Below are 288,358 nucleotides of genomic sequence, written 5' to 3' on the forward strand. Positions count from 1 at the left end.
TAGCGTCGCAAATTTACTGCACGCGTCGCTATTAGCGTCGCAAAACGTGTCACAAATCGTCATTATGAACATTTGCGATGCTTTTAACGACTGTATATTTACTGCAAATACCGACTGTATATTTCTTTATGAACATTTTCGTCGCTTTTAACGTCAGTATAAGGCCTATATCTTGTAGTGCCTCTTTTCTAGCTAAACAATAAGCCTATAATGCACTTGGTAACTCAATATCCCATGTTTGAGGATGGTCTTAAGTCATCTTTGATAATGTCCTCATTAACTCACCATTGAATCATTCATTCAATCCATTGCATTGAGGATAATAAGGTGAAGCAAATCGCTTCTTTATTTGCATTTTCTCACAAAGATAATGAATCAATTCTCCTTTGAAACCAAATCCCCTATTAGAAAAAATTTCTAAAGGTGTCCCAAACTTGCAACATATGTCCTGCTCTATTGTTTTTTACTACTTTACCTTTGCCCAACGGGAAAGGTAATCAATTGTAATCAAAATATAAATCTTTCCTCTTGATGTATGAGGTAAAAAATCAATTGCATCAATTCTCCATTTTAAAAAAATATCACAAGCAAGAATTATCTTTCTTGTTTCTAGTTTTAGAATCTTCTTACTTATTCTCTAACATTCATGACATGATTTGCACGAGTGATTTATATCTTTCCTCTTGATGTATGAGGTAAAAAATCAATTGCATCAATTCTCCATTTTTCAAAAATATCACAAGCAAGAATTGCCTTTCTTGTTTCTGGTTTTAGAATCTTCTTACTCATTCTCTGACATTCATGACATGATTTGCACAAGTGATTTATATCTTTATGTAAACTTGGCCACATATATCCCTTAGTTAAAAAATTTTGAAGTGTGATTTTGTAGAAATAATGTCCTCCACATGCTTCCTCATGATTACTATCGAGAATATGATATATTTTCTATTTCCAAGACACTCTTCTTAGAATCAAATTCACTCCTTTTGCAAAAAGAATGTCATTTACTAATTTATACCTTCCAACCCTTCTAAAAAATCCTTACTTTTTTTCCTTAAGAATACTAGACAGTGTCAAAAGAAATTATTCTTTCGATTCAAGTATTTCTCTTGCTCTATACAAAGGAAACTCTACTCTTATAGCAAATACTTGACAAATTGTAGCTTGAGCAGCATTATGAGCTTCTTGTTTTTCTTCTTTGACTATGTGTTTCAAACTCTAGGTTTCAAAATAATTTAAATCTCTCCAAATTTTATTACACATTCTCTTAATTTTGGGATTCTTGACTTGCCAAACTCCAAGAATTTAATTTACTAAAAGTAGAGCATCACCTCTAATCCTCAATATCCGATTTCCCATACTTTGACAAAGTGAAATAGCTACGTGTAAAGTTGCATATTCAACTTCATTGTTACTGGTTGCCTCAAGTTTAACAGTTTCTTTTCTTATTAAATTTCCTTATGGATCATAAACCACGATTCCTCTTGATGATGCTTGATGTGCTTTTCAATATGATCCATTGAAATACATCAAAAATGAATATTCAATTTCTAGTTTAACTTCTTCTTTGTCCCTAAATTTTTCTTTTAATAAGAATGAACTCCCCCTATAAGTCAAAATATCTACTATAGTAGCTCAAGTTGAATCCTCAACTTGAAATTTATATCCAAATTTCTCAAGCTCAGCAATCCATTTTATAACACTCCTCGAAAGATTTGAGTTATTTACTAAATGTGGCAACAGTGTATGGCTTGTCAAAATTGTAAAGATTTAGGTAACAATACCTCCTGAACTTTCTACAAGCAAAGATTACATTGATCATTACCAATTCAATTTCAGTATATGTCCTTTTGACTTACAATTTCACTCAACTTGCAAAATAAATAGGTCTCATGTATCAATAATTCTTTCCTTGTTGCATAAGAACTGCTCTGATAGCATATTTTCCTATTGATGGATTCACAAAGAATTCTCTTTCCCAATTAGGTGCTTGGACCGATGATGCATGGCCTACAATTTCCTTGACTTGCTGAAATGCTTTCTCAGCTTCTACTGTCCATTTTAAAGGATCCTTCTTAGCTGCCATCTACAATGGGTAGAGCAACTGAGAAGCCAAAGGTATGAATCTTGACAAATATCTTACCTTATGAATGAAAGTCATAAGCTCCTTTGTACTTGTAGGTGACACTAAAGTGATCAAAACTTTAGTCTTTTCAAGATATGGTTCTATTCCACTTTCCAAAACCACATGACCAAGAAGTTTCACTTTTGGTCAAGCTATTTTACTTTTTTGGATTTAATTGACACCCACAACTATCCATTCTTTTGAACACTTTATCCAGCTTTTCACAATGATCGAGTCTTGAACTATGTACACCGACATCATCAATGAAATCTCTCACACATTTTCCTAGGAAAGGAGCTAGCACTTTGTTTACCCTTCCTTGATACCATGCTTAGATCCAAAAGGTAAAACTCTATAACAAAAACATCCCCAAGGTGCTATAAAAGTTATTTTCCTCTAATCTTTAGGAGCAATGAGTAATTGAAAATAACCTGAATAGCCATTACAAGCACTATACCTTTCATATCTCGCACAACTAAATCCAAAATCCCATCTATGAAAGGAAGTGGATAATGATCTCCCTTTGTGGCTGCATTTAAAGGTTTATAATTTACACAATTTAGCCAACCTCCTATTTTCTTTGGAGCTATGACTAATGTGCTTACCCATTCAGAATGTTCAACAGGATAAATAAATCATGCTTACAACAACTTTTCAACCTCTTCTCTCAAAGGAGTCATTTGTTCTAAAGTCAAGGGCTTAAGCTTCTGACAAACTAGTTTTGCCTCTTTCTTAAGTTCAATTTTTACCCCTTTCCCTTGCATACCTTTGATTTTTGTGTGAGAGATTACAAAGAGATCTGGATATTTATTGATAATTTTTTGGTATGATTTTTTCTCTCCTTCATTCAAGTCAGGAGACTCAATATTTTTTCCAACAACTCTCTTTTTTTCTAATGAAACTTGAGATTGTTCCATGAATTTCTCTAACTCCTCTAGTTTCCCCTCTTCATCTTTTCCAATCATTTGGTATTGTCTTTTCTCTCCTTTAATCAAGTCAGGACTCAACATTTTTTCCAATAGCCCTCTTTTTTATAATGAAACTTGAGATCGTTCCATAAATTTCTCTAAATCTTCTAGTTTCCCTTCTTCATCTTCTCGAATCATTATGCTTTTCTCAACCTCTTTCTTTTTAGGATCTAATACTTGAACTCTAGAAGACCCTTTCTTTTTCTTCCTCATCTTCTTTTGTAAACTCTTCTTCATTTGATGTTCCCTCATCCTTAAGCAAAAATAAAAGTATTTTTTCTTTTACTGAAGGAATAGTCCCATCTTTTTCAAAAAAATTAGAAACTCCTGAAACTATTATTTTTGTTTGATGAACGGGTGTCCTTAACTCTCTAGTGTTTAAGTATTTCTTCTTTTTTTCCTTCCTTTCTAATGCTTTCTCTTTTGTTATTGCTCCACAAACTTACGAACTTCTAGTTGTAGGCCTCTAAGAAAAACTCCCTTCTAGATAACTCATCCAAGTGATAGTCGGTCCATCTCTTCAGTATGGATTCCATTCTAGAGACATATGATTCTACCCATTCTCCAAAGGACTTAGGTTCATGAACTCCTCTTGCATCTGTTCTTCAAAATCTTCATGCCTGAATTTGGTAAGAAAGACCATCTTCAGGTCATCCCATGCTGCTTATCTCTCATACCATTGAAATACCACGCCTTTGAAAGTGGCAAGGAATATTACCAACCAATGCTCTGGGATTTTGGCATTTGTTGGCTACACATGCTACCATGAACTCGGCTACATGAAGATTAGGGTCTTTATTGTACTCTTTCTTAAAGTTTGCAATGGGACTACATTTGATGGCCTATCATCAACATTCCCAGGACGGGTCTAGCTTGGAAGGAGACCTTGGTTTGCCATTGGGACTTCCGTAAAGAGTGCCACAAGGGCATCAAAGGAGGCTTCTACTACTAGCTGGTTCTTGGCTTTAATATTTTCATTCCCTCTTCTCACGTACCTCTGGATTCATTCTAGTGCTTGCCTCTTGATTACGTCATTAATCATGGAGTTGGCTCTACTAGTTTGTCTATACTCAACAAAAAGGAATCAGAAGGGCTTTAATCTCTAGGGGACTTTCTTGCTAACATTTATTTTACTTCATTCTTTTCATAATCTTTGAATCTGACTTTCATTACACTGCAAAGGGGAAGATATTCAATTGTGAAGGTATTAAAATTTATTCTTCTAAGGATTGTCATAGTGTCATTGTCTTAATAATACCAACTTTAGAGGGTTTCAATAGCATAGGTTTTGAAGAACACTCTATCTACTAACTTCCTATGGGTTGCCAATTGGAAAAATAATAGGTTTTCAATGCACCAAGCATCCCATGTACCTTGTTGTTGAGTATCCACGAACAAATTCTAACTCTTTTCCTTCTTATTTTTATGAACCTCAACTAACTACAAATCCTAAAGCTTCTTCATAATCTCCCACTTGATAATGTCTAAAAATTCTTCTCAATGAAGGCCAAATCTCCCATGGATGGTCATTCTCTTTGTTTTTGCTTTGCTATTCAATTTTATGGAAAACAATTGACTAAAATGATACAACTTTCTCTAGCTTTAGAAGACAGTGGAATCAGTCTGTCACATAGAGCCGACATTAGGATAATGATATGCTTTTGCCATCGAGGAATGCACTTCTTGTAGAAAGTGGATTTGGCAATGAAGATATCCAATTCTTCAACAATAGCATGAATTCTACAAATTTTCATTACTTTTCTTCCTCTTCAACAAACTAGCCAATAATTCCAGGAGATTGGACAACTGCTAGTCAAGCATACCAGAACTACCTTCATTTTGCTCACCAATATTCACAATCTCTAAATCCTTCAGTGAGATTGACAGCTCATTTTGCTTGGTATCTAGCATACATGCATAGGCATTCCCATAATGACCAAAAGGCCATTCCAAAGCTTTGTATGAATGTCAATGTGAACACTGACTCCCACCAGTTGGATGTCCTATATTTTCATGCTCTATGTCTACTTAGCAGATACCTTGTTTTGCTATAACTCATACATTCTCCCTCTCAATAGTACATTGAAATAAAAAAGAATAACTCTCAATAATCCTCTCTTGGTCATGGATACCCCTCCCAAGAGGTATGCCTAATATGAAGAGTCAGCAGAGCCACTATAGTGTCCCTTGAGAGCTTATCAATGTCATTATCACTTAAGTCTTCACTTCAAGCCTTCTTCAACTATTTCTTTTGCCTCTTCAAGCTATTTTGAGATTGTATTATTTCTCTTTTAAGATTGCAAAACATTTCTCCAAGCTAAACATTCATCCATCATAACATTTACAAAAGCAAATAGAGGCTTACAGACATGATATAGAAGCTCTATAGAACACTATAGAAGGTCTATAGAAGACATAAAAACCATAAAGCTCAAACCAAGACCACTTCAAACCATCAAAAATCTTTGAAAACACTCTCAATCATTACTCTCAAGACTCATTCATAATCTTAACCTCACAAAGAAAAAGAAAACAGACTAAAATAGAGGCAAAACAAACCTTATCAAAACCAAACACACACATTATAGAATCTATCAGAACATCATATCTCAACCAGAAACCACAATGAGCATCTTAAACCTTCTCAACCCATCCCAACACACTGCAAAATACTTTTGACACATCCAAAATCAATCAATCCATCACAAAATCAACCATTCGGCTCACAAAAATAACAAAAATTAGCCAAAAAAACAAGTCAATCCAGCCCTCAACATAACCCTGCTAAAAGGGATCATTCTCTTTTCATGTGGATATTCACACATTTTTTGGGTATATTCACCCTCTCTCACTAGAGGGTTAGTTCAAAAATTTGTGTTTTTGCATTCTTGGATGATATACCTTTGATGCATCTTTTGGACACTTTCTTACTCCACTCAATTCTACTTGTAGTCCAAATTGATATCCATTTTGATATACATAAATTGCTTTACTTATTAAAAATTTTCCATTCAAATGTCACTATACTTATTTTATTTGTGTAATTTATCATGCCCTACACAAAGCCTAAAGAGCAACCAATCTTGAAGGTGATATCGGGTATTCTTACTTCCATATGTATTCCTCAAGTTTCTTGGGACCAGCCCCCTAACCACCCTTTATAGAGAAGACAAGACTCCTCAATGAAGTTTTTGTGGACAATTTAAGCCTTTATGCGAGCTTACTTGAGAAGTAGTTGTCAAATAACGCTAGGAAGTCAATGGTAGTAGTTCCATAAAGTTGATTTTCCAAAATAGAAACAATATTTTCAATTACACTAAGAAAATGATGAGAAAACACCTTTGTAACAGTTAATTATCTTGTTTATCCAAAATCTCTTCCCATTACTAACAATTCACTTCCATCTCCTCGTACTTCTAGCCTTGTTTGACATCTTAAGTGAGAGTTAAACAACATCATTATGAAAGTCCACGTGAGTTAGCTAGGATCATCTAGCATGTCCTCATTACTAGGAAAACTACATATGTAAGTAGAAAGCTTAATAGGTCATAGCAATCAAGTTGGCAAGAGATGCATTTCTTCTGTTTGTATGACTCCAAATATCTTTGACCACATGCTTGATTTCTTCCCAATTGTTTGTCAGTCTCTACTTCTATTGTTTTGTCAATCGCTTGAAGAGTTTTACTACTTATGTTCATTTTACATGCTTTAAAAAGCACAAGCTTCTAAATATCTTTGTCATATTAGCCCTTGTTTGGACCTCTACCTCCTCTTTAAAATGACCAAAATTTATTGATGTGGATATACATGTTCTTCCTTCTTACTATCCTTGAACATGATGCATATTTAATGTCTCACCCCTTGCAACTTCTATTGCTCGTTAACTTTCAATGTGAGCTTCATTAGATTCTAATTGGTTTAACATGTTGATATTGGACACTGGATTTACCATCTCATGTGTGAGCAATACTTGGTCATTCTTATGTAAGTGTTGTCTTACAAGAGTTCTTATTAAGAAGTAAATTGCACCAAATCCTTAAGTAAACATACAAGTGAGTGTCAATGCCTATGGATTATTGATTGTTCAATTTTATTTAGCCAGTTTGACATCAAATTTGTGTCATTACATGATTCTATCATGGAATCAAGAGGTTTGATTTTTCTAGCTTGACGAAGATAATCAAGAGTTTGATAAGAAGGCTGGGACACCCCAACTTTCGCTAGGGTAAAGAAGGAATTGAAGTTTCTCTCACTTAATCTTCTAGATCTTTTACAAGTTAAGCAATTCAATAGGATAGAGATATTGTTATTTGTGACCACATTCTATATATGGACATTTGTATGTATGATTCCAACAAGGAAGTCCTTTGGCTTTACTTTCCATAAGACCAACATTCTATTTTGTAGTTTGAAGTGACCTCAAATTCAAAGAACACATCTTATTTATTTTTCTAATTTTACATAAGCATGTATACTATTCATAGTTTATTCTTCCATATTTGAAGTGATCTCAAATTCAAAGCACCATCTTTTTCATTTTTTCAATCTTACATAAACATGTACACTGCTCATTATTTATTATTACATTGATCCGGGTTTTTTACAAACCGAATTTCTACCACTAAATTTGGTAATAACCCCTATTAAGGGCCTTACCCATAGCTTAAACCCTACATCTTATCACTTTGGGTTTACTCTTCAAGCACTAAGGAAAATCCAATTTCAAGAAAATCGAGCTTCAACCTGGTCCACAAAGTTACATAAGAAACTTTTTTCATATTCTTCACCGATTTGAAGTTACAAAGGCACAGATTGTTGGCTCAAGCAATTTTCTTCTCTCTTTCACCCTTATCACATCAACTTCCCATTTTATCCTTCTTGTAAATATATTATAATAGTGTGCTTTGAACACTCACCTCTTGTAATCTAGCTCCCTTTCTCTAGCTTGTCTACCACTACCCTTGGCTTCTTGCATGATGACCAAGGTGGAGACTTGTCCCATCCACTATTCTCCATATTATCAAAGATGCCATACATAATCTAGATTTATGTTAATCAAGAAGATTAGCTTAATCTAATCCCTCATGGAGACTATATAAGGTGCCCATGGAGATGTAAAGAGAGACACAATCACAAGCACACGAGAGTACTCTAAATCACCAAGCCCAAAGGGGAGCCACTAAGAGCACATCATGCAACACCCTCATGCTAGTCCATCTCTTTGAGGTAAGTTACGAGTGAGTCCCTTTTTTTTATGTAGCATTCCATGAATACATAATGGAAAGCTTCCTCTATCTCTTCTCCTCTTGTCTCCCTCTCTACTCATCTCTCTCCCTCTCTCTCATATTCTAATATGATGTCTAGATCATATGTACTCTCTTCTAATTCTCCCTTTACATTCATACTTAAACTTTGCCATATGCTCTATTGGTGGGGAATCCGTATTCCCTCATGTTATATAGCTTCCATCATCTTCATTTTCCTTAAGATGGGCTACAAATTCTCTATTATGAAGTTGTGGAAAGGGATGTCCTAGCCCATCCTCCCTTTGGCTAAGTGGTGCCCTTCTTTAACTCTCTTAGCGAAGATTGGAGGCTGGGTGGGTAAGAGGCAACCCACTCATCTTTTCAGCTCTCAACATATTTGTGGTTGCTTTACACCATCGCTTTATGTTAATTCATTGATTGGCACCCTTAGTTCCTTCCAAAGGGAACACAACATCGTGTTGTATATCAAGATTCAAATCACATAACATATCAAGTCTACCACATGCTTATATCTCAAATCAATCAATGATCTAGCTCATTAATAACCAAGTCGAAATAGATTAAGTTCTTGTAGTCAAAGCACAATGGATCCACAAATGGATGATATTTATGGTGCAAAATGTGTCCTCAATTGAAATAATGAAGGAAAATAGATATATACCAATTACTCCTCCAAAATAGACAGACTAGAGGCATAGAGAGGCTTGAACAAAAATGCAAATTGATTGGTGAATTTAGAAAAATAAGACATATATATACTTTGACTTTTTGAGTAGAAAGACTTGCTCATTTCTTGTAGGAGTAGCCTTTCTCTTGTATCTACTCTCAATTATGCATAAACCTTTGTTGATTGCCTCATGTATGTGCACATATGCACTTACCTTTAGCAAAATTTAAACACCTCCCTTAATGACAAGTTTGGCTAATGCTTGGAATCATATTCCCCATCCTTAGGGATGACTCAAAGAGACACAAGATACAAGGGTGCATCATCTGCAAGAGCATTGCTCCCTTTTTTTGGAGAGAGAGAGAGAGAGAGAGAGAGAGAGAGAGAGAGAGAGAGAGAGAGAGAGAGAGAGAGAGAGAGAGAGAGCTTGTTTTCTTTGATTTTCTAAAAAACAAACTCTTCTTTCTAGAAAAGCAATATCGCTACACATTTTCAAGGCTAAGTGGACCACTTAATTGATGTAACTAGTGGGTAATCTTATTGGGAAATGCACCACCTTGTCATTGCACCTTGTATAAGCATGTGCTCTAAATTGCAATGGTAACAATTGAGAATCTATTTATAACCATACACCCAAAGTTCAACCTTCAATATTAGGGAGCTTATTCAAATGATAAAACCTTGTTTTGAATTTCAACATTTATGTGAGTCTCAACCTTCACCCCTCTACCATTCCTTTTCTTACTGAGAAGCTGGCTATTTTACAAGACCAATAGAACATTGGGCCTAATGGGCTCAAATACGATTTCCCAAACGGTGGTCCTATAAATAGAAAAAATATAATCTAGATGTAGGTATTAAAGGTTGTGATGTAGAAAAATTAAAGATTGATGTGATTGGATGCACAACTCTTGCTAAAAAATGACTTGCAAAAGAATAATACAAACTCATGAAAAGTAAACGCATTATGGTGTGAGCCTCGATGGTAGAAATGCAACTCGTGAGGCAACAAAATAGATGATGCTTAGTGCTCGAAACAAACATATATTCAGCACCCTAGGGTGGGTAAATGAGATTCATAAGAGAATCTAGGTACTAAGATGTATAACCAAGCCTAGTTTGTGCCTAGACACACCAATTAAAGTGGTAGGAGAATGTGAAGAACCTAAAGCCATGGGTTCCTTGGGTGCCCCACCCCAAAGCTTGCCTTTGCCTCGAGAGACTATATATTTCCTTGCTATATCTTCGTCATTCCTATGTGGATTTATTTGTAACTTTTGGAGCTATCGTATTAAAAGAAAAGTTGATGCCGTTGTAAGGCCTAATTTATGTTAGAGTTGGTCATTGAAGGTATTGGATGTCCCTTTGACAATCGAGTCCGGGATTCCCCAAAATGCAGCAATAATATCAAGGTTGAAGATTGAAGGCCAGATTTGTAAATTACAACTCTGGCAGCTTCGGCTCGAAGGGTAGCCTAATCAAATACTTCCCACGCCAACGAACGAAAGACAGACCAGCACGTTTCGGGAGTGACCAGATGGACATTGCTGCTTCTCCAGCGTTGCCTTCGTAAATATATCCATGGATCGGGACAGCTTGCCTTTGTTCTGGTGTCATTCTTCATAGCCATGTCCAATACAGAGTTCTGGTGACCTTCAAGCCCGCGAGCCATCAGCTCCGGGATCAAACCCAAACGAAAAACAGATAGACATTGCTGCTTCTCCAGTGTTGCTTTTGTAAACACAACAGGGATCGGGAAAACTTGCTTCTTTTCTGGTGTCATTCTTCAAGGCTATGCCCCATACCTTACAAGCCCGAGAACCATTAGCTAAGAGGCTAAAAGCTTGCAAAAGGATCGGGAAAGCTTGCTTCCGTGATGTCATTCTTCAAAGCCATGCCCTATACGGCGTTCTGGTAGGGAACGATCAGCTCAGGGAGCGAAAGCTTGATCCTGTGATTCCATTCTCCAAAGCCTTGTCCAATATAGACTTCTGTGAACTTCAATCCCCGGAAACCTGTAGCTTCAACCCCTGGAAACCATTAGCTGATGCAGTTCTCCTCCGCTGCAATCTCATCAGGCACAAGCTTTCCTATCAAATAGGACAATTGGAGAACTCGTAAAAACAGGTAGAGAGAGCCAGAGAGACAGGACCACTCTATGGATAACCTCGAGAAGAAGCTGCTGGCAAGGGTCACTGTAAATTACCTCTTCTTGGGACAGTTTGAGACCTTCCGTGCATCTCTAAAGAATTTGAGAACTGCAAGTCCTGACATAGCTGTAGGGATCTTGCATGAGATCGTACAGAATCTGGGCCATTTGGAGGGCATCTCTTGGTCTAGAAGCATCTCTTCTCCATCTCAACTTGCTTGGCTTGCACTTGGTGAGCTATTGGAGCTGTCTGAATCGGGCCTTATAAACCAAAAAGATGGCCTTCTTTGGAGTCTTTATCAATGGCTCACACATGAGCTAGAAGCTCTCTTTCTATTGCAGCAGCTGATAGAGTTGTTGAAAATCAGGCCGAATCTACCGCTTGACTATATTTCAGAGATCAAGGCATGCAGTTCAGAGACGCCACAAAATGACACACCTATTTCACGGCAGGAAGTTCAAGATGAGAAGTCATCAAACACATCTGATGGGTTGCTTCAAGCAGATACAGCACGACCATCAGAAGCTGATACGATTCTAAGTGAAGGAATATCTATTTTGAACCAAATTTATGATTCTTGGGAAGCACAATTGAGGTCCTTTATTTCAAATGCAATGGCAAACATTTTGCAGAACAAAGGACCTGATTTTCAGGGCACTGAAGCCTTCAAAACAGGTAGCAGCATGTCTGACAAACAGAAGGAGATTTTTCGCCAGATATCTGTGTGTGAGCCCCAGCTTTTCACTGCTTTGTGTTGGATTATTGCAAGACAAAAGGAGCGGATTACGACAGCCCCAGCAGGTGTCTCGGCTAAATCTGATGGCAATGATGAAGGTCAAGTTGAAGATCAGATAATGTCTGGAAAGGGTGGTTTTATTGACGACGGAGTATTCCTAAAGGAGGTACAAGATGCATTATTAACAGTAATGAAGGGAAAATTGGATCATGTACCTGTGCAAGATTGTGTGTGGCACCTTCGATTTCTGCACACTGATTTTGGGGATTCAGAATCTGCATACAGGTGAGGCCAAGTCTAGCTTGCATGATCTTTCCAAGTAAATAACCCAATCCATGTTTGCAATTAAGAATTGCCAATTCTTTGGCTGTTTATGCAATCATTGCCAAGGTGTATGGACATAAATGTTTCTGAGTTATTGTTAAAAATGCAACTTCATTGCATGCCTACTAGTTCAAAGTCAAGCAATACCCCAAGGTCCCACATCTTCTATAGAGGGTAAAAGCTCTCATGGTTGATGGAGCCTCATAAATAAGTTGGAGCTTCTCCCATACCTTGGGAGATGTCCCAAAAGAAATGACTGCAGGGAGGACTTCCTTTGAGATGCATCAAAGAAGTGCTGCATTTGCTTTAGCATTGTCATCGTTCCTCATAATAGTCTGTAATATCCCCAACTTCTGCCTCTCAAAGGAATATGCCTCCAACTATTCACGCATATCAACTATGGTATGATTGCAGGAATACCCTAGCTTATATGTTGTTCTACCCTAGGTACAATTGTAAAAGCTAAGTAAAAGTAGATTACTTAGTCTAACTAAGAAAGTATGAATAGGTAAGTAGGCTAAGTTAAAATAGATTAGTAAATGAAACTAAGGTTAGTGGGTTGGTAATAGAGTAGTTAATTAATAGGCTTAGTAACATTAGTTAGAGTAGGTTACTTAGATAAGTTAGTAGGGTGGGTAAATAGGTTTAAGACTAGTTGGCTAGGAAAGGTTGGTTAGTCTATTAGCTTAATAATAGTAATAGAAATAATAAATAAATGAAAAATAAAGAAAAGGGGAATAAGGGTAGGAAGAGAGAAGATTTTTAAGGAACACTCCCACTTGGGTTTGCCATCTCTTTCTTGCCTTGCCTCGTCCTCCTTCTATTGCCTCGCTCTTGTCTTCTTTTGCCATAGCTCCAACTATAAAAACTCCCCCTCCCTTCCTCCATGAAGTTGGTGTGAAGAAATGCTCTAAACACAAAAAGCACGAAACCAATTGTATAGAAAAGCACAGACTGATAAACTCAAAACACAGTTAGGGCAACACAGAGACGGTGAACACAATGAATAATAAAGTAAATGAATAGTGAATACACAATGCTCATGCAATAAACACACTATGGAGTGAATACTGAACCTTGAACTCTCGTATCTTTGGGATCAAGGTAGAGGTTATAAGCTGTAGAGTGTCTCATACTCCACACAGATCTCGAATCACAGTAAAGGCAGCCTTTGAGTGTCAAACACTAGCAAATGCAGCCAAGGAAGGCTTGATTTGATGCAAACGATAGCGTAGGAGGGAGAAAGACTAAAAACGCAGGTACCTCACGAGAAAGAAAATCTGAATGATAGTTGCTAGGTGCAAATGCAATAGACAGAGGTGAGCGTGTTAGCATGGCAGTCAGAAACTGAAAATGCAGCATTCAGAGGAGAGAGAAGATCATGGCGATAGTTCTTGGCTAATGGTGATAGTACCAATCAGCATTAAATTGTAGGCAATTGCTCTTGGGACCTGATGACAGTTGCAAACATTTGATGAAGGCTGGAATCAGGCACCAAATGGAAGCAGGTTTGTTGGTGGAAGCTTTGATTGTGATGTCCTTCGTGAACGGGATATGGGCAGCAAAGATATGGCTCCTGAAACCTGCAAAAACGAGATTGAGGAAGAGTGGTGGGCTGTATGCCTATTTATAAAAAGCGTGGGGTATCCAAATTAGGGTTTTGCATGTGGGATACAGTAACTCTTTAGGATCGTATTTCTTTTTAAAATAAGAAGTTTTCATTATTAATTAAGCGTGTTTTGGGGTTGTTTAAGCTAGGCTAATGCATTTTTAGCTCGATACCCCTCTCTCAGGCCCAAAATTGAGCCATGAGAAATAAGCCTTTGATATATGTTTTCTTTTACCCCAAGGCATTCCATCCCAAAATAGCCAGGGCATCGGGCAAAGGGTGCACGTTGGCTGCCCAGTGACCAAGCAAGACTACAAAGGTGATGGTTATCTTACTAAGGGAGCCCAAGTGCTCACCCAATAGAGGCTAGGGCATTGGACCAAGGGTGCTCATCGGTTGCTTAGGGGCCTACCAAGTTCTGCAAATGTGGATGGAATCAATAATGGACCTTTTGATTTTGATTGTTTTTTTTTTGTTTTTTTGTTTTTCTTTTGAAGAGCTTTTGGTGTGATTTGTTCAAAAGATTTATGTGATGGTTTTGAATTTGTTTTTGTCCCATTGAGTCACTGTGTCCCGAAGTATGGGAAAAATAAGGATGGATTGCCCCATGACCTTCATACATTAAGCAACACAATCCCACACACTACTAGGATGTGTGCCAATCATATGGAGAATACATGGAGAGAAAGACAAGACCGGTAAGCAAGCAAGATAAGCAAAGCCAACATGTAAGCACAGGGAAAGATTGCCTTCAGAGACTGCCATGTGCAATGCCACGATTATGGTGGATTCAAAGTTAACCACTTCATGGGTGATCGAAAAGGGATAAATGCACACATATGCATGTTTACATGAACAGAATGCTAATACATGGGATAATGCAAAGAAAGATATAAATATTCATGATCATGCTAAATGTGATGCAATGGTGTCACTTGGATTGTGTCCTCATAGGGGAATTGTTCACTTGCCCAAGCATCTTTTTATGATCATGCCATCCTGACAGTGTGGATAAAGTTACAAATGTCCAGAATACATAATACAGAATATATAAATGTATAAAAATAAAAAGCTATAAACATAATCATTGTTAGTATCAAGAGAAAGAAACTGCCTCCTCTCAAACTGGAAAGAGAAGTAAGAGGGAAGCACCCTTTCCTCGTCAATGTGAAGAAGTAGAGGAGGGTGTATCTAAGCCGATCTATGGTAGAAGATATTGGAGAACTGGCCAGTTAATTGCCTTGGTTAAAATATCTATAAAATTGTTTGCTTAACGATATAAAACTCTAGGCGAATGATACCTAGCTCAACTTGCTCTCTAGTGAAGTGATAATGAACTGCCACGTGCCGTGTTCGAGGGTGATGATAGGATTATCCGCAAGGCAATGTCACTCTTGATGTCACAGTAGACAATTGTAAACGACTCACAAGGGAACTGTAATGGTGCTTGCAAGTTTTGCAGATAGATGGCCTCTGTAGTGTCATTGAAGAGAACTTGATACCCTGTCTCGGCTGTAGAAGCCGTTGTCTCCTTCTCACTCTCCTGCTAATAAGCCCTAAATACCAAGGGCATTTACGGTAAAGGAGGTAAGAGTGGAGAGACAACCAAGAAATTTGCTATTTGAGGTGATAAAACCCTAATCTAGTCTATGGAACGGCTAGCCCAAGAGATGGGTGCCGTGCCCAAGGTGTAGAGGTAGCCGCCATGAGAACGCTAGGTGTGAAGATCTCCTGTCTAGTCAGAATTAGTGTACCCTTGTAAGTGTAAACCATGACCATAAGTGAGTTCAAAATTATGGGTATGCCTTAAATATCTTAACACGCGAAGACAAGCAATCTAATGAGACATTCTAGGTGTATTAAAATACTTACTAAGCAAACTAACTGAGAATGCAAGATCTGGCCTAGTATGAATCAGCCAAAGTAATTTTCCTACAATAGAACGATTGATATGAGGATCAAAAGGTTGGCTCGAGTTATCCTTGTGTAAATGGATAGTGGGATCTAGAGGCGTGACCACTGGCCTTGTTTGATTAGCGCAATATTGTTCCACTAGCTATACATACTTCTGCTGTGATAGAAAGATACTTTGCTCGGATCTAATAATCTCCATTTCCAAGAAATAAAATAACAATTCTAGTTTGTCGTCTCGAAGGTAGCGCAAAGTTGTGCCTTAATTTTTGCTAGAGCTGTAGAATTTGAGCCAGTGAGTAGTATATGATTAATATATAGTAGGATATAGCTAACCCCCGTGCTAGCGGTGCGCACGTAGAGATTTGGACCATAGGGGTAAGAATGATATCCATGAGCTCGTAAAAACTCGTCCATCGTGTGGTACTAGGATCTCGGCGCTTTGCTTTAGCCCATAAAGATCTTTCGGTAGGTGAAATGCCTTGTCAGTCCGATCAGCGGAAGAAAAGATAGGAGGCTGCTCCACATAGACTTCCTTTTTCAAATAACCATCTAGAAAGGCACTTTTCTGTCCATTTAATAGGTCGGCCAAGTGTAGTGAGCAATGAGTGCAACCAACAGACGAAATGATGTCAGTTGAGTAGTAGGTGTGAAGGTTTCTTCATAGTCAATGCCATGCTTTTGCCTGAAACCTTGTACTATAAGGTGAGCCTTGTATTTGTCTAAAGTACCATCAGCCTTTAGCTTGGTCCTAAAAATCCACTTCACCACGATGAATGGCTTGTGACGAGAGGATGATCCACCAATGTTGAAGTCCCATTTCGATCAATACTATCCAGTTTCTTCTCCATGGCCTCACACCATAAATGGACTTGGAGAGCCTTCTGCCAACTGTTCGGCTCAAAATGTGTAATATAATTAGCTGTAAATAGCGATGCATATGAAGCATGAGAGGCAAGTCGAGTAGACCCTCTAGGGCTCTCTGGAGTGAAATCCAGTGGAAAAATGCCAAAGATGCTCAGAGTCAGTAGTCTCTTGTGTGGTGGCTAAAGCATGGAAGTGATGGAACTCCGAATCATTGGCAGTAGGCTCGGTAAGAAAGTGGGTCATGTGTTAAAGGCCATTAGGCTGTGCCTTGTTGCAAGCGATTAATAAACCAGTCTGAGAGTCTAGGACTTTGATGGTGGTCACTGTGAAGAAAACTGCTCGCCCCAACTGACAAAGCTATTGAATAGACAAGAAGTTCACCCCAAGCTGGGGGGGCATGATAGATATCATCTAGCGAAGTGAGATTGGGACCTAGGTCAGTGGGAAAATTGATGCGACCTTGGGCTTGAATCTTGACCGAGGAGTTGTTTCCTACGTGGACACTCTTGGTTGCAAGGGCTCGGGAAATAAAAATGTCCACTCTAGGAGTCATGTGATGGGTAGCTTCACTATCCACAAGTCAAACAAGTGTTGACGTGCTCGATTATGATGAGTGAGCCTCTGCAGGCATCTCATCATGAGGCAACTCGTAGATGTGAATGAGACTAACATTTGATGTCTCGAAGAAGACGATGTGAGCCTTTACAGACTAGTCAGACAAACCCTTTGGAGTTGAGTAGTTCGTCGACTGTGATGACAGCGTGGTGGCAGTGTGGGACTGCTGGCTTTGGCATTGCCCTTGTTGAGGGTTGCCACCACCCTACTTTCCTTGTTGGGGGTTATCCGACTGGGGTACGGGGGTCTAAGTCTTGGATTTTGGCTTTGTGCCTCTTGCCTTAGATCAATACTTGTTATCATAATGGCTACCCTTTTGACAATGTTGACAATATCTATTTTTCTTAGGTACATTCTGCCATCCAACTTTAAGAGAAAATTGAGTGTTTCAGATTCACTAGCCCTATTTTGATTTTAATTTTGATTTGAGTTTTGTGTGCCCTTGCCTTATTGCTCCCTCTGAGAAGATGCAACTAGAGCCCCCTCTATTGAATTGAGGTTGATTACAAAATTGAGTGAATAACTATGCGTAATGCAACAACTGATACTCAAACTCATAAAATGTGGGCATCTGAGGCTGTGAAGTCACTTGTTGCACAAAATGGAAATATTTTCTTGTCAGCTTGTTAAGGAATAGGGTAACTTGATTGTCAGAGGACCGAGGAGCCCCAGTGGTTGAGAATTTAGTGAGGAGACGCCGATACTCAGCCAACTTGACTTTCAAGTCATCCTCGTTTATGATTTTGAAATTTTGGAGCTCATGATTCAAATTGATGTGATAGCTTCTATTTCGAGCCGCATAGCAGTCAGTCAAGTGTGCCCAACACTCCGATGCTATGTCGAAATGTTGAAGCTGAGAGTGAAACTCAGGCAACAAGCCCTACATAAGCTCTTCAATAGCTAAGGTGTTATGGGCCTTCCATGAGCAAATGACCTTGCATGGAACAAGAGCGGGATTAGGTTGGGGTTTCAACCCTTGCACTAAATCCCATAGGTTTTGAGAGTCTAAGACATGCCTTATCAAATTTGACCAAGTGGTGTAGTTTGAGATGTTGAAATGAGTCTTGTCATTAAATGCATGCGTGGCGGATGAGGAACTAGAACCATGAGGTGTCTGGAAAAATGGATAGATGGGATAAGATAGTGGTGGTGGATAAGAAGGAGAAGGGGGTAATGGTGGATAGGCAGAATAGGTTGTTGATGTCCAACAAGTGTCGATTGTTGTAAAGATACCAAAACGGACATAGGTCTGTATGATACCATAGACGTAGGTGGAAGCACTGGTATTGGGGGTAAAGGCGCGTGTGTCTAGCTGCCCGTGTATTAGTTACATTGAAAGTACACTCATATCTGCACGCTTGTACATTGTAGGTGGTAGGTGCCTATCACTATCACTTCATTCTTTATTCTTTCAGTGACATTTGAATAAAGGGAAGGTTGGTTACACATTGTGATTGTTGGAGTTCCCACACATTCTCTCTCTCTCTCTCTCTCGCTCCTTCCACCATAGCTCTTGCTTTCGCTTTGTGCTTCCACTTTAGGGCTCACTCCCTTCAATTGATATTAAAGCCATTACACCAGCATTGAGGAGCTCAATCCCACATTACTTCAGCTTGTGGAGAAAAGCTTCAACTCAGAGTTTCAATGATAGCCATGGCTTCTTATTTGAAGATATGCTTTTGATACTCCGTGTCTTCGAGGCTACTTCCAGCTACATTCGACCTCTTCAAGGCCTTTCTTGGCAACCCTTGGAGCTTGTCTTGCCCCCCATTTGCTTGAGCCCATCGTACAACACCTCTAGGACAGGCTGCGTGATTTGCGCCTGTTCTTGGCCTGATCTCTCCTGCTCAGTCCCGTCACTCCTCCAGCGTCTAATCAGCTCCTGGCACTCTTGGCATCCTTGTGATCATTGGCAACACCTCCCGGCACTTGTATTCGTTATTGGGCATCAATTGGAGCTCTTGGGTTCAACCATTAGCTCACAGTTTATGACAGTTTGTTGTATTACAGTTCTAGACAGCCCTTCACTCATTGTCTAGAGGTCACTTATGCTTCCCGAGACATCTATTTGATGCCCGATCATGTGGCGATGTTATGCCAATGTATTAGAATGTTATGTGACTGATTTGAGCACTCTTTTGCTTAGTTTTATAGAGGTTTTTTACGGCTGTAATAAGCAAGGCTGAATGCTATTTTATTAGCGAAAGCATATGCCTATTGCTCTCGGGTGCTTATCAATTATTCTGGGTGATGTCCCGATGCTTATGGTTCATGTTATGTGCTTGGCTATGCTTTTGGATTGCCTTTGAGCTGAGATTGGAGCTCTTAATCTTGACATCGATTATCATTCACTGTTATGTATGGTTATTTGATGCTCCAGTAAGCGCTTTGCAAGTTACTTGGGTCGGATGCTCCTGTATATATGCTACTTGGATTTTGGATGTATGGATGCCTTCCACATGATGTTTTGATCTTTGTTTGCTCATCTGGCATTCGACTTTTGTTCTAGTGGAAGCTATTTCTTGACATTTGGATATTACACTGAGCATTTGGTTATGCAGTTGAGCTTGAGGGTCTTACAGTGAGACCGTGGGACTTGGTGACATGTACATACCCTTTTCGTGCTTTATGTATGCAGTTGATGTTTAGTGGGCTGATTTGACATTACTTTTGGTCTTGCACGTATCTCTGTCACAATGTTGTCAGTGATGTATGCATCTTGGTTGGTTATGTACTGAGCTTCCGTTACATTGCTCAATCCGTTGTGCCTCTAGTTGGTCTTTTCTGTTACCTATGAGACCCACTCTATGCATGATGGTTATACCTATGGGATATATCTCAGTTTGACACACTAATTCTTTGACAGTTCTCGGTGTTAGTTGCATATTCACTCACTGCTAGTTGGAGCTATTTCCTAGCAGTTGCAGTTTGTCTTATCTTATTGATTGCCCCTTTTTTGCATTGGTTTTTTACGATGTATTTCATCTTCAGCATGCTGTCATTGCAGTTCACTGCACCAATTATGTGAGCAACTAGTCACATTCATTTGACAGTTCTTTGCATTGAGTTTTTGGACAGTTCATTACTTGATAAGTACCCCTTGTTTTCAGCTTGATGTGGCAATGGTTTTAGGGTTGTTTGCTGTAACTACAGCAGCTTGCTTTGACAGTTTGTGCACTTGTTTGCCTTCATTATGGTTGGTGGCTCAACTGATAGTGATATCTTTAATATTGGAAGGCCCAAATTTGGCAAGTTTTAGTGCAGAAAATGCAGGTTAGGCCCTTGAAACGTAAGGTTGTCATGTTTGAACTTATTGATGCAGATGATTGGGTTGAATTAGATGAGCTGTGTAAGTCCACCATCATATTATCCCTCTCTAAGCAAGTGTTCTATATGTTGTCTTTGATGGCAATCCTCATGGAAATTATGGGAAAAGATTCGTAATGCCTATGACAAACAAGGCCCCGCTTCTCAAATGTATTGGCTGAAGTAACTCATGGACCCTCGCATGAAGGAGAGCACTTCTATGTTAGCCCACTTAAATGAGTTTCATTTCATTATTAGTCATTTGTCTTCACAGGGGATTGAATTCAAAGGCACTTTTCTTTCCTTGTTTCCATTAGTTACACTGCTTGAATCATGGGATACCTTTCACATTGTTGTGTGTGCCAACATATCTATTGATGGGTTACAGTTGCAGGATATAGAGGGTACACTCTTGACTGAAGAGGTTAACAAAGAGAATGTCAATGCTTCCCACACCTCTCATGCTTTGACAGTTAGAGCTTTTAACAGTCTCGCTCTCAATCACATGGATAATCTTGCAGTAAGTCTCGTGGTCGTAAGTCCTCATTGACTTGTTATTACTGTGGGAAAGCAGGGCATATTCGGCCGTAGTTCCATAAAATGTGCGACGATAATCGCAAAGAAAAGGGCAAGGGTAAAGTATATGACAAAACAAACTGATGATTGCCGCATTGTCCCTAGCAAGTCCAATGTTAAGATTGAAGAGACTAATGTGCAAAATGATTTTGATGATGATTTCATACTTGCAGCTTCTTCTCTTGATATATCACACCTGATTGATGCTTTGTTAGGGTATACTTAGTGTTGGTTGATAGATTTAGGGGCTTCTTTTCATGTGACCCCTCATAGAGAGTGGTTTTACTCCTATTGTAGTTTGATTGGATCTGTTCGTTTGGGTAATAACGTAGCATTGGAGATATCTGGTATTGGTGATAGCTGGTATTGGTGATGTCCAGCTGCAATTTGGTCCAGGTTGCATGTTTACTCTTCATGATGTACATTATGTATCGACTCTCATAAAGAGCCTTATCTCTGCTGGCACTTTGGATGATGCAAATTATGTAGTTTCTTTTAGTGGTTCCTCATGGAAGATTACCCATGGGAATCTTGTCATTGCATATGGTGCTAAGTCCAATACTCTCTACCCCTTGCTTGTATCTGGGTCGGTTAATCATATTTTGGTAGTGGATGCAGTTTCATATGTATCTCTTTAGCATTGTCGCCTTGGACATATGTCCTTGAAAGAAATGAAAATGCTTACCTATTTGTAGTATCTTTCACCCCTTGACTATAAGTGCTTTGAGTCTTGTGATCATTTTTTATATGGCAGGTAGATACATAATACATATAAAAAGTTTGGTATGACACGCATGGGTGGGCCATTGGTTCTTGTTTGTTCAGATGTATGTGGTCCCATGCCGTGTAAGTTGTTAGATGGCGCAAAGTATTTCATTACCTTCATTGATGACTATACGCATAAGGTCTGGGCATATCCTATTAAGTAGAAATCGAAAGTCTTGGCTACATTTAAGTGTTGGCTTGCTTTGATTGAGAACATGTCTAGGTATAGGCTGAAATGCCTCAGATCAAATGATGGGGGTAAGTATTTCTCTAAAGCCTTTGAGTAGTTTTGTGACGAGAGGGGTGTTAAGTTTCAGTTGATTGCCCCGTACACCCCACCCCAGAATGGTATGGCTGAGCATATAAATTGGACAATTTAGGAGCAAGTTCGCAGTATGCTTAGCCAGGCAAACTTAGCACAACATTTTTGGGTTGAGGCAGTTACTACTACCGTACACTTAATAAATCGGTCCCGATGTATTGCTCTTGACTATCAGGTTGCAGAGGAGGTATGGTCTGGAAAACCTCCCTCATATGCTCATTTTGTGTCTTTGGTTGTGAGGCTTTCTTCCATGTACCCAAGGACAAGCGTAATAAGCTGGATCCTAAGTTTAAAAAATGCATCTTTCTTGGTTATAGGGATGCAAATGAGATAGGCTATCACCTATGGGATCTGTAGGCTCAAAAGGTTATCTGCAGCCATGATGTTGTTTTCCACGAGGAGAAAATGCATAAGTAGCTTAGGCATGTTGTTGACGTACGTTGGGTGATCCTTTAGGATGTTGGGTGTAAAGTCCCTTCGGGTGTGGGTGTAAAGCCCTTTCGGGTGTAAACTCCCATTTATCTCGTGTGTATAAACTTACGGGTGTGAACACACCCTTTACTTGTACCCTAACATATAAATACATTTTTATTCTTTGTGTACCGTGCAACACACTGGTACACTCTTACATGATTCTCTCAGCTCAGCTCTCAGCTCTATCTCTACTCACTCCAAGTTTGCATTTTAGTCAACACTCAAGTTCAACAAACTGGTATTAGAGCTGTTGGTTACAGCATTCGTGCTTTCCAAGAGTGTCACAGGTCGCGACACAGAATCCAGCCAATAGACAACACTCAACATGTGCAACAGGTCGAGCTGAGGAAGAAGCAACCAACACAGGTTGCACAGGTGACTAGCGACACCATCATCAACTAGCCAAACTGGCATTCACAAGACCAGTGGGCGACTAGTCAACGGCAGACCAAACACGATAGATGGGAGACAGAGGCAGTCGACGTGAACCAATGGGACTAGTGGGACCAGCGGGCGACGAGTCAATGTTAGACGAGGCGGACTGCTCGTGACGGGTGACAAGTCACGTGACGTGGAGCTCGCACGGACTGACGTCAGACGGGCAGGTCAACGGCCCCCATTTTCTTTTAAAAATCAGAAATTTCAGTTCATTTTCTTTCCCCTCTTCCAAGTGTTTGCGCGAGCAAGCACAGAACACAAATTTGTGCAAATTTGCTCCTTAAAATTTGGGGCTTTTCCCAGATTTGGTGCCGGACACAAGTTTTAGCGATTCGTGATCCACAAATTGCAGACATTGAGTGCACGGGTCTAGGAAAATTTGGGAATTTTCAGATGCAAGTGAAATTTTGCTTGATTGAGCCAAATTCTTGGAAATTTGTGCACTCTTGGATCCCAAAATTTGGGGCTTTTGCAGAATTCGTGAAATTTCTGCAACATTTGCCTGCACTTGATGCTGGGGAAGATGTACTGATGCAATCGGTTTAGATTTGTCAGTAAAATTTTGGGGGTTTTGCTGAAATTTGAAAATTTTGACAAAAATAATGTCTGAAATGTACATTGGAAACATTCTTGATGCAATCTTGGTGTTGTAAGCAGTGAGATTCATTCCCCACTTATGAAACATTGAAGAAATTGCAGAGAATCTTGGCTTCTTTTGTGTATCAGAAGTACTTGGTCACACACGCAACAGTACATATATTGGGCAGATTCCATTGAGTTGATGTATTGCTGAACAGTCATTTTGCAGCAGTCTTAGTGATCATTTGCAGATTTGGGATTATTGGAAATGTACTTTTGGTGATATTGCTGAAGTGGGAGTCACCTGGCACTCATGTATGCTTTGAGTATATGCTGAAATTTAAGTTATACTGCTGAATGTCATCATTTCCACTACTGTACATGTACTTGGACTAAACCTTGCTCTCATTGCCTGAAAATTTGGGCTTATATCAACCAAACATTCAGCTTATTGTTTGCTGTTATAAATTGCAGTATTTTTCTTGGGTACATTGCTGAACAATGGCTGCAAATGCTTCAAGCAGCAGTGGCACTAAATCCCTTTTTGAAATCAAGAGATTTGATGGCATTGGTTTTGACTTGTGGAAGGACAGGATGCAAGGCCTTTTGTTTCTCAAGGATTGTGATGATGCTCTTTTGGAAGTCAAGCCTGGAGCAATGACAGATGAGGATTGGGCTAGACTCAACAAGAAGGCCATTGCATACATTAAAATGGCCGTATGTGATGATGTACTTATTGACATTGAGCGTCTTGATATAGCTTATGCCATATGGAAAAAAATGATGGACACTTATGAAAATACAACTCCAGTAAATCAAGTTTACCTTATGCACAAGCTTGTAAACATGGAGTTGGATGAGTCTAAGCCCGCATTGGAGCATTTGAGTGCTTTCACATGGATTTTGGGCCAGTTATATGTAATATCCCGTTCCGCTCCCGCTCCCACATGGGAACCAACCCCCCTCTCCCCGTTGTCGTGGACAGGTGGCAGGGGGGAAAGAGGAGGGAGATAGGGTGGTGACGATGACGACGAGGTAGACGTGGATGATGGCCAAGCTAGAGTCGACGGCGACGATTGAAGATGAAGTCGACAATGATGCCACCCCCCTTGGGCATAATGCCCATGAACTCCCCGCCACCATGCTCGACGATAAGTGGTGGGTGGGGGGAAAGACACCACCACTCCACATCCTCTCCACATCCCGTTCCCAAAAACCCCCCGACCTGTGCAGGGTTCGTTATGCTCTGCTCGAGCCCTGCCCTACTTGCAAACAGCCGTCGACTTGCACTGCGAACAACCATTGACCTGCTCTGTGACCTGATGTGCGTCCTTCTTTCCTGTGGTGCCCTGCTCTACAACTAATCTGCATAAGGTCAACGGGTCCCTGTCAGGGTGCGCTAGAGAGAGAGAGGGTGTTTCGTTGCCTCCGCTTGGCCCGTTCCAGCCTTCCGCGAGCCTTGCCCCTGCAGGCCTGTCATTTGCCACTACCATTTCTGCTCTACGATCAGAGTTTCCCCCAAATCTCCTCCTTGTTCACAGTCCTTAAGTGAGGTGAAGGGTCAGCTTTGCCCCGCCTTGCGTGGCATGCCTTCACGCTTCCAGGCAGTACGCGACCTGTAGTCCTGTCGTCTGCTGTGCATCCTCTAAGCGCTCTTATCTTGAGCTTGCGGATCAGACATTTAGTACGAGTGCAAGCTGCCCCTGTGCACCGATAACGAGAGCAGACCTGCCCTTCTATAGTGAAAGAGTGTGCGAGAGAGAGAGAGATCTGGGGCTGCTATGGCTAATCTGCAGGAATCTAATGGCATCGATATGGCCTTTCTTGATTAGTAGATTGGGCAAGGGAATGACAAAGACTTTGCCGTTGTGGATGGTGATTCCTTAGTTGATGAACTCGGGTGGTTGCAGGAAAGTGAAGAGATGGGCAAATGTTGTAGGATGTCGGTTGAAGAACCGGTCTTGGGCCCGAATTCATCTCAACCAGAGGTTCATGTTTCTTGTTCACAGCCCGATGGTTCTTTATAGTTTATGTTGGCCACTGCCAGTCATCTTATGTCAGATTATGTCCATTGTAATGAGGATAAAGCTAATGCACTACCAAATGGGGAGCAAGTAGTTGCAGTCATGGGAACCGACCTGGTTTTACAACAGATAGCTGCTTTCCATGAGAGGGCAGCCATATTTTATTTTACTGGAAGGACTCCTTTGATCACCCGAATTCGTGCTTCGCTATAGTCTATGCTTGTCAGTTTTGAACAGTGCTCTGAAGATGTTTCAGGGTGTATGCAGGTCCCCTTGGTGGAAGAGATATATGATGGCATGAAGGGATTCTTTGATATTCTTTTTCGTTCTGCAGAAGTATGGGCTCTTATTATACAACACATTCCTCTGTTTATGGATGGGCAATTAGTTCATGTGGTCCCTTGGAGACCCATGGTTGAGTTTCAGGAGGTGGTGAGACAAGCATGCCCAATTTGGGTAGAGGTGGTGGATTTCCCTGCGCATCTCTGGAGACTCCTCCCTCTGGTTTTGAGATCCATTGGGGAGGTCTAGATAAAACCTCGGCTGGCTTCCCGCAATTGGAATAGGGCATGTATGCTTTGGAATATAGGGAAACCCCGCCCGACGAAGATTTGCTTTGAGGTTCCAAGGTTACAAATGTTGGTGTATGAGCTGAAATGGGGTACTTGTTAGCAGAGTATTTGTCAGCTCATGTGTGAGTCTGAGCTTGATCTGGGATGGGCATTTTTTATTAGGTATTTTAGGTATTTTTCTGGTGTGGCATTTTATGCCAGTGGAGCATTTTATGCACCAGTCAGCCAGCTTTAATGCTGTCTGACCAGCATTATTGCTCCCCACTTTTTCAGCCTATTTATACTCAGTGGCTCCTCCTCAGTCAGTCACTTCATCTTCACCATCTGCAGACTCTGTGGAGAGAGGAGCCAGTGCCAGTGCCCACGCAGCCAGTGACTCACTGTTGTATGCGACTGTCTCGTGTTCAGATATATGGATTCCATTTCCCGTGCATACATCTGAGTTCTCATCTGTATCGCGTTCTTTTCTTTTCTCTTTTTGTCTTGTGTTTCAGCAGTTTATTTCAGCACATGTTTATGCTTCCACCGCTGCTCCACTTCTGACATGGTATCAGTTTTCAGGATGTGTGTTTCTGCTGTGTTTTCTTGCTGATTTCAGGACTGTTTTGTACCCCTGCTGATGATCAGACGACTGCTGTTGCAGCCAGGCGACCTGTTTTGGGGCTGTTTTCAGCCTGCGTTTTTTGCAGTTTTGCCATCGCCTGCTGCCTCCGCACCCTCTGCTGCCTGCGTTTTTCATCTGCAACTGCTGGCGACAGTTTGCTACCTGTTTTTCTCCAGTTTACAGCCTGCATTTTGCTGATTCAGCATCTCTCGTGGCTGGGTGACTGTTACTTCAGGCCGTTTTTGCTGTTTTTGGCAGTTTTTGATTGATTTTTTGACTTTCTACAGTAGATTTTGTCTTCTATTGATCAGATTTTGGGTTCTATTGCATGTGAACTCTCATTTTCTGTAGTCTGTGCTTGTGTTTTGGCTGTGTTTCCTCTCTAAATTCCATCTCTTCTCTACTTCTCTTCTTATCCTCTCCATATGGCTCCTCCGTGCACTTCCACTGATGATAAGTTACATGGACCTGATTATCTCACATGGAGTGCTGTCATGAAAGCTTGGTTTGTGCAGAAGCGGCTATGGTACATCGTCTGTGGAGCTATTGCTCGACCTCTCCGTCCTTTTCCTCTTCCTGAAGACTTTGATGAGGACAACCATGAGGAAGCGGTGCTCACATGGAACTCGGACGATGCCCGTGCTTACTCGGCGTTGCTTCGGTGTATTTCTAAAGCGGTCTTACCGGCGGTTACCTCCTGTAGGACATCTCCTGAAGTATGGCAGAAGTTGCAGCAGATGTACGAGGCACCTTCCACCATGCGGGCCGTCACACTTTATGGCCAGCTCCAGCAGATGAAGTTTGAGCCGAAAGATACTATTTAGTCTTTTTTTCTTCGTGTTACGCAGGTACAGGACTAGCTTCGACACATGCAATCTGCTCTTCCCGAGGTGCATCTTGTCGGGGCGGTTCTCTACAAGCTCCCCCCGGAGTTTGATGGAGTGGCCAATGCTTTGCGGGCGCAGACATCATCGACTTCTGTCAGTTTTACACATATGACCTCGATGCTTCTTGAGCATGAGGCATCCTTGAGATTACAGGGGCGGCTTCCGGCACATTATGGAGGTGAGGCTTATGTAGCTTCAGAGAGGGGTGACGGGAAGAAGAAGTCGAAGGCCCAGTGTTACCACTGTGGCAAGAAGGGACATTTGCGGAAGGACTGCAAGAAGTTAGCGGCTTCCAAGAAGAAGGAGCAGAAGACGAAGCGGGATGTTGACTCTACCGATGAGTCCTCTTCTTCATCAGAGTCCGACTCCGATCCTCCGACCAAGGTGAAGTCCAAGGCGCGGAAGGGATCCTCTTCTTTGGATCGCGGGAAGGGCTTGGCGGCCCCTTCCTCGGCTGCTTTCTAGTGGTGGTGATGAGGTCATCCCTCATGACTCTCTTGTGCCAGAGGGAGTGTGAGCGGGTGTTCAGATGGGGCAGCCGCGCCTCATCTATATTTTTATACAGGTGCATAGGTTCCAGAGAGGGACATCCCTGACGCATCGACTTCAGTCTGGCGGAATCAAATCCTGGAGCTGGGATTGACATCCAGGTTCATGCTGAGCTGGTTATCTGACAGAGAGCGGGAGGCTTTCGTCTGGAGCTCACATGAGGGGACACTTTGGTGGTTTGGCCAAAGGCGGGGAATCCATGGTCACCTATGTTCAGGGGCATTTTTGACAGGATGATCTTGTATGCTACTGCGAGACATTGGTGGTGGACACAGAGACATGCTATGATCTTCTCTATTTTCAGGTGTTTGGTACGATCGACATCGACATTAGGTTCTCTCCGAGGCACCTTGGTGGTGGCTTGATCACCCACTGCTTGGGTATCCATGGTTCTACTTGGTGGTTCTATGTTGTATAGTTTCTGATTCCTTTTCATTGTACTATTGTATTGTATCAGATCACTCATGATCTGAGAGAGGGTGTTAGCACAGTATTTGTCAGCTCATGTGTGAGTCTGAGCTTGATCTGGGATGGGCATTTTTTATTAGGTATTTTTTTGGTGTGGCATTTTATGCCAGTGGAGCATTTTATGCACCAGTCAGCCAGCTTTAATGCTGTCTGACCAGCATTATTGCTCCCCACTTTTTCAGCCTATTTATACTCAGTGGCTCCTCCTCAGTCAGTCACTTCATCTTCACCATCTGCAGACTCTGTGGAGAGAGGAGCCAGTGCCAGTGCCCACGCAGCCAGTGACTCACTGTTGTATGCGACTGTCTCGTGTTCAGATATATGGATTCCATTTCCCGTGCATACATCTGAGTTCTCATCTGTATCGTGTTCTTTTCTTTTCTCTTTTTGTCTTGTGTTTCAGCAGTTTATTTCAGCACATGTTTATGCTTCCACCGCTGCTCCACTTCTGACAGTACTTTTGCAGGACACTATTTCCAATGTGGCCAGTTGGGCCATTTCATTTCGGAATGTGACAAAAATATGGAGGTAGGGCAATGCCCCATGGACCAAGTTATGGAAATGCAAGACCACCTCCCTTAGCAGATGTTTCAGAAGCCCGTGGCTGATCCTGAGCAGCTTTCCCAACATGGCCGTGATGATGGCCAGAAGGTCGTTTCTCATGGTGGTGGGGAGCGTGCTTTGCTTGCGGATGGGCAAAATTTGCCTCTTCAGGAGGATTCCTGGGTTACTATGGTTCGTGGTAATGCAAGGCAGGATTCTCGCCCCATTCCTGCCCATCTTTCGTCGCCCCTTATTACTCAAACCTTTCAACGTAGAGGAAAGGGGTTTTATATGAAACCCCAATCTTTGTGTGCTTCGGTAGTAGAAAATAAAAGGCCTTTTGATTTTGCTTTGCGATTCGATGCACGTGGGAGGCTTGTGCCTCCTCGGGATGGTTTCTGGTCCCAACAACAGCACTTCCCTTCCCATGCTTCCATTGCCGGTTTGTAGAAGGCAGATCTTGTTGATGTTATTCTAGGTGAAATGGAGAGATTCCAGGCTGCCAAAGCTATTGATGTAAAAGGGAAAGGAAAAGCGGCGGTTCAGTAGTTCTTTTCATTTGTGATTCATCATGAAAATTGCTTTGTGGAATGTGAAAGGCATTTCTTCGGGCAGAAAATAGTATCGGTTGTGAAAAGTGGTGCTAGCTGGAAAATGGGATGTTTTCTGTGTTATGAAGCATAAACAGCATGCTTTGGCTGGATCTTCACATGTATATAAGGATAATGCAGTTTTCTTTAGTGGTCGTCCTCTGCACAGATCGAGAGTTATGTTGGTTGTCAAATCCTCCCTACAACCATCGTTGGTCTCTCAAGACCCGCGTGGCCGATTTTTGATTCTTGAAATAATTTATGAGGGTGAGGTTTTGTGGATGGTAGGTGTGTATGCTCCTTCTAATGCAAGGGAACGTCGTCAGCTTTGGGAAGACCTGCACTGCCTTGCCATGGCTCGTCTAGGCTTTGTTATGGGGGATTTTAATGCATGTGTTTCTTCAGAGCAGTCGACCTCTCCGCATTCGGTTATGGATGGTCTTGAGCGACAGGCTTGGGACGCTCTTGCAACGGCATCTTTGAAATAGGACATGTGGTCCTGGGTGTATCCATCACAAGCTGGATACACTTATCGTTCTTTTCAGCATCCAAACGCTTGGGCTTGACTAGATAGGATATACATCTGTCAAAGTGACTCTTTTCTTCCTACAGTCATCGATATGCGCATGGAAAAACAGCATGTTTTGTCAAATCATTACCCCTTGGTCTTGGAAATGAGCCACAGACCTGTTCATGCATTTAAGGCTCTCCTTGCATGTTTGTCTCTTTGGTTTAATCAATCTTTTTTGCAGCACAATCAGTTTTTGGCAGGTGTTCAGCAACTGATAGCCTCTTTTAGCTTCAGGGTCCTCTCTACAAGGATGGAAACATGGGCGGTTTTTAGGGATAATGTGTGAGTGTTATCCCGACAATATGGTATTCAGCATGCTTCCTTGTTTCGAGCTGAATTGCAGCATGCTCAATCCTTGTTAGCCCATTCCTTGTATCTATGTCAGTTTGGGGACTCTAACAATGACTTGCTCACATGCATTGAATGACTGAAAGGCAGGCTCCAGTCTCTTCAGGAAGAGGAATATGCAAAATATAAACTGTTGGCCAGAGCTGAAGCTTTACATGATAACAATTGTCAAACTCATCAATTTTTTGCTTATCTGCATCAGAAATATGCCCAGGAAAATATTGTGCGTGTAAAAGATGGGCAAGGTGATATGGTGTCTGATCCTACCTCCATTATTCGGATGACTGTTGACTTTTATAGGGCCTTGTTGGGTCCGCAAGAGATTCTTTGCGATGCTGTTCTCTCGGCTCGAACATATATTTGTGGCCTGGTTAGTAATCAGGTCAAACCAGAATGGGTGAATCTAATGGAGACTAATATTTTTGAAGAGGAGGTGGAAGAGGTGTTGTCTCACTTGCCTAGAAGGAAAAGTCCAGGCTGGGATGGGCTTTCTAATGAGCTGTTTTCAACCCATGTGCAACAGCTTAAGGACCCATTAACACGCTTGTGTCAGCAAGTGTGGAACTCTGGTATGATGCCTATGGATTGGAAGATTGCTGTCATTAGATTGTTGCCCAAGGTTCCCTCTCCGACCTCTTTGAAACAATGGAGACCCATTTCTATTATGGGATTGTTATATAAAATCTTCTCCAAAATTATTGCCAATAGATTGCAAAAAGTTTTTCCGCTTCTCATTCATCCACGTCAATACGGTTTTATTAAAGGTCGGAATATTAAGGTCGAAATATAATGCACAACATTTTGAATGTTTAGCTCGGAATTGACTATGCCAAAGCCTCTAGCCAGCAGATTGTTATGCTTCAGTTGGATATTGAGAAGGCTTTTGATGATGTCAGCTGGTCTTTCTTGCGGCAATTAATGTCTACAATGGGTTTTGGGCCCCGTATGATTTCTCTAGTTGATACTATTAGTCAGGGTTCTGTGGCCCATATTGCTCTTAATGGAGGGATTACTGAGGAAATTGCCTTATCCCGGTCCCTTTGGCAAGACTGTCCTCTTAGCCCTTTGCTATTTGCTTTGGTTACTCACCCCATGCTCTCATTACTGGATAAGTTGGCAGCTCAAGGTGAGATAGTTGGCTTAACTCTTCCTGGCGGTGACCAGCTTGTGGGTCAATCTTTGGCAGATGATTCTTTTATGTTCCTTAAGGCGGATGGTATTAATGTCAATGGGGCAATGGTGGCCTGGAATCTTTTTGCTTTGTCATCGGGTCTTCACATTAATACTCAGAAATCCACCCTTCTCTCCTGTACGGAGAATGATCTGCAGGCCTTGGGCTGGAATGAAATTACGATCTCAAGGGGCAATATAACCAGACACTTGGGATACCCTATTGGTGTGGAGGTTGCTCCCCAAGCCTTGTTGGATTGGATGGCCTCCCGAATTCATGACAGGTTCATGTACTGGAAATTCCAGAGTTGGCCACTACATGTTAGATTAAAAGTGGCTCAATGTATAATGATCAGTATGATCTCATTCTTTCTGCTACTATTTCCTTGGACAAAGAAGTCCATTTTGGATTTGGTTCAGCCTATCAGATTTATGCTCTGGAAAAAGAAAGGCAATCGTTTGGGACAGGTATGGATCTCTTGGCAGCATGTGACCACTCCAAAAAGGATGGGGGGTGCAGCTTTGCTAGATGTCAATTTGCATATGGCCGCTTTGAGGCTTTCCCTGTTGCAGAGTCCATGTACTCAGTGTCATCCTTGGTCAGATATTACCAAATTCTTCATAGAAAAGACTGGCATCTCTCATGGTAGCACGGTTATTCATGCTTCCTGGTGGCATGTGCTTAATTCTATGAGGCCTTTAAAGGTCTCCCAGTCTTTTCTTCTTTCTCATTTGATAGCTTCTTGGCAGGAGATGCTTCGTTTTGCAGTTTGGCGTCCCTCGGATATTCGTAAAGAAGAAAATTCGCTGCAAGGAGAAATACTGGCTTGCTCAAGGTTATTGGATTGGCCACAAAAAGATTTGCAGCGAGACAAGTTCAATCGGATGGCTAGGTTGGGGTTGAAGATAGTCAGTGATGGTGTTATTCCTGGGCAGGCCCATCTTTATTCCTTTAGGCTTATTCATCAGTACTTTCGAGTGCCTCGTGGATATAGGGACTTTTGGTCGTCCATACAGGACAGTCTTCAGAGGTTCTTTCCTTTGCCTGTATTACAGCCATTGGATCCTTGGCGTGATCGGTGTTTGTACTTCCTGATGATTTTGGGAAAAGGTTAACTAATCAGATATATCATCAGATGGTGGAAGCCAAGAGATGGGTCATGGGGAAAGTGAATAGATTATGGCATCGTAGGGACAGTAAAAAGAAGTGGAGGGAAAGATTTTTCCTGCTTTGGAAGTCGTCTCGTATCAGGGAAAAATGTTCATGTGGCAGCTGCTCATTGGGGGTCTTCCAACGGGCGAAGTGCTCTGTGCCCGAAAGATCTCTGCTGGGCGTTGTGTTTTCTGCACTACGTGTGATGAGATATTGCCTCACCTCTTTGTCTCTTGCCCTGTTGTGTGACAGATCTGAAATTTCATTTCCTGTGTCTGGTCCTCGGTGACTCAGGACCACCTATCAGTTCGTTCGTGGATTATGGAAGATATGTCCTCTATGCCCTCTTTAAGTTTAGATTGTTCTTGCCTATTTCATTTCCTTAGATGGACAGCCCTGTGGCATATATGGTGTACTCGCAATGCCTTTATTTTTGATTCAGCATCGGGCATCCATGGGCATGTGGCCCGTGTGCGAGGAATAGTGTTATGGAAAATTTCCTCTATGATGTTAGAGGACCTGGTTCTTCCGGACATTGCTACTCCCTAGATGGCAATTGTTCGCTCTACTCCAATTGCTCCTTCTATGTGATCTGATAGTACTATTCATGTAATAGGTTGTTCTGATAGCCTGCAGGCCTCTGTCAGAGTGCAGCGATGCGGAAGCGTAGGACAAAGACTGGGAGAGAGTGAACACAGAGAGGAGAGAGAGAGAGAGAGAGAGAGAGAGAGAGAGAGAGAGAGAGAGAGAGAGAGAGAGAGAGAGAGAGAGAGAGAGAGAGAGAGAGAGAAGGAGACAGTGTAAAAAGAGAGAGAGCCAGCGAGAGAGAGAGAGAGAGAGAGAGAGAGAGAGAGAGAGAGAGAGAGAGAGAGAGAGAGAGAGAGAGAGAGAGAGAGCGATGGCAGGGAGATGGATCGCGATGGCTCTGCCTGCTTCTGCCGCCCTGCAGAAGGTCGTCTGACCTATCACATTCCGCCCTCCGCTTCCTCCTGCGCCCGTCTGGCCCTGCGCGTTCGTCTGGCCCTGCGCCCGTCTGGCCCTGCGCGTCCGTCTGGCCCTCCTGCGCCCGTCTGGCCCTGCGCCCGTCTGGCCCTGCGCGTCAGGGTTTCTGCCCGCGCCCGACCCCTGCCCTGCGCCGTTGCTGCCTCGCCCGTCCTGCAGTCGGACTTGGGCCCTGTTGACAGTCGCCGCCCCTGCCTTCGTTCGTCGCCTCTCCAGCCCTGCCGTCCTCTGCCCCCCCTGTGGTTCGCCCTCTTGCACGTGCACTGTCAGGGTTGTGCCCTGTCACTCGCGATATTGGGACAGGCTACGCCTGAAGCCGCTTCTCCAGTGCCTGTCCTGTTTTGCCTGAGAAGGCGCGAGCGAGAGAGCGAGAGAAAGAGAGACGCTGCCCTCGCCCGTCAGCCACCGTGGTGGTCGTCCCAGACTTTTAACGCTTGCAACCTGTCCGTGTGATGTCCTGCGGGTCGTCCTCTGCCGTGTGCGCAACCAGCTTATAGGGGTGCAGCTTTCTAACGCAGCTGACACTGATCTGCACTGTCGGTCAGTCCTTCTTCGAGATCAGCTCGTCGTACACGATGGCTGGTTTGGATCTGGATTTCATCGACCAAACAGTGGCAGCACTTGGCCCGGACTCTGATGCTGAGGAACCGGAGGATATGGTTCCGTGCCCTGAAGAATTGCCCCCGGGTCCTGACATCCAGCCTGCGGGTAAACGTACCAAGCATACCCGGGAAGAGATAGGTGTTATTCCGGATCGTTCCTATGCGCAAGTTGCTTCGGATTCTGTGGACTCTCAGGAGGTGGACTGGGAGCATCTGTTGGAATTTGCCAACACTCTGCTTGGTGAATATGTTCAACATAATCAGGAAGCCTTCTCTGACTCTGCTCCAGACGATGTTCTGGAAGCTACCGTTGACCCAAAAACTGTCCTCCGCTCCTTTTCGGTATTTTATGATCGCGCGGTGATACTCTTCTTCACTGGTCGCATCCCGCTGCTTTCCCGTATTCGCCAATGGTTGCAGAGTCTGCTATAAGGGGAATGTGTTGAAGAGATTTTTGTTGGATCCCGAGGTTTTTTTGAGGTCCTCTTGAAAACAGAGACGCACCGTGCTGCTCTCCTGTCTAAACTGCCTTTGTTTTTTGATCGTCGGTTGGTTCATGTGGTTCCTTGGCGCCCGATGGCAGATTTCCAGCGCCTCCTGCAACGTGAATGCCCTGTGTGGGTAGAAGTGGAAAATTGTCCGGCTGTTTATTGGCCGCTATTGAAGGATGCTATGGCCACTGTGGGCACGGTTCTGGTCCCTCCCAGTCTCAGGGCTGTGAATCGCAACCGCTTGTGCATGTTATGGGATACTGCAAGGAAATGGCCTGCGTGGCTACGCCTCAATTGCTCTGGTATGCATCCGTTACACTTTCGTTTGAAATGGGCCAATTTTGCAGGCCATTGCTTTTCCTGTGGACAGTTGGGGCACTTTATGGCTGAATGCCCAGAGCAACAACACGTTTCAGATGCGGGTCATGTTGCTCCGCCCATGGAAGATATGGTGTGTGATGCTCCGTCGTTGGATACTATCCACCTGCCCCAAGTTCGGGCCAAAGGCAAACAACAGGTTTCGGGTCTGGATTCCCGTGCCACTGATTGGGTTGAAGTTCGTCCCAAAAAAGGCAAGAGGATTGGTGCTGGCATGGAGAGTACTGTGCCTACTACCTCACAAGATTCCATGCGAACCTATATGCGCAGGAAGGAAATGATGTCTTCCGAGCGCTCTGCTCCTGTTATGGTTTCTTCAGCTCCCCGTCATCAGCCCGCCAGGAAAATGTATTCGGATCGTCTAAAGGGTCCACCTGCCAAGCTGGCTTTTGATACCAGAGGCAACGTCATTACTCCGTGGGACCGTCGTTATCCACGTTCCACCCCCAAGCAAGCAGATATGCCGTCTACTTCCAAATCTGGTCCTCAGAACTCTTTTGCGGTGTTGGCGGATTTCTTGGATGAGGGAGTCCTGGACATTCTCGCCGACAAAGTCAAATTGAGGCAAGCTGTGCCTCGTACCTGATTGTGTTTTGTAGACACATGAAAATAGCCACATGGAATGTGCGAGGAATTTGTTCTCGCCACAAGCAACATGCCATGTGGGCTGCATTGTATGAGAATCAGTGGGATGTCCTGTGCGCTGTTGAGCACAAGAGTCACGATGATGCCGGTAAAGTTGTGGATTGCCATGGCTTTCGTTTGTTCTATGCAGGAACACAGGCCATGCATTACTCGGGTGTGCTCATGATTGTACATGCCAAATATCAGCCTGTTCTTATAAAAAATGATGTTCATGGCCGCTTTTTGGTGATTGAAATCTTATTCGAAGGGGAAATCCTATGGTTACTTGGCCTCTATGCTCCGAATGATTTGTTATCTCGCCAGGAGCTTTGGCAGACTTTGCAGACTTCCTTGTCGCTTGGCAGACGGGGCTTCTTCATGGGGGATTTCAATATGTGTGTTGATTCTTCCTAGTCTACATCGGAACACTCGGTCATGGATGCGCCGGAAAGTCGTATGTGGCAAGAGTTGGCTCTTGCTGTTCTTAAGCAAGATCTTTGGTCCTGGCTACACCCGTCTTCTCCAGGCTTTACTTTCCATTCGGCCCAGTATGCCACAACATGGTCGCGGTTGGACCGTATATATATCATGCAGAATGATGATTTTCTGCCTGAGATGCTCGAAATAAAAGTGTTGCAGCAATATGTCTTGTCGGACCATTTCCCTCTGCAGTTCGAGTTGCTTGCACAACCCATTGCCCCTTTCAAGCAATTTCTGGAGAGACTCCCTTTGCGTTTCAACTCGTCCTACTTAAAGCATACAATTTTCCAGGGCTATATGCAGCAATTGCTTGACAGATTCTTCTTGGACTTTTCCTCTCAGGGCACTGTGTCATTTGAAAGATTGCTCTCTAATGTGCAGCGGGTTGCTCGGCAATATGGGATCTATCATGCCTCTCTTTGTCGGCGCCGTCGACAGGCCGCGGAGGACCTGCTGGTTTTGGTTCGCTCCCTGTTGATGGACACTCTGGATGATGCATTTCTGCTTGCACTGGCCATGCGGGTGGCCGATCTTATTAAAGAATTCCAGTTAAAATCGTATCAGCAGGCCAAATTGCAACATCTGACAGAGACTTTGCAAGATAGTGCATGTCAGACCCATAAGTTCTTTCGAGCTCTCCATGCCTCTCCTGCTCGAGAGAATATGACCAGACTCGAGGATGCACAAGGCCACCTTATCCTGGATCCACAGACTATTGTGCATATGTGCAGGAATTATTTCCGTGACCTTCTCGGATCCGCTTCTTCACCTTCCGCCCAAATTACTCAAGCCCGTTCGGTTTTTTATGACTTGGTCCGCAATCAGCTTCCGCAGGACATGCAAGCTACTCTGGAGTCAGATATTGGTGAAGCAGAGGTTATGGATGTCTTGTTACACTTGCCCAAAGATAAAAGTCCGGGTTGGGATGGTCTCACCAATGAGTTCTTTGAAGCTTTCGCTACCCAACTGGCGAAACCATTGCAGGCCTTGTTTCAGCAGGTGTGGGAAACGGGGATCATGCCTCCCTCATGGAAACAAGGACTTATTAAACTGCTTCCAAAAGTTCCTTCGCCATCTAAGTTGACACAGTGGCGCCCCATTTCTTTGATGGGTTCAATGTACAAAATCTTTTCCAAAGTAATGGCGAATCGACTCCATAAGCATCTCCCTGCCCTTGTGCACCCTCTCCAGTATGGTTTCATTAAGGGCCGAAATATTCTACACAATGTTTTGAATGCCCAATTGGCCATTGATTATGCCCGGCATTCTAATCAGGAGGTGGTACTGATTCAACTGGACCTGGAAAAGGTTTTTGACTATCTGGACAGGTCTTTCGTTGCTGACCTTATGTCTGCTATGGGCTTTGGTGCTCGGATGTCTCGTCTGATCTACACCATTAGTGCTGAGGCGTCTTCGAGAGTCATGCTGAACGGAGGTGTTACTGAGCCATTTGTCCTTGCCCGTTCTGTCCGACAGGGGTGCCCTTTGAGCCCTTTATTCTTTGCCCTTGCGACACATCCAGTTCTTTCCATGTTATCATATATGGCCGCCTCCTCCCAGTTGGCCGGACTGTCGCTTCCTACAGGACAACACTTCATTAGCCAATCCCTGGCGGATGATACTTTTATGATTTTGCGTGCGGACAAGGATAACCTTCGAAAAGCATTGGATGTTTGGGGTCTCTTTGGTCAGGCGTCAGGCCTTCGTATCAATGCGCTCAAATCAGCCATTCTAAGCTGCACGGAGTTGGATTTGCAGTCCTTGGACTGGCAAGGTCTGGTTGTTCCTCGAGGTTCCATTGTCAGGCATCTTGGATACCCTTTGGGTGTTGATGTTCCCCCAAAGCAGCTTTTGCAGTGGATTTCTCAGAAAATGGTGGCCAAGTTTATGTATTGGAAGTCTCAGGCCTGGCCTTTTCATGTTCGCCTCAAAGTAGCCCAGATCATTATGTTGCCAATGCTCACATATTTCTTGCCATTGTTGCCCTGGACTCCTACGACTCTGAATGCTCTCACTCAGTCTATTCGCTTCATGCTATGGAAGAAGGACTCATTGCATGCAGGTATTTCCTGGATCTCCTGGTCGCATGCGTGCACCCCCAAACGCATGGGTGGCAGAGCTATTTTAGATGCCCAAACTCACATGCAGGCACTTCGTTGGTCCCTTTTCCGCGCCATGTGCTCGGATGATCATCATCCGTGGGTCGCTATCGCCCGGTATTTCCTCGAGGGCCATGGGCTTCAGCATGGCAATACCCAACTCCGGAGTTCTTGGTGGCACGTTCTGAATGCTGATTCGCGGTTTTCCAGTTCTTCTTCATCGCTGCTTCCTCATTTGGTGTCTTCCTGGAAACACGTCCTTCAAAAGGCTCAGTGGCACCCACCGGAGGATCGCTTGGCTACTAACTCTTTTCAATTGGAATTACTGGCAATCTCGCGTTTACTTTCGTGGGAAGGTAAACATGAGCTTAGACCACAATTCAACCGAATGGCACGTTTGGGCTTGTCTTCAGTTGCGGATGCCACCCTTGCCAGTCGCAATGTGCTTATATCGTTTCGTACTGCTAGGCGGCTTTTCAGGGTTCATTCATCTTTGAAATAGTCCAATATGACCCCTCGTGGATATAGGCCTTTATGGGAACAGCTATTGACGGTGATCCAGAGCAGACAACCCTTTCCTGCTCTTGCTTCGGATCATCCCTGGCAGGATTGGAACCTACAAGGCCGGCTGCATTTGAGCAAAGCTTCTGCCAACCAAGTGTATCATCTTCTGATTAAAGATAATCAATGGCTAGTTACTAAAGCGAATGCTTTATGGGGATTGCGCAAATCCCGGTCATGGTGGAGGGCAACTGTGATGGAGGGCTGGGTCAACAAGACACCCTTTAAATACAAAGTCTTTCTTTGGAGAGTGATGATTGGGGGTCTTCCGCTTGCTTCGGCTCTTTCCAAGCGACGAATCTCCAATGGCACCTGTTTCTTTTGCACCACTACTATGGAATCCGCCCGCCACCGATTTATTTCTTGCCCCGTCGCTAAGAAAGTCTGGTTATTTTTGTCGGCCGTTTGGCGAGGGGTGGTTGGTATCACACTGCGCCCCTTTGATTGGGTTTTGGGCCAGCCCAAATACCCTACTCCCGCACAGCCACATATGAAGCTCATGTATCACTTTCTTCGATACTGGGGCTGTTGGCATAACTGGACCATTCGGAATGCTTTTCTGTTTGATTCCGCCCATAATGTTCAGCGGCATATTGTGAGGCTTAAGGGCCTCTTGTATTGGCAGTTAGCTCTTCTCCATCGTTCTGATTTGCTCTCTACGGAGGACTTCCGTCCTTGGCATATGGCGATTTCCTCCGCATCCTTGCCATGAAATTGTAACTTGTAGTGCTTAGCACCTCTTCACATGATGGCTTGGATTGTCGTCATGTATCTTGTAATCAAGTAATCTTGTATTTTTTTTCGTAATTAATACAATTACCTTTTACGAAAAAAAAAGGAGACAGTGTAAACGCAGAAAATCTGCAGTGTAGTATGCTGTATAAGAGTGCAGAAATACACAAGGGGGTAGAGGAAATATCTGCGTATGTCTCCGACTTGATGACCTCGATCTCCGTCAGCCCGCCGAGCACAGTCTGTCTCAGCCAACAGATCTCAAGATCAGAATCTGAAATCACTGAAATAATGTGCCAACAATGTGCTGGAGGATTGCTATATAAAGCAGAAATAAAAGGCATAAAATAAACAGGTCGGATGCAGCCGACTGCAATAAAGTAATGCCTAAAAACAGTCCGACTGCACTGCAGGCTGCCACGTGGCACCTACCAAGTCTGCAGCCTGTCCAGGGGATGACTCAAATGCTAACAGCCTCATGTAAATATTAGTTACTTAGTTACACAAAGAGTGAGAGAGAGAGAGTATGCTGACCTCTTGGTCTGATATAATAGAAAATAACTGCTACAGACAGAATGTTGACCTAATGGTCTGATGTAAATATTCACTATCTAATTCAATTATCTTCGAGAGAGAGAGAGAGAGAGAGAGAGAGAGAGAGAGAGAGAGAGAGAGGAGAGAAGCATAGCTGGCCTGGATATGGCTTTTATTGACCAAATGGTGGTAGCCCTTGGTCCGGATTCTGATACAGAGGAACCAGAGGATACGGTTCCTTGCACAGAGGAGATGCCTCTTGCTCTTGACTTTTAGCCTGCGGGCAAACGCTCTCTTGACTTTCAGCCTGCGGGCAAATGCTCCAAGCATACGTCAGAAGAGACAATGGGTCATCAGGAACGTTCTTATGCTCAGGTTGCCTCTGACTCTATGGATTCTCAGGATATTGACTAGGAGCATTTACTGGAGTTTGCCAATACTTTGCTTGGCGAGTATGTCCAACATAATCATGAAGCTTTTTCGGACTTTGGAACTAAAGATGTTCTGGAAGCCACGGTGGACCCGAAAAATGTCTTGCATTCTTTTTTGGTGTTTTATGACCGTGCTGTTATTCTCTTCTTCACTGGCAGGATTCCAGTGCTTTCCCATATTCGCCAGTGGCTGCACCATTTACTACAGGGGGAGTGTGTTGAGGAGATTTTTGTTGGGCCCCGAGGCTTCTATGAGGTGCTGTTGAAATCCGAGAAGCATTGGGCTGATCTTCTGTCTAAACTGCCATTGTTCTTTGATCGCCGTTTGGTCCATGTTGTGCCATGGCGCCCTATGGCAGACTTTCAGCGCCTTCTTCAACGTGAATGCCCGGTGTGGGTTTAAGTGGAAAATTGCCCGACTGTCTATTGGCCTTTGTTAAAGGATGCCATGGCCGCTGTGGGAACTATGCTGGTCCCCCCGAGCCTAAGGGCCATGAATCGCAACCGTTTATGTATGTTATGGGACACTGCTAGGAAAAGGCCTGCATGGCTTCGTATTAATTGCTCTGGCATGCATCCTTTGCACTTTCATTTGAAATGCGGCAACTTTGCAAGACACTGCTTTTCGTGTGGAAAATTGGGGCATTTTATGGCCGAATGCCCAGAGAAGCAACCGTCTTCAAATGATGAGCATGTTGTGCTGCCTATGGAAGACATGGTGCTTGATGCTCCGTCACAAGATGCAACCCAACCACCTCAAGTTCTGGATAAAGGTAAACAACCGGTTTCGGGTTTAGATTCCCGTGGCAATGACTGGGTAGAGGCACGTCCCAAAAAAGTTAAAAAGGTTGATGCTGGCCTGGCGGCTACTGGGCCTAATGTTTCACAAGATTCCATGTGCACATATATGCGCAGGAAAGAAATGTTGTCTTCAGAGCATGCTGCGCGTACTATGGTTCCTTCTGCTTCCCGTAATCAGTCTACTAGGACAGTCTATACCAACGGTCCAAAGGGCCCACCCACTAAGTTGGCTTTTGATACTCGAGGGAATGTGATTACACCATGGGATCGTCGTTATCCCTGTTCCATCCCCAAGATAGTGGATATTCCGTCTACCTCTAAAGCTGCCCGTCAGAACTCTTTTGCTGTGTTAGTTGATTTTTTGGATGAGGGTGTCCTTGATAATCTAGCAGAAAAGGTTAAATCGAGGCAAGTGGTGCCTCGTTCCTGATTTTCTTTTTGAATACACATGAAGATAGCCACGTGGAATGTGCGAGGCATTTGTTCTCGCCATAAGCAACATGCCATGTGGACTGTATTGCATGAGAATCAGTGGGATGTCTTGTGTGCGGTAGAGCACAAGAGTCACGGTGAAGCAGGAAAAGTTGTGGATTGCCATGGGTTTCGCTTGTTTTATGTAGGGACACACGCCGGGCATTATTCGGGCGTGATTATGATTGTACATGAGAAATATCAGCCGGTTCTTATTAAAAATGATGTACATGGCCGCTTTGTGGTGGTTGAAGTTTTATTTGAAGGAGAAATCTTATGGTTGCTGGGCCTATATGCTCCGAATGACTCTTTATCCCGACGGGATCTTTGGAACACCTTGAAGACCTCCTTGTCACTTGGCAGACGGGGTTTTTTGATGGGGGATTTTAATATGTGTGTTGATTCTTCACAGTCCACTTCAGGGCATTCGGTCATGGACCCTCCGGAAAGTCGGGTATGGAATGCGTTTGATCTTGCTATACTTAAGCAAGATCTATGGTCCTGGCTACACCCTTCTGCTACAGGGTTTACTTTCCACTCGGCGTAGTATGCAACTACATGGTCGCGGTTGGACCGAATGTACATCATGCAGGATGATGGTTTTCTTACTGAGATGGTGGAAATGGCAGTCTTGCAGCAATATGCCTTGTCGGACCATTTCCCTCTCCAGCTTGAGATCCTTGCACAACTCATTGCACCTTTTATGAAATTGCTGGATAGACTCCCTTTACGTTTCAACTCCTCTTATTTGAAGCATTCACTCTTTCGGGGTTATATGCAGCAATTGATTGATAGATTTTTATTGGACTTCGCCTCGAAGGGCACTGCTTTCTTTGAACGATTGCTCTCTAATGTGCAGCGGATTGCTCGGCAGTATGGGATCCACCATGCCTCTCTTTGTCGGCGGCGTCGACACGCAGCGGAGGACTTACTGGCTTTGGTTCGTTCGCTGCTGGTGGACACTCCAGATGATGAATTTTTGCTGTCACTGGCGATGCGTTTGGCTGATTTTATTAAAGAGTTTCAGTTGAAATCTTATCAGCAGGCCAAATTGCAAAATTTGACTGAGAATTTGCAAGATAGTGCTTGTCAAACTCATAAGTTCTTTCGCGCTTTGCATGCCTCTCCTGCTCGAGAAAATATGACTAGACTCCAGAATTCAGAAGGTCAAATGGTCACTGACCCTCAGACTATTGTCAATATGCGCAGGAATTATTTTCTAGATCTTCTTGGTTCTTCTCAGTCACCTTTTGACAAGGTTACGCATACACGTTCAGTCTTCTATTATCTGGTCCGACATCAGGTTCCACTTGATATGCAAACTACTTTGGAGACAGATATTTGTGAGGAGGAGGTTATGGATGTTTTGTTGCACCTGCCTAAGGATAAAAGTCCCGGTTGGGATGGTCTCACCAATGAATTCTTTGAGAGTTCTGCTATCCAACTGGTGAAGCCATTGACGGCTATGTTTCAGCAGGTTTGGGAAATAGGGTTCATATCTTCCTCATGGAAAGAAGGGCTTATCAAATTGCTTCCAAAGGTTCCTTCACCATCACTGTTGCAGCATTGGAGACCAATCTCTTTGATGGGTTCGATGTATAAAATATTTTCCAAAGTGCTGGCGAATCGGCTCCACAAGCATCTTCCGGCCATTGTGCATCCTCTTCAATATGGTTTCATTAAGGGCCGCAACATTCTGCATAATATCTTAAATGTGCAAATGGCTATTGACTATGCAAGGCACTCTAGTCAGGAAGTGGTATTGATCCAATTGGATCTGGAAAAGGCTTTTGACTATTTAGACTGGTCTTTCATTGCAGAACTCTTGCACACTTTGTGAGACAGGGTTGTCCTTTGAGTCCTCTCTTCTTTGCCCTGGTGACTCATCCGGTTCTTTCGATGTTATCTTCCATGGCAGCTTTTGCTCAATTGGCCGGATTGTCTCTTCCTTTTGGACAGCACTTCATTAGTCAATCTTTGGCTGATGACAGCTTTATGATTTTACGTGCGGACAAGGACAATATTCGCAAGGCATTAGATGTTTGGACGCTCTTTGGTTAGGCTTCTGGTCTTCGTATCAATACTTCCAAATCAGCCATTCTCAGTTGCACGGAGTCCGATTTACAGTCATTGGGCTGGCAAGGACAGGTTATTCCCCGTGGTTCCATTGTCAGGCATTTGGGGTATCCTTTGGGTGTTGATGTTCGGCCAAAACAACTACTACAGTGGATTTCACAGAAATTGGCAGCGAAGTTTTTGAATTGGAAGTCGCCAGCTTGGCCCTTCCATGTTCGCCTCAAAGTGGCTCAGACAATTATGCTGCCAATGCTCACATATTTCTTGCCATTGCTGCCTTGGACTCCTACTACTTTGAATGCTCTCACTCGGCCCATTCGTTTCATGTTATGGAAGAAGGATTCATTGCATGCTGGTATTTCGTGGATTTCGTGGTCACATACATGTACCCCCAAACGCTTGGGTGGTGGGGCCATTTTGGATGCCGAAACTCATATGCTGGCCCTTCGTTGGTCTCTTTTTCGTGCCATGTGTGTGGAGCATCACCCGTGGGCCGTGGTAGCCTGTTATTTTCTTGAGGACCGTGGGCTTCTGCATGGTAATACACAAATTCGAAGCTCTTGGTGGCATGTTCTTAATGCAGACTCTCAGTTTTCGAGTCCTTCCTCATCCCTGCTTGTTCATTTGGTCGGCTCTTGGCAATTGGTTCTCCAGAAGGCACGTTGGCATCCAACGGAGGACCGCTAATATATTAACTCTTTTCAATTGGAATTGTTGGCAGCCTCGAGATTACTTTCATGGGAAGGCAAACATGAGCTCAGACCAAAATCTAACCGCATGGCCCGTTTGGGCTTGACTTCAGTTGCAGATGCCACCCTTGCCAGTCGTAATGTCTTCATATCGTTTCGTACTGCTAGGAGGCTTTTCCAAATCCCTCGTGGATACCATGATTTATGGGAACAACTTTTGTTAGTGCTCCAGAGCAGGCAACCCTTTCCTGCCCTTGCTGTGGATTGCCCTTGGCAGGACTGGGTCCTGGCAGGTTGGTTGAATTTGGAAAAGGCCTCGGCTAACCAGGTGTACCATCTTCTGATTAAAGATCATCAATGGCTGGTTACTAAAGCTAATATTGTATGGGGTTTGCGGAAATCTCAGTCATGGTGGAAGGCAACTGTGATGGAGGGCTGGGTGAACAAGACACCTTTCAAATGCAAGGTCTTTCTTTGGAGGGTAATGATTGGTGGTCTTTCTCTTGCCTCGGCCCTTTCCAAGCGTCGAATCTCTAACGGCAATTGTTTCTTCTGTACCACTACGGTGGAATCTGCCCGTCATCGATTTATCGCTTGCCCTCTCGCTAAGAATATTTGGTTGCTTTTGTCAGCGGTTTGGCGAGCGGTGGTTGGTTTCTCGCTGAGCCCTTTCGATTGGGTTTTTGTACGCCCAAAATACCCCACACCGGCACAGTTGCATATGAAGATCTTGTTCCATTTTCTTAGATACTGGGGATGCTGGCACAATTGGACCACTCGGAATGCCTTTCTTTTTGATTCGGCATCTAATGTTCCGGGACACATTGCAAGGCTTAAAGGCCTCTTGGTTTGGCAAATAGATCTCATTCGGCACTCTGACTTGCTCCCTCGGGAAGACTTACTTCCCTGGCATTAGGCAATTTCCAGTCTTTGCCATGACTTGTGTATCTCTGTCCGGGTTTTGTACTGACAGTTTCCACACGCTGGCTTACAGCCATCGTGTATCTTGTAATCATGTAAACTTGTATCTTTTTTCGTAATTAATACAATTACCTTTTACGAGAGAGAGAGAGAGAGAGAGAGAGAGAGAGAGAGAGAGAGAGAGAGAGAGAGAGAGAGAGAGAGAGAGAGAGAGAGAGAGAGAGAGAGAGAGAGAGAGAGAGAGAGAGAGAGAGAGAGAGAGAGAGAGAGAGAGAGAGAGAGAGAGAGAGAGAGAGAGTGCGCGCGTCCTCCTGCACGCGGGCGTCTACCTGTGGAGGCGCAGAACTCGCCGTTGACGCCCGTGCCCGCCAGTGCGCCATCGTGTTCTGCCTGTCATCGCGCTGACGAAGAGAGAGAGAGAACCAGCGGGTCCTGCTCGTTGACGGTGCCCGTCCGTCCTATCCGCCATCTGACTTGCTCGCCATCAGGCTTGCGTGTCGGTCTTGTTCGCCGTCAGACACGCCCGTCGCCTGCCCCGTCGCCTGTCCTGTCGCCCGCCTCTGACGACTGCTTGCCCTGTCGCCTGTCCTGTCGCCCGCCTTTGACGACTGCCTGCCCTGTCGCCTGTCAGACGCCATCGCCTGACAGACGCCCTCGCTTGTCGGACGCCGCCCTTGCCTGTCAGACGCTGCCCTCGCCAGTCAGTCGCCGTGGTGGTCGCCCCAGGTAACACATCGTTTGTGGCAGCGTCTCGCAGGGCGCACTGATCTTTTCTTCCTCTCAGCGAGAGGCAGCATCCTCTGTTCATGCCTGAGCCTGCGCCTCTGGGTTCTGCGACCTGCACACGGAGACAGTGCAGCCTTGCCTTTCCACAGACACCGAGAGAGAGAGAGAGAGAGAGAGAGAGAGAGAGAGAGAGAGAGAGAGAGAGAGAGAGAGAGAGAGAGAGAGAGAGAGAGAGAGAGAGAGGGAGGGAGGGAGGGAGGGAGGGAGGGAGGGAGGGAGGGAGGAGAGCAGTATGGCTGGCCTGGATATGGATTTTCTAGACCGGACGGTGGCAGCCCTTGGCCCTGATTCTGATACAGAGGAGCCGGAGGATATGGTGCCGTGCACGGAGGAGATGCCTCCGGGTTCTGAACTGCCGCCTGCGGGCAAACGCTCCAAGCATACTTTTGACGAGCCAATGGGTCCTCAGGAATGTTCCTATGTGCAGGTTGCCTCTGATCCTGTGGATTCGCAGGAGATTGACTGGGAGCATTTGCTGGACTTTGCCAATACTCTGCTTGGCGATTATGTCCAGCATAATGAAACTTTTTCTGACGCGGGAACTGATGATGTGCTGGAAACCACGGTGGACCCGAAATCAGTCTTGCGGTCCTTCTCGGTGTTTTATGACCGTGCAGTTATACTTTTCTTCACTGGCAGGATCCGAGTGCTTTCACATATTCGCCAGTGGATGCACCATTTATTGCAAGGGGAGTGTGTTGAGGAGATCTTTCTTGGGCCTCGCGGCTTTTATGAGGTGCTGTTGAAATCGGAAACACATTGAGCTGAGCTCCTGTCCAAGTTGCCATTATTCTTTGATCGCCGCTTGGTCCATGTTGTACCATGGCGCCCTATGGGCGACTTCCAGCGTCTGCTTCAACGAGAATGCCCGGTGTGGGTGGAAGTGGAAAATTGTCCGGCGGTCTATTGGCCATTGTTGAAGGATGCGATGGCAGTTGTGGGAACAGTGCTGGTTCCCCCAAGCCTCAGGGCTATGAATCGAAACCGTTTATGCATGTTATGGGACATGGCCAGGAAAAGGCCTGCGTGGCTTCGCCTCAATTGTTCTGGCATGCACCCTTTGCATTTTCGCTTGAAATGGGGCAACTTTGCAGGACACTGCTTTTCATGTGGTAAATTGGGGCATTTTATGGCCGAATGCCCTGAAAGGCAACCGTCTTCCTAGGATGCGTAGGTTGTGCTGCCTAAGGATGACATGGTGCTTGATGCCCCGACACAGGAGGCCCTTCAGCCACCTAATGTCGTGGATAAAGGCAAACAACAGGTCCTGGGTTTGGATTCCCGTAGCACTGATTGGATTGAGGCACGTAAAAAAAAAGGTAAAAAGTTGGATGCAGGCCTGGCGGATCTTGGGCCTAATGCTTCACAGGATTGCTAAGCCCTTTTGATTGGGTTTTTGTGCGGCCCAAATACCCCACACCGGCACAGTCGCATATGAAGATCTTATTTCACTTTCTTAGATACTGGGGCTGTTGGCACAATTGGACCATTCGGAATGCTTTTCTTTTTGATTTAGCCTCTAATGTTCAGGGACATATTGCTAGGCTTAAAGGTCTCTTGCATTGGCAGATAGATCTCATTCGGCACTCTGACTTACTCCCTCGGGAGGACTTGCTTCCCTGGCATATGGCAATTTCCTCTGCGTCTTTGCCATGACTTTTGTAACTCTTTTGTCATTTAGTACTTTATAAATATAACATCCATTACGAAAAAAAAAAAGAGAGACGAAATGAAATGAAATGATATATTAACGTCCACAAAAGGCCAAAATGACCTATGAGACCATGAGTTACAATCATGTGTATGATGGTACAATTGTCTGGGCAAAATATGTAGCACAAAGCAAAATAAAAAAGGAAACTAACTATGGCTATGTGTAAAACATAGATCTCTATCTAGTAACAATGAGCTCCAAATGATACAATCTCATGTGTGTATGGAGGGCCTAGCTCTAGCCCAAGCAATAATCCCTTGTATTTATCTATGAAGGTGTCGCCGGTGTCTGTGTCGAGGCTTAGGACGTCTGGATCGGCTAAGCTAAACGGCTCGATCAATCAGTACTCCTTGTTTGTGTGTGGACTGTGGCGGAGAGAGAGAGAGAGAGAGAGAGAGAGAGAGCTAGCTAAACGCCATGGTGGGAACGGGACGAAACCCCTGCTGTCGGCCCGTTCTCTCAACGCCTGCCTGGTCCGTCGCCGCCATCGTCTGACACGCGCGCTACAGTCTCCCCCGTTGCCTGAGCCGCCTTAGTCGCCTGAGCCCCCGTCGTCTGCCTGAGCCCCCGTCGCCTGAGGCGCGTCAGTCGCCGTCGGCCTCTGCTCGTCTGCGTCCGCAGGTACGCGTCTTCGCCTGGCTGCCTCTGCGCGTGTCCGTGAGCGAGAGAGAGTGCGACAGAGAGGAGTCGCCTGCGCCCTGGAGCCATAGCCTGTAGCCCCATTGCCTGTTCCGCTCGCTGTCATCTGCAGTCTCGTCGCCTTCTCCTGCAGGCCCGTCGCCTGCATCTCAGAGGCCCGCCAGCTGCGTGCTTTGCCCTGCTGTCGCCCGTCAGATCTGCGGGCTCCGCTCTTGCTCGTCGCCTGTCCGCCCTGTGTGTCAGGGCTCCTGCCGTCGCCGTTGGACCTGGGCCCTGTGGACCTTGCTTGCCCCAGCGCCTGCCCCATCGTCTGCCCCGCCGCCTGCCTACGGTGCGTTCTCCGTCGTCCTCAGATCGTGATCCACGATGGCTGGTTTGGATCTGGACTTCATCGACCAAACGGTGGCAGCACTGGGCCCGGATTCCAATGCTGAGGAACCTAAGGATATGGTTCCGTGCCTTGAAGAGATGCCTCCTGGTCCTGACATCCAGCCTGCGGGTAAACGTACCAAACATACTTCGGAAGAGATAGGTGTTCAGCAGGATCGTTCCTATGCTCAGGTTGCTTCAGATTCAGTGGACTCTCAGGATGTTGACTGGGAGCATTTGCTGGAATTTGCCAACACTCTGCTTGGCGATTATGTTCAACATAATCAGGAAGTTTTTTCCGACTCTGCACCTGATGATGTTTTGGAAGCCACCGTCGACCCAAAAACAGTCCTGCGCTCCTTTTCCGTGTTTTATGATCACGCTGTGATACTCTTCTTCACTGGCCGAATCCCGTTGCTTTTCCGTATCCGCCAGTGGCTGCACAGTCTGCTACAAGGGGAATGTGTTGAAGAGATTTTTGTTGGGCCCCGTGTTTTTTTTGAGGTCCTGCTGAAATCTGAGACGCACCGTGCTGCTCTCCTGTCTAAACTGCCTTTGTTTTTTGATCGCCGGTTGGTTCATGTGGTTCCCTGGCGCCCAATGGCAGATTTTCAGCGCCTGCTGCAACGTGAATGCCCTGTGTGGGTAGAAGTGGAAAATTGTCCGGCCGTTTATTGGCCACTACTGAAGAATGCGATGGCAGTTGTCGGAACTGTTCTGGTCCCTCCCAGTCTCAGGGCTGTGAATCGCAACCGATTGTGTATGTTATGGGATACTGCAAGGAAAAGGCCTGCCTGGTTACGCCTCAATTGCTCTGGCATGCATCCGTTACACTTCCGTTTAAAATGGGGCAATTTTGCGGGACATTGCTTTTCCTGTGGACAGTTGGGGCATTTTATGGCCGAATGCCCGGAGCAGCAACACACTTCGGATATTGGCCATGTTGCGCCGCCCATGGATGATATGGTGTGTGACGCTTCGTCGCTGGATACTCTTCATCCGCCTCAAGTTCTGGCCAAAGGTAAACAACAGGTTTTGGATCTGGATTCCCGTGCCACTGATTGGGTTGAAGTACGTGCAAAAAAAGGCAACAGGGTTGTTGCGGGCATGGAAAATACTGCGCCTACTACTTCACAAGATTCCATGCGTACATATATGCGCAGGAAGGAATTGTTGTCTTCTGAGCGCTCTACTCCTGCTATGGCTGCCTCGGCCCCCCGTCCTCAGCCCGCCAGGAAAATGTATTCGGATCGTCCAAAGGGTCCACCTGCTAAGCTGGCTTTTGATACCAGAGGCAACGTCATTACCCCGTGGGACCGTCGTTATCCTCGTTCCAACCCCAAGCCAGCAGATATGCCCTCTACTTCCAAATCTGGTCCTCAGAACTCTTTTGCGGTATTGGCAGATTTCTTGGACGAGGGAGTCCTGGATATTCTCGCCGACAAAGTCAAATCGCGGAAAGCTGTGCCTCGTACCTGATTTTGTTTTGAATACACATGAAAATAGCCACTTGGAATGTGCGAGGCATTTGTTCTCGACACAAGCAACATACCATGTGGACTGTATTGTATGAGAATCAGTGGGATGTCTTGTGCGCTGTTGAGCACCAGAGTCACGGTGAAGCAGGCAAAGTTGTGGATTGCCATGGCTTTCGTTTGTTCTATGCAGGGACACAGGCCATGCATTATTCGGGTGTGCTCATGATTGTACATGCCAAATATCAGCCTGTTCTTGTTAAAAATGATGTTCATGGCCGCTTTTTGGTGGTAGAAATTTTATTCGAAGGGGAAATCTTATGGTTACTTGGCCTCTATGCTCCGAATGATTCGTCATCTCGTCGGGAGCTTTGGCAGACTTTGCAGACCTCCTTGTCACTTGGCAGACGGGGCTTCTTCATGGGGGATTTCAATATGTGTGTTGATTCTTCCCAGTCCACATCGGAGCATTCGGTAATGGATGCGCCGGAAAGTCGTATGTGGCATGAGTTGGCTCTTGCTGTTCTTAAGCAGGATCTCTGGTCCTGGCTACATCCGTCTTCTACAGGGTTTACTTTCCATTCGGCCCAGTATGCAACAACATGGTCGCGGTTGGATCGTATATATATCATGCAGAACGATGATTTTCTTCCCGAGATGCTCGAAATAAAAGTGTTGTAGCAATATGCCTTGTCGGACCATTTCCCTCTGCAGCTTGAGCTGCTTGCCCAACCCATTGCACCTTTCAAGCAATTTCTGGGAAAACTCCCTTTGCGTTTCAATTCGTCTTACTTGAAGCACGCCATCTTTCAGGGCTATATGCAGCAATTTGATTGACAGATTCCTCTTGGACTTCTCCTCCCAGGACCCTGCGTCATTTGAACGATTGCTCTCTAATGTGCAGCGGGTTGCTCGGCAGTATGGGATCTATCATGCATCTCTTTGTCGGCGGCGTCGACAGGCCGCCGAGAACTTGCTGGCTTTGGTGTGTTCGCTGCTGATGGACACTCCGGATGATGCATTTCTGATTGCACTGGCCATGCGGGTGGCGGATCTTATTAAAGAATTCCAGTTGAGATCATATCAGCAGGCCAAACTGCAACATCTGACGGAGACTTTGCAAGATAGTGCGTGTCAGACCCATAAGTTCTTTCGAGCTCTCCACGCCTCTCCTGCTCGCGAGAATATGACCAGACTCGAGGCTGCAGAAGGCCACCTTATCCTGGATCCACAGACTATTGTGCATATGTGCAGGAATTATTTCCGTGACCTTCTCGGTTCTACTACTCCACCTTCTCCCCAAATTACTCAGGCCCGTGCGGTTTTTTATGACCTGGTCCGCAATCAGCTTCCGCAGGACATGCAAGCTACTATGGAGTCAGATATTTGTGAGGCCGAGGTTATGGATGTCTTGTTGCACTTGCCCAAGGATAAAAGTCCGGGCTGGGATGGTCTCACTAATGAGTTCTTTGAGGCTTTTGCTACCCAACTGGCAAAACCATTCCAGGCTTTGTTTCAGCAGGTGTGGGAAACGGGGATCATGCCTTCCTCATGGAAAGGGGGACTTATTATGCTGCTTCCAAAAGTTCATTCGCCATCTAAGTTGTCTCAGTGGCGCCCAATTTCTTTGATGGGTTCAATGTACAAAATCTTTTCCAAAGTAATGGCGAATCGGCTCCATAAGCATCTCCCTGCCATTGTGCACCCTCTCCAGTATGGTTTCATTAAGGGCCGCAATATTCTGCACAATGTATTGAATGCTCAACTAGCAATTGATTATGCAAAGCATTCTCATCAGGAGGTAGTACTGATTCAACTGGACCTGGAAAAGGCTTTTGACTATCTGGACTGGTCTTTCGTTGCTGAACTTATGTCTGCTATGGGCTTTGGTGCTCGGATGTCTCGTCTAATCTACACCATTAGCACTGCGGCGTCTTCGAGAGTCATGCTGAACGGAGGTGTTACTCAGCCATTTGTCCTTGCCCGCTCTGTCAGACAGGGGTGCCCTTTGAGTCCTCTATTCTTTGCCCTTGCGACACATCCAGTTCTTTCCATGTTATCTCATATGGCAGCCTCTTCTCAGTTGGCCGGACTGTCGCTTCCTACAGGACAGCACTTCATTAGCCAATCCCTGGCGGATGATAGCTTTATGATCTTGCGTGCGGACAAGGACAACCTTTGAAAAGCATTGGATGTTTGGGGTCTCTTTGGTCAGGCGTCCGGCCTTCGAATCAATGCGCTCAAATCAGCCATTCTTAGCTGCACGGAGTCGGATTTGCAGTCCCTAGACTGGCAAGGTCTGGTTGTTCCTCGTGGCTCCATTGTCAGGCATCTTGGGTACCCTTTGGGTGTTGAGGTTCCCCCAAAGCAGCTTTTGCAGTGGATTTCTCAGAAAATGGTGGCCAAGTTTATGTATTGGAAGTCTCAGGCCTGGCCCTTCCATGTTCGCCTCAAAGTAGCCCAGACAATTATGTTGCCAATGCTCACATATTTCTTGCCATTGTTGCCCTGGACTGCTACGTCTTTGAATGCTCTTACGCAGTCTATTCGTTTCATGCTATGGAAGAAGGATTCATTGCACGCAGGTATTTCCTGGATCTCTTGGTCACATGCGTGCACCCCCAAACTCATGGGTGGCGGAGCTATTTTAGATGCCCAAACTCACATGCAGGCACTCCGTTGGTCTCTTTTCCGCGCCATGTGCTCGGATCATCATCCCTGGGTGGATATAGCCCGTTATTTCCTTGAGGCCCATGGGCTTTTGCATGGTAATACCCAAATCCGGAGTTCTTGGTGGCATGTTCTTAATGCTGATTCGCGGTTCTCCAGTTCGTCTTCATCACTCCTTACTCATTTGGTATGTTCCTGGAAAGTGGTCCTCCAGAAGGCTCAGTGGCATCCAGCGGAGGATCGCTTAGCTACTAACTCTTTTCAATTGGAATTGCTGGCAGTCTCGCGTTTACTTTCATGGGAAGGTAAACATGAGCTTAGACCCCAATTTAACCGGATGGCATGTTTGGGCTTGTCTTCAGTTACGGATGCCACCCTTGCCAGTCGCAATGTGCTTATATCATTTCGTACAGCTAGGAGGCTTTTCAGGATCCCTCGTGGATATAGGCCTTTATGGGAACAGCTTTTGAGGGAGCTCCAGTGCAGACAACCCTTTCCTGCCCTTGCTTCGGATCATCCCTGGCAGGATTGGGACCTATAAGGCCGGCTTCATTTAAGCACAGCTTCTGCTAACCAAGTGTACCATCTTCTGATTAAAGATCATCAATGGCTAACTACTACAGCGAATGCTTTATGGGGACTGCGTAAATCCCGGTCATGGTGGAGGGCAACTGTGATGGAGGGCTGGTTGAACAAGACACCCTTCAAATATAAAGTCTTTCTTTGGAGAGTGATGATTGGTGGTCTTCCGCTTGCTTCAGCTCTTTCCAAGCGACGAATCTCCAATGGCAACTGTTTCTTTTGCACCACAACTGTGGAATCCGCCCGCCACCGATTTATTTCTTGCCCTATCGCTAAGAAAGTCTGGTTATTTTTATCGGCTGTTTGGCAAGGAGTGGTTGGTCTCCCCCTGCGTCCCTTTGATTGGGTTTTTGGCCAGCCCAAATACCACACTCCGGCACAGCCCCATATGAAGCTCATGTATCACTTTCTTCGATATTGGGGCTGTTGGCATAACTGGACCATTCGGAATGCTTTTCTTTTTGACTCCGCCTGTAATGTTCAGCGACATATTGTGAGGCTTAAGGGCCTCTTGTATTGGCAGCTACATCTTCTCCAGCATTCTGCTTTGCTCTCTAGGGAGGACTTACGTCCTTGGCATATGGCAATTTCCTCCGCGCCGTTGCCTTGACCTTGTAACTTGTAGTACTTAGAACCTCTTCTCATGATGGCTTAGATTGTCATCATGTCTCTTGTAATCAAGTAACCTTGTATTTTTTTCGTAATTAATATAATTACCTTTTACGAAAAAAAAAAGAGAGAGAGCTGGCGTTTGATACAAAAGGTAATGTGATTACACCCTGGGATCGGCGTTATCCCCGCCCCATTCCCAAGGCAGTGGATTTACCTTCTACCTCTAAAGCAGGTCGCCAGAATTCGTTTGTAGTATTGGCTGATTTTCTGGATGAGGGTGTCCTAGATGCTCTCGCGGAAAAGGTGAAATCGAGGCAACAGGCGCCTCGTTCCTGACTTCCTTTTTTTGATGATATATGAAGATAGCCACGTGGAATGTGTGAGGCATTTGCTCTCGCCATAAGCAACATGCCATGTGGACTGTCTTGCATGAGAACCAGTGGGATGTATTGTGTGCAGTTGAGCACAAAAGTCACGCTGAAGCAGGAAAAATTGTGGATTGTCATGGATTCCGTCTGTTTTATGCAGGGACACATGCTACGCACTATTCGGGCGTGCTGATGATTGTCCATGAGAAATACCAGCCTGTTCTTGTTAAAAATGATGTGCAGGGCCGCTTTCTGGTAATCGAAGTCTTATTTCAAGGAGAGATTTTATGGTTGCTGGGCCTCTATGCTCCGAATGATCCCGCATCCCGACGGGATCTTTGGTCGACTTTGCAGGGCTCCATGTCACTTGGCCGAAGGGGGTTTTTGATGGGAGATTTCAATATGTGTGTTGACTCTTCTTAGTCCACTTCAGGGCATTCGGTAATGGATACGCCGGAAAGCCGGGTGTGGAATTCCTTTGCTTTGCGCGTACTTAAGCAAGATCTTTGGTCGTGGCTTCACCCTTCTTTTTCAGGGTTTACTTTTCATTCCGCACAATATGCAACTACTTGGTCGCGGTTGGACCGAATGTATATCATGCAGGGGGATGATTTTCTTCCCGAGATGTTGGAAATGAAGGTCTTGCAGCAATATGCGTTGTCGGACCATTTCCCCCTCCAGCTTGAGATGCGGGCACAATCTATTGCACCTTTTATGCAGTTGCTGGATAGGCTCCCTTTACGTTTCAACTCCTCTTATTTGAAGCATCCAATTTTTCAGGGCTATATGCAGCAATTGATTGAGAGGTTCTTATTGGACTTCGCCTCTGAGGGCTTGGCTGCATTTGCGCGGCTGCTCTCTAATGTGCAGCGGATTGCTCGGCAGTATGGGATTTATCATGCCTCTCTTTGTCGGTGACGTCGACATGCAGCAGAGGACTTACTGGCTTTGGTCCGTTCCTTGCTCGTGGATTCCCCAAATGATGATTTTCTGCTGTCATTGGAGAGGTGTTTGGCCCATCTTATTCAAGTATTTCAGTTGAAATCTTATCAGCAAGCCAAGCTGCATAACTTGGCTGACACATTGCAAGATAGTGCCTGCCAGTCTCATAAGTTCTTTCGCGCCTTGCATGCTTCTCCGGCTCGCGAAAATATGGCTAGACTCCAGGATTCGGAAGGTCGCATGGTCACTGATCCGCAGACCATTGTCACTATGTGCAGAAATTATTTTATGGAACTTCTTGGTTCTTCTCCCTCGCCTTCTAGCCAGGTTACGCATGCCCGCTCGGTCTTCTATGATCTGGTCCGCCAGCAGGTTCCACTTGATATGCAAGCCACTTTGGAGGCGGATATTTGCGAGGAGGAGGTTATGGATGTTTTGTTGCACCTGCCTAAGGATAAAAGTCCTGGTTGGGATGGTCTCACTAATGAATTCTTTGAGAACTCGGCCACGCAGTTGGTGAAGCCATTGGCGGTCATGTGTCAGCAGGTTTGGGAAACAGGGGTCATGCCTTCCTCATGGAAAGAAGGCCTTATCAAACTGATTCCCAAGGTCCCTTCGCCGTCAAAGCTGCAACACTGGAGACCAATTTCTTTGATGGGTTCGATGTATAAAATCTTCTCCAAAGTGCTGGCGAATCGGCTTCACAAGCACCTTCCAGCTATTGTGCATCCTCTCCAATATGGTTTCATTAAGGGCCGCAACATTCTGCATAATATCTTGAATGTGCAAATGGCTATTGACTATGCGCGGCACTCCAGTCAGGAAGTGGTATTGATTCAATTGGACTTGGAAAAGGCGTTTGACTATGTGGACTGGTCTTTCATTGCAGATCTCATGTCTGCTATGGGCTTTGGTACCTGGATGTCCCGATTGATCTACACCATTAGTGCTGCGGCTTCTTCAAGAGTTATGCTCAATGGTGGGGTTACAGACCCATTTGTCCTTGCACGCTCGGTCAGACAGGGTTCCCCTTTGAGTCCTCTCTTCTTTGCCCTGGCGACTCACCCGGTCCTTTCAATGTTATCCTCAATGGCGGCTTCTGCTCAGCTGGCAGGATTGTCTCTTCCTTTGGGGCAGCACTTCATTAGCCAATCTTTGGCTGATGACACCTTTATGATTTTGCGGGCAGAGAGGGACAACATTCGAAAGGCATTAGATGTTTGGACGCTCTTTGGTCAGGCCTCTGGTCTTCGCATCAATGCCTTTAAGTCGGCCATTCTCAGTTGCACGGAGCCTGATTTACAGTCATTAGGCTGGCAGGGCCAGGTGGTTTCCCGTGGATCCATTGTCAGGCATCTTGGATACCCGTTGGGGGTGGATGTACGGCCAAAGGACCTACTGGAGTGGATTTCACAAAAACTGGCGGCGAAGTTTATGTATTGGAAGTCGCAAGCGTGGCCATTCCATGTGCGCCTCAAAGTGGCTCAGACAATTATGCTACCAATGCTAACGTATTTCCTGCCATTGCTGTCGTGGACGCCTACTACTTTGAAGGCTCTCACTCATCCCATTCGTTTCATGCTATGGAAGAAGGATTCACTGCAGGCAGGCATTTCGTGGATTTCATGGTCACATACATGTACCCCTAAACGCATGGGTGGTGGCGCTATTTTGGATGCAGAAACTCATATGCTGGCTCTTCGTTGGTCTCTTTTTCGTGCCATGTGTGTGGATCATCACTCGTGGACCATCATAGCCCGTTATTTTCTTGAGGACAGCGGGCTACGCCATGGTAACACACGGCCTCGGGCCTCCTGGTGGCATGTCCTTAATGCAGACTCTCGATTTTCCAGTCCCTCTTCCTCTTTGTTACTGCACTTGGTCGGCTCTTGGAAAGTGGTGCTCCAAAAGGCCCGTTGGCATCCAGTAGGGGACCGCTTGCAGACTAACTCCTTTCAGCTGGAATTGTTGGCAGTATCCAGATTACTTTCATGGGAAGACAAACATCAGCTTAGACCGAGATTTAACCGCATGGCCCGTTTAGGTGTGACTTCGATTGCGGATGCTACCCTTGCCACTTGCAATGTCCTCGCATCGTTTCGGACTGCTAGGAGACTTTTCAGGATCCCGCGCGGATACCGTGGTTTATGGGAAAAGCTTTTGTTGGAGCTTCAGGGTAGGCAACCCTTTCCTGCCCTGGCTGTGGATCGTCCTTGGCAGGACTGGGACCTTGCAGGCCGGTTGAGTCTAGAAAAGGCCTCTACTAATCAGGTGTATCATCTTCTCATTGAAGATCACCAATGGCTGGGTGTGAAAGCTAATACTGTTTGGGGACTGCGAAAATCGTTGTCATGGTGGCAGACAACGCTGATGGAGGGCTGGCTGAATAAGGCACCTTTCAAATGCAAGGTCTTTCTTTGGCGGGTAATGATTGGTGGTCTTCCTCTTGCCTCGGCCCTTTCCAAGCGTCGAATCTCGAATGGCAATTGTTTCTTCTCTACCACTACTGCGGAATCGGCCTGACATCGTTTTCTTTCTTGCCCGCTCGCCAAGAATATCTGGTTACTCTTGTCGCAAATCTGGCGCGGGGTGGTGGGGTCCTCACTAACTCCTTTCGATTGGGTTTTTGTGCGTCCAAAGTACCCTACACCGCCACAGTTACATATGAAGATCTTATTTCACTTTTTCAGATACTGGGAATGCTGGCACATTTGGACCACGTGCAATGCTTTTCTCTTTGATTCGGCCGCTAATGTACCGAGACATATTGCCAGGCTTAAAGGGCTCTTGCATTGGCAGCTAGATCTCATTCGGCACTCCGACTTGCTCCCTCGGGAGGATTTGCATCCCTGGCATATGGCAATTGCCTCTGGGTCGTTTCCATGATTGGTGTAACCTTTTTAGTGCATTAGTACGGGGATTTCCCACACGTTGGCCTAGGGCCCTCGTGTCTCTTGTAATCATGTAATCATGTAATCTTGTACCTTTTCGTAATTAATACAATTAGCTTTTACGGAGAGAGAGAGAGAGAGAGAGAGAGAGAGAGAGAGAGAGAGAGAGAGAGAGAGAGAGAGAGAGAGAGAGAGAGAGAGAGAGAGAGAGAGAGAGAGAGATGGCGGGGAGCGAGCCCTGAACCCTTCTCGGCGCTTGTCGACTCTGCGCCCGTCGTTTTTGCGCTTGTCGCACGTCCTCTCGTCGCTCGCCTAGCCCGTCTGGCCCGTTGCCGCAGTCGCCTGACCCGTCCTGCCCGTTCGGACGAGTCGGCCCTGGTTCGCGCCGTTTTTGTCCACCCTGGTCCGAGCCAGTTCGCGCCTGCTCGCGCGTGTTCGCCCACGTTCAACCTGGTTCGCGCCCTGTCTGACCCCTGTCCGACGTCGATCTGCCCATCTGCGAGACCCCGTGCGTACGACTGTGCCGTTTTCCCTGTTCGCCGGTCCCTACGTCTGCAAGACGACCTGCCCCGCGATTCCTTGTGTCGGTGCGCCTGCCTGGCCCCTCGTCTGACCCGCCCTGTTGAACCCGCCCTGCTGAACCTGTGAAGTTGACTGACTTGCCCTGCGGACCCAAGACGTCGGCTGTCTTGTGACGTCGGCTGACCTGCCCCCCGGACCTGCGACGTTGCCCTTGGCTGCACGCCCTGATAGCGAGAGAGGACAGCAGTATGGCTGGCCTGGATATGGATTTTATAGACCGGACGGTGGCAGCCCTTGGCCTTGATTCTGATACAGAGGAGCCGGACGATATGGTGCCGTGCACGGAGGAGATGCCTTCTGGTTCTGACCTGCCACCTGCGGGCAAACGCTCCAAGCATACTTCTGACGAGACGATGGGCCCTCAGGAACGTTCCTATGCGCAGGTTGCCTCTGATCCTGTGGATTCACAAGAGATTGACTGGGAGCGTTTGCTGGACTTTGCCAATACTCTGTTTGGCGATTATGTCCAGCAGAATCATGAAACTTTTTCTGACTCGGGAACTGATGAAGTGTTGGAAGCCACGGTGGACCCGAAATCAGTCTTGCGGTCTTTTTCGGTGTTTTATGACCATGCCGTTATACTTTTCTTCAATGGCAGGATCCCAAAGCTTTCACATATTTGCCAGTGGCTGCACCATTTATTGCAAGGGGAGTGTGTTGAGGAGATCTTTCTTGGACCCCGCGGCTTTTATGAGGTGCTGTTGAAATCAGAGACACATCGGGCTGAGCTCCTGTCCAAGTTGCCATTATTCTTTGATCGCCGCTTGGTCCATGCTGTGTCATGGCGCCCTATGGCAGACTTCCAGTGCTTGCTTCAACGAGAATGCCCAGTGTGGGTGAAAGTGGAAAATTGTCCGGCGGGGCCTATTGGCCATTGTTAAAGGATGCGATGGTAGTTGTGGGAACGGTGCAAGTTCCCCCAAGCCTAAGGGCTGTGAATCGAAACCGTTTATGCATGTTATGGGACACGGCCAGGAAAAGGCCTGCGTGGCTTCGCCTCAATTGCTCTGGCATGCATCCTTTGCACTTTCGCTTGAAATGGGGCAACTTTGCAGGACACTGCTTTTCATGTGGTAAATTGAGGCATTTTATGGCCGAATGCCCAGAGAGACAACAGTCTTCCGATGATGCGCATGTTGTGCTGCCTAAGGATGACATGGTGCTTGATGCCCCGGCAATGGAGGCCCCCCAGCCACCTAATGTTGTGGATAAAGATAAACAACAGGTCCTGGGTTTGGATTCCCGTAGCAATGATTGGATCGAGGCACGTCCAAAAAAAGGTAAAAAGTTGGATGCAGGCCTGGCGGATTTTGGGCCTAATGCTTCACAGGATTCCGTGCACACGTATATCCGCAGGAAAGAAATGTTCTCTTCACAGCATGCTGCGCGTACTATGGCTCCTTCAGCCCCCCAGAATCAGTCTACAAGGAAAGTCTATACAGACGGTCCAAACGGCCCACCTGCTAAGCTGGCGTTTGATACTAGAGGTAATGTGATTACACCCTGGGATCATCGTTATCCCCGTTCCACTCCCAAGGCAGTGGATATTCCATCTACCTCTAAAGCGGGCCGCCAGAATTCTTTTGCAGTGTTAGCTGATTTTCTGGATGAGGATGTCCTGGACGCTCTCGCAGAAAAGGTGAAATCGAGGCAACAGGTGCCTCGTTCTTGATTCTCTTTTTTTTGAAGATATATGAAGATAGCCACGTGGAATGTGCGAGGCATTTGCTCTCGTCATAAGCAACATGCCATGTGGACTGTCTTGCATGAGAACCAGTGGGATGTCTTGTGTGCGGTTGAGCACAAGAGTCACGGTGAAGCAGGAAAAGTTGTGGATTGCCATGGATTCCACCTGTTTTATGCAGGGACACATGCTATGCACTATTCGGGCATGCTTATGATTGTCCATGAGAAATACTAGCCTGTTCTTATTAAAAATGATGTACAGGGCCGCTTTCTGGTAATCGAAGTCTTATTTGAAGGAGAGATTTTATGGTTGCTGGGCCTCTATGCTCCGAATGATCCCGCATCCCGATGGGATCTTTGGACAACTTTGCAGAGCTCCATGTCACTTGGCAGAAGGGGTTTTTTGATGGGAGATTTCAATATGTGTGTTGACTCTTCTCAGTCCACTTCAGGGCATTCGGTAATGGATGCTCCGGAAAGCCGGGTGTGGAATGCCTTTGCTCTTCACGTACTTAAGCAAGATCTTTGGTCTTGGCTCCACCCTTCTTCTTCAGGGTTTACTTTTCATTCCGCACAGTATGCAACTACTTGGTTGCGGTTGGACCGAATGTATATCATGCAAGGGGATGATTTTCTTCCCGAGATGTTGGAAATGAAAGTCTTGTAGCAATATGCATTGTCGGGCCATTTCCCCCTCCAGCTTGAGATGCTTGCACAACCTATTGCACCTTTTATGCAGTTGTTGGATAGACTCCCTTTACGTTTCAACTCGTCTTATTTGAAGCATCCAAATCTTTCAGGGCTATATGCAGCAATTGATTGAGAGGTTCTTATTGGACTTCGCCTCTGAGGGCTTGGCTTCATTTGCACGGCTGCTCTCTAATGTGCAGCGGGTTGCTCGGCAGTATGGGATTCATCATGCCTCTCTTTGTCGCCGACGTCGACATGCAGCAGAGGACTTACTGGCTTTGGTCCGTTCCTTGCTCATGGATTCCCCAGATGATGATTTTCTGCTGTCACTGGAGAGGCGTTTGGCCCATCTTATTCAAGTGTTTCAGTTAAAATCTTATCAGCAGGCCAAGCTGCATAACTTGACTGACACATTGCAAGATAGTGCCTGCCAGTCTCATAAGTTCTTTCGTGCCTTGCATGCTTCTCCGGCTCGCGAAAATATGACTAGACTCCAGGATTCAGAAGGTTGCATGGTCACTGATCCGCAGACCATTGTCAATATGTGCAGAAATTATTTTTTGGATCTTCTTGGTTCTTCTCCGTCGCCTTCTAGCCAGGTTACGCATGCACGCTCGGTCTTCTATGATCTGGTCCGCCAGCAGGTTCCACTTGATATGCAAGCTACTTTGGAGGCAGATATTTGCGAGGAGGAGGTTATGGATGTTTTGTTACACCTGCCTAAGGATAAAAGTCCTGGTTGGGATGGTCTCATCAGTGAATTCTTTGAGAACTCGGCTACCCAGCTGGTGAAGCTATTGGCGGCTATGTTTCAGCAGGTTTGAGAAACAGGGGTCATGCATTCCTCATGGAAAGAAGGCCTTATCAAACTGCTTCCAAAGGTCCCTTCGCCGTCAATGCTGCAACACTGGAGACCAATTTCTTTGATGGGTTCGATGTATAAAATCTTCTCCAAAGTGCTGGTGAATCAGCTTCACAAGCACCTTCCAGCTATTGTGCATCCTCTCCAATATGGTTTCATTAAGGGCCATAACATTCTGCATAATATCTTAAATGCGCAAATGGCTATTGACTATGCGAGGCACTCCAGTCAGGAAGTGATATTGATTCAATTGGATTTGGAAAAGGCTTTTGACTATTTAGACCGGTCTTTCATTGCAGAACTCATGTGTGCTATGGGTTTTGGTACTCGGATGTCTCGATTGATCTACTCCATTAGTGCTGCGGCTTCTTCACGAGTTATGCTCAATGGTGGGGTTACAGAGCCATTTGTCCTTGCACGCTCGATCAGACAGGGTTGCCCTTTGAGTCCTCTCTTCTTTGCCCTGGCGACCCACCCGGTTCTTTCAATGTTATCTTCAATGGCAGCTTCTGCTCAGCTGGCCGGATTGTCTCTTCCGTTGGGACAGCACTTCATTAGCCAATCTCTGGCTGATGATACCTTTATGATTTTGCGGGCGGACAAGGACAACATTCGAAAGGCATTAGATGTTTGGACGCTCTTTGGTCATGCGTCTGGTCTTCGCATCAATGCCTTTAAATCGGCCATACTCAGTTGCACGTAGCCTGATTTACAGTCATTAGGCTGGCAGGGCCAGGTTGTTTCCCGTGGCTCCATTGTCAGGCATCTTGGATACCCATTGGGGGTGGATGTACGGCCAAAGGAACTACTGGAGTGGATTTCACAAAAACTGGCAGCGAAGTTTATGTATTGGAAGTCGCAAGTGTGGCCATTCCATGTCCGCCTCAAAGTGGCTCAGAGAATTATGCTGCCAATGCTAACATATTTCTTGCCATTGCTGCCGTGGACTCCTACTACTTTGAAGGCTCTCACTCGCCCCATTTGTTTCATGTTATGGAAGAAGGATTCATTGCAAGCAGGTATTTCGTGGATTTCATAGTCACATACATATATCCCTAAACGCATGGGTGGTGGAGCTATTTTGGATGCTGAAACTCATATGCTGGCTCTTCGTTGGTCTCTTTTTCGCGCCATGTGTGTGGATCATCACCCGTGGACCATTATAGCCCGTTATTTTCTTGAGGACAGCGGGCTATGCCATGGTAATACACGACTTCGGGGCTTCTGGTGGCATGTCCTTAATGCAGACTCTCGATTTTCCAGTCCCTCTTCCTCTCTGTTACTGCATTTGGTCGGCTCCTGGAAAGTGGTGCTCCAAAAGGCGCGTTGGCATCCAATGGGGGACCGCTTGCATACTAACTCCTTTCAATTGGAATTGTTGGCAGTCTCGAGATTACTTTCATGGGAAGACAAATATCAGCTCAGACCAAGATTTAACCGCATGGCCCGTTTGGGTGTGACTTCGGTTGCGGATGCTACCCTTGCCACTCGCAAGGTCCTCGCATCGTTTCGTACTGCTAGGAGATTTTTCAGGATCCCGCGTGGATACCGTGATTTATGGGAACAGCTTTTGTCGGTGCTTCAGGGTAGGCAACCCTTTCCTGCCTTGGCTGTGGATCGTCCTTGGCAGGACTGGGACCTTGCAGGTCGGTTGAGTCTGGAAAAGGCCTCTGCTAATCAGGTGTATCATCTTCTCATTAAAGATCATCAATGGCTGGGTGTGAAAGCTAATACTGTATGGGGATTGCGGAAATCACAGTCATGGTGGAAGGCAACTGTGATGGAGGGCTGGTTGAATAAGATACCTTTCAAATGCAAGGTCTTTCTTTGGCGGGTAATGATTGGTGGTCTTCCTCTTGCCTCGGCCCTTTCCAAGTGTAGAATCTCGAATGGCAATTGTTTCTTCTGTACCACTACTGTGGAATCGGCCCGACATCGATTTCTTTCTTGCCCGCTCGCCAAGAATATCTGGTCACTCTTGTCACAAGTTTGGCGCGCAGTGGTGGGGTCCTCATTAATTTCTTTCGATTGGGTTTTTGTGTGTCCAAACTACCCCACACCGCCACAGTTGCATATAAAGATCTTATTCCACTTTTTCAGATACTGGGGATGTTGGTACATTTGGACCATGCGGAATGCCTTTCTCTTTGATTCGGCCTCTAATGTACTGAGACACGTTGCCCGGCTTAAAGGTCTCTTGCATTGGCAGATAGATCTCATTCGGCACTCGGACTTGCTCCCTCGGGAGGACTTGCTTCCCTGGCATATGGCAATTGCCTCTGGGTCTTTGCCATGATTTGTGTAACCTTTTTCGTGGATTAGTACTGGGATTTTACACACGTTGGCCTAGGGCCCTCGTGTATTTTGTAATCATGTAATCATGTAAACTTGTACATTTTTTTCGTAATTAATACAATTACCTTTTACGAAAGAGAGAGAGAGAGAGAGAGAGAGAGAGAGAGAGAGAGAGAGAGAGAGAGAGAATAGAGATGAGAAGAGAGAAAAAGAAGAAGAGGGAGAGAAAAAAGAGAGGTGAGGAGAGAGAGAGAGAGAGAGAGTTTTGAAGGATCTCCTTCTCTTTCCCTCCTTAGAGGGTGGCCACACGCATTCTCTCTCTTTTCCGAGCTCATTTCCTAACCTGCAAGCCGATTTTTCCCAATTGCCTCTCTTCTCGAGTAAGTGGCTGCTGAAGTCTTGTGCGAGTTGCGTCTAAAGGAGAAGAAGATTGAAGACGGCCCCCAAGCGAAAAATGTCACGTACGAATGGAAATCCCTCAATAAGCAACGAAGCCTCAGATGACGGCATCACTACCAATCCAATTGTGGTATCGGTTGTAAGCAATGTATTTCTAAATTGATGGATGCTTGCTTGATTTCCGCATGAGATACGCTAGGACCGTACTATGCCGCACGAGAATAGGACATTGAAAATGATAAATTTCATGTCAAGTATTCGAAGATGGAGTTTGCGAAGTGCATGTATCAAGAGAAGTAGATTGCTTAACGTTGCTATGTGTTAAAATCCATGCATAGCATAAGTAGCATATAAGATTCTAAAGTATCAAGTATCGATAAGTCTTCGACTAGTCTTTACCTAGGATAATATTGTTTAAGGTTCGCAGATGCGCATAGTCGGTACATGTATGGGGAAAGATTATATGAAACATACATCAATGGTAAATGAAATGATCTTGCATTAAAGTCTTGCATTCAATCCTATGAAGGTTTCGTATAAAATAACTGTCAAAGAGTTATCTTGTGCTGCCAAACCATGAGTTGATTACAACTCCCACAATAATTCAAGGATTACTTTACATTAGAAGATAGTCTCGTATCGTTACAAAATTGTATCGTATTTTTTAGAGGAAAGGAAGATAAAATCAATTAAAATTCTGCATAGTATCGCTCTTTGATCCCAAGGGGGAGAGCAAATATGTGATGGAAAAGATATCGTGACTATTCTTGCAACGTTTGGAAAAGAATACCATTGCTTTTGTTGGTTGATCAAACAACGTCCTAAATGCTTTTGCATTAACTGATTGTTGGATTGTGGTTTGGATGATTATTTCAAGTGCTTGTGATTGATGGTAAATGCATAGCAGGGGTCTGTGATGACAAGTTGCCATGGGAATAAAGGAATGTTTTCTTGGAAAATGATATTGGGATGAATGTCTTGTTTGTGCTTGATTCTTAAATAAATTAATTAAGGAAAGGATATTTTGCACGGGTGGATCATCTCCAAGATTGCAGCGCGGATTAACCCGAGAGAGCACTTCTCGATTCACGGGCCAAAGGTTGAGTAGTGAAAAGGCCAACCACGAAAATTGTGTTTCACTCCTAGGCCGCTGGGGGTCAGGTGGAGCTCTGGATACCCCTCCAGAACGGAGTTGAAGACTGCCATGAGCCTAACATTTGTGGCGTTGGAAGATCCTATTCTAGATAAAGGATGGAAAGTATGGTGCCATGTGATTTGGACCGGATATTTCTGCTAGGCAGAAGGAATATATAATTTCTCCTGTATGGGCAAGAGACAAATATTAACTTGAAGATAAGTTAAGGAACTTGTTTGTCAAAAGGACTGTTTGCTCTATTTTCGTGTCAGTGCTATAAATTACGCGAACGAACCTTGTTCCCTAAAAGGCTTAATTAAGGAAGCGGATTTTAAATGTCACACATAAATGTGATAGGACCTAATTAGATAACTAAAGAACATCTATCGAGGGAAGCGGATGGGCGGAACCCCCGACGGGTCTGTCCTACGGCAAGGTGGTCCCAGAGAACTGGGAGGCTTCTCACAAGGTTTTACCGATGACCGGGGACCCTTAGGAATTGTTAGGTTAAAACCTCAATTCATGCCGTTTTAGGGGACCGGAGTGGGACTATGCCCTACCGGTAGAGAGGTTGAGCGGCGCATCCCTCCCGTTTCCCATTCTCTTTGAATCAAGTGCGGTATGGGACAGCTTCGGCTTGGGTATCTCTGCGTAAAGTAGGATGTCCAGGACCTGACACTAGAACGCTGTTAGGAGACCTTGATCACTAGGGATCCAAGTTTCAGGTTGATCCTAGTAGGTTCAGTCGCAAACGTTCCGCTGCGAGGCGGACTCGAGAAACCCTACGTGACAAACCTCGTGACATTCCATGGGAGTGCCGGGCGGCGGTGCTTAGACTCGTCTCTCGATGGACTGCTAAAACATGCCTGGACAGCCGATAGGCAGACACATTATATTATAGGACTCTGGTTTGCAGCCCTTCAATGATAAATTAAAGGCCATTTTCTTGTTGATGACTTTGCTTGATAGCTGGGAGTCTTTGGTTGTTTCATTGAGAAACAATCTTGCTTTAACCTTCAATAGTGTTAGGGGCTCTATTCTCAATGAGGAGATTAGAAGAAAGTCCAGTGGAGAAAGTAGCGGTTCAGCTTATCATCTGAGAGGCAGGTCAGAAAAGAGGGGTAATGCAAGAAATAAAGGCAAAAGCAAGAGTAAAAGCAAGGGCAAACATCATGATGTCACTTGCTATCAATGTGGATGTAAAGGGCATAAAAAGCTCGATTGTCGCTACTACAAGAAAGAGCAAGAAAGAAAGAAATAGCAAGGAAAGAAAAATAAGGATGACAAGAAAGATGATGATAGCTCTCCCTCAAAAGAAGTTGCAAAAGCAAATGTTGCATCTAGTGTGGTTATTGAAGAACTCTCTGACACTGGAGATATACTTGTTGTAGCCTCATGTAATGATGCATAGAGTATGGTAGCAGCAGGTGATATGCACATCACTCAAAGGGAGGTGATTGATGCCTTACTTTCAACTCATGATGGGCTGTCTCAGTCATGGATAGTAGACAGTGGTGTCTCGTTTCATGTCACACATGTGAAGTCTTCTTATTACTTTGGTGTTGTTAAGAAGTTCAATGCTCTTGACTTAGTACATTCAGATGTGTGGACTATGCCTATTAATTCACATAGGGGTGCACGATACTAGGTTACTTTTATTGATGATTTTAGTAGAAAGTCATGGGTGTATGCACCAAAGAGCAAAAAGGAAGTGTTTGATGCTTTTAAAAGGTTTCATGCCTTTGTTACCACCCAAAAAGGGCTTAAGTTAAAAGCTATAAGAATGGATAATGGAGGATGTAAAGAAATACTTTGACACAGAAGCACAAATAACAATCGTATGACAAAGCATAGACTGATAAAAGAACACAATTAGGGTTAGGGTAACTCAGAGACAATGAACACAAAAAATAACTAAAGTGATATAACTGGTGAATATACAATGCTCATGCAGCAAACACACTATGTAGTGAATGAATATTGAACCTCGAACTCCTGTATCTCAAGGATCAGGGCAGGGGTAATGAGCTGGAGAGTGTGTCGTACTCTGAACGGATCCCGAATCGTAGCAAGGCAGCCTCCGGATGTCAAACACTAGCAAACGCAACAGTGAGAAGCTGGATTTGATGCAGATAGCAGTGAGGAGAGAGAAAGACTAAAAATGCAGGCAAGACAGCCTGCAGGAGAGAGAAAACTGCCAAACGCAGGCTGGCAAACGCAGGCTGGATAGTGTTGGAAATAAAGGGCCATCGTGCCTTTTATATGTGTACGGGTGTGAACATACCCTTAGCACATTGTACTTGCATATATATATCTATCTAAAAACCTGAAGTGGTACACTCGTCATTGTACCAAAAACGTGCTCACACTCTACACACTCTACACTGCTTGCCTTTGCTCTCTCTCACTGCACATACGACAGTCTGGCTTGATCTTCATGCCTAATCGATTCTTACAAACTGGTATTAGAGCGTAAGGTGCTGCAGACGGTTGTCAGACTGAGGTAGAAGACTAGAGCTGGCAAGAGACAGCTCAAAGGCGAGCAGGAGAGTCACAGGCAGGCTCGTGTGTTGGAGAGACTGTCGACAAGTGCAGGCCTGAGGTAGTCGACTGGTGCAATAGCTAACAACGACTGCAGGTGACGATTGACCAGCGTGGTCGAGCAAGCGACAGCGTGACGGGGGTGGACTAGTGGGCGCGACGTCTACAGGGACCAGCGAACAGGCTCTAGCGGGTTGGGTATCAGTCGAGAGGGCACGTGGGCACCAAACACGCCACGCCAACGACCAGGCGTTAGCGCATGGCGTCATGGGACGGCGGCCGGGCAGGCGCTGTGACGCGGGCAGGTCACGCAACCCGCCCCACAGGTAAATTCTTCTTGAATTTTTTCCTTGACCTAACAGGGGGTTCGCGCATACAAGCACGAAAGGTTAAATTTGTGCAATTTTGGCCTAGAAAGTTGAGGCTTCGCTAGACTGAGCACTGTTTATAAAAAATTGAGGCATCTGCATTAGAATTGCAGACATTGTGCACATTTGAATTAGGGATTTCGCCAAAATTGTTGAAATTTTGCTCATCTGAGTGAAATTTCTCAACATTTGACCCACAAAATTTGGGGCTTCTCCCAGATTTGGGGAATTTGATGCAGGACAAGCAAATCTGTCTCAAAAATTGCAGGAATTTGTGACATTTTGTCCTCGACATTTGAGGCTTTTAAAGTACATGTGCAAATCGGGCTGAAATTTACCCAATTTCTCGACATTGATGCACATTGGACCCCGTGCAACTTGGGGTTTTTGCAGTTTGGGCAAAATTTGTGCAGCATTTAGTCATTTTATGTACATGCAGGTTGAATTCTGCGCAATTTGGACATCAACACTTGGTAAAATTTGGGGGTTTTGCTGAAATTGCTTTATTTTGGCAAAATTGGACAGTCCTATGCATGACAGAGGAAATGCAGAAGTGTGTTTGACACTTTGAGCACAAAATATTGGGGCTTTTGACCGTTCGTGTCAAATTTTATGTCCGTAGGTACATGTACAACAGAAATTGCAGCTGAAATTTTGGGACTTCTCATGTAATGTGATGCACATGCCCTTGGAACAGCTGTAATCAGTTGGATAATGCTGTAGCACTTGGTTTGGTGCTTCTGAAAACTTAATTACAGATCTGAAATCTGTACTTCTGCATGGTCATTTATTGCTGATTGGTACTTGTTTGTACCTTGGTCACTTGGGTGACAGTTTGGGCCTACATTTGTTGGTTTTTTGGTCACATTTGGGCTGAAAACCATGGCTGGCAGCAATACAACAGTAATTTGATGCATATAAAGAAGCTTGAAGGCGCACATAATTTTGCAGTGTGGCAAAAACAGTGTTACAATATCCTGTTACAAAAGAAGCAGGCAAAGCCGATCAAAACCAATTGGGCAAAGCCTGCGGGTATGGATCAGGACGATTGGGATGAGTTGAATGAGCTTGCACGCTCAACCATAGAGCTATTGATTTCTGATGCCTTGCTCTTCAACATTGAAGGTTTGGATTGTGCATATGCTATATGGACTAGATTGGAAGAACTGTATGCACAGAAGAGTGCTGCAAGCAAAGTGTACTGGCTGAAAAAGCTTATGGATTTGCGTATGAAAGAAGGTACAGCAATGTCTACTTACTTGAGTGAGTTTAACTCCATTTTCAGCCAGCTGGCTGCCTTGAAGTTCATGATTGATGAGGAATTTAAGGCTACTTTCTTTCTTTGCACTCTATAGAGAGTTGGGATACATTTAGGACTGCTATGAGCAATTCTAATGTGATCCTTTTGTATGCTGATGTAGAGAGTGCTCTACTTATGGAAGAGATGAATCGGCATAACAATGCATCCAGTAAGTCTTCCAGTGCTTTGCATACTAGGGGTAGATCACAGCAAAAGGGCAAATATGATGGCAAGGGATGCAGTAAATCACGTGGCAAAGATGTTGAATGCCATCATTGTGGCAAGAAGGGTCACTTTAAACGTGACTGCTACAAATGGAAGAAAGAGAAAGGAAAAGACAAAAAGACAGATGATAGCAAGGAAGAGAAGAAGGACAGTCAGCCTAAGAAGAGCAGTGTAAAAATTAAAGAGGTGAATGTAATCACTCATGACAGTGACAGTGGGAGTGATGTACTCTTTGTCTCTTCACATTTTGGTGCACATGCTTTACTTGTAGATACAGATGATGACATGCATACCTGGATTCTTGATTCAGGTGCTTCCTTTCATGTCACCCCTCATTGTGAGTGGTTTCTGCCTATACAGGGGGTCGACATGGTGCTGTCCATCTTGGGGACAACTATGCATGTGAGATTGCAGGTATTGGCAGTGTGCAGTTACAGTTTCAGCATGGCTCTATCTTTACACTTCAGCACGTATAACATGTATCTCAGCTTAAGAAGAGCTTGATTACACAGGGCAGCTAGATGGTGATGGTTTTCATATCACCTTTGGTGATGGAAAATGGAAGATCTGTAAGGGATCTAGGGTTATTGCCAGAGGTCGCAAGAGTGATACTTTGTATCCACTTCATGTATCTAGTGTGCGTGACCATGTTGTTGCTGTGATTGAGTAGCCAAGCGTTTCTTTGTGGCATGGCCGGTTGGGACACATGAGTCAAACAGGAATGAAAGTGCTTTCTCATTTGGGTTACTTGCCTTGTCTTTGTTATGCTGATTTTGAGCATTTTGATCATTGCATTTATGGCAAACGTGCACAGACGTCACATAAAAAATCTCTTTCTTTGAAATCTTCTCCTCTAGAGTTAGTACATTCGGATATATGTCAAATGGCAGGATTATCTTTAGGGGGAAAGAAATATTTTGTCACCTTTGTCGATGATGCTACACGGAAAGTATGGGTTTACCCTATTCATAGCAAGGATGAAGTGCTTGATAAGTTTAAAAAATTCTTGGCATTGGCTGAAAATCAGACAGATAAGACACTTAAGTGTCTTCGCTCTGACAATGGTGGGGAATATGTGTCCAAGGCCTTTCAGGCATTTTGCGATAGCAAAGGGATAAAGAGGGAGCTCACTGCCCCTCATAATCTGCCCCAAAATGGAGTTGCAGAGCGTATGAATCGGACCATACAAGATAAGGTCCGTACGATGCTGTCTCATGCTGCATTACCCTATGGTTTTTAGGCAGAGGCTGTTATGACAGCCGTTCACTTGATTAATCGGTCACCAAACAGGTCTTTTGGGGGGGGAGGGGAGTTCCCTAAGAAGCGTGGTCGGGCAAGCCACCTTCATATGCTTATGTGAAAGTGTTTGGCTGCGAGGCGTTTGTGCACATTCGTAAAGAAAAACGCAGCAAACTTGAGCCAAAGTCCTGTAAATGCATTTTCCTAGGACATGGTGACGAGGGTGAAATGGGGTATAAATTGTGGGATACCGAGAAAAGGAAAGTAGTACGTAGCAATGACGTTATCTTTCGGGAAGATCGCATGCACAAACAGCCCGAAAAGACTGAGGAGGTCCGTAGGGTTGTATTCCGGGAAGAAATACCTTTTGGACAGCAAAATGTGTCCGCTGTACAGCAACAAATACCTGCTGTAAATGAACCTGTAAATGCAGGAAATGATGCTGGAAATGATCAGCCAGCTATTGCCTATGAAAATGAGCCATTACATGTGCAGGAACAGCCAGGACAACAAGCTGTTAATGTTGATTTGCAGGCTGAAATGCCAGGACAACATGCTGAAAATGAAAATTTGCAGGAACAGCCAGCAAACAATGACCATTGGGTTAGGAGACGTCTAGGGCTACTAGACAACCTGATAGGTTTGTTCCTGGTGCAATTAATGTGGCTAATTATGTCATGTTGACAGACTATGGTGAACCGTCTTGCTTCAAGGAAGCAATGAACAGACTGGACAACAAGAAATGGTATAAAGCCATGCTGTCAGAGATGGAATCTCTTGAAAAAAATGGCACTTGGGACTAGGTGCAGTTGCCTAAAGGGCAGAAAATCCTTCCATGTAAATGGGTTTACAACATGAAGGTCACTTCTGGTTCCTCACCAAAGTACAAAGCAAGATTGGTTGCAAAAGGGTACAAGCAAGAGCATGGAATTGACTTTGATGAGATTTTCTCTCCTGTAGTCAAGATGATTACATTGAGAATCATTTTGGGCTTGGTAGCAGTTGAGGATATAGAGCTCATAAAGATGGATGTAAAGACTTCGTTTTTACATGGTGATCTGCATGAAGACATATATATGCAGTAGCCTGAAGGGTTTGTTGAACAAGGGAAGGAAAAAATGGTATGTAAACTCAAAAGGAGTTTGTATGGGCTGAAACAAGCACCAAGAGAATGGTATCATAAGCTTGATACATTCATGCAGTCCCAAGGCTTTCATAGAAGTCAAGTGGATCACTGCTTGTACACCATGAAGGCAGCAGATGGCAGTCTAATTATCTTGGTTTTGTATGTTGATGACATCCTGATTGCTGGCAGGGATACTCATGCCTTGGACTCACTGAAGCAAAGTCTTCATGGCAACTTTGACATGAAGGATCTTGGTGATGCAAATCACATTCTTGGCATGCGAATACTCAGAGAAAGATCGAAAGGCTTACTCTATCTATCTCAGCAAGAGTATATCTCCAAAGTTTTGCAGCGTTTCAATATGGAGGGGGGGAAAACCATTGGGGTTCCATTGCCTCCATATGTGAAACTTACTGCAGAGGACAGCCCTACATCTGATGATGAGAAAGTTGAAATGGCCAAGATACCATATGCTTCATCTGTTGGTAGTTTGATGTATGCTATGGTTGATACACGTCCTGACATTGCCTTTGCAGTGGGAGTGGTTAGCAAATACATGGCAACCCCTGGCAAGAAGCATTGGGATGCAGTGAAAGGCATTATGAGATACCTCAAAGGCTCTTAGGAGTTGTGCATCTGCTTTGGAAAGCAGAAGGCATCTTTTGTTGGCTTTACGGATGTGTTTACTTTCACAGGAGGAGCAGTCTCTTGGATCTCCAGGCTACTAAAGTGTGTTGCATTGTCTACTACAGAGGCAGAGTATGTGGCTGCCACTGAGGCATGCAAGGAGGCTTTATGGCTTTCACGTCTAGTGGGAGAGCTTGGCATCACAAAGTTACCTGTTCTCCATTGTGATAGTCAGAGTGCTATCATGCTAGCACGGAATCCTGTCTTTTATGCAAAGACAAAGCACATATAGGTGAAGTACCACTTCATTAGAGATGTACTTGACAGCAAGAACATTGAGCTTGTCAAAGTGCATACATATGATAATCTTATAGACCTTCTCACAAAGGGTCTTCCAGCACAGCGGTTTGCTCATTGTCGACAGATGATGGGAGTTGGATAGATATATTTATTTCAGCTTTGTACATACCTAGACTTAGTTGATTCTTTTCTCCTCTTAAGGCACATTGCCTTTAGGTGGGAGGTTGTTGGGAATAAAGGGCCATCGTGCCTTTTATATGTGCATGGGTACGAACACACCCTTAGCACATTGTACTTGTATATATATATCTATCTAAAAATCTAAAGTGGTATACTTGTCATTGTACCAAAAACGTGCTCAGACTCTACACACTCTACCATAGTGACAGGAAACGGCCGGAACGGCCCCCCGGCACGCGGAATCGCCGTCCCCGGAATGTTTCCGTCATGGACCGCGTTTCCAAATGATGGAACGTTCCCTGTCCCGTTTCAGACAGGGAACGCAGCAGGGAACGCCACGTGGCAAAACTTACCTGCGCTTAAGTTGGATTTCCACCCACATGTCGTGCAGTGTAGGGGTTCAAGTCCTGCCAGTGGATAAAACACTTGAAACTCAACTTTGGGGCAGCCTGGATAAGCTGGTCACTTTTTTGCTCTCGTGGACAACTTCCTGAATACCCATGCATTCAACACCTTAGCACAGGCTCATGTACTCCGATATTTTCTGGACTACTGTAAATCCTCCCTTTTCCTTCCCACAGGCCATTCCAGCAGCTCATATACAAAGGTCTAATCTAGACCCATGAAGTGTAGCATTAGCTTGACATGACCAGAGAAATTAAAAAATCTGCTGCTTGCAGCTCCTGAACACCACTTTGCTTCCAGTGCCAGAAATGTGGAATGTGAAATGGTGTTAACTGCATTACTGTTATGCTCTTCTAAATCCCATTCTGGATACGTCCTAGGCCAAGAGAAATAAGGAGATCACTTTATACAGACCTTGGATCGTCAGAACCTTTTCCTCAATTTGACAGAAGGGCTTTTCACTATTGAAATTTTGCCCTTTTACTGCTTCAACTTGTTGCGGTTCTTCTATTATAATAAAAGACCCACCGTATCTTGTAACTTTAGGTTGATAATTGGTGAGATTGCATGCACCATGAGAGTTCCAAGTTTATTGGACTGGTTTTTTGTTGGTGGTTTCCTGTTTTCAAGCTCATTTAGTTGACATTCCTCAGAAGCATACATATTGCTTCATCAATAAGCTGTTTTAATTAAAAGGCCTAAACAGAATGCTTTATGCATGAACAGAAGTTGAACAGGAAGTTAAAATTTGTGACAGCATCAAGGATGCTGGCTTTGAAGCTCAAGACATTCTACATAGGCTCAATGAGGAAAGCATAAGAACATGCAGACTGCGCATCAAGGGCATGACTTGGACATCATGCTCAACTTCTATTGAATCTAGTCTAAGTTTGTTACCTGGTGTGAAAAGAGCTGTTGTTGCCTTAGCAACAGAGGAAGCTCAACTTGATTACAATCCTAACTTGGTTAGTTACAAGCAGCTCATGAAGGCTATTGAAGATACAGGCTTCGAGGCTGTTCTCATAAGTGTAGGTGAAGAGAATGATAAGTTGACTTTGAAGGTCGAGGGTGCCCATTCCATTGAAGGCATAAACTTGATTAAGACTTCCTTGGAAGCCCTGCCAGGGGTAAAATCTGTAGAAATGGAATTACATGTTGAGACAGTGATGGTGTCATATGATCCTGATCAGACAGGACCTCGGTGTTTTATAGAGGTCATTGAAGCCACGGGATTTCCCCTTTATAATTTTAAAGCAAGTGTTTGCAATCCTCCGGGAATTGGTGGGCCTGATAGGAGTGGAGAGATTGCACATTACAAGGTTTCTTTCCTTTGGAGTTGCATCTTTACCATCCCTGTATTTCTTCTCTCAATGGTGTTGATGTACGTTCCTGGAATCAAAGAATGTCTGGATACCAAAATTGTCAACATGCTAACGATTGGCCAAGTGTTATGCTGGCTCTTATCTACTGTTGTACAAGTAGTTTTTGGAAGACAATTTTATGTGGGTTCTTATAAAGCCCTCCGCCAAGCTGCAGCCAATATGGATGTGTTAGTGGCCCTAGGCACAAATGCAGCTTACTTTTACTCTGTATATATTGTCTTGCGTTCTGCAACCTCTACAAACTTTGTGGGAGCAGATTTTTTTGAGACAAATGCCATGCTGATATCCTTCATACTTCTGGGGAAATACTTGGAAGTTTTAGCCAAGGGGAAAACTTCAGAAGCTATCGCCAAGCTTATGGAGCTTGCTCCAGATATTGCTGTCTTGCTTGTTACAGATGTAGATGGCAATATCATTTCTGAAAGGGAGATCATAAATTTTGATTTTTTAAATGCCGTTCCCGTTCCCACATCCCCGTTCCCTAGGTTTGGCGTTCCCCGTTCCCGTTCCCCGTTTCATGTTTCTATGCACTCTACACTGCTTGCTTTCGCTCTCTCTCTTTCTCTCTCACTGCGCATACGACAGTCTGCCTCGATCTTCGTGCCTAATCGATTCTTACAGATAGCCTAGTGACAGCCTTTAAAAGTCGGGCGACAGTTGGAGGAGAGGGAAAACTGCCAAATGCAGGCTGTAGATGACGTGGCAAGTAGTACGGCAGCAGGTCTATGCAGGAACAACAGTCACCTAGTTGGGATCAGCTCCAAACTGCGAGAAGAGGGCTGGAAATCAGGCGCCAATTGATGTAGATAGCAATGGACAGCTTCTGCTGAGATGTCCTCCGCAAACGGGGTGTGGGCAGCAAGCTGAAACACCTGAAATTTGCAAAAACGAGACTGTGGATTGAATGGAGGACAGCATATGTATTTATAGAAAGTCTTGGGCCCTCCCAAGTGGGTTTGTACTAATGGGACACATAAACTCTCTAGGATTGCGTTTCTTTTAAATAAACAAGGTTTTTTTATTTATTAAGCAAGTTTTTGGGCTGTTTAAGTAAAGCTAATGCATTTTTAGCTTAATAGGGGGGGGGGGGGGGGGTATATCTCTAATGAGTTTAAAAGATTTTGTGAGATGCATGACATTAAGAGGGAGTTGATAGCTCGATGCAAATGCAACAGTTAGAGGTGAGAGAGTGTTAGGGTGGCAGCCAGAAACTGAAAACGCAGCATTCAAAGGAAGAGAAGATTAGGGCAATAGTTCCTAGTTAATGGCGATAGCACTAGATGCTGACGTTAGCATCAAATTGTAGGCGATAGCTCCTAGATTTCGTGACAGTTGCAAACAGGTGATGAAGGTTGGAATCAGGTGCCAGATGGTAGCAGATGGCTGGTGGAAGCTCTGACCGCGATGTCCTCCACAAACGGGTGCGGATAACAAAGATATAGCTCTTGAAACTTGAAAAAATGAGATTAAGGAAGAGTGGTGGGCTGCATGCCTATTTATAGAAAGCGTGCGGCACCCAAATTAGGGTTCTACATGTGGGACATGCTAGCTCTCTAGGATTGTGTTTTTTTTTAAAAAATAAGAGGTTTTCTTCATTAATTAAGCGTGTTTTAGGGCTGTTTAAGTGAGGCTAATGCATTTTTAGCTCAACAGTTGGTGTGGGCTAGAGAAAGAAAGAGCGATCTTATTAACATCCTTAGGAGGCTAAAATTGGCTTGTAGGACTTATCAGATACATCCATTGTTACAATCCACTTCGGACATCTTGCCATGTAGGCACAAGGAAAACAAAAATGGGATAAAACGGTAGTACTGCGCTTATGACTCATAAGATTTCTATAGCAAACATCATTACATGTGTATAGAAGATAGTTGTAATCTCTCATAGATTCATTTCTTGGGAGGGGGGTTACAGAAGTCTCTAGTGATTGCTTTTCCTTCTTTGTGCATTGCTCACTTACTATTCTTTCTTGCCCCTCTAAATTTAGTCTTGGTTGATTCTTTAGTTGAGAGAGAGAGAGTGCACGTGCACGCTTGGGACTAATACTAGAAAATTGAGGAGGAGTTGTGGATTTTGTTAATGTAAATTAAACATAAGTATTTAGGTGTTGACAAAAGAAAACCACCCAAAAAAAAGGGTCTTTACCGAGGTTAGGCTCAATCACTTGAGTTGAAAATGCCTAGAGTGTGGGGATTTGCAACTACGATGATGAGATTGATTATTAGAGAAAGGTTTACTCCTATGGTGGAATGGGTATCCGAGGGGGCTTTGATTGTCCTAAGATGGAGAAGAAACGCTTCGGCGAGCACGATGTATGGGCATTGGATAGGTCTTGATTTTAGATAAGGGTAGGTTAAAACTCGAGATGGGTTTTGTTGTGTAGTGACATGATATTTAGAGACAAGTTATATAAGCATGACAAGTTATTTCAAATAATTTTTTGGAAAGAATTGTCTTCAATTATTTTTATGTACGTATCTAAAGCTCATTCAGGAAACCTTCACTCGTTGTTTGGAGGTCACTTATGCTTCCTAGGACATCTATTTGATGCCGTATCATCCGGGGATGTTATGCCAATGTATTGGAATGCTATGGAACAGATTTGAGTACTCTTTTGCTCAATTTTACAGAGGTTTTTAACTATTGTGATAAGTAGGGCTGAATATTATTTTATCAGTGAAAGCATATGCCTATTGCTCCTAGCTGCTTACCAATTATTCTGGGCGATGTACTGATGCTTATAGTTCATGTTATATGCTTGGCTATGGTTCCGGATTACCTTTGAGCTAAGATTGGAGCTCTCAATCTTGACATTGATTAGCATTCATTGCTATGTATGGTTATTTGATGCTCCAGTAAGCACTTTGCGAGTTACTTGGATTGGATGCTCCCAAATATATGCTACTTGGATCTTGGATGTATGGATGCCTTTCACATGATGTTTTGAGCACGTTATTGTGTACAAAAGTGCATGTTTAGGTGTGAGTACCTTTTACAATTAGCATTAAATAAGGGTCAAAGGTTTAGGTATACACCTTAGCCTGTATATGGAGGTCCTGCTGATTGCCATTTTGCTATTTCAGCTGATTAGTCTCTGCATCTTCATTATCGAAATTTCAGTCCTCTTCTCCAACTGGCCCTCATTTGTTGCATGACATTACCCTCAGTTCTAGTCTACTGCATCTACTCCAGATTTGGTGCTGTACTCGGGATCCATTCTTGGAGGATGTCACCCTGCAGCACTATCCCTCAGTCCTCTCCCACAAGAGTCCATGATTGTTGGACATGTCCCCTCCTTGAGCATCCATATGTATATTTGGCATTCATTCATTCATTTATGATATACATCTCTCCCTTTTTGCATTTTGTAATTTTATTTGAGTTTGTTATGTTTTAGTTGTTTGTGCATTTTGTGTTTCTTTTGCAAAACCTAGCATATTGCCACATGGTATTAGAGCAAGTTTATCTTCTTATGGCCTTTGTGAAGGCTTGGTTTGTATGAGTGACATGTAACCAATGCACAATGGCTGTGAAACCTCTTTCTTAGGAACCCATAGTGTCTTCTCAGCTTCTCTTTCACCAGAGGCCCTGAAGTGGCATGATGGTCTTGACAAGGACAACGCATCCTCTGCCTCATCTTCCGTTGTCTCTATGCAGTTAGCTTTCTTGGAGATTGGCTTCATGTTTGAAGTGACCATCCTTGAGAGAGAAGCTGATTGTGCATATGCTGTCACTGTCCAGAGTGAAATCTTACCTGCTGGAGGTCACAGGCAGGGACAACAACATGGCTGAAACTGTCCTGAGGTACCTATATTATACTTAAACCGGTGGCCTTAGTGACCTGCTGCATTGGTTAAGCTGGGACAACAACATGGCTGAAACTGTCCTGAGGTACCTATATTATACTTAAACCGGTGGCCTTAGGACCTGCTGCATTGGTTAAGCTGGATCTCTGATTGGAATTTAGGGTACTGATGTATCACCTTTGTGCTGCGAGAGAAAGTATGATAGATCTTGGCTTTATGATCTGGGTGTAACCTACGCTTCAATTTAGTTTTTCTTATGATAGTATATGTTGAGATGGATTATTGTGATCTACAAAGAAATTCACTGTTTGAAGTACCATTGTGTATATGATTTTCTCCAATTTGTACATGCATAAACACAGAAAAGTTTAGGACTAACAAAGTTGTGAAGATGAAAGTTTAGGACAGTCTTATCAGCTGCTTGATTTTGTGGTTTCTATTGTCTTAAATCTTTGCTTTTTGGTATCAGAGATGTGATCCAAAAGATTGTAAGAAAAGCAATAACTCCAGAATTTGTGGCTCTTGAAGACAAGAATGGGACTGCATTGCTGAGGACATACCAGGAAGTTTTGGCTTCAGGAAACACAACCTTACTGTCCATGGTTGAGGTAAATTGGTCATAAGATACATTATGTCTGGGATATGAAGATGAGGATTTGCGTACATACTAGCAGCATTTTTCACTCTTCATTTGGTTGGAATCTTCTTCTGTTTGTTTTAGACAGCACTTGATTCATGTCTGAAGGAGGCAGGTGACCTATTCAGATCTGCACATGAGCCATCTGTTGCTCCTCCTTTGCGTTATCTTCATGAATGCCTCAAATGTTGGCGGGGAGAGGAGAGCATGGTACAAGAATCTAGCTTAAGTGAAATTGAAGTGATGCATTATTGCATGAGACAACTTTGCCACTATTCGCGTGTTAGTGGATCTCATATGTTTGATCTTGTCATGGATGCTGCTTTATCCGCGATTAAGATGCATCAGTATCAAAAAACAGTTGATGTAAGTATGTCAAAAGCTCAAACGAGTATGAATGTTACAATTCTTCCAAATTATGCATGATGATAGTATGGTGGTTTTACACACACACACACACACACACACACACACACACACACACACACACACAGAGAGAGAGAGAGAGAGAGAGAGAGAGAGAGAGAGAGAGAGAGTGCGTGCGTGCCAGTGCGTCCTAGGGTCCTTGGCAAGATGCCTTCCTCGGCTAGGTTGCAGTCTCATCATCCTTGTCTCTTTCACTTCATGTGATGGGCTGCTCTTTGGCACATCTGGTGGACTAGAAATGCCTTTATATTTGATTTAGCCTTGAGTATCCATGGCTATGTGGGTCAAGTGCAAGGCTTGCTGTTATGGCAGGTTTCTTCTATGATTTCAGCTTGCCTCATTATTGGAGAGGTGGCTGCTCCATGCATGGACACTGTTCACTCCACCCCTGTAGTACCATCTTCTTGATCCCTTTCCTTCATTCCTGTGGATTGCTGCTGGAGAGCATGTTAGAGAGTTTTTGTTTGGGCGTTGTATTCGTTTGTTAGCCTTTTGGCTTCGTGACAGCTATTCCCTTTTTGTATGGTTGGCCTGAAGGCCTGATGTATTCCTCAAAAGCCTATGATTGTGCTTGGTTGGCCAAAAGGCATGATGCAAATATTTCTATATACTAATTCAAATTACTTCACGAAAAAAAGGAGAGAGAGAGAGAGAGAGAGAGAGAGAGAGTACAGGCCATCTAGTTCCTTTGTACTCTTGGTCATGCTGTGCTTTTGACATTATGTTTTGGCAATTAATACAATGTCCTTAATGGAAAAAAAGAGAGAGAGAGAGTTTGTGTGGGTGCGTGTGCGCATTCATGTGCATGTGCACATGTGTGTGTGCTGCATGTGTGCGTGTCTGTACCAAACGCCTAACGTGATGCTCATGTATATAACCATCTGTACTCATCATGAATCAGGTGCTCTCTTTATTTCCACGGCTACAACCTTTGGCTGCTGTTATGGGTTGGGACTTATTGGCTGGTGATACTACAGCTCGGCGAAAGATGATGGAATTATTATGGAAAACTAAGCTAGTGGAGTTCACCGCTTACAAAAAACATAGTGAAGAGGTGGGATATTGTTGATGTTTGGTTAACATTTTTAGCCAGGCTAGTCATTGAGGCAATTTCATCTTGGTTGCTTTTACATGGAAACCCAGTCTACAACTGTAGTCTTGCTTTTGAAGGATTGTGACCTGAATTTCCTTAATTGTGCTGTACATTGTATGTTAAGATATGCTGTTGACATCCATGATGAGTATTTAGCTTGATGCAATTACGCCAGGAAGTAATTCTGGACTGAAAAATTAACACACTCAAGTATTTCCTTTTTCTCATATGACACATCAAAGTACTCTGGACATGATCAAACAAGACATTCTCTTATCTAGCACTCTGAAATCTACTCTTATCACTGATGCCATCATGACATTCTTCTCTAGAAACAAGAGAGAAGACCATGCAGGTTGATAACAATTTGAGGCCCTGCTGCATTGTTTAGAGCTTTTATGTGGATATCCAAGCATACAGAAATTTGTATATGTTTAGTGGGCAGATTTTTATGATCAATGTAAGCAATATAGTAATTCTCATGGAGGAAACAGTCCATGAAGTGAAAGTGGTAGGCCTTCTTGACTCTCTAAGCTTGTGAGAAGGCCTTTTTGCCTGTGAGTCAGAATTTTAAAACAGCCTTTATCATTATCAATAAGGTGTATTCAGCTTGTGTATTGCTTCTAACTTACCGATGAAGTACAGTTGTAATCAAGTGTCTGCTTGCATTGAGTGGATTCCTCAATGTACTATTCAAGTGAATTTACCTATGTGAGCTTCTAATGTTGGAGTGCTTTGTGCAGCTACAGTCTTGCTGCATTGACTACCTATGTGATCAGCTTTGTTACCATCTGGAAGTTGCATATTTTGTTGCCCGTATAAATTCTGGTTTGGATTGGACTCCTAGTTATGCATTGTTTCACATTCGTGGGAACAAAAATGGTGCAAAGTTGATAGAAGAAAAGCCAGCAGATGGTTTTGTTGCCAACCTTGTCTTGGAGCGATTAGCAATGCATTCACCCATTCGGGTACATTCATTGTCTATTATATAAACTCACTACCTAATAAGGATGCTGCTATCAAAAGGTTGATGTTGTAACTTATTAAAATTTTTTGAATATGCTTTGACATGTGTTGTGATCTGTGGGAACTATCTCTATTTGCTTTGTACATTTGTATTTGCAGTTACAGTTGCATGTGTGCATGCACATAGAATGGTGTAACCCTTGCCAATACTTTCTTCTGAAGTCCAGTTCAACTTTTTCACACGTCTTGCTGCTTATTTAGTGCACTAGACCCCTCATGCAAAGGCATGCTCCTTGTACAGCCATTTTAATTATGTGCTTTCGGATTGGAGCTCTTTGAAAAATCTTAGATTTCGGGTTGGATTCTGCAGTGAGTTTTTTTGTTGCTTTGGGGCCTTTGGATTGCAAGACAAATTAGATCTACCCAAAAGTTAACGTTACTTTACGGAGTGATTACCGAGATAATTGGTTTTATGCTAGAGCACACAAGTCAAAATACAGGATCTTGTGGTTATGTAATGGCAAAATTCTGTTGTGTGGATTAATTTTGATTGGTGGGTCTAATGTGGTGAAGGAATCGATGACTTGTGCAGGTGCTTTTTGATGTGGTACCAGATCTGAAATTGAAACATGCTAGGGCTCTCATAAAGATGTTCCCCATCTCCTCTGTCATTGCTGAGTGTAAACGGTCTGCATTCTAGCTAACTTGCACCTTTTCTTTCTCATATGCTTTCTTTTCTAGTGCAGAATAATGCTTATTTTGTGGAGAGTATTTGCAAATTTAAGTGGATTGCAACATGTACAATGTAGCTTAGTTTATTGTAATAACGGGGTTGGCAGACCCAGACGCATAATATGCACAAACTGTGAGTGTGAGTGTTAGCAGCAAAATTGCTTCTTGCTGTTAATGTACAGCACATTATTAGCCTCATTGATATGTATATAAATACACAGAGGATGCACATGCTTGTGTGTCCGTGCGCCCGCATGAATACACATACATATGCATTCTGCTTCAATCTATAGATCAAAACCTCAGTCTGTAAAATCTTTGGTTGTAGGTTAACCCAATTTCTGACATATCCTCTGTATTTGGAGGACTTCTGTTATCCTGCTAATTCTTTTTTTGCTGTATACATCTTGTACATCCCTTTGAGTTTTTGTATATTTGGAGCAGGTATCTCTTGAATCCAGTGCTTCAATAAACACCATATCTCATCTAATGACATGCTTTTTCCATCTGTGCTGATATCTGTGGTTACCTGATGAGAACTTAATGCCATAAAGTTGTTAAGTTTAGAGCATAGTTGCATGCACAATACATGTCTATACAAGCAGATGTCCTCAATTCACTGCTCTAGGTAGGAAGCTAATGTGTCTTTGAAGTATGTATGCTGCTGTGTAGAGGATGGCGAGTAGGTTATGCAATAGCAACTTCTTTGGCTTCCTGGACTCCTTATTTCATTTCCGATTAGACAAACAGGTTAGTCAAGATTGAGGCTAGTAATCAAACTTTGACCTCATCAAGTACGATCAAAGTTTTTAATCGTTTTTCCATTAAACCTAGGGGTTTGAGGTTGTGAGACCAATTGGGAACGTTTTACATTGCTGCATGAAGTTTCGGGTTTAGGGAGGCCCCATAGTTTAAAGCTTTTGTGCTTTTGGAGCACTCAGTACTCGTATCTTCAGTTTTGATTCTGCTGCTGTTCTCTTGAGTGTCATTTTCTGCTATCTGTGCACAAGCTGCCCCCCAGCTTTGAAGAAACACCCCCTTACTTGGGAAGGTCAAGGTTCAGCACGGTTGTTTTGATTTTGTACAACAGTGGTGAGTCTAGGTATGGTAGCTACTAGTTGTTTGCTTTGAAGTGGAAGCAAGATGAATAATCCTACTTTCAATAGGGTTGCAAGGATGGATGCCTTGGAGGATCCTCGTCTTGTCAGTAATCTCTGAGGCATGTGTGACTGACATCTTTCAAGGGAGCAGAGTTTGAAAAGCTCTTGTGGTTTGGAAGTTTCTTTTGAAATGGACATCCTTCTTCAAATTCCAAGCCATGTGGTTTCATTCATAGTGGATCCAAAAATCAAGGAATATGCATACTATCTGGACATAGGTCTAGAATATGATAGTTTGTAAATCAAGGATGTATTATGCACATGCCCTCTTCCATTTTGTTGTGAGCTTGAGGCCCTCTCTGCCTTTCATGTACATACATATTTGTAAATCTGTTGCTTTTAATAAGATACGGAATCCGTGGGCTGATCTTCCAACCACTATCTTGGAATTGAGTATATTGATGCTTCTCTACGGTTGTGAGCTTGAGGCCCTCTCTGCCTTTCATGTACATACATATTTGTAAATCTGTTGCTTTTAATAAGATAGGGAATCCACGGGCTGATCTTCCAGCCACTTTCTTGGAATTGAGTATATTGATGCTTCTCTATGGTTTTATGTCATGGTTTATGGCTTTTTGATCTATGGGTTCTATGCAAAGCATTCTTGGCAAAGTAATCGATTGGGATAGTGCAGATAGTTTGGAAGTCTTGTGAATGTGCAGGTAGCATCTGATTCTTGCATCTGTGTCTGTGCAATGCTTTGCAGCTTGCTGTGGATTGCGGCTGGTAGCCTTTAGAGGCGGGCTGCTCTTTCACTGTCCAACAACATGGTTAACTGAGTTTCCTTGAGGTGGGGCTATGTGGTTAAATTTCTATAGGAAGAGACCAAAACGAGACTAATCTAGAAACTTGATCAATGGGGCGAGTGGGTCAATGTCTTTCATAAAAGATGGTGGAGAATCTCCTCCTAACCTTGTAGTATGAGGAACATCTGCTAACATAGTGTTTCACTATGGCCATCTGTAGCTGGCAAATTTTGCAGATCCTCTCCTATCTAGGTCTAGTTGCATGTTCTTGGTTAGGAAATTTTGCAGATCCTCTCCTACCAAGGTCTACTTGCATGTTCTTGGTTAGGAAATTTAGCCAGCACTACTCGCATGCATTGCAAAGATCTTAGAAGCTGACCATGGCATGCATTGCAGCTATTGAATGAATCCATTTTCCTAAACTTGATGAATTGGTGCTTGAAAAAGTGCATTTTTGTGGCATCTGTGAAGTTTATTTCGTGTGTTGTAGAGTTGTCTATCTAGAATTATCTTCTCGGTAGAAACTGTGAAGGTACTATTCATGTATGGACTGTTGGACATCAAAGATTAACAGGATTCGCATGGAGGATCACTCAGGCATATGGTCCTCTGTGATTTTGAAGAGCTCAGTTGAGCTGCTAGTTGAACATACGAGATGTTCCATTGCAGCTTCTCTAGAGAACCACGGAGACAAGGGAGGGAGGGGTAGGGTATTAGTGATGATAGTGAGAAAGGTTAGGGGGGCGAGGAAGGGAAAAAGGCGGCCGGGGAGGGGGGGGGGTTGTTTGGGGGAAGGGGGGGGCGGGGGCAGATTGCAGCACCTTGGGCTGCATTATTGATACAAGTGTTGTGCTTGCTGTTTTGGTGAAATGGGAGGGAGGGAGGGGAAGAGCCATAATCTTTTGTGCAGATTGCAGGACCTTGAGTTGTTGGAGCTGCATTATGGGATACAAGCTGCTGTGCTTGCTCTTGGAGCAATGGAACGAAGTATGTCTACTAAAGAAAATACAAAGCTAACAACTGTAGCAATAAAATTGCTGGAGGAGTTACATGACCACATCTTATCTATATCCAATATCCCGCGACGGGTGAGTTGAAGTATACAGAATTTTACGATTGACACTTGAGTTGTTATTTCTTTCACGTTTTCATTTGTGTGCTTTTTTGTACATGCCCTTAGTTATTGTACTTTAGATCTGATGGTAGGACCTGGATACAAATCAATCTTGCAGTTGTTGAGTTTGCATATTTATTGTAAAATGCATCACCTACAGGAAAAATGTAGAATTGTAAACTATAAAGATGAAGAAGAAGAAGATGATGATGAGGAGGAGAATAAGAAGAAGAAGAAAGAAAGTTGTATTAACTGTCTAACTGGCCTATGAGACAAAAGTAGATACAGTGGAGCCCTTTTCTCGGATCTTAGTTTGTATTTTACCTCATGGGTTTTGTTTCCAGAGTCTTATTAATGGATTTTCCTATTCTTAGGGGGGGGAAAAATGGCTAATGAAATCTGAACGAAGTACAACTGACAATTGAGACTATGCTGATGATACAACCCTTGTATGTTGAGAATATTATGGTTTTTGCCTTCCGCACAAAAGTCTTTTGGTATGGCTCTTGTTAGGTAGTTTTTAAGATTGGCATTGGATAACCTATACTGCACTTTTAAAGTTTGGCTGTTGCATGTCTTTCATTCTTTACTTTTCTGTTCAATGTTCAGTATTCTGTAATTAGGCTTCCCATTTTTGGACTGTAAATGGGTTGTCAGTCTTCTGTATTGCATGTCACATATCACTTCTGTATTGCATGTCATATTGATATGTAAGCCTTTGAAAAATGAAAGAAGAGAACTGATATTTTGTTGAGAATGAAACTATCTTCTATGTCGTATTGTTTGATTTGGTTCTTCTTGTGTTTGCTAGAGACTTTGCCTGTCAGTTTCACAGCTACAGATTGTATGAACAGAATAGCTTTCATACCCCTATGATGTGATTTGTAAACAAGTACTGTAACATGCTTTTGGCCTGCTCTGACTGCCCTTTTTGGTGTTTTTGTGGATGTGATGGCTTATCGGGGTGGAAACAGCTTTTCTTCATGAATATAGTTGTTGCTTTACTTCACATGGACGATGCATCTGGTCAACCCCTGCCCAATGGGTTGGATAGAAAACTGAGCACTCTACTGGCAGATGTACCAAACTCAGACGACGTTAGGAGGGTCACAGCAGTTGCATTTATAGGTCACTTACTGCAGATCTTGCGATCGTGCTTACCTTCTGATGGGGTTGAGTTTGAAGATCAAAGTCCACTTTCTGCTTTTCCCAAAGGGTTTCCAAGCCGTGCTGGACTGCAAGCTTGGATGTGGAGAACTTCTATTTTACAGCACTTTGTTGATGACTGGGAATGGCGACTTGCTGTTTTGCAACGATTGGCTTCATCTTCGCAACGTGAATGGGACTGGAAAGAAGCCTTGGCTGTTCTTCGTGCTGCCCCTTCGACTTTGTTGAACATGTATGTGGCTGAAAGAATCTTTGTTTTAATTGTATACCCTGTGAAGCTCTGACTGTATTTGGGTGTTACTGATTCCTAAGGCCATGGATGAATCAAATTTAAAGGTCAATGGCAAGATGAGTGCACCAATTGGTGAAGGGCAAAGGAAAAATCATCTGGCTCTTTGTTCAATATACAGTTACTTGGATTGTAATAAGGAAAATCTGTATAATGCAAGTTTGAACTTGGCTATGAAGAAATCCTGTGGCAAGATAATATCTATGTTTGTATTGCAGTTTTATTCAACTATGTTTAGGATAAATTGAACAAATGAGGGTGGTGCGGAAAGGTTTTCGAGGATTGTTTCACATTTTTCTGCATAACTGTGAATGTGCAGAATGCCCTGTATTCAGTTATCAACTCCATGAGTACGTAAGTACACACACATGCCCCTTCTTGTTTCTTTTGTCAAGTCACCGCTACTGTACTTGGTAATTCTCAATGGATGGATGCTTAGTAGAAGGTACACGCCATATACAATAGAGATGCAAGATATTTTAGTGTCTTTCAAACCTGTTTTAGTGGTTAATGAGTGGATAAATGTATTACTCAAAGATTCTAAAATCCAAGAGTTCAATAATGGAGCTGGAGCAATCAACAAGATATAGAAGCCCTATAGTGGTGCTGGAACAAAATATAGAATCACATAGCTGTTTCCAAAAATAGCAGGTTTGAGTGTGAGAAAGCCTTTCCTTGATAAGGGGTGCTCCTATCCAGACAAACAAGGTTGTCGGATTCAAGGATGCGTAGCTCAGAGTGTGTGGATGACACAGCCTTGTGTATTGAGGGTTATGAGCTGATGTTGGAGAGGGTGAGATGTGTTGCACTACAGCAGGTGCAAGTACTATAAGTCGGTTGGTTTCTTATAAATCCTGACTCCAACATAGTTTAGGGCATTCACTTGGGCTTCAGATGGGTGAATAGGGGATGGATAGTTAGATAGCTCAAGTACTAGTTAGGTCTTGACATCTCAACAGTTCAACAGTTTGTAATTTTGATAGATACCATCTGGTGGAAGTTGACTTCTTGAAGCATAGCCCATCTCTCTCTAGCAGGTAGAGCTCTAGTGATCAACCAAGTCTTGCTTACAACCGCTTGGTGTAATCTATTCAATACAGAATATGAACTTATTTCTTCAACATGATGAGACAAATTACAAATAGAGTGACAAGACAAGTAATGATAAAGTTTGATCCAAGTTCTAATATCATTTGTAAATTCCAATAGTAAAGACATGTAAAAAAAAAGGTAGGCAGCCACTAATTCATAGTTTATAGAGTAGTCAATAAACCTAAGAGCTTATTTCACATAAGTCCTCGAACTCATAATCAAGGTGAGCACATGATCATCGCTAGATGAGTGTGTTGATGCTGAACCAAAATATCGCTAAGAAGAATGGCCTGATAATTATACTTTGGCTCTCGAACAAGAGCATCCTTGTCAACGTGAGCAGCCTTGCAAATGAGTTTCCAAACCCATGCCTCCCAGAAGTGATTGCCACCCAAGTGTTGCCACTAACTGCAACATATCAAGAATTGCGTTGTTGGCCTCTATGAGTATGTGAGACTTGGTGCTCTCTATAGACATGCTTGAATTGTTGGAAATGGGATGAGAGAGATGTTGAGCTAAAATATGCATTACTTGCTGATTAGCCTATTAAACGGCCCCAAGGCACACTAAAAATGCTCTTTTAGAGTAAAACCCTAAAATGGGGAGCGGTTCGAGAGAGTTCAGTGGAAACCCTAAAATAGGGAGCAGTTCGAGAGAGTTTAGTGGAAATCCTAATTTTTGGGGCGCCTTTCCACATCTATAAATAGACAGGCTCTCCCCATTCAGCCATTATCCTTGTTTGCAGGTTACACCAGCCCACACACCCTTTGCTGCTGTTGGCGCCCAGTTTCCAGCCTGTAGCCCGCCTCCATCTGCTGTCCAGCCATCATTGACTGCAGCCACATTATCTTCAGCCTGTCCATTGCTGTAGGCGACAGCTCTCAGCTGCTGGCGACTGCTCTAGACTGTCCCAGACTGCTGTTCAGCCTGCTGTCTATCATCTCTAGGGTCAGCCAGCCTGCGTTTTCAGCATTGCAGGCCCTGACACACTTAGACACTTTTTCAGCCTGCTGTTTATAGCAGACTGTGCACAGTTTTCAGCCTCCAATTGGTGCTACACTACTGGATTCACCAATTTCTAGCCTCCAGACTGTTGCGTTTTGGTGACTAGCCTGTTGCCATTCACTATTCAGCACTCCTACACTTTGACTGGTGGTTATAGACTTGGGATCCGTCTTCGGTGGACATCACACTCTGACATTGCTCTGCCCTTGAGCACACTGTACACTCTTACATTCATTTACAGCATTCATTCACTTCAAAGTTGTGTTCTCTCTCTCTCTCTTCTTCTGTTTGTGTTTGAGTTTCTATGTTTGAGTTTTAAGTTTTGTGTTTAGGGTTTGAGTTTTTGAGTTTTGCGTTTAGGGTTTGAGTTTTGCCCTCTATGTTTGTGTCTGTCTCTTTGTGTTTTTTTCGTGGTCATACACTTTGTGTATCCTCAGTGCAAATCCTAGCAGTTTCCTTCACAAGAGAGAGAGTGAACACAAGACAATGAGCAAGAGCGGCCCCAATTCCACAAAAGATGTAAGTGTTAGAATGATAAAATGAAAGTACAATAGGTCTTAAGTAAGTCAAATCTATCCCTAACTCAGCTAGAGTTAATGTAAGTCTAGAACTAACTCTAGAAGTGGTGACACAAGTGATTAATATAGTTGTATTCACACTACAAACCAACTAACTAGAACATTGGGCATTGCCCATAGAATTGACAAATTCTAACACCCCCCTCTGCAATGCCAACATGGTAGAAGTAGAGGAAGATCAATCACCAAAGGGTAGCAAGTTCAAGGACTTTTGAAAAGCCTCAAACTTCTCATAGGGAAGTGCTTTGGTGAAAATGTTTGCAACATTCTCCTTTGTACGAACATGCATCAAACTAATCTCTCCTGCATAGTATCTCTCTTTGACATAATGGTAATGTATCTCAATGTGTTTCATGAGAGCATGAAACACAGTATTTTGTGCTATTCCAATAGTACTTAGATTGTCGGAAAGAATGGGCATAGGATCCTCCAATAGTAAATGTAGATCAACCAACAATTTGTGTAGCCATACACATTCCATTGTTGCCGTGAAGGCTGCCTTGTACTTAGCCTCACAAGATGAGGTAGCCATTGTAGGCTATTTCTTACTTAGCCATGAAATGCATGAGCAACCCAGAAAGAAACAATGTCCACTAGTGGACTGTCTATTGTTTGCATTACCAGCCCAATTTGAATCACTGTAAGTCTATAGATGCAAGTTCCTCCCTTGGTAAAAATAATGCATGTGATTGAGTGCCTTGCAAATATTTGAAGATTTGCTTAATAGCTTGTTAATGTATGGTCCATGGGCTGTGCATATACGTGCTTACTTGAAATATTGCATACTGAATGTTAAGGCATGTGTTGCAAAGATAAATAAGATAGCCAACAACTTGGTAGTAAATTGCAACATTAAACATCTCTTCACCATCGTGTATAGACAACTTTCAGTGGAGCTCCATGGGAGTGCACATAGGTTTGCAATCTTGCATATTAAACCTATTTAAAAGCTTGTCTACATATTGTGACTATGGCATGACGATGCCATTTTGATTTTGGGTGAACTGAACCTCCAAATAGTGGTGTAGGCAGCCTATATCTGACATAGCCTTCATGTTTCAATTCAGCCTTGAAATCTGCAATTTTATCCTCTTTAGGTTGAGTGAATAGCATGCCATCCACATAAAGAATGATAATCAGCAAGTCACCCCCTTCATTCTTAATGTATAGATTGGGAGTAGTTGGACTATTATTGAACCCGGCTAAATAAGCATAAATTTTAGAGTACCATGCATGAAGAGCTTGTTTGAGACCATAAAGAGCCTTATGCAACTTGCAAACCGTGTGCTTTTTTTCCTTAATTATAAACCCTAGAGGTTGTGACACATAAACATCTTCATGTAGATACCCATTCAAGAATGCAGTCTTCATGTCCAATTGATATACTTTCCAGCCATAATTTGTAGCTATAGCAATCACACATCTCACCATACTCATGGTATGTAGGAGCAAAGGTTTTCTCATAATCTATGCCCTTCTTGTGTGCATAGTCTTTTGCTACCAAGTGTGTTTTGTACTTGTTAGTAGTGCCATCATCGTTATGTTTGGGTTTAAAATCCCTATGGCCTTCTTACTAGGTGGTAAATCCACAAGATCCCATGCCAAGTTAGTGGCAATAGTCTTTCTTTCCTGCATGGCCTACATCCAATGTACATCTTGTTGAGCTTCGTCCAAGGAAGTAGGGTCATCATAATCTAGCAATGAGCTCATAAACACATGCTCATCGCAATCATCTACTTCCATAAAATCAGCCAAATGGTCCCCCCCTACATATGTATTGCATGCTTAGCAGCTCTTCTAGTGTGCTAAGGTAGGGGAGCATCCGTTTTACTCTCTTGGAGAGTACGTAATAGCTATCTAATGACTATTTTGGTTGCATTTATAGCAGCTCTTTCATGCTATATTGCATCTTTCAATGCTTGAGGCAAACCATCATCATAACCCTGTTGTTCAAGAGCATGTGGTGCAGCAATAGTTTGTTGTATTATGTTTGTCCGGCCATTTACAACAGACATGGACTCTAAAGAAAGTGGCAAAATACTTGCAAAGACATTACCAATGTCATGGGTGACTGGTATCTCAAACTAATTATATAAAAATGAAAAACTTTCTTCGTGCATGGATTGCACAAGCTATAGTTCTTGCTCTCAAAACTATAGCCAATAAATATGCATTTTACAGTCTTATCATCGAGCTTTACACGATCTCTTTCGGAACATGTGCATAGGCTATGCATCCAAACATTTGAAAGTAGTCAACTTTGGGTTTCTTGCCATGCCAAGCTTAAAATGGTCTAATTGTCTTCAATGCTTTGGTGGGTGTATGATTTAATACACGATTCACACAGTGAAGGCCTTCTAGCCAAAATTTATGTGGCAATCCCTTGCTTTTCAGTATACAAGTCATCTACACAAGTGTCTGCTATTCCTTTCAACAACACCATTTTGCTGAGTCGTCATTGTTACTAAGGCTTGATGTGTGATGCCATTTTCAAGAAAACATGTCTCAAAAGCACGAGACATGTACTCCCCACCTCTATTCGTGCAAAGTGTCTGCACTTTCAAGCTAGTTTCGCCCTCAAGCTTTGCAACAAGATGTTTGAAATGCATAAATACATTAGATTTTTCTTTTAGCCCATACACAGTGACACATGTAACCGAGAGTAGTCATCAATAAAGGTGACAAAATAAAGATCACGCCCAATGTGCACATGTCCTCATAGAACCATAGACATCGAATTGAATAAGCTGCATTTTTTGGATAGTATGCATTGCACCATCCTTCTTGAAAGTAAACTTGTGCATTTTGCCCAAAATATGTCCCTCACATGCATGGGGAGGTGGAATCTCCACTAGAGGCAATGCATCTACCATTTGACACCGCTAAAGGGTCATCAGGCTACCGGAACATCTATGATATTATTCTATTGTCCCTTATCAAGACACCCAGGTTGCTATAACCCATTGTGATAAGCATCAAGTGCCTTTGAGAAAAGATTTGCTAGGCATGCATATGTAAGCACTCCAAAATCGATTAGTGACAAATGACAATGGGAACTCAGTATGTAATCTATGTATGATATAATCTTTGTGGATCAAATTTTTCTTTCTCCACTTTTTGACAATGCTATGGTCTATAGCGGGCATGCCACAACTCTGCTTTTTGCATTGTGGGCAAAAGAATATTAACAACCAAAGCATCATGAGATCGTCTATCATATGTGTCCAACAAAAGGAGACCCTTATACAGGGTGGCAAATAGCTTGAGTGCATAATCCACGTCTTTTTCTTTGACAATGCATTTATCATCTTCAAAGATGACTTGACAGCCATGCTTATTAAAGCAGATATAGAAATTGTTAAATGCATTTGTCATCTTCAAGTGGTAATTCTCTAAGTAGGGAGTCATAAAAACAATCTTGGAATTCTTTTAAGAATTTTGTCAACTCATTATTTAACATTAAAATACTAGACTTAGCATTATCTTCGATATCAATGATGAGATGTAGCCAGAGGTTGAAGAACTTGATGAAACCTTGGTCCTAAAATATAAGATGAAGGCAGGATCGAAGCTCAGCACAGAAATCAGTAGACAACAGTGTGAGAGTAAAGCACGGCACCCAATGCAATAGATTGAAAGAGTGAAAGAGTGTAAGCTGAAAAGTACAAAGTACAATCCTTAAACCTTAGGGTTGTAAGGGATGTTCACACTTGAACACGATAAGTGCTCGTAAGTGTGTGATATAAGCACATATGAAATAATACAATAAGTCTGGGGGAAAAAACCTCTCATACCGAGAGTAAAAAGTGCCCTAGTATCCTACCGATCATCGACACTCCTATGTGAGCATAGGCGTAAGTGAGACGTAAGTAAGAAAACCCAACAAACCCCCCTGGAGTGAAGAGTGATCAAGAGTACAAGGATCATCCGCCACCAACGGAGATCAAATTTAAAGCATTGCGAAATGCTTCAAATTTGTCACGAGGAAGAGCTTTGGTGAAGATGTCTGCCACATTACTGGTGGTAGGACAATAGGCAAGGCTGATATCACCTGCATGTAGCCTCTCTCTAACAAAGTGATAATGTATCTCAATGTGTTTCATGCATGCATGAAACACTAGGTTCCGTGCCACTACAATGGCACTCTGACTGTCAGTGAACAAAGAAGTACGCTTCGTAATAGATACATCTAGATCAACGAGCAAACGTCTAATCCATACGCATTCAACTATGGTAGTGAAAACTCCCTTGTATTCAGCTTCACATGACGATGTGGCAATAGTAGGCTGTTTCTTGCTAAGCCAAGATATGCAAGATGAGCCAAGAAAGAAACAATTGTCACTAGTGGAGTGACGTGAATTATAATCACTAGCCCAATCAGAATCACTCTAAGCACGTAACTGTAGTGGTCCCCCCTTGGCATAAATCAAGACACGCTTAACAGCTTGCCAATGTGACATGTGCGGTTGATGCATATATCTGCTCAGGGTTGAAATTGCAAGCTGTATGTCCAGCCTAGTGTTGCATAAGTAAATAAGACATCCAACTGCTGGAGCATATGTATGTATATCAAACAAATCATTGTCATCATGTAATGACAGCTTAAGTCCAGGTTCCATTGGTGTATAGATTGGCTTGCAATCCTGTTAGCCAAACTTCTCAAGAAGTTTACCAATATATCTTGATTGTGATAAACCAATACCTCTAGCATCATGTATGAACTGAATGCACAATTAATAATGCAAAGACCCCAAGTCAGACAAGTCAAAAGTTTGTTGCACATTTTTTTTGAATGCTGAAATTTGGTCAGCATGTGTCCCTATGTGTCCCTGTAAGCAAGAGATCATCAACATATAGACAAATGATCAGCTTAGATCCCCTACGTAAAGGGTAGACTCAGATGAGCTGTTTATGAACCCTTGGCTAAGTAAGAAAGCATCTATCTTTGCATACCAAGCTCTAGGAGCTTGTTTCAAGCCATATAAAGCTTTTTTCAGCTTGCAAACCAAGTGTTCCGAGCCCTCAATTGCAAAAACAATGGGCTGTTGTACATATACTTCCTCATGAAGTTCCCCATGTAAAAGTGCAGTTTTAATATCCAACTGATGCACAGTCCATCCATAATGAGCAGCCAAAGCAACCATAGACTTGATGGTCGTCATGGGGGAAGTACGAGCAAATGTCTCCTCATAGTCAATGCATTTCTTTTGTGCATAGCCTTTAGCTACAAGCCTTGCCTTATATTTGTCAATGGATCCATCTGCATTCTGTTTCAGCTTGTAGACCCATTTTGTTCCAATGGATTTCTTTCCAAAGGGCAAAGACACCAAATCCCATGCTTGATTCTTAGTGATAGAATCCAATTCAGCTTGCATTGCTGCCATCCAATGCACACTCTGTTGTGCATCCTTAAAACATTCAGGCTCCTCATCATCAAGTGTGCTTGCTGCCATAACAAAGTCCATGGTATGTGCAGTATCATGCATACGAACTTGCCTTCTAGTACGGCCAGCCATGGGTGCATCCAGATGACTATCTTTCATAGTCTGTAAATACCATCTAGGCATTTGTCTTGCCTCCTGACTGTGCATAAGCTCTTACTGAATTTTAATTTCAGCACTTTGCTGAATATTCAGATCAGCCAATGGCTGATTTTCTGCATTTTCCAAAGGAGCAGCTAGCTGAACATTGAGTTCACTTGTTGAAACTCCAACTAAATCACCAAATGTAATGGGCAACAGCCCTTCAAATACATCATGGGCAGCCTGTCTAAACCAGCCAGGGACAATTCTGATTTTTCATCAAATAGTACATCCCTATTGACAAACACCTTTTTAGAAACATATCATAGAGTTTGTAGTCTTTGCTCTCAGTACTATATCCCACAAAAATGCATTTGACAGCCTTGTTATCCAACTTTTATCTGAGTACCTGTGGAATGTGTGCATATGCAAGGTACCCAAAGATACGAAAGTGTCCAACAAAAGGTTTCCAGCTGTTCCAAGCCTCAAAAGGTGTAATTTTCTTCAATGCTTTGGTGGGGCATCTGTTCAAAACATGGCAAGCACACATGACGGCTTCCATCCAAAAATTGTGTGGCAAGCTCTTTGCCTTCAACATACATCTGGCCATCTCCATGAGTGATCGATTCTCTCTCTGTAATCCCATTCTGCTGTGGGGTATAAGCAGTAGTGTACTGATGGATAATTTCCTTTTGCTTCAAAAAAGAATTCAGCATAGAGGACATGTATTCCCCCCCTCTGTCCGAACGGAGAGTCTTAATTTTACAACCAGACTGGTTTTCAACAAGTGCAATAAAAGCCAAGAATGCATCATACACTTCTGGCTTTTTGACCAAAGAGTAGACCCAACAAAATCAAGTAAAGTCATCAATAAAGGTCACAAAATAGTAACATCCTCGCAATGACTTTGTCTACATAGGCCCACATACATCTCAATGCACTAACTGCAACCTGGCTGTTGCTCTAAAAGCAACATCACGGGGAAACGAAAAACGATGCATTTTTCCCAAAATACATCCTTCGCACAAGTGCTCAGGAGATCTCTCCAGTAGAGGTAATCCATCTAGCATCTGTGTATGCTGTAAGAGCATCAAGTTGCCAAAGTTCACATCTCCCATCCTAGCATGCCAATACTCTACCTGTATCATAGCAAGAGTAAGAGTGGATGCCAAGTATGCTGACTGATCAACTGAAAGAGCATCCAACTCGTATAACCCATGACATAAAGCGCTTGTCAAGACCAAAGTCATGTGTTCTTTGTCTCTCACCATGCATATGCCATCATCAAATTTGACCTGCAATCCACAACGTGCCAAAGAAGAAATAGAGAGTAGATTCTTCTTTATGCCTGGCACAAATAAAACATCTTGTAGGTGGAGAATAGAGCCATCAATGGCTGTGAGCACAATCTCCCTAATACCTCTAATAGAGTATGATGCATTGTTGGCACACTGTACAGACTTGCCAATTGGAGCTACACCAATAGAAGCAAATAAATATATACGAGATGTAATATGCCTTGAAGCACCATTGTTAAAAAACCAAGTGTCTGCATCCTCACTAGAGCTAAATGCTCGATCAGCCCAAGAAGTATCATAACTGCATGCGTAAAAGCAATAGTCCCTGTCTGCAACAAAGCACGTGGACTTAGTAGCAGTGGAAGGAGCATCAGAAACAGACATTCCTGACTCCTCCTCCTCCTTGGCAATGCGCTTTTTGTACTTAGTAATGTAGTGGCCTGGCTTCTTGCAATAATGGAATTTGCCCTTTTTGGCTTGCGTGTCCCCTTGTTTTTCTACTTGCCTGTGATGTGCCAGAAGTCCCAGAACTCCGCGGACCATTCTTTACTTGGTTGCCTTTATCTTTCTGTCTAGCCATAAAAGCTTGCTCAGAGGCTATGGCATCCACATCACTATTTCTTTCTGTTTGCTCCTCCTCTAGAAGCAAATTGGCTAACTGAAGAAAAGTGATTGGCTGTGTGGCAATCCTCATGGTGAGGTTTAAGGCTGTATGAAAAGCCAAGTACGAAGGAGGTAATGAGTTCAAAGTGGTAGATATCATCTATGCATCAGAATAGTACTTATCAACATTCATGAGTTGCTCACGCAAGTCTTAAATTTTGTTCAAGCGATCCTGAATAGAATCACCTTCATCCATTTTTAATGTTTCTAGCTCTTTCTTTAAAAAAGAGATGCGAGTCTCATTCTTGCTTACAAACATCTGCTCCAAAGTTAGCCAAGCTTCTTGTGAAGAAGTTGCTGAACGAATGTGGGGGATGATTGACCGTTGAACTGCCAATGCAATCAGTGACAAAGCTTGTGCACCCCGTGTATCCCATGCTTTTTGAGTTGTTGTTTTTGGAGAAGTGGTTGAAGTGGAGCAGGTTGAGGTGCATGTTGTGGATGTCTTTTGGAGGAGGAGTAGTTGGAGCCACAACTCGAGGTCTAGCTTCTTCTCCACTGACATAATCCCAAAGATTTTTCGCCACAAGTATATTCTTCATCATGAAGGACCAAAGTGAATAGTTGTTTCCATCCAATCTGTCCTCCTTGGATACATAGGTGAAGACATCTCGTCCTTGATTTGCCATGATAATCAATTACCAAAAGAAGCAAAAGAGCAATGTCCAAGCGGGACCAAACTGGAAATATGAAAATTTCCAAAAATTGCAGGAAATAACTTTTTGCAATTAGTACACAGAGGTGCACTTTGTCAAAACTGTCTTTAATGCACGCAGTCCAAGGTGCAATCAGTGTTCAACAACACTGTATCAGCAAAATCCCCAAAATTTCTTGCCCTAGATTTGTTCAAAACAGTCTATCAATGATTGTAACTGCAGTACATGTGCCAATGTCCTCAAAAAACACAAAAGCCCCAAAATGTCTGATAAATTTGGCTAGAAATTTGCATCCACTGTACGTATCCACAGTTCTGTCTGTTGGGTAGAAACCCCCTCTTCCAGAAATTGATTCTGGGATTAAAATATTTTTTGAAAAAAAAACCTCAGAAATGACGGGTTGACATGAGCACAGGTACATGTGAGCTGGTGGGCATCAGAACTGTGGCGAGCTGGTGCAGATTTGTCAGTCGCAGTCGTGTGGTGGCTACAGGCGGGCGTGGTGACTACAGGCTGCCGGCTGCAGATGCAGAAGGTTGACGACTGATGTGGCGAGCACTGCCACATGTGGGCGGATGGCTTGTACCTAGAAGGGCGTGGCAGATGGCGTTGCTTGCTCACAGGTGGCGGCACAGTAGGCAGAAGAGGCGTAGCGCCACAGGGGCTCCTGGAGACTGGCGGGCTGGTGCAGGAGGCTGCGTGACTGACGGGTGACGTTGTCAGGTCGTGGCCACGGTGGCCGGTACAGTAGACTGGCGTGGTGAGCTGGTGGTGCAGGACGAAGTAGCTGCTGTAGTACAGGACACAGGTTGAGCTGCTGCAGGACAAGGCGTAGATATGGTGGTCTTGGGGGCAGAACTGGACTGAGCGAGGAGCTCCCAAAGGCTGAGTGGAGCTGAGCTGAACGGAAACTCAGCTGAACAGAGCCAATGCTTTGATACTAAATGTGAGATGAAGGCAGGATCAAAGCTCAGCATAGAAATCAGTAGACAGTGTGAGAGTGAAGCATGACACCCAATGCAATAGACTGAAAGAGTGTAAGCTGAAAAGTACAAAGTACAACCCTTAAACCTTAGGGTTGTAAGGGGTGTTCACACTCGAACACGATAAGTGCCCGTAAGTGTGTGACATAAGCACATACAAAATAATACAATAAGTCTGGGGGAAAAAACCTCTCATACTGAGAGTAAAAAGTGCCCCAGTGTCCTATTGATCACCGACACTCCTATGTGAGCGTAGGCATAAGTGAGAAAACCCAACAAAGTAGATATTGGCACATAAGGAAAGGAAGGTCAAGGGTAAAGTTTCCTATCACTATTCAAAGAAGTTTTAGAACTATGCATCTCAGCTTCTCATCTGCCTTGAGACGAGCTGATTTGTGGTTCACACCTGCCTTGAAATGATCTAAGTTATTGTTTCAGAATCAGTCGATTGCCATGGTAATTGCTGAATGAACTACACTTTTGAAGATCCTGACCAATCATCTTTCTTTTGCATCGCTTCTATTATGGGCAATGCTCGAGACTGAATGGACTCTTCTTCATTATTTGTTTGTCGACATAAATGCCTCTTCTTCCTCCTTTTATAGCCCTTTTCTACCTACAATCACAATAGGTACATGCTTTGATACCACTTGTGGGAAATTTCAGAATTATGAAGACCAAATTCAACCTTTAGATTGAATAAACAGTAGATTATTGGTAATTAATGACAAAGAGAATGTATAGAAATTGGACACCAAGTGAACTTCTCTGATCTTCATTCACCATCATCTTATACGAAACATGATTGTGAATGAAGAAAACACATGATAAAACACATGATCATTAAATCCTTCAATTCTTCCCCTTAATGCTCAACTTGTTTTCCTTTGAGTTATCTATCTCTTCTCTTGTAGTCACTCATCAAAATATGTAGTTTGGGTCTGTTAGCTCTTGTGTTCACTCTGGATCTCACTCTGCTCATTTTCTTGTGTATCAATCTGTGCTGAGTATTAAGTATATGCATGCAATATTTTACTCGATAATGTACGGCTCATTTGGTCTGGTCTTTTTGCTATGATTTCATTCACACTCTCTATTTGAATCTCAATTTCAGACTCTAGTTAAGTCTCGGTTATTTAGGGTTTGATGAATAACATGGGCAAGATTGCTGTAGGTGTCCCCTGGTTTCAGGTTATGGTCTAGCACCATTGCCAGCATGTTGCTTTGGTCAAATCTGTTTCTTGTAGGAGGAATTAGGTCCATCCATTCGATTTAATTTTCCAATAGAAAAATATTTCCATTCATTTGGATTATTATAATAACTGCAAATAGGAAAATTTGGGAAAACTGTGCAGGCATATACTTGATCATTGTTAGGCCATATGCTCGTGATGTTTACTTTTTAGCTCACAAGATCTGTCTTGTATGTGTTTTACTGTCTTTTTTTTTTTGGTTTTGTTATTTTATCTTGTTTTGGTAGGTAAGGACTATTTAAGACTGACATTGAATCAATCCACCAGGTTCATGCTTATGGTCCTCTTGTAAGGTGTTTGCACTCAGAACATTGATGTGCTATGTACAATGGTTTTCTTGTGCAGGTGTGTGCAGAGGGCTCAGTATGACCTTGGTGAAGAGGCAGTGCATCGGTTTGCCTTACCACCAGAAGATGAAGCTGCATTGCAGCTGGCCGAATGGGTTGATGGAGCTGTAGCAAGAGCAACGGTTAGAACCAATTAAAGTGTTTGTTTACCATTCGGTCTGTTTTCTTTGGAATTGTTTGAGCTGTCTGAAAGAACTGTGTCAAACCTGATTGAGTTTATTTTGTTGAAACAGGTTGATGAAGTTGTGTCACGGGTAGCAGAGGGAGCATCAAGCCCTGCTGAAGCCCTTAAACTTGCTGGGATTCGTGCACCATTGGCCCCACTTGCAAGTGTATGGCAGTAAACATTTTCATTTGGCTCATAGCAAATGAGGATCGAGAAAGCTAGTTGATTTTTGTAAACTTGTGCCATAGGTTCTGCTATGTGTAGATGTTGCAGCTGCATCAGCAAGAGCTATTGATATGTCAAAGCAGCTTCTTCACCAGGTTATTGCCTCTTAGGCTTTTGAGATCTCGGCATTATGTGATAATTCTTTTGAAATCTGTTTGAAAGAGAATGTTAAACAGGCACGCCTATTACTGGCTGAGATTTCTTCTGGAAGTCGACAAGTGTCAAACCATGCTGAGCAGATACAAGAGGCTTGCATCCTTTCTGTATCCAAACGGGTCTTACAATGTTTGCAAGATTTATTAGACAAGGTAAGCTGAGTTAGTAAGATCCATTGGTGCTATTGATTCCATTTGTTCTATTTGCGTATTTGTTTTATAAATAGGGCATATATACAAGAGTATTCAACCTGAATATGTGTTGACATCCGTATGCACATGTGTGTGCACATACTTGCAGAAACATTTAGAAAAAAGTTAAAATGCCTTTAATGTCCTTAAAATTACATTGCTTGAAGGATCTGAAGTATGCTTTGCAAAATTAGAAAGATTTACATTTTATTTTACAATAATAAGAGCATGATTTTTTTTTCAGTGTGCGGTCCATACGGTCCATAAGGCTGAGAAATTTTGCAAAGGAAGGAACAATTGAGTGATCTTACCAAGGGCAGAATATTTTGAAGGAGAGTTTAGATTGTCATGAAATACTTGTCCAAACATGGATGACTAGCTTTTGAGAGTCTATGTGCACTTTGCTGAAGTACCACACTACAATTAAAAAGGGTAGACTTTTACTGATCTTTGCATGGGTGCATCTAAGTGTGTGATGTGAATAATCAGTGAGCAATGAGTACGAGTAACTATTGAGTAATAACTATCAACATCAATAAACAATCATGATATCATCATGTGTATGTGACATGTGTAATGCCATGGGTGATTGCCAACTGGTAACTAGCAACCGCAATGCTAAACTGATTCTTGACTCCTGAGGTATCATGAGTCTAATCTCTAGAGTCCATGACTCATAACTCATCCGGATTTTGAGGATCTGTGCACTATCTCCTTATCCGACTCTAAGGACCCTTGTATCCCGTGATTGGATTCACGTGCCTCCAAAATAGATGTGGTGGCATGATAAGGCAATGCGAAATAGGAATTTGTAAAGTTAAGAAGTAAAAGAAGTTTGAGAAAAAGGAGGAGGGGAATAAATAAAGGAGGGTTGAAGAACAAGAAGAACTTAGAAAAAAAGAAGAAAAGAGAAGAACCTAGAAGGAGAAGTAAAGAAGAAGAAGAAAATAAGGAAGGAAGGAGGAGGAGGAGAAGGAGGAGAAGTCCAGAGTTGTAGGAGGTAATGTGCTTCAGCAAGAGGAGGAGATAGTTGTACAAAAGATCGGAGCAAAACTGAAAACCGGTTTGCTCGTTCGATGCAGGGTGCAGAAACGGCGTTTTGCCATTATCGTTTCCGTTTGAAACAGCCGTTCGGTTCGGGCCCTCGAAACGCTTTTTTGGGGTACTATGGACAATGGGTGGGTCCTGACCTGTATGTTAGATGAGGTCTATGTGATTGGATGGCAAAAAGGTGACCTTTGTGGATCTACACCCTTTGGGTTAGATAGAGTAGTTATGCTGGTAGCAACTTGAGGCACAACGTATAGAGTTGCAGGATTGACAGTAAAGGAAATATTCCCTGGCCAACTAGGGAAGGTTCATAATATGGTCAGACATGCTGACCAGACTATCTTTATGCGCTATAAAAGGAAGACCCCTCTAAAGCCATTGCCAATCTATCTTTCACCCAATTATAGTTCTTCTAGCTAACCTTTAAGTGTTGGTAGCAACTCGAGGCACAACGCATGGAGTTGTGGGGCCGACGATAAAGGGAATACTCCTTGGTCAACCAGGGAAGGTTCATAATATGGTTGGACATGCCGATTAGACTACCTTCTCGGGCTATAAAAGGAAGACCCCTCTAAAGCCATTGTCAATCTATCTTTCACTAAGTCCGAGTTTTTCTAGCTACCCTTAAGCGCTTCACATATTATATGTTTGGATCACCATCTAAGCTTCACAGTGGAAGCACAAAGGTGGACATAGATATCTTTGTATCAGTCTGTCTGAAATTGAAGCAGTCTTTGTTCTTCTTATATTTGTTGTGTATTCTCTACTCCTTGCTCAAATTCTGTTTGTTGTGCCATGTAATTTCTACATGGTATCAAAGAGGTAAGAGTTTCAACAATGAAGAGAAGAAATGTCATCTGTTGCATCAAGTAGCGATGCTGGCGTATCAGGTGGTGTTTCTATTGTATGGGAATTCAAACATTGAGGATTCATTTATCAACCTTCAATGAAGGCAAGTTAGATGGTACAAACTACACTTTGTGGAAGTTTTAAATCACAACTATCCTTGATTCTTATGAGCTTCAAGAGACAATGCTGGGCACTAATCCAGAACCACAACCCATCCTTGACCCATCAATTCGAGTGTTACGGTTTTTCCAAATGCAGATATTCTACGAGCTTGGAAACGAAGGAATGTAGATGCATTGTGTGCTTTAGTGATAAGTTGTTCTGGCAATGTCTTGACCTTGATTGAATATACAACCAAGGCATCAGAGGTTTGGAACGTATTGAGGAGTCAGTACGAAACACGAAATCAAACAAGGATTCAAAACTTGGAGAATCAACTAGTAGTAAAAAATCTTGCTGAAGGAGAGACAATGAAGGATTCATCACTCGGATTAAGAATTTGCGCGACCAGATGGCTGGTGCTAGATACAAAAGACTAGTGAGGAGCTAGCTCGGAGGTGTCTTCGGATTTGTCCACCAAAGTTTGATGGATTAGTAATTATCCTAAACATTTAGGTAAGATCCTAAGCTTTGACGTTTTAGGAATTTTGTGCACTACTAATGGAGGAGTTGAGACTTAAAGCCCAAGAAGATAGCAGTAGTGGAGATGTTGCGTTTTTTGCCAATGTGAAAGGTAAAGATGGTTCCTCTACCAATGGTGACAAAAAGAAAAAGGGTGGTAAGAAAAAGTTTCAGGGAGAGTGCTTGTACTGCAAGAAGAAAGGATATGCAATTGCACATTGTTGTGTCAAGAAGACAAATGGAAAGAATGGCATTGTGAAGACTAAAGGGAATGAGATAACCAATACGGCTGAAGCAAAGTTGGAGTTATTCATGGCGACCATTGAGAAAGTGTGTTCCTCGGTGCAAGAAATATCTAACATTCACTCATGGGTATTGGATAGTGACACCTCTCGTCACATGACCAATAAGAAAGGTCTATATAGTTTTATGAAGCCTCTCCAAGAATCTATCATTGTGATGGTTGGAAATGATGCAAAATGCACATATACTATTTTCTTTGTTACTGCAAATGGTGAACTCAAGAATCTTTCAAATGTGTTGTATGTTTTAAGATAAAGAGAAATTCGCTATCAGTTGGTTCTATAACTGATCTTGGCCATGAGGTGAGGTTTACTAAGATAGGTACAGAAATTATTAATAGTGCTGGCAAAGTTGTCGGCAAAGGAAAAAGAAGAGACAACATGTATGAGCTAAGTGTTATTACAACCATTGTTAGTGTGGATACAAGTAAACTTTGGCACGAAAGATTTGGTCACATTGATTTTGCAGTATTGAAGGAGATGCATAAGCAAGGTATGGTTGCTCACCTATTTGCAGTGAATGAAGTGAAGGAACCATGTGAAGCTTGTATAATGGGCAAGCAACAGAGAAAGGCATTTCCATAAGAAAGCAAGAACAAAGTGAAGATTCCTCTAGAGTTAGTGCATGTTGACTTGTACGGTAAAATTTCTACAAAAGCCTTGGGAGGATCTTTTTATTTTATGTTGATCATCGACGACTATAGTAGGAAGATGTGTGTGTACTTTCTTCGTGATAAGGCTTAAGCTTTTGGTAAGTTTAAAGAATGGCTAAAACTTGTTAAGAATGAAATAGAGCAAAGTGTGAAGAAGTTTAGAATAGATAGTGGTGGTGAGTTCAACTCAAAGGAGTTTGAAGACTTTTGCAAGAGCAAAGGGATTAAGCGTCATTAGCAGAATGGCGTTGTTGAATGCCGAAATCACATCATTGTGGAAATGGCAAGGTGCATGCTTTAAGGGCAAGGGATTGCCTAACCAGTTTTGGGCAGAAGCTGTTAATATTACAGTCTATATTCTCAGTCGAAGTTACACAAAGGCTCTTAAGGGCAAAACTCCTCATAAGACCTATTCTGGTAAGAAACAAGTTAAATCCAAAAAGCACAAAATGTATTTTCTTGGGTTATAGTGATGAGCAAAATACTTATAAATTGTATGACCAAGAGGTAAAGAAGATCATAGTGAGCCATGATGTGGTGTTCAAGGAGCAGCTACATACAGTGGAGGAGGAGAATATAAGTTCTTTCACTTTATCATCCAACGAAGTAGTCCACTATGAACCTATCTCAAGAGTTGTTCCTACTCTCAAGGAGGAGGAAGCATTATCTTCGGATGATGAATAAAAAGTTCACCAATCTAAAATCATGCCATCGGAAAAGCCATTCCCGTGATGGGTGAAGTAGCTCTATGATCGTAGCAATCCTATGTCTACCACAACTGAGGAAACGGCAGATGGACTTAGGTCACTGAGAATAGAGGAGCAAAGAAAGGCTTCTGTCCACATAGTCAATATGGCCTTGATGGTTGAGACTATGGGAGAAATAAAGGAGCTAGTAGACTTGGAAAAAGCAGTTGCCGATCTAGCATGGAGAGCAACTATGCAAGTTGAGTATGACATCATAATGAAGAATAACACTTGGGAGCTAGTAGATCGGCCAAAAAATAGAAAGACTATTGGTATCATGTGGGTCTAGAAGGTAAAGATTGATGGTAGTATGGAAATGTACAAAGCCAGATTAGTTGTATAGGGATTTTCGCAGGTTAAAGGATTTGAATTTCAAGAATCATTTGCTCTAACTGCTAGAATGGCCACTGTTTGCACAATATCGCAATGGCTGCTCATAAGAAGTGGTAGTTCACCAAATGGATGTCAAATTAATGTTCTTGAATGGTGACCTGAAGGAGGTGTACGTGGCTGGGCCACTAGGATTTGAGGCCCCCCATTATGAGAACAGAGTTTGTAAGTTGAAGAAGGCATTGTATGGGTTAAAACAAGCCCCTAGAGCATGGTACTAACGGATAGATAAAATCTTTCTAGTTTTGAATTTCAAAAGATGTGCCTCAGATGCTTAACTTGTATGTTTGCAGGGATAGTGAAAAGTTTGTAGTGATTTTTCTATATGTGGACGACCTTCTTATTACAAGTAATTATAAAGATATGATCCGTCAGACTTGAAAGGCTTTGACTTCTGAGTTTGAAATGATAGACTTGGGCTTGTTGTACTATTGTTTAGGGATTAAAGTTTGGCAAAATCTCTATCTCTCAAAAGAAGTATACATGGGAGATCTTAAAAGCATTTGGCATGATTGAGTGTAAGGAGATAGCTACATCTATGGAAGTCAATGTGAAGTTATCCATTGAGGATACATCAGTACTAATAGACATTGGGAGGTATAGGAGGTTTGTTGGCAGCCTTGTCTAGTTGTGTAACACCAGGCCAAATATTAGTTTTGATGTTGGTGTTTTGAGCAGGTTCTCAAACAAACCATGAGAAACTCGTTGGAAAGCTGGGATGTGGATGCTCAGATACTTGAAGGGAACTCTTGACTATGGCATCATATATAGTTTCAGAATTTCTCTTATGGGGAATTGTGACTCAGATTAGGCAGGTGACAATGATTCCAAGAAATCAGTTTCTGGATATTGTTTCTCTTTAGGTTGAGGAATATTCTCTTGGATTAGTAAGAAGCAACTAACTATGGCATTGTCTTCTACAGTCTCCCACCGGAGCAAGGTACAAGGTAGCTCGCTTTGTTGTATGTGAAGCAGTATGGTTAAGAAGGATCCTATAGCATATGGGAGTACAAGATGAAGATCCAATAGTGTTAAGATGTGGCAATTAGAGTTGCATCACCATTGCCAAAAATCCAGTTTTTCATGCACGTACCTGTTGAGAATCAGCAATCACACTCAAACAGCCTCTTTGTATGGAGTCTCAGGGTCAAGGATATGCAGGCTAACTTATCCCATATGCACAATGGTGCCTACTGCAGTTTCCTACTTTCCTATAAAGCATTGTACTTGCTTCCTTTCTTAATGCAATGATAGTACTCTTTTCATTTCAGTAAAGTGTCAATGTCATTGTCCACATACACAAGATTGTGTTTATGAGTCCAAGTCTCAATCTTGGAACCTAATTCACTTGTGTAACAAACAGTGTCCATTCCATCATGAGTCTACACTTCTCCTTCCATCCTCCATAGCTTCCGGTTATGTCATGCTCTAGATCCCGCATTTCTGACATGGTATCAGAGCACAGTTGGGCATGGCATTGCTTCTCCAGCCTCTCTTGATTCTTCTGAACCTCCATCCAGCTCAGTGTCAGTGTATGACTTCTCTTCTCAACTCTACTCTCACTGAAGCTTCCATGGCAGCCATAGCCAGCAGCACCCTGTCAGATTAAACTGCTTATATCTCACTCCACAGGTCAAATCTCTTGGAGCTTCCTTCTGGGAAAGTATTCCCCAACTCATAAAGCTTCCCTGTATCACATCAATCCAGGACATTGGACCATCTGGAGCTCAGCATTGTGAAAATCCCCAATCTCTGTTCTGTGTCTGCCATAGCCAGACAGGACCTACCTTGCTTGGAGCTTCCATAACTCTTCAACCAGGCCATTTCAGCCCACGATTTCTTCTGGAGAGTTGTTCCTCTGCTCAAGGCGCTTCATCTTGGCACAATAATCAATGACATTGATGCTCCCTGGCTCTAGCATTGCAGAAATTCGACCTCGCTGTCCAGATCTGCGCCGATTCTGTTCGCGGCACCTGCGCGCTGCATACTGACCACGATCTGCACAATCTCCATGGGGCTTTGGTAGCCCATGACATAAGCTTCCTAGATATGTAAAAAGTTTTGAAAATGATGCACTGTAGCTCCTGCAATAAGCAAAAAACCAGGCCCCTGTCTCAGAAACCCTAATTCCACCATAGCCAAAAGCTTCAAATCTTGACATTTTTCACTGTTTCTCTCACTGAAGTTATCAACAATGATTTTAATCACTGAGCAATACTCTCTGAAGTTCGTTAAAGTACTGTTACTCAGATCTGAAGACATCAGCATCAAATCAAGAAGGGGAAGATCACTTGGAGTAAAAGACTTTTGCAGATTTGGTATCCATTGACACTCAGTTAGTGCTTTTTAGCGCTTGTGTCTCTCAATCAATTCTTCTGTTGCTCAAATCTAATAAAGTCTGAAGTTGATTTGCTACTGTTCCCGTAAATCTAACATGGGCAAAGACTCGCCAAATGCTCGATTCAAAGGAGTCGGATTCCACACTTGGCAAACCCGCATCAAGCTCATCCTGATGAAGAAGGGTCTCTGGGCCATGACAAATGGCAAAGAGAAGAAACCGCGGGACGCGGACCTTGCAACTACTTGGCAAAAGAATGATGACAGAGCCCAGGCCATTATCAAATTGGAGCTAGATGACAGTTATATCCATCACGTGGATAACTGTGAGACCTCACAGGATACATGGAAAAGACTTGACACCCTGTTCGGTGCACAATCTAAATCATCAAAGTATGGTCTCCTAATTGAATTCTTCAGGCTTGAAATGAAGTCCAGCACATCACTTGCCACACATCTTAATTACATGGAAGGACTCCTAACCCAACTTGCAGGAATCAACATTAAAATGGATGAAGATGTTTGCATCGGTGTTCTACTTAAGAGCTTGCCTCCTGAATATAATAACGTATCAACAACTTTAATCAACATGCCAAATCCTGAACTTGTTGATATCCAGGCATCACTGTTAGAAGAAGAAAAGAAGCTAAAAACTAAAGAAGAACCAAGTACCTCTAGAGATGAGCATGCATTATATGTTGGCAACAGGTACAAAGGCAAGAAAGATCAGCTCTTTTGTGACTTCTGCAAAAGGACCGGACACACCGAGAAGTTCTGCCACGCAAGAAAGAGATCCCAAAAGGCCTATCTAGTCGCAGTCAAAGAAGAAGAAGAAAATGAAGCAAAGGAAGAAGAAGATGAAGATCACCAGGATCGGAAGGACAAGACTCATCAGTCCTTGTACGCTCATAATTCTGATAGACTGTTTTAATAGCCTTGTATTTTTCCTTGCCCTAATGCTTCCTGCCATAAGCTATGTAAACTCCTTATGTAACTTGGCATTACAGTCCCTGTACACTTTGTGAGGCCCCTGTTACAGCCTCTGGATGTCCACCATGTTTATGGTACCCACACTTAGCTTTTTCTGTGACAGCCTCTGGTGTTTTGCCATGTCTGTGGTATGCCCACACTTTGCAGGTGGTTCTCATTACAGCCTCTACACACTTTGTGCCTTTCCTAGTTGTGATTGAGGAGGGGTGTTGAGAATCAGCAATCACACTCAAACAGCCTCTTTGTATGGAGTCTCAGGGTCAAGGATATGCAAGCTAACTTATCCCATATGCACAATGGTGCCTACTGCAGTTTCCTACTTTCCTATAAATTATTGTACTTGCTTCCTTTCTTAATGCAATGATAGTATTCTTTTCATTTCAGTAAAGTGTCAATGTCATTGTCCACATACACAAGATTGTGTTTATGAGTCCAAGTCTCAATCTTGGAACCTAATTCACTTGTGTAACAAACAGTGTCCATTCCATCATGAGTCTACACTTCTCCTTCCATCCTCCATAGCTTCCGGTTATGTCATGCTCTAGATCCCGCATTTCTGACAGTACCAAACACATTGAGATCCAATACTACTATGTGCATGACTTGATCGAGGATGGGATAGTAGAGCTGGACTGTCCAACAGAGGAGAATGGAGCAAATATCTTCACCAAAGCTCTTACGAAGGATCTCCTTCAAATTCATATTTAGAGACTCGTTGTTGGGCCAAGAAAGTAGTTCACTTGCAGGTGGACATTGAGAGGGGTGGTAGATATGCTCAATGCCCCACCCTCATAAGTTGCCACCAATAATCCATGGTGCTCTAAGTTGTAAGGTCCCCATTATAAGGAGAAGCAATGTGTGAGCACGGATATTGGGTGGGCCTTGACCTATATGTCAGGTGAGGTCTATGTGATCGAATGGCAAAAAGGTGACCTTTGTGGATCTAGCCTTTGGGTTAGATAGAGTAGTTATGCAGGTAGCAACTCGAGGCACATTGAGTTGCGGGGTGTGGGAGTTATTAGGGACCTTGGAATATTCTCTAGCTATGAACCTTCCCTAGTCAGCCAGGGAATATTCAATGAAATTTTATCGGCTGACTAGGGAAATTCTAGGAAATTTTCCTTAGCCGACTACGGAAGCCTCATAATACGGTCAAACATGCCGACTAGACTACCTTCCTAGGCTATAAAAGGAAGACTTTTCTAAAGCCATTGTTAATCTATCTTTCACCCAGTTAGAGTTATTCTAGCTACCCTTAAGCTCTTTACCTATCATTTGTCTGGATCGCCATCTAAGCTTCGCAGTGGAAGCGTATGGGTGGATAGAGCCATCTTTGTATTAGTTCTTTTGAAATTAAAGCAGTCCCTGTTCTTCTCATATGTGCTGTGTGTTCTCTACTCCTTGCTCAGATTTTGTCTACTGTGCCATGTAATTTCTACAATCTTAAACATGCTTTATTGATGTCTACTTGTATACTTGCAGGACTGGTTGTTATAGATTTTTGGAGCACCTTGAACATACTTCATTAATTTCTGTGCTGTATGCTAACTCTCAGTAGTGTTATCTGGATATTATTTAGGTCTGTGCTGAGAGAGACCAGACTTTGCAAGCACTCTTATCAGGGATGGATATGGTAAATGCAAGTCTAGAGAGTGCCAAACATGGCCACAAATATCGTGCCTTGAATATCTTGCAACAAACAATTGAAGATGCTCACAATGGAAAACGACAATTTCTAAGCGGTAAGTTGATGCATAATAAAGCCATTATCACCTATATCGATATTTGAGAGAAACCTCTCTCAAGTTGATGTTTACTTTTTTTTGGACAACAGGGAAGCTTCACAATCTTGTCAAGGCTCTTTCAGATGAAGACACAGAGGAAAACTCAATTAGACCGCTGAATTCTTACACAGACAGGAAACATGTATCTTTTCCTGAAAATGGGTATTTGCTTGGATACGGTGTCCGAGTCCCAGTGAAGCAGCCTGTAACTGGAATGTCAGCAGGGCCTGGGGATCATAGTGGAGAGGCTACATTTTTCCCACTGAAAGGTACAGGAAAGAGATTTTTGGGACCTCTTACCGCAAAGCCTTCAGCTTATCTCTCAGCTTTCATCCTATATGTTGCAACCATTGGGGACATTGTGGATGGAGTTGACACAACTCATGATTTTAATTTCTTCTCATTGGTTTATGAGCGGTGTAATGATGTGAGTGTAATTCTCTTTTTCCTTGTGAAAGTTTTGACTTTGGCTAGTTTTTTACATGGAAGGCTTGAGTTACCAGAAAGGTAGTTTTGATCAACTGACCTGTAGGGTGATTTGCCTTGCAGCTACTGACCCGCCTTGTTTTTGAGAGGGGCAGTGCAGATGCAGCTGGTAAAATTGCTGAAATGATGGGAGCAGACTTAGTACAGGAAGTTATTTCTGCTTGTGTTCCTCCTGTTTTTCCTCCAGAGTCTTCTAAAGGATGGGCTCGAATCCTCTTGCTTCCATCTCAACCTGCACAATTTCCAGATAATCACATTGATTCAGCTGCCACAGACAGCACAAACGACCTAATCACTGGACTTTACCCCTTGAAATTGGATGTGGTGAAACACCTGTCAACTTTATCTCCTGTCAGAGCTATACTCGCCTGTGTCTTTGGCACTGGTACATTTAGTAAAACTACAAGAACTATTGATGGAATTAGTACTCTTGGAACAGAGACAGATCGATCATTTTATGAGTTTGCATTGGATCAATCTGACAGGTGAGCTTAGTACTTATACCAATCTATTTATTGAGATGGTGTATTTAAGTAAACAGTAATGCTTGCATTAATGGAACATGGAATTTAGTTTATCAGTATCTCACGATGTCTGTGCTTTGCCTGTTGCTGTTTCAGCAACAAGGCTTCCACACGGCTGTATACAGGATACATCTATGTAGATAATCTGTGTGTGTATGCATGTGTATACATTAGACGGTTTCCTGACAACTTAGCGAAGGCATATCTTGCCAAGCATACACAAAGGATATGCAAAATATACTCATCTTGGCAATGGTATTTCATTTCTTTGACAATGACAGGATTGGAGTTTGTCCAAAAGCACGAGATGTATTCACTAGATTGATAAGGACACAAAATCATGTGTATCCTTAAGTTTAATATGACAGCACCTTGGAGAACATGGGAAAATCAATAAGCAAGGATGCTCTCTCAGTTCAATGCTTTATGTGATTGTAGCACATTCTTTGCTGGGTTATCTCGACTATCTTACAGCTTCTAGTGAATTGCAGTGAAGACAAAAGTCTTTGTTGCATTATGGAAGCACTGGATGCACTTGGACTAGCTATATGTTTATGTGTCACTTTCAGATTATCTGTACTGCTACATCTGATTGCGAAGTAAGTGGAGTATAAGATTCAAGACAAATGGTTATCCCTTGGGATCGAATGTGAGCCTCAAGAAAATGACAGCTTGGAAATCAAATAAATAAAAATTGGAATGTGATTACTGCAAACTATCAATTTAGCCTTTGCATGTCATCTGAGGATAGTTGTATCCTGATTACAATCTGTTTTCAACACTGACAATGTGGCAGCCGCAGAGATTGGCTGACGGAAAACTGAGACACATAAATAAGGGTCACATGGGGATTAAATGTGCTTAATGTTAAATTTCAACAACAATAGAAAGTAGAATCTTCCATGCTACAAGAGCACTTGACTCTCCTACATTCCTAAAAGATCCAGCATACGTTTATGATGAAGGGGTCTCAACAGATGTATTACAGTATCTCCAGATGTAAGTCTTCACAAGAATGTCTGACAGTGGTGAAGATGATAATCTTGATCCTCAGATAGTCTCATTGATGTTGTCTGACACCAGTAAGTATTGGGTTGCAGAACTCTACATAGCAGTGTGGCTTTATTAGTGGTCACCCTGGATGGTCCTTTATCGGGTGGAGTGAATGATGCTGATGGAGCATGTGGTGATAGTGGTAGATGCTATGTTGGTGTTGTTGAAGCTGCGAAAAACTCTTAAGAGTAAATTGTTCTCTCTTACCACCGTACAATTGCACCTCGGATAGGTCAAAGGACCCTGTTGTTTGCAGATATCTTATACCAAGGGCTTGTTCCTTGGTAAGGTTGATTGTTCTAGTTGACAATCAACAGGACAGTCCAACTCTTGGGGTTCCACTTTGGATTGCAAAGTAGTAGTTACAACATTGATGGATGTAGTGATGTGAACAATTGCATGATGATTGCTTACTACAAGAAAGGTATATTAGGTACATTCACATCATGACCAACATGAAATGGAGTGTTCATATGACCAACATTCATTCTATGAGCTCCATATACACTCGGGCTAGCAAATGTATTCCAAAACATGCCCATTTGTGCACCAAGAGCTGTAACAACACTATACATTGGATTATTCATAGCACTTGCCATTCCTAGATTACCTAGGAGGTTTTCCTGTTTGCCTTATGTCTCCATAAGGCCAAAACAGATGGGTCTAACATAAGGCAAGCCAAAACCTCCTAGGTAATCTAGGAATGGCAAGTGCTATGAATAATCCAATGTATAGTGTTGTTACAGCTCTTGGTGCACAAATGGGCATGTTTTGGAATACATTTGCTAGCCCGAGTGTATATGGAGCTCATAGAATGAATGTTGGTCATATGAACACTCCATTTCATGCTGGTCATGATGTGAATGTACCTAATATACCTTTCTTGTAGTAAGCAATCATATGCAATTGTTCACATCACTACATCCATCAATGTTGTAACTACTACTTTGCAATCCAAAGTGGAACCCCAAGAGTTGCAACTGTTGATTGTGACTAGAACAATCAACTCTACCAAGGAACAAGCCCTTGGTGCTCCAACAAAATGGGATAGAAGCAATAATTTTGAAAGAACCACCAATTTATCTCTAGCTAAGAAATGCTCCTCTCAACCGAAACCCCTAGCAAAAAAGGCTAAACTAACAAAGAGATCCAATATGGAAATGGCAAAAGAAAAGATGCAAAACAAGAATCAACTTGCTTGTAATAATGATGTGTGGAGCGTATGAATCTCAACTAAGAGTTGACCTAGGAGGTGTTGGTTTGGGGACTCTATGACTAGTCTGAGGGAGATGTCTCCTCAAATAGCATGGGATATCTAGCTTGAACTATGGTAATCATAAAACGAAAAGGTGGGAAAATAACAAAATAAATCGGCAAAGGAAGGCAAAGGTGGAAAAAGTAAAGAGAAGTGCAAATCAAACGAAAGGTGCAAATGCAATAATTTTCGGTCAAAGTCCACAATCATACAATTAATTGTAATATTATTTTGAAAGCCAGGCATAGCACCTGCGGAATCCAGTGCAGAGGATTGCACGATATCCCTCCCGTCTAAAACAACGTCCCTCCTAACGATCACCTTGTTTGTCCGAGATTTGAACAAATGATAGGTTTTCGCTTCAAAGGAATATCCAACAAAAATAAGGAGATAAGATTAGGGAGTGAGCTTTTCTATCTTATCATCAGGCATGTGTGTGTAGGCACGACACCTGAAGACTTTGAAGTGGGAAATGATAGGCCGAGAGCCAAAAAATGCCTTATATGGGGTCTTGTGAAGAAGAGCCGCAGTCGGGCATCAGTTGAGGATGTACACCGAAGTGTTAACAGCCTTGACCCAAAGGTGCTTAGGGAAGCTCTGCTGCGAACAACATAGAGCGTGCCATTTCCATGACTGTCCGGTTCCTATGCTCTACGACTCCATTCTAAGAGGGGGAGTTAGTAGAGGTGAGCTGGCGAGAGATGCCATGCTTCAATAGAAACTCAGAAAACTCGTGGGAGATAAACTCACCTCCGCTATTACTCCTCGTGCAACCAACACGATGTCCAGTTTGGTTATGAACCAGTAGCACCCAAGTAAAAAAATATGTGAAAGCATTTGACTTATGCTTGAAGAGTACACGCACATGTATCTAGAATGATCATCCACTATCAAAAAGAAGTGCAACACGCCATTCAAGGTGGCAATGGATGTCGGCCCACAAAGATCAACATGAATCAATCTAAGAGGCTCCTCAGCACGATGTGTGGACTGTTGAGGGAATGGGGTATGGTGCTGCTTTCTGAGTTGACAAGCTTTACAGACATCTCGAGCTAGTTTTAGGCAGGGAAGGTCCTCAACCAACAGACGGCAGGATAACTTGTAAAGAGAGTCATAACCAATATGCCCTAAGCAAAAGTGCCGAAGACGCTCATTGTTCGTAGGCTCCCGAGATGTGGCTAATGCTTGGAAGCTATGAAACACAGAGCCCTCGGCTGTCGGCTTGGTCAGAAAGTGTGTCATGTGGTAAAGGCCATTAGGCTGTGCCTCACCGCGAGCAATCACTAAACCAGTCTGAGAGTCAAGGATCTTGACCGTGGTCTCTGTAAAGAAAACTGCTCGCCCCAATCGGCAAAGCTGCTGAACAAATAACAAGTTCATCCCAAGCTGGTAAACATGGTATACATTGTCTAGTGAAGCTAGATCCAGACCCTTGTCAGTGGCAAAACTGATGATACCTTGAACCTGAATCTTGACGGAGGAGTTGTTTCCTATGCGGACCCGCCTGGTTGCAGGGGCTCGGGAACGGAAAATGTCCTCTATAGGAGCCGTATGATGTGTAGCTCCATTGTCCACGATCCAAACAGGAGCTAAAGTGCTCGACTATGACGAATAGGCCTCTGCGGTAACCTCGTCGAGAGGCAACTCAAAGATGTGGACGAGACTCACATCTGATGTCTCTATGGAGATGATGTGGGCCTTTGTAGACTAGTTAGAAAATCCCTCTGGAGTTGAGAATGTTGTCAACTAAGATGCCTAAGCAATGGCAGTATGAGTTTGATCTTAAAACTGCCCATTGCCATCACCCTGCCTCCCTTGTTGGAGATTGCCCCATAGAAACAAGGGACGGGGGACAGGAACGGGGTCAGGGACGGGGGTCAGCCAAAACCAGGGAAAGGGGACCGGAGGGGGGAACGACATATTTAAAAAATGCATTTTCACATATAAAATAGTTTTCAGCTCATCACATTGGACTCTATTGCAATGAAATAAATAAATGAGTATAGTTTGAGCTTTAAAAACATCATTTTTCATTGAATTTTATCAGCATATCGCATAACGAACATGAGATGAGCAAATGACAAATACATACCATATACAAAATGAACTTTAGCATTGAATTAGTCCAAATCTAGAGGAAATTATCTTCATCTGCAACAAAATGAGCATCTATAAGCTGTGGCAATGGTCATGACATCATATAGACAGCTGGTAGCTAGATACCAAGCTATAACCAGCCATAAACCTGGAACCAACATACAAAATGGACTCTAGCAAGGAATAAGGCCAAATCTAGAGGGAATCATCATCATCTCTAGCAAAATGCGTATCTGCAGCTCTTGAAGTGCTAGCCTCATGATCATGGGTACCATGCATAGTCTCCATAAAACAAGTATGCTTCTCCTCTTGCTCCATCTCCCACTGGGTAAATGGATTGGCCTGTGATGTAACACTTCTGCAAAGCATTCTCAAGTTGGCATTAACAAAGACCAAATCATTTGCTTTTTCTACTCCAAGGCGATTTCTCTTCTTTGAAGCAATATGACTGTAGGCGCTCCATAATTGCTCCAAGCAAGACGAGTGCACTGCTTGACTTAAGATACGAACAACCAACTTCTGCAACTCTGGCCCATCTAATCCAAAATCCTCCCACCACAATGGTGCCTCAAATTTGCATTAGTCATGTAGAGCATCCGCACAACCATAAGAGTGTTTTGCTCTTCTATAGAGAGCAAGCTGATCTCTAATTTTGTGCTGCTGGATCCAAGTCCTCTCTATCTCAACTCTTAGGACATCAGCCCTAATGTTTGAATTTTTCTTAGATCGGTTGCAGGGGGAGTGGACAGTCCAAGCTATAGTCAAAGGACAGGAGCTGGTTGATGTCCAACCCATGTAAGCCCATCTAGGTTGCCATTTGTGAGTACCAACATTTCTTTTCATCTGTCTGTGCTAGTTGTGTAGAGGAAGTCAATGCTAATTCATATCCTGTGTAGGAAATTCAGTGCTTGAAAAGTTGCCTCCACAACCATGGATGCTGCACCTAACTCTGCTTTGGTGATAGGGAGTGGGGTCGAGGGCTTAGTCTTGGTCATCTGTGATATCATCGTCATCAACGTCCTCTCTATGCGGTCCTAGCCATCATAATGGTCTCTCCTTGGGCTAGTCTTTGATCCAGCCTCAGGCATTTGTGGTCATGTGAGTTGTGTGTGAGGTTTGCTATTATGGCAGATTGCTTTCATGGTTTTGGCTGGCTTGATACTTGGAAAGGTGGCTGCTGGATGCATGGACATTGTTTGCTGCACCCCTGCTGTGCCCACTTCCTGACCCCCTTCTTTTCGTTCTTGTAACATGGTGTTTTCATAGCCTTTTGGCTTCATGAGTGTCTATGCCAATTGTGCCTGGCTGGCCAGAAGGCCCAACATAAATACTTCTATACATTAATTAAAACTTCTTTTCAAAAGAATAAGAGGGATGCTAGAGCTTCATTGGCAGAATTGCAAAGAGAGGAGGAAAGATAGCTAGGATGCAGGTGGGTGGCTAAGAGGATGCATGTTGTCAAAGTAGAGATAGATCCCATGAAGGAGGTATAAGTGCCATCTGCAGACTTCTTGCTGGATAGAGGCATGGGACTGGGTGAATAAAGGTCCTTGACGTGTGAACAAGATATAATGAGACTCAGGAGAGTAGATAGATCTCTTGCCTAGGTGCTATAGGAGGTTGGGCAGGTGGGCACAAATTATTACATTGCATTGTTGGGCTCGATGACTAGACCTCTAGGTTTTGAGAGAGATTGAGAGTTTGTGGCAGAGTACCGGAGGGTGGTCATAGAGAGTACAAGTAGACATTTGGTGGTCCACTTTGTAGATGAGGATCTTGTGGAGGCTTTACTAGCATTTCCCTAAAATAAGTGCCCTGGGGAGGATGGATTTGAATGAGGTTAGTATAGGACTTCTGGCAACATTTCAAGAGTTTATGGCATTGAAAGCTGTAATAGAGAGGTCATTTGAAGGATTGATTCACCTCATATCGAAGCAACAGAAACATACTGAAGATTACTCTGTGGAGACTGATCACTTTGCTTGGGATGATATACAAGATCCTTGCTTCCACGATCAATCTAATATTATGTCTTCTGATGTTAGACCTCATCCATCCTAATGAGAGAATTTTTTTTTATGAGTGCAACATCTTGGACAATATAGTTAGCTTTTGGGAATCCACAGCTCTTGCATGATCCAGGAAATAGGACCTCATTGTGTTATTTCTCAATATTGAGAAGGCTTATAACAGAGTTGATTGGGAGTTCTTCGAGGCAGCATGTTGGAAATGGGTTTTTTAGAGCTGTGGATCAAAGGAGTAGTGGCTCTTTACTCCTCAGCTCATAGCGTGGTTCTTATTGGCATGTTGTAGGGGTGACAAATCAAGCATTCAGAGGTTGGTGAGACATGGATTGCTCCCTTACACCTCTTCTTTTTCTTTTTGTAGTGGAGGCCATGAGCTTTTATCCAAGGGATGGAGCTTCATGTATTTGAGGCATTAGAATGCCCATCCCAAAGCTTATGGAGTTGTTGGATGTGGGGTTTGTAGATGGCATAGCTGTCTGCTTGAATAGGGTTGAGAAGAACTTCAAGGTCTTTTTAGCTGGAATGGAGGCTTTCTATAGAGCTTTAGGATGTCTTATCAGTTGGCACACATCATATGGATTTTGGGTTTGTGACACAATACACAAATGTGAGACTACATGAGAACTTGGGTTCCCACAGTACTTCAATGAGATACCTTGGTTGTCCTGTGGGCATTGATAGCACATCAGAAAAACAACTTGCACTCATACTCTTGAGCAATAAGGTAGAAAGTGCTGTATTGGAGCACACAAGACTATTGCTGGCAGGGACTGGTGGTGGCTAACCAGGTTTTGCTTTCTACGATGTTGTCAGGCCTTGTCTAGGTCATGCATTGGCCAGGTGAACCTGCTCATCGTAAATTTCGTTTGGTCAGGTGGAGATGGTAAGTGCAAAGATAGCTTGAGATGTCATTATTCAGCCTAAATCTAGGGCCAGCTTGGAGATCATTGACCCCGACAGTAGAGCACGTATGGTGAAGGTTATTGTGAAGGGGCTTCTTCCGAGTGAGCTGTGGAAGAAATTACTGCTATGGAGATTAGAGACACAGCTTAGATTTGGATAGAAAATGTTTTAGGTAATCTATGCACTTTATGACGGCACTACTTCACAATGTATTGTTGATCGTTGACCCAGATGGTCAGAGAAGAGCACTTACAGTGAAGCTTATTGTGAGGGGGAGTTCTTCCAAGTGAGGAGCTGCTGAAGAAATTACTGCCATGGAGATTAGAGACTGAGCTTAGCTTTGGACAGAAAATGTTTAGGATTACTTTTAATTCCATGGTTGTTAGGCAAGTCATAGAATAAGGATGCTCCTGAAGTGCATCATAGATGAGCTTACACAAATGAAAGTTCTCTAATTACTGAAGGTCAGTTACTCTACAGGGCAAGCTCAGGCAGAGGACTGCTGTGATTTTGTGGACAAAAACCTGTGTGTTTCAGTCAGTAGCTTCACACAATACCTTCATAGTTTGATATATTCAATAGCTATAAAATCACAGTAACTTTTAAATGGTTATACTTTTAGTTGTGATCATCCATGATTTGATCATATGATGAACTTGTTTTGAATGCAGATTTCCCACCTTAAATAGATGGATACAAATGCAAGCAAATATTCAGAGGCTCTCTGATTTCCCAAATCCATCGAGAAAAGGAGAAACTGGACAGGAAAATGATGCTAAACGTGGGGAATTATCAAAACGAAAGCGAGAAATAGAAAGTGAAATGGAGTCTGAAGAGGAAGAGGAGAAACAGAGTTTCTTTGGATTGCATCCTGCTAGTCATTCATGGCATGAAACTGTGGAGAGGCATAGCAAAGAAAAGCATGGGCACAATGCAAACAAATCCAAGGCTTCTGAGTTGGAAAGGAATGGAGCAACATCTTTAGTGATTGACTGGGAGAATGAAAGCATATATGAGGATGCTGTTCAAAGGTGGCTTCTCTTTCCATTTTTCCTCTTCCCTCCTCTTCTGTAATTGGGCAGGGATGATGTTTTTTGCAATGAGGTGACATTTTGATTTCCAATATGAAGGGGTTTAGTCTTTATCTCATGAAACAGCTCTTTAAGGCTGGTTTAAATGTGGTGATAATGCAGACTTTTAGAAGAAGGAAAAATGGTAGATGCTCTGGCACTGGCTGATCGCTACATCCGTGGTGGAGCTCCAGATTATTTACTCCAGCTGCTTATTGAGAATGGAAATGATAGTGCCACACAGACTACCCAGTGGCAGGGCTACCCTACTCAGCACAGTTTGTCGAACATAAGTTGGCAATACTGCCTCCGTCTTCGAGATAAACGACTTTCAGCAATGCTAGCAATAAAGTACCTGAGACTGTATTCAATCATGTGAATCTGTGTGGATTCTGAATGGGCTTTGACTATATGATTTACTTGTTTTTAACATTTGATTAAAAATGTACCTGCAGGCACATGAAGAAGTGGGACTTGGATGCTGCTATTGATGTCCTTACCATGTGCAGTTGCCATCTGCCAGTTCAAGACTCGTTACATGGAGAGGTATATCAAAAGCATCACACTAAAATCCATTGTGGCTTAGCTCTTGATTCTCTTTGCTTTTACTGGATTGTCCCAACCTCAAGGGTCTCCAATACTTCTTATGCTACCACTGCATCCTTTCCTGGTCCCACATTTGAGAGTCGTGTGAACTCTTTAGATCTGTTCTCTACTCAGCTGCAGCTGGGTTCTTGATAATCACTGTTGTAGATATAATGTGACACCGAATAAATGAGAGACCATAAAAATCCATATTCTATGTGGTTGAAGGGCAGTTTGCTCGCCTCCAGCAGTTGTAACATCTTTACCAGTGCATAGTGCTCCTCTATACCACTTTGCCATCAAAGAACATGGAGAAAAATTGCCAAGCCAAAAGCTGCAGCCCTCACATACTGGGAGCTTAATGAAAATTATGCAAAATGCTGATTAGTGTATGTCCTTTGAAGCAATATGAATATATTGATAGCTGAGTTCTGACTTAGCTTGTTGAAGCCATCTTACTAGCTGTTTGGTCTACCAAGGTAGGTAAGGGATAGCTGCTCTTGATGGATTTTGTTGAGGGCTATATGATCTACATGTAGGCACCAAATACCATATTTCCTTCAATAAAAATTGGAGGAGCAATAGCACTACAATTTACATGTATCAAGTCCTGTTCGGGTGGGTGCTTGACTCCGTCATTTGGGCTCCTTTAGATCAGCTGTGTGCACCCTATTAACTGTGCACATCCCAATAGGGTGACTCTGATGATGGCTTTGCTGTTGCGATAAGTCGATGTCAATACTCTCCTGTTTGATGGGCCATAATGTGTCCCACCTACTTTAGTGAAACAGAAGTAGGCATATCATACTATTGCTGCACATTAATCAAAATGACCTTACAAGTTTTGTGGCAGTGTCCTTTGCATGGTCATGAGTTATGGCTGCAACCTACCAAGCTTGCAGTGCAAGGATTTGACCACCTTCCACTCATTTTGCACCTCATCTTGGTTGAGTACTGCATGGGGATGGGGACGATTATCTGCCATACCAATGTGATCATAGCTAAGGCTGCCCTAAGATCACATACATATGTAGCAGAGCTTCTCCCTTCCGAGGAATCCTGCACAGCAAGACTTGCAAGGCTATGTTGTGCAATTGTTCCATAAGTAGGTACTCCTCAACTTTAGACTGCCTCTTATGCTGGAAAGCTTACCACATCAATAAGGTACTTCTCAGCTTCAGTGGGTAAGCCATATTGATGAGTATATTATGGGAAAGCTCTTGAATAGTAGAATTTAAATATTCAAACTTTGACAAATTTGGAGATTGTTTGCAAAATTTTTACCAATGCCTAACTTTTAGGGAATATTGTGACAACATTCCATAGAGGGCCCTTTGTTAAGCCCAAAAATCCCCGTAGAGAGAAACAAAGAAGAAGGAGAAGGAAAGTTGTATTAATGTCTATAAAAGGCCAAATCGGCCTATGAGACAAAAAAAGATACATTGGAATTTCAAGGGACTATCATGTTTTGCAAGAAGAATAAAAAAACTTTAATCTAAGAGGAAATATGTAGCTAGGAAATACCAAAGAACTAAAACACCCCAAAACACTAGGGAATTGATACAATGTGGAACTCATATGAGGATTAGTATCATCCCAATACATCTCTCATGGGGCTATGAAACAGAAGTGTTGAGGTAGAGCTTCTGGATGGTGTGCCAATGTCATATGTATCCTTAGGTGGTCCCTTGAGTGGTGACATGGAGTGGTGGGCAGCGGGCATTGTGCTATGCATCTCTCAACAGCTCTATCTAAGATGACTGTCCCTAGTGAAACCACAATCTGATCTGGAGTGTGCTTTGGAATATTGGGGGGGATATATCCAGTTGCTGCCTATTTATGGGCATAGTGCAAAGGAAAGCGAGGGTCATTAATTTTTTTTCTTTGTTTGGGGTAGGAGCTTTCTCCATCAACAGCAGCAATGTCATTATCTTGTGCTCATCATGGATGTCATTGTTTAGTAACATCAGTGGTTATGTGTCTTTTTGGTTTTTGGAGGTGGCGGCAAAGCCATCATGCTACTTTTCTCTTCTATATATGTGTGTGCACACATGCAGGCGCTTGCATGTGTGTACATGCATGTAGATACATGATACTGAAGGAGATACAACTCCTGTTCCAATTGTAGGATGTGAGCCATGGATTAGTCTCTAAGCCGGTTGGTGATGCACTTCCAAAGGCCAAGGGCATGTTGTTCCATGCGAATTTCTTGAAGCATTGTGTTGGAGAGGTTGAGAAGCAGAAATGTGAAGGCCTTCTTGTTGTTGTATGTCAATTTTGTTGATGGAGACATCCGGTGACATGATATTGGGTATGTTTTTGTCAACTAGGACTAGAGGCCATGGTAGACAATGATGGTCTGCACCTTGGTATACCATAGGACATAGTCGGATCCTTTGAGTTTGGTTGACTCCAAACAATTGGAAAAGCTGTTTGTCAGTTGACACACACACACGCACACACGCACACATGCACACACATGCGCGTGCCCAAATGTATAACCTTTGTGTGCGCATGCACGTGCATATGTACATATGTGTGTGTGTGTGCACCACAAAACACGCGTGCACGTTCTCATGTGTGTGCGTGTTTGTGAACTTCAGATTGAAAAGGGGGGTTTCATGAGGTTGCTGCTGCACACAAAGCCAGTATGTCAGGGAAATTACAACTATGTATAAGAATCCATGTGTTCCACCTCCTGCTGCCCATAGGTAAAGCTCAGTGCGTCCATAGGTAAAGTTCAATGCTGATCTCCTAATACATTTTGTAGTGTTAAATACTATGACCTTTGTAATACCAAGTTTGATGGAGAGTCCACTATCTTCCACATAAGAGTATAGTGCATCCAAATGCCTTTGTAACCCTTGTGGGGAATCAGCTATTGACATAATATAATATGCATAGCAAGAGAGGTATCAGAGTACTTTCTAGTGGGGTCCCTCTATCTGCTCCCTTGGATGTATAGTATAGGATCTCATCAATGTATAGTCCAAAAAAGGGTTGCTGAGAGAGGACACCCCTACTTCACTCCAATGGTGGAGTGAACATGAGCTGAAAGACCCTCAAGTGTCCATACTTTGCCAACCACCTGCTCATATAAGGCTAGAATACCCCATGTGAACTCTCTAGGTAGTCCCATGCTATATAACCCATCAATTTGTCCCTTGGAACCTGGCCAAGAACTTTGTAGAAATCCACAAAGCAACAATAGATCCGTCTCTCATATGGCTTTGGAGTGTGGAGACATGGTCCATCTTTAGAAAGCCTCTCTTGAATCCAGCCTGCCCATGTGCTCTAAGGCCTGCTCTTTCTACCCATTGACTCAACTCTTACTCAAGGATAAAGGCATTGCCTTGGCCAATTTGTGGCCAACCTCGATGGTATGATAATTATCAGGTAAGGTGGGATCATTTGACTTGAGAATGGGTACCATGGTATTAGTGCTCTAACTCTCTGGGAAGCCTTCACACATGGCTCCATTAAACATGTATGCTAGAAGTTCTGCCACCATATCTCTAGCATATTTTAGGTGCTCAGCTACAAAGCCATCGTGATCATCTCTCTTATCTATGTAATGTTTGTTGTGCCCTAGTGGGCTGATCTAATACCGAGCAGAGGCTGGCTCATACTGTCCCCATATGTCAAGGGATGTGATGGACATGACTGGGCACTGCTCTCTGAAAAGTCTCGAAGCCTTTCTAGAATCTTGGCTCAAGAATAGCTGGTACAAATCTCTCTCCATGTGAGATAGGAAAGACTCTTTTCTTTCGCCTGTGAAGCATATGAAGAGTAGCTTTGCCTATCTGTCGATAGTTGATCCTAATGCCACCTCTCTATGCAGAATGTGCTCTAGCCTTGCAGCACTCATCATTATGCCAATTATTCTGGGGTATCATCTCGGAAGTAGCTCATTACGTGGGCCATGAGTGGGGAAGGTTGTACATATTGCCTGTAATGCCTCAGTGAAATACTTTGTGAGCTTAAGTAGTGGAATGTGGGGATTGACATTATATAGTAGTCTGAAAATCTCTCCTAAGTAGATGGGCACCGTCTCTTTGGAAAAATAGTATCCAACTCCAATGGGGCTAGTCCACCATGGTTGCACCATGTTGATGAGGGTAGCATGTGTGTGATGAGATGAAACGAGTGATTTATTAACATTTACAAAAGGCCAACATGACCTATGAAACAATGAGTTTCAACCATTTCTAGAGTTATTCCATTGTTTGAAGAAGACACTGTGAGTAAAAGGTAAAAGCTAAAAGAAAAATTTCACTGGTATTATTATGGGTGATGAAGACTGAGATGCCAAGATACTAGGGTACAAAACATGACACCATAACACCTAAATTAGAAGTAATATAGAAAGCCAAAAATACATGGGTCAGAGGCCCATGGAACCATGAAGATACATATGATGCTAAAAGAACCCTCATTGGTCATTGTCACACAGCCTCAATGTTGTCTCTTGTAGATAAGAATCTTTTTTTCTTTTTTTTTTCCCCCGCCAGAGGGTGGCTAACTCTAGCTCGCATAATAATCTCTTGTATCTTCCTATACATGTGTCGCTGATGCATGGGTCAGGATCTAGGACAGGTGGATCAGCCAAGCTGGACACTTCAATCAATCAATATTCCTTGTGTAGATGCAGATTGGGGCCTCCTCAATAGTCCTAGATGTAGATTGAGACTGCTTTGAAGCATCCTGGGTACTTCTGGTGAAGAAATCTGCAATCAGCCTCTGGATAGGCCCTTGGTGTGGTTGTGCTCTATTTCTGAGGAGAGTCTGTCTAAGCTGTTGTATCTGAAGGAGAAATAGTCAGGGTCATTAATGATTGGTGTGATCCATAGTTGAAGAGACAATAAAAGTTTCCCTGCATCTCATAATAGGACAAATAACTGCAGACGTAGTGCTCCTTTGTCTCCGGCTGCAGTTGACAGATCTGGCTTATGTGCTCCTCCAGGAGGTATGGATCTAAATCTGCCAATCTCTGTCTGTATTTGGTGTGAAGAGGTGCTTGGCTGGCCAATAGGGCATGATCCCAATAATTCTCTCTCCTAGCTTCTCAAATCCAAAGAAGTAGGTATTCAAAATGCAACTATTTCGATGAAGAATGTATTTTCAAAGTGGGGGATACAATGTCTCCTTTTGGCTGTGGGGGCTATCAATGTTTACTAGAGACAGAAGATCAAATGATGAATGCAACTGAAAACCGATTCATGGTATCATATCAGGGATCAATTAAAAAGCCAGCAAAAGTACATGCTATATATGATCTTTAAGGAGTGTGCATAAAGAGCTGACGAGTCTCTAACTGGATTTGATTTTTGCACCCTGGTGTTTAATATGATATTTAAGCAGTGTGCATAAAGAGCTGATGAGTCTCTAACTAGATTTGCTTTTTGCACCCTGGTGCTTCTCTAAAGGTTGTGTGCAGTCTTTTCTCTCTATACTTAAACACTTCATTGTGCGTGTTTCATGCCTTTGTGAATGCATGACTTAGTTGATGAATGTCTGATGCAGGTTGTAAGACTTAAACAGTCCTTGCAGCTTTATGGTCGAATCCTTCGTGCTGATAGCAGATTCAGCAATTGGCAAGAAGTAAGTGAGTTGGCAAGAGTGAAAACTAGATATTGAGAGGTCAGGGTTGATGTCTCATGTTCTGCAAGTCCGCTGAGGGTTTTTTCCCTTTCTTTTGGCTACAAAGGTGGAGACCTTGTGTCAGCAAGATCCAGAAGAATTGGCTCTAAGGCTCGCAGGCAGAGGGGCAGTTACGGCAGCATTAGAAGTTGCAGAAACTTACAAACTTAGGGAAGAACTTCGCCGTGAATTGCAAGGTCGCCAGGTTGTGAAACTGTTAACACTGGACCCCACCAATGGAGGAGGTCCTGCTGAAGCCTTACGATTTCTTGGCTCTTTAAAGGTGCCAGAGGATGCTCTGCCTGTAGCAATGGCTGCAATGGAGCAGCTTCCTACTTTACATTCCAAACAGCTTTTGGTAATAGACTCATTTGGAAGCTCTTTTCTATTTAAAAAATTGTATTGGATATCTTCTGGCCTTCTCACCGTCTTTGGCATTTATTGCTTTCTTGATGAAAAAGGTTTGTGATTAGTTTCGTTGAGCATTTCAGGTGCATTTCTTTCTTAAAAAACAAGCGACAAGATTATCAGAGGATCAACTTGATCATTTGCACAAGCTAGCATTAGGGCTACATATGTTGGGGGCTTTGCCCATTCCGTGGCAACAGCGTTGCTCGGCATTGCATCAGCACCCACAGCTTATCTTGGAGACACTGCTTATGTGGAAACAACTGCAAGTGGCTTCAGAGGTATTGTGGTTTGGATTTTGGCTCTCCACCTCAAATTTAAATGATCGGATGATCAGTCAAATGAACTTTGTTCAGTATGCCAAAATTTCCCCTTTTCAACGTAAATGAGAAAATGTCACTGGTGAAAGCAAGATTCTGAATATAGTTTGCCTCTTTACAGTTACTCAATGCATTTCCCTCCCTCAGAGATGACAATCTCATCCTCACATATGCTGCAAAGGCTATCAGTGTTAGTATATATCCGAACTATGAACGAAGGCTGGCCGTGCAAGCAGGTTCTAGCAAGCCTTCTAATCGCATTACTCCATCTGGAAGAGGAAATTTTGGAGCTAGCATGTCAAATCTGCAGAGGGAAGCACGCAGAGCCTTTTCTTGGACAACAAAGGATAGTGGCAATAAGATTGTTCCAAAAGAAACAAGTAGAAAACGAAAGAGTACAGCTCTATCCCCATCCCAGAAGGCTGCATGGGATGCAATGACGGGAGTGCATGAAGAAAAAGTACATTCTTATGCTCAGGATAGCTTTGAACGTCTGACTCCTGTTACTATGACTGAAGGCTGGGTTTTAACTGGCGATCCAGTAAAGGATAACACAGTGCGAAGCTCTCACCGCTATGAAAGTGCACCCTGCATCACACTTTTCAAGGTAGTATCGAGAAGTAGAGAAAAGATGGAAAGCTGAGACTCTATGTTTTAAATTCCATGAGAGTTGCAGCTAACCAGGTCTTGATGTTTTCATAGGCTCTTCTTGCGTTATGCTCATCCGAAACAGTTGCTGTAAAAGCTTGTGTCAGGATCTGCATAAAACAGATGAAACAGTTTCTGAACTCTGAACAGCTGCCCTCAAATGCCTCTTCAGAGACAGTTGAAAGAGCATTCCATGCCACTGAGGCTTTTGTGCAGGTATTTATAAGCCATTTATACATGTTTTGCAATAGATTTGTATCCTTTGCGTCTAGGGAGAGTGAAATGTTGGGTGAAAACACTTCAGTCTGCCAATTAGTTTGTATTTTCTGATATGAATTATCTCTTGAGAACTTGTTTTGGGTGGGTTACAGGCATTGCTGCACGCTAAAGTTCAGCTCAAGAAACTTTTAGGAAGCCAAGATTCAGTGGCCTTAGGTGAAGCAGCCAGAGATAGTGGCTATGGATCTAGCGAAACTGGAGGAAACGAAGTGACTACCAAGAGTTTAAATGTTGATAGTGAGCTCTCTGAGGATCTCTCTGAGCTTCTCTTTCAGGTGGTGGAGTGGTTGAGTCGAGCAGAACTTGTACAAAGTTTACTGGGATCTGGAGTTATGGTATCATTAGATGATGTTTTGAATGAGAATGCTGCAAAAAATCTCTGTGATAGGCTAATCAATGGAGAGCAATACAGCATGGCCGTATACTGTTGTACAAAGTGCAAGGTCTTTCTCCTTCCACAGCTACATGTTTGAAAGAGGATGTTTTCATTAACTTATGAATGTAAAGAATTTAGAGAACCATTGATGCCCAGAAGATACGTCTTTATACTGAACATGTACTGTGAACACAGCTGGATGCTTTTCCTGTCTGGAAATCTTGGGCTCATGCACTTGTCCAAATGGAACACTATGCACAGGCTCGGGTCAAGCTAAAGTGAGTTGAAAGATTTGAAGTAACCTTTATTAGTTTGCCAGGCTTTAAGGAGAAACTCTGTTCACTTGTTTATGTAGGACTTATGATCCTGCGACTGTTGTAGCATTTCTAAACAGATGTTTGTGATGGTTTGCAGGCAGGCATTACGACTCCACAAGGGTGATGCAGCTCCCATTATAGAAGACTTAATCTTAACCATGGAGTCTAGCCCACCTGTGGATGTCTCATCTGTTCGTTCCCTGTAAGTTATCCAGCAACATATTTTAAATGTAAGCAAGCAGTGAAGTTTTCTTTTGTATAAGGATTTTTTAATTTAGGAGAAATCACCAAGTGACATGCCAGATAGGTAACTGGGGTATAGTTGGTGATGACTAAACAGCAAATGGTAGGTATCGAGGCAAAATCAGCCCCAACATTGGTTCCTTTTGTCATGATATATGAGGCTTGCCACTTGAATGTGTGTTACATTTGCTCACACAGTAAACAGCATGACATGTAGCATATCTTGCATGATAATCGATGGGATGTATTATGTGCTCTTGAGCATAAGAGTTATGATGAAGCAAACAAAATTGTGGATTGCCATGGTTTCCATTTGTACCATGCAGGGGTTCAGCAGGACACTATCTAGGTGTGCTCATAGCCGTGCATGCAAAATTTCAGCTAGTTCTTGTTAAGAATAATGTGCAAGGCCATTGTCTAGTATTTGAAATTCTGTTTGAAGGGGAGGTTATATGATTGGTTAGGCTCTATGTGCTGGATGATTTATCGTCTAGATGGGATCCATGGGACCGCCTAAAAGCTTGTTTATCACTTGACAGGGCTGGGCAGGTTGATGGGAGATGTTAATATGTGTGTTCATCATTTGCAGTCTACCTTTAAGCACTCGGTGATGGATTCACTTGAGAGTTGTGTGTGGCATGATTTTGCATTGGCTGTTTTGAAGTAGGATCTTTGGTCTCAGCTTTGTCCATCGGACTGAGACTTCACTTTCTAGTCATCACAGCTTACTGCCACATAGTCTCGACTGGATCGTATATATATTATGCAAGATGGTGTCTTTTTACTAGAGATTTTGGACATGTGAGTTCTGCAACAATATGTGTTGTTTGATTATTTTCCTTTTCAGTTTGACATGATTGCACACCCAGTTGCTCCTTTTGTGCAATTTTTGGGATGATTGCCTTTGCATTTCAATTCATCTTATTTGAAACATCCAATTTTAAATGATTATATGGGGAAGCTGGTTGACAGATTTTTAATGGATTTCCCTTTGGGGATAGTGACAAATTTTTGCAATTGGTCCATAATGTGCAGAGGGTTGTCCAACATTATGGCATTTCTCATGCTTCTCTTTGGAGACAGCATCCGTAGGTTGTTGAAGAAATGTTACCTTTCGCCTGCTCTTTACTACTTGATTCTCTGAATGATCTGTTTTTGCTTCCATTGGCTAGGAGGCTTGTGAATCTCATTCACCAATTGTGATCAGATGCCTCTTTGTGGGTCATGTTGAATGGTGGGATCATTGAGCCATTCACTCTCACGTGCTCAGTTACATTGGGCTGCCATTTGAATCTCTTGTTCTTTGCCTTGGGGACCCATCTTATCCTCCCCATGTTATCTCATTTGGTGGACATGGGATAGCTGGCTGGTTTTCCCCTTCCAAAATGTTGGCCGATCATTGACAGATGATACTTTTATGATTCTCAAAGCAGAATGAGATAACCTTCACTTTTATGATTCTCAAAGCAGAACAAGGTAACCTCCACAAGGCATTGGACATGTGGAATCTTTATAAACATGTTTCTGGTCTTTATATTAATGTTGCCAAATCTTCCCCCTTCCTCGTTAGCTGTATTGAATTGGATTCACAATCCTTACAATGGCAAGGTATGGCAATTCCTCATGGTGGCCAAAGCAATTGTTGCAATGGATTTTCTACAAATTGGAAGCCTAGTTTACTTACTGGAAATCACATGCTTGGCCTTTCCATGTGTACCTTAAAGTGGCACATTCTATTATGCAATCCATGCTTATTTTTCGCTGCTTTTGCCCTAGACTGCCTCTACCTTGACAGATCTTACTAGATACATTCGTTTTATGCTACGGAAAAAGGACTCTTTGCATGCCGGTATCTCTTGGATCTCTTGTAGCCATTTTGCATCCCTAAAAGTATAGGTGGTGCATCTATTTTGAATATGGAAGCTCACATAGCTGCTCTTTGTTGGTCTCTCTTTCATGCTATGTGCATTGATCGACACCCCAATTTTTTTATTGCTCATGGAAGTTGATTCTTCAAAAGGTGTAGTGGCATCCGGTAGGGGATCACTTGGTGACTAGTTCTTTTAAGATGGAATTGTTAGCTGTGTCAAAGTTACTCTCTTGGGATGGGAAATAGGATGGGTCATCCTGAATTTAATCATATGGCACATCTAGGCTTATCTTCTGTCCTTGATACCACTCTGGTGAGTCACAATGGATTGATGTCTTTCCACGTTGCCAAGAGACTTTTTGGAATCCCTTGAGGTTAATATTCGGGATTTGTGGGGATTGATCGTCCATGGCAAGATTGGGAGCTATGCCGGACAAGCCTCCATCATTCTTTCTTCTTCCTTCTTCTTCCCACATGAATTCCCTCTTAGAGGAGAGAGAGAGAGGAGAGAGAAAGACTGATTTTCTCTCTCCCTCTACAGGCTGCCATTCCTCGTGTGAATTGGAGCGATGCGGAGCGAAGATTGAATCTTGTTGCCTGCTATGATTGAATCCATGGCTTATTTGATAGCCTGCATCTCGATTTGGGGGGAGGGGGGCGCCGTTTTTTCCGCGCGGGTCTGTTCACGGCACTTCCTTGCCCCTCACGAAAAAATTGGGGGTGTGGGGAGCCAAAGGGCATCCCCCCACTAACCATGCCTCTTCACTTCTCCAATTTGGCCACTCTCTTGGGCGCCCCGGCCGGTTTTTGGTTATCTACCTCGTCCGGGCTCCAATTGTCGTGCTGTAAAATTCTGGGCGTCCGTCTCGGCATCCCGGACAGGCCTGCAGCTCCCATATCCCGTCCGAACTGACAGAAAAATTACTAAAAATCCGGACGTGTCACTTGGGCGCCCGTCGACTGCTTGACGCTTAAAATCGTCCTAGATCGAGCCGCCGCCTTTGACGGTGAATATTTTTCAGATGGCTCGATCTTGAAAAGGCATCGGCTAACCAAGTGTAGTAGTTGCCAACATTTAGTGATGCCACATCAGCAATCTATGCATGTTGTCCAGCATTTCTGGCATATTTTTTTTCCGGTCGGCCAGTTTTCTGCATATTTGGCTATTTATAGTTGTACCCAGCTGGCTGGTCATTTATTCTTTCCTATCTTCAGCAAGTGCTCCGTTAGGTGGCTGCAGTCTTCTTGGTTTCCATTATTGACAGCAAGCTGCACTCTTCCTATCCCTCACCGTTACCATTTGGGTCACTGTCAAAGGTGTTGTCATCATTATTCAGCTTGATCGGGTGTCCTTGTTGATGCCTTGGGCTGCGTGCCGGTACTGATTAGTGCTCATTGCATTACGCTTTCTTCCTTGGGCTGCCCACAAGCACTGATTAGTCCTCATTGTATTCAACTTTCTTAGTTTTACAGTGCAAATCATTCTTCTCTTCCTGCTTGCTCCTCTCTCCTTTTCTCTCTGTGTTTGTGATTCCCTCCATTGTGCACTCTCATAGTTTTTCCGTCCAACTAGAAGACTTTTCTGGATCTCCATGTCAGAAGTGGGTGTAGGGATGGAAGTGTAGATGACTGTTGTAATAGACTGCACAACACAAGAGAAAAGACAATTTTAAAAGAGAAAACACAAGAAAACAAAAGAACACTACAAAGGAAGAATTGAGAGGTATACTCTAGAAATGAAATCTATATATCAAACATGAGATAGTTGCGTACAATAGTGAGTTGTTGGTAGCATGGGCATTGACACTAGCTTCCTCTCTCCGACAAGGCATGCATAGGAATATGCAAATGATGAATGAGCTTGATTGAGGAGAAGGGAGCCAAAATATAGGCAATAAATGATGCCATCAATACATGAGGTTGTCCAACAAATAATGTTGGTCGGCTAGCCATAAGTGCCAAAATCACCATAAGAATGACAAATAAGAAATGCCTAAAATATCTATAATACCTAGCCCACAAAACCACATGCCTTGACTCACTCATTAGTTGGCTAGATTGCTAACACCCTCTTGGATACTGTGATTTTTAGGGTCAGATTGAGAGGCTATTGGAGCGTAAGTAGGCCTTTTCTGCACTCGATTTCGATCATCCGTTGTAGAAGAGGTTAGAAGTAAACTTGCCACCGTGATGTGCTCATACACCACGAACTTTGGAAGTAGTCTGTGTCTTCACAAACACCTTCCACTTGTAGAAATGGGAGTACATCTCGCTCTTGTACTCCAGAAAATAAGGCCACACATAACAATTGAAGTCGTTTATAATCAACATCAAATACTTGGCCTTCCCAAGGGAGGCGGTGCACATAGGTTTGCAAAGGTTGATGTGTACAAACTGAAGTAGTATAGAAGCTCTCCTACTAGCAACTTGCAGATGTTGCTACCTATGTTGCTTGCCTCTCAAACAACTGAGGTATAAATTGCGAATAGGAGGGAAATCAAGAAGTCTCTCCACAATCTTCTTTTGAGAAGCTTGTCGGATAGCGTCAATGTTTAGATGACCATAACAAGCATGCCAAAGTAGTCCAAGCTCATGGCAAGACCTCCTGGCTAAGGCTATGAGTGTGTAAAGCCCACCCTTCTAGGACCATGAACAGATAAGAGGTTCAAACCTAAATGTAGTACATAGAGAACTTTGGCTGAAGGAGTCTACATGTTTGGCAGTAAAGGAATAGTTTCCACTTTGTAAACAGGAATGGTAGAGTTGTCTCCAATGGTGAGAGTGTTTGCTTTGGCTTTCATGTCCTGAAGCCAATCCTATCTATAGGTCATGTGAGAAGAGGCTCCATTGTCCACAAGTCAAGGCTTCTTCTGAGTGAAAGAAGAAAGAGCTGTATTCTCCTCGGCAAAGACATGCACACAGTCAGACTCTATCATAGCAAGGGTGGCATTTGTATCCTTGGAATCCTTCTTCTTTGGCTTCAAATGGGGATACTTTTGCTAATACTTCTCGGGATGAGTGCCCTTTCCACAGTGTGGGCACTTAGGCTACTTCTCCTTCTTCTCATCCTTCTTGTCCTTGGTGTGCGCCTTTTCCTTCTTCCCTCCACTTGCAGTAAATGCCTTGGTGGAGCCAAAACCATTGGCCTAAACCTCTTTGAGTCGCTCGTCATGCTTCAAGATAAGCCGTGAAAGCTCTTCCCATAAGAGTGTCTCGTGGTTCCTCGATGTGATAAGATTGGTATAGAAGACATCAAACCGAGGAGATGGCAATTGAGTCAAAAGGATCATAGCCATGTCTTCAGAGGATATCATCTGACCAAGAGAGGCATGCTCACTCCTCATGTCCTCCATCTTAGTGATTTGCTGCTTCATAGAGGAGTCATCAATACTAAGCATCCAGAACTGCTTCTCAAGGGAAATCTTGTGGGCAGATGTCCTATGCTGATACAAAGACGCAAGCTTCTTTCATACTTATCACCGCGGTCTTCAACCTGTGAACATGCACAAGGAAAGAATCATGCAAACTCATAAAAATAAAGGAACTGACTCAAGAGTTGAGATGATCCCACAAGGATGCATAATCCATAGAAGTCCCATTTGGTAGATCCTCCTTAGGATGCGAGACAAAATCAGAAACAAGAGCCCAAAGATCAAAGGTGTCAAGTTTACACTGTGATGGTCTACGTGCAGTGAAGGTTCAATGATTGGCAATGGAAATGAGAGAGAGAGAGAGAGAGAGAGAGAGAGAGAGAGAGAGAGAGAGAGAGAGAGATGTAATCTTGTACTTTTTTCGTAATTAATACAATTACCTTTTACGAAAAGAGAGAGAGAGAGAGAGAGAGAGAGAGAGAGAGAGAGAGAGAGAGAGAGAGATGCAGAAAAAAGAGAGAGAGAGAGAAAGAGAAAACCTCTTCACATGATGGCTTTGTGTCATCATGTATCTTGTAATCCAGTATTTTTTTCGTAATTAATATAATTACCTTTTACGAAAAAAAAAAAAAGAGAGAGAGATGCACGCTATGTGAGTACAAAAGAGTTGTACCACTCTTTAGGGATTTTTGATAGTTATATGTAAAGGACTAAAGTTTAAGGGCTAAGAGTGTGTTCACACCCGAGGATGTATAAAAGGCATAGTGGCCCTTTATTACCAACAACCTCCCACCTAAAGGCAGCATGTTTGAAGGTGGAGAAAATATTCAGCTAAGTGTAAGTATATACAAAGTTGAAATACACAACTATCCAACTCCCCATCATCTGTTGCAGCAACGAGCAAACTGCTCTGGTGGAAGACCCTTCATAAGAAGATCTGCAGGATTATCATGTGTATGTACCTTGACAAGCTCAATGCTTTTGTTGTCAAGTACATTCCTAATAAAGTGATACTTCACTTGTTTGTGCTTTGTCTTTGCATGAAAGATGAGATTCCATGCTAGCATGATAGCACTGTGACTATCAGAATGGAGAATAGGAGTCTTAGTAATGCCAAGCTCTCCCACTAGGCATCAAAGCCATAAAGCCTCTTTGCATGTCTTAGTGGCAGCCACATACTCTGCCTCTGTCGGACCATTTCCCTCTCCAGCTTGAGATACTGGCACACCCCATTGCACCTTTTATGTAGTTGCTGGATAGACTCCCTTTACGTTTCAATTCGTCTTATTTGAAGCATTTAATCTTTCAGGGCTATATGTAGCATTTGATTGAGAGATTTTTATTGGACTTTGCCTCTGAGGGCACAGCTTCTTTTGAACGACTGCTCTCAAATGTGCAACGGGTTGCTCGCCAGTATGGGATCCATCATGCCTCTCTTTGTCGGCGGCGTCGACATGCAGCGGAGGACTTACTGGCTTTGGTTCGTTCACTGGTACTGGACACCCCAGATGATGAATTTCTGTTGTCCCTGGCGCAGCGTTTGGCTGATCTTATTAAAGAATTTCAGTTGAAATCCTATCAGCAGGCCAAATTGCACAAGTTGACTGACAATTTGCAAGATAGTGCTTGTCAGACTCATAAGTTCTTTCGCGCCTTGCATTCTTCTCCTGCGCGAGAAAATATGACCAGACTCCAGGATTCAGAAGGTCGCATGGTCACTGATCCGCCCACCATTGTTAATATGTGCAAGAATTATTTTCTGGATCTTCTTGGTTCTTCGCCGTCGCCTTTAGACCAGGTTACCCATACACGTTCAGTCTTCTATGATCTGGTCTGCCATCAGGTTCCACTTGATATGCAAGCTACTTTGGAGGCGGATATTTGTGAGGAGGTTATGGATGTTTTATTACACCTGCCTAAGGATAAAAGCCCTGGCTGGGATGGTCTCACCAATGAAATCTTTCAGAGCTCGGCTACCCAACTGGTGAAGCCATTGGCGGCTATGTTTCAGCAGGTTTGGGAAATAGGGGTCATGCCTTCCTCATGGAAAGAAGGCCTTATCAAATTGCTTCCAAAGGTTCCTTTGCCGTCAATGTTGCAACAGTGGAGACCAATTTCTTTGATGGGCTCGATGTATAAAATCTTTTCCAAAGTGCTGGCGAATCGGCTCCACAAGCATCTTCCAGCTATTGTGCATCCTCTTCAATATGGTTTCATTAAGGGCCGCAACATTCTGCATAATATCTTAAATGTGCAAATGGCCATTGACTATGCCAGGCACTCTAGTCAGGAAGTGGTATTGATTCAATTGGATCTGGAAAAGGCTTTTGACTATTTAGACTGGTCTTTCATTGGAGAACTTATGTCTGCTATGGGTTTTTGTATTCGGATGTCCCGATTGATCTACACCATTAGTGCTGCGGCTTCTTCGCGTGTTATGCTCAATGGTGGGGTTACAGAGCCATTTGTCCTTGCACGCTCGGTGAGACAGGGTTCCCTTTGAGTCCTCTCTTCTTTGCCTTGGCTACCCACCCGGTTCTTTCAATGTTATCTTCAATGGCAGCTTCTGCTTAGCTGGCCGGATTGTCGCTTCCTTTGGGACAACACTTCATTAGCTAATCTTTGGCTGATGATAGCTTTATGATTTTGTGTGCAGACAAGGACAACATTCGCAAGGCATTAGATGTTTGGACGCTCTTTGGTCATGCTTCGGGTCTTTGCATCAATGCCGTCAAATCAGCCATTCTCAGCTGCACGGAGTCTGATTTACAGTCATTGGACTGGCAGGGTCAGGTTGTTTCCCGTGGCTCCATTGTCAAGCATCTTGGGTACCCGTTGGGTGTTGATGTTCTGCCAAAGGAACTACTGGAGTGGATTTCACAGAAACTGGCAGCTAAGTTTATGTATTGGAAGTCGCAAGAGTGGCCCTTCCATGTCCGCCTCAAAGTGGCTCAGACAATTATGTTGCCAATGCTCACATATTTCTTGCCATTGCTGCCGTGGACTCCTACTACTTTGAAGGCTCTCACTCGCCCCATTCGTTTCATGTTATGGAAGAAGGATTCATTGCATGCAGGTATTTCGTGGATTTCGTGGTCACATACATGTACACCCAAACGCCTGGGTGGTGGAGCTATTTTGGATGCTGATACTCATATGCTGGCTCTTCGTTGGTCTCTTTTTCGCGCTATGTGCGTGGATCATCATTCGTGGACCATTATAGCCCGTTATTTTCTTGAGGACAGCGGGCTTCAGCATGATAATACACAACTTCGGGGCTCCTGGTAGCATGTTCTTAATGCAGACTCTCGGTTTTCTAGTACCTCCTCCTCTCTGTTACTGCATTTGGTCGGCTACTGGAAAGCGGTGGTCCAAAAGGCGCATTGGCATCCAGCGGAGGACCGCTTGCATACGAACTCTTTTCAATTGGAATTGTTGGCAGTCTCGAGATTACTTTCATGGGAAGACAAGCATGAGCTCAGACCAAAATTTAACCGCATGGCCCGTTTGGGTGTGACTTCAGTTGCGGATGCCACCCCTGCCAGTCGTAATGTCTTCGCATCGTTTCGTACTGCCAGGAGACTTTTCAGAATCCCGCGTGGATACCATGATTTATGGGAACAGCTTTTATTAGTGCTTCAGGGCAGGCAACGCTTTCCTGCCCTTGCTGTGGATTGTCCTTGGCAGGACTGGGACTTTGCAGGCCGGTTGAGTCTGGAAAAAGGCCTCTGCTTATCAGGTGTATCATCTTCTGATTAAAGATCATCAATGGCTGGGTGTTAAAGCTAATACTGTATGGGGATTTCGGAAATCTCAGTCATGGTGGAAGGCAACTTTGATGGAGGGTTGGTTGAATAAGACACCTTTCAAATGTAAGGTCTTTCTTTGGTGGGTGATGATTGGTGGTCTTCCTCTTGCCTCGGCCCTTTCCAAGCGTGGAATCTCGAATGGCAATTGTTTCTTCTGTACCACTATGTAGAATTGGCCCAACATCGATTTATTTCTTGCCCGCTCGCCAAGAATGTCTGGTCGCTCTTGTCATAGGTTTGGCGTGCAGTGGTGGGGTCCTCTCTAACCCCTTTCGATTGGGTTTTTGTGCGGCCAAAATACCCCACATCGCCACAATTGCATATGAAGATCTTATTCCACTTTTTCAGATACTGGGGATGCTGGCACAATTGGACCACTCGGAATGCTTTTCTTTTTGATTCGGCCTCTAATGTACCGAGACACATTGCTTGGCTTAAAGGTCTCTTGCATTGGCAGATAGATCTCATTCGGCACTCGGACTTGCTCCCTCTGGAGGACTTGCTTCCCTGGCTTATGGCAATTTCCTCTGGGTCTTTGCCATGACTTGTGTAACTTTTTTGTGACTTAGTACTGGGATTTCACACACGTTGGCTTAGAGCCCTCGTGTATCTTGTAATCATGTAAACTTGTACCTTTTTTCCGTAATTAATACAATTACCTTTTACGAAGAGAGAGAGAGAGAGAGAGAGAGAGAGAGAGAGAGATGGCATGGAGAGAAGTAGCGGGCTTTCCCGCCTAGGGTTTCTCCTTGGCGCTTGTGCATTTTTGCCTGTCGCCTGTGTGTGGCCTCATCTGCTGCTCGTTGCCTGTTCGTGCAGCCCATGGTGGGGATTCATGTTGAAGCCCAACTCTTGTGCGTTGACTGTGCCGAGCCTTTCCGTCTGTTTGCTGGCACTCGTGCTTTGATCCTGCTGTGGGCGCCTGTTTCAGTCTCGCGCGCCGCCTGAGCCCTTCCGCTTGTTCTGCACAGGGCCTTCTCCAGCTTTCCGCAAGTTCTGCCCCTGCACGTCTGTAAGTTTGCTGCGACCACTCTTGCTTTGCGTTCGGTGTTTCGTCTGGTGCCTAGATCTGCTCCTTAGGCACAGTTTGCTGCATAAGAAGAAGGGACAGCTCTGCCCTGCCTCTGCGTGGTCAGCCTTCATGCACCTAGGCAGTAATCGGCCTGTTGTCCGAGCAGTCTGCTGTGCATCCTCTGAGCGCCATTATACAGAGCCTGCAGACCAGACATAATTACACATGCCATCTGCCCCTGTGCATCGACAAAGAGAGCAGACCTGCCCCTGTACAGAGAAAGAGTGTGAGAGAGAGAGAGCGAGAGAGAGAGAAAGAATTCTTGTGTTTGGAATCTGGTTTTTCGTGGCAAATTTGCAGGAATCTAATGGCATTGATATGGCCTTTCTCGATTAGTACATTGGGCAAGGGAATGACAAAGAATTCACCAATCCGGATAGTGATTCCTTGGCTGATGAACTTGGGCCGTTGTAGGATTGTGAAGAGATGGGCAAATGTCGAAGGATGTCGGTCGAAGAACCGGTCTTTGGCCCGAATTTATCTCAACCACAAGTTCATGTTTCCTGTTCACAACCCGATGGATCTTTATAGTTCATGCTTGCCACTGCCAATCATCTTATGTCAGATTATGTCCATTGTAATGAGGATAAAGCTAACGCAATACCGGATGGGGATCGAGTAGTTGCAGCCATGGGGGCCGACCTGGTCTTACAACAGATAGCTGCTTTCCACGAGAGGGCAGCCATATTTATTTTACTGGAAGGATTTCTTTGATCACCAGAATTCGTGCTTGGCTGGAGGCTATAGTTGCCAGTTTTGAATAGTTCCCCGAAGATGTTTTAGGGCGTATGCAAATTCCCCTAGTGGAAGGGATTTATGATGGCTCGAGGGGTTCTTTGAGGTTCTTTTTTGTTGTGCAGAAGTACGAGCTCTTATTATGCAACACATTCCTTTGTTTATGGATGGGTAGCTAGTTCATGTGGTCCCTTGGAGGCCCATGGCTGAGTTTCAGGAGATGCTGAGATAGGCATGCCCTATTTGGGTAGAGGTGGTAGATCTCCCTGCGCATCTCTGGAGACTGCTCCCTCTGGTTTTGAGAACGATTGGGGAGGTTTTGGTGGAACCTCAGCTGGCTTCACGCAATCGGAATAGGGCATGTATGCTGTGGGATATAGGGAAGCCTCGTCCATTTTGAGGTTCTAGGGTTACAAACGTTGGTGTATAAGTTGAAATGGGGTACCTTTGTTGGACACTGTTTCAGATGTGGTGGGTTGGGCCATTTCATTTTTGAATGCGACAAAAATATGGAGGTAGGGCAATGCCCTATGGACTTAGATATGGAAATGCTAGACCGCCTCCCTCAGCAGACGATTCAAAAGCTTGTGGCTGATCTTGAGCAGCTTTCCCAACATGGTCGTATTGAAGGCAAGAAGGACATTTTCCATGGTGATGGGGAGCGTGCTTCGCTTGCGGGTGGGCGGAATTTACCTCTTCAAGAGGATTCTTGGGTCACTGTGGTTCGCCATAATGCCAGACAGGATTCTTGCTCCACTTCTGCCCATCCTCTGCCGCCCCCAAGAGAGAGAGCTTTTGATCTCGGGCACCCATGATCATGTGGCCCGTGTTCGTGGTTTAGTGTTATGGCAGATCTTCTCTATGGTTTCAGCTGATTTGGTTATTCCTGACATTGCTACTCCGTAGTTGGATATTGTTTGCTCCACATCAGTTGTCCTTTTTGTGTGATATTGGTGTGTTAGACTCTTGGTAGTCTTTCATTTGTGCCAGTTTTTCTTAGTTGACTTGATGGTCTGATGTAAATATTGCTACTTAATTCAATTATCTTCACGAGAAAAAGAGAGAGAGGAAGCAAAAGATGAAGGAAGAATACTGCATTGATTGAAGAAGAATGTTGATACAATGGCAATTGATTGATCAATCCCCGCACTCAGCCCACAACATCTGTGAGGGCACCATATCAGGTTGATGGCGACGACAGCACTAAGCATGGCATGTCGGAGTGCACTTGCAAACAAAAGACTGAAGATTGAAGAGTGTGTGTCTACCAAGCGGGGGAGCTGGCTTTAAATAGCCATAAATGCCCAAATCTGGCCGACTTGTACAAGTAGGTGCCAAAAAAGGTGGCCGACCAGCATTAAATTCTTGTCACATTGAGGAAAATGGCAAGCAAAATAGGGAGGAGGGCCATATAAAAATCTTAGGTGACAATGACAATGTCTCGCAGGTAGAGGTAGACTGTAGAAAGCAAAAACTAGCCTAGGAATGCACATAGGAAGCGGACAACTGAAGGAAATGCACCTAAAACTACGATAGGTCCTATGCCTCCATCAGACTCTAATAGGAGCTCACAACCGAGAGATGATAGATTGACATGAATAACATAGGTAGGCTAATAGACTCAACCTTGGAAAGTATTCATCTAACTAGGTGTATCATCTCATGATTATTATCATTGGCTGGTTATCGAAGCCAATTCTATGACATGGTGGAAAATGATTGTCATGGAAGGCTGGCTAAACAAGACCCCTTTCAAATGTAAGGTCCTTCTTTGGAGTGGTGGACTTCCCCTAACCTCAGCTCTTTTAAAGTATAGAATCATGAATGCAATTGCTTTTTTTGCACTACTAGTGTAGACTTCTTGCGTCACAGATTTATTTCCTGCCCTTTAGGTAAGAAAATATGGATCCTTCTGTTGAATATTGGGAGAGCCGTGGTTGGCTTGTTGCTGTGTTCCTCTGACTAGATTTTTGCTAAGGCAAAATATCCCAGCTCGGCATAGGCACACATGAAGATTTTGTTCCATTTTGTTAGATTTTGGGGCTGTTGGCATAACTGGGTTACCCAGAATGCTTTTGTCTTTGAATCCACTATTGGTGTTTGAGGACATATTCCCAGGATAAAGGGTCTTGTACATTTGTAGTTAGATCTCATTCTGCAGGCTGATCTTCTCCCGAGGGAGGATTTGGCTCCTTGGCATAAGGCAATTTCTTCTGCTTCTTTGCCGTGACTTTTTGTCTGCCACTTGTGATATGACTTTTGTACTCTTGTGATTTGACATAATATAACTAATTATGAAAAGAGAGATGAGGGGTCCTGTTGAGAACATTACCTACTGTCTATTAGCTTTACTAGTATATTTGTTTCAGCAACTTTTGCTTTAGGGCCTATATCAATCAAGCAACTCTCATGAGTACTTGGTAGGTGTACTACTGGGCCTATATAAATCAAATTTCTCCGGGTATTCTGTTGATATTTTTTCATTTATTTATGATACTAGTCTTATGCTATCTTTTCCCCAATCTCTTTGATGCTCAAGCAAGTTCCTCATAGATAAATGAAAAGACATACTGGTTTTCATGTAGAAGGGCCTGTTTGTACAGGCCTAAAAGTACAGCTATTGAGTAGTCCATCATTAGTGCAGCTAAGGTGTGTTCACATTCTAGTCACATGCAGTCTTATTTCAATTGTGCTTATGCACATTATCGCATATGATGAATTGATATAGAGGGAAACAATGTAAGTTGGAGGAGGTCTAGAGATGCTTTAGAAAAGGGTTTGCATTATTTGGAATGTACTGAGCCCAATCCAATGGTGGTACCACGTAGACTTGGTGGCTGTGGGAATGAGAGTGAAACCTTTAGATAGGCTCTAATGAGGGCCTTACGTTGCAGGAGATATGCTTAAGCTTTGTGTGAACCTTTGTCACAGAGTTTAGAATGAGTTCAGTCCCCAGAAAGTGACCTGGTCTGTCTTGAAGGTGTTTTGCAAGATCTGGCTTAAAACTTGATGATACCCACATGGTCATCCAGAATCCGATTGTTCTAGATATGGTGATCACTCACAGATGGTACATTGTGGATTGCTTCCTAGCAGCTGTCAAGATGCTCTTCTTATGCATGGATAGAGATCTCTTAGTTAGTGCAATGAGACTCGCTCTTAAAAATATAAAGAAATGATTAAAAAGCTTGCATGATTATAGTGGCCATATTGTATTCCTTTGTAGTATGCTTCATATTTTCCAACCACCGACTGGTATAGGGAAATGTTATGCTCATACACATGGGTGCAAGCCTAGTTGCCAGTGTAAAAGATACTTAGTAAGCAGGATTCAGAATCAAGAGCTCTTACATGTGCCAGTTCTTTTATCTAGGCTAGGACTACTACATAAAAAACAACGGTATAGTACACTTATTCCTGATTAATTGTGCTTTTTAAAGTGAGAGTTTATTTGAGCTCTGTTGTTGTATATAACCACTGCCATATATTGTGCTCAAACAGACTTGGTCTAAGCCTAGTTGCTAGCTTAGTAGATGCTTAATAAGCAGGATTCACTGTCAAGAGCAGTTACATGTATCAGTTCTTTGTCTAGGCTAGGACTACTTCATTGACAAAAGGCTACGAAGTACACTTCTTCCAGATTAATTTTGTGTTTTGTAACCCATTTTATTCAAACTCTGTTGTTGTGTATAGAATCAGAGAAGTTGAGAACTTAATGGAGGTCTCCTTGTTGCAAGTTTTTATAGAAGTGTTCTTGGGAATTTCCATTTTTTCGGCATTGACATCTTGTTTAGTTTGTTTTTCATCAAACTGTTTTCATGGTAGTGAATACTTGGCTGTTTGGAAAACCTTTGCTTCAAGCAGTCTGTAATTGCATAACTTTTGATTATTCTATGTTGCAGTTATGATCACATGGCCAAAAATGCATCTACAATATTGGATGATTCTCTTTCAGCAGATGCATACTTGAATGTTCTCTATATGCCTTCATCATTTACAAAATCTGAGCGTTCCAGAAGATCCTCAGAAGATTCTGTTGATAGTTTTGCTGCTTTCTCTGCCCAAGCAAATGGTGAAGATGGACCTAGAAGCAATTTGGATCGCAGCCGTTATGATGAGTGTGTATACTATTTGCAAGAAGTGAGTGCATTATGTCTTAGATGAGAGCTTTTGGTGCTTTCTTTCTTACTGCAAGTCTCTTGGTTTTGTTTCTGCTTATTTTCATTGTTTAATGTGATAAATTTTGATTATTTCTCTAAGAGTGATTTTCTTGTAAAATGTATTTCAAGTTTAAAGTCTCCTGTTAATAATGTTATGTGTTATATTTTTGCATTTGCACACCTGCAAAAAGGTTTACCATGCTTATTCTGGAAGTAATCAACTTAAGATGTGGACATTTAAGCGTTCAGTACAGGTTGAACTTCTAAAGTTTGGAGCAGTATGCTCTCTATGAAAAGTGGGGAAGTATATAAAGTTTAATAATACTGAAATGTCTTCTCATCTTTGCAAGAGATATATTATTTAAATAATAGTCACAAGTGATGACCATTTTTGGAGAGGATTTTAGGGACTTTAGCTTCCTTCCATCCCATGTCCCATCCCATGAGACCAAATAGTCACAAGTGCTGTTCCCCATCCCCCCTCCATGTTCCATTTTGCATCACTTGTGACTATCTTATTTCTTGACTAATAACTTGTTCAAGTGAAGGGCTTTAAAAAAACGAAGTTTATGTTCATCTTATTGCAAGAGATAAAATCTGGACTGTTTTGCTATACTCTGGGTGAGTGCACAGCTGTCCTGCATGCTCAACATGGATTGCTTTGCTATGCTGTGTGTGCATGCGCGTGTGCATGCAACTGTGCTGCATGCTCAACAGCGTAATTCCACAAAAGAGCTCTGAAGAGACCATTAGTACCAGGTCGTGTAGTTGCAGGGAAAGCACAAAGTGGCTGCAATTCCATGGACAAGAAATGGGAATGCAAGGTTGTAGGTATTCCTTTTGGATGGATGTGTATTTGGTACCACAAATTTCCTCCTTTATTAGATGGATGAGTATTTGACACCTCATTTGTGCTCAATCTGTCTATAGGTTCTTTGCTTCATCGAGGATTTTCTCTTTGTCTATAGGATGGATGAGTGGGGTAACAACTGAGAGGGAGGTTTCCAACAGGCAGGACCCCTGTGCCTCTTTCCAGCCTGGTGCCTCATCATTCTGCCATCTCAGCGCCATTGCTTGCTCTCTCCACCACTAGCCTGTGCCGACAACACCGCCACTAGCCTTGCATTGCCCTGCTTCTCTCTCTCTAGCACTACCTTGTCTAACGCTGCTGTGGCTCCCTGCCCTCTCATGCCACCTGTTCAGCTCTCCCATCACCATGCCCCCACACTCTTCAGCTGATTCTCTGCCCCTGCCACCACTATTACAATCACCATTAGAGCTACTGTTCAAAAGATCTACTCTTCTCTCTCACTCTCACTCTCACTCTCTCTCTCTCATCAATGACACATTAGAGGAGGAACAAAAAAGGAAAATGAGAGCAGTCCATGTTTGGGTGACGGGACTGAAGATGCATGAAAAAGTGGATGAGGACACCAAGGAGCTATATACATTAATGAATATTAAGAAAGTCACGCATGTCTCCGCTTGGAGAGTGGGCAAGAAAAGCACAAAAGGGAAAAGCTGAAAAGAGCGTGTACTCATTCTCCGTTTCCCCACCATGGAGGCTAGGAGACCTCTTTAAAAACTTGGAAATCAGAAAGCTTTGATCTTGAGTATGAAACTTGTATTATACGTTTTAGCTCCTAAGCACCTAGACACTACGCAACCCCCGTCCCCCAAGATGACATGGCATTTCCGTTTCCTGCTCCTCAAAATTTGATGTTTCTGTTTCTGTTTCCCTGTTTCCTTCAACTATGCCGATATGAGCTATTCTTCCAGGATTCTAGAGAGGCTTGGAGGCTTTTAAGAGAGCATTGTCCGACCACACCTATTACATCCACCGCTACATGGGAGGAGTATGCAACTAGTTTTTATACTATGGAGAGTCAGCCACCTCTTCCCGACCCACCTAAGCCTTGTCCAAAGACATCCACTTTCTTTACATAAAGTAGGGTCCAAGAGGCCATTGATAGACTTAGTAGAGGAAAGACACAAGATCATGATGGATCAGTAACCGAGCACCTAATCCATGCTGGAGATTTGGTGGTAGGATTTCTAGTTTACATGTTTAATAGAGCCATGTGCGAAGGCCTACTGGAGAGTTGGAGCAGGAACACTATTGTGCCTATCCTCAAGTCAGGGGACCCTACTTTACCCGATAACTATCGGACTAGTATGATTGGTGGGCATACATTGGCTAAGTTATATGCTTCCATTCTTGAGTATGAGTTAAGCAAGTGGGCAGAGATATGGGGTCTTAGAGCACAAGGATAGGTTGGCTTTAGGAGAGGCTTCTCCACATTGGATCACATCCTCACACTCAGAGCGATCATTGAGAAGGGAAGGGCCCATGGCCGACGGACGTATTGTTGCTTTGTGGACTTCCGCAAAGCCTTTGGCACAATAGAGAGAGAGGCTAACACACAGATTGCATGCGATGGGGTCCCGAAAGAGCTTAGTTGGGGTATTTTGGCATTGTATGAGAGGGTTGTGGGCAGAGTACGGACACTTGAGGGCCTTTCAGCACCTATTTACTCCACTATTGGGGTAAAGCAAGGATGCCCCCTCTCTCGGATATTATTTGGCTTGTACAATGATGGGATTGCTAATTATATGTCACAGGAAGGATATAGAGGAGCTCCACTGGCTGGCACTTGGATACCTCTCCTATTGTATGCAGATGACATTGTATTGATAGTTGACTCTCTAGAGGGTCTACAAAGACACTTGGATACATTACATTCCTATACTTAGAACAATGGGCTTTTAGTAAAGGTTGGTAAAATCAAGGTGATGGTATTTAATACTACACCACAGTGGATCAAGAGATCAACACCTAAATTTACATATGGACATATGGACATGAGGAGATGGAGCTGGAGTATGTGGATTCTTATACATACCTGGGAGCCTTATTCACAGGGCCCATTGTTTCTATGAGAGAGGCAGCAGACACTATATTGACTTGCGGATATAGAACACTAGGTGGTTTGGAGAGGATGCGTGTGGCTGATCTTATTAAAGAATTTCAGTTGAAATCTTATTAGCAGGCAAAACTGCACAGCTTGACATACAATTTGCAAGATAGTGCTTGTCAGACACATAAGTTCTTTCACGCCTTGCATGTTTCTCCGGCCTGAGAAAATATGACTAGACTCCAGGATTCAGAAGGTCGAATGGTCACTGATCCGCAGACCATTGTCAATATGTGCAGGAATTATTTTCTGGATCTTCTTGGTTCTTCTCCGTCGCCTTCTGACCACATTACGCATGCACGCTCTGTCTTCTATGATCTGTTCCGCCATCAGGTTCCACTTGATATGCAAACTACTTTGGAGGCAGATATTTGTGAGGAGGAGGTTATGGATGTTTTGTTACACCTGCCTAAGGATAAAAGTCCTAGTTGGGATGGTCTCACCGATGAATTCTTTGAGAGCTCGGCTACCCAACTGGTGAAGCCATTAGCGGCTATGTTTCAGCAAGTTTGGGAAACAGGGGTCATGCCCTCCTCATGGAAAGAAGGCCTTATCAAACTGCTTCCAAAGGTTCCTTCACCGTCAATGTTGCAACATTGGAGACCAATTTCTTTGATGGGTTCGATATATAAAATCTTTTCCAAAGTGCTGGCGAATCGGCTCCACAAGCACCTTCCAGCTATTGTGCACCCTCTTAAATATGGTTTCATTAAGGGCCGCAACATTCTGCATAATATCTTAAATGTGCAAATGGCTATTGACTATGCAAGGCACTCTAGTCAGGAAGTGGTATTGATTCAATTGGATTTGGAAAAGGCTTTTGACTATTTAGACTGGTCTTTCATTGCAGAACTTATGTCTGCTATAGGTTTTGGTACTCGGATGTCCCGATTGATCTACACCATTAGTGCTGCAGCTTCTTCGCGAGTTATGCTCAATGGTGGTGTTACAGAGCCATTTGTCCTTGCACGCTCGGTGAGACAGGGTTCCCTTTGAGTCCTCTCTTCTTTGCCTTGGCTACCCACCCGGTTCTTTCAATGTTATCTTCAATGGCAGCTTCTGCTTAGCTGGCCGGATTGTCGCTTCCTTTGGGACAACACTTCATTAGCTAATCTTTGGCTGATGATAGCTTTATGATTTTGTGTGCAGACAAGGACAACATTCGCAAGGCATTAGATGTTTGGACGCTCTTTGGTCATGCTTCGGGTCTTTGCATCAATGCCGTCAAATCAGCCATTCTCAGCTGCACGGAGTCTGATTTACAGTCATTGGACTGGCAGGGTCAGGTGGTTCCACGTGGTTCCATTGTCAGGCATCTTGGATACCCATTGGGTGTTGATGTTCGGCCAAAGCAACTATTGGAGTGGATTTCACAGAAACTAGCAGCTAAGTTTATTTATTGGAAGTTGCAAGCGTGGCCCTTCCATGTCCGCCTCAAAGTGGCTCAGACAATTATGCTGCCAATGCTCACATACTTCTTGCCATTGCTGCCGTGGATTCCTACTACTTTGAAGGCTTTCACTCGCCCCATTCGTTTCATGTTATCGAAGAAGGATTCATTGCACGCAGGTATTTCGTGGATTTCGTGGTCACATACATGTACCCCTAAACGTCAGGGTGGTGGAGCTATTTTGGACGCCGAAACTCATATGCTTGCACTTCGTTGGTCTCTTTTTCGCGCTATGTGTGTGGATCATCACCTGTGGGCCATTATAGCCCATTACTTTCTTGAGGACAGTGGGCTTCGGCATGGCAATACCCAACTTCGGAGCTCCTAGTGGCATGTTCTTAATGCAGACTCTCGGGTTTCCAGTCCATCCTCCTCTCTGTTACTACATTTAGTTGGCTCCTGGAAAGTGGTGCTCCAAAAAGTGCATTGGCATCCAGCGGAGGGCCGCTTGCATACTAACTCTTTTCAATTGGAATTGTTGGCAGTCTCGAGATTACTGTCATGGGAAGATAAACATGAGCTCAGACCAAAATTCAACCGCATGGCCCGTTTGTTGGGTATTTGACTCACGCCTCACTTACGCCTACGCTCATATGGGAGTGTCGGTGATCAGTAGGACACTGGGGCACTTTTTACTCTCGGTAAGAGAGGTTTTTTCCCCCAGACTTATAGTCTTATTATGTTACACATTTATGGGTACTTAGTGTGTGTCGGGTGTGAACACCCCCTACAACCCTAAGGTTTAAGGGTTGTACTTTGTACTTTCTGATAACACTCTTTCAGTCTATTCACTTGGGTGTCGTGCTTCACTCTGTCTCTCACACTCACACTGTCTACTGAATCTCAGCTTCACTCTCACACTCACACTCACACTGTCTCACACTCACACTGTCTCTCACACTCACACTGTCTACTGAATCTCAGCTGCACCTCGATCCTTCCATCTCACATTTGGTATCAGAGCAGTCTTCTGTCTGCTGTCTGCAGGGGGCATCCTAGACTGCACACTTCAGCTCTTTCTTCCACATTTTGTTATGACTGTTGTGGAGGTTAATGTACTGGTAGGAAAATTTCATGTTGCTAACATGTTTTCATCAAATTGACAGATGTGTTTGTATCAAATTGACATGCTGACTTTTCTGCATTGTCTTGCAGTATGCTAGGCAGGATCTCCTTCCTTTCATGTTTCGGCATGGACATTATGCAGATGCATGCCTGCTTTTTTTCCCTCCAAAGTCAGTTCCCTTACCTCCTACGATGACCAACTTTTCAGGACAACCACCAACATCATCGCCACAAAGACCCGACCCTTTGGCAACAGATTTTGGTACAATTGATGACTTGTGTGAACTTTGTGTTGCTTATGGGGCCATTCCGGTCCTTGAGCGTGTGATTGCTACCAGAGAGCTTGGTTCAGGGGGACAGGATCCTGCTATAACACAGCACACAGCTGCTGCTTTGGCTCGTGTGTGCAGCTACTGTGAAACCCACAAGCTTTTCAACCATTTATATCGCTTCCAGGTTTTATTTAATCTTTCTTTGCAACTCATATTGTCACTGTTGAAAACGCTTAATAAGTGCAAACACTTAACACTGTCACTTAGAAACTGCCTTATGCTAAGCAGGTGCTGAAAAAGGACCATGTAGCTGCAGGTCTTTGTTGTATTCAGCTATTTTTAAACTCAGCTAACCAAGATCAGGCCTTACGACAACTCGAACGTGCGAAGGTTGGTATCTTGAGTTTATGAGCATCTGCATTGATCTTCGACATTTTTGATTTGCCAGCTATATTCAGTATGTGAAAGCTTATAAATTCCTCACTTTACATATTGGCAGATGCACTTTGTTGAAGGAATCTCTGCTCGTCAGCAGGTGAATGAGGCTCAGAGAAGTTCAACTAAGGCTTCTCGTACCAAAAGCCCATCTGAAAGGTTTTCAGAGGAGGAGCTTTTAAGGTTTTCAACTCGAGTATCACTACAAGTATGACGGCAGTCATCAAACTCAGCTTTTGCATAAATTACTACATAGAATGGTTGAAAATGATATTCTTCTAGGCTTGCCCATCTCAAGAGAGGGGATTGTCAGCATTATCTTGCAGTAGACTGTGTCTGCTGATGCATGCTGTGTACGAGAAGAAGCTTACAGGATCTTGTGTGACCGAAATGACCAATTGTCTGCACTTGGATGACCTGGAGTGGAATCCAGGGCAAGGTTGTCCCACATTCAAAGTCTCCACTCATGAAAATCCTTCTAGGCAATGCACAACTGTAGCCTCTAACACTTGCGCGATATGCACTTTCTTTGATCCCAATCCAACTCATTCAGGGCAAGGCCATCCCAGATTGAAAGCCTCCACTCATGAATATCCTTCCAGCCTCCAGGCAATGCACAACTCTAGCTTCCAACACGTTTCTGTAGCCCAATTATTCTCCTCCATAGAAGATCAGGGAAAACCAAACCTCACTGCCCCATTCACCACCAGCCTATTGGCCTCCGGAATTTCAAAAAGTCTATCTGGGAGGCCCAAACCCGCAAGTTGTACTGGTACACCATAGTGAGAAGTGAGTTGCCCAATGTACTCTTCTTGTTTGGTTACATGTGAGCCACTTGAAAGATATTGCAAGATCAATTTCCAGCATACAAGGCACTAGCCTATAAAGAAATACTTGTCTATAGATAACAAACACAAACGTACGACAAGCACAAACTGATAACTCAGAGACAATGAACACTAAAGATGAATGAATGAGTGCTGAATATACGATGCTCAATGCAACAAACACACTATGCAATTTGACCCCTGAACTCCCACGTCTCTAGGACTGGGGTAGAGAGTATGAGCTGGAAGTTGTGTTGTACTTTGACGAATCCCGAAATGCAATCGCCAGCCTTTGAAGATGTTTGGCAGCAGCAAATGCAGTTTGCGGAGGCTTGGTAGGTGTCACAGACAGGGCAGACAGCAACAAAATCTGCAAATGTGGCCGCTAGTCAACAACTGTAAACCACAAAACATAGGCTGCAAGGTGTTTTGGTAGGGTTGGAACAGCAAACACAGGGTCAGCTGATGATGTGGCAGGTTGGAGACAGCTGATCAGGTGCAAATGTAGGCTGCAGCAAATGATTGGGCAATAAATGCAGCAGTCCAGGTGATGACATCGTCATGGTAGTAGTAGTGAACAAGTATGAAGAGGCTGGAGAGCAAGGACCAAGTGTACACAACAGTAGACAACAGCTGGAATTGAGATATCCTTCGTGAACAGGGTATAGACAGCAAAGACAAGTACTAGGAATCTGCAAAACGAGATTAGGGCTGAGTGGTGGGCAGCCTATCTATGTATAGGAGTGTAGATCCTCCCAAATTAGGGTTTTCCTTGTCCGCCAATTCCAATAAATTCTCTAGAGCTGTAGTTTGGAGAAAAGTCAAATAATCTCTCTAGAGAAAAAACATAAGTGACTCAAGTATATGAGTAAAAAGTAACCTACAAAACTAACTTGTACATGACAAAAGATTGTTTCTAAGGTATAAACAAAGTGAGTACAACTTAAACACTTGCTGCTATATACAAGTGTGAAATACAACTCAAAGATTTTTTATTCTATACAAAAGAGCTTATGTGTGGTGTTCCCATGTGGTGTACACCCCTAGTAGAAGGCTCAGATTTAATGCTACCCTTCCCAAGAGAGCTGAGATACCCTAATGTCTGTTGTAATTCAAATCTGAACCAGCAATTTCACTGCAGGATATCTGAATTTCTTAAATCCAGAAAAAAGGGGGGGGGGGGGGGCGAAGGAGAGAGAAAGAAAGATATATTAACATCTTGGCATGTCAAAATTGGCCCATGAAGAAAACCATGTACAATGCTGATCATCACTAGACATCAAAGTGTGATGTGCTGAAGGATGATTAGTGATGTGTTGTGAAAATAAACTAAAGTGATGTATAAGTCAAAATAGTGCCCATCTGGGGATACAATAGGAGGATGAAGTGGTACGCAAGAAAATCCACCACAAAACAATAGTTATAATACTCGAGGTAGGATTTCAAAGTCTTACTGATTTCAACCGGTCATGGATGCCATACTATGGGTAGGTTGCACTCACTAAGAATAGAATTGGCGATTCACCTCATCTTCTCTCCATCATCAATAGAATTCCCCTTTACCATTTACAACTCACCCACCTTCTCTCCACACTATTGCACACTACAATCTCTATGAGGGCATGAGATTGGGATCTCCACAGATACCAAAGTATGATCTCTAGCTTGATGGTTCCTGATGAAATAGTATGGGGATAGTATCTCAACTGCGTCCTTAATGCTGTCATGTGTTGCTCACATTGTTGGTAGATCTCCATTATCTCTATCTGATGTAGCATTTGTGTTTGGTACCCCAACATCTGTGGTTGGTGTGCTGTTTTAATCTCCTTAGCTCTTTGGATTGTTGGTCCTCTTTGTGTAGGTGCCATGCCTGTATCGGTGAGTTGTGACTGATGCCCCTCTCTTTGTATAGTGTCAACCTATAGTCTTGATGTGCAGAGCCTTTGAATCTTGACTTTGAATTGGCTTGAGTGGCGCTGGTTTGGGGACTCGATTACTTGTGTGATAGAGGTCCCTCCTCCAAATAGTATGGGGTATATAGCTCGGATTGTACTATAGGTCGTGCATCTGTAGATGTAGTACTCCTCACTCTTCACCTCCCATAGTGCGAGGATGTTTTGGAAGTGGGGGAAATGGAAATGGGAAACATTGGCCAGCTTTAGAAACGGGGGGAGGGGTTTTGGATTCTACCCTAAAATAATCACATAGGTATGTAAATAAATCAATGCCTACAACAATACGTATCCAAATTCCACACAAAACATGAAGTCTTCATGTCACACGATTGAATTCATGAAGTTTGAAGTTGAACATGTAACAACTTTTATCAAAACAGTTAAATACTTATTATTGACTTACAAGTTAAGACTCAAAACAACAAAATGTTAAAACTAAAGATTGGATTTTTAAAGTTGAATTTTGAGCCATGACTCGTGAACCATCTAAAGACTAACATCATGAATTATGAGTTGTGACTCATCAATCATTTGAAAACAGAATTATAACTATTAAGAAGGAAGGTAGGAAGGAAGGAACGAAGAAAGCAAAAAGAAAAAGAAGAAGAAGAAAAAGGGAGAGAGAGGGAGGAGCTTTGGGAATATGGATTTCCATCCTAGTCTTGATCTCAAGCTGATGAGAGGATACCTTGAGCTAGCCAAGGGCTACCCACATCTCATGTGGCATGTATACATCTAGGTATTCAGGTCTCTCAATGAAGCCATCCGGTATAGTCTTTATGAAGTGGTTCCTATAGTATGACATCTTTAGGAGGAGCTACAGGGGTGAGATCCATGTATGTTGTATGTACAGCTAGTAAAGGTCATGCTGCATGACTAAGTTTCTCCTAGTGTGAGAGGTGTATGAAGGAAAAGTGGAGGTCATATTGAAAGGGGGGAGATGATCCATGTCAATTGCATATTTGGTCAGCCCCCACTACTCAACTTGTGCATACCATGAAGCCTGATGTCCTACTTGAGCTAGCTACCTAGAGGCCTTGGAAGGCTCTCCTTGGTAGTCTTTTTGGATACATGCCACGTACTGTGTATGAAAGTGATGGTCTCAAAAAGGGCCTTCATCATCATGGGGGGTTACAAAAAACTCAGCTCTCACAATCTCATGTCGTTTTGATGGTTTGTTGCGGATCTACGAGAGCATCTCAACATGATGATCTGTGGTCTCTTAATCTATGTCTATATGTATGTAGCCAAGCCAGGGGTCCAAACACATGCACCATACATCATGGCTAGTGTGACCAGTGTCAAGTAGCCACCTTTGTTTGTGAGGCTCTTACAAGTGTGCTTGGTGGCACATTCTCTTCGTCATGACCAGTGCTGTGTATGCTCATGTGAATCTTTGAATAGATGTAGTGAATGTGACTCGTAAGTAGACATATGAATTGAAAACCTCCATCTCTCCTCCTCTTAGGGTGAAGATGGATCTCCTTCTCATTGGGGTTACTGTGTGGAAGATCACAATCTTGGTTTTCCCAAGATTAACCGCCATTCCATGGTGTGTACAATAAGTCGTGGAGTGCATGAAGATGCAAGTCTAGACCCTCTGTGACTCAAGAGACCAGAACAATATTACCAACATAAAGCTAATAATGAGTAATATACGTGCTATCTCTACAATCACACCTCCTCCTCGTGTGATGTGATCTTCTATCTCGTTGATGTAGAGTCTAAAGAGTATAGGGGAGAGGAGCATCCCTACTCACTTAGATGGTGCTAGAGATCATGTTTGAAAGTCCTTCTAGGCATCTCACTCAGCCTACCACCCTCTCGTATAGTGCATAGATGTCCCAAATCATGTCAGCTGGGATCACGAGGACAACAACCTCTGTAGTAGTCTATCTCATGGAACTATATTGAAGGCTTTGCAAAAATCCACAAAGTAGCCATAGGGTCTCTTCTCCTCACTTTCCCCTGTTGAATTATCCTCCTCAAGGTGAACATGTGGTCAAGTGTAGAGAATTCCCTTGTGAAACCAATTTTTCATGCTGCTCTAAATCTCCCTCTCTCTAAATCTTTGCTAAGCTTTGCCTTCATCACTGCTCCATATATCTTTGCCAACGTGTGGCTCACCATGATGGTTCTCTAGTTACTAGGTCTAGAGGATCTCCTGACTTATGGATAGGCACGGGGTATGCATGGTCTACTCATTTGGTAAGCTTTCTAAACATAAAAGGAAGGAGAGGAGCTAGAATGTCCACTTCATAAATAAAATGCTCACCCTGTATACTTGTTTGATCCATGAATCATCCATGCTATAGGTGCTCTATCGCTCTCCTTACCATATCATGTGTGAAGAAGGTGGATATGGTAGGGTGAGGCTCCAATGGCTGAGGAATCAGTGGCTGGTGTGGTACATCATATAGTCCCTTTGCATAGGACTACCATGTTTCTGGGTCACTGATGGGCATAGGGTGGTTTGGATCTTGCAGTTTGTGCCATGCTATGGCTACATTTGTGGTTATGAATAAATGATATAGATCCCAATATTGTGCTTCCTTATATGCCCTCTGTTTATGGTGAGTCAAGGTCCTCATTTACCTATGAAAACACACACACGCACATCCCCCCCCCCCCCCCCCCCCCCCCCCCTATTAACATCCTTTGGAGGCTAGAATTTACCGATAGGAAAAATCAAACGATTCATTACATTCTACTTTGAGTATTAGTGCCATCAAGGCACATAAAAAGAAAGAAAGGAGACATAACTAAAATGAAATAAGCTCTAAGGGCTTGTGGTTGATAAAATCTTCAATTATAACATTGTGTTCCATTACAAAAGAGAGAGAGAAAGAAAGATATATTAACGTCTACATAAGGCCAATGTGGCCTATGAGACAAAATCCAGAGTACATCCATGTCTAATGTCATCTCATCAGTAAGGTAAAGATAACATTACAAATAAGTGGGTGGCCTATGAAACAATACTGAAAATAACTATATTATGGGACTATACTAGGGTTGAACCATGTGCAGTGTTATTCCATCAATAGAAAAGAAAAGGAAAGGAAAGGAATAGGAGTGCATTCACAAGGTACTCATGTGGTTTCATATGTAGGATGGTAAGTCCATTGGCACCCCTTTACCTTCCCATGTGAATGTCAGTCAGGTAGATTTTCTCAATTCAGATGATGAGAGGATAAGGATGGCCAAGATTTTATATGCCTTTGTAGTGGGTAGCTTGATGTATGCCATAATAGCCACTAGACTTGACATAGAATTTACAGTGGGAGTTGTGGCTCCTTCTATGGCAACATCTAGTAGGTGAAATTGGGATGCTATGAAGTGTATCATGAGATACCTTAAGGGCACTACAAACTTGTACCTTTGCTATGGCAGCCTAGATACTAGAGTTGTGGGTTACGTTGGCTCAGATTATGCAAGACATGCAGATAGTAGGAAGTTTGCATTTGGCTATGTCGTCACCTTTGTTGGAGGTATTGTTTCTTAAGTATTTAAGATGCTAAAATGCATTGCCTTGTCTACTACCAAGGCTAAGTACATTGTAGCCATTGAGGCTTGTAAGGAGGGTCTATGGATAGGCCATGTGGTTGCAAACCTTGATATCACCTCCATGACTCCTACCCTGCATTGAACTCTATGAGTCCCATCCAGTTGGCATGTAATCTGGTCTTTCATGTGGATACCAAGCACATTAAGTTCCATTATCACTTAATTGGAGAGATCATTGAGGATAAATTGATAGAGCTTATCAAGATCTCTAAAGATGAAAATCCTACTAATTTACTCACTAAGTCTCCCAATGGAATATTATGTCTTCCTTAAGAAGATTATAGGTGTAGAATGAGATGACATGTTTCCTCATCCAATTGTAGTTATATATAAGTTATATATTTTCTTCTTCTCACTGAATATGATTCACTAACACAATACCTTGCAAAAATTGTAGATTTGCAGTAGTTAGTGGATAAGCGAAAGATGTCAACATCATTTTTTGAAAGATGGACTCATGAATTGAAGGATAAATGTATGCAAGAATTCTAGAATTTTGTGGATATGCATGTTGGGTTGCAAGTTGAGCATAAGATGCTGATGGAGAGGTCTAAGCCTCTTAAAAATGTTGAAGAGCAGATATTGCAGAATTTGGAAGTGGATGTAGCAGTCTTTAGCCATATGACCCATTTTACCACAGTAGTAGCATTCAACATTGCTGTTTGCATTTTGCCCTCTTTGCCATCCACCACAACCTCTTTGGCTTCCCCTGCCTCTAGAGTTACCATGTCCTCCTCCATAAGACTGGTTTTCTTGAGTCTACTGCATATTCTGATTTCTACCCCGGCCTCCAGATCGGCCTCCTCTACCTCTGTCTCTACCTCTTCCAGCATTTGAGTAGAAGACAGTTTCTTTTGAAGTTCCTCCTGAAGAAGATGCACCACCATTTCTCTGCTCCTCAGAAATTAGAAGAGCAATCAACTCCTCAAAATCAGAAAATCTTTCACGAATTGAAATGGATGTCTGAAACTGCGCATAATCCTTTCCTAGACCATTCAAGGTTACAGAAACTAAATCATCATCTTCCACTGGCGATCCAATGGAAGCAAGTGTATCTGCAATCTTCTTTACCTTCATGTGGTAGTCATTGATGCTCATACTTTCTCTTTGCACATTATGCATGCACATGATCTCAGCTATGATGCGGTCCCTAGCTGCTTCACTGATATGCCTCGTAGTGAGTCTACGGTGTGTCGTGATAATGGCTCTAATCCGACTGTGGTGCGGCCTCCTCGGACGAGGTCCTGGCAGACGGGGTCCTCCTGCTCGATGAAGGAAAGTGGCTCTATCCAATGCGACACCACGGTGTGGCCGGTAAGGTGTCTCTGGCGGGGTGGCTCTGTCTCTACTAGGTTGGTAGTGTCAGTAGGGTCGGCTCTGTAGAAGAAGTCTGTCAGTGCTCTCTGTGTGTGTCCCTTTGGGTGAGCTGGCCTCCTGTCTCGTAGTAGTGCAGTTCGGCGCCTCTCGAGCTCCAGGAGGAAAAGACCTAGGCATCTCTGGTCCTCGTACTCCATGACACGACGAAGGGGTCCAAATCCATCACAGAAGAGGCAATGGTACCGCCCTCGTATGTCATAGTATACTGTGCATCTGTATATGTAGTGCTCCTTCGTCTCAGGCTCTCGACCACAGAGTTGGCAAGTCCTATCCTTTGCTAGGGTATTTGTCCATCTGCCTGTCTCCATCTGAAATCTATTTGAGGAGGTGCGAATCTCTCCGATAGCAACCCGTACGCTATGAGAGAGATGAGTGTCCATATATGCTGGCCGAATAGTGAAGCCATCATCAGAGAGACATAAGAAATGACTCCTGTAGAACCCCATCCTTGATCCTAGAGGGAGTGGTGGATGGATCCATGTCCTTGCTGTCTCAATCCTCAGGATATCAGCTCTGATCACCTGGTTCAACTCTGATTGGCTGAGAGAAAGTGTAGGGCAGTCAAGGCTATAATCCAAAGGTGGAAGATAGTCAATATCCAAACCATGTAGGCTCATCCAAGTAGTCATCTGTGAAAACCAACAGTTCTTCTCGCCTCCAGCTGCTAGTTGTCTAGATGAGGTTAGTGTCAATCTAGAGTATCTATGGCGTGGAAGTTCCCATAGTCTGTGCCAAAAGGTCACTGCCCTGAAGAGTGCCTCCGTAACTATAGGTGTTGCCCCTAGCTCAGATCTGACAATGGGATGTGGAGTGGAGGGACTTTGGTCCATTGGCACTCATTACAATGCTTTATGAACTTAGTGCATTATGGAATAGCGTTGGCCACCACAATTGAGACTAGAGTACCTTGTGTGCTATAGTATTGTCTACGTTGAAGTGCCCTCTAGCAATCCCGCTATGTGCTTCCTTGAGCACAGCATACATTTTGTGTTCGCAGACACATCTCCTTGAGAGTCCATTATGTCCTATCCGATACAGTTGACTTGCAATCAATTGATAGGGTTCGATATTTCAGATTAGTCTTTTTAACCTAGCCTTTTCTATGGGTGTTTCCGGTAATCCGTTCTCGAGGATCTAGAGTATATCATCCGCCCAATATGTTGTGAGGTGTGCTCTAAACAAATCTTGTTGGCTGGACATTCTAAAAAGATGTGCATCGGGTAGGTCCTCACTGATTCCTTGTCCACCGGGTTCTCCTGTGGGTATGCAGGACATATGATTTGACATATAATGTAATTTTCCCTTTGCGTACCACCACAAAGAAGTCAAATTCCAAGAGTAGAAGTAACCATCGAGCAATGTGTCTTGTTACGTAGGGTTTATTCACAAGAAAAAGCAATGCTTGATGATCCACAAAGAAGGTAAAGGCTTCTCGCTAGAAGATAGTATCTTAACTTCTTTACATTGAACACCATGGCTAACCCTTCCCTCTCTGTTGTGGAGTAGTTCATTTCTGTCTCAATGAGTTGTCTACTAGCAAAGCTCATTGGATAGCCTAGGTTATGTTTGCCAGGTTGGCACAACACTGTCCCCATGGCAAATTTTGATGCGTCAATGTTGTGCACATGGAAAGTAATGGACCAATTTGGGGCTCTTAAGATAGGAGTCAAAGTTAGAGCCTGTTTAAGCCTTTTGTAGGCTTTTTGACACTCTTCAATCCACTCGAATACTATCAATAGCTTGTACAAAGGTCCAGCAATCAACGCGTAGTTCAATATGAACTGCTATTAGTATCTAGCGTGGCCTAAGAAACATTGAACTCCCTTGAAGTTGGTCGGAGGGGGGAGGTTTACAATCACCTTGACTTTAGAGAGGTCTATGGCTATCCCATTCCTCGATATAACATGTCTCAAAATACAACCGTGCCTTTACTAAAACTCGCAGTTTAAGGGGTTCAGTGAGAGACGGTATTGTCAACACCATTCAAAGACTATTTACAACTTTTCCAAGTGTTTTTACCAGTTGGTGTGGACGCACAGATCATCGACAAAGATTTGCAACCATTTCCTAAGCATGTGCTTGAAGATGGCACACATGAGGCATTGGAAGGTCGCAGGAGCATTGGTCAGTCCAAATGGCATGACTGTGTAAGCAAACACTTCCCATTCGGTGGCGAATGCCATTTTGTGCCTATCGTCTTGATGAACTTGCACTTGGTTATAGCCTGAGAAGCTATCCAAAAACGTGTAAGCTTCCTTTCTTGCCACTCTCTCTAGCATGTGCTCCATGTATGGTAACGGGTAGTTGTCTCTCTTCGTGGGTGTGTTGACCTTATAGTTCACACACACTTGAATCTTCCCATTAATTTTCATGATTGACTATGTTCGATACCGAGTTTGTGTGCTCTATCTCATAAATGAATCCTATCCTCAATAGCTTATTAATCTCCTCCTTTACTCCGTGAGCCTGCTTAGGATTCATCGTGTATGGTCGTTGCTTGGTTGGTACCGCATCAGGGGCCATAGGAATGTTGTGAATCATTATGCTTGGATCTATTCCCTCCAGTTTGTCTAAGGACCATGCAAACACATCGTCAAATTCCCTTAAGAGATTTATGAGATCTTTCTCTTCCTCCCCAGTTAGATGGTTTGCTATGTAGGTCGAGGCTTATCCTCCTCCCTCGCCAAGTTGACCTCCTTAACCTTGGCTAGTCCTTCGATAGGTTCACTTGCTTGCTCTTTTCATTTGGCTCCTACTAACACCACTATTCAATCACCCTTTTTGTACTTTGTGAAGCGCTTGAGTAGGTCCTGGGGTTTCTTCTGCCGTTCAGCTTTTGACAACTTTGATTGTTTCTCTTTCTCCTCCTTTAGTCTCTTGTACCTTAGGTGGACTAGAAAGTCCCCCATGGTGTGTCGGGTCCCAGGTGGTCGAGGTATTTCGGGGTCACTATCAAAGCTCGCATGTCACTTGGAATTCCACTCGTCATTCTCACTAGAAGAGGTTGTTTTCGCTGGTGCTTGCAACTTTCAAGTTGACTCCACCCCAAATAATGTAGTGCAAGGCTGAGCTCATCCCGCTCACTCATAATCTACCATCTTGAGGCATTCTAGCTAAGCTCGATTGCAATCTACCTTGGCAACTCATTTGTTCACCTGAAACATGTTGACCTCTCGCGGTTTAGTGGTTACTCTGATTTGCCCAATCATCCTTCCATTTGTGTCATTTTCTATGGTCTCTACTTCCTCTTCGCTCTCCTCTCACCGATGGAACAAGAGTCTTCATACTCATCGTCAAAATCTTCATATTGGAATTGTGTATCGCTTGTTGCAGGGTTGAGCTTTGCCACACTGGTCATGAGAGTCCAGTTATATAACAAGTTTAAGTTGTGTACCTTAGTCCATTGCCACTCTTTGCTTTCCATAAGGTCCTTGAGGGGATTTAGATTTGCAGTTGGGTTTTTCCCATGAGCTCACATGATAGATATTCGAGGATTTTGTGGAGTTCCAATTTTTTTGTTGGAACACAATAGGTGATTGGCATTGGTTGGCTGAGAAGACTCTTGGCCATCATGCATAAGGCCACTGGTAGGTTAGAAGTGATGACAATGCTAGGATTCCTAGCTGAGTCTACAGCTTGCTTGTATTCACCCTCATCCTCCGAGAATGGGAGATCAATGGTTGCCAATATATTCATCGAGTCACGGTTATCTTTAGGACAAGGAATGTACCTGGTTAGAGGTTCTTACTCGCTTATATAGTAGGGTAGATATGGCATCTAAGTCCACTGGCGATGTTTTCCAATTGTTCGTCTCTACTCAGACTGCTTCTAATATATTGCCCAAGAATACCAGGTTATTACCCCAATCCTCTATCACTCTGGCATTCCTCATCCAAGGTTTGCCTAGTAGGATATCATAGTCCATTCCCTTCATAACCATGGAGTTCACGGAGAATTGGATTCCTGCTATCTTTAGAGGCCAGTTCTTTAGGACTCCAAAAGGTCTAACCTTCATCCCATTTTCTAGAGTGACATTGAACTGTGCGGTTTCCACCAATGGGTTTCGCCAAGCTTGTAGGACTGCGTGACTAAGTATACTAACCCCTGCTCCTGTGTCCACTATTCCCTTTCGTGTAGTATCTCCTAAGGCAATGACAAGTAAGACTATGTGCATCTTAATCCTCTCGCGAAAGGCATTCACTTGTGGGGACTTAGACATTGGATTTAGCATAAGGCTTGGTATGTGTGTCACGGTATCGTGGTCTAGAAAGTCTTGCGGTTTATGTTCATTACCACGTTCTACCCATCGTTTCAATTTTTGCTAAAGTGCGGAGTCATGCCTAAGCAATTCTCCCAACGACAATGTCATAGGAGTTGTTATTAGTGTGGTTAGCAATTTCCCAATTGTCTTTTCCTCCTCGGCTTCATGGGCCAATGCTCTTGAGCCCTTTGCATAGTCGTGGCCCCCTCATTCTACCCATGCAATTGCTCACGTTGTGGTATTGTCTCTCTTGCTCTCAGATATGTGGGAGAGACTCTTGGACTCAAGGTTGAGAGTTCATTAATCTCGTTCTCAATGATAGGTTCGGTATCTCAAATGTGACCTTGTGCTTCTTTTATTCATTCCTTGACCTTATTCGCAGCCTTTAGTTGCTAATTGGGGTTAGGGTACTGTCCAACCTTAGGGCTTCCTTTTTCTCTCGTCTTAGGAGCAGATGTTTCTACTTCAACATCAGTGGCTTGTTTCCCCTTGGTTAACGTGGTCTCATTCTCGGTCTTGATTGTTGTCACCTTGGTTCTCTTTTTTCCTCCGTCATCAACTCTTCTTGCCTATAGAGGATATATCTAGGTTGCTAGGTCCAAGTAATGAGATACTAGCCTACTTTGTTTGAGCTCGTGCCATGACATTCATGGAGATGGGTGTGGCATTGTTGTTTGGTGAGTTGATAAAAAAGAGTCCAAGCGACATAGATGGTGCGATTCCTGAGCTAGTGGAGGGTTTCCGCCTAGGGCAATCGGTGAATATGTGTATGACATTGCATCTGGGGCATCTCAAGTCGCGGTCTTTTATCTATTTTCTTGCTTCTTTTCAAGGCAACGAGATGAGATATGCCTTGGATGACCACATGTTCAACATGCTATGGGTTCTTAGTTTTGAGCTCCTCCTAAGCCTCTACTTCTTTCTCTGCCTAAGGCCATAATTAGCATAGGTCTATATTTCTTCAATATGGGATTACCCTCTTCATTAGAAGAGACATAAGGGCTCAACTAAGAATCTTCCTCGAGTGGTTCCTCCACAAAGTGCATCGGAGCGTCGCTCGGTGGATGGGTCACGATAGGTCCTAGCGGTCTAGGGATTCTCATTGGGTTTATGTCTATCCTTGGAATGGTTGGCTTTGAATCGTTAGGTGGAAGGAGAGTTAAAGGGGCTCTCCTTCCAAAGTATGGTTGCCTAACTCCTCGATAGTATGCTTGAGTGCAAGGTTGCTAGTAAAGCAATTGTCTTGGCAACTGGCAATGCATGGTGTCATGCCCGAATCTTCTATAATTGACACAAGCCCTTAATCTAGGATTGAGACATTCAGAAGGCAAGACGTTCCCTCCACAGTACACACACTGCACATGAGGTCGTACTTGCCTTCGTATTGACTCTTGTAGTCCGGCCAACTCATATTTTAGATCGGCTATAGCTTGGGTCTGGTCAATACTCTTTCCTTTTTCTTGTTCGCTAGGAGCTGCCTGCTTGCTAGTTGCTGTGGCTCTCTCGGCGTTCCTAAATGCATTGTTACCTTGTAGCGTAGCTCGAGAGCTTCTCTCCCTGAGTAAGTCATCTATCTGTATGGCCTCCTCAAAGACTTTTGCAAGCAGATCCCTTTGCATGTTCGAGTTGCTTTGCATGTTCGAGTTTCTCATTGTGGATTCTGTTAATGAATACAATAGAGACCGCTCTCTCATTAGGTCGCATTGTTGTAGGTATCCTCTTGTAGAGACTCCTTATGTGTGAGATGTAAAGGGAGCTCTCGCTCAACCGCTAAGACCCACAGACCACTTATTCCTTCAAGCGTTTCAAGCGAGCACTAATGGTGGCTACCTCTCACATAGTCAATGCGCCATCCGTCTCTACGAGTGTAGTGAGCTTACCTTGACGCCCGATTGAGCTGCTTTCTCTCTCAAGTACTCTGATAGCTCCATGATTTATGATGCGAGATCAAGCATTCTCAAGCCTCTTCCTCCAAGCTCCATCCTCCATAGCCACACGCGAGATGAGAATAGAGAAAAGAAGAGAAAAGAAGAGAAAAGGAAGAGAGGAGATGGTGAAGGGCTTCATCTCCAAGATCCCTTATCCTCACACACTCACTCCCTCACTCACTCACACTTTCTCCCTCCCTCAAGCACTCACAAGCAAGCAAGCAAGAAGAGAGGAGAGAAGAAGAAGAGTCCACTTTGCCAGACACCAAAGAATGAGCTCTTCATTCACTTTTCAACTTTATATACAAAACCCTGAATCCCTTTTGGGCGGTCATCCCCTTATCCCCTTTTTTATATGACGGGTCATTGTGGCAAGGTCTTTTTTCCATTTCTTCCTATGCACCTTCTGTTTGCCTTGTTTCTTATCTATGCCCATCTACCTTTTGTTGGGGTAAAAGGCCTTTGGGCTTGCCCGTATACACTGACCGCCCATTCTTTATTAATATATAATATGATAGTGCAATAAGGCTGTCAGTTCAGTTGGACAGCACCTACATTGTGTGTGCTCTTCTCTCCCGCATCTTTCTCTTCTCCTCCACTGCCATTGCATCCCCTTCAACTGGTATCAAAGCTTTGGATCAGAGCTTGATCGTGGAGCTTGGCTAGGCATTACTTTACCCCGGATTGAAGACCTAGAGCTTGGGGCTTCAATGCTAGCCATGGCTTTTTTCCCCCGAGGTAAGATTTTATCTCCACCTCTCCTCGGCCCTCATAGGCTCTTTGCAGGTGTTTCTTGTCTTCATTGGGCACCTTGTATGCCCCCATTTGCCCCCTTATCCTTAGCATAACCAGCAGGGCCCACAGTAGCAGCTCACTTTTTTTTTTCACTTGTTTCAAAATCTGGGTAAAAAATCCCATTTTTTCTCATATCTCGGGCATCCGAAACCCGATTTAGGTAAGATCTGAGTTGATTTACAGCAAGAAAATGTCATGCTCTTAGCTTATGTGATGCTCCCAAGGCTTGGTATTTGATGCCCAAATGCTTTGGGGATGCTTGCCCAATGTTTTGAGATGCTTTGGGACTTGATGTGAGCTTCTATAGCTCGATTTATGCAAGGATTTACTGCTGTACATTGTTTAGGCAGCAAGGTTTTATTAGGGATGGCTTATGCATAATACTCTTTGTTGATATTTGGGTGTCCTGTTGGATGTATTGATGCTTGGTCATCATGGTTTATGTCTGGATATACTATTTGAGAGCTATTGAGCCTTGATTTGGATATGGACACTTCGTTGTTGGTTGGAATTTATGCTACCTTGGTTGACAGGTTGTTTTACCTCCAGTTTGGTTATGCCTATGGTTTACGAGTACTCTTGACTACTCAGGATGATATATTGATGTATTTGGATGATGCCACTTTGATGTTTATGCTCTCGGATGCTTCTTGAGCAAAGAGTAGAGCTCAATTCTTGGTTCACTATTATTTTCTTTGCAGCTGGCATTTCACTTGACAAGGTTTATGCCCCGTGGTACCCATTATGGGACTGATGTCTGATGTGGATGCTTTTGGGTTCGGTTGGAGTATGGCAGATGTTTGGGCTTGAATCCACTTGCATTTGAGAATTTTGTGGAGCAGTTTGCATTTGGTCGGCTTATCACTTATGCAGCTTGGATGCTATTTGGCTCTTAATGCCCCAATTATGGATCTTGGATTTACTTGGATGCACATACATGTTTTGAGCAGTGCTTGCTCCATTGTCTTGGCAGTTGGTTATTGAGATTTCATTGCTCATTGATGCTTGGTTCTTTGTGGGTTACTCCTTGATCACTAGACTTCTTGACAGTGCTTGGGTTTAGCAGTTATGGCTTTGTTGCTTTTGTGTTTCCTAGCTTCTATGCTAGTTGGGTTGCTTTTGCCCATACAAGTTAGAGAACAGTTTCTCTTGATGCTTATCCGGCTATGCACTTTGTCTACTGTTATGTAGTTTATAGAGGTACTTATTTGGATGTTGTTGTACAGATACTTGGGCTTCTCTTAGAGCTTGACCATTGCAGGATCTTATACCACTTACCGGTCTTGCATTGACTTGGATGCTACTATGTGGTTTGATGTACTGCAGAGTCATGTTTGCCATTATGGTTATGGGTTGATTTCATGGCTGAATACCATATGCTCTTATGATAGATGTCTTATGCTTTATCGTACTGTGGTTGGTTATGTCATATAGTTGGCTAGGACTCTTCGTCATGTGGGAGCTTTTGCATCCTTGGTTGATGTCTTTATATCCTCCCGTCTGTTGAGGTTTCATGAGCCTTTGCAGCATGCTTCTACCACTGATGTACTTGCAGATAATTGTCTTTATGAGCAGGTTCCCTCCGTTGGGATAGCCATCAACTGCTTGAGCTCCGTGGATGCTATGGATAGCCCTATTCATGATGACTTGGATTCCTTGTCGTCTTCTACAGGTCCTACTTCAGATGTTGTTTGCTTCCATTGTGGGAAGCTTGGACATGTTTAAAGAAAATGCTTTAAACGGATTAGAGAGCAGCAAAGACGGAGACGGACTCGACATGAGCAGAGAGTCAGAGATACATCAGATGCAGCAGGTGTTACCACTCTTACTAGTGGTGAGGTACATGTAATTACCCATGATGATGCAGTTGAGCATGTACTCCTGTCATCTTGTTTCCCTACAACTTACTTGCTCAGTGTGATCAGGCCTATGCGTTTGATTGGCTTTTGGACTCTATGGCATCTTGTCATGTTAGCTCTCATAGAGCATGGTTCTCTTCTTACACAGAGGTTGACGGATATATTGATTTGGGCCTTGAGCAGACTTATGCTATTGTTGGTATAGGGGGCATACACCTAGCTTTGCCTAATGGGACTTCTCTTATGCTCAGGGATGTTCTACATGTTCCCATGCTCAGTGAGAGCTTGATTTTTGTCTGTCAGTTGCATGATGTAGGTTACTTTGTTTCTCTTCGGGATAGGTCATGGAAGATCTGTCGTAATTGCTTGGTTTTGGCCAGAGGTTCTAGAGTTGGTTCTCATTACCCAGTGCATGTCTCTCATGTGAGAGATTCTATAGTTGCAATTATCTAGATACCACATGCATTGTTATGGCATTATCACCTATGCCATATGTACCACAGAGAGATGGAGATCTTGTCTCGTTCAAACTCATTACTGCCTCCTATGTTACTTACAAATCTTGATGCTTGCCTTGATTGTACTCTTGGTCTTTGCAGAGCCCCCTCGGCTTATGGCGATCATACGAGGGATGCTCCTCTGGATCTTGTCCATTGTGCAGTATATGGACCTATGCCTTCCCAGTCACTTGGTGGACCGTCGTACTTTGTGACCTTTGTTGATCATGCTATCCTCCATGTTTGGGCTTTTCCCTGGGTGCAGATTGAGGATGCTGATGTTATTCTTGTCAGGTTTATGGATTTTGCTGGTAGCATGCCTAGGTCCTTGCAGATGGATTATGAGAGTCATGCTCTCTCTCCTAGCTTTTGGACCTCTTGTCAGCAATATAACATTGATTTCTTGTGCCCACGGTATTATGGGATTGCTCATGGCATGTGCCTGACCTTACAGGCAAAGGTTGCTTCTATGCTTACTAGAGCTGGGTTGTCTTATGGCTTTTGGGCTGAGGCCCTTATGACGGCAGTCTATTTGGTTGACAGGACGCCGTGCTTGACGTTGGATCGTATTACATTCTATGAGGCATGGAGTGGCATGCAGCCCTCCTATGATTACTTGAGGATGTTTGGCTGCCAGGCATCTATACGTATGCCACATGAGCCTATGTCACGTAGATGTATCCTTCTTGGTTATGGAGATGGTGACTTTAGGGCCTAGAGATTATGGGATTTGGATGCCCAGCAGGTCATACGCAGCTGTCATGCTCTCTTGTATGAGACGCAGACACCTCGCAGGCCTCCTGATGAGCGTTCAGTACGCTTTATGGCTAATTTTACAGCAGCTACAGTGCCATTACAGCAAGCTGTTTATGCTGAAAATGAGGCACTTATTGGCCCAGATGACGTAGCTATGCATAGCAGTCAGGGTCAAGATGTTGGTGGTCAATTGCTAGACCCCTTGCAGGCTCATGAGAGCCGTTTTCTTGTAGTTTTGCAGACTAGACAACCAGCCATATGTCAGTCTTCCGCTTTGCTGAGGCCACATGTAGTCTTGAGACCCTGTTGGACGAGTATCTGGGATGTTGGCTCTCTTTCAGTGATTGGCTCTAGAGAGTTTGATTGCTCTCTACTGTCTTGTATGCGCTACGGTGATGCTACGCGTGACTTTGATGCTTTACAGCCATGCACTGATGAGTTGTGCTTGCTTCATGAGAAGCATTCTTGGATTGCTCCATTGTATGGAGCTGTGGGATCGCTTATCTCCTGGATGTCATGGACTCGAGGATGCTTGACTCTTCTTCTGTAGAGGTTCCCGACACTTCTTGCACAGCTCGCTTTCCGATTGGGTGTTGGGTGAGATGTCATGATTCCTTACCTTGTCTTTTTTTTTTTTCTTTTCTTTGTTTTCACTCCCCATCCACATTGGCCTTTTAGTGGAAGGTTGTTGGGGTAAAAGGCCTCTGGGCTTGCCCATGTATACTGTGACCGCCCATTTTTTATTCATATATAATATGATAGTGCAATAAGGCTCTCAGTTCAGTTGGACAACACTTACATTGTGTGTACTCTTTTCTCCCGCATCTTCCTCTTCTCCTTCTCCATTGCCATTGCATCCCCTTCACCTTTTACAATTTGCACAGGAGGGAGCCTGGCGCTCTTTTACAACAGTTTTAGGGGCGCCTTGGGTTGAAAAATGCGCGTTTGCCTTTGACCTGATTTTAGAGGCTGCCCTTAGCGTTTTTTGTCATTTTCCATCGTGCCTCTTTCTTTGCGTCCGATTTGTTCGTGGGCTACCTCTTTTAGGTGACCCAACTTGCGCTTTTCCACTTTATCTGCTTTCTTCTTGTGTTGATTTTAACCTATGATGTAGTCTCATATGTCCTCTTTGTCTTTTCAACTGACATTCATCAACTTAACAATGACGTTATTGGAGTATTTTGCCTCCAAGAATCTCTTGATAAAGAGATCCTTCAACTGAGTGAAGTTATTATGTTTAGCATTGTCTAGATTGGTGAACCAAGTTTATTCCTTGTCTCTTGAGAAAAGACCTAATGTTTATGCTCGTTGAGCGGGGTTCGTGAGGTGGCTAGCCTCACACACCTGCTCAAACTGCTTGACGAAGCTATAGGGGTCATTGCTGCTTGCCTGGTATTTATCAAGCTACTTTGCAACTATGGGTATTTTCGTTTGGCTCTTGACATTTGAGATAACTCCCAACCTAACAATGGTGCTGCCAAGGCTACCTCACTTTTCTCAGCGTTGGTATTGTCTAGTGATCTTTTCGTGACTAGCTCACTCACTATAAGGTCGGCTTCTAGGACTCTCTCCCTATTGGCGTTGCCTCCGGTTTGGTTCCTATCTGAGATGGCTATGATCCGTTGAATCTCATTGAGCTCTCTCTCGAGACACAATCTTTGAGCCCTTTGCTCCTGGCTATAATTTGCAATACGTTGTAATGCTATCCTTGCCAATCTTCTCTCCTCCTTGAGGTCCACTATGAGATCGGCTACTATTCTTCCATGGTGTGCTATCCTTGTGTGTTGGTCGTATTGTGTAATAAGTCGCCAGATGTCGTCCGGCTACTCTGCCGTGTTAAGGTCAAGGTCAAGGTCGAGATTGTTCTCGCTCAAGCTGGTTCTTGCCATAGTGGTTGCCTCTTGACCCACTAGTACGTCTACTAGGTGAACTAAGTCGACTAAAGTTATATTCCTAATCTTGGCGAGCCTTTCCTTCCCTCAACGGCCTGATCGGTGTCTCCTCTAGGTCTTTGTTCCTCGTGTCTTGGGTCACTTATTTGACTCTCAGAGCTGTACTACTAGTGGATTCGTTTTTAGCTTAGTCCCCCTTAGCGTGTTCGTTGTTAATCGCGTTTGCAAATGTGCAACACTTATACACTAGTACTGCTACTTGATGTGCATCGTGCGAAATCAGGATTTGTAGCTTTCACGTACTTAAATGCGTACAATGTTGAGCGTGACCTTTGATGGTCAACTGTGTTCAATTAGTTTCCTGTTCATACAACTTTTGGAGGGGTTTTTGATTACTCCTAATAGTTGAAATTGGGTCTTCTACAAGTCGTGCTTTCAATCCCCCCCCCCCCCCCCCAACACAGACACACACGCGGAACTAAAAGCATGGTGGTAGGTCAGTCCTTTCACTCCCCCACGGACTACTAGGTCAAGGTTTTTGGGTGCAAACTGTTCTATGGTTTCATCTACTTGTCTGGACTTTACCTGGTTGTTGGCTAATTGGCGACAAGCTCTAATAGGTCCCAACATGGCAAAAAATGAGTCAAAACCGGGTTCTAGACAAGTTGTCGGAGTTCCAGGCTGAGGCGTTCGAGTCATAGATTTGGCCATCAAGTAGACTCCTCAAAGTATCTAGCTGTCTGAGTGACCAAACTCGGATTGGGACGAGGGCTGCCCATCCAAGTGGCCGTCCAAGGCTCCTAGTTTGGTTGTCCAAGGTCAAGTGGTCAGACCCTCATCCGAGTCAAATGTTCGAATGGGTCTATCTTAAGTGACTCAGATGTCCGAGCTAGTCGGCCATCTGAGGCCTACGGTCGCTGTTTGAGCTTCGTAGTGAAAACCCGCCGAATGGCACGAAAATCTGTTTATATGTCCTAATGCTCACTATTTTAATGCACCTAGGATACCAAAACAATGCAACAATCAGCAACACGGGTTTAGAACATACTTGGATGGCCGAATGTATCAACGACAAGGATTGTAGATGTTGCTGCCTGTAGACTAATCACTCCTTATCTCTCTCTCTCTCACTAGCTCTCGCTCAATCTCACTGAATGCAAATGAGCTTCCTTTTCCCTTTTTTTCACCTTTTTTGTTCTCTCTTTTTCCCCTCATACTCTATTTTTCTCCCTGGACATAAAAATCTATTTTCTTTATTCCCCTATTCCCTTGTTTCCTCGTTATCTAGAGAGTTATGTTTTCCTTTCTTTTCCTTATTTCCGAAACCTTAATGTCTTAAATCTGATCAAAATGCACAACTCAAAACTCTAACCAATGCACAGAGAACTTCCTAACCCTAAACTAATCGACAAAAGAGATCAAATAAGCTCAGACTCCCTTGCTTCCTACCTAAAACCAAGTGTCGTTTCGGAGATGCACTCTGACTTCCTCACTCGATTTGGAGCACATAAGCCCTCAACCTTGAATCCATCGGTCCCGGGAATGGAACCAAAATGTCATTGTCCTCGTGGGCAAATTGTCAAGACCCACAGACCGCTTATTGCTTCAAGCATTTCAAGTGAAGAGCTATGGCTACCGCTCACATAGCCGTGCGCACTCTACCACACACCAATGTAGTGAGCTTACTTTCGAATCTGATGGCTCCATAATTCAAGATGCGATCTCAAGCAAACTCCATCTCCAAGTTCTGAGCTTCGACCTCCCTAGTAATGTGTGCAAGAGGGAGAAGAGAAGAAGATGAAGATAAGAGCTTCTCCACGGTTCCTCAATCCCTCACACACACTCTCTCTCTATCTCACACTCCCTCTCTCCTCTCATGCACAAGAAGGAAGTAAGAGCAAGAAGCAAAAAGAGAACAAGTTTGGCCACACACAAGAATGAGGTTCAATGAGCACTCTCAGCAATCAACATATGATCCACGTAGAGAATCAAAATCATAAGGTTGCCATGACGAGCCTTCTTTGTGTATAAACACGGATCCTTAAAGCGATCACATGTAATGCGCATCCTAGTAGAGAAGGACCTTAGAGCGATCACATGTAATGCGCATCCCAAGAATATGTAAGACTTTCCATGTCCTTCATCTCAAAGATCTTCTTGAGCTGACTTTTCAAGGCTTCTAGCTCACAATGAGCACTCTCAACAATCAACATATGATCCACATAGAGAATCAAAATCATAAGGTTCCCATGACAAGCCTTCTTTGTGTATAAACACGGATCCATATTGCTGCGGAAACATATCTGTGAATGCATAAAAGCATCAAACTTGTGATACCGTTCCCTAGGTGCGTGCTTAAGGCAATAACGACTCTTCCTTAATTTGCATACTAGATGGTCCCTGTGAGGTTCTACAAAGCCCTTAGGTTGCTCTATGTAAATCTCATCACGCAAGTCCCCGTGAAGAAAAGCCGTCTTAATAACCATCTAATAAAGATCCAAGTCAAGCAAAGCAACCGAAGCCAATATCAAACATAGGGTAATTATCTTCACAAGAGGAGAAAAGACTTCATGAAAGTCCATACCATGTTCCTATTTGAAACCCTTAGCAACCAATCTGACCTTGTATGTCGACTTAGGGCATGCAGGGGTACTTTTCAAATTGTACACCCACTTGCACGGCAAAGCATGCTTTTCACCAGGCAAAGGAACCAAGTCCCACGAATGACTTTTTTATAGTGAGTCATACGTTGATTGCATGGCCCTCTTCCAAGAGTGACTTACCTCTGCATATGGCCTTGCTATAGGTAAGAGACTTAGTAGTATCTTTTTTGTTTTTTTTTGCAAGTAAAATGTGGTTGATTATATTACTAAAAAAACTGATTACAATGGAGTGCTCATGCTCAACAGACTAGCTGGAGTTGATGCAAAGTCACAAATACATAATGTATACAAGCCTCTCAAGGCGGTCTAGGGGGGATGGGGGCAAGAAGCCATGGAGGGGAGGGTGGGGGTGTAACGCCAGCTAGGGCTGTCTGCCTGTATCACGAAAAACAGATCTTGGCATTTCCAAGTGCGCATGAAGTGACATTGGAGCTCTTGGAGAGGCCTGGACTTGCCTTGCACCTGATCCCATCGGCCGCGGAGGGAGTGGATGATGGAGGTCTAGAGCAATGCTAAGGTCGCCTGTGCTAAAAGTCTCTCTCCGCCGAAAGCCATCTGATACCGCGCCTTCCAGATATGCCATCCAGTATGACTCTCTATGATCTCCCATGCCTTCGAGCGGTTTGCAGTGGGCTTCAGTACCTAGCAGATAGGTAGAGCCTCCAAACCGACCACTACACACGACCCTGCCTCGATAATGAATATTGTGTCTTGCATCCCGACCTCATACAGAAGGTGGCGGTGTCGTGATGTTATGAGGACACAGTGTGAAAAAGTATGGAATGCATCATCATCCGACTTCTCTATTGATGTAGAGAGTCAATGTGATCTGAGCTATTAGTACTAGTGTGAGTTGCATGGATTACTAGATTTTTTGATAATTTTAGTCTATTTTTTATATTATTTATTGTAAAAATCCGAAAAAGTTAGAAAAAGCTTCTAGATTAGGATGACACGCAAAAAGCTAGTTGCTTTTTCAGCCAATTAGGAGATTTTTCATAGAAAAATCAGATTGACGAAATCGCGCGCGTCGCGATTGCTGTAAACAGGCTGAAAACTGCAGATTGAACTGAAAAAAAAAAGAGTGATCTGGGAGATCCGTGATTAGGTGTCCTAGGGTTTTACCCCCCTTTCGGAGCCAACGAAGCCATTAGATTTGGGTTTCGGGCAGCAGAGAAAGAGTTGATTTTTCTGATCCACGTTTTTGGTCTACAAAGGAAGCTCCAAGACAACTAATGCTTGGAGATTGCTTCTGAGTAGTGCAAAGATTCCAGGTTCTTTCAATACATATTGATTCAATTCATTGTGATTTGTTTTTGTCGTGTTTACCACTTGGGTATTCTCTATTTTCTCTTCCATCTTCTATCTCTACTTCCTTCTACTTCTGATCCTCGGTAGATTCAATCTTTCGACAAAAACCCCTCCAACATTGGTGAACCCGACGTGAAAGGTCGTCACAGAAGAAGGAAAGATAATATGGGAGAACCTTCGAATACAATCTCTAGTGATGTTTTGCAACAGTTGGTGCAAAATATAAATATGCTTATGCAGGTACAACAACAACAACAGGTGATGCAAGCTTGAGCTCAAACAGAAAGTGTTGTGATGAATGCTTTGCAAGCAGTTGAGCGTGAGGTGAAGTTATTCAATGGGAGGAATGTATCTGCATATGTACATACCTATGCTCAGAAGATGAAATTCTTTGAAGTGGCTCAATCTGCATGGAGTCGATATTTTGTATGTGTTACTGTTCATGAACTGAAAGCACGGATTATTGAATTATACTTGCAGGATGCTGACTGGGTAGCCTTCAAGAAGACACTCAGGGAAGAATTTTACATTGAGGACACCAGTTTGATTTCGCGCAAGACTTTTCAGGAGTGGGTTATACAACCCAATAAGGGTCTTGTGGCTACAGAATTGTTAAGAGAATTTGAAAGTAGATTTGAGCAGTTGGATCTTGCAGAACAGCAAGCTCTTGCAAGTTAGAAAATTGAATTGTTTCTACAGGCAACTGATCCTGAGCTTCAAGAGAAGCTTGATGATTTGCTGGGGGATCAGACTACAGAGACAGGTTTGAAAACAGAGTGGAGATATGTCAAGGAAGCTGTTATTGCGCTTGTGAAGAAGCATAGAAGAAGAGAAAGATTGCATGTCTCTAGCTTGCCTACTGTTACGGGTAAGATAGTTGAAGTATCCAGTAAGCCACCCGCTTCTATCGCTAACCCTATGGTTGTACCTGCTATTGTTCCCTCTGTTAGGGAAGATGTCTTAGATGAATTGGTCAAAGGGATGCGGGATCTTCAATTGAAGGTTGCAAAATTGGATGAAAAATGACAAGAGGAAAGGGGACGGACAGCAGCCCCTAAGCCTGGAAAAAGATGTATGTGGTGTGACAGCTTGCAGCACGAGAGAAATGATTGTGCTGCCTATCAGGAGGCCTTGGCACGACAGCTTATCTTTTGGAAAGATGGCAAGATCCATGCACAAGAAACGGGATTGCCTCTTGCTTTGAATTTTGGAAAGGGAGGTATGCAGAAGTTGTTGGAAGACTTGGCTGTCCGAAATGCTTATGCGGCGGTACATGCTTCTACTTTTGGTCTACAGTTGGATAGAATGCATGGCCTAGTGATAGTTGTTCCAAAGGCTGAAATATGGACACATGCTTTACATGCAGCTGAAAAGAGAAAGGTCACTAATAGTGAAATGTCTCATGCAGGGTAAGACATTCGTGGCATAACTGGTTGGGAATCACCGGTAGATGCATATTCAATGTATGCATGTTTAGCAAAGGTACAAAACACGGATGTACTTGTGAAAGAAAAACGAAAAAGAGATGAAGATATTGCAGGGACATCTAAAAGAATGACAAGAAGAAGTGTGGATCAGCCTAAAGCTGCAAATCAGCCACCTCCCGAGCATGTTATGGAAGAGGTCAGTCAGGAGCAAAAATAGGATAACAAATAAGAGGGAAAAAAGAAGGACAAGCAGCCAGGATATAAGTTGCAATCTGACATTGAGACAGCCACAGATCTTAAGAAGGTTCTTGAAGAACGGATCTTAAAGAGTCGGGTGGAATTTACCTTGGGAGAGGTGCTTGGCATTGCCAAGCAAGAATTTCATGATGAGATCATTGACATAATTAAAAGGAAGCGTCAGTTTCTTGGTGATACTACTAGTGCATTGCTGCAATTTGAAGAGGAAATTGGTTTGTTGGGTATTCGGGCTGAATATGAGCATGAAGTAAGTACTGGATTATCTATGCAGGATACTACTAATCAGTGGACAGCATGTGGAAAAGAGAAGAAAGTGGCTGAAAATGCATTGTCTTGTAGCAATATGTATGGTAGAGTAAGGCAAATACAGTAATATAGAAAAGAGACTCTAGGATTTATTCCTCGAAGTCACTACACAAGAAATCATTGGGCTAGAGCTACCACTGAAACGGTAGTGAAAATAGGGGAGCGTGAAACTCCTTGTGTTGCTTTACTTGACCATGGGTCTGAGATGAATGTCATTGAGCGGGGGTTGTATGAAAATGGTGCATGGCTTGTGGACACTGATCATGGTTGGCATATGAGGGTTGCAAATAATTCTTCAGGGGAGCTCTATACTGCATGTCCTAATGTAAAGTGACGATTGGTGATGTACAGGAAAAGCAATACTTCTTTGTGCAAGATAACTCCTCATATGCAGTGATTTTGGGATAGCCCTATATTACAGGTGTGCGTATGGAAACAAAGGTGCTTGATGATGGTTCTGCTTATGCAAGAGTCAGAAGCAAGGATGGGGAAAAAGCAGTCCAATTTCTTACTGTTTGTGTTAATCATCCTAGAAACCGTGATACGCTTTGAGAGTCTCCTTTGGTTCCAAATGCAAGGGAATTCAAAGACCTCGATTTTCATTAAGCACTGCTGTAATGCGGGGCTACAGTAGTGTTGTTCAGAGGGTGTACTCGCCTCTTGATGAAATGAAGCATGTATTTACTATTGGTAACTCTCAGTTTACAGCAAACAGTTCATGTTGGTTTAAGCCTATGGAAGCTATGTGTAGGACTGAACGCATATCTATGAAATGAGCTATTAAGAAACTAAGAGCATTGGGGCTATTAGCTGAAAATGATGGCATTTCAGGCATATTTTATGGGTTGAATATTACTGACACTATGGCTGAAATTTCAGCAACTATACATGCAGAAAATGAGGCTGAAAACAAAGTGTTGTCAGTATGTTCTTTGGATATGTATGATGCTATAGCATTGTTTGCTCAGCAGGAAGGATTACAATGGGCTGAAGCACTCGTGGAGACAAAGTGTAAGACAATTGACAAAAAGGTGAAACCAATTGCTTTGCCACTTCCACCAGAGAGTGAGTGTATGTATGAAAAAGTGTCAAGACTACCAAGCTTACGAGATCCTAAAGATATAGGTCATTAGTTTACATCTGAAACATTACAGGAATTGAAAGTTGGTGCAGAAGGGTTTCTTTTGCTTTCTGAGAGAAACTGTTTTATGCAGATGTTGGCTAGACATGGGAAGGCATTTGCATTTCAGCCAAGTGAAATAGGTTGTGTGGATCCAAATGTTGTCTCTCCTATGGTCATATTTACTATGCCACATGTACCATGGAACTTGAGTCCGATTCCAGTGCCTAAAGCTTACTTGCCAAAGCTGATGGATTTGCTAAATGAAAAGATTCGAATGAAGATCTTGGAGCCTTCTTCAGCCCCGTACTCAAATCATTGGTTTACTGTGCCCAAAAAGAATGGGGCTTTGAGATTTATTCAAGACATGCAACCGGTCAATAAAGTGACCATAAAAAATGTGGGTGCAGGTCCTGTGGTTGATGAATTTGCAGAGGCTTTTGCAGGCAGAGCGATCTATTCTTTGGGTGATCTTTACTCGGGTTATGATCAGTTTCAGCTTGCAATTGAAAGCAGGGATATCACAACCATGAAGACTCCTTTGGGGTTAGTACGGATGTGTACTCTCCCACAGGGTGCAACAAACTCAGTGGCACACATGACAAATTCTATGAATAGGGTACTCAGGGATTTTATACCACAATTGATTATGCCCTTCTTGGATGATGTTCCAATGAAAGGGTGTGCAGTGGATGAAAAGAATGAAGAGATGGATGCTCATGGATGCAGACAGTTTATTGCAGATCATATTGTGGATTGTGAGAGGATTTTGACACGTCTAGAAGAGGTGCATTTAACTCTTTCTGGACAAAAGTCTGTCTTTGGAGTTGAAGAGGTTTTGATTGTTGGGCATATGTGTGGGCCTTCTGGGCGAAGGCCATCACCAGCAAAAATAGATGGGATTGATAGAATGCAAGATGTGTGTTCTATTTGATATGGATTTCTCACTTTGCACATGTAGCCGATGCTCTTTATCAGCTTCTAAGAAAAGGTCAAAAATTTCATTGAGAAAGGAAGCATAAAAAAGCAATGAAGAAATTGAAGCAACTCTTAAAATCTGCTCCTACGTTGAGAAAGGCTGACTATTCACATGGAAAGCCTATCATTATTACTGTTGATACAAGCCCAATCGGGATTGGATGGGCAATTGGGCAAGATGATGAGGAAGGGCAAAGATATGCAATACGCTTTGGTGCAAAAGTATTGACTGAACAATAGAGAAGATATCCACATGTAAAAAGAGAATTACAAGGAATTGTGGCAGCCCTTAAATGTGATAAGGAGTATTTTATGGGTTCTCATGTAGTCATTGAGATTGATTTTTTACCGGTATTGGGTATGATTACTAGTTGTGCTACCTAGTCCAGTGGATTGCATACATCAAATCTTTGAACCTTGAATTTCAGCATATTGCAAGAAGAGATAATCCAATGGCAGACATGTTATCTCAAGCACGCTATGAGAATGAAGATGGGATGATGGATGAGGAGGAAGAAGATGGCTTTCTTATGGCTGAAAATGATGTTGCAAGAGTGAATTTAGCAATGCAAGGTGTTGCTATAGCATTAACAGAAGCTTGGACAACAAAGAGAAGACACTTTAGATGTTTTGCATCTTGTGTAGAAGTGTTTCTGGAAGACAAATATGCAGGAGAGTGGTTGAAAATTGGTCAATATCTCAGTACATTAACAAAGAGAGATGAATGGCCAGATGAGGAGTTTAAGAAGATCAAGAGGAAAGCCTATGGATTTTTCTTAAAAGATGGATACTTATGGAAACATGCTAAAAAGAAACAGGGTATGCCATTGCGAGTTTTGGGTGACAGAGCTTCACAAGTAAAAGTAATGCAAGAGTTTCATGAAAGCTTGTGGGCTGGTCATAGAGGTGTTTGGGGTACTTTTACAAAAATCAAAGAAAGATGGTGGCAGGGTATGTATAAGGATGTTGCTCACTTTGTGGAAACATGTACGACATGTCAAATGTATTCAACTGTGAGACATCGGGATGGATTGCAACCCACATATCCATTGTCTCTTCATTTTAAGTGGGTGGTGGATTTGGTCACAATGCCTACAGGTCTTTGGCAAATGAGGTATCTTGTGCTTGCTCGTGAAGACTTGACTAATCAAGTGGAAGTGAGAGCTCTACGTACTAAGACGACAAATGCCGTAAGTACTTTTCTCTTAGAAGAGATCTTTTGTCGATATGGCTGTGTGGGAAAAATCCAACTTAGAATCTGGTGACAACTAGGATTTTGGCACATACCGGAGGATGTGCATGTTCAGAGGGGGTGGATGTCATGATGTTATGAGGACACAGTGTGAAAAAGTATGGAATGCATCATCATCCGACTTCTCTATTAATCTAGAGAGTCAATGTGATCTAAGCCATTAGTACAGTTCCTACTACCCCCTAGGATCCACAACCCCCAAACAGCAACAACCAAAGTAGCGTGTTGTGATCTTCTAGCTCAACTTGCTTTTAATGCTACAGGTCGAGTTATCACACCTTGGGATTGCAAGTATCGAGGCTCTACTTTCCAACTTCCAAATGGACCCTCTTCTTTGCAGTCCAAGCATCAAAGGCCCACTCCTTTTGTGGTGCTAGGAGACTTCTTTGAAGATGGACTACTAGAGACATTGGTAGTAAAGCCCAGGCCCATGCATCCAAATCCCGTCAACACTCTTGATCCTTTTTGTTTGCCTAGTACCAAGTGCCTATTGCACTTTTGTCCTTCTGCACATATTGAATCCCTTGTATGTAGTTCATGTGTGATGGCCTAGAGCCCCCTTGTACTCTGTAATCTTGTTATCTTGTACTTTTTTTCGTAATTAATATAACTACTCATTATGATAAAAAGAGATAGAGAGATGATATTAACATGTTCAAGAGGCCAAAATGACGCATGAGACTGTAAGTTATAACTATCTATGAAAGGATACAAGTGTTTGGAGATAAACAATACAATAAAAGGAATCTAAATCTAAATTCCATTAACAAAAGAAACTAGTAGTAGTATGAGGATACACATCATCTCACAAAATCCCTTATCTGAGTTTGTAGGGTTGACACAGCAATTGATGCAATTGTTTGTCCAAAACAGCCCCTGAATTTGTGGCTTGCTACCTTTTATCCTTGAATTAAAAAATACACAGAAAATTAAGTGTTAGTCTAAAAAATTAAGTGTCGCGGGCAGACCTGGAAGGTCTTACTGTAGGAGGGCCTTTAGGATTGTAAACCGAGGCTTGGCGGTGAGTGGAGGCCATCGCTGAGATGAATCTTCATGTCAGCCTAGATCACCCCCCCCCGATCACCTTTCGTATTTTTTATGGCTGGTGGCACATGGAGGCTTGACAGTGGGAAGTTGACTTGCCCAGATGCAGAAGGAGGGAGGTTGTAAGCGCTGCACACAGTAGCCTCTGGAAACTGCAAAGCACTGCCTTTGTTCTTGTGAGGAGGCGTAGCTCATGTGGAGAGGAGCATGCGGTATCCTTCGACATATAGCGCCCACCCTTGGGTGTATCTCATGGGGAGCTTTCTATTGGCAGGCAGTTAGCCAGAGCCGTCACCTTTTGTATGAGGCCGGGATGCAGGATACAATATTCATGATCGAGGCAGGGTCATGCGCAGTGATCGGTCTAGAGGCTCTACCCATCCGCCAGGTACTGGAGCCCACAGCAGACCGCTCGGAGGTATGGGAGATCATAGGGAGTCTTACTGGATGGCATATTTGGAAGGTGTGATGCCAGGTGGCTTTCGGCGGAGAGAGACTTTCAGCACATGCGACCTTAGCAAAGCTATGGACCTCCATCATCCATTCCCTCCGTGGTCACTTCATGCGTACCTGGGGCTGCAAGGGTCTGTTCTTTGTGATGCAAGCAGGCAGCCCCATTTGGCGATATATAATCCCCCCCCCCAACATGGCTTCTTGCCCCCATCCCCCCTAGATTGCCTTGAGAGGCTTGTATACATGATGTACTGGTGACTTTGCTTCAGCTCCAGCTAGTTTGTTGAGCATGAGCACTCTGTTGTAATCAGCTTTTTGAGTAATATAATCAGCCACATTTTATTTGCAAAAAAAATGTATTACTTGTTTTAACATGAGAGTGGCTTCCAATGACACAGAGTGTCACAAGGCATTATCCATCTAATACTAATACAATTTACAAACCACAAATGTCTTTGCTTCAAATTTCAACAATGAGTCATGAACATGATGAGAGGTTGAGACAAAATGTAAATCCAAGACTCTAGTCACAATTAATTTTGAAGATCCAATTTCATTTATAAAATTGAAAACATGTACGATGGATCAAAAAAAGAAGCTAGCTGCAATGATGGATTATTATTCATGGATCATGCTGTGATAAGTCACAAGTGCCAAGGACATAAAGTAGATAATACAAAAAGAAACTAAAGGCTAAGACTCAAGGTGAGCTTTGTGTAATGCAAAGGCTTCATGACGAGGCTAAGGCGTGGTGATAGAGGTAAAGAATGTAGAGATATAGGTAGAGGTAGGGGAAGGGAAAGAAGAGGAGGTAAAGGAAGAGGAATAGGAATAGAGCTACACATCGAGGGATGAGACACAAGAGGAAGAGGAGGATGTAAAGGTAGAGAGCAGTGGATGGAGGAGATCTAAGAGAGAAGGGTAGAGGAGCTTGTAAGAGAGACTCCAGAGGTAGAAGAGGAGGTGGTAAATGAGTTACAGGTAGAGGTCAGTGAGGATAAAGAGGAAAAGGTTACAACAAAAAACCACGTCTAAAATTTGTGGATTGTTGCACACTGTTAGGTCTCAAAAATTGGGGCTTTTCATGTACATGCATAAATTCTAGTGGGACATGTACAATTCTTGAAATTTTGACACATTGGACCCCATACAATTTGGGGCTTTTATATTGTACTTGTAGTGCAATTTCTTTGGGGTTTTTGTAAAATTTGTGAAATTTTGGCAAAATTGGCTCGTGCAATCCATTCAAAGTTATGCTTGATGTCATTTGAGCAATTTGAGCATAAAAATTTTGGGGCTTTTGAGTTTGAGCAGTGAAACTTTCTAGGATCTGTTCCTTTTTAATGAAAGCTTGGAAGTTTTGGGATCTTATATGTTATGGGGATATTTTAATGAGATGATCAAGTTTAGAATGTATTTTTAGCTCAACAAACATCTAGTCGCACATTGTGCCTGCTTGTTATATCTTATTTAGATGCACCCTTTATATGGCGTTCAATTGTGAGAACCATTAATATGCTTGCACCCTTCCACAAAATAGCTTGAAGTGGTGCCTCAACTAGTTTGCGATCAATTCTATGATAGACCTAGTGTTTTGTATCTAATACATCAATAATAAAAAAGAAAATGAAAAAAAGAAAGGGATGGATTGTACACGTCCAGCCCAAGTAGATGGATCATACTATATGGATCTGTCCATGGACAGAATGCAACCCTGCAGCTACTATTTGAGGACATGAGAATGTTGTTGTTTGCTCTAGATTCTCTCTCCTCAACTGTCAAAACCACCAAACAATGAATTGCTTGCATACATAGCTTCTGTCCTCAATCCACCAGTCCAAAATGGCCTTTACCAATTGTCCCAGCCTTGCATGGTGTGAAACCTCCCTGTGTGTCAACTGGCAAGCCTTCCCATGCATAACTCAGTCTCTAGAAATGAATTTCCTGCAATAATTGTTTCAGGAACATAAAAAAATTCTTGGCCTAGTCTCGAAACTTGGCCAATACCCCTCTACATTTCAAAATGCTAAGCTTTATGGACTTGAAAATGTTCAAATTTTTAATATTCTTAGTCCTCTGCATTTAAGTGTTTTATTTCTCTACCCCCACGACACTAAATGTCATTTTCAAGGGCACATTTAATGTGCAGAGCAAGGACTTGTGACTAGACACCCATTGACACTTGTGTGTCACAACTGTCATTCATGTCCTCCATTGCCCAACCTAGGGTAGTACTCAAATTTGAACTTGCACTTTACATATGCACCTTAAGTGTGTACAATTTAATTATGTTAGAGTGTAGGTTGGAAGGTCACATCCTTATGACACAAAGCCCAACTGAACTCCCCAATTTATATTGAAATCAGGATCTATGGAGTCTGGACTTGTGGGAGTTATTTTTTGCTCTTATTGCTGTGCAAAACATCTCCAACGCCAACCCTACATATGATTTGTTTCCATCAACTTTATCTTAGTGCTTACTACCAGCATGAGGCCTCTCAAAAATAGAAAGCAAGCTTCACCCTACAAAGATTATGAAAAGGTAAGGGGCTAGGGACATCCCTGCCTATCAGGTATCTGGAGTTGGAAATCATGTCCCTTTCTTTCACTGATGTCCACATTGCTGCTTGTTGACTTATGAAGTGTTGACATGCAGCTAATCCCACTGCTTAGGAAAGCCAAAGTGGGCCATGGTACCCTTTAGGAATCCAAAGTCAACCTTGTTGTAGGTTTTGTTGAAGTCTAGAAATAATGTTGCTACTATCAATGCGATGTGACAGCTTAATGGCCCCTGAGGAGGTGAAGATGTTGTCCCAAGATACTCTGTTCGTAATAAAAAGCTATCTTGTGTTGAGCATGGTGTTCATTAAAAGGGGGCACAATCTACTGCTAATCATCTTGGCGAGGGTCTTATAGGCTACTGAGCAAATCTGGAGAGGGTGCCAGTAGTTGAGCTCCTATTGAGCCCCCCTTTGCAAAAGGAGAGAAGCCAGGCATTGAAGATTTTGTCAAAGGCTGTAACCAAGAGTTGAAATGCCAGAAGGCGAATAAAAAAGCATTGAAATGCCATCCTCACTTTTGCATTTCTTGAGCTGTTGACCTTGCGAGGTGTGAAGCAACTCTTGGTTTATGAAGGGTGTCAAGATGGAGCAGCCCATCTCTCATGTGAATAGCATCAGGATACATCCCAAAAGCTCCCTACATTGGAGCATGACAATGTAATCGCCTTCCAACTGTGTGTAGCAGCAAGGGATACATCCCTCCCTCAAAAGATTGTGTCCAAGCATCTTTCCAGGCACTGCAAAGAGAAGCAATTCCCAAGCCTCTTGCTTCCCATCTACAATACCTTGACAACTTTGTGCCTCTGCCCTACTGGTCCTCCAAAGCCTGTTGGCTGTTGAAGTCACCCCTAACAACCATGAGTCAATGTTTGGCAAGCCTAAAAGCATCTTGATCAAAAAGTTACTCAGGGTCCGTGTACATAGATATTAATTATCCCTATTCATGAACACCCAATATGTAGCTTGATTCTCATATCTTGGTGGCTAAGTTGTAGATCTCTGCCAAAGAGATTAGACTCATTAACTACAACTTCCACTTGTTGGTGGGTGTGAGGAATGGTACCATATGTGCTCAATCATTTCACTCCTTTGAAGTGCATTGGCCTATAGTGTATAAACGTCTCTGATAGCCTTGTCTTCAGTCAAGGTCCAGAAAGAGGCTCTAGCATTGCCATTAACCTCTGCTCTTACTTGGTGCATCTTTTAAGTTGTTTATTTACACCTTGGTCTTCTCTCTGAAAAGTGACAATTCAATTTCCGTCTTTTCCAAAAGGGTCGTGCTCCCACTTTCCTCCTCTATCCTAAGGTACCTAGTATCTTTGAGGCTTCGATCTAAATCTTGAATCCTTGTACCTTAGCTCCAAAGATCTAGAACTCAGAATTTGAGAAATTGTCATCATGGTAGAGGTGCTTTGGGATCTTGATTTGGGATTTTTGAGGTCTTTGTCTCTTCATTTGTGCAAGCTCGGTTGGAGCATATTCAAACAAGTGCCCTGTACAATGCCTACCAAGTGTGCTTTTTCAAAGACCCTATCATCCATGTAAATTTGTGAATCCTTGAAACAGCTTGTGGCTCCCTCTGACCTGTTTCTCCTGGGAGAACTGAAAAGAACCAATATTTTCCAAAGTTAAGCTGCAAAGAAGGATCTTGATTTCTGAGAGAAAACACGAACTACTTTCAAACTGTGAGCACTCTTCTTCTTAATGGAATCCATCACATGTGAGATATATCCTCGACTGAAGCCATCCATCCTTTGACTTGTGGATCTAGTTAAGTAGTGAGAATTTCGTTGTTGCCAAGCAAGGTTGTACCATGTAAGAAAGTGAAGTCTAATACTCAGATCTTGCAATATAAGAAAGCATCCTTGGTAACTTGAAATCAGAATCTTATCCAGGGCTTCTTTTTGTAAATTTTCCTCCGAAGATTGTTGTGAAGAGCTCATGAATTGATCTTTCTGTTGTGCGGAAGAGAGAAAGGTTGTTAACTCAGCCTGAAAGACACATTGATAGCTTATGCTGTTTTTCTGATCTTTCTGTTCTCTGAAAAAGAGAAAGGTCGTTAACTTAGCCTGAAAAGGACATTAATGGCTTCCTGTTACAGATGGATGTAGTACGCTGTTTTTCTGATAGTGAGGGACCTCCATGGAAGCATTCACTTTTTGGGAACCCCAATGATACTGACACACAGAAGTATGTACAGCAGCATTCTACCAGTAGTGCTTTGTTGTATTATGATTTCTAAAACAATGTCTCAATGATGACTTCTTGTCGCATATACTCTTGACTATGCAGGCGACGGGCAGAGGTTGCAGAAACCCTCGCAGAAAGAAATAATGAGCTAGCATTTCAAGTTATCAGTCAATTTGGGCTTGCAGGTAAGCTTAAAGAAATGAGTTAACATATATAGTTATGCAATGTTCCTTTTTATTAGAGGTATGGTAGAGCATAAATGGTCAGTTTCTTATGTCATTCTTGTTGCAGCTGAACACATCTATGCAGCAGTAGCTGCTTCTCTTGCTGAAAGAAAGAAAAGTAATCAACTTGCTGAACTTTTTAAGAATATAAAAGCAACCATCAGTGATGATGATTTGGACCAGGTTACTGCTGCAAACAAACATAATACCCATAAGTATTTGCTATTCACAAAGTTCCTCTCTAAACAAGGTTCATTCAATGATTGCTTACAGGTCATTGCAGCTGCAATAATGGTGTTTGTAAACAAACACAGGGAGAGGCCAGACCGCCTGATTGAGATGCTGTCCAGCAGTCACAGGTGATAGCAGCTGTAGTACTCTGGTGTGACTGATGAATTGATGTATGCATTGTTTGTTGGAAGTTACACACTCCATATTATCACAGTGACTGTGCATGTGAATGCATGCGTACTTTTTACTTTGTAAATATCGCAACATGTTTTGCACAAAGCAGGCTACAACATTGACATCTGTTTGTCTTTCACCATTGTCTTGAAAGCATTTAATGGTTGACAAGTAAAACACGTTTGATAGGTATCTTCCCATTGCATGTGACAATATATACATGGAAGTCATAGTTAAAATTACTCAGTATTTGCTCTCATGTCTGCTGTTTGGTTGTCTTAGAAGTTATGAGATGAAATCTGAATATTTTTCAACGGTTAACAATTTCTAGCAGATCATCAGATAGTATAAGTCCAAAAATACACAGAAAACAGATGTTCTTATTTGAAGACAAGATGATGATTATAATTTCTGCACACACACCGCATGCTCTCTGCTAAGCCCCTGCTTGATATTTCAGGAAGGTGTTAGCTTGTGTCGCTTGTGGTCGTCTCAAGGCTGCATTCCAGATAGCATCACGAAGTCAGAATCTGTCTGATGTTCAATATGTTGCTCATCAGGTATGATTTCACTTTCCATTAGCAGGAGTGTGCATCTGTTTTATCTTTCAGATAACGTGGATGTGTTGATACTGAGTAGGCTTATATATGCATTTACCTACATGCCCAAATTTTGTGTCCAAAAATAGTTCAGGTGTGCTACATGCTGTATTTGTTTTCAATGAGAGGAGAAATTCTGTTTGAACCACCTCAGTCGCAAGAAGCCAAGGTGAAAGTAGCTGTACAAGTTGTGTATAGGACGCTCGGTCTGTCTAGAAAGAGGTCCCTCCATACCTACTTGCTCGGATCCCACTGAAGTCTATGGAGGTGTTTACTTTAGCAGCCCGTTGTTAGCATTCATTCATGATAAAGTAACTGGGTCAGGATCTGTGTGTCATCTGATGTTGCAGTGAGCCAGTAGTTGGATCTTTTGGTGAGAGAAACTTGTGGACTCTGAACAATCCAGATTCTCTCTGGTGAGTTTGCCATCCTCCACTTTGAAGATGACCACTTTGAAGGTGAAGACTCTCTTCTTCTCCCTATTGGTTGTGATCATCCCAAGTAAAACATTGCTTTTGGAAAAGATTCCAATCCAGGTCTGCGAACTCTTGGTATTTGTCCTAGAGGGAGAGTTGACTGGATCCAAGTTCTCCCTGTTTCAATGCTCAGAATGTCAGCTCTAATGACTGAATTCATCTCAGATTGGGCAAGGGGTACTTTAGGGCAATCTAGGCTATAGTCAAATTGGGAGAGCTGATTGATGTCCAGTCCATGTAGGTTCATCCATGTTGTTATCTATGAGTACGAACGATCGTTCTTCCCTTCCTCTGCTAGCTTTCTGGAAGAGGCCAGTGCCAATCTAGAGTATTTATGACATGGGAGCTCCCATATCCTATGTAGGAATGTCACTCCTCTAAAGAGTGCCTGTAGAACCATGGATGTTGCCCCTAGCTCCACTTTGAGAATAGGGTGTGTTGTAGAGGCCTTACTCCTGATTATATGTGATATGATCACAGTCAATGGGTTCTCTATGTGATTCAAGCCATTCTAGTGGTCTCTCTTTGGGCATTGTGGTCTACCAGCCGGGTCAGTCATCTATGGTATAGCCTGCAGCCCCATATTCCAGCTTCTTACAGGAGAGTAGGAGTGACCAAGGCGTCAAGCAGCCATAATCTGGTTGGGGGCTATTGAAACTGTACATGAGCACAATGACTCTCGAAGATCCCAAAGTTCTGCATAGGATCAAGCCTCATGCTAATCAGGCTTCAACTACTCCCCTCAATGAAAATCTGGAGCCAGAAAAGGTGACTCCCAAGTATACATATTCCCTTAACATGCTCCAATGCATCGCCTCCGAATGCGAAATGTTCGGGTCACCTCTGTTGCTGAGGTACTGAATAGGATCACTTTAGTTTTCCCAGGGTTCACTATGAGGTCTTTGTCCTTGAAAAAAACATGTAATGCATCCAAGTGGTGCTGGAAGCCCTCTAGTGAATCAGAGATAAGTACAACAGCAAAGAGAGGAATCAAGCAACAAGTGGTAGCAGATGACTGTGGGAAGTTCAGACCTCGATGTCCGCTGCCAATGGGGTGTGAGCAGTGAAGATACAACTCTTGAAACCTGCAAAAACGAGATTGAGAAAGAGGAGTGGGTTGCATGTCTATTCATAGAAAGTTTGGGACACCCAAATTAGGGTTTTGCATATGGGACACAATAACTTTGAGGATTGAATTTCTTTTTAAAATAAGAAGGTTTCTTCAATAATTAAGCCTATTTTGGGGCAGTTTTAAATCAGGCTAATGCATTTTTAGCTCAACACCCCCTCTCTCAGACCCAAAATAGAGCTATGAGAAATAATCTCTTTTATAGTTATTTTCTTTTGCCCCAAGGCATCCCATCCCAAAGCAACTAGGGCATGCAGCAAAGGATGCACGTTGATTATCCAAGCACCTATCAAAGCTATAGAGATGATGGTTATCTTACCAAGGGAGCCCAAGTCATCACCCCAAAGAGGCTAAGGTATCGTACCAAGGGTGCTCATTGACTTCCCAGGGACCTACAAAGTCGTGGAAGGATAGATAGAATCAACAATGGACTTTTTTTGAATTTCTTCATAAGATTTACCATTAAGAGTTTCCAATGAATGTTCATTGCATTGTGTCACTATGCCCTGAAGTACGAGAAATAAGGATAGATAGCCCCACTACCTTCGTAAAACAAGTCCACGCACTACTAGGATAAGTACCTAAGGATTCCTAAGGGACTGTATGTGTGTGTGCTGATTAGATGGAGAATATGTTAAGAGACAAGTACGACAATGGGAGAGCAAGCAAAACAAGCAAAGCCAACATGCAAGTACAGGGAAAATTTGCCTTTTGAGACTGCCATGTGCAATGCCATGAGTATAGTAGATCTAGACTTAACCACTCTAAGGGTGACTGAAAAGGGATAAATGCGCACAGATGCATGTTTATATGAACACAATGCCAATGCATGGGGTAATGTCACAGGGACGTGAAATTTTAAGATGCTTTAATCTTGTTGATAACATTGGATTAAGGTATTAATCGAATGTGTAAGGTTGTTTAGTACATGTGATGCACATAGCAATTACTTCGTGATAATAGACCAAGGACCTCAAGGATGTAGTAGATATCAAAAGCAAAAGTTCTAATAAGTTATGCTGAATAGACACTCGGTAGTAATCGGTGTTAGATTTGGGCCTAGACCAATTTATTGGCCACTAATGTCACTAGTGACATTAGAGACTAGGTATTGATTAATTAATTAATGCCGATCTAAGAGCTAATATAACTGCTTAAGGATACTTGGAAGACAATTTCGTCTAGCCAATTTAATTATTGACTCAGTGAAATTAATTTTTTGAGCACTAGAATAGTTATTAAATTAATTTTCATAATTAATAATATGAAAATTAATTTAATAACTACATAATGTTGGAAAATGGGATTACAAGATTGCCACTTGGCAAAACTTGACTATGCAAGTGGGAAAAACGTTTTTAGGGACTGTTGTATAAAATCGCACTTTCAGTTCACGCAAATTTTATGCTTACTGTAATTAGTGCTTAATCATATTATTTACCACCCTATTCAAGAAGGAAGACTAGTTTCAAGGTTCCATCGTCGGAATACCATCAATTCCCTTGAATTGGTGGACATGAGGCACGCGATTGAAGATGAGAAGCTTTGATCTAGTGCTCAAATTGTTTTCAGCTGAGCATTATAGCAATAATGTCTTTAGATAATGAGATAGGATCAAGTAGGGATGATGTCTCCCAATCTGAAAATTCACAAAGTGTTGAATTGTACTATTAGTAGCTTCTGTTTACCCATTGGTTTCAGGATGGAATGCAGATAAGAAATCAATCTTAGTACCCAAATTAGGAAACAAAGTAGTCCAAAAATTATTGCAAAATCTAAAATCACGATAAGAAATAATAACTTTTAGCAAACCATGATTAGTGAAAACAATCTTCAAAAACAATTGTGCAGCTTGAGATGCAGTTAATGGTTTTTTACATGGTAGAAAATATGCTTATTTACTAAATCGATCTACTATAGTCCAAATCATATCATGATTAGCTTGTGTATTAGACAAACTAGTTATAAAATCCATTGAAATATGTTCCCATGTACGGTCAAGAATTGGTAAAGGTATTAACAAACCATATTGCTTACCATGGTGTCACTTGATTTTTTGGCAAGTTAAATACTCAGAAACAAAGTTAGAAACTTCAGGTTCCATTTGCGGCTAGTAAAAATCTTCAACCAATGTTCTTAAAGTGGAAATAATACCTCTATGACCTTGATATGGAGGACAATGAATTTCTTGCAACACAAAAAAACTAAATTGAACAGTGACACACAATCTTTTCTCATAAAACATAAATCCATCAGAGTAGAAGAAATGATTAATTGCAATCCACTTATTAGCAACTAATTTGTTCCAATCAGCTTGAAAACTGGGATCATGGTCATAGGTATCCTTCATAGGAGTAAGGGAATCAAAGGATAGAACGGAAATATTATGGATACTTGGTCTTCTACTCAATACATCAACAACAACATTTTCTCTTCCTGGCTGATATTGGATAAGTGGAAAAAAACTTCGAATGAAAGCAATCAATTTAATATGGCAATCAGAAATTTGTGGCTGACTAAGGAGATGTTTGATACTTTGCTGATCAGTTTTAATCATAAATTCATATCCCATCAGATAATGTTTCCATTGACGTAAGGCTTCAACTACAACTAACAATTCTTTGTCATAGGTGGAATACTTCAATTTAAAAGGTTTAAGTTTGTAACTAGAGTAGGCTATAGGATGTGAATCTTACATCAGGACAGCTCCTATTTTTGATCCTTTAGTATCAGTGACTACTAGAAAGAATGATCGACTAAAATTAGGTAATTGCAAGACAAGTGGATGCGTTAAAGCATATTTTAACAGATCAAAAAACTTTTGTTGGTTGTCAAACCATCAATACACAACACTTTTCTTTAACAATTTTGTCAAAGGCAATACAAGCAATAAAAAAATTCTCATAAATTTTCTATAAAAGCTGGCAAGGCCTAAGAAAGAACATAACTCGTGCATATTTTTAGATATTGGTCAATTCAAATTTGCCTCTATCTTTTTAGGATCAACGCGAATACCATTAGAAGAAACAATGTGATCTAAGTATTTAATCTGAGTTTGGAAAAATTCACTTTTGCCAGGGTTAGCATAAAATTGATTCTCTTTCAACTATTTGAAAACTAAAGATAGATGTTTATAATGCTCATTTTCATCCTTACTGAAAACCAATATATAATCAAAGAAAACAATCACACAATTTTGATACTTAAAAAATATACGATTCATCATACGATTGAATGTAGATGGTGCATTGGTCAAACGGAAAGGCATAATAAAAAATTCATAATGACGAAACTGAGTTCTAAATGCAGTCTTATAAAGGTGTATCCAAGTGTACTTGATGATATCCAGATTTGAGATCTATCTTGCTAAAAACAGTGGACAGTTGTAGTTTATCCATGAGGTCGTCTACCCTAGGGGTCGGATATCTATTCTTAATAGTGATTTTGTTTAAGGTACCATAGTCAATGTACATCCTATAGATATTATTTTTCTTGTTAACTAATAGGATAGTGTACCAAAAGGGGAACTACTGGGCCTAATGAGTCCTTAGTTCAATAGTTCTTCAACTTGTGTTTAGATTTCTTTTTGTTCAATCTGATTATGTCTATAACGTGCTTTACATGGTGATTGAGAACCTGGGATTAAATCTATTTTATGGTCTTCAGGATGTGTAGGTAATAAACCAAGTGGTAAATCAATAGCAAAACAATCTTTAAATTATGAAAGAAATTGTGCATGCCTAGGATGCAACTAATTTTTCTTAGCTTCAATTTTATTCACCCATATTAAATATGATTTACTATTTTTTCTCAATGCACGTTTGGCTTGTGTGTGACTAAGCAGTGGAAAATTATCAAAGATGTGCAATCCATGTAATGTGATTTGAATTTTGTTAAAATGAATTTTTATAGAATGTGTGGAATAATCTATGTCAGGGTTATATTTGTGACGTCAAGGCATTCCTAAAATAATATCACTAGCTTGCAAAGACACAACCAAGAAATTTCTACGCTCAACATAATTACCAATTTTATTCTCTAAATTATGCACTTCTTATGTACCATTGTATCTAGTGCTTAAAAATGTAGCCTTTATGCGATAATGAGTTGGAACTGTAGATAAATTCAATTATTTTACCAACTTTGTGGAAATAAAATCATGCATGTTTTTATCATCATGCAAAACAATCTTTTCTTGACTATGTATAAATACTTCATTGTTAATAACAAATGAGAATTTGGCATACCTGGTAAAGTATCTGAAGCATCGTCGATATCATCATCATCTTCAGTGAAGTCTGGCATATCTTCATGGTCCTCGTCATCAGTTACTCCCGAGTGATTAATTTCAGCAGCTTGTTTCTTGGACTCACAATTCACTGCTAAGTGTCCAAGCTGATGACACTTGTAGCAAACCATAAGCTTTGCTTTAGAGACATTGGTGGTAAGGGCTGAAAGTTTGGGTATATTGGGATTTAGCTGGAGGGACGGCTCAGGGTTTGATTTATATTTGATGATAAGGCAGGAGGTCGAGTCTAGGGTTTACGGAAAGAAGAAGCAAAACGATTTTAATTGAATCTTCAGTAGTTAGAATTGAATTGCTTTGTACCAAAGTTACCATTAATGGAAAATTGTTGCAGTTGCTTTTCTCGTCCACGAATTTTATCCTACACATCAGGCGCTAAAAAAATCGCATTCTCCAAAGTCTTTGGCCTGAACATATTCACTTTCGCATAGAAGTAATCAAGCAAACCGGACATATACTTGCACTTGTGAATCGCCTCAAGAACATCTTCAAGTATTCGAAGTTGAAGTAAAATACTCCAGAAATGCTCAGTGTATTACGGGATGGATTCACGATTTTTTTGTTGCAGCAGATCCCACTGTTTAATGGCTTTCTCATGGAATTGAGACGAAAGAAAATTTTGCAAAAATTTCTTTTGAAAGCCTTTCGAAGTAGAGGAACAATCTCCACTTTTGTGGACAACAGTCCACCATAATGATACTCTGTCTACTAAATGGTTAGTGACGCATTTAAGTTTATCTTTTTCAGTATATTGCTCTTAATGAAAATAGTCATCAAATTGACAAATGAAAGCAATAGCAATTTTGCCATCATGTTGCCTATTAAAAGTGCAGAATTTAAAAGTGCATCGAGCCTTGCATCCATAATACGTCGAATGACATCTTCAGATTGCACTCCGTTTTGCTCGACAGTGGATTATTGAAGTGTAGCTAATTGTGCTTGCAAGTTTTGATGTTCCCTTCACTCTTCTTGAAGTTGCATCATGATTTGATTCAATTTATATTCCATAGTCGGCTCTGGCAAATCGCCTTCGCCCATAAAATCATCCATGTTATGATCTGACATCCTGGATTTGATGAAATGCATAAGCAGCCTAGAGAGAAAGATTATCCACTAGTAGTCTGCCTAGTATCTGCATCACTAGCCCAATCTGAATCACTCTAAGTAAGTAGATGCAAGTCTCCCCCGCTAGGAAATAGTAATGCATGTGATTGAGTACCTTGCAAATATCTGAAGAGTTGCCAATGTATGGTCCGTGGGTTGTGCATATACGTGTTCACGTGAGATACTGCATATTGAATGTTAGGGCATGTGTTGCAAAGGTAAATAAGATAGCCAACAGCTTGACTATAAATTGCAACATCAAATATCTCTTCACCATTATGCATAGATAGCTTTGAGTCTAGCTCCATGGGAGTGCATATAGGTTTGCAATCTTGCATGTTAAACATACGTAAAAGCTTATTCACATACTGTGACTATGACATGATGATGCCATGCTGATTTCGGGTGAACTGAATATCCAAATACTAGTGCAAGCAACCCATATCTAGCCCTTGCTCTCCGAACTATAGCCAATAAATATGCATTTTATAGCCTTGTCATCGAGCTTTCCATGAAGCTCTTTCAAAACATGTGCATTGGCTATGCATCCATACACTTTAAAGTAGCCTACTTTGGGTTTCTTGCCATGCCAAGCTTCAAACAATGTGATCATCTTCAATGTTTTAGTGGATGGACAATTTAATACATGATTCATACACTAAAGGCCTTCTAGCCATAATTTATGTGGCAAACCCTTGCTTTTCAACATACAAGGAGTCGTCTCTAGAAGTGTCCAATTTTTCCTTTTAGCAACACCATTTTGCTAAGATGGCATTCTTATTATGGTTCGATAGATAATGCCATTTTCAAGTAAATATGTCTTAGAAACACAAGATATGTACCCACCCCCCTTCCCCCCAATCTATGCAAGGTGTTTGCACTTTCAATCAAGTATCAGTCTCAAGCTTTGCCATAAGATGTTTTAAATGCATAAATACATCAGATTTTTCTTTCAGCCCATACACCATTGACCCATATATACTGAGAGTATTAATCAATAAAGGTGAAAAAATAAAGATGACCTCCAAGTGCACATGTCCTCACAAGACCACAAACGTCGAAGTGAATAAGTTGCATTTTCCAAATAGCACGCACTACACCATCCTTCTTGAAAGCAAACTTGTGTATTTTTTCCAAAATACATCACCCACATGCATGGGAAGGTGGGGTCTCCATTGGAGGCAATGCATCTACCATCTGACACCTTTGAAGGGTCACTATCAAAACTCATATGTTCACAGCGGTCATGACACAGCTCCACATTCTGTGTTACACACAAAAGAGTACTAATTGCCAGATCCAACAAAAAGAGACCCTTATACAGGGTGTTCGATAGCTTGAGTGCATAATCCATCTCTAAAGTCTCTAAGAATGCATTTGTCATCTTCAAAGATCACTGAAAAGCCATGCTTATTAAAAGTAGATCTAGATAATAGATTCTTTGTGATCCTAGGCACAAACAAAACATCTAGAACCATGAAATCAAAACCATTTGTAGAAGTAATTGTGATTGAACCAATGCTACATACATAATAACGGCTTTTATTCGCACATGTAACAGGCTTCCTAGCAGGGGTTAAATGCAAAGAGGTGAAGAGACACTTCTTAGAAGTGATATGCTTTGATGCCCCACTATCAAAATACCATGTTTGTTGTGTTTCAGCGGCATTAAATGTTGAATCAGCCATCGAAGAATCAAAATTGCATCACAAAGTTGGTTGAAGTATCACCATCAGTAGATTTGTTGGCTAATGTCTCTTCGACAACCAAACTGGAGTCCTTCTCTTTGGCGAACCACTTCCTGAATTCATCAATATAATGATCGGGCTTTTTGTAATAATGACATTTTCCCTTTTTCTTAGACTTTTCGTGTCTTGGGCAACCTTTTTTGATGGCTTTCCAGCATCAGCTTTTTGCTGATTTTTCAGATTTTGCCTCACATTTTCTTTGCCATTGTACTTTGAGACCATAGCCACATTGCCCAAACACAACGCAACATTCTTCAAAGTCTGTTGCTTTTGTAGCAAGAGGCTTTTCAACTCCACAAATGTAAGTGGCTATTGCCCCCATAGTTGCAGTCGTATGTCATATGGTATTGTTCATATTGGACGATTCGTATCATACGGTATGGTACATATTCGTACGGTTTGGCACGAAAAAATGGGCCTTCCTAGCCAGCTTGTCCATTGCATCTCCTTGCATTCTTGCACGCATCTTCCTACATGGCAGTTTTGGGGGGCTGGGAAGCCTTGGACACTTCAGCCCACTGCCTTCTCCAGCTATGCACTCCTACCCTATCCCTCCCTTTGATTCTATCCAGCTGGCAACCCTATTTAACTATTTGGCCCTTCTCTCTTCTATAAAAGGTGCTCCTCTCCTCGATGCTCCCACACCAATTTAGCAAGCATTTATCATTCTCATCTACCTCTCTTGGATCTTGAATTGATTTGTGATTTGTGAAGCTCCAACTTCTCACTCCTCTTTCCCTCATTCTATGAAGGCTTAAGCCTCTCTCATCCCCTCTCTCTGACTCTTGCTCTTTCAACTTCACCTCAACCCTCTCCCTCTCTTTCAAGTTTCAAGAGTCAAGACTCAAGCATCTTACTCTCCCTCTCTTTCTCACTCTCCCTCGGATCTCTCATCTGTCATCATCACATGAATCGTGAGAAGTACAAGACCTTCAATTTACAGACAATCCATGTAGAGAGGGACACAAAGAAGTCCAACTCCCACCATTTGACGTGCAAGTATTGTGGAAAACACTATATAAGTGGTGCAACCCGACTTCTCTAACATCTTTCTAAGTCGAGAGGGCAAGTTTCTCTATGCAAGGAAATCCCTCAAAACATCGCAAATGAGATTCGTACCAAGATGAGAGGGGGATCCACAAGAGGAGGAAGTGGTATATCGGCACCCACTCCTATGCCTACTAATGAGGAAGCATTGAATGTGGGTGTATCTTCAACCAATGTAGGAGAGGCTCATGTGGCACTGGAGAGATAATCCTCTCTCTCTCAAGCTCCCGATTATGTGCGAGGATCAGTTGCCTCTCTTAGAGAAAGGCAACAACTCGCAAACATTGGAATTACACACATGGTGATTGAGTGCAATCTTGCATTCAATGTCCTAAAGCAAGAGCAATGGAAGAAGATGGTAAAAGCCATTGCCGATGTGGGTCCATGTGAAGGATGGATTGGTATCACATACAACGATACAAGGACGAAAAAGATTGATGAAGAGGAGAGGATTGATAGAGCCCTTGATGCTATTCGAGCCACATGGATAAAATATGGTTACTCCATTCTCACCGACAAATGGAGTGATCGTAAGAAATGAGGTATCATCAACAAACTCCCACTCGGCACTTACTTTTTGCGGGCCGTAGATATCGGCAAGAGAGGGAGAAAAATGGTTGCATTTATCTACTGCCACATTCGGCAAGCTATCATTGAGGTATACATTTGCTTTTAAAATTGTTTCACTTTCTTTCATTATAATTTTTGCATAACTTTTTCTCTCCCTTTTCTCTCTAATATCTATCGATTTTCTCGTTCCCCTAAACCCCTATCTCTTTTCATTCTTGAATCTTGAAAGTTGACATTTGAAAGTCTCAACTCTCTCTTTCTCTCTCTAACCTCCTAGTATTATTACTTGTAATTCGTGGTTGTAGATGGGCCTCTCGAATGCGGTGCAAGTTGTTACTAATACAGTGCATGGGCCATTTGCTTGAGACCTAGTTTTCCGTGATTGTATGGACTCCATGTGCAAGTCATTGTTTGGACTTGCGGATGGAAGACATTGGGAAGCTCAAATGGGTGAAGAGGGTGGTCCAAAAGCTATGTCAGTTGTAGGGAAAGGTGCTTGCGATGTATTGTGAGCATAGCACACTCGAGTTGAAGAAGCCTTCTTTAACTCAGTTTACCTACATGTGGTTGTTGCTCAAGCGCCTTTATGAGCTGCAGCTCGCCTTGCACTAGTGGTGTCCTCTCTATGGAATGAGTCGGATGACCATGTGACAAAGAAGGCTAAAGCTATGCAATTTGTACCTTAATGAGTACTTTTGGCAGAAAGTCCATGCTGTTATCATTGTCGTGACTCCCTTTTATAGAGTGTTACATATGAGTGATTGTGAGGGGTCCACCTTGGGGCTTCTCATTCACTTCTTTAGAGCAGCATCGGTGGAGGCACAGACTTGCACGTTAATCACAGAGACACATTGTATACATGTTCTATGAGATAGTAGAGAAGAGATGGGCATGGATGCATAAGGCCATCATGATTTTGTCGCATTAGTACATCTCATTCACTTCTTTAGAGCAGCATCGGTGGAGGCACGGACTTGCACGTTAATCGCAGAGACACATTGTATACATGTTCTATGAGATAGTAGAGAAGAGATGGGCATGGATGCATAAGGCCATCATGATTTTGTCGCATTAGTACATCGGGCCTACAAGTCACCAGCGGTCATGGATGATAGAGAGCTCTGTTCGGACCAACTTGCCTATTTGACTCATGTGGTCTCTATGGATGACCACAATGCAGTACTAGAGGAGCTAGGATGCTATGCGGATTAGAGAGGGCATGTGGCTTTTGCTTCTCCCTCTTGTTGAAGAAGAGAATCACTTGTGAAGCCTTTATTTTGGTGGCAAAACTTTGGATATGGATTGAAGACCCTTCAACCCTTAGCCATGAGTCCTTGCTCAGGATTGCTCTTCAGATGCATGTGAGAGAAACTAGAGTGCCTATTCTCTCATTCATGCGAAGATTCATAATCGGCTTACTACACGACTGTTAGAGCGGTCGTCTATTGCCACACTAACTTACGCATGATGAGGGCCATGATGAGCATGGGTAGTCCAAAGTAAGTAACACTTAACCATAAAATTTTTAAAAATTTATTTTATAAGCTTTAAAGTTTATACTTTACAATTTAGACTTTAGTATTTATAATCTTATGTACATTGTGTAGAGGAATGTGTTGGGTATTTGACTTACGCCTTACTTACGCCTACGCTCACATGGAGTGTCGGTGATCAGTAGGACACTGGGATACTTTTTACTCTCGGTAGGAGAGATTTTTTCCCCTAGACTTATGGTCTTATTTCATATGTGCTTATGTCACACACTTACGGGTAATTATCGTGTTCGGGTGTGAACACCCTGCAACCCTAAGGTTTAAGGGTTGTACCTTGTACTTTCACTACACTCTTTCAGTCTATTGCATTAGGTGTCGTGCTTCACTTTCTACTGTCTTCTGGTTTTTTGTGCTGAGCTTCGATCATGTCCTCCCTCACATTTGGTATCCGAGCATTGGCTTTGTTCAGTTGAGGTTCCGTTCAGCTCAGCTCAGCTCAATCTTTGGGAGCTTCTGGCTCAGTCCAACTTTGCCTCCCCCCCCTCCCCGTTAGATTCACCATAACCTGCAGTAGCTCGATCTGCTTCTTAGAGCCGCCTAACCTCACCCCTGCAGCTTCTTGACCTGTAACTTGCGCCCACCTGGAACAATGCCAGTCTTCTCTCTCTCGCCAAGACTCTACCTGGACCCTTGTCTGCTCAGTCATTCCTATTTGACCACGCCGCTCCAGCCTTCTACGCCCGCTCGCCAGTCTCCAAACGCCCCTGTGATGCTGCGTCACTTCTGTCGACTGTGTCGCCTGCCTATATCGCCTGACACTTGGAGAAAGTCGCCCCCTCTTGTAGCTCATCGCCTGTTTGGTGCCCTTGCTACCAGTGCCGCCAGCTCCAGCTCACCCGACGTCCAGCACTAGCCCGCCAGTCATCAATCGTCGCCAGCTTAGACCTGTTAGTTTTGTGCTTTTTAGTATTATTTTTAATTTTTTGCAATTCCTGGAAGCAGTGCTTTCCACACCACAAGAAAATTTGGGGATTTTGCTAGTACAGTGTTGTTGAACACTAATTGCACGTTGGATTGTGTGCATAACAGACAGTTTTGACAGAGTGCACCTCTGTACACTAATTGTAGAAAGTTATTTCCTGCAATTTCTGGAAATTTTCAGATTTCCAGTGTAGTCCTGCTTCGACATTGCTCTTTTGCATTTTTTGGTAATTGAAAATCATGGCAAATCAAGGAGGAGATGTTTTCACCTATGTATCCAAGGAGGATACATTGGATGGAAATAACTATTCACTTTGGCCCTTCATGATGAAGAATGTACTAGTGGCCAAAAATCTTTGGGATTATGTCAATAGAGAAGAAGCTCGACCTGGAGTTGTGGCTCCAGCTACTCCTTCTCCAGGAGGACGTGCACCACCGGCACCTTAGCCTGCTCCACTTCAGCCACTTCCCCAAAGAACAGCAGCTCAAAAAGCATGGGATACACGGGATGCACAGGCTTTGTCATTGATTGCATTGGCAGTTCAACGATCAATCATCCCCCATATTAGTTCAGCAGCTTCTTCACAAGAAGCTTGGCTAACTTTGGAGCAGATATTTGCAGGCAAGAATGAGACTTGCATCTCTTTCTTAAAGAAAGAGCTAGACACATTGAAAATTGATGAAGGTGATTCTATTCACAATCACTTGAACAAAATTCAGGACTTGTGAGAGCAATTCATGAATGTTGATAAGTACTATTCGGATGCACAGATGATATCTACCACTTTGAACTCATTAGCTCCTTCGTACTTGGCTTTTCATACAGCCTTAAACCTCACCATAAGGATTGTTACGCATCCAATCACTTCTCTTCAGTTAGTCAGTTTGCTTCTAGAGGAGGAGCAAACACGGAGTAGTGGTGGTATGGATGCTATAGCCTCTGAGCAGGCTTTTATGGCTAGACAGAAGGGCAAAGGCGGCCAAGTAAAGAATGCTCCACAGAGCTCTGGGACTTCTGGCACATCACAGGCAAACAAAAAATAAGAGGGCACGCAAGCTAAAAAGGGAAAATGCCATTATTGCAAGAAGCCAGGTCACTACATCACTGAGTGCAGAAAGCGCATTGCCAAAGAGAAAAAAAGGAGTCAGGAATGTCTATTTCGAATGCTGCTTCCACTACTACTGAGTCCGCATCCTTTGTTGCAGATAGGGACTATTGTTTTGACACATGGAGTTATGACACCTCTTGGGCAGATCAAGCATTTAGCTCTACTGAGGATGCAAGCACTTGGTTTTTTGAGAGTGGTGCTTCTAGGCATATTACATCTCGCAGAGATTTATTTGCATCTGTTCATGCAGCTCCAGTTGGCAAGTCTGTACAGTGTGCCAACAATGCATCATACCCTATTAGAGATATTGGGGAGATTGTGCTCACAGCCATTGATGGCTCCATTCTCTGCCTACCGGATGCTTTATTTGTGCCAACCATAAAGAAGAATTTTCTCTCTCTCTTCTTTGGCACGTTGTGGATTGCAGGTCACATTTGATGATGACCGATGCATGGTGAGAGACAAAGAACACATGACTTTGGTCTTGACAGGCACTTTATGTCATGGGTTATACGAGTTGGATGCTATTTCAGTTGATCAGTCAGCATATTTGACATCCACACTTACTCCTGCTATGATGCATGTAGAGTTATGGCATGCTAGAATGGGACATGTGAACTTTGGCAGCTTGATGCTCTTACAGCATACGCAAATGTTAGATGGATTACCTCTACTTGAGAGACCTCGTGAGCACTTGTGCGAAGGATGTATTTTGGGGAAAATGCATCGTTTTTTGTTTCCCCGTGATGTTACTTTTCAAGCAACAGCCAGGTTGCTGTTAGTGCATTCAGTATATGTGGGCCTATGCAAACAAAGTCATTGGGAGGATGTTACTATTTTGTGATTTTTATTGATGACTTTACTCGATTTTGCTAGGTCTACTCTTTGGTCAAATAGTCAGACGTGTATGATGCATTCTTGGCTTTTATTGCACTTGTTGAAAACTAGTTTGGTTGTAAAATTAAGACTCTCCGTTCGGACCGATGGGGGAAATACATGTCCTCTATGCTGAATTCCTTTTTGAAGCAAAGGGGCATTGTCCATCAGTACACTATTGCTTATACTCCACAGCAGAATGGGGTTGCAAAGAGAAAAAATCGGTCACTCATGGAGATGGCCAGATGTATGCAGAAGGCAAAAGAGCTTGCCTCACGGTTTCTGGATGGAAGCCGTCATGTGTACTTGCCATGTTTTGAACAGATGTCCCACCAAAGCTTTGAAGAAAATTACACCTTTTGAGGCTTAGAACAGCCGGAAACCTTCTGTTGGACACTTTCGTACCTTTGGGTGCCTTGCATATGCACATATTCCAAAGGTACTCAAGAAAAAGTTGGATAACAAGGCTGTTAAATGCATTTTTATGGGATATAGCAGTGAGAGCAAAGGCTGTAGACTCTATGATCCTGTTTCGAAAAGGTGTTTGTTAGTAGGGATGTACTATTTGATGAAAAATCAGAATTGTCCCTGGCTGGTTTAGATACATATCAGCTGCCCGTGATGTATTTGAAGGACTGTTGCCCATTACATTTGGTGATTCAGCTGGAGTTTCAGCAGGTGAACTCAATGTTCAGCCAGCTACTCCTTTGGAAAATGCAGACAATTAGCCATTGGCTGATCTGAATATGCAGCAAAGTGCTGAAACTGAAATTCAGCAAGAGCTTATGCACAGTCAGGAGGCAAGACAAATGCCTAGATGGTATTTACAGACTATGAAAGATAGTCATTTGGATGCACCCATGGCTGGTCGTACTAGAAGGCAAGCTCGTTTGCATGATACCGCACATACCATGGAGTTCGTTATGGCAGCAAACACCCTTGATGATGAGGAGCCTAAATGTTTTGAGGATGCACAACAGAGTGTGCATTGGATGGCAGCAAGGATTCTATCACTAAGAATCAAACATGGGATTTAGTGTCTTTGCCATTTGGGAAGAAAGCCATTGGAACAAAATGGGTCTACAAGCTGAAACGGAATGTAGATGGATCCATTGACAAATACAAGGCAAGGCTTGTAGCTAAAGGCTATGCATAGAAAAAAGGCATTGGCTATGAGGAGACATTTGCTCCTACTTCCCCTGTCACAACCACTAGGTCTATGGTTGCTTTGGCTGCTCATTATCGATGGACTGTGCATCAGTTGGATATTAAAACTGCATTTTTACATGGGGAACTTCATGAGGAAGTATATGTACAGCAGTCCATTGATTTTGCAATTGAGGGCTTGGAACACTTGGTCTACAAGCTGAAAAAAGCTTTGTTTGGTTTGAAACAAGCTCCTAGAGCTTGGTATGCAAAGATAGATGCTTTTTTGCTTAGCCAAGGATTCATAAGCAGCTCATCTGAGTCTACCCTTTACGTATGTAAAGAGGGAGGATCCATGCTGATCTTTTGTCTTTATGTTGATGATCTCTTGCTTATAATGACACATATTGATCAGATTTCAGCATTTAAACAAAATTTGCAGCAAACTTTTGACATGTCAGACTTGGGGTCTTTGCATTATTACTTGGGCATTCAGTTTATACATGATGCTAGAGGTATTGGGTTATCACAGTCAAGATACATTGGTAAACTTCTTGAGAAGTTTGGCTTATAAGATTGGAAGCCAATTTGTACACCAATGGAACTTGGACTTAAACTGTCATTACATGATGGGAGTGATTTGGTTGTTATACACACATATGCTCCAGGAGTTGGATGTCTTATTTACTTATGCAACACTAGGCCAAACATACAGTTTGCAGTTTCAGCCGTGAGCAGCTATATGCATCAGCCACGCATGTCACATTGGCAAGCTGTTAAGCGTGTCTTCCGTTACTTGCAAAGTACTAGATCTCTTGGATTGCTTTATGCCAAGGGGGAACCACTGCAGTTACATGCTTACAGTGATTCTGATTGGGCTGGTGATTATGATTCACGTCACTCTACTAGTGGCAATTGTTTCTTTCTTGGCTCGTATTGCATATCTTGACTTCGCAAGAAACAAACCATTGTTTCTACATCGTCATGTGATGCTGAATACAAGGGAGCTTTCACTACCATAGTTGAATGCGTATGGATATATATCTGTTACGGAACGTACTCCCTTATTCACTGACAGTCAGAGTGCCATTGCAATGGCACAGAACAGAGTGTTTCATGCACGCACGAAACACATTGAGATACATTATCACTTTGTCAGAGAGAGGTTACATGCAGATGATATCAGCCTTGTCTATTGCCCTACTACCAGTAATGTGATAGACATCTTCATCAAAGCTCTTCCTCGTGATCAATTTGAAGCATTTCGCAATGCTTTAAATTTGATCTCCTTTGGTGGCGGATGATCCTTGTACTCTTGATCACTCTTCACTCCAAGGGGATTTGTTGGGTATTTGACTTACGCCTCACTTACACCTACGCTCACATAGGAGTGTTGGTGATCAGTAGGACACTGGGGCACCTTTTACTCTCGGTAGCAGAGGTTTTTTACCCCCGACTTATGGTCTTATTTCATATGTGCTTATGTCACACACTTACGGGCAATTATCGTGTTCGGGTGTGAACACCCTACAACCCTAAGGTATAAGGGTTGTACCTTGTACTTTCACTACACACTCTTTCAGTCTATTGCATTGGGTGTCGTACTTCACTTTCTACTGTCTACTAGTTTTCTATGCTGAGCTTCGAACCTGTCCTTCCTCACAGAATGTTGATACATTCAAGTTGACGAGCAACGTTCTTTCGAGTGTACTTCAAGAGGTGGACGAGGAGGAGATGATTTTTGCGGAGCTCTATAGAGAGCATATAGCAACAGAGACTCGTGACACTCACAGTCAGCGTGCTCGTGGGCGAGGAGTTTGAGTAGATAGTAGCAAGGGCATGGTCATTCGATGCTCTCCAACATCGAGGAGGGTGGGTTTGAGTGGCTTGCAGACATTTGTAAGGCGGGGCTTTAGTAGCTCACATCTCGTGCCTCATGATGACATTCCCCCCTTGCCTAGATAGCCGACACCTAGAAAGCCATCATTTGATGATGATGGTAACCTCATCAGTGAGGATGAGTATGAGAGTGTCTCATCATCGAATATCGAGGAGTCATCTTTAGGTTCTTTGGATGAGCACTCAAATGGTTATGATGATGATGATAATGATAGTAATGGTGCCTCATCATAGATTTATAGATCTCTTTTTTTCTTGTATCTATTATCATTGTATCCACATGCCACTATGATGCATCGTTCATGAACCATGTATGTACTAGACTCTAGTTGTATCACATGTTGTGCGTAATCTATGCAACCGTAATGTCCACCCTCATATATTCATCTAATTTTGTAATGAAATGGCTATTTCCACTTTAAACATGTGCATTGTGTTCTATCATTTAATGATTTATGGTTTTTTCTTTAATTATGTTAATTTTTTTTTTCATACTAATAGCGTACCGTACCTTATGAAATCATAAGGTACCATTTAGTACCGTATTTTATTGTACCTTTCGTACTTGACAACTATGGCTGTCCCCCGCTCCTCCACCCCAAAAAGTCAACATCAAAGAGGTGTGGAAACCAAGACATGACCTAGGAAGAGAGTTCAATGTGGTATTTACCGATTTTTCATCTTGAATGACCTCATCAACATTAAGCAGCTGCTCACGCAAATCATGTATGTGTCTAAGGTGATTTGTCATACTATTACCCTCATTCATATTCACATTAGCGAGCTCTCTATGGAGATAAGATATCCTAGCCTCATTACGTGTTGTAAACATGCGATTAAGTATATATCTGAAGTAACTTTTCAGGTCCTGCAAGACCGATTGTGCGGAATAATAGCCCTTTTCATTGGCACAGCAATCAAAGATAGTATCTACAGATCCTTCAAGTCCCAGCTCTATTGATCGTCTGTAGGACAAGGAGAGGCAACAGGACTAACAACAACAAACTATTCTTTAGCATTACGCTAAGGTATCTGAGGTGCAAGACCTTCTACTCATTGCAGATTACTAGTGGCATTGTCTCACAAATCCTTCGCTACAAGCTGCTTCGTACGATAAAACTACATAATCAGTAGTTGATGCTATCAAGCTTGTCCTCTTGAGTGAAGATACCAAGGATGTTACTTTGATCATTATGCCCTTGACATGCCATGCTACTAGTGATGCACAAAGATCAGCAACCAAATAGTTTCATACTGAAGTATAGAATGTACTTTGTTGAGTATCAAAAATCCCCACATGGGATTAGAATGCAAGAACCAAACTGTCAAAAAACTTGCCAAATGTGCCCAATGTTGCACAAATCAACACTTAGCCTATAGATTACAACAATGTACTAACTATGCTACACTTGCCTCGAAATGTGTGCCCAAAAGAAAATAGTTTATAATAGTTTAATATTTAGTCTTACCAAATTTTACTTTTAAGTCCTCAAAATTTGCTACCAAATCGGACTTTCGATACAACAAGCTTGAGAGAGACTTTGTGTAGGGCTATGTGCAAAACAATAGCTGCATCTTCTCCAAAACAGCAGCATCTCTTCTAAAACAACAACAACTCTTCCTTTGCCAGTTAACTAGAGACTTCACATGGGTGGCACTGATTAACGAGTGGAGAGACAAAATCCATGGTTCTAGCTCTAATACCAAATGTTGGAAATGGAGGAAGAGAGAGAGAGAGAGAAAGCAAGAGTGGACAGCAGTTCCACATGGAAAAGATGCAAGTGCTAGAATGATAGATTGAAAGTACAATAGGTTTGAAGTTAAACCTATCCCTAGCTCAACTAGAGTTAATTTAACTCTAGAACTAACTCTAGAAGTAGTGACACAACTTATTAATAGTTTCCTCCATTGGAAAATGATAATGCATGTGACTAAGTACCTTGTAAATATCTGAAGATCCACTTAATAGCTTGCTAATGTTTAGTCCATAGGTTGTGCATATACCTATTCACCTAAGATATTGCATATTAAATTTCAAGGCATGTGTTGCAAAGAAAAATAAGACAACTAACAGCTTGACTATAAATTGCAACATTAAATATCTCTTTACCATCATAAATAGACAGCTTTATGCTCCATGGGAGTACACATAGGTTTGTAATCTTGCATGTCAAACCTATGTAAAAGCTTGTCCACATACTGGGATTGTAATATGATGATGCCATGCTGATTTTGGGTGAATTGAATCTCCAAATAGTAGTATAGGTAACCTATGTTTGACATAGCAATGTTTCAATTTAGCCTTGGAATCTGCAATTTTATCCTCTTTAGGTCCAATGAGCAACATATCATCCACATAAAGAATGGTAGTCAACAAGTCCCCCCCCTTCATTCTTAACATATAGAGTGGGAGTAATTGGACTATTTTTGAACCCTTTGCTGGCCAAATATACATCAATTTTAGAATACCATGCATGAGGAGCTTATTTGAGGCAATAAAGAGCCTTATGCAACTTGCAAACCATGTGCTCTTTTCCCTTAATCACAAACCCTGGAGGTTGTGACACAAACATCCTCTTGTACAGCAAAGTCCATGGTGGCAACATGGGGGGCTGTAGCTTGGGTCACAGACAAAGGTTCAACATGCAGCTATGAGGACACTTAGGGGAGCATTTCTTTTCTCATTATTGGACAGCATTTGAGCAAGATCCCTACCCTAGACTACTCACAGACACAGTGGACTTAGGGACATTGTCACAAATGGGAGCTAATTTCCAACATCATAGCTTGGTACATATGGACTGCAAGATGTAGCTAGGTCATTGATCTTCAGGGTATACCCACTGGGAGTCTTTATCGAGGATATGGATAGAGATAGTCCACACTCTTCGTGGGAGATGGGAGAGGTTGCAGGGCAGCTCTGAGAGAATGAGAAAGAAAAGAGAGGCTTTCCTGTGGATTTGGGATTCAGACACCTTTCATACTACCTCTCAAATGGTCTGGCACTTTAGCCCACCAGACTGGTTGTTTACACAACCATTGTATCTTTGATGTACTTAGTTATTCTTCACAAAGTTTCTTGTACTTTGTATTTACCTTAGGGGGTTCTCTCCGAGGTGTTATTAATAGAATTCTCTTTTCTTGAAAAAAAAACATCCTCTTATAGATCCCCAATAAAAAATGTTGTCTTAATATCTAATCGATGCACTTTCGAACCATAATTTGCGGCCATAGCAATCACACATCTCACCATACTCATACAAGATGTAGGAGCAAAGGTTTCCTCATAATCTATGCCTTTCTTTGTACATAGCCTTTTGCTATCAACTGTGCTTTGTACTTGTCAATAGTTCCATCAATCTTGCGTTTGAGTTTAGCGACCCATTTTGTGCCTATGGCCTTCTTACCAAGTGGTAATTTCACAAGATTCCATGTAATGTTAGTAGCAATAGAGTCTAACTCTTCTTGCATGGCCTGCATCCAATGTACATCTTACTAAGCTTCCTCCAAGGAAGTGGACTCATCATCATCTAGCAGTGAGCTTATAAATGCATGCTCATCACAATCATCTACTTCAATAAAATCAGCCAAATGGACTCCCCCTCATCATTTGTTGCATTCCTAGCAGCCCTTCTAGTATGTTGAGATAAGGAAGCATCCATCCTACTCTCCTAAAGAGTGCGTAATAGCTATCTAGGGACTATTTTGGCTGCATTTATTGCAGCCTTTTCATGCTATACTGCATATTCCACTACATGAGGCAAACCATTATCATAACCCTAATGTTCAAGAGCATGTGTTGCAACAACAATTTGTTGTATTATGTGTGTTCGGCCATTTACAATAGGCACGAACTCCAAAGAAAGTGGCAGAAGACCCTCAAAGACATCACCAATATCATGGGTGGCTAGCATTTTAAATTGATCATGCGAAACCACGGCATTCTCAGCAAATATGACATCCCTAACACAAAACACAAAAACACAAACACAAATAGAGAAGAAAGAGAACTTTGGAGTGAATGAATCAATGATGTAAATGAATGAGAGAATGTATAGAATGCTCAAGGGCAAAGCTGTCCAACAGCCAGTGGCTCTTGTGGGTATGGACTGAGGGAGGTGTCAATGTATGTCGTCCATTAGAGATGGATCCTAAGTACAATAACCACCAGTCACTGGAGCAGAGGTTGATGAAGAAAAGGGCTGAAAGCAAATCATACCAACGCTGGAAATGGAAGGGCAACAAGCAAGAAACTAGAACCTAGCAATCTCTAGGGCTAGAACTGGTAAACATAGCAATGTAACCACTTGAAAATGATGGCAACCAATCATCGGCAATAGTGGGATGTTGGGCAATAGTTGTAGAACATGTAGTAGCAGTCGCTCAGGGCTGCATAGCTAGTGGTAGAGGGTGATGGTTTGAAACTTACAAAACAAGGATGGGCTAAATACAAGGCAACTTGTCTATTTATAGATGTAGAAGAATCCTCCCAAAGTAGGGTTTTTTTTTATGGGACACATACTCTTTAGGACTGTGCACCATTTAATGAAACTTTTGGTAACTTACATGTTTTGGGGCTGTTTTAAAGAGCTAATAATTTTGCAATGCATTTTTAGCTCAAGAGTCTCCTCTCCCTTGACTGATAGAGAGTAGACCCATCTCCTTTACCTTCTTTTGAGAGAGAGAGAGAGAGAGAGAGAGTCCCGAAAGATCGACGCGACGGAAGGCGATGGCGATCCCTGTCCGCTCATCGACGTTCGTGGTGCAGTCGCCTCCTGCATTTCAGGCGTAACGTTTTTCTCGTTGTATCTGTTCTGGGGGCGTGCAGATGACGTCAGCGCTGCTTGCCCGTCGTCTGTTCTGGGGGCAAGGGTCCCTGCCGTCGCCTTTAAGTCACATGGACCCTCGTTTCGTCCTAGTCCTGAGCCTCGCCCTGCTTCGCCCAATCGCTCTGTCCCGCCCTGTCTTCTGCCCAACCGCCCTGTCTTCTGCCCAATCACCCTGTCCCGCCCTGTCTTCTACCCAATCGCGCTGCCGAATCGCCCTGTCTTTTGCCCATTCGTGCTGCTGGTCCTTTTCTGCCGAGGCGCCCAGTTGCGGTAAACCCTAAGCCAAACAGTTGGCAGAGAGGCAATGTCTCGGCCGGAGTGCCCACTGATCTGTACAAAGAGAGAGAGCGAGAGAGCGAGAGAGCGAGAGAGAGTGTGAGCGCCAGTGAGAGCAAGAGAGTGAGAAACAGAGAGAGAGGACATAAGTATGGCTGGGCTGGATATGGCTTTTATCGACCAGATGGTGGCAGCCCTTGGTTCGGATTCGGATACAGAGGAGCCGGAGGATATGGTTCCTTGCACGTAGAAGATGCCTGCTGGTTCTGACCTACTGCCTGCGGGCAAATGCTCCAAGCATACTTCTGACGAGACAATGGGTCCTCAAGAACGTTCCTATGCGCAGGTTGCCTCTGATTCTGTGGATTCGCAGGAGATTGACTGGGAGCATTTGCTGGAATTTGCAAATACTCTGCTTGGTGATTATGTCCAGCATAATCATGAAGCTTTTTCTGACTTGGGAACCAATGAAGTGCTGGAAGCCACGGTGGACCCAAAAACTGTCTTGCGATCTTTTTCGGTGTTTTATGACCGTGCGGTTATACTCTTCTTTACTAGCAGGATCCCAGTGCTTTCCCATATTCGTCAATGGCTGCACCATTTGTTACAAGGGGAGTGTGTTGAGGAGATCTTTCTTGGACCCCGCGGCTTTTATGAGGTGCTGCTGAAATCAGAGAAGCATCGGGCTGAGCTCCTGTCCAAATTGCCATTGTTCTTTGATCGCTGCTTGGTCCATGTTGTGCCATGGCGCCCTATGGCAGACTTTCAGCGCCTGCTTCAATGTGAATGCCCGGTGTGGATTGAAGTGGAAAATTGTCCGGCGGTCTATTGGCCATTGTTAAAGGATGCGATGGCAATTGTGGGAACGGTGTTGGTTCCCCCAAGCCTAAGGGCCATGAATCGAAACCGTTTATATATGTTATGGGACATGGCCAAGAAAAGGCCTGCGTGGCTTTGCCTCAACTGCTCTGGCATGCATCCTTTGCACTTTCGCTTGAAATGGGGCAACTTTGCAGGCCACTGCTTCTCGTGTGGAAAATTGGGGCATTTTATGGCTGAATGCCCAAAGCGGCAACCGTCTTCAGATGATGCGCATGTTGTGCTGCCTATGGATGACATGGTGCTTGATGCTCCGGCACAAGAGGCCCCCGAGCCACCTAATGTTTTGGATAAAGATAAACAACAGGTCTTGGGCTTGGATTCCCGTAGCAATGACTGGCTAGAGGCACGTCCCAAAAAAGGTAAAAAATTGGATACAGGCCTGGCGGATTCTGGGCCTAATGTTTCACAGGATTCCGTGCGCACGTATATGCGCAGGAAAGAAATGTTCTCTTCACAGCATGCTACATGTACTATGGTTCCTTCTGCCCCCCGTAATCAGTCTACAAGGAAAGTATATACAAAAGGTCCAAAGGGCCCACCTGCTAAGCTAGCCTTTGATACTAGAGATAATGTGATTACACCCTGGGATCGTCGTTATCCCCGTTCCACTTCCAAGGCAGTGGATATTCTCTCTACCTCTAAAGCGGGCCGCCAGAATTCTTTTACAGTGTTAGCTGATTTTCTGGATGGTGTCCTGGACGTTCTCGCGGAAAAGGTGATATCGAGGCAACAGGTGCCTCGTTCCTGATTCTCTTTTTTGAAGATATATGAAGATAGCCATGTAGAATGTGTGAGGCATTTGTTCTCGTCATAAGCAACATGCCATGTGGACTGACTTGTATGAGAACCAGTGGGATGTCTTGTGTGCGGTTGAGCACAAGAGTCACAGTGAAGCAGAAAAAGTTGTAGATTGCCATGGGTTTCACCTGTTTTATGCAGGGACACATGCTATGCACTATTCTGGCGTGCTTATGATTGTCCATGAGAAATACCAGCCTGTTCTTATTAAAAATGATGTACAGGGCCGCTTTGTGGTAATCGAAGTTTTATTTGAAGGAGAGATCTTATGGTTGCTAGGTCTCTATGCTCCAAATGACCCTGCATCCCGACGGGATCTTTGGAAGACTTTGCAGAGCTCCATGTCACTTGGCAGAAGGGGTTTTTTGATGGGGGATTTCAATATATTTGTTGACTCTCCTCAATCCACTTCAGGGCATTCGGTAATGGATGCTCCGGAAAGTCAGGTGTGGAATGCCTTTGCTCTTTAGGTACTTAAGCAAGATCTCTGGTCTTGGCTCCACCCTTTTTCTTCGGGTTTACTTTTCATTCCGCACAATATGCAACTACTTGGTTGCGGTTGGACCAAATGTATATCATGTAGGGGATGATTTTCTTCCCGAGATGCTGGAAATGAAAGTCTTGCAGCAATATGCCTTGTCAGACCATTTCCCTCTCCAGCTTGAGATGCTTGCACAACCTATTGCACCTTTTATGCAGTTGTTGGATAGACTCCCTTACGTTTCAACTCGTCTTATTTGAAGCATCCAATCTTTCAGGGCTCTATGCAGCAATTGATTGAGAGGTTTCTATTGTACTTTGCCTCTGAGGGCTTGGCTTCCTTTGCACGGCTGCTCTCTAATGTGCAGCGGGTTGCTCGGCAGTATGGGATCCATCATGCCTCTATTTGTCGGCAGCGTCGACACGCAGCGGAGGGAAAAGGCCTCTGCTAATCAGGTGTATCATCTTCTGATTAAAGATCATCAATGGCTGGGTGTGAAAGCTAATACTGTATGGGGATTGCGGAAATCTCAGTCATGGTGGAAGGCAACTGTGATGGAGGGCTGCTTGAATAAGACACCTTTCAAATGTAAGGTCTTTCTTTGGCGGGTGATGATTGGTGGTCTTCCTCTTGCCTCGGCCCTTTCCAAGCGTCGAATCTCAAACGGCAATTGTTTCTTCTGTACCACTACTGTGGAAGCGGCCCGACATCGATTTATTTCTTGCCCGCTCGCCAAGAATATCTGGTCGCTCTCGTCACAGGTTTGGCGCGCAGTGGTGGGGTCCTCACTAACCCCTTTCGATTGGGTTTTTGTGCGCCCAAAATACCCCACACCGCCACAGTTGCATATGAAGATCTTATTCCACTTTTTCAGATACTGGGGATGCTGGCACATTTGAACCACTCAGAATGCCTTTCTTTTTTATGCGGCCTCTAATGTACTGAGACACATTGCCCGGCTTAAAGGTCTCTTGCATTGGCAGATAGATCTCATTCGGCACTCGGACTTGCTCCCTCGGGAGGACTTGCTTCCCTGGCATATGGCAATTTCCTATGGGTCTTTGCCATGACTTGTGTAACTTTTTCGTGGCCTAGTACTGGGATTTTACACACGTTGGCTTAGGGCCCTCGTGTATCTTGTAATCATGTAAACTTGTACCTTTTTTTCGTAATTAATACAATTACCTTTTACGAAAAAAAAAAAGAGAGAGTGTGTGTCTAGCCTTTTTCAATTCTGCATTGCAATCTCTATGTCTTTATGTCTTCTTTCTAACTAGTGGATTATGAGAGCTAAGAACTTTCTCCCTACTCATTCCTTCTTCCCATGGTAAAACACTCCATGTAGTAGCGAGTGTCTTTGTAGACATAATTGGCTTTTGTCCCCATACATAAGCTTTGTTGATGTGTATCTTGTAGTAGCACATGCTACTATGTGTAGTCCAATCATCCCATAAAGCATAAGGAAGCAAACACGGCCACTCTCGAACTTTGCCTTCACATGCCTTTGCTAATGTTTTGACAATGGGAGGATGCCCTCTTTCAATTTCACCATTTCCTTCTAGATTATATGCCGACTTAAATGCGAATTTAATCCCCAAAAGCTCTCTATCTATAGTGACTTTCCCAACACATCCATAAAATACATCTTTCAAAAGAAAACTTCAAATTGCAGTGGTGGTTTTTGTGCTCAAAGCTCGTACTTCAACTTGGTTAGTTAGATCCTCTCATGCAAGCACTATGTATCTCATTTGCTACAAACCTACAAGCATAGTCACAAGATCAACAACCTACTTATAATGCATAGAGAGAGTATATGTAGGATGCAAACCGTCTTTGTGCCTCACTAAAGAGTACATTTGGCATGTCTTGCAAGACTCCACAAATTGAGACACAGCCCTATACATAAGTTTCAACTAATAACGCTTCTTGATCTTCTCAAAAGTTGCCCTTGCTCCTGTATGACCAGCCCATAAGCTTTCATACATGTCCTTCATAATCTAGGGTTTTGTAACCGTATCGCTCGCAAACTACCCAGAGTGGGGAACCTCTCTTCTTCTTTGGATGGGGACAAAGAAAACCATTCTTCAAGAAGTAACCCTCCGCTTTCTTTCTAACACTGGGTAAGATATATGTGGAATCGTAAAATAGCCCTGCCATGCCTGGATAGCATATCCTTAAAGCACTGTTTCTCTATCCATAACAGAAAATCTTCACTTCCAATCTTCAACATTTTGAGAGAATCACAGTAAATCTATGGCTAATCTTCAATCGTGCTCTACAAAGATTAGAAACTATTGCCGCATACCTTCTATTCTTGAAAAGCCTTAAATTAGTACAAGCATCCATGACATGACAAGAAGCCAATCTAATCAATTCCTCACTATCAGGAGGCAATGGCACTGCAACTGGTTTCACTTTCTTGTCCACTCTTATACTTTGTATGCACTCTAACCTCAGCCTTGTCATTAAAACATATGCCTTCCTTTATCACAAAATCACCAATAACCTAAAACATATCCAAATAATTCACTTGTATAGTGCTTGACTCAAAACTTTGCTTAGATCCCTATATGCCTTCAATTTCTAACATTGTATCTACACAAGAAACTCCATCATACAAACGGGAAACACATTCATCATCCGGCAATAGTCCAGGTTCTCTCATGTTTTTCCCAATCCTGCATACATACTGTCTTGCTGCCCTTTTCATGTCTTTCATCTTTTGTTCTATTGACCCATTTGACATGAGTATGGAAGATGGTCCTTCAAAAGGTGAATTGGCATCCAGCAAAGGATAGATTGCATACTAATTCCTTGCAAATGGATATAGAGTACCAAAAGGTGAGTTCGCATGCTTATGGAAGATAGTCCTTCAAAAGGTGAATTGGCATCCACCAAAGAATAGAGTACCTACCAACATGGACTTGAGAAATGGATGTAGGCCTTGCTAGCTTGAAGCAAAACTCTTACCATTTGTGCACTTTTTAAGAAAGCCTTTCTTAAAAAGTGTCCACCCCAGGTGAAACTGCACAAATGGTGAGAGTTTTGCCTCATGGCAAGTGTCTTCAAAGCCTTTCTTAAAAAGTGTCCATCCCATATGTTGTATCCCTTTTGGCATTGTCATGCTAGCCACTTTTACTTCCATTATGTATACTGGTGCAGGAAGAAAGTGGCTAGCATTACAATAGATGTTCAAAGCCTTTCTTAAAAGAGTGTCCATCCCATGAGGCAACTCTTTGCCTCATGGGATGGACACTCTTTTAAGAAAGGCTTAGAGGATTTGCCTCATGGGATGGACACTCTTTTAAGAAAGGCTTTGAAAACACTCGTTAGTAGTAAGAGTTCATGGGATGGACACTATTTTAAGAAAGGTTTTGAAAACACTCGTTAGTAGTATTTGCTTCTAGCACGATCAACCTGCCTTTTGTGCAGCTTTCTTGGATCATTCAGTCGCAAGTAACTTCCATGAAACTTTGGGTATTTGGAAGCACCAAACAAAGTTGCTCTCGAGATCGACCATGATTTTGTACTGACTTGGGACTCTTTGACACGTTGACTGCTAATGAATTTCACTTGGAGGGTTATTGCATGATATCGTGTAGTTCTTATCCTTATCAAGTGCAGCATTTAGTTCTGCTCTTTTCCAGAATGTGGCTTCGCTTGACAGAGTTTCATGCTTAGTCTTTTCAACCGCTTTTACTTTTCCAGGCTCGACAGACAGGCTCAGTCACTGTGGAAGACATGTGCAAACAATGGATTTCCAGGCACAATCAAGGTCACTGATGCGACGGACGTAGCTTCTCAGATGTAGGCTTTGCCTCATCCATTAATTTTTTGAGCTGAAAATCTCGGCTCTTTCAGGTGTGAGCTCCTCGACGCAAGCCGTTTCTTAAAAGCACCTGCCGGATGTTTGGCTCCTGAATGAACGTCTGCTGAAAGCAAAGCCGTGGTGGCGATGGATCTGCTTTCAGATGCGATCTGGAAGAAGCTTGTAAATCTACTTTTGTAACTGTTCTTTCTGTAAATCTATGCTTGTAACCGTGGTTCTTCATTCTTGTTTCGTTCCTGTGCATACCAATGTCTGTGTGATATCGCATTCTGCCATCAATGCAAGTCGGGCACTCGCAATGCGGACGAAGACAAAAGAGTTGATTGAAATAAGCTGCCATACTTTTCGATTGTGAAGGAAACACGAATAACACCTGAACTTCTACTACACCTTAAAAAACCTTTTGGAAAGAATTAGCTGCCTTCGTCTTCTTCGCAGCCCCAAATTCGCTTCACAATAACAAACAAAAGATGCGAGTCTCGCGTTTTCCCCCATCAATGGATTGCAATATTTACAGAGGGCCTTCTGGCTAACCATTCCAGACCCAAGGCCAGGCGGAAAACATGAAAGGCTACAGAAAACACCAGGACACAGTAACAAGACAAGGGGATCACAAAAAGCAGGCACGACCCGGGTGGTGCAGACGACATATACGGAATGTAGCCACCTCTCTAGGGATATCATACCAGTAAGAAACCTTGAAACTAACTCGCCACAATAATAATAATAATACTTGAGCATGAGCAGAAATACTCGAGGCCAAATTTTAAAAAATGCATTGCAAGACCACGAGATGTGCCAAAGACCAATCCAACACCAAAAATTAAAAGTGCAACCACAAAGACTAATTGAATTGCAAGGCCAAGGGTAATGACTTTGACTTTTTTGTTGAACTGTCAAAATATTGTATTATTGTGTGGTTTAAGAAACAAATAGGGCTTTTGCTTTTGTTTTTCTTGTCCTTGAGGGTTTTGCATCTCATCAGGGTCAGTGTTTAATAAAATGTTTTTTCTTGACACACAGAACATTATTGAATGAAGGGACTAACCACTAAAGCAAGATCATCTAGACCACTTTGATTCCTTGTTGCCTATCATCAATCACTTGCATTTCCCACCTAAGAGTTGCAATCTCGTACCTTAATAAACACGTCTTTTAATATATAAATGCAACCAACTATAGCCTACATAAAAAACATGACAGCACAATCATATGATCATGGAATGTCATAGACACATCAATTTTAACTTTTAACACTTACCTATTTCTATGGTAGCTTCTCCTATGCAATTTGTTATCATCTCCTTTGCCGTTATATTGTTGCAATTCACTCAATCCTCCTCACCAAATATGCTACTCTCATTGTGTTTATCTAATTTTCAAATTAATAAGCCTCTAACATCTTTTTCCTTACCTTGAGATTCTATTTTTGCTACTCTTGTATCTACAACTTTGCAATCTTCATTGTGTTCTCATAGGAAACCCTTTTAAGTTCTTTCTTCTTCTTTTTTTAAATTTTAATTACAAGGAAGCACGTTTAGTGGCATCCCATTCATAGGCAAGGGCCAAACATTGTGGGGAGGCTTGAGAGATTTTCTTAGAGAAGCTTTGCTCTACATGTAGCCCTTCAAGTTGATTCTTACATTGAGGGGCATGGTGGACAAAAATGAGTAGCTCCATCCAGTGATCCTACTATTGCTCATATCTTCTAATAAGCTCATGCAAAATGCTGGCAAGAGGGTGGCTCTCATCATGAGGTGGGCCATTGTGTAGTTATTAATCCCTGCATTAAAGTTAAAAAAGAGAGGTGATAATCGCTCTCTGTAGTAGGCTTATGGTAGTGTGCTACAAAATGCTATCCATACATCTAACTTGAGTTTCATATATTTCTACACCACTTAAGTTATGCTTTATATCCCCTCTATTTTCCTAGATACCTCCACCATCTTGGTCTCCCAATAATTTATAGGCTCATGTTGCCACCTTGTGGGGTGTCTATTTCTCTCCTTTGATCGTCCCTTTCCCAACCTAGCTAAGAGTTTTCTTCATGCTAAATCTATCTACTCTCTCCGCTTGTCCCATTTCCACCATTCTCTTAGAGTTTCCTTCATGCTAGATCGATCTACTCTCTCTGCTTATGCCTCATTTCCACCATTCTCTCAAGGGGAATGGCTTTCTCACCTTACTTTTCTGTTTGTACTTGCGTTTGTAGTGGGGGGCTTGGTTTGTGCAACTACTCTTTCTCAACATGAACATGCTCAAAGTCTGGACCCTCTTCATGTATTGGCTCTCTCACCACTTCAAGGGGAGGTTGTGTTCATTGCTCTGACTCCCCAAACCTTAGCAATTCAAGTTCTTTCATGGTTAATCTAGTCGTAATCAAATGGGCTCTTTGTTCCTCCACTCCTAAGCTCGTGCTAGGTTTGGGTGCCTTGGCATGGGGTCCATATTTAAGTGCTCTCCTTGCCAGCTCTAACTTTCTTTTGAGTTTCTTAAAATTGACTCTTTCTCTCTTGATTGGGTGATATTCAATATTGTGTTTAAGAAGGCTTTTTGCTACTTCAGCATCCCTGTCTCCACACCGCTGCAGCTTTGCTTTCCACCATGATGCATTCACTCTCTTAATGGGCCAAGTAATAAGCCAAGTCTTTTGTCTTGTCCTCATTCTTAGCTGCCTATTCTTCCACCTCTCCTTTCATTTGCTTCAAACTTTGGATTTGATATTGGGCTAGGGTAGTGATTACCTGCTTTTACTCTCGCCATGATATATATATTTGTTCTTTTTCTTAGTTCCACCACTCTACCTATTTCCTTAGGATGGCTTGCTTTTGGAGTGTTGCGTGAAGGTAGTTATACAATTCCACTATCTTTCTCCTTACTTTTTGCTCACCTTGTGTCTTTGCCTCTTGTAGCTCCTTGGATAGTTATTCTTTTTGTTGCTTCAATCATGCCTGTAAGGCCTCTTTTAATGCCATCACATCCTTGGTTGCTATGATCATCTACCTCATTTTTTCTAGGCGGTAGGTTGCAAAGGCATTCCTTTCTTCGTCCATCTTGGCAAGCGCAACCTTCCTTTCTTCATTCATCTTGTCATGTTGGCTTTGAAGTTCTTTTACTAGCTCATCGTACACTTTTTGTGTTGCGCATTGTTGAGGGCACCGAAGTGTTTAATACTTCAAGGCAGGGTACCTTCAGCCCTTGGTGTGATTTCACATTAGCTAGCGATTGGCCTGTTGGTTTGTGTGTGAGTGGAGCTCCTTTGCTTGTTCCAACTGCAAGCTCTTACACTTTGCTTACTAGATACTACACCCAAGCCATGGCATTACTTTCATTGATTGCCCCTTCCATGGTTCCTTACGCTAAAGTGGTCGTCAAGGTCATGATAGGTGGGATTGCGTATAGAGGATCTTTTTCCTTGCCTTTCGACTGGTCTTTGTCATCTCACCTCTTCTACGACAACACTTGTGCTTGGCATTTTTTCGATGTGGGGTTCATTATGGCCAATTCCTAAGATCGAGAGGGTTGCTCCACTAATATTCTGATGGCAAGAGTCATTTGCTCCTCCTCCTCTTATCTCAATCTCTCTTTCTCTTTCTTTTGTCTCTTTTTGCACTCCTCTTCAAGTTTCCTAGATTCGTTTTCAACCCTTTATAATTCTCTATTTTCTTTAGTGGTGGACTTGGTTCTCCTTATAAGTATTTTCAGTGTGATTCTTCTTCTTTCCCCTTGGCTTGATGGCTCTAAGCCCTGTTATTGGCCGTCCTTTCACTAGAGATTTATTGTTGAGTGGGGTGGTTGGCTTCTCTCTTCTTAGTGGCTTGTTCTATTGCCTCCTCCTGTCGAAGTCTGTTGAATTCTTCATCCCCCACATTCCATGTCGAGAATGAAACAGGAGGACTCAATGGAGTTGGAGAGCAATGCTCTTCTTGGGTTGGTGATTGTTCAAGGATCTTGTTCAGGGATCTCCTCCACTACTTCTTTTCTTTCCATCTCTCCCACGGCTTCCTGTATTATGGCCATTAGCACCCCTCAGAACCCTATTTTTTATGCCTTGGGATGCTAGTTTTTTCCTCTCCTCTAACTCCACTATTGTGGCCGAAGACTCTTCTCCTACTACCCTTGGAGTTGTTGCTAGTACCTTTACAGATGATTGGATTTTTTTGAAGCATAAGCATTCCAATTTATCTCATCCAAGGCATTTGCTACAAGGTTTTCAAGCAAGGATACTCCTATTCTATTCATAAGGGTGTTACATCTTCGACTCAAGAGAATAGGATGTGGACCATCTTCACTTGTAGTCTGATGGTGGGTTCAAGAATATCAGCTAGGTTGATTCCATCATTCATGTAAACTTTCTTCTTGTCCTTACCTAGCATCCTGTAGACATCTCCCTTCAGTCTCTTCTCCGACTTGTCCACCAACCCCAAGGCCTTCTCCATGATGTGCAGGCTAAGTTCAACTTCCACCCTTCTAATGGCATCTCCATGTTTGAGTGTCACCAGGCCACTATTCTTCTGGGCATCAAAGGTCTTCAGAAATTCCGTGCATTTGCTATTATCTATGTCCTAGTCCACCTTCTCTAGGTACTTAGCAAGATTGCACTATTCTATTATCTGCCTAATTGCCTCTTTCGATATCACCAACTCCCCCAGGTTATGGATGCTGCAGTATTTCAATTGGTTGAAGGTGTGTGTCTCCATGGCTAAGCCATATTTTCTGTGTTCTTCATGTGAGAATGGGAGCTTATTAGTTTTATCCTATTGTCTTGTCATTTGGGTTCATGTCACCGCACAACAACCCGCAATGAGTTCTCCTTGAAGGACATTTCTTGCATAAAAGATAAAGTGATTAGAAAGAATACTATCAGATGGTGAAATACATAAATCGTGAAATGAGAATTTCCACATCAATCAATCCATACATTCCATGCAAGGACTTCATGAGGAATTTTTACTATAAGAAGAAGAAAATTCGATTTTTGAAGTTCAACTCATATTCAATGTTTCATTCACCTTCCCCTTTAACCCCTCCCCCTAAATGCCATTGGAGTGGTAATAAAAGCAAGGAAGGTTGTGCGGCTATGGCTGTGTGAGCATAGAGAGATGAGAAATTTTGTGGAATGGAAGAAATAAAATAACCATGGAAGAAAGAGAAGAACTTGGGTGTTGGGTGGCTATGGCTAGAAGAATATGGGGGCTCTATGGTTATTCCTATGCTCAAAAGAAAGAGGGAGGTTGGGTGCTATGTGGCTATAATTGGGAGAAGCTAAGGAATGTGTGGTTATGGTTATGTGAGGATAGAAAGATGAGAAGATTTGTGGAATGGAGGTAAGAGAATGACCATGGAAGAAGGAGAGGAGAGAAATATGCATTTTTAAAGGGGGGGAATTTTCAAATTTTGGGTCATATTTTTAGACGCGCAATAGTGGGACCCACTTGGCATGGGGTGGTAAACGTTTCGGGGGGGGGGGGGGGGGGGGGGGGGACATAGAAAGACAAGCCTATAAGTGGTAGGGACAAGGGAAAAAGAGTGGATAAAATATGCACACTACCCCCTCTCCTATTGGTCCACCTCAAATCTCTTGTCATTGGGAGAGTCATTAACTCTTAAGGTAAAGGGCCTTTTTGAGTCCATATTTCCCCTAATGGAGCAAGACGGAGAAAATTTTCCTTCTTCTACTACTGACTCTCTTGGGTCACTTGGCACTCACTAAAGGTCCTTCAAAAGATGAGCAACAAGGTAGGGAAGGTGACAAGTAGATCTTTATCTCAAATTATTAAAGGCATGGCTGTCACCATGAAAGTTAGGATCAAAGCTCTCTTTCCTGGGTTGAAGTGAAATTGTTGAAGCTCCTCAAATTCATGCTTTGATACCAATTAAAAAGGGTGAGTAGAAGTGAGAGAGAAGAGTACAAGTGGAAGCAAGAGCAAGAGCTATGGATATTTGAACAAAGAGAGCAAGATTGATATGAGGAAACTTCCAATAGTCATAATGTGTGACATGCCTTCCCTTCATTGTCCTATCATAATGAAGAATAATGAATAGAGCTAATAACGATGGCTAACCAATGGCCACATGCAATGTGTAGGTATATGAACATTGAGTATAAGGTAAATATAGGTAGCTAGACACAAGCGGCCTTAAACCTCCAACAGATTCTTTTGAATGATAAGACAATGAGATGCTATACTCACAAAAGATTTGGAGGTACTACAAACATAGGGTCCTCTCTCTCTCTCTCTCTCTCTCTCTCTCTCTCTCTCTCTCTCTCTCTCTCTCTCTCTCTCTCTCTCTCTCTCTCTCTCTCTCTCTCTCTCTCTCTCTCTCTCTCTCTCTCTCTCTCTCTCTCTCTCTCTCTCTGTGCAAGCTCCATTCTACTTGCAACTTCAACATCTAGTATGAGCGTAGGAAGCAGTCTCCAACAACTAACACCTCTAATAGAAATTTTTCATTTCTTTATTTTGGATGAGATTCGACATATCCAAAGAGGTTAATAAGTTCTCAAGGTGTACTTGGTAAGAGCTCAATCTGCTTTATTTTTCAATATGAAGCTATTTCAAGCTTCATTTTTTACCTATAAGTCCTCCACAAGCTATTTCGTCTTTTTTGTAATTTTTCATAGGTTGTTCAACAATTGCAAAACAAGTCAAGGATTACAATATCCACTATATAGAAACTATATACATATCACCAAGAATTGATAACTAGTGATAGACTATTAGAAAGAAGCAATTTTAGGTTGCAACTGGTTTGATACTGGTTGTAAATTATAGATTTCATAGTTTTTGAGGTTTTTGTTGGTTGTTACTATATGCAACAAGTGTTGTTGGAGTAGAGACTCTAATGTATATGTTGTAGCAATTCTTGAGCTACACATATTATCATATTTTCTATGTATATTTTCTTATGAATTAGCATGAACATTGTTCCTTGATGTATTGCAATGGTTTTAAGGAAATCAAATTTTGATGTACTTTTGAAGTCTTGGATGATGTGCCATTACATTTGTGAGGAAGCATTGATATTGTAGTACCATGGTTTAACTATGTATAGTGATTTTCACAATGTTTGGATGGTAATATATGCATTATTACTGGGTAATGGTTCATTTTCTAAGCTTCTCTTAGTTGTTGTTATATTGAGCAAGTGTTGTAGAATTTCACTAATTTTGTGGTATAGTTTGTTGATTTTATGGTTGCACAAATGGCTACATCATTTGCAATGGACAAGAAAATATACAACATTAGAAATTATGATCGTACCAACTTTAGTTTGTGGAAGGAGGAAATTCAAGATGTCCTTATTTATTAGAAGTAGTAGTTAAGGCCCACAAGAGACATAGAGGGAAAACTAGTAAACATGTTTGAAGATGATTGGTTACAACTTGACACATTGGCTAAATCTACTATTAAGTTGCACTTGGTAGAATTTTTGTATTTTATAGTTATTGAATGAGACTAGTACACATGACTTATGGAAGAAGCTATGTCACACTTATAAGAAAGAAACTACCTCTAACAAGGTGTACCTCATGAAAAAGTTGCTTGAGTTACAGATAAGGGTGGGCTTTGCTATTGCTTCCCACCTTAATGAATTCAACATTATATTTAGTTAGATATAGGCTCAAAAGTTGTTCAAAGATGAGGTTAAGTCAATCTTTTTGTTATGCTCCTTGATTGCATCATGGGATAAATTCAAAACAATCTTCAAATTCATTAGTAATTTAGCTCTAGATTGTGAGTTATTTATGATGTTGTGGGTAGTTTATTAGCTAAAGAGCATGCAAGAAATCCATGGACTAAGGTAGAAATGGTTAGATACTAACAATCGAGAAAAAAGAGACATAAAATAATACAAAGATAAGAAGTAGGATTGTGGATGTTAATACAGCAAATCCAGGCCAAGAAAGACATTGAATGCTTCCATTGTCATAAAAAGATCATATCAAGGACTACTATAAATTGAACTAAAAGTAAAAGGATAAGAAGAAGATGGATAAGGATACTAATATGAAAAAATGTAAAAGAAAGGTAAGGATTAAAGAAATCAATGTAGTGATTGTGCATGATGATGATGTTGAGGTGCTATTTACTTCTACTCTTCCTGCACATATGCTAGTTGTGATAGATAGATAAGTAGTTCAAGATTGGATTTTTGATTCTAGTGCATCTTTATATATGACTCCTCACAAGGAGTGGTTCTCTTCATATGACACCAAGCATGGATCAATCCTTCTTGGTGACAACTATGTATGTGATATGGTGCACAAAGGTGATGTATATTTATCTTTTCAAAATATATCTACCTTTACTCTTCAAAATGTACACCATGTATCTAAGCTTACTAAGAGATTGATATCTACTAGTCAATTGGATGACTTGGGATACTCTACTACTTTTTGGGAGTCAATCATGGAAAGTCCACAATGGATCATTTGTTGTTGTTGTAGGAGCCAGATGCAGCACTTTTTATTCGCTTCATGTATCTTCTATAAAAAATTATGTAATTGCAATAATTGAGTAGTCAAATGCATAATTGTGGCATTGCCAATTGGGACATATGTTCAAAGAAGGAACGAACTGCTATATCTTGCTTTTTTATCTTTCTATTTGTGAGCATTATATATATGGAAAGCATGCACATTCAGCCCATAAGAAACACTTAAACAATTTAAAGAGGAGTGAGCCACTTGACTTAATGCATAGTGATATATGTGGGCCTATGTCTACAAAGTCTATTGGGGTGGGGGTGGGGGTGGGGTGGGGGTGGGGGAGGGGGGGAGGGGGGGAGGGAGAGGGGATGGGATCCTATGTTATCACATTTATTGATTATGCAACTAGGAAAGTATGGGATTTTACTATAGGTAGAAAATATGAGACTTTGTCTTGTTTTTAGACATTTTTGGCACTTTGTGTGCAAAAAATCAGTCTAGCAAGAGACTTAAGTGTCTCAAAATTGATAATCGTGGATAATATGTATCTCATAAGTTTATAAATTGTTTATGAAGCATGTGGGATAAAAAGAGAACTCATAGTGCTTGGTAATCCTACCCAAAATGGTATTATGGAGCTGAATAAAACATAAAATAATAAGATATTGAGTATGTTTTCTAATGTTGGTCCTAGTTGACAATTTGGGTTGAGGCTATGGTGATTATTGTATATTTGATAAACATGTCACCTAATACTCCTTTGGATGGTGGAATTTGTGAAGAGGCATGGTCGAGAAACAAGCCCTCTTCACTTAAGAGTATTTGATTCTGAAGCTTACGTGTAATATTCTAGCCATAGTGCTTCATATCAAAAAATGAATTCAGGCTTGAGGCGTTTTAAAAAGTACTTGTCGAGCTATCGCATAAGTGACCATATGTAATTTTTCTTATATTGAGTCTTGTATTAAATCAATTCAGCAATCTGACACGTGAAGTTACTTCAATGTTCCCAACCAACAAAAAGCAAAGACGCCTCGTAAATAATATTACGACACCTTGATCATATAATTTTTTCGCATTATATTTAATTTAGCATTCTCGATTCCATTTGATACGTCAAATATCGCATTGATTTCCTAATTGCAAGACAAATCGCAAAAGCCTTAGTCGGACGAAGAACGCACAAGAAAGAGCATGATATTGAGTAAGTTAAGTATCAAAGAGTATGATATGACGTCTTTATAAACTAGATAAGTCATGAGGTAACTTGGCCAAAAACCACCGAATGAAGTCCTTTTGAAGAAAAAAATACTTTTTTGAAAAAATAGGCCAAATTTCATTACTTTTTATACACACACACATACACACACACACATGTGTGTGTGTGTGTGTGTGTGTGTGCATCACAATAATTAACTATGAGAAGATGAGTGGCACGCATAAAAAAGTCCACCAATGAAACATCATGAATTTGAATATTCGTAAACATGTATACATGAGGCAAGGTGACTAGAATCTGCATATATAAATAGATGCAAATACTATTAGGCCAACTAGATAAAACACTTTGTAAGGCCATCCACCAATACATTGTAAAGGACGCTATTATCTCCAATACTATTAGGCCAACTAGATAAAGCACTTTGTATGGACATCCAATACATTGTAGAGAACACTATTATCTCCAAAAAATGGAAAGATAACTGCATAGGTTACCATTACTTTCATAAGTGATATACATTTTCTTCCTTGCATCATGCCAAACATAAAAACATCTTACTTTTGTATGTAAATTTGATCATTGTAACTTTGGTATTTGAAACAAATGTTTTTAGATGAAGCATCATCAACTATTACCACATCCTAGTAATGAAGGATCAACAAGCCTTATCTCTCTCATAGGCAACATTTGGCCCATGGTTTAAGTCACCATATGAACATAAAAGCAGATATTAAAGAGTCATAGAATGGGACTCTCTTTAAATCAACACTGTGCAATCTCCCTAAGATCACAGTCAAATAGCATGACTTCTATCTTTTCTTTGCTTATCACAAATGTAGAAGGGGCTACAAACTCACTATAAACTTCCATGAGCTCATTCAGTGAATTGAGACTCTTTATGAATTATATTACTACTGTCATCCACAAACATATGGGTAGAAAAGACTTGCACTAGGCATAAGTAATCCTTTGATTGCACTTGCCTGAAATTTGTACTCGATATGGGACAATAGAGGATGAGTTACCATTGCAAATAAGAGTGGAGCAATTGGAAATCCATATCTTATTGACCTCTCTAGGTAGAATGAACCAAAAACATAACCATTGATGCTTACAATAGCAGAAGCATGTGAGAATAGAGCATTGACCATCTTATAGAAACTATTGCCAATCCCACACCATTCCATCACTCAGATTACAAAGTCCCAACTTACTCAATCATAAGATTTATCAAGATCCATATTTATCAGCCAATACTTATTCTTTTGACACATTGCATGATCAATGTCACATATGAGATTCAAAATAGCATTAGGGATATGATGGGAGTGAATGAAGCCATACTACATAGGGTGGAATAGCTAGGACATCATGAACTTGATCCGAAGAGCCACAGCCTTCAACAACACCTTATATGCTATGTTGAGCCTAGTGAGGGGATGGTAGTGGAAGGCCTTCTTCTTGATTTCTCCTTTAGGTATAAGTTTGATTAAGCCTTCATTTTGGAAATGAGGGAGTTCACAACCTAATCTCCCTTGATTTAGGAGCTGACAAAGGTCATCCTTGCATGGCTCCCAAATTGCAAGCAATACCTCAAGGGGGACCCTATTAGGGCTTAGTGTTCTCCATTTCTTCACCCTCTTGAAGACAAACAAAACCTCATCCTTACTAAAGGGTTGAACAAGGAGTAAAGCAACTTTAGTGGTGCTAGCCTAAGTAGTGACTGGAGAAAAGAACCTAGCAAACCTCTCAGAGTAACCCTTTACAACTTAGGCTCATCACCAAAAATGCCTGACAAAAATTTGAGAGACTATCTCCTCGTCCTTCACCAACTCACCATCATCATCCTCCACCATTATGATGCTATCTCACCTGTACTTCAAGTCTTTCAAAGCTTGGAAAAATGCTTGGTAGGAGGACTCACCTTCTACAATGTCTTGAGCTCTCAATTGAACTTTAGTAGCTAAAACTCTACTAGTTTGACAATTCTGAAAACTAGTAAACCTTCAATGTCTTGCAAGTCTCTAAGTAAATAATAGTCACCAATATTGAGAAGAAGATAATGAAAAACACAATCTTAGAAGTAGGTGACTGAGTCAAGTGCCTAATGTCCCATTCGAGAACGCCATTACCTATGCTTCTTGTAGACTTCAATGATAGCTTTGATACAATGCTTCCAATTTCAAATAAGGTTAACTCTCATAAAGAAGTCCTACTCTAGACCTCTTTCACCTCTTGAACAAAGATTTTGTCATGCAAAACGTGACATTAAATTTGAAGGGTAGGGGAATTTTGAAAGTCTCTTTGACATATATGGACTTGCATTGCAAAAAGAATAAGCAGATGATCAAATGTGTGATTCTCTGATAAAACCTCATATTTGTAGTTAGGAGCAACTCATCAACCATTTCAATCACATAAATGGGATCTAGCCCATCACCCTACCACATAGGATCCATGTGTGTATTATGCCACTTGAAGGCCCTTTTATTATTTTCAAACGTAATTTAATCGCATCAACCATACCACCTCAGGTGATCATTGCATCATCCCATGAATTCATCGCTTCCTCAATCCGTGCTTTCATTTCATGTGATCAATCATGTGCATCTATTATCATGTTCCAATCCCCACATAGAACTAGCACTGAGATTATTTTGGGACGAATGTTTAAGTTCTTAACCAATTATAATGTCAACTACATCAGTATAAATGTATCCACCTGCAGTTGGCATATGCTCTATAATCATGACCATTAGTTCTAGAGAGGTGCAAACTATGCCTACTCATATCACTCCTATGTCTCAGTTTGATTCCTCACATAAAACCACCACTTTTGACCAAGTTTATGAAATAATCAATCCCAAAGAAGTCACTTCTTGGCTCCACCACTCAATGAAAGTGGTAGCCCAAAAACTTCTCCCTCCCCTCTTCCAAGCACAAGCTAAGCAACTAAAGTAAAGAAATGTCCATTGACATTGCCAATCCCATCATATCCCATGCACCACAACTCAATGGGTTCCAAGGCCCTTCTTGAAGTGTAAGTGTATTATGACGATTATTGCATGTTTTGGTTGCCAAAATTATCCATGCTTGCACATATGGCTCCTCACCATACACAAATCACTACTCTTCCCCCGATGACACCTTGTAAGTCAAACAAACCAGCCCTCATTGACCCTCACATAGTAGTCCCACCAAAAACAAAGGATCGCCGACTCCTTCTCTCCTAATGGAATTCCTTCTCCGCCTATTGATTCCCTAGTCAATATGACCTCTCAATCCTCTAAATTGGATATCATTGTTGTCGCCAATTTACCAAACAAGAGGACATTCTGTATAACCTCCCCTATATCAAGTTTCCCCATATTGAGGGAGAAAATCATGACCTTCTCCATGACCACATTGAAGAAACACGACAATGCCGATCATTCTATAAAATGGTTAAAGAACTATCCACCCAAGTAGGAAAGCCCTCAATTTAATGCTTTTTGTAGCTTGATTCTATGTTTGGCATATTCACCAAACTATTCAACATATCAACCTTGGGCTAATTAACACGATATGTTCACACAAAAATCATCCCTATACAAGACCAATTGGCTTACGAGAATTCCAAATAGCAGTTGTAAGCTTGACACATACTTCCCATGTGTACTCAAGCAACACTCCTTCAAGATCTTTTTGCCATCAACAAGCTTCACCATCTTTGTAATATGACCACTCATTAGCTCAAATGATGGTATGCCATTGCACTATGAAGTCTCTATGCAAGGAATAGGGTTGTCACCGCATCCAAACAACAAAAGATTGTTAGTGTTTACAAATATGATATGAGACCATATTCATATGTACTATCATCAAAGGCCTGCATGTTGATACCCCCCATACATCTACTTCATCCTCCACTAATTGACAAACACCTTGGACACTATGGTGGAATCTGAGTACAATGGCTACTTCAAAATTGTATGTTCTAAGGTATTTGTCAAGAAGAAAACACAAGATTTATCTACAACAAATAGGTTGCAGATTGTATGTATTATTGAAAATGAGGAGTCGATGAAAAAGGTAGCCTAGTTTATTGTTGTGCACATATTTTGAAAGATTACAAAAGACTTGCTTGTTATTTGGTACTCACTCATGTAAAAATGGCTAAGAACAATGCAAATCCTATTATTGAGAAGCTAGACAAGAACAACTATCCATCACAAAAGTTCTATGTGATGAACTTTCTTGTGGAAAAAAAAGGCCTTTATAGGTTTGTTTTAGGTGAGGAAAAGTAGTCGGAGCTAAGTAATCCTTTGGTTGTTGCAAAAAAATTAAAGACATGAAAATAACAAAATGAAAAAGACAAAAAAGTGATATAGTGGTTATCAGCAATTATTTGAAAATACTATATTAGGCTATATGAGAAATGTAAAGAGTTTACATATATCTTAAACCATCTTTGATTATATATTCTCAATAAATACAAAGGCATGGAAGATTCAACTATGAAAGAGTTGAATACTTTGAAGAAAGGAAATGTGTTTGTAAATTACTATAATTTTAAGGCAAGGAGCATTGCAAATGCCTAGTAACTTTTGATATAATGATTAATGATGATGATTTGGTTTCATCTACTTAACGTGGTATTAATAATAAAAAGGCTTAGAAATAAATTTTTTATTAACCCTTGGAAGACCAAGACGTAAAATTTGAAAATTTAGAAGTGAAAGATAGTCCCAAGGCAAGAGGAAGGCGAAGAATAATGGCATAATAATGAAAAGTTGAAAACACAAAGCAAAGTAAAAAATTCTAAATGTAAGAAGGAGGTGCATAAGAATAAGTGCACCTTAAAATTTTTGCAAAAAAAGTACCATGCACATTGTAATTTATTTTATAAAAGAGTGCCAGGCTCTCTCCCATGCAAGTTGTAAAGAATGAGAGGCATGGGTTAATGTCAATGCTAATAGGGAGGAGAAAAAAGAGTGGAGGAATGGTGGACAAAGGTTGGACAAAAAAAGAGATGGCCACCCAAGGAGGAGATAGGGCATGTATAAAAGTCAAAAAGTGAATGAGGAAGCTCATTCTTGGTGTGTGGCCAAACTTGCTCTCTTCTTCCTTCTTGCTCTTGCTTCATCCTTGTGTATGAGAGTGGGAAAGATGGTGTGTGTGTGTGTGTGTGTGTGTGTGTGTGTGTGTGTGTGTGTGTGTGTGTGTGTAAGGGACTATGGAGAAGCTCTTCTTCTCCTCTCTTCATCTTCTCCTTCTTCTATTCTCTTTTCTCATGTATGGCTATGGAGCTTAAAGCTTGGAGCTTAGAGAAGATGAAGATTGCTTAAAAGCACATGTTGGATTGTGGAGCCACAAGCGGATTTGTGAGAGGAGGCAACTCAATCGGACTCAAAGGTAATCTCACTACATTTGTGTGTAGGAGAGTGCACACAACTATGTGAGAGGTAGCCATAGCTCTTAGCTTGAAACACTTGAAGCAATAAGCACTACACGGGTCTTGATGGTGTGCTCATGAGAGTTATGACATTTTGGTTCCATTACCAGGACCAATGGATCCAATCTTGAATGCTTACGCACTCCAAATCAAGCAATGGAGTAGGAGTTTGTCTTCGAAATGACGCTTGATTTAGGTAAGAAGTGAGGGAGTCGAAGGTTGTTCGATCTCCTTTCTTTGATAGTTTAGATGTTGGAAGATTTAGAATCTTTAGTTAGATAAGTGATATGTGGTTTTATATTAGTAAGAGGTGTTAAGGTTTGGAAAATAAGAAGAAATGAAGGAAAAGATAAGTCTCTATAATAACCAGGAAACAAGGGAACAGAGAAGAAAGGAAAAAAGTCCTTTAATGCTTGGGAAGGAAAATATATAGTAAGGGAGGAAAGAGAGAAACAAATTGTGAGAATGGGGGAAGAGAGAGCTAATTTGGATGCCAAGAGATTGAGAGAGAGAGATATTGAGAGAAGAAAGAGAGCCATAGGTCAAGAGGTAGCAGTAATAACAATCCTTGGTATCATCACATTTGTGTGCTCCAGGTATGCTCTAAGTCTTCCCTAATGTTTATTGCATGAAGGAAGAATTTTAGGTGCATCACTAACTATTGCATGTAATTTGTTTTATCCATTTCTTGTCATTTGGCATTTTTCTTGCACCACTCAGACCACGATCCACAAGACTTGGATAGTTGAATTATCATCGGACTTGGACGTCCGAGCAACCTAAGTCCACTCGAACTCAAACAGTCCAATCAGACTTGGACCACTTTTTGGGCCTCTCAGATGGCCAACCCTTAGGCCTTAGATGATCAATTTGGACACTTAGATAGGCACTCCTCATTTAGTTCCAATCTTTGACCACTTGGACAGGTACAGAGAGTTCACTCCTCAAATGACCGAATCTAGGACTTGAACGGCTAAGTCTAGAACTCAAACGGGTTGTCCAGAGCACAATTTTTGACCATTCTGACCACTCCAAGATATGCTAATGCCAACATCTAGCTACCCAACAATCCAGGTGGGAACCCAAACCCACAAATGAGACCATAGAGTTGATTGCACTAATCATCCATCAGACCACCTATCAAAACCCATGAGGGACCCAAAATTAACTATTAGGAGTAATCACAATTCATGCGAAAGAGCTATAACTACATGAAACCGATTGGATGTGATTGATTTCATCGAAGATTGCTCCTTGCATCATAGACACTTAAGTGCACGTGAAAACTAGAAAGCCTAATTTTGCATAGCTCATATCAAGTTGCACTTCTCAAGTGTATAAATGTGTACATTTGTAGATTGATTGGATTAACAAGAAATACACTAAAGACAATTAATCTAAGAAATGAACCCACCGGTAGGAGTGCATCCTTGAAGCCTAGACGAGAGACCCAAGACACTAGAATCAAAGATCTAGGGAAGGTAGAATTATCAAACCACTGGGGAAATGAAGGACTATCCAAGATTAGAGACACATCTTTAGCCATCTAGTCAACCTCATGGAAATACTAGTGAGTCATGAGACAACCACCATGACAAGTACTAGCTCGAAACATTTTTCTTTAGGTTACGTATTCACCTACGATCTTGCTTTTTTGGAATGACATCATTTGTTTGGATTGAAGAATGACCTTGGCCTTAACATAGTAGGATGCTCAGATGACATCTAATGACTTATCACATAGTATGGCCAATAGACAAGGATAACACATTAGGGAAGACCTGTAGTCGATATCGTAGATGTTCTTGTGAGGAGGAGAGGAGGCTAGGAAGGATTGCACCACAGCAACACATAGCGAGCTATAACCAGGAGCAACGGGCTTAGAGGTCATGTTGGGAGAGAGCTCAATGACGCTCATAGGATCCTAGCCATCTCAGGTAGAAATAGAACGGGAGGAAATGCCAATACAGAGAGAGTCTTAAAAGTAGAACTTACAGTGAGTGAGCTTCTCACGACGTGGTTGCTAGACAACATCATCTCTGAGCAAAGTGGGGTAGCCTTAGCAACATCATTGCTAGTCAAGCAAGATGTCAGCCCAAATACCAAGAAACAAACAAAGATACCCATAGTTGCCAAGAAACTCGACAAATATCAAGTGACGAATGAGCCCTGTAGCTTCATCAAGCATTTTGAGCAAGTGTGCGAGACTAACAACCTCATGGATCCCACTCAAAAGGTACAAGTATTCAATCTTTGCTTAGGAGACAAGGGACAAACTTGGTTTAGCAGTCTAGATAATGCTAAACTCAATAATTTCAACAATCTAAAGGATCTCTTCATCAAGAGATTCTTGAAGGCATGATACTTCGGCAACGTCATTGTTAAGATGATGAATCTTAGCCAAAAAGACAAAGAGATAATATAAGACTACGTCACTCACGTGAGGAGTCTCTACAAGAGAATACCTACACAGCTAAGTGACCCAATGAGAGAGCAATCTCCATCATATTCATTAACAAGGTCCGCAACAAAGAACTCTACAAGGCCTTAGTGCGAGCGACTCAAACCTGCCAAGGGATGTGCTAGCAAGAGTCTTTAAGGAATCTATATGAGTGGATGACTTGCTCAGAGAGAGAAGTGCTAGGGCTATGCCATGAGAGAACAACACATTTAGAAATGCCGAGAGAATTGCAACTCTTAGCAAATGGTTAGCCCCTAATGAGCAAGATAAAGGAAAGAATGTCGACCAAACCAAGCGATAGAGTTGATCTAAAGTCAGAGCTAATCAGATTACAAGAGTCAATACAAAGGCCAATGTGACCTCACATGCAATGTGTGCATTGTGGAGGGAAGCACCTGCCATCTGAGTGTTCTGACCCTGGGTCCTTGCCTTGTGCCAATTGGCAAAAGACTCAAACATGACATTATGCATTGTTGATTGCCATACCAACAACCCCACACTCAACCATACTATCTAGGAGTTAGGCAACCTTACTTTGAAAGAGGATCCCCTTTGGCTCTACCCGCACCTAATGATTCAAAGCCAGCCTATCCAAGGGTCTCAACATCAACCCAATAGAAATCCTTAGACCTCTAGGACCAAGTAGTGACCCATCCACCAAGTGATGCTCCAATGCACTTTGTAGAGGAACCACCGAAGGAAGACACATACATGAACCCTTATGTCTCTTATGATGAGGAGGTTAATCCCATACTGATGGACATTAGGCATATGCCAGTCATGACCTTAAGAAAAGGGAGAGGTAGAGGCCTAGGAGGGTGTCAGAACCATGAGTCCATAGCATGTTGTTTGAGGTGTGGCCTAAAAAGGAGCAAGCAAATAGAGCAGAGACTGATTGGAGGTGTCATGAATGTGGAGTCACATACCTATTCACCGATTGTCCTAGGCAAAAACCCTCCATTAGTTTGACAATAGTACCATCTATGCTGCTCAAACTCTTTTGTGTCGAGTCACTTGATAATAATGACACACCCATCCCCATAAATGTCATGGCATGAGCCCAAACAAAGCAGACCGGTATTTTGGTACCTAGACCTAGCAACCTAAATCTAACCTCTATAGGGAAGAAGAACCAACAAATGAGAAGTAAGAGGATTGATGTAAAAATAACACTCAAAATAGAGAGAGCACAACCACTTTAACAAAGGGAAAGAAGGTTACTAATGCAGAAGCAAAAACATATGCTCCTAAGACGAGGGAGAAGGGAATTGCTAAGGTTTGAGAGCACCCTTACCCCAACCAGCAACTAAAGGTTGTGGATAAGGTCAAAGAATGGATAAAAGAAGCACAAGCTCACTTGCAAGACACCGAGCCTATCATTGAGGATGAGATCAATGAACTCTCAACCATGAGCCCACCAATCTCTCCTATGTGCTTGAGAGCAAAAGAGGCAACATTACCACATGCACTGTCGTATAGGCAGAATGTGGATGTCATGAATAGACGAATGACCTAAGAGCATTGGCAAGAAGCCCATGAAGTAGAGGAGGGAAATATGGTTGGAAATTTTCTCACCAGACTTAGATCAACTCCTATAACATTGCCATTGGGAAAATTGCTTAGGTAAAACTCTACACTACGGTAAGTGTTAGAGTAATGGGTAGGAATTATGCCCACGAGGAAGTCGAGCCACTTGGTTTGTTTGGCAAACAACTTGGACTAGGACTAGAAGTATTTGAGTGAGATGTTGTCTATGAACATTACTGTGTATTTGTCTTGTACATAGTGCTTCTACTTTCTAAATAAATGTATTACTGGTAGCATCTCCTTTCCATGTGTACTCCATCTAGTTTCTATGTTTGTGAACTTCTTGGATTCATAAGCTTCGGGGTGCCATCTTGCATCAATATCCCCCAATGCCATAATCCCATGCATTTGTGGAGACTTCAAAGGGCTTGATACAATCAAACACTTTGATTACAATGCCATAATATCCCCCAATACCATAATCAGATGCATTTGTGGAGATTTCAAAGGGCTTGGTACAATCAGGCACTTTGAGTATGGGGTTCTGACTCATACACTCTTTCATCAACTTAAAGCCGATTTGTTGCTCACTCCCCCATATGAAATTTCATTCTTCTTTGGTTAGGCAGGATAATGCAGCTATTATCATGCTATGATCCTTTACAAATCTTCTAGAAAATACATGAACCAGAGGAATTCCAGAACTTCTCTAATAGCCTTTAGTATTGGCCACTTCTTCACTGTTGCAACTTTCTTGGGGTCTACTTAATTGCCTTCCTCACCTACAATGAACCTTAGAAATTCTAGCTCCTTCAATGTGAACTCACATTTTTCAAGTTCTACATACAGTTTGTGTTGTCTTGGCTTCTTAAAGACTAATGTTAAATGTTTCTTGTTTTCCTCTAAGGTTTTTTTTATAGAATAGGAGACCATGTATGTAGATAATGATGAATACATTGATCTCTGGCCGGAATACTCCATTTATTAAGCCATGAAAGGTTCCTGGCCCATTACTCAATCAAAATTTTAGGACTAGCCACTCAAAGCTTCCATATCTAGTATGAATACATCGATCTCTCTGGCTAGAATACTCCATTCATTAAGCAACAAAAGGTGCTCGGCCCATTACTCAGTCCAAACCCTTGGACTAGTCCCTCTAATGCTTCCATATCTAGTATGAAAAGTTATTTTGGAAATTTCTTATTCAACCATATGGATTTGATGGTAACCTAACCCAAGATCTATGCAGTTGAAGTATTTTGCTTCATGGAGTCTATCTAGTAAGTCCTCAACTAAGGGCATGGGATATTTGTTCTTAATGGTGATTTTGTTAAGAGCCCTATAGTCTGCACACAATCTAAGTCCCCTATCCTTCTTCTTGAAAAACAACACTGGGGTGCCAAATGGTGTAACATGCATGCTTTTTTAGTGGTCCATCGAGAGACACATCTAAGCGACGCCACCCGACACTCCCATGGAATGTTACAGGGTTTGTCACCTAGGGTCTCTCGAGTCCGCCTCGCAACAGAACTTTGATCAACCTGAAACTTGTGTCCAGTGGTCAAGGTCTCTTGATAGCATTCTAGCATCGGGTTTTTGACATTCTACTTTATACATAGATGCCCAAGCCAAAGTAGACCCATGCCGCACTTGGTTCAAAGAGAATGGGAAACGAGAGGGATGCGTCGCTCAACCTTTCTGACCGTAGGGCATAGTCCCATTCCAATCCCCTAAAAAGGCATGAATCGAGTTCTAACTTAACCATAACTAAAGGTCGATTGATGGTAAAACCTTGTGAGAAGCCTTCTAGTTTTCTAGGACCACCCTGCTATAGGACAGACCAGTCGAGGGTTCCGCCCACCTGCTTCCCTTGATAGCTTTAGTTTTCTAATTAGGTCCTACCACAATTATGTGTGACATTTAAAATTAACTTCCTTAATTAATCCTTTTAGGGAACACGGTTCATTTGTGTAATTTACAGCACGGACACGAAAACAAAGCAAGGAGTCCAAGTTCCTTAACTTATCTTTAAGTTAATATTTGTCTCCTGCCCATACAGGAGAAATTATATTTCCCTTCTGCCCTACAGAAGAACTGGTCCAAATCACATGGCACCATAATTTCCATCCTTTATCTAGAATAGGATCTTCCAACACCATAGATGTTGGGCTCACGACAGTCTTCAACTCCGTTCTAGACTAGGCAAGGGGTGTCCAGAGCTCCACCTCACTCCAAGTGGCCTAGGAGAGTGAGACACAATTTCTGTGGTTGGCCTTTTCATCACTCGACCTTCGGCCCATGAATCGAGCAGTGCCCTCTCGGGTTGAAGGGCAGTGTGACCTTGGAGATGATCCACCCACACAAAATATACTGTCCTTAATTAACCCGGTTATGAATCAAGCACAATGAAGGCAATCAACCTAATATCATCTTTCAAGAAAACATTTCTTTATCCCCATGTTAAATTGTCATCACAAACTCCGGCCACCATGAATTTACCATCAACCACAATCACTTGGGATAATCATCCAACCACAATGCAACAAACAATTGAATGTAAAAGCATTTAGGGTGTTGTTCGATCAACCAACAAAAACAATAGTATTCTTTTCCAAACATTGCAAGAATAGTCACGATAACCTTTCCATTGCATATGTGCTCTTCCCCTTGGGATTAAGGAGCATTTCTATACAAAATTTACTTAACACTTCGGCTAAGACTCATACCAAGGTCTCATACAACTATGCAAGAATGTAAATTCTATTGAACACTTATATTGATCGACAACCCGACCTTTTTCCCAACAAGTTTAGAAGTATTGGTCTTTACTTGGTCCCAAGGTTTCCCAATCCCTTGAGTTCTTCACTTACATTTGAGGCCTGGAGATGTTGTTTGTATCTAGCCCTTGTATCTAGCCCAACTCCAAATAGGATTGATAAACATAGTAGTTATCAAATGGATCTCAAGGCATCTTAGTTCTTAATCCTTATGATCATTATTTGTACTAGCTAAGTTCAACATCAAGATTCCCAATCTATCAAATATGAGCTATCAATTCGTGTTGTTAGCAAGAGCTTGGGCAAAGCGTAGAGCTTTGAAAATGAATTTCCTTAGGCTAAATCTCTTATCATGCCATCTGTATTATCGGTGTGGCGGAAACACACCTACTATTGCAAGGACAGGAAGACGGCAATACTTGAAGCCTTATATGTTGTTTATGAGTTTATCGTATGGCATCTAAATGCAATTAACTTCTCCTAATACATGCATTTGAGAACTCAATTCTTTGAATAATCGAGATGAAGTTTATCTTTTTGGATGAGCTATTCGCATGTGGTATAGTTTGGGTCTAATGCATCTCATGCGGGAATCAAAGCAAGCATCTATTAATTTGGAAATACATTACTTATGACCAGTACCGTAGTTGGATGTGCAGTGATGTCCTCGCTCAAGGCTTTCCTTGCGGGATTGTCATCCGCTCGTGATAATTTTCACTTGGGGGCCATTCTCGACCTTCTTTGCTTCTAGATGCAACTTGCTCAAGACTTTAGTGCCTCTTACTCAATTAGTGGGGCCAATTGGGAACAGAAGAACTAGGGAAGACAATCATCAATGGGGCTTAAGGCCTGTCGGTTAGGACCCACCATGTGTTCGCTGCGCTACTAGTAATGACTCAAGTAGTGCAACTCATATTACTGCAATTAATAGATACAAGAGTAGGACTTATTCCCAATATAAGTTGTATTACATGTTGATAAAATTTCTAGGATTTCTAATCATCCTGAAGAGGTGTACTGGGTTCTAGGTCTTTGTCTTCATCTGCTTCCTCTATGTATCCATAGACTGTGCCTGTGTAGCTTTGTTTTCTTGGAGGTTCAATACACGCTTAAGTTAGGAAAGTCTGCTTAGATGTGCCCAAGCTCATTACAGTGAAAGCATTGACAATAGGGACATCCCCTACATATGTGCCCCATCTCTCCGCACGTGTGACATCTCTTGTCCTAATCTTGGGAATCCACTTTGTCACAATTGCCCAGTTCAAGTTCTTGGATGATTGGCTTTGCTCGAAGTAATGCATGTTGCAAGTTTGTTGGGTGCATTGCTTCAAGCCGGTGATTCAAAGGAGTGTTCAGGCCATGGCAAAACTTGGATACTTGCTGCACAATATCCATGGGTGGTGCATATTTTTAGCAGGGTTACAAAATTTGAGTCGTAAGCTTCCAAGGTTAATTCCATTTGCTTGAGCTTAAAGAATTCATTCATCCTCAAAGTCTAGTAGATTGGCAAAAGATATGGTATGTGTACAACATCTTTCAGCTAAACCCAAGTGACAGTGGCTTCAAAAATACCTTGATCTTTGCACCATCACTTCCATCATATTTGAGCCTGGACAACTAACTTAAGTTTGGCTATCATTGCTTGATTGGTAGAGGCAATTCCTGAAGTAGAGAAATAATCAAGGCAATTTCTTCTCTTGCATGTCAATATTCATGGGTGCAAAAGGTGTCTAACAATCAAGCTATACCACTTAGGTTATTCTATTTAGGATATGCCTACGAATCATACATTAATCAATCACATGTCATTACGAAGTTTTGCTCTGATACCAACTGTAACATGCCTGCCTAATGGCTGTTCATGCATGCTTTTTTAGTGGTCCACGAATTTAAATGACACCGCCCGGCACTCCCATGGAATGTTACAAGTTTTTCGCCTAGGGTTTCTCTAGTCGTCCTCGCACAACGGAACGTTCGCAATTGAACCCACTAGGATTGACTTGAAACTTGGGTCCCTAGTGGTCAAGGTCTCTTGATAGTATTCTAGCATCAGGTTTTCAACATTCTACTTTATGCAGAGATGCCCAAGCCAAAGCAGACCCATGCCACACTTGGTTCAAAGAGAATGGGAAATGAGAGGGATGCGACGCTCAACCTCTCTGCCTAAAGGTCTCGGCCGGTGCACAATGACAATGGTAAAACCTTATGAGAAGCCTCCCAATTTTTTGGGACCACCCTATCGTAGGATGTTGAGATATTAGCAATCACACCTAATGTAGCATCTTTGTATGAGGCAGTTTGGGATGAAGACATGCAAGCTGCAGGAATCCCATATGCACAAAAAGGGAAATTTGTACCCATCCAACAACTATAAAGCATTGTACTTGACTACCACTTTTTATATGGAATGAATACATGATGATGCTTTTCTTTAACAGTTAGTGTCAATCTTGTACTTGTCAATCCTACACAAGATTGTGTTTATGAGTCCAAGCTTCTATCTTGAAACCTGATTCACTTGTGTAACAGTTGTGGTCTTCAGCCAATGTCATCATGAGTTTAGTCTATGCTTACAAGCTTCCATACCCATGCTCTAGATCCCGCATATTTTAACATGGTATCAGAGCACATTCGAGCATGGCACTGCTTCTCCAGCTCCATTCTACTCTCATCTAGCTCAGCTTGAGCTTAGTCCAGCTCAAGTTAAGCCTAGGAGCTCATCTTCTACTCCTTCTCCTCCATTTGACCTTGTGGTAGCCATAGCCACCCTGCACCTATCCTACCTCAAGCTCTTAGATCTCTTCAACTAGACAAGATCTTGACAAGCTTTCTTCTGGAGAAGTGTAGCCCTACTCTTGGAGGTCCTCTCTGTCACCTCATAGCTCAAGATTAGGCCATTTCAAGCTCAGCATTGTGATTCTTCACAGTTGCTGCCCTGTGTGTCTGCCATAGCCAGACAGACCCAACCAACTTTGAGCATCTAGATCTCCCTTTCCAGGCCATTATTCCTCATGCTTCCTTCTAATGAATCATTCCTCATCTTCAGGCGCATCTCTGTGGCACGTCCCATCCCAAAATTGGCGTCGTTTCAGCCCAGCATTGCACAAACATGCGATTTCTATTAGAAAAATGGTGCAGTCTGATTATGCGCTTCGTGCTCTCTCTACATGATGTGATGTTGGCTGCCATGATAGGGCTTTGGTAGCTTATCACCTTAGCTTCCTTGTCATATAAAAAGCTCTTGAAATAGTTCAGCCTTCAGTGCACATAGAAGAGAAAAACAGGCCTGGGTCAAAAACCCTAATTCAGACTCCATAGCCAAAGCTCCAAATTTCATCCTTTACACTTTCTCAAGCTCACTGAAGCTCCTACCACTCAAGTCTACTGCCTAACTAGATCAACAAATCAGTAAGGAGGAGAGATCTTACAGACTTGAAGCAAGCAACAAGGCATTTGAGCTTAACATCTAATTCAAACATAGTACCTATAGAGTGTGTTTTCACACTATCATGGCTTGTGTCTTTTGACACATAATAAGATCAACTCATTGTTAGTTGTGGGTACTAATTTCAGGTCATGTCAATGACAAGCAAGAAGATTTTTATGTGGTTACACTTCATGAAGAGAAGCTTGACTCATGTTGCTTATCAACACTATATGGAAGACTTGTTTGTCTTACTTGGAGAGAATGATAAAGTTGAGAGCATTCAAGTGCTATCATTATTTGCAGAAATGCCTCCTACCTTGAAGATAGTGCAAGATTTTGAAGTCATTTCCACTGCCTCAAAGACAATGAGACCTTTGCTTGTTGAGGGGGTCATGGACATAAAGACTGATACAATTAGTGCAAGCAAAGTCAATGAAGAAGTAGATCAAGAGGACCAAAAGACCAAAGAGAAAAAGAATAAGAAGAAGAAGCAGAAAAATCATGAAGATCTGAAGTGGCAAGCAAAGTGAAGAGAAAGTACATGATCAAAAAGAGTAAGAATACCTACAATGAATTGAAGATCTATGTCAAAAGTAATGCTAAAAACTGCAAGGGCCTGCCAGTCCTTAATCCAAATTTTTATTGACTTATTTAGCCTGCTAATGTCTAGCCCAAATGTCTTTATCATAAGCTTATAAAACTCCTCATATAGCCTTGTACTACAGCCTCTGTAAGGTCCTTGCTACAGTCTCTGGATGTCCATCATGTTTGTGGTACCCACACTTAGCCTTTTCTCCGGGACAGCCTTTGGTGTTTTGCCATGTTTATGGTGTGCCCACACTTTGCAAGTGTTACTTTCACTAAAGCCTCTACACACTTTGTACCTTTTGGTTGTGATTGAGGAGGGGTGTTGAGATATTAGCAATCACACCTAATGTAGCCTCTTTGTACGAGGCAGTTTGGGATGAAGACATGCAGGCTGTAGGAATCCCATATGCACAGAAAGGGAAAATTGTACCCATCCAACAACTATAAATCATTGTACTTGACTACCACTTTTTATATGGAATGAATACATGATGATGCTTTTCTTTAACAATTAGTGTCAATCTTGTACTTTTTTGTCCTACACAAGATTGTGTTTATGAGTCCAAGCTTCTATCTTGGAACCTAATTCACTTGTGTAACAGTTGTGGTCTTCAGTCAATGTCATCATGAGTTTAGTCTATGCTTACAGGCCGCCATGGCAATACTCTAGATCCTGTGTATTTTAACATAGGACATGTCGTGGGTTCTGCCCACCCGCTTCCCTTGATAGCTTTAGTTTTCTAATTAGATCCTATCACAATTATGTGTGACATTTAAAATCAACTTCCTTAATTAAGCCTTTTAGGGAACACAGTTCATTTGGGTAATTTACAACACAAACATGAAAACAGAGCAAGCAGTCCTTTTGACAAACAAGTTCCTTAACTTATCTTCAAGTTAATCTTTATCTCATGTCCATACATGAGAAATTATATTTCCCTTCTTCTCTCCTACAGAAGAACCGGCCACGAATTTACTCTCAACCACAAGCGCTTGGGATAATCATCCAACCACAATGTAACAAATAGTTGAATGTAAAAGCATTTAGGGTGTTATTCGATCAACCAACAAAAACAATGGTACTCTTTTCCAAACATTGCAAGAGTAGTCGCGATAACCTTTCCATCGCATATGTGCTCTCCCCCTTGAGATCAAGGAGTGTTTTTATGCAAAATTTACTTAAGACTTTGGCTAAGACTCATGCCAAGGTTTCATACAACTATGCAAGAATGTAAATTCTATTGAACACTTACATTGATCGACAACCCAACCTTTTTCCCAACAAGTTTAGAAGTATTGGTCTTTACTTGGTCCCAGGGTTTCCCAATCCCTTGAATTCTTCACTTGCCTTTGAGGCCTGGAGATGTTGTTTGTATCTAGCCCAACTCCAAATACGATTGATAAACATAGTAGTTATCATATGGATCTCAAGGCATCTTAGTTTTTAATCATTATGATCATTGTTTGTACTAACTAAGCTCAACATCAAGATTCCCAATCTATCAAACATGAGCTATCAATTCGTGTTGTTAGCAAGAGCTTGGTGGGCAAAGCCTAGAGCTTTGAAAATAAATTTTCTTGGGCTAAATCACTTATCATGCCATCCATTAAGCATGCAAGCTAGAACATACCATCGGTGTGGTGAAAACAAACCTACTGTTGCGAGGATGGGAAGACGACAATACTTGAAACCTTATATGATGTTTATGAGTTTATCGTATGGCATCTAAATGCAATTAACTTCTCTTGATACATGCATTTGAGAACTCAATTCTTTGAATAATCGAGATGAAGTTTATCTTTTTGGATGAGCTATTCTCATGTGATATATATTTTGGGTCTAATGCATCTCATGCGGGAATCAAAGCAAGCATTTATTAATTTGGAAATACATTACTTACAACCGGTACTGCAGTTGGATGGGCAGTGATGTCCTCGCTCGAGGCTTTCATTGCGGGATTGCCATCCGTGCATGATAATTTCCTCTTGGGGGACCATTCTCAACCTTCTTTGCTTCTAGGCGCACCTCCACAAGACTTCAGCGCCTTTACTCGATTAGCGCGGACAATTGGGGAAAAGTTGAGCTTGCGGGGTGGAGGACAATCTCATGAGGAAGGGGAATAGATAGGTGCATGTGGCCACCCTCTTAGGATGGAAAGGGAGGAGACCTTTTGGCATATTCCTTCTCTCTCTCTCTCTCTCTCTCTCTCTCTCTCTCTCTCTCTCTCTCTCTCTCTCTCTCTCTCTCCATTCAGCATGTCGTCCAAGGTCTTTTCGTTCCCCTCATTACGATGGGGGGGGGGGGGGGGAAGAGGGGGGGAAGAGGTAGCACGCATGTGCTCCTCCCCCCATCGACTTCATCGACATCATCATTATCATCATCGTTATCATCGGCATTGTGATCGACATCCTCCTCCTCATCATGGTTATCATCCACATCATCTCCAACTCGTTCGTCATCTCATACTTCATCTGCCCCTCCCTCCACCAGTTGTCAACATCAAAAGGGGGCATTTAAAAATTCCAATTAATTTTAATTCTTAAAAAGGGGAGTTTTAATGGGTCGCAGGCGGGGAGAATATTACAAATGGGGACTTCCTTGGTCAAATAAAGGACTGCTCTTCCAATTAATGCAAATTCTTATTCAACTCCATCAGTTTAGTGTGATTCATGCGGTATGGGGCTCTATTTGGTGGGACTGCCCCTACTAGGATTAGATCAATCTTGTGGTCTACCTCTCTTTTGGGGGTAAGCCTTTGGGTAGGTCTGTAGGCATCACATCTATATACTCCTTAGGTATCACTTCCACTACTTTATTGCCAACTTGTAATTTAGGATCCTTGGTGGTCTCATGCTCCATAGGTTTGATCATGCATAAGTATACCATATATCCTTGCTTAGGGTTGAAGGCCTAACCACAAGGCTTTAGGACAAAAGGGATGTAAAGAGTAGGGAGAGAAAGAATAAAATGAAAGAAAATCTATGAATTACCAAATCGCAAACATTCCAATTGAAGCCAAATCAAAGCCTTTTGACTAATATCTTGTACAATAGGTTAAGACTGATACATGCACTACTAGTAATAGTACAAATCCTTATGTGATGAGATGATTGCCCAAACCCCTAAGTCAATAGCTCATAAAGTTCCCTAGCATAGATCAAATCCCTATTGTACATAAGCTCTAAGCATTTACATAGGCTTCAAAATTTATGTTTTATGCATGCATCTATGAGGCATGAGGTAGCTCCTACCATCCACAAATAATACCATGTAGTAGGAAACATTGCGCCCTATCAAATCCCTATATGGGCACCAAAATACCACTTCAGTCCTGAATTTATTATTTTTTACAATAGAAAATAATGACTCGTGTGGTTCTCCAAATCCTCCTAAAACTTGGTATGAGACAAGGACAAAGTACCCCCTATTCTTATACTTTCTTACATCAAAATTCCCATGACAACAACTTCCCCCAATATACGATTCTCTTCAACCCTTTGAAAGGCTCCTAAAGATAGTCACTAGAGTCTTTCATTCATACCTAACTCAAGCCATGTGCAAACCTCCCCTTACCCAAGTTCCAAATTGACTTGTCACTTTGTCCTCTTCTAGGCATGGTCAACACTTGTCATTTTACTCACAGTTAAGTCACTGCTATGAATAAACCATCTTGGAATTCCCTCTCAACATGTCCTATATATATTCTATTGAAATCATGAGGATATGGATTTCCTTTTTCTTTCATTCCATGGACTTAAATTCTCATGACAATGTGCTAGACCTCCCCCAATATTAGTTGCAAAGCTCTTCACTAAGGAGTTATTATTCCATTCTGAATGCTAGAACTAATAGTGGATGCGAGGTCTCTCCATAGTAGATATTAGGTATAAGGAGCCAAGGAGACAAGTTGGATTTGTCCATATTCCTCTAATGTGCTACGACTAATCTAACCCCCTAAGAGCCTAAGATAGATTTCTCAAAAGGCCTTGATGCTAGTTGAGAGCAAATTGATAGTACTTTCCTTTGGATAGAGTCCTTCTATACTAACTAAAAGTGATGCAATAAATCAATAATTTCTCAATTTTAAATAGAAGAATATATTCTCCTTATAAAGGATTTTTTTCTATTGACTTTGTGTCTATGACCAATTTAGGTAAAGAAACATTGTTTTAATGAGTTAACTAAGGAAGGTTTCTTTATATGTTAAACTAAATGTGGTAGATAATTAGAAACTAAGCAAATCCCATCACAAATGAGAAGTGGGAGAGCATGATAGATTTGCACTATCATAGGGTGTTCTTGATTAGTCAAGACATTTTCCATAAGAATAATTTAGAATTTCTAAGAAGAGTCGAGCAATAACTATCTTAGAGCATGATCTTTGATCATGACCTAATGTTCTTTTAGGGGACCAAAGTAAGACTTTACTCCATATGTTTAGCTCTCCCTTGTTTCTCACTCTCTTTGAATCAAGTGTGACATGGATCTACTTTGTTTCTCACTCTCTTTGAATCAAGTGTGACATGGGTCTACTTTGTTTTGGGTTGTCTCTCATATAAGCAACTTTCCATAACCAGCACTAGAAACTTGTTAGGAGATGTTAGATTCAATAAGGGATCTTTGTTGGAGGTTGATCTTTATGGAAATGAGATGGAGCTTCGCTTGTGAGGGTAGACTCAAGAAGCCCTAGGCCACAATGTTCAAATATTCCATTGGAGTTTTGAATGGATTTTCCTAGGTCTATCTCTTGATAAACTACTAAAAATCATGTTGGAGCCACTCTTGCCATAACTATTATTGTGAAAAAGGCATCCCTTACCTTCCTTCAATGTACAAAAAAATGTACAAAAACCTAGATGTTCCTCAAACCTTCCTTCCAAGTACAAAATTATAGATATTTTACTAAGCCTTCAATTTATAAAACCATCGATGTATTCAAATCTTATGGATAAGGCTTATAATAGAAAATCCTAATTATGATGTATTGCCATTTTGGACTATTGTAATTATTGAAAAAAATATCTTTGTTTTTGTTCCATTTTCATAAATTAAATATTTATTGGGAACTTACATTAGAAATGTACAAAATTCTAGATGAGATCTTATGTAAAATTAACTATGTGCATTCTAATCTAGGGCATTGTACCTACTACAACCCCTACTAAGGCTCAAGACACTAAATGTCTTCTTAAGTAAGTTAAGCCACCCAAGTTTGATGACATGAGAAAGGATGTTGAAGCTAATGCCAATATATGGAGTAAAATAATGGAGGATTACTTCCTTTGCTACTACTAGAACTAATGCTCTAGACTAAGCCACTTGAACAACTCCAATAGTTAGATTTTGCTATGCCAAATTAGGATCAAAGAAGAAGACATCCCAAAGGCTACTTTCAATACAATATACAAGTACTATGAATTTATTGTAATATTCTTTAGTTTGAGAAATGCCTTCATCTACCTTCAACATTATGGTATAGGACACTTCAAGACTTACCTTGACAAACCAACCTACTCTAAAGAGGAAGAGAGCCATGAGGGGGAACTCTGAACTATGCTCAAAACATTGAGAATGCACAAGCTCTATGCTAAGAAGAGCAACTGCACGTCCTTTAAGAAGAAGATAGAGTATCTTGGATTTGTACTATCTACTAAGAAGAAGAGAATTGCATTCACATCTACGGTTTTAGTGGAACTAGATTATGGAAAAGAAACCATATCTTCAAAATAGATTAAGAAGTTGGAACTTGATCTAGCTGACAAGCCCACTAGCATGAGGTTCCCTGTCATGAACTTAGGTGCCTAAAACTCAATTTAGAAATGGATTGGCTAATCACCAATGATTCCCATATCCATTATAGGAAAGGCTAGGTCTCATGTTGAAATTTAAAGAAAAATCAAGTAACTATACCAGGTAAAGTTGATAAGACAAAAAATTAGTTTCTAAAGCCTCATATACTACACAAGGCATAAGGAAAGGATTGTCTATGTATATAATAAGAATAAGACTAATAAATCTATAGAAGAACCTTCTTGGATATCTAATAAGAATCAAGGCATAGAAAGATATCCCAAAGGGCCATACAATATAAGATACCAATCATATATCCTATGTCAAGATTGTGGGAGAGAAGGAAGGAGTCTCACTTGTAGCTTTCTTGCTTGCACAATGGGGGAATACACACAAAGGTGGAGGCTGAAAACTGGTTTCCTCTTCTTAGTTGTGTAAGCCAAAAGAGCTCTAGTACATAGAAATAGAAGAGCACTGTATATGGATCTCAAATCAAACTCAACTAACTAAGGTGGCATACTAACTGAGCCACGAACTAGAGTAGATAAGGATAGCTGTCATCTAGCTATTATTCATGGGCGGTGTACCAACCGCATCTATAGCTAACAAGTCGGTGACATAAATGCATAACGGTCACCTTGGCATATCACGAGTGGAGCTCGATATCTCAACACTCCCCCTCGAGCTCAATCCCAATTCCTGCATACGAAGCAGGTCTCTGAACTTGCGCAGCTTCTCTGCACCCAATGCCTTCGTAAATATGTCAGCTACCTGATCCTCTGTGCTGACATAAACTAGATCAATAAGACCTAGTAAAACCCTCTCCTGCACATAGTGATAATGCACCTCAATGTGCTTTGTTCTAGCATGATAGATTGGGTTATTTGCCAAGTGTATACTGCTCATGTTATCACAATAAATGACAACTGGCCCGTCTGTAGGCTGATGAATATCATAAAGTAGCTTATGCAACCAAGCTACCTCACATGCAACCATTGCTGCACCCCTGTACTCAGCCTCTGTGCTCGACAAGGCAACTGTAGGTTGTTTCTTGCTGCTCCAAGTGACTGCAGCACTCCCAAAAGAGAACACATATCCACTGGTAGATCGTCTATCAGAAATACTACCAGCCTAATCAGCATCAGTGTATCCATACAACTGTATCTGAACCCCAGTCTCATAAAGTAGTCCATACTGCAATGTGGACTTCACATACCTGAGTATGCGTCTAGCCGCATCTAAATGCGGTTTCCTTGGAGCCTGCATAAACTGACTTATCAATCCAACAGCATAGCTCAAATCTGGCCTGGTAATAGTCATATAAATCAAACTTCCTACTATGCGTCTGTACATAGTAGGGTCTTCCAGAAGCTCACATGCATCTGCGCTCAGCTTCACATTCTGCTCCAAAGGAACTGAAATAGGCTTACAGCCTGTCATCCCATATTTGGACAGCATGTCCAATCCATACTGCCTCTGCAAGAGCCATATCCCACTTGGTGATCTAATCACCTCAATGCCCAAGAAATAACGCAGCTCTCCCAAATCTTTCATCTCAAACTTTTGCTTCAATAGCATTTTTACATGAAGGATATCTTCATCACTATCACCTGTGATAATCAAATCATCAACATAAATGACAAGCAGCATAATACCTTTCTCTGTTTTTCTCACATAAAGTGAGAAATTTGCCTTGGAAATCTGAAAGCCAATAGTGACAAGATACTGTCCTATCTTGTCAGACCATGCTCTAGGTGCTTGCTTCAAGCCATACAAGGCTTTCTTCAACCTGCAAACAAACTCAGGATGAATAGCATGCACATAACCTGGTGGCTACTCCATATAGAACTCTTCTTGCAAATCACCATGCAAGAAGGCATTCTTTACATCCATCTGATATAAAGACCATCCCTTTGATGCAGCCATAGTAATGACTGCTCTTACGGTTGCCATCCTTGCAACCGGACTGAATGTTTCTTCATAGTCAATGCCATATATTTTTGCATACCCCTTGACTACTAATCTTGCCTTGTATCTGTTCACAGAACCATCTGCGTTGTGCTTCACCTTATAAACCCACTTACAGCCAATTGCATTCTTATCTTTAGGCAAAGGTACCAACTCCCATGTAGCATTTGCTTCCAAGGCATCCATTTCTTCATCCATGGCTTTCTCCCATTTTTCTTTTCCCATGGCTTGCTCAAAAGAAGTGGATTCTGGTTCATGTATCACTTTGACCATATAGGCATAGTGAATGGTTGTAAATCCATCATATTTCAGCCTATCCACAGGATACCTAACTCTGGTAGACCTGTGCAAAGTAGGTTCACTCCCAGGTGCTCTCAAAACATCCCTGGTCTTCCTTACTCCAGGTGTAACAATAGAAGGAATACCCAACTCATCATCAATGCTCTGTTCTGAGCCACTGGATTCACCATCCACATAAGAGTGACCTGCATTCACATCAAGCATTGTCTGATCTACCTTCTCTTTTCCTTTTCGTGATACCTGCATACCACTATCTACATTGCTTTGAGAAGATTCTCCTGATCTCAATCTGCCTGTCCATGGCGAAGAATATGAACCATTGCTAGAGGACGTTCCAGGTCCACTAATATCTTTTGATTGCTGCTGTGAATTCTGTGCAACATTACCATTTTGTGCATCTACATTATCAATCACATTTACTGGTTTATACCAGCTACTTATCTCATCAAAAACAACATCTGTGCTCACTGTAAACTTACGAGTAGAAGGGTTATAGCATCTATACCCTTTTTGCTGCAGAGAGTAACCAAAAAAATGCACTTCTCAGCTTTTGGATCCAACTTGGATCTCAACTCATCTGGCACATGAACATAGGCAATGCAACCAAAAATTTTCAAATGAGAAATATCTGGTTTCCTACCAGTATACCTCTCCTCTGGAGTCATCCCATGTATTGCTGCAGTGGGAGTCCTGTTCATTATGTAGACTGCTGTAGCAACTGCCTCAGCCCAGTAAAAATCTGGCAGGTCTTTTTCATTGAGCATGGCACGAGATACCTCTCCAATATGCATGTTTTTCCTTTTTGCAATTCCATTTTGTTGTGGGGTATGACTGCATGAATATTGCTGCTTTATGCCATGCTCCTGCAAGAACCTTGCAAACTCATTTGAGAGGTACTCTCCCCCTCCATCTGACCTTAGGCATTTTATTTGCAGGCATGTTTCTTTTTCAACCATAGCTTTAAGAGTTTTGAAATGCCCAAAAACTTCACTTTTCTTTTTCATAAAATACACCCAAACTATTTTGCTATAGTCATCAATAAAAGTGACAAAATAATGATAGCCTCCAAGAGATGCAGCTTTAGTAGTCCACACATCAGACTGGATTAATTCCAATGGCTTCTTACTCTCTTGAACATGTCTAGGAAATGGTTTCCTTGCCTGTTTTCCAAATTGCTAGGCTTCATATACCTTATGCATTTCTGCAACCTTGAATTTAGACAATCCTGCAATAATATTTTGGGCCTGCATTGATTTAAGTCACTGTACATTAACATGACCAATGCGTTTTTGCCAGATATCAATATCTGCAACTACACCGGTCCCATGTGCAAACATTGCTACACTCAATTCAGGCATGTCTGCATCCAATGTAAACATTCTGCCCTTCTTCTTTCCTTTTGCTATCAAGTAACCTTTATTTTTCATATCCTCAACAAAGCATCCATGAGGATTAAATCTGACTTGCAAGCCCTGCTCAACCATTTGACCAACAGAAACCAGATTCTTGGTGATATTTGGGACATGAAATACATCGGACAGGTATTTCTTTTTCCCATCCTACATAGACAAAGGAATTTTTCCAATCTGCACAATAGGATGTGCAGTATCATCACCAGTCTCCACAAATCCTGGTTTTTCCATTTTTCTTGCATCCTCCATCCATTCTGCATGACCTGTCATGTGGTTTGATGCACATGAGTCAACATACCATACATCGTTGCTTTCTTCTGCACTTGTCACAGAATTATTCATGTGCTGCACCATAAACAAATGCTCATTTCTGTCATCACCCTGTCTACTAGAAGATGCATAATTCCCTTGTTGCAATTTTCCATTCATGATGTCATTCTGCTTTTTATAGCAGTCTTTAGCCATATGACCCATTTTACCACAGTAGTAGCATTCAACATTACTGTTTGTATTTTGGCCTCTTTGCCATCCACCACGACCTCTTTGGCTCCCCCTGCCTCTAAAGTTACCACGTCCTCCTCCATAGGACTGGTTTTCTTGAGTTTGCTGCATATTCTAATTTCTACCATGGCCTCCAAATCGGCCTCCTCTACCTCTGCCTCTACCTCTTCCAGCATTTGAGTAGAAGACAGCTTCTTTTGAAGTTTCTCTTGAAGAAGATGCACCACCATTTCTCTGCTCCTTAGAAATTAGAAGAGCAATCAACTCCTTAAAATCAGGAAATCTTTCACGGACGGAAATTGATGTTCGGAACTGTGCATAATCCTTTCCTAGACCATTCAAGGTCACAGAAACTAAATCATCATCTTCCACTGGCAACCCAATGGAAGCAAGTGCATCTGCAATCTTCTTCACCTTCATGTGGTAGTCATTGATGCTCATATTTTCTCTTTGCACATTATGCAACTCTTGCTTGAGCTGCATTTTCCTGGCTTGTGTATTTGTGCTATATATTTTTTACAAAGTATCCCATGCCTCCTTTGGCGTACTTGCATCCTGAATATGCACAATCATAGAGTCTGAAATACTGATAGACAGCCAGTACATAACTTTCCTGGCTCTCTCATGCCATGCTTTAAATGCATGCATTTGCTGTTGATTGGGAACATTAGGAAGAACTGGTTCTTCTTCATTTCCTGCAACAAATTCCCAATATCCTTTTCCCATAAGGAAATTCGTCATTCTAAACTTCCATGCTTGGAAGTTATTCTTGTCAAGCTTTTCAGTGACAATCTATGAAAGAGAGTCAGACGCCATTACAGAACACTGCAAAAAATTCTGTCACCGCAAAGAACACAGCTTCAGCCTCACATGGGCAAATCTACAAAACTGACGAAAGTTGTATTTGACCACACAGTCACTTCCTAGTGACGATTTTGCATCAACAGGCAACAAGGATGATTCTGTAACTCCCAATGTCTCTGTGCACAGGCATACGATGTAATTTCTACAGTAACTTTTCACCGACCTGTAGAACAGTGGTCGCACAGCATAAAACTGGACCTTTTCCTGAGTGCGTGCAGAAAACTTCCGCCTCCAAAACAGGCCCCGAAATGGCCTCAAATCAAAAAAACAGGGTCACCACAAGCTAAAGCCCCCTCCCGCAACATATATTGCCCTCTTGCTTCACTGTGAAGGGCGTCTCAACCTGAGACAATGCACTCTTGCACTTTCCGGCTATGCTACCTACAGAGACTTGCTCCCAAAACAGAAGAATGAAAGCAACACTGGTCCTCTTACCAGAACAGCGCGAACTTGGCTTGCTTTCTTGAGCTCCTTACCATGAACAAGGCTCTGATACCATGTCAAGATTGTGGGAGAGAAGGAAGGAGTCTCACTTGTAGCTTTCTTGCTTGCATAATGGGGGAATACACACAAAGGTGGAGGCTGAAAACTGATTTCCTCTTCTTAGTTGTGTAAGCCAAAAGAGCTCTAGTACATAGAAATAGAAGAACCCTATATATGGGTCTCAAACCAAACTCAACTAACTAAGGTGGCATACTAACTGAGCCATGAACTGGAGTAGATAAAGGTAGCTGTCATCTAGCTATTATTCATGGGCGTGTACCAACCGCATCTACAGCTAACAAGTCGGTGACATAAATGCACAACGGTCACCCTGGCATATCACGAGTGGAGCTCAATATCTCAACATCCTACCTACTCTAAAGAAGAAGAGAACCATGAGGGGCAACTCTAAATTGTGCTCAAAACACTGATAATTCACAATCTCTATGCTAAGAAGAGCAAGTGCACATTCTTTAAGAAGTAGATAATCTTGGATTCATAGTATCTAAGAAGGGAACTTGTGTTAGACCCAGCCAAGGTAAAGGATTTATACAATTGGAAATCTCAAATGTCAATCAAGAAACTACAAAGCTTTTTGGGTTTGATTGGATGATATCAAGTTTTCATTGAGGATTATTCCTTGATAGCTATACTTCTTACTAATTTACTCAAGAAAAAAACTAATGTTGTGTGAACCACAATTGAGCAATCTACCTTCGAGAAACTCGAGCAAAGTTTGCTTACAAATCTCATCCTCAATTTTCCAAATTTGAACCTAGAGTTTCAGGTCATGATAGATGTTAGCTCTCTAGCACTAGGCTATATACTCATGCAAGAGGATCATCCGATGGCCTACTCTTTAGAAAAGTTGAAGACACATGAAAGCAACTATGCCACACATGACTTAGAGCTATTGGCAGTTATTCATGCTCTCAAGCTATAGTGAGACTACTCACTTGGAAAGAAGTTTACCTTGGTCACCAATCATAAGAGTCTCAAGTGGATCTTTACCCAACTAGATTTAAAAATGAAACAATGAAGATGGATTGAAGCCTTGTAAAGAGTACAAGTTTAAGATAGAATGTCATTGTAGATACATTGAACCACAAAGCATTCCTCAATGCCCTTATCTTTTTTGAAACATTTAAAGCCAAAAAATAACCATGTCAATCTTTTGATAGGCTTTGGAAAGTGTTTTGAATATGTCATCTACTTTAGTGTAGTCAATAGTTGGAAGGCTAGTTTGTTTGCCTACCAATGTTATCATTTGATAGATTTACCATTGAGTAGTGTTTTGCTTCAATCTAGCTTGACTTTGTCATGCTATTTTGGGGTTTGATTAGACCTCAAGCTCAATGGTCATTTTGTGTAGTCTTAATTGTATCCTTATATTATGCCTCTTTAGTTGGGTCTATGGCTTTACCAACAAACTTGTCAACCGTGAGGAGCATTGTTGCACTTGGATTGGAAGCCTTAGCTATGCTCAAGTCATGGCATTGGGATTGGGGTTATTTTACTATGCATGGGACTACTTTGATCATGGAAGTGCTCACTTTTCTTGGACCTATACATTTATATGTTTTTCTTACACTAGTGATTTTTCATTAAGGGTTTAGGCTTTCTTATTCGAGCTATGCATTCCTTTGATAGCGTATGTCGTGTTTGATAGATTACCAACTCACGAATGTTCGTGGCTTGGGAACGTGGTTGGGTATCAAGATATGGCAGTTGCCTTTGTAGTACTCCTATGCCATAAGCAAGCTCCTCAATATCCACCTCAATGTGGCATGTTCCTTGTGCAACCCTTATTGTGCTTCTTAAGCTACTTGTGTGGTCTAGGTAAAATTTATGTGGTTCCCATTTTCTTCTTAGCGTTTCGTTTACAATAGCTTTTTCCCCATTTAGGCAATCTACTTTTTGATTACTCAAACTGGTGATAGCTTCTTTTCTTGGGCTACCATTAGTTGTTCTAGTAGGGATTCTTTTTGTTTGATCAATGTGGGTAGCACCACACATTTAGTTTACTTTCTTTACAAGCTCCCTATGTTGAAAGTGGAGATCACTCTTGCTCATGAGAGTGTTAAGTACATCACTCTTTCATATAGTTGATGTGGCATTTGGCTTGAAATTTAAATGGTTAGCCCAACAAAATTTGCACCCTATATCTTCTTCTAGGAAGCATATAGAAGACCAGCATGATACTTTAAATTTCTATTTTTACCATGGGTTTACATTTATCTAGAACTAACAATTAGTCATGGCCTCTATATGGATTAAAATTGGTGTCAAATTATTTGGCCTATGTGATCTCAGAAGTAATAGGACATGATATTGAAATCCAAGTCTTTTGTCGATGAGGGTGTCCGCACTAGAACTTCGTAAGAATTTGTGAGCTTAATCTTAAGGTAATCATGTGGTATGATCGTTCCTTGTTAGAGTCCAAGTTATTTCTTACAACAACTACCCTCACTATGAAGTTCTGTAGATCTACCAAGTATTGGTAGCCTAGTTATGAAGACATCTTTTTCCAATTATTGTCATCTAGAATATCTCTTAGGTTGATGTGTGGCTTATAATGTTGATGACCTTGAGTAGTACTTTTCAATAGAACTCCCATTAAAATGCATGATGCCTCCCCCTTCTAGGATTTCTAGCTCTACATTAATGGTCTTGTGACTAATAGCACCAACTTGGCAAGGTCCCAAACCCCTAAATTTCAGCTTTTTCTTATGACTCCTAAGTGATCATAGAAGACTTAAGTACCCTTGACTAAATTTTCTATTCTACACTTGCTTATTGGAGCAAGCCTTACTTTGTGTCTTCTTAATTATGAATATATGCATGGCCAAAATTCTAGTATTCATGAGCTATTCCAATTCAGTGAAGCACTTAGTATAGGCTTTGTTTCCTTCCCAACATTCTTAGACTATGATATTTATACTAGAGACAAAAAATATTATAGACATGTTATGTCCATGCCATAGGTTAACCTGAATGATGTTTGACTTGTGGCTAAGTTGTGTGTAGTTCAATATGCCCATTGTGATGTCTTGAGTTTGTTATCCCAATAGGCTTGTGAGTCAAAAATTGTGTTCATCAAAATGCTAATATAAGTCTTATTTATGGACTCCACTTGACCATTTACTTGACCTAAACTATTTTAAGATTGCCCTAAGCTTATGTAAGTATTTGATCAAGTCAGACTTAACACAAATGTCATTTACCTAAAACACACATTTGAGAAAATTCAATGAAAGCTAGTATGACCTAAATTGTTTAAGACAATGTCCAATCAAAGTCCACAAAGTTCATTAACACAAACCTTGAGGTACTTACATAACATGTCCTTGAATATGATGCACATCAAGCATTGGAAAGTGGCCATCACATTTGAGAGACATTTTTAAACCCCAAGGGCATAAGTATATATGCAAACTCCCCATTCCATGGCAAAGTCTAGTTTTTATCTATTATCAAGGTGGACCTACACTTTTGTAGCCTTAGAATCCATGGGTGATACTTGGATCTTATCATATTTCTTGAGCACCACATTGTTAACCCCAAGCCGAGAAGGCGGAAGGACGAATGAAAAAGCAGAAAGAAGATGGAAAAGAAGCAAGGACACGCAGGCGGGCTCCAAAGCTAAGCCGGGGCCAAAAACTCTTGAAAACTCTTGTAAAAGAGCTCCAGGCTCCCTCCTGTGCCACCCGTAAAAGAATAGTTGAATATAGGCCTAGGACATGAAGCAAAAAGAGGGAATTAGAAAAAAGGACCTTGCCACAATGGCCGGTCATGTAAAAAAGGATGGGTGTCCATGGGGTTTTAGGGTTTGTATATATAAAGTTCAAAAAGTGAATGGAAGTTGATTCTTTGATGTGTGCCCAACAAGAGCTCTTCTCTTCTTCTCTTCTTCTCCTCTCCTTGCTTGTGTGTGCTCTTGAGAGAGGGAGTCATGGTGAGGGTGAGGGAGGGAGTGAGTGGGAGTGAGGGATCAAGGGGGTGAAGCTCTTCACCATCTTCTCTTCTCTTTCCTTCTCTTGCGTGCGCGGCTATGAGGAGGAGGCTTGAGCATGCTTGAGCTAGCATCTAGGATCGTGGAGCAACCGGAGTGCGAAATAGAGGAGGCAACTCACATCGGCATCAAGGTAAGATCATTACACTCGTAGGATCGAGGGCGCGTCAGCTATGTGAGAGGTAGCCATTAGAGCTCGCTTGGAACGCTTGAAATAGTAAGCAGTCCGTGGGTCTTAGCGGTTGAGCGAAAACTCCCACATTTTGGTTCCGTTGTTGCCGGGACCAACGGATTCAAGCTTAGTAGCTTGCATGCCCCATATCAAGCATCGAAGTAAGGGATTCTCCCTCAAAACGGAGCTTGAGGTAGGTAGGAAGGTTGGGTGTTTTGATCTTCGAAACAAGTATTTTAGGTTTGTTTGTTTGTTTGATGATTGGAAAATATGGAGAAATCATGTCAATTTGTTGCTTTCGATTTTGTTGCATTTAGTGTAGGATAGTATTAGGAAATCAAACTGGGAAAGGGTAGGGTTTAGTGTTGCAAACAGGGCAAAACATGGCATAAAACATGCAAAAAATGGCAAAAATCTAACTTGGGATGCTTAATGTCGGTAAGTGAATGATTGAGAGTGTCAAAGCCCTACCCAGGAAGGGGTTTAACGCCCAGGAGGCCAAGGGAGAGCTCATTTGCAACCATTGCAGTGAGAGAGAGAGAGAGAGAGAGAGAGCCCCTGCAAAGATTCGATTCGATCGCATCGTCGGAGAGCCTACCGCTCACCCCAGGTATACCAATCACTTCCCTTGGTGCCTTAGCTAGGATCTGGAAGTTTATGCAGTGGATGATTGCCTGACTAGGGAGATTCGATCAAAATCGTCATTGCGCGGCATCCGTCGTGCCGCGTTCGGCCCGTTCGAACGGCCCTTGTTAGGCCGAGTCCCAAACTCGACCCTCGGACCTGCCCATTCGGACCTCGACCCGAAAACCCTACTCGGACCTCGGACCCGATACTCGATTAGGCCCATCCGAGTTACTCGGTTCGGCCCGTTCAAGTTACTCAACTCGGCCCTTTGACCAAACTAACACTCGGCCCAAAGTCCACTCGGCCCGAGTGTCCACTCGGCCTAGGACACGATACTCCACCCTCAGCCCAACATCTGGCTCGACCCGTCCGAGTTACTCCACTTGGACCCCGGCCTAGGAAAAAACTTTTTGCACTCGGACATGCGAGATTCGGCCCATCTGAGTCTGCAATTCGGACTAGTGGGCCGAGTGTGTGCCCAACTCAGTCTCAGAGATTTGACTTGACCCAACTGGAGCTCAGCGGCGCAACCTGTCGTAAGCCTTCCTGATGTTTAAAGCCTAATTCTAGTGCACCGAGTATATAAAATCGTAAGTCATGGCCACTTAACAGTTTGAGTGGGCTGTTGCGATACCTAGAGACCCAAAGACCTAGAGGTAACCCGCCAAGCCATAAAACCCTAATCGAGCCCAAAAGAAATAGCAAGGCAACGTAGCCGAGAGGCCCTAAATCCCATCTAGACAGCCAGAGAATTGATCTACCAAGCCTATTAGGCCCAAGGGTTCATGAGACGCTTAGAGGCTGTTTGTTGCACTCACCTTGAATTTCCGCACTTGAAGTGCACTTAAGAAAAATTGAAAGCCTGATTGAAGACACGTGCACCAGAAATGCATGGAGTGGAGATAACTTGAGAACTGCATTTAATAAGTCAAGGAACTCACTCAGATAAGCCACTCAAGGAACCCACCAATAGGAGAAAACCCACGGATAGAGACAAACCATCAACACGCAAAGTAGGACCAAGCAAGCGGCGCAAGCGAAGGGGATTTGACAAACCCACTCAATTCGATTGATAGCTTGGCGAAGCACAAGAACTCGACTATGGCGGAGAAAATCTTGGACCTCAAGTCTAACGAGGAACTCAACTTGGGTGTCTTCCCAGAGGCTATTCAGCAATTGGTCAGCAGCTACGATGTGCACGCCCGATATGAGCACCGCGGTCGGAGAGCAGATGCTATCATCGCAAACTTAGAAAAAGAGAGGAAGCTAGCCCATAAGGCATTGCAAGGCCTAGCCGCGTACAATAAAGACCAGCAGGTCAGGAGTCAAAGGCAAAGCACAGAGTTGCGTGAGGTACAGCGAGTGCTGAACTTAGCCGGCAGAAGCCGGAACAAATCACAAGAGAGTCCTAAAAGGAGACTTAAGGCTGAGCAAACTTCTTATGAAGCAATTGTTAGACAACACCGCAGTAGAGCAAAATGCTGCAGCATTAGCAACCTCACTGCTAGTAGGGTTAGGAGCAACCCAAGGCTTTAAGAGCCAGTCTAAAATCCTGATAGTCACAAAGCAGCTCGACAAGTACCAATCCCATGACAACCCATATAGCTTTGTAGAGCAGTTCGAGTAAGTCTGCGAAGCCAACGGCCTCAACGACCTGACTCAACATTCTCAAGCATTCGAACTCTGCTTAGGTGACAAGGGTAGGACCTAGTATACAAGCTTAGATGCTGCAGAGCAAGCAAATTTCAATAGCCTCAAGAATCTCTTCATTAAGAGATTTGCCGAGCCTGGATACTCCGACAATCTACTAGTGCGATTGAAAGAGAAAGAGGAGATTCACGATTACGTAACCCACGTAAGGAGCCTCTTCAAGAGAATCCTTACAGGTGAACGATCGACTGAAAGAGCAGTTTCAACTATGTTCATCAGCAGAATTTGAAACGAGGAACTATATAAGGCTTTGGTAGCCAACTCGAGCTTGCAGTGAGACACGCTAGCTAGGGTTTTTGAGAAAGCTATCAGAGTTGACTATCAACTGAAAGAGAGGAGCTCCAGGAACTCCAACTCAAAAGAAACCATCTCGCGAGGTTTGGACAAAGCACCAACCTCTGGTAAGTGACCAGCACCATCATCCCAAGATAAGGGGAAGGCCACCGAGATGTACCACGACTTGGCTGATGTCAAGATGGAGATAGTCAAGCTGCAAGACTTGTGGAGACAACCAAGGCGACTGAAAGGTGAGAAGGATCGAAGCTTGCACGCGAGCTATGGCGGGAGAGTAAGAGCAAGAAAGAGAGAGACAAGAAATGGGAACTCCAACAGTCACAATGTGTGACCGGGCCTTCCTTTATTCAAACTATCACTAAAAGAATAAAGAATAAAGTGACGTGACGGGCACCCGCCACCTGCAGTGTGCAATGGCGGGTACTGTCAGTGTAGTAATACACGGGGCGGCATGGCGGAGGCGCATTTACCCCCAACAACCTCCCACTTAAAGGCGAATCTGCCCTAGTGAGAGAAAAAAGAAAAAGAAAAGACAGTACAAATGTACATAGGTACAAGGGATGAGGAAAGGCGACATCTCATCCAACGCCCATCAACCTCCTGAGGAAGGCAAAGCGCTCAGTAGTGAGGCTCTTCGTGAGCAGATCTGCAGGATTCTCGTCAGTGGAGATCTTGACAAGGTCAACAGACCTGTCCTCCACGACACCACGTATGAAGTGATACCTCACCTCAATGTGTTTCGTCTTCGCATGGAAGACCGGATTCTTAGCCAACTGAATGGCACTCATAGAATCCGAATGCAGTGTAGGTGTAGCATCAATCCCAAGGTCAGCAACTAGACGGCCTAACCATATGGCCTCCTTGCAAGCCTCAGTGGCTGCAACATACTCGGCCTCAGTGGTAGACAAAGCTGTACACTTCTGAACCCTGGATATCCAAGAGACAACCCCTCCAGCATAGGTGAATACATAGCCAGAAGTGGACTTCCTACTATCTGCATGTCCTGCATAATCGGAGTCAGTGTACCCCACGACCCCTGTATCCTGGCTGCCATAGCAAATACACATATCTGCTGTGCCCTTCAGGTACCTCATGATACCCTTCACGGCATCCCAATGTCTGTTGCCAGGTGTATCCATATAGCGTGCCACAACACCAACTGCATGCGCAATATCTGGACGAGTGGCTATCATGGCATACATCAAACTGCCCACGGCTGAAGCATAAGGGATCTTGGCCATCTCGGCCCTCTACTCATCTGTCTGCGAACAATCGGCCTGTGATACCTTCACATAAGAAGGTAATGGACAGCCAATAGGCTTTATGTCCTGCATGCGGAAGCGCTCAAGGACTTTATGAATGTACTCCCGCTGTGAGAGATACAAAAGCCCCTGATGCCTATCACGCTTAATGCGCATCCCAAGTATATGTGAGGCCTGTCCCAAATCCTTCATCTCAAAGCTCTTCTTCAGCTGAGATTTAAGAGCATCTAGCTCATCATGAGCTTTCCCTGCTATCAGCATATCATCAACATAGAGTACCAAGATAAGCAAACTGCCATCATGGGCTTTCTTCGTGTAAAGACACGGATCCATAGCACTCCTGCTGTAGCCCTGTGACTGCATAAAGGCATCAAACTTATGATACCATTCCCTAGGTGCCTGCTTCAAGCCATACAAGCTCTTCTTCAACTTGCACACTAGGTGCTCCCTGCCAGGTTCTGCAAAGCCCTTAGGCTAATCCATATAGATCTCATCATGCAAGTCCCCATGTAGAAAAGCCGTCTTGACATCCATCTGATATAGATCTAAGTCAAGCTGTGCAACTAAAGCCAAGACTAAGCGCAGGGTGGTCATCTTAACCACAGGAGAGAAGACCTCATCAAAGTCCACACCATGTTCCTGCTTAAAACCCTTTGCTACCAATCTAGCCTTGTATGCCGGCTTGGGGTGTCCAGGGGTACTTTTCAACTTGTACACCCACTTGCATGGCAAAGCCTTCTTGCCCTTAGGCAAGGCAACCAAATCCCAAGTCTCATTCTTATGCAGGGAGTCTATCTCAGATTGCATAGCCCTCTCCCAGGAGTGACTGTCACCCCTGTGCATAGCCTCATCATAAGTGAAAGGCTCTCCTGCATCTGTAACCAAAACATAATGCATAGAGGGCTGAAATCTGTCAGGTGGACGTCTGTCTCTAGCAGACCGTCTCACCACAGGCTCTGCTGCCTGTCTAACTGCCTATCCAACACCCTGGCCCTATGGAGAAACTGCTGCAGGCTGTACTACTGGCTGTGCTGGAGCTCTAGGCTCCTCCTGAAAGATCACTCTGCGGATCTCAACCACCTTCTCAGGCTGCCTGTGCATCTTGTCTTCATGGAAGACGACATCATGGCTGCGTACTATTTTCCGCGCCTGCGGATCCCATAGGCGATAGCTCATCTCTCCTGACTCACCATAGCCAAGGAATATGCATTTAATGCTCTTTGGATCCAATTTACTCCTCTTGTCCTTGGGCACATGGCGGAATGCCTCACATGCAAAGACACGGAGATGCGCATAAGAGGGTGGCTTACCAGCCCAAACTTCCTCTGCAACCTGGAAATCCAATCCACTGGAAGGCGATCGGTTTATGACATGCATTACCGTACTAACTGCCTCAGCCCAAAGACTCTGGGGTAGGCCTGCATGGCTAAGCATAGAGCGCACACGCTCCTGAATAGTCCTGTTCATGCGCTCAGCCAAACCATTCTGGGGTGGGGTGTAAGGGGCGGTCAACTGACGCTTAATACCCCTGTCATCACAAAATTGCTCAAAAGCATGCGAGACATATTCTTCCCCATTGTCAGTCCTAAGGCATTTCAGCCTATACCCAGTCTGGTTCTCAACAAGAACAAGCCAACACTGAAAGACTGCCAAGACATCGGACTTTTGCTTTATGGGATAAGCCCACACTTTCCTAGAAAAATCATCAATGAAGGTAACAAAGTACTTCGCGCCACCCATAGACATGCAAGGCATAGGCCCACAAACATCGGAATGCACCAATGCCAAGGGCTCACTCATGCGTGGCCTACCCGATTTCTTATGCGTAGACCTATTCTGCTTACCATAAAGACAATGATCACACGAGTCAAAACGTGCATAGTCCAAAGGCGGAAGATACTGCAAACCAGATAACATTTTCATTCCCTTCAAAGACATATACCCCAAACGGGCATGCCAAAGTGATACATGTGGGATAGAGCCCACTGCCAAAACATGGTCTTCAGAAGATCCAGATACAACAAGAGGATAGAGGCTGCCAGCCTTGGCGCCTCTAGCAAGCACAAGTCTGCCTTTGGTAATTTTCCAGGCAGAATCCCCAAAACAGACATGAAACCCTGCATCATCCAACTATCTTGTAGATATAAGACTGTGCGTAAGCGCAGGTACATGACGTACATCCCTGAGCAAAAAGGAACTGCTAGTGGAAAACTGCAACTGAATATCTCCACAGCCCACAATATCAAGAGACCTGTCATCTCCAAGTCTGACTGATCCAGATACAGTACGGTAAGAGTGAAACCACTCACGGTAAGGCGTCACATGGAAGGACGCACCTGAATCCAATAACAGCACTGTGCATACATACTAGATGTCTCAGTCAAGTGTGAAGCATTAGAAGAACTAGCTGCAACTATAAACTCATGACCACCATCGGACTCCTCAGTCTGCGTGACATTAATTTCCTCAATCTTGACGCTGGACTTCGCAGGTACTATGCTGCGATCAGAGGACTTCTCCTGCACTTTATCTTTCCCCTTATCCTTGCGCTTCTCATTGCGCAACTCATGACACTGTGGTCTAATATGGCCCTTTTTCCCACAATGATGACAAGTGATATTTGGATTGCGCCCACGCAACTTACTACGCGACTTGCCATGAGATTTAGACCGACCCTTCTGCGAGTCACGACCTCGGCCATTACCACGATCATACCTGTCATTCCTGCCTCTAACTATCAAAGCATGACTACCACGAGAGGTATCCAAGTTTTTGCGATTCACCTCTTCCTGAAGAAGAGCACTCTCAACATCTGCCAATTTTAGAGTAGCACTAGAGGCACAAAGAGCAGTGGGAATACATCCCATGACTCATTCAGGGTCCCAAGCAAGAAAAGAGGAGTTACTTCCTCTCCAAAGGTGATATCCTGCGAAGTCAGGTTCTTCAATATAGCATGGAACTGGCTCAAGTGAGCAAACATAGTCGCATTATCCTTCATGCACAGATCCATAAGCTGCTTCAACCAGTACATCTGACTCGCCGGACTTTTCTTATCATAAAGATTCTTGATCTTATTCCATAGATCCCATGCACTCTATGCTTCCTCAAATACATTATAATGTACTTGTTCAGTGAGAGACAATACAATCGTGGACTTGCATAGCTCATCAAGTTCAAGCCAGTCGTCATTGTCCATAGTTTTAGGCTGCTCCCCACTCAACCGAAATGGCTTAATCTGAGATTTCTGCACCAAAACCTGCCATATTTGACTCTTCCAGTAAGAATAGTTGGTACCATCCAACTTTGTAATGTTAAAGATGGCACTATCATGCGAAGATGACGCCATTATGCAGGCTGGAAATGCCCAAACAGTCCAAAACTGCTTGCTGTTTTACTGCAGAAACTGCCCAAAAATGACCAAAACGGGGTCGAAAGGGCAAGCAAAGTGTGCCAAAAGTTGCTGCCCACTTAGTACTAGGTGCGGTACACCAAATCAGGATATTTCAGCATGAAAAGTACACCTTAGTCCACCAATAACTGCTTGCTGTAATAAATTGCAGGTATGCAGTCTAGAGAGCAAACTGTCCCAAAATAGGATCCAATGTGCAAAGCCGGCATGAAACGGACATAAGCAAGGCCAATGACAGTGAAAAGAACATGAGCTCAACACCGAAGCATGTCAAAATAACATCTGCCAGTGAAAGGCACACCCCCAGACACTCTAGGCAAAGTGTTCCTGTAACTGCCAAAACCTGACACAAATAGGTGTCTGCTCAAAGAGAAAGATCCAAATATGAGACTCAGCTCATAAGCATCCTGTGAACCAAGAGTACATCAATGCATATCCATAAAGATCGGAGTATGATCCCAAAGTCTCAATGCGTATGTAGCTGCTCAAGACATAAACTGCTCCAAATACATGTAAGTGCTCCAATAGCATGCAACTGTCAAAGGTCAAGCAAGCATGTAAAATGCTTCCACTGGCACAAAAGGCGTACAAAGCGAGCTCAGAAGCTCAAACAACCCAAGAGAAAGCACCAGTGATAAGTGACCCTGTCAATGCATCAAGCGCATCCAAGAGAGCATGACATACATGAAGCACCGGTCGTATTAACCATGAAGCAATACATAAGCCCAAATAAGCTCTCGGTCAACTCAATGACATCCAAATAGCAACCCAGATTAGTGATCAAGTAAGCCGGGAATGCTCAAATACATCCAAATCCAAGCTCCAAATGTCGGTATGGCATACACGAACCAAATAGCATATGTCATGAACCAAAGCATGTAATGCAAAAGCCTAACTGTCAAGCAGAGACATGAGGCATAGGCGGTCCATGAGCATGCCAAGTCGGTCCAAATGCCAATGAAGAGGGAGCTAATGTGAAGCTCAAAAGCATCCCATAATCTCATACATATGCTCCAAGTCGTCCCCAAATGTCAGAGACATCATGCCAAAGCCCAAAGCATACATCCGGCATCGGTAGGTAAGTGCCAAAGCATGTAAAGTACCTTCAGCCCACTGTTATTCCAGCATGTATTTACTGTTCTAAACAGTAGATTTCAGCCCCGTATTCAAGCCAAAATCGCTCCAAGTCATCCCCAAATGTCAGAGACATCATGCCAAAGCTCAAAGCATACATCCGGTATCGGTAGGTAAGTGCCAAAGCATGTAAAGTACCTTCAGCCCACTGTTATTCTAGCATGTATTTACTGTTCTAAATAGTAGATTTCAACCCCGAATTCAAGCCAAAATCATGGTCAAACCAAATGCATACATCCCCAATACATCCGGGTAGGAAGTAGACCGCATGCGGGCATCAAATAGCTCCAATGGAATGAGGCATAAGCAACAAATGTCAGTGTCAGGGGTGCTGCCCTGTTTCCAGCACTATTATGCAGTGAATGACAATTTCAAAACTGAGAATGATCAGCTCCCAACCTCAATGTCAAGCCAAAGCATCAAAATGACATCCAAAAATGGCTCAAATGCCCTCCAAATAGGCCAATGATGAGTGCTCCATGAGCAACAAAGCATTCAGTTGTAAAACGTGGAGGTCAAAGTCTGAAAATGGGTGCCATATTCAGCGTGTTGAGGCCTGGAGTGCTGCTTTAATCACGTGGCTGAATGTTGAGTGTGGGGGGGCTCAATGATGGCCCAAGGTAGGCACATACCAAGCCATGAAGGCCCAATGCAAAGGGGAGGGAAGATATGAGCTATGGAGCTCAAGAAGAGTGGTTGCCCTTTGTTCCTGCCCTGTTTCAAACTGAGAATACACTCAAATGCTTGCAAATGCTGAAGCAATACCTCAAGGGCAAGGCCCTGATGAAGCTCAAGAAGGCCGGGATGGAGCTCGGGAAGCCGGGGAGAGTCGGGAGCTCAAGAGGTCGGCTATGGCTGCGGGGATGGAGACCCAATGCGTGAAGCGAGTCGATGCGAAGGTCGGGAAGCACCGAGTCGAGCTCGAGCAAGAGAATGCCAAGCTCTGATACCAGTTGAAAGGTGAGAAGGATCGAAGCTTGCACGCGAGCTATGGCGGGAGAGCAAGAGCAAGAAAGAGAGAGACAAGAAATGGGAACTCCAACAGTCACAATGTGTGTCCGGGCCATCCTTTATTCAAACTGTCACTAAAAGAATAAAGAATAAAGTGACGTGACGGGCACCCGCCACCTGCAATGTGCAGTGGCGGGTACTGTCAGTGTAGTAATACACGGGGCGGCACGGCGGAGGCGCCTTTACCCCCAACAGCGGCCACACATCCAATGTGTGTACTGTGGTGGAAATCATTTGCCAGCTGAGTATCAAGACCCTCGGTCGAGACCTTGCGCTAACTTCGGTCACGACGCTATGCACTGTTGATTGCCCAGGAGACTTCCGTACTCCCAACCATATGGTCAGCCTTACCTAGCAAACAGATCACAACCACTTTTCAGAAGGGGAGCCCCATTGGCCCTTCCTGCGCCTAATGACATGAAGCCGGCTGGACATAAACCCTATAGGTATACCTAGGCTGCCCGGTCGCTATGTGACCCATCCACCGAGTGACACTCCAATCCACTACGTGGAAGAGCCAAATGAGAAAGAGACTTACTTATACTCTTTTGTCTCTCACGGCGAAGAGGACAACGCTGTCCTCATGGACTATCGACCAGTACCAGTGATGGCATTAGGAAGAGGACGAGGTAGAGGCCTAGGGGGGCAGATGCAGGATCCAATCATCTGTTGGACCTATGGACACCCAGGCCATGTCTCATCACATTGCCCTGAGAGGGAGCAACAGAACAGAGACAAAGCTGACCTAAGGTGTGTAGAGTGTGGAATCACCCATCTCTTCGTCGATTGCCCAAAGCGAAAACCTTCTACAAATTCAGTCGAAGTACCATCTATCCCATTGGGGTTGTTCGACATCGAGAACCTTGATGGGGAGGCCACACCCATCTCGTTGCAGGTCACGACCGGTGCCCAAACAAAGCAGGCCAACATATCACTACCAGGGCCTAGCAACCTCGATGCAACCTCAATGGGAAAAAAGAGCAACCTCGATGGGACCTCGATGGGAAAAAAGAGGCGCAGGCAAAGGAAGAGGAGGCCGAAGACTAAGATCGCACTAAAAGCTGAGAGTGCTACAACTCTACCTGTTGGAAAGAAAGTCGAGGATGTAGAGACGGAAACTTCAGCCCCCAAGACGGCCAAAAAGGGGAGTGCCAAGGTAGGGGAGTACCCGCATCCAAAGAGCCAACTCGAGGCCATAGAGAAGGTGAGGGACTAGGTAAAAGAAGCACAAGCGCACTTAAGAGATGCTAAGCCCATCCTAGAGGATGGGAGCGAGGATCTCATCAGCATGACCACGGCAGACTCACCCCCTCAACCAAAGTCAAGAAGGGCAACTGCACCCTAGAATACACCTCTTAGGGCAAGCCTTGATGCTGAAGGCCCACAAATTAGTCACGGCCATTGGCCAGGACAATTCAGCACAAGAGAGGGACGAGCAACCGATAGCCTCCTCACCACGCTAGTGACCACTCCTCCAGTGACATTAAGCCTAGGAGATCTGCTTAAGCAGCACCCCACTCTATGGCAAAACCTCAAGCAGTGGGTCGAGAAATCATGAGAACATGCGTCGGATCTGCAGGATTAGGACACAGAAACACAAATACCGAGTCTAACGCTATGTGCCAAAATCCTTGCACATTAATGCTTTTTGGGAAGGCACCGAGATGCATGCAATGTTACCAGTCCTAGCCTTAGGAGACACAACAAGAAAGGGGATCGTAGACACGGGAGCCGGGGTTAGTGTTCTAAGCCATGCAGTACTGCAAACCTAGGGAAACCCACCTATTGAGACCGCTCGATTTAATGTCACGTTAGCAAACAGCATGACGGTGAGGCCATTTGGGGTACTTAAAAACTGGCCAGTGAAAATCGTAGGTGTCTAGTTCTCTATCGACTTTATAGTAATGAAGGGGGTGGACTACGATGTCCTGTTAGGCCGGCCCTAGATGCGCAATGCTAGAGTTATTGAAGATTGGGGTAATGGCTTGATATTCTTAGGCAACAGGATGGAAGCTATGAGGGTGGAGATGGACACTTGGAAAACCTCACCAGTTAACTTGGATGCCATCTCCTCGATGCTCAAGGGCAACAGTCAGGTCAAGAAGTCTTATGGGCCCTTGACCAAGTATATCCCATGTCCAGAAGACGAGCGGGATAGGATGCATGTCCTTGCTACAATCGACCTGCCGTTCTCGGACCAAGAAGTGAATGAGCAAGCCATCAAGATGATGGGCACGACCAACGGCATGCCTTCTATACCAATGTGCATGATGGAAGGAACCCATCTTGGGAGACCTAAGCCCGTCACCTTCCAAGTGCCAGGCAACAAGCGAGAACTCCAGGAGGCCTTGGAATACTTAATAGACAAGCTTGTTGACAACTCAGCAGCAAACCTCACACCAGTCCAGGGCCTCTTAGGCGAATCCGAGTGGCAATGGACCAGAGTGCATGACTTGAACCAGAGTGCTAGCCGATTCGTCGTGCCTTAGCCCTATGACACGACGAATCGGCTAGCGCAGAGGACTCTGACAACAAGTACGAAGACTGCCAACCCTTTAGGGATGAAAGTGAGGGTGAGGTGGATTCGGTAGAGTATGACACAGAGGGACATGAAATAGAACAAATATGGACAGATTCCAAGCCGCAAAAAAGAAGTGCCTACAAGATAGAGCGAGGACTTATGCACATAAATTGTGACCGTTCCTGGTTAGAACACGTAGCAGCCACCATAGACCTTGAGTAAGCAGGCCTAGGTCAACCAGGGGCAACACAAGTGCTTAGAGCAGAATCACCATCTGAACTGCGACCACCAGGGGAGACCCCCTCTTTTAGCGAAGATGGAAAGTTCGACTCTGAGTCAGAGTGAGCTCGGATAGCGACCCAGAAATACCTAGGCCACCCAAGACCTGATGCACAGCCGAGACTTACCTGTCCACCAGAAGCGCAAACGATTGAAGCAATAAAGAGCGAACCAACCAAGGGACACCCGAACAGACGAGCAATGAAAACCATGGGACCTTCCAAAACGATTTACGAAATTCAAGAAAGGCGATAGGGTAGTGATCTTGCTGGGTGCCAAACGGCAAGGGCAAAGGAGCGGACCAATCGAGGGACCGTCAAAGAGGTGAACTTAGCCCAGGAAGGGGAGACACCCCGACCAGTCTTCGTTGCCGATGACTTGGCTGAGGATGAGGAGGCGAGTCTGGTCACCCTCTTGCGAGAGTATGTGAACGTGTTCGCATGGTCCTTGGAAGAGCTTAAAGGGGTAGATCCGAGTGTGGTGACTCATAACATACCCATGACTCCAGACGCAACGCCGGTGAAGTAGCGACCATACCCAATGAATCCCAAGCACACTTATGCTATCAAGGAAGAAATTGATAAGCTTATGAAAGCAAGATTCATTTACGAAATTGAGCACACAGAATAGGTATCACCCATAGTAATTGTGATGAAGAAAAACTAAAAAATTAGAGTGTGTGTCAATTATAAAAAGGTGAACGCTGCTACCAAAAGGGATAATTATCCATTGCCATACACCGAGCACATGCTTGAAAGAGTGGCAGGCAAGGAGGCCTATAGTTTTCTGGATGGCTTCTCAGGATACAACCAGGTACAAGTGCATCCTGCCGACAGGCATAAGACTACCTGTCGGCATAAGACTACCTTCGCCACTGAGTGGGGTGTCTTTGCATACATAGTCATGCCTTTTGGGTTGACTAATGCCCCTGCCACCTTCCAACGTCCCATGTGCACCATATTTAAAGACATGCTTTGCAAGGAGTTAGAAGTCTTTGTCGATGACCTCTGCATTCACTCGACCTGGATGGAACACTTGAACAAACTCCAAGCAATCTTTGATCAGTGTCGCCTATATCGTCTCTCCCTGAACCCCTTGAAATGCCAGTTTTGGATGAAACATGGATGCATCCTCGGCCATGTGGTGTCGAAGAACGGCATTGCCGCTGACTTCTCGAAGGTCAGGGCTATTGTCGACCTTCCACCCCCAACTAACTACAAGGGATTTCAATGCTTCTTAAGCTGTACGGGATACTATCAATGGTTTATGTTGAATTACACATTGATAGCAAGACCTTTGTACAAACTACTGATTGTCTTCGAATGGACTAAAGCCTGCCAATGCACATATGAAGAGCTGAGGAAGGCTCTAACCACAGCACCAATTCTACGAGCCCCAGATTGGACCATAACTTTCCACGTGCATATCGACACTTCTAAAATCGCTGTGGGGACAGTGTTGTGCCAACCTGGCGAGCACAACCTATATTATCCATTGAGCTTTGCTAGCCGACAGCTGACGGAAATGAAAATGAATTACTTGACGACAGAAAGAGAGGGCTTGGCCATGGTGTTTGTTGTAAAGAAGTTTCGGCATTATCTATTGGCTATGCCCTTTACCTTCTTTGTAGACCATCAAGCCTTGCTATACCTAGTGAACAAACCTTGCGCTACAGGACGCATAGCTCGGTGGCTCCTTCTGCTTTTGGAGTTTGACTTCTCTGTGGTTGTACGGAAGGGGAAACAACACTACATGGCTGATCATATGTCACGCATCCCCATAGGGAATCCACTGGAGAAGGCATTACCGATGAATTGCCAGACACCCACCTCTTTAACCTCTCCAATGGGAGGGATTTATTCAAGGCCGATTTAACACCATATTGGGCAAATGACATAGTCCAACTGCTTGAGCACGGACTGCCTAAACGACCAATAGAGAAGGCAAGACTGAGGCGACTTATTCTCAAAATCCAACCCTACCAGTTGATAGCAGGCCAGCTATATCACTTAGGGCAAGATGGATTGATGCGCAGATAGATGCGTGTGCGAACATGAGATGCACGACGTGCTCTCGGAGGCACATAGTGGGATTGCTGGTGGACAGTTTTGCGGAGACACAACGGCCTACAAGGTGTTGCAATCTCAACTATGGGGGCCAACACTGTTTCATGATGCCGCGCGATTTGTTAAGCATTGTGACTTATGTTAGCGAACGAAGGTCCCGATTCGCAAGGATCAGATGGAGTTGACCCCTGTCATTGCAAGACAACCCTTCGAAAAATGGGGGATCATCAACTTCATGGGACCCATCAGCCCTGCTGCACAGTATTCTCAGGCCAAATACAACATTGTGGCCACAGACTACCTAACGAAGTGGGCAAAGATGAGAGCAACCCGAAAGAACAATGCTCGAATGACTGCCAAGTTCTTATGGGAGCAGGTGATCTCACGATTCGGATGCCCCATCAAACTCGTCAGTGTGACTAGGGGACACACTTCATCAATGAAGTGATAAATCATCTCCTATCCACCTTCCTAATTATCCATCGGAAATCCTCTCCATACTACCCTCAAGCAAACGGTCAGGCGGAATCCACAAATAAGATTCTTGTCAACATCCTAACCAAGGTAGTCTCGGCCTCACGCAATGACTGGGATAACAAGCTGATGGCGACCTTGTGGGCTTTCTACATAGCTTACAAAATGGCCGTCGGCCAGACCCCCTTTAGGCTAACCTACGGAACCGAAGCAATTATCCCCGTAGAATTATTCATGCCTAGCCTACGAATTACGCTTTAGGAGCGATGGGAAGGAAAGGAAGCATGGATGCAACGCCTACTAGAACTCGAACGCCTCTCGGAGACCCGTCTTCTAGCCACTCATGCACTCATATGCGAGAAGGCATGACACAAGAGCTGGTTTGACAAGCATGTCAAGCAACGCGACTTCAAACAAGGCGACCTAGTGCTCCTATACTCAGTCAAGGGGGGGCACAAGCAAAAAATGAAGTTTTGGGGTCTTGGACCTTTCAGGGGGTCCGTGCGATCAGCCAAACGGGCAATGTTGAGCTCAAAACTCTAGCCGATGAAGGAATAGGCTTCTTCAATGGCAGCTGTGTTAAGAAATACTATCCCCCCGCGCATCCTTTGCATGAACCACCAAGGTTGGAACCACCAATGAACGTCCGAGTAGCCACCATCACCGAAATCGATGACACAGATGAGAAAATCGTGGAACCTACATACCTGCACATCACGGTCACTACCAAGCGAACATGCATCTTCAATGCCTTAATTGACGAGGGAGCGAACTTCAATGTCCTGACTCACGATCATTGGACCCAACTTGGCAAACCACCACTACAGCCCACTAACGCCAGGTTAAATCCATATGGGGGCCGCTCCTATGCACTCCTCGGCAAGTGCAGGGCTGCCGTTTCTATCGAGACTAAAACTGTATCAATGATCTTCTATGTGTTGCCAAACACCAAGGACGCAGGCACAGAGACACTGCTAGGGCGAACCTTCAAGAAGCAAACTCGTTGCCAGGTCGATTATGAGTCGCAACGCGTTCACCTCGCCATAGGCAACATCTGCATTGATACACCTTTCAGCAAGGGTGGTACGATGGAATAGTCCGCATGACCACCGATAGAACTATTAGCATCCGGATCTAAGGAGAAGGGTAGTGCTCGGCCGCCCCCCACCACCTCTCAAGAACCACTACTCGTGGTGACAAAAGCTAAGGCTCAACAGCCTACTTTCCAATGGAGGCCTAAATAGCCACAACCGCCGCCTAGGAGTCGTCATACACAACCTCATAAGACCCATAGCTCTAAACCTAGGACACCAAGGTGCAGTTACAGAAATCAGTGCATGATTTGGTGCAGGTGGGTTTCCAAAGCCCTCCTACATGTGCAAGGCTACTATGAGGGAAACACCTGGTTATATATCCCTAAATCCCACCTAGCCAAGACCGCCACTCGTATGTTACCCCTGGGCTTGATCACCCCCAGCCCCATCAAACCTCAAAACCACAATCCGCAGTGCTCCCTAGGCCCACATCCATCAAGCCCATCTGTACATATGCTCGAGAGATGCGAACAAGCATACCGGCCCAAACGACAGACACCATCGCATGGCCCATCACCCACTAGAGTCCATCCGACTACAATGATCCACGCTGAAGGCAGTAGTCCATCAAAAGTAGCTGCTGCTCCCCCAGCCCTAAGCCAGGAAGCCCAACTGCAACCTAAGGCACACCCGCAACCACAACTATCCACTGTCAAAAACTCTAGTGCTATCAAACCCCAACCACCGGCACGTCTTAAACCCTCCTACGAGCGGAAGTCATTTTTGACACTGGCCTCAGATCTAGCCGAAGATACAGGGGATGACGTGGTTGATTGCATTAGATGGCTTGATGCCACCTTCAAAGAGCTAGCTCTGAGCTATGACCGCTTGGACTTATCGTGCCCTAAATAAAATCATTGTCAAAAATAGATATCCCATTCCTAGATTAGATGATCTTATGGACAAAGTACAAGGGTCTGCAATATTTAGTAAAATAGATCTTAAATCTAGATACCATCAACTATGACTAGACACATCTGACATTTTCAAAATTGCATTTAGACTTCAATTTGGACATTATGAATTCCTTGTTATGCCTTTTGGATTAACTAATGCACCAGCTACATTCAGTCGTATGATGAATCGCATATTTTTAAAGCATCAGCATTGTGTCATTGTTTTCTTTGATGACATATTGGTTTTCAGTAAGAATGAAAATGAGCATTATGAACATTTATCTTTGGTTTTCAAATTATCGAAAGAGAATTAATTATATGATAATCCTGAAAAGAGTGAATTTTTCCCAACACAAATTGAATACTTAGGACATATTGTTTCATCTGAAGGTATTCAAGTTGATCCTAAAAAGATAGAAGCAATTTTGAATTGACCGATACCTAAAAATGTGCATGAATTACGTTCTTTCTTAGGTCTTGCCAGTTTTTATAGAAATTTATGAGAAATTTTTCATTGCTTGCATTACCTTTAACAAAATTATTAAAGAAAGGTATTGTGTATCATTGGTCTGAAAATCAGCAAAGTCCTTTGATTTATTGAAACATGCTTTAACTCATGCTCCTGTATTGCAACTTCCTGACTTTACTAGACCATTTTTCCTAGTAGTCACTAATGCTAGTGGATCTAGAATAGGAGTTGTCCTTATGCAAGATTCCCATCCCATAGCTTACTCAGCTGCAAACTTAAACCCTCTGAACTCAAGTATTCTACCTATGATAAGGAATTGCTAGTTGTAATACAATCTTTATGTCAATGGAAACACTATTTAATGGGATCGGAATTCATGATTAAAACTGAAAAAAAAGGTATTAAACATCTTCTTAATCAGCCACAAATATCTGGCAGACACATTAAATGGGCTGCTTTTATTCAAAGCTTTCATCCACTTATCCAATATCAACCCGGAAAAGAAAATGTTTTTGCCAATGCCTTAAGTAGAAGACCGACAATTCATAATATCTATGTTATATCTTTTGATTCTCTTATCCCTATGAAAGATACCTATGACCAAGTCCCTAGTTTTCAAGCTGATTGGAATACATTAATTGCCAATTACTGGATTCCAATTAATTCATTGTCTTATGCTAATGGATTTATGTTTTATGAGAAAAGGTTGTGTGTAACTATTCCATTTAGATCATTTGTATTGCACGAAATTCATTGTCCCCCATATCAAGGCCATAGAGGTATTATTTCTACTTTACATACTTTGATTGAAGATTTTTATTGGCCATAGATGGAATCCGATGTTTCTAACTTTGTATCTAAGTGTTTAATTTGTCAAAGAGTTAAGCGACACCATGGTAAGTAGTGTGGTTTGTTAATGCCTTTACCAATCCCTGAAAAACCATGGGAGCATATTTCAATGGATTTTATTACTGGTCTGCCTAACACTCAAGCTAATCACGATATGATATGGACTATTGTAGATCGATTTAGCAAACAGCATATTTCATTCCATGCAAGAAAACATTAACTACATCTCAAGCTGCTCAATTGTTGACTGGGCGACAGCATGTATTCAAGTTATTTAGAAGAAATTATCATTTTTGATGGGCACGCATCTTAGGCGTGGCACCAATATTTATTTTTGATGCGCTTATTTATTAAATCGTTTGACATATATTTATTATTTTGTATGAGTATAGGCGTAGGATTTAAATATTCGTTATTGGACATTGTATTTGGGCACAGCCTGACTCTTTGGGCACCGAACCGCTTTATTCTTGATTTGGACAAAAGCAAACACAAAAGCTAAAGCATGCTAATTGTAAATTTGGGCTATTTTTTAGTTTGGAGATGAATAATATATTAAATACATGCTTTGTGGAGCGCTCACACAAGGCATGGGGGGAGATTGTACCCAATGAGTTTTCTTGCTTCATGTCGTGCAAATTTTTCCTCTTGGTTTTTGAGCAAAAAGTAGAGTTTTTTGTTGTTGGGGACCTTCCGGCACTCGCTACGTACTCATACGGCATCCAATTTGCGCACCAGTTTTCACTAGATGCCTCTTTCGCTTAGGTCAAGACTAGGGAAAAGTTTGAGCTCCTCTTCATGCCATTATTCTCTTTTGCATCTTTGTTTGATTTAGTCTCATCTTTTACGATTTCTCTCATCTATATTCTCTCTTCCAGATTAGGAAAAAAAGAACCCAAAAATGGATCTCTTACCCTCCTCTTTCCTCCTAAAGACAAGAAAAAAGTGGAGAGAAAAATAGTAAAATAATACTCCTCTCTCCACTTTGTTTTTTTTAACCTTTTTTATATTATCCACAAAGGATTTGCTTAGTTTTCTTCTCACTTGATAACCCTTTTTAAACCAAATTTTATATTCAAAAAGAAATTAGTTATAGGAGTGTGGTGATTAGTTTTTAATATAAAATGATTAGTAGACATGGAATAATGTATATTTTTATTAAAAATAAGAAATTTGATATTTTTAGTTTTTTTAATATTTTTTAAGGATTTCTCATATTTTAAGTTTTGGTTTAAAAAAAGATTATTGGTCATATATTTTGTTATTTGTCTTTGGAGGTAAATTTTCTTTTTTTTAAATCTGAAAACTCGTAGAGGTATCTTCTCTCTGAGCAATCTTGCTCCATTTCACTACTCTCTCATAGCTCTACTATGACCTTTTCTATGTGTATATATGCAATCTACCTTGCTCACAATCAATCATCAATACATAGTGTATGCAATCTATCTATGTATGTGCACTCTACATTGACAATTGACTATTCCATTTCCACTAACATCTCTTTGTGTATATCCATTCTACTTTCACATACTGAGCTATATACTTCATTTGATATCTATGTGTGTCTATCTATGCCTCTACAATCTATCTCCTCAAACATCTAACTCCTTATTTTCATTAACATCTCTGTATGTCTATTATTGCCTCTCCAATCTATCTCCATAAAATCAAGCACCCTAACACCATTAACATCTTAGTGTATCTATGTCCTGGGGGGTCCACTAGGGTTTACCATATGGTACCATGTGAGTGTAAGGGAGGGGGTTATTTAAGGGAAGGAAGGTACATTTTATAAGGTAAGATCCCATAAATAGGGGGTAGATAAGGGGTATTTTCATATATTTCTTGCACGTAGGTGACGTCTCCTTATTACTACTAGTGAATCCCCCGTGGTCAATGTATGCCTCTCCAATCTAGCTCCTCAAACATCTAACTCCTTATTTTCATTAACATCTTTGTGTGTCTATTTGTGTCTCTCCAATCTATCTCCATATATTCAAGCATCCTAATACCATTAACATATTACTATGTCTATGTATGCCTCTCCAATCTAGCTCCACACACTCAACATGGATTGAGTTATATTGTATAATCAATTCAGATATATGCATCTATACCACAATCAATAAGCAGAATGAATAAAAGTAAAAAGGAGCTATATGTTGAGACAAAGCTTGAATATACCCCATTATTCAAAAGGACAAAGTATACTAGTGGTAATCCTCAAATTCTACAAAGTTACATGTAGATGGGGTTGAAACACATCATGAATAGGTGTTAAACCTATCAAGCAACTGTTAAAAACTATCATGATGTCATCTTGCTCATCAACTTCAAATACAACCACTAATAGGACAAGTGCAACAACTGAATGAAATTATAACTCAAAAAAGTAATCAGAGTATCATGATGTAAGATACTATTCATGACATTAGCATCTTGTACAATGACACAAAGATTTAATTGGACGACCTAAAGTGGAGACATGATGCAAGATACTATTCATGACATGGGCATCTTGTATGAGGAGACAAAGATATAAGTGGATGACCTAAAGAAAACCAACAGTGAGTTGACACTAGAGTGCAAACAAAAGAAACATCCAATCTATGAGCTAATTGTGAATAATGGCTAGTGGAAGCAATGTATCAAGGGTATACAAGGTTAGTCAAAATGAAAATCCAAGTGAGGGTGACCTTGGACCATCCATTCAAGGATTCCTAAAGACAAGTACATTGGAAGATGCTTTGAATAATCCAAATTTCAATGCTATGAAAGAGAAGGTGATCGAGTCTACTCTAAAAGATGTCTCAAACAAGTTCTCATCCATAGATGCACAATTATTTGTGACAAGGTGTACATTAGCACAAGGATTTACTCAAAAATATTCAAGGGTATAAAGGTGGCTTTGGTCGTGTGTTGAAGAGAAATAAAATCATGCCTCTTTCTAGATCTTTAAAAGTAACAATGGCTTGAAGGCTACTTATCAACAACAAGGTTTTGGAGCTGATAGGAGAACCCATGCATATTATTAGTATGGAAACACTAAATGTAGGGACAAAAAATGCATATGGATTTAAGTTTAAAGAGGTTAACAATTACTACATGGATCTATGCAAGGTGCAATTGACCTCAAGAGGTTCACTATGTATAAATCCTATATATCACGTGCATTCATGGCATGTTTTATATATCCCTATGTAACCTTTTTGTAAAAAAAATTACCCTTGTGTGACTTTTTAGTATAATTTATAAATCCCTTGCTGTAAGTTTATTTTTTTCATAAAAGAATTTAACAGAGCCTGAGGTAATAGATACAAAATACTAGTTTTATCATGTAATTGATCATAAACTAGCTCTTATAAGGGTCCATGAAAGAGTTTAAGTAGTTAGTATTTTGAGGAGCATTCTTGCCATCATTCTTAGTAAGATGATCACCATTTCAAAGGCATTTTGAAGCAAGATCAACACCATCAAACTAGCACAAAATCAATACCAATAAACTGGCGCATTTTAGAGTGACACTTGCATGGATATTTGCAAGCTAGACAAGCTATATGTGTGAATCATATGATTTACTCTACTTTATAAAAGCATGGGGAGCCTTCTTCATACTATAAGGAAGACATGCCATTATTCTAAATGCTTTCCACAAGATTTTTGAGAAGTAAATTGATGTTAATAGTGTTGATTACAAGATTCATTTCTCCTATTTTCTAATAATGTAAAACATGCAAGGGTTAAAAATTCACAATCCATTGATATCCATTCAACATATCTTTAGGCACTCTATGTAGGGAATGATGTATTATTGGTCTGGCTGATGAGAAGATGTATTTTTGTTCTTGAGTTAGAGTATTCCTAGGGCTTTGCTACTAGCCAACTTGTTCTCAAAGGATTCTTTAGAAGTTATCCACTTTTCCTATAACCTAGAAATTTTGAAAGCAAGGTAGCACCAAAACCAAATCACATAGTGTACACCTTAATCACTTGATGAATTTTTTTTGGCACACTGGACAACCCCGTTTCAAGATAGCCCTATTTCTTAGCATATATTTTAGACAACCAACTCATACATCTAGCTAAATGGCTACGAGGCATGTTAAATGTTCTTTGGTCAATGGTCCTACTAAATCCTTTTCCAAATGCATGTTTCCAAAGGCTATTGGTCTTTCACTTTCCTATAACAAAGAAGCAACCATGAAACCTGTCTCATTCATTTTGAGCCTTTATATCTACATTTGATGAAACGGATTGTTTCTCGCCATCTTTTAGTCACAACAGAAGGGTGATCAAGCAAGATCTAGCAATGGTTCTAAAAGGCTAAGCTCTAAGTCCTCTCAACATTTGTCACTTAGGCATTTGTGTATTTGATGACCAATCATACTTCAACCAATGTGTAGTGTACACCATCAATTCCTAATCTCACTTCCTATTCTAATAGAAACCCCCAATTTTTGAAGATTTTGAAGATACTTTATACAAGTTTGTGGGATCTACAAAAGAAAATAAGACACCTAAGTTCTTGAAGGATCCAAGTTTTGGCCCATCTTCAAGACATCTCTTGAAAACAAGCTCACCAAGTAGAAGAGAGTTTATTTCCTTAATTACCAAACCACCTAGGAGCTAGAACACCATTTTTCAATTAGGTTCAGATTCTTATGGTGATAATTATTGAGGGGATGTAGAGAAGTGCTAAATATCAAACCAAAATCATTCAAACATTGAAAGAGAAAACAAAGTAACATATATGACAACCAAGGACATGGCTTTCAAGTTGTGAGCATCTATGACAGCTAACTAAAAGTCAATGTGCTCTTTGTCACTTGAGCTACTGCAATGGTGTGCCTTTGAGTGAAATTGTAAATGCAAGCTTATCACCACTTCCCAGAAAGACAAATTCCTGTCCACTTGCCATTTTTCTTCTTGTTGTATCAAGGAATACATTAGACCTAGACAAATGTTATTTCTAATGCAATAGCAACATTAGTTGGTGTTGTACCAACCACCTCAAACTTTTGCAATGCTACATCTAGTAGCTTCTTCCATGACATCAATCCTAGTCTGATATCAACCTGTGAATGCTCATATAGTATATTTCCCCATAATAGAATCATCCTTGGATGCAAGCCCATGGAGAGATTTTAGAGTTAACAACCCTTGCTTCCAGACCGGTGCCTGCAATCATGTCATGGCACTACACATCCACATGCATAAATCTCGAAAGAAAGACGGTGTCTCAAGATTTTAGTGTGTGATTAGACAGTGCTATTTGTCTCTCTTTTTTTCTATCTAGTATGCTTGTGTGTATTCCCCCATTTATATATTCTGAGTAGTGCCCATTACTTACCATTTTTGTGTGCATGTGTTATTTTATTTTCATCATGTGTGCTAAAGACAAGAACCCAAGGATTTACTGTGAAGAACCCATATGAGAAAGAGTGTGTCTCATAAGCATGAAGGTTATGATCAAAAGATCCAAACCTAGGATGAAGAAGACTATCTACAATGTGAATAAGTCTTGCCAAAGAGGGCTGAATTGGTTCAAGCCTCATCTCTGGTGTGAAATGGCTAAATGCAAGTGGTTTTTCGTGTTTAAGGGACTGCCCATTGGTAGGAGGGATGCCCATGAAAGAGCCCATTGTTAAGTGGCTTAAATCCAAAGCTCAAAAGAATACAAAGTGTGTTGTTGTGGTTGTCATGATATTCCAGACCTCTATCCTTGATTTGCACCAAATTTAGCATTGCTGGCCCACACTCACAAGCGTCATACTCAGCAACATTATCATAGATAGTGAATCACTTTTACAAAGCATCAAAAGCATGGAAATATAAAAGCTATGAGTTGCATGTGACATGAAAAGAAAGGATGGTGAAAAGCAAAGAAAAAGTATACAGTACACATATCTAAACAAATTTGAATGAATCTAAGTAAAGTGATTATCATCCATTAACTACTAAAAAGAAAAACACAAGTAATGTAGATGGAAAGCTTGAGTTTAGAATGCTAAACACAAACACTTGGAACACAAAATCATGGAAAGCAAGGCATGAGCTTGAGTGGACTAATTGTTGAGAGTCAAGCTCATGAACCTTTGGTTTGGTTTGGTTACCTTAGTTGAATAAGGTTTGGGTCACACTGACTCAACCTTGGTTACATCTAGGTTACTTTGATTTTGTATGTTTGGTTGAATTGTACACAGTGGTCTGTCATGAACCTTTGGTTTGGTTTGGTTACCTTAATTGAATAAGGTTTGGGTCACACTGACTCGACCACAGTTACATCTAGGTTACTTTGATTTTGTATGTTTGGTTGAATTGTACACAATTGTCTATGGAAAGATAATGAAGATGAATAAATCAAACGGGTAGAGATGAAGAGGAAGGTAAAACTTTAGAGAAAGAGGGGCTAGAAATGCATATGTAGCCTATGGAAAGCAAGGTACTGGATGGAAAAATAGGTATCCTCAAGCAAATAATGCTCATGGAAGAGGAGGTTACTCATCTAGAGGAAGAGGTACTTGGCAGCAGCCCCAAATGAGCCATGGACAACAATCAAATGCAAATAAAGATTGTCATTATTGTGGAAAATATGCGCATGTAGCTAAAGATTGCTACAAGAAATAGAATGATTAGAGAGTAAGAGAAAGGAAACATGGTAATTATGCCTCTCTTAGTGGTATGTAGGAGGATGACAGGTTGTTTGCTATGCAACATGTGAAGAAGGGGTTGCCTACACAAGGCAAAGAAGATGATGTATGGTACATAGACTCGGGGGCATCTAACCATATGACTCCTCATGGAGAGTGGTTTGACACATTGGTAGAAGGTTCTCATGGATATTTTTGCACAGGGGATGATATATAGCATGACATTAAGCATACAAGTATCGTTCCCTTGATGATGCACGGTGATAAGAAAAAGAGTCCATATGATGTGTTACATGTACCCTCTATTACCAAAAACTTGCTTTCTGTGGGACAAATGGCTAAACAAAATCTACAAATTAGATCAATAGAGATGGATGCTACATTGAAGTGTATGGGCAAGGATGAAAACTCATTGCTAAAGGCAAAAGAAATGGCAGGATGTTTACATTGGATACAAAAATTCTAGCCTTGAATGTTGCTATGTATTCACATGACAATGTTGCAATAAGGGACATTATGATATGGCATAAAAGGATTGGTCATGTAAATGTTCATAAGCCGAAAAATATGCAGCATAAGCAATTTGTACTTGGACTCCCTAAGTTCAAGCTTGTGGAATTGGGAATGTATGTCAATCATGCCAATTTGGGAAGCAATCAAGGCTTCCATTCATGAGGCATGTAAGCACCACTACTAGATCATTACAGATTGTACACACTGATGTATGACGACCATCACAGAATGCATCTCTTGGGGGATCATGCTACTATGTGTCATTCATAGATGACTATAGTAGGTACACATGGTTGTATGTGTTGAAGCACAAGAGTGGTGTCATGGATGCTTTTTAGGACTTCAAGAGACATATGGAGAAAGAATTAGCTTGTTACATCTCATGCTTGAGATCTGCTAGTGGTGGAGAATATGTATCTAAAGACTTTGATCACTTCTTGGCAGCCCATGGGATAAAGAGGTAATTGACATGCATGTACACACCACAACAAAACAGTGTGGCAAAAAGGAAAAACATGGTGAAGGATAAAGCCTAACATTAGCCATCTTAAGGTCTTTGGATGTCTAGCATATGTACATGCTCTAGATTAGAAGAGGAAGAAGCTTGATCCAAAGGCAGAAAAGGCCATCTTTATTAGGTGTGCATAAGATAGGAAGGCTTACAAATGCTACAATCCTTCTACTCATGAGGCATTGGTCTCAAGAGATGTAGTATTTGATGAGCTGAATCCATGGCATGAGAAGAAGACCATCTTGATGGATGATGGTGATGTTTGTCAGAAGACATATGTACATGCAGGTACAAATGAGAGTGCAAAAAATTTTGGGCCTTCTAAAGATGCTACTACATCAATTAGTCCTTGGACAAGTAGATTGAGGAGATCATCATCTTTATCCACTGACATAGATATATTAGTGAGGGGGAGAAATGTGGATAAAGGTAAAGGAAAACTTGATGATGTTACAGGGCCACTCACTTGTGGTTATGATTCATCTAGCACTGACAGCTAGTGAGTTTGGCATTCCATCAGTTGTGATTGTCCTAGTGTGAGACATAGATATGTACCACCACATAAGAGAGGAGAGTCTCATATTGCACCTCAATTGAGGAGATAAAAAAGAGTCAAAAAGCCTGTGGATAGGCTTACATATAGTGGCTACACAGTAAGGCGCTATGCATATATGGCAAAAGTCACTAGCTTCAAGGAACCCACAAAGTTTTTTGAAGCTATTTTGGATTATCATTGGTGTAAGGAAATGGATGAGGAATATTCAGCATTGGTTGAAAATGACACTTGGGACTTGGTTGATTTTCTTGAAGGCGAAATGCCTATTGGTTGCAAATGGGTATACAAGGTAAAGTTCAAATCATATGGCACATTGGAAAGATACAAGGCAAGACTTGTGGCAAAAGGGTATGCACAATATGGTCTTGATTATGAGGAGACATTCATCCCCGTTGCTAAAATGGCAACCGTGAGAACAGTGATTGCATTGTTAGCATCTAGAGGATGGAGTATGTATCAAATGGATGTGAAGAACACTTTCCTCAATGGTGATTTGGTTGAGGAAGTATACATGGATCAACCCGAGGGCTATGTACATCTTGATTTTCCTACACATGTGTGTAGATTGAAGAAAGCATGGTACAAGTTGAAGCAAGCACCTAAAGCTTGGAATGCTAAGATAATTGCATGCTTACAAAAGCTTGGTTTCACTATGGGCAAGGCTGATCATAGCCTATTCACAAAGAAGACAAGGGCTGGTTATGTGATATTAGTCATCTATGTGGATGACTTGATCATTACATGTGATGAAGCCACAGAAATTGGAGAGATCAAGGAAATGTTACGTGCTGAATTTCAGGTCAAAGATTTGGGTGAACTAAAGCATTTCCTTGGGATTGAGGTTGTTTCTACACCTCATGGTACTCGGTTGTTGCAAAAGAAATATGCACAAGACATGTTAACCAAGTATGGTATGTTGGATTGCAAGTCTTTAAGCACTCCATTGGAGAAAAATATTAAGCTACTTACATATGTTGGGCGTGAGATTGAGAATGTCACTATGTATAGATAGATGGTGGGTAGCCTAATTTACCTTACCATTACCAGACCGAGGACCTTAGCTATTTAGTTGGACTGATTATCCAATTCATGTAGAAGCCTAGGAAGCCTCACTTGGATGCAATGAGGAGGATCTTGAGATATGTGAAGGCTACATCAGATTATGGTCTTTTCTATGAGCATGGTAAGCCTTCGCAGCTTATAGGATATACGGATGTTGATTGGGCAAGAAGTACCTATGATAGGAGATCTACTAGTGGGTATGCATTTTCCCTTGGTAGTAGTATGGTCAGCTGGAGCAGTAAGAAGCAATCTGTAATTGTAGTCTCTAGTATTGAGGCAGAGTATAGAGGTGCTTCACTTGTTGTATGTGAGGCAACATGGCTCATGAAGCTTCTTAATGATTTGGGCATGTAGGAAGTTAAGCCTCTGACACTCTATTGTGAGAACATGAGTAGTGTGCTCCTAGCCAGTAATCATGTCTATCATGCTAGGACTAAGCACATTGAGGTACATTATCACTTCGGTTGCGAGGTAGACTCGAGAAACCCTAGGCGGCAAAGCCCATGACATTCCATGGGAGTGCCGAGCGGCGTCGCTTAGACTCCTCTCTCAATGGACTACTAAAAATGTGCTCAGAATTAATTCCACATCATAATTTCTACAAGCAATTTGCTATCACAGCATAATTCTGAGTACTTTGAGTACTTTGATCACAATTTATAATACAAAACAATTTCTACAAGCAATCTGGATCTAGATTCATATTATGTTGATCTCTAGCAAGTGTACTATTGTTTCACAAATTGACAAATAATGATAGTAGAAGATTATCATAAAGCTAATCATAGCTACCAAAGCGAGATATGTTTGTATTTTCTCAACAAAATAAAATGCATTTACTCTAATAATTAGCAAAGTCTCTGCTTTTCTGGTCACAGTATGGGCAATGTTGGAAAAGTTCTTCTCTTCCCAAATATAAGATGTAAGTTCTCTTCAGTAAGCATGGGTTGATGTATAAACACATCTTCATTTGTATCCATTTCAAATACTCACTAAGTATTTTTCTTTATACATGGCTCTAGCAACCTTATTAAACGTTGGTTAAAAAATAAAAACTCATTATTAAAGCTTGTATATTTTTTTATTATTTATTATAGTGGCAAGAAGGGATATTGATTGGTGAAAATAAGTATAAATTTGATGCTTAGTCAATATGCTTAATGAGAGAGAGATAGAGACCATCATCTTGGTCTCTCATTGTGCATTTCTTTACTAAGTTGACATCATGTTGTTGAAATATTAATATTCATAGGCTATAAAATATAGTTATACTTTATATTTCTTTGAACTAATCATGTGTGTGTATATGTGTGTGTGCACATGTTAAGACTTCTAATATACACACATAAATGCATACACACATACATATGTATATATATTAATGAGAGAGATAGAAACAAGTTCTTAATGAGGGGCACACACATACACATGTGCATGCATGCACACACATATACAAATAGAGAGAACAATCAAGGTAGATTTGTCTAGTGTATATTAGAGAATTAAAGACATATCTTTAAAGATTATTGCTCATATAAACTCTAATCCACCTTAACTAAGTAATTCATCAATGGTTTGCCTAGTCTTTAAAATAAAAAATATATTCTAGATACTTTGAATATAAGGAATTTCAATTGAAGGGTTTTATGACTCAATGGAGAAGAGAGGGAGGAGAGAGAGATATAAATAACTTTTGGATGAGAGAGAGAGAGAGGAGATAAAAATAATTATTGGTGAGAGACAAGAAAGATGTGTCTTTTTAAAAATCATTGATAAGAGAGAAGAGAAAGAAATGTGAAAAGTAGTTTGGATAGAGAGGTACCTTTTTCAAATTAATGTAGGAGAGGCCCAAAAGTAGTATTGTAGTATTATAGGAGAGAGTGCTAGAAAATTTGGATCCAAAGAAGGGTGCGCCCCCTTCTTTGGCTTCAAATTTTCTAGCACTCTCTCCTATAATACTACCTTAGACCCTCTCCTACATTAATAGCCTTGGATCTTTACACACCTACACACACACACACACACACACACTCTCTCTCTCTCTCTCTCTCTCTCTCTCTCTCTCTCTCTCTCTCTCTCTCTCCATGGCTTAAAATAATTATAGCAACTCTCTCCTATAATAATATAATACTACCTTTGGGCTTCTCTTACATTAATAACTTTGGACCTTTATCAAAATATACATACACATTCTCTCTCTCTCTCTCTCTCTCTCT

General features: G+C 42.5%; 1 protein-coding gene and 1 pseudogene across 6 annotated transcripts; both read left to right on the forward strand.

Moving 5' to 3' along the window:
• The first annotated feature begins 10,415 nt into the window (after nucleotides 1–10,415).
• Nucleotides 10,416–217,605, forward strand: LOC148021024 (zinc finger FYVE domain protein). Of its 6 annotated transcripts, none has more exons than XM_087698863.1 (37): nucleotides 11,652–11,855; nucleotides 11,957–12,201; nucleotides 80,739–80,877; nucleotides 80,991–81,272; nucleotides 82,234–82,386; nucleotides 83,169–83,393; nucleotides 83,984–84,078; nucleotides 86,940–87,117; nucleotides 88,118–88,542; nucleotides 101,995–102,118; nucleotides 102,230–102,328; nucleotides 102,411–102,482; nucleotides 102,564–102,695; nucleotides 112,252–112,414; nucleotides 112,507–112,883; nucleotides 113,006–113,427; nucleotides 121,473–121,832; nucleotides 121,995–122,222; nucleotides 122,327–122,417; nucleotides 127,980–128,057; nucleotides 128,164–128,454; nucleotides 128,588–128,785; nucleotides 128,946–129,431; nucleotides 129,527–129,688; nucleotides 129,844–130,194; nucleotides 130,323–130,405; nucleotides 130,542–130,646; nucleotides 145,447–145,684; nucleotides 151,285–151,650; nucleotides 151,755–151,856; nucleotides 151,966–152,109; nucleotides 187,090–187,178; nucleotides 187,281–187,363; nucleotides 187,470–187,585; nucleotides 187,676–187,761; nucleotides 188,268–188,367; nucleotides 217,265–217,605. In XM_087698863.1, exons 1-37 carry the CDS (start codon nucleotides 11,790–11,792, stop codon nucleotides 217,337–217,339), a joined length of 7,029 nt encoding a protein of 2,342 aa, XP_087554989.1. In that variant the 5' UTR covers nucleotides 11,652–11,789; the 3' UTR covers nucleotides 217,340–217,605. The 6 variants fall into 6 exon arrangements, with proteins under 6 accessions (XP_087554987.1, XP_087554988.1, XP_087554989.1 ...); XM_087698864.1 differs by having other exon boundaries at nucleotides 11,743–11,855; nucleotides 11,950–12,201; XM_087698861.1 differs by having other exon boundaries at nucleotides 10,416–12,201.
• LOC148021025 (putative copper-transporting ATPase HMA5 pseudogene) lies at nucleotides 69,571–80,255 on the forward strand (annotated as a pseudogene).
• Nucleotides 217,606–288,358: the final 70,753 nt, after the last annotated feature.

Source organism: Lygodium microphyllum, chromosome 18, assembly GCF_053477565.2.
Source record: "Lygodium microphyllum isolate KBCC chromosome 18, Lygodium_microphyllum_v1.1.10, whole genome shotgun sequence".
Lineage (NCBI taxonomy): Eukaryota > Viridiplantae > Streptophyta > Polypodiopsida > Schizaeales > Lygodiaceae > Lygodium > Lygodium microphyllum.

What these genes read in the sequence shown, in the direction of transcription:
- LOC148021024 (XM_087698861.1), top strand. Translation starts at nt 11,189, where the DNA reads ATGGATAACCTCGAGAAGAAGCTGCTGGCAAGGGTCACTGTAAATTAC. An exon ending in GCATTGGATCAATCTGACAG is followed by an intron (nt 113,428 to 121,472) that starts GTGAGCTTAGTA and finishes TTTTGAATGCAG; the next exon opens with ATTTCCCACCTTAAATAGAT. An exon ending in TTCAATATGTTGCTCATCAG is followed by an intron (nt 188,368 to 217,264) that starts GTATGATTTCAC and finishes TTACTTTTCCAG; the next exon opens with GCTCGACAGACAGGCTCAGT.